The sequence below is a fragment of the Lepisma saccharinum genome, chromosome 16 (genome assembly GCF_977018435.1).
Source record: "Lepisma saccharinum chromosome 16, izLepSacc3.1, whole genome shotgun sequence".
NCBI lineage: Eukaryota > Metazoa > Arthropoda > Insecta > Zygentoma > Lepismatidae > Lepisma > Lepisma saccharinum.
The window spans coordinates 40,797,214-41,073,233 of NC_139244.1; the positions used below are offsets into that span (position 1 = coordinate 40,797,214).

A 276,020-nucleotide genomic window follows, 5' to 3' on the forward strand; every position below is an offset into this window, starting at 1 on the left:
AAACATGGACTTCTTCCTTTGGGCCCTTCTATACACCTGTCAAGTTTCATGGAAATCGGAGGGGGACACTTAGATAACCTCCCTTGTAAGTGTATTAATTACAAATCGCGCACGCGCACTATATATATATATATATATATATATATATATATATATATATATATATATATATATATAATGGCATGTATGTATGTATGTATGTATGTATATTATATATATATAAATATATATATATAGCCTATGTATATTAGCAGGTAACAATATGTTATAAACACATTCTTACTTTCCAAAGAAGCGCTCATGTGGGATGGTAAAACGGATCCGGATCCGAAAAATTTTTGGATCCGGATCTGGCCATCCCTAGTTTGAACATGCAGGCGCGCTCCCCGTCAAGCGGAATGCTGGCGTAGGTATTGTTGTAGGCCTATCGTCTATCTATCAGAGTGTTCGAAATGGGCAAGGTGAAGGAACTTAGTTCCGATCTGAAGGATGTTATTATAAATTTGGTCCTTAGAGGTTATTCGTTAAGAAAAATTGGACAAACAGTCAATAAATCACACTCCACAGTTCAATACATAATTAGTAAACCAATTTAGAGAGGAAGGTTCCACACAGAATGTGCCGAGAAAACCAACCACAAAAGAGACGGTTGAATAAACGTGATGAACGCTTTATTTTAAAAAGAGTGTGAGAAAACCCTAGACTAAGTGTTCCTCAGTTACGACCGTTAGTAGAAAATGTTGCTGGCAAGATGATGTCCGATCAAACTGTCCGACGTGCCTTGTGGAGAATGGATATCATGGCAGAATACCACGAAAGAGGCCGTATGTAAATAATGTGAATCGCAGGAATAGACTTTCATTCGCGAAAGAGCACATCCACAAGGACCAAGAATTTTGGGATAGTGTCATATGGTCAGACGAGTCCAAGATTAATATATACGGGTCAGTGGCGTCTCCTGACCCTGAACTTAAGGCGTTGGCAAAGAAGTAGTGTTAACCCCTCCCCCTCTCATTTCTGTGAACAAATGTTACAAATTTTGCCTGAACATTTTTGGTGTAAATTTCGAAATATTTAGAAAAACATTAAATTACATAAATTATTTTAAATCAAGTAAATACTTCATTTAAAATATTAATCGTATTTGAAGGGTAAGGAGAAACATGGACTGCCAAAGAACAGTTTAAACGAGAAAATTAATGTTCAATACTTCGCCATACAATTAATTTTTAAAGCACGAGTTTCAATGATCTTAACGTATGTGGACATTTCTAATTCCAGTGGGGGAGAAATTCTAGTTACTTGGGATATTGTATGTATTATACCTAGTCTGGCCATAAATACTGTTACACACTATTTGGTGAATAAATTGAATATGGTTTCAGATTTTAAAATGTTCTTTTAGTATGTTACAGTTACATATATTACACACAAATAGCACCAATCATTTTTCAAAATGTACACTTTCCGAAAGTTTGTAACAGTATTTATGGCCAGACTAGGTATATTTAACAAGCTAAAAGTTTGCAACCAGAGGGGTCTGGAACTCCCACCACCCCCTACAAAGAACACACTGGACATAAGAATGACTCGTTAATTACAAAATTGCTAAAATGCACATGCACATTCCCGGTTTTTCCCCTTACCCTTCATTTATTCCTCCAAAAAGTAATTTTGAAAAATCAAATGCTCATTACTTACAGTTACTTGAATTCCAGCTCTATTCTTCTTTCTTTAGAGAGAAATGCGCTGATCACCGCCTCATAAAATTTGGATTTATCCCCTTCTCGCAGCTTAGAAAGTAATTCTTTCTCGATGGAGATAAGACTTAAATTCGTCATCCGGTTCTGAGTTTGAGTAGAGCGGCAGAATGTGTGGATCCTCTTCAGTGACGAGAACGATCTCTCGACAGATGACGTCGTGGAAGGAATTGTTGCGATCAACACTGCTAATTTATATATTTCCGTAAACCCATCCACTAGATTCGTGTCCAGTAGATAATTTACAATCTCAATTGGTGTTTTCTCTGATCCTTCAGTGGAAGCATACCAGACATAAAGTTCATTCTGTAGTTTTGTTAAATTAAACAGACTACCATAAATTTCCTGCAATTTATGTACGAGATGATGAGGAAAGTTTTCTCTTTTATTGAAGTTGCCCCGTTTTGTGGGATTTAGTAAATCAAAATATTGCAATATTGCAATATCATATTATCAATGATTTCAAAGTAAAGCCTCCGGCAGTGGTCTTTCTGTGATTCGTTGTTCAGTCGCCTCCTTTTCATTTCAACAATCTCTTCCTCTTCTACTGCACCAGTTATAGAATTCCAAAGTGTTTCGAAATTCTCCCTTTCCTTTTGCAGCTGTCGCTGAAATTCAGTTATTTTATTACTGCAATACAAAATATCAACATTTTTAGACTGCAATATACTGAATAATACGTCTGAAAAGGCAAGCAAGTTGGATAAAGCCTTTATTAAAAATATGTTTTCGAAGTCCTTCAGGAAGCTAGAAAATCCTCTTGAAGTCATTGCAGTCAAATGATCGAAGTCTCCACTTTCACTAACATGTTGAAAAAACATAAGCAGTGCTTCTCTGTTGTCATTGACTGTCCACACTAGCCTAGAGGTAAAATTCCATCTGGTAGGAGCTAATGACGGGAGCTTTCTGGACATGAAAGAAGAAAGTTCGTGTAACCTCTTTGGGGAATGAGAGAAAAACGTAGGCAGTGATTTAAGACCACAAAAGAACACCTTAAGCTCTTTGTTACATTCTAACGATTGTTGCAGCACCAAGTTCATGACATGAGCATAACAATGCGTAAAAAAAGCTTTCGGATAATTTTCCAAAACTTTGCTTTGAAGGCCATTCAAATGAACACTCATTACAGAATATCCATCGTATATCTGGGCAATTAATTTATCCCCACACTTATATTTATCCACTATTTCAGTCACGTGACTAAAAAGAGCTCCTGCAGTTTTATCGGCGCTCATGTCATGAAATCCAAGAAATCTTTCAATGACTTTTTTCTGTGAGGCCGAAAAAAAACGTAACACGGTTGACACCTGAGATTTATTGCTAATATCTGATGTTTCATCGACCATGATAGCCACAAAGTCTGCGTTTTGAATTTCATTATAGATTTCATCTCTCAGGACATCCGAAACTGAATTTATTAAATCATTTTGAATGCCTGCCGAAACATTTAATAAATGTTCTTTTAATGAGGGATCGAACTCGGCACTTGCAATAAGGAATTCCATGTAATTGCCCTTATTTAGAGATGCTGCATTTTCCTCATGGCCTCGGAATGGCAGTTCTTGCTTTGCTAAATAGCAGACGGCGTTAATCAACCTCTTTAATATTTCCCTGTTCTTTTTTACTTTTTCATTGTGTAGCTCTATTTCAGCTTTTCGTTGAGTAACCAAAAGAACGTCAATTCTAGTAGGAGTGGCAACAAAACTACTAAATTTAAAGAAACTAGAAAGATGCAATTCAGACTCAGTGTGTTTTTTCGCTGCAGTATTGAGATGATTCAAATCCGCATACCCTTGATAATTCCAAACATTTTTTTTAGTGGAGAATAATAAACATGTCCAACAGTAAAATTTATTCACTACATCACACCCGCAAAGCCAGTCTGAAATTTCATAGAGTTCTTTTCGAAAATGTCTCTCAAAACCTTTTCCAGCACCATTTTTTCCTTTAACACATGTTGACATCGTGAGATTCGGACATGGTCGACCATTGTCAATCACTTGTTTCTTCTCTGAATACGAAAGCGAAGAAAAGGATTTATTTAAATACTTTTGCACAACACTTTCACTATTCTCCATCTTAAAATAATCACATCACTTCACACCACACGTTTAAAAAATAATGCACAACAATCACGAGCAAAACAACGCGGAACGCGGGGTGAATGAAAGCCAAACTGTTGGGAACAAATACAACGCCTTGAGAAGCTGACCAGTGCTAACCATGCTCGTGGGTGGTAGGGTGCGCATGCGCGGTCATGCTATGTTTTGGCAGTGGTAAGACGTTGGATTTCCTCGCAACGCCCTGCCCGTCACGGACCGATCTGCCTGCCTGACAACCACTGCGCGCTGCGCCGCGTTCGAAAACTGCCGGGCGCTCGAAACTGACAATTAAAGAAAAACGCTCAAAATCGTAATTTATAAAAGTACAGATACTTTCTTCTTTATTTCATTTTCCTTTGGCCGTTGACACACGACTTACACACCCAGAGAAATCGCCACTGATACGGGTCAGATGGGATAAATAGGGTCTGGAGAAAATCAAATAAACACAATGATCACATTAACACAGTTCCAACAGTTAAACACATTGGTGGGTCATTAATGATTTGGGGCTGTATGTCGTCCAAAGGTGTTGGTACCATCCAGTTTATTGAAGGTATCATGGATGCATATGTCTATTTGGACATATTGAAGAACAATGTAAAGCAGAGTGCCCAAAAAATGGACGTGCCGCCTATCTACAGATTTCAACAAGACAATGACAGCAAGCATAAGGCGCGAGTTAACATGAATTGGCTAATATGGAATGTGCCCCAACTACTACAAACACCAGCTCCAAGTCCAGACTTAAATCCCATTGAGCATTTATGGGCAATTTTGAAGAGGCGAGTCCATAAAGCAGGCGTCAAATCCAAACAAGAGTTGAAAACTGTTGTGCAAGCCGAGTGGAATAAAATATGCTCTGAAACATGTCGGAAACTGGTTAATTCTATGAAGAACAGGTAAAAAGTAAAGTGCTCCTCTGTGCTTAACACCACGCCAGGAAGGCTTATAGGGGGTGTGGGGGTAACGCCCCACACTTTCTTGATCCGGTCATGAGTGGAGGTGATGTGATCAGCATCACGCCCCTGACCGCCTTTACCCCCCAGGGTTTCCCTCAGGTACATGAAGAACAGGTGCCAAGCAGTAATTAAAGCCAAAGGATACGCATCAAAGTATTAGAACTGTCAGTCAATTTGCTCTGAATATACTTTTTTCTTTTATATTATTAAGTGTACGAATAGAAAAGTTGTACAAAAAATGGCATGTTTCTCTTTCAGTTTCATTTAATTTGTTATTGTCATTGGTTATACAGAATTTGGGTAAGATTTTATGTTCCTAATGATATTAGTTATTGAATTGTAAAGAAACAATTTCAAAAGAGTGTATTTCCTTTCAGATATTAAAGCATTTTCTTTGAAAATCCGTGTGTACGAATAAGAATGTTACATACTGTATATTGTGACAAATAACAAGCATACCTCGCAGCTGATTATGTAACCAATATTTGATGTTGTTAGACAGCGATTTGTTTGTCTTTTATTCACCTGTCATCTTATTTGCAGGAAGACCAACATATGAACGGTGTGCCTTTTTATGCCAATCATTCAATTTTGTCTCAACCCTTTCCAAAAGAATCTGCATATGAATTGCTTATTTTATTAATCATTTGACTTAATAATTTTAGAGTTTCATCCGTCAGAAAATATGCAGAGCAACCTCAACATTTTTTTAAAAAAATATTTAATATGCCATCATTTAATGTATATGTATGGGACTTCCGTTCTGCTAGAAGTTTATCAAATACGGTACCATTAGGACGGCTACTGTCATTTTGCTGTATTGCTTCCAAAGGGGAAAAATGAAAATTGAACGCATGAAATGATACGAGTGAAAATGCACCTGCGAAAAAAATGTCAATATTTAGTTGTACTGTTGGTACTTCTGAATCTTAAGAAATGGTTGCCAGCTATGGCGGAGTGAAGATGAGAAAAAGGGGTCAATAACATCTGCCTATGAAGACCGTGTTATCGAAGTGAACTAGGTAAGAAAGTGGATGCTTTTACGTATTTATATGGTTTGGTATTATCATGGATTATATAAGTTCACTGTAAATTTAGTTCTTGGCTTCAAGTAGTGAAAAGAAAATATCCGAGTCAAAATAATAACTTGTCAACGTTATGTTGACAACATCACGATCGCTTGATATTTCTTCAAAGTGATACAGTTTCTTTAAGAAGAGTGTTTGTAAAAGAATTGTCACCTGCTTATTAGCCAGCATAAAAGCAGAATTATGTTATTCGAGCTCGTATTATCATAATGCTTCGTTTTACAGTTTTATAATGGCCTACATAGGTACGTATCTGATGGTTAGGACGTACTATCAGATGGCAATATCATGCAAACTTATACAGTAACCACATACGTTGACGCTATGAATGCATTCTTTGACGTTATTTACCTTTTTTTTTGTTTGGCACAAGTACGTTTGGGAGAATGTCGACAGGGAGCATGTAAATTGCCCTGCTGAAAATTCTGTGTACTGTTTGTAAATTGCCCTACTGAAAATTCTGTGTACTGTTTTTAGTAGATCAATAGGTGTTTTGAAGCATCTACCGTGTTCAGCTTTTCAAATAGATACACACTACATACCATATTGCATGACAAGAAATATGTTCACTTGTAGTTCATCTACTGTATGTGTACTGTAGCAGTACATTAGACGTACTAAAGGTGTTCAGTAGAAAGTCATTGTGTTTCAGTATATTTTTGAGAATACTATAGGTAGGGTGGTGGAGCAGCCTATGGCTGAACCTCGCCTGCTAAATAAGGGAATTATTATTATTATCATTATTATTACTACAAATGATAACCGTAGATTTTGTTCATTGTAAACAGAAATTTACAGCAGGGTGATAACAGTATGCACAAATTTAATAGCTACTCTAAATGTACGAACTTTTTTAAGCTCCCGAAATATATATTTCATCAATTGAATGCCTTTAGGTTTGTCATTAAAATTTTAGTATCTGCCAAACGTCTGAAATTCCTTTATTTTCTTGTTTTTCACATTGGTACTTACGTATTCTGCATTGGGAACGACTGAATATGACCGGACCCCTCTCCGATTTTCTTCATATTTGGCATACTCACTAATTGAGGCCTCCTAAGCACGAATCTGAAGTTAAAAGTTGTCGGAAACGTCTAGAAATTGCAAAATAAGCATAAATAAGGAGTTAGTTTTCGGAATGGAAACCGTCAATATCCGGAGTTTTTTTGTTTCACAAGCAAATATGTATATTCCTGATACTACCACGACACCAAATTTTAACTATGTTTGCCTAAACTAACCCGAAACTAACCTAACCACCCGTCAATGGTTCATGGGCCTAGCATCAATGGTTCGCAATTGTTTTGCAATTTCTAGATCCTGATACTACCACGACACAAAATTTTAACTATGTATGCCTAACCTAACCACACGTCAATGGTTCGTGGGGCTAGCGTCAATGGTTTGCAATTATTTTGCAATTTCTAGACGTTTCCGACAAATTTTAACTTCAGATTCGTCATTAGCAGGCCTCAATTAGTAAGTAAGCCAAATATCAAGAAAATCGGAGAGGGGTCCGGCCATCTTCAGTCATACCCTGCATTATTGCTAAGGATTCTTGAAGGTGGGATTTCATTTTTTTCATGACAATAATTTCAATTTTCCACATATCGAGTAATTATTGTCTGTTGGTTTTTCGGTTGCGTTACACACAATATGGTGGGAAAATCTTGACTAGCGTTGTCTATGATCAGTGGGTGTGCAGTGTTTCCAACCTTCTTCACCGAAAAATACCTACTTTCGTGTTACTGATTTTGTATTTTTTTCCGGGTTCGAAAATCCCACGAACCATGCCCGGATAGCCCCACAAACCATGCACGGCAAGGTTATGTTAGGCAAAAATAGTTAAAATTGTCATGTTCTTGCAAAACAACAGCGTGGTTGGAAACACTGACCGGGGGTTACATCATCGAACGCACACAACATTTGGTTCACGTAGTAGAAGGACATAGAGGCAACAGATTTCGTGCATTGGAGAGACATTAATCTTCAAAAGTACATGATTTACTGGCGAAATAAATTAAGCAATGGGAAAAAACACTTCCCCGACCTTTCAAAAGTGTACGGAAAGTCAGTTCGGTAAGTACTTTCTCCTGTAAAATTGAAGAAATGCATTTTGCGGATACTAAAATTTTACCGGTTGGTCTTCTTTCCAAAATTTGTAAGTAAATATTTATGTTTTTGTTTGTTTATTTGTGGTGATTGCTGGTAATTCAGGGATGATTGTGTTTTTATAAGGTGGTGTTCCTTGTGTTTTTATAAGGTGTTCTTCCTTTACTACAGAAATGCATGTAATTATTGTTGAAAGGGATATATGGTCAGGGTACATAAATACAGATTCTTTCTGTACTCTACTCTGCAATGCCTTGAAAACACCAAAGATTCAGAGAAATATAAGATGAAAGGGACATTCATAACCTCAATTACACAGTTATGGTAGCTGACGTAGCTTTTGCCAATCTAGAATGTATGTATGTTACAAAAAGTGCTACAGTATGGTTCAGTAAATTTCACACAGAAATTGGACATGGATGCAAATGAAAGGTTACTCGTATCAAGTAGTTTTCAAATGGATGCTCACTGTCAAGCATGTATACATTAATTTGTGGGACAGAAAAGTCATTCCACATGAAAGATGCAGTAATAAGTCTGTAGTACAATGCCATTATTTGATTATTGTGCCACTAGATCTTGGCACATGGGGCAGCTTTCCAAGCTGAAGTCCTGTCAAGTTTCCCTACAGTAAGCACTCTGCGGAACATTGCAATATCTCTGATGAACAACATGTTATCTAGAACATATCCATGCCGTTGGAATGTGGCATCTCTCTGTCTATCATGAATGTCAGTATGTGCTTTCATACAGGCAGATGTGTCACGTTGAAGATGGATCTAGCTATATATTCACATGTGTTATTTGCTAATTGCAAATCGGTAAGCAGTGAGTATTGATAAGTGTTACAAGTCTTGTTATAATGTCACAATGCAAGTACACTGTATAACAAAGAATTATTATGCATGATTCTTATGTGAAAACGAAATAGAGCAAAAGTATGAGGGGGCGATATTTAAGGAAATTTTCTCAAAAGATGTGAAACTGTGTGGTAATACAAGGACATCATTTCCATCTTCTGTGATAGAAGTACGTGATTACTTGTAATTGTGATACATTTTAAATTAATATAATTAGAAAAAACCTATGTGCTTGAGTTGAGTGTGCATGATGTAGTTCCACTGGCAGCAGCATTCTATCATCATCATAAGTAAATTACGGCCCTGCAGAAACAAATCTTCTGAATAGATTTCAGTTTGGATTGTAATGTCAGTTGTCTATTTCTCTATCAAAACATAATCAAAGCACTGAATTATCATCATTAATCTTTATTGTCATAATTAATGTAGAGATATCAAAAATACAATAGCCCCGTCTAGTTGGCTGCACTTTTTGACTCTCTTTGCACCGAAGCGTCTAGTTGGTTGCACGGTGCAACACAGAGTCGTCTAGTTTGTTGATTTGGAGTCAAGTAGTGTATTTGGTGTCTGCACTACGTTGTGGGTCGGTGTATGTTTGGTGTATGGTCGTGGGTTGAGTACTAACTAGTCAAATGACCGTTTAAAGCAGCAGACAGGCATCTGTTGAATCTTCTGAACTTGAACACCGCTTTCCATCTAGTAGGTTGAACGTCACTTGCTTGCACCACCCTGACACTGGATACACCTGCACTGCACCGAGTGTCAAAGTGCAGCCAACTAGACGGGCTATTACAACTGTGCCAAAGTAATTTTTATGACTAAAATATATGGCTCTGAAATGTCTTTGTTTTACTGCAAATCTCTATTCATTGAATCCAGTAATGTTTATTAAATGCTGTGTTGTGTGTTTTCAGCCTATTAAGGGACCGACAAGCATGGCACCTCAGTGTTTGATGGCTCAATTTGACTGCTAGTAAATCTCGGCTCAGTTTATGTTAGGTAAGTTAATTTAAAAGTTATAGCTACATGATTGTGTAATGAAGCATACGAAGAAGGTAACCAATATCATGCACTAACACAACCTGGATCATATATATTGAGGCTAAGTTACATTATTTTTCTTAGATACGAATGCAGGAAAGTATAAATTGAAAATTGTTTCCTTGTGCTCTTCCTGGGTCTGGATATATACAACTTGCCAGGATAAATGTATGTTGAAAATAGAATACTCAGTAATATTGTGACATCACAAAAATAGTATGTAGGAGTATTTTAGGTTAAAAAAATGAAAAATTTCCATCTTCCATGATCTTCATTAATATCATTACAGAACTGCACGTTCTAAAATTCACCAATGTGCATCTATACTGGGGAACCAAAAAAAAAGAACTGGTAAAATGCTCCCCTGTGCTTAGCACCATGCCATGAAGGCGTGTAGGGGGTGTGGGGGTAACGCCCCACACTTTCTTGATCCAGTCATGAGTGGGGGTGATGTGATCAGCATCACGCCCCTGACCACCTTTACCCCCCAGGGTTTCCCCCAGGTACCCATGTTATATTATGTTGAAATTCAGTGAAATCTGGAATGATTCTTGATGAAAGAAATTAATAGTAGAATTTGAAGAGACACATATTTTTGTTTATTTACTCTTAGTGCAACGAAATCAACATGACATTCCTGTTTTTGCCTACAGAACAGATATTAAGAACCACAAAAGTTTCAAACCATACAGTACCATTTTTGATGCATTGTTTGATGAATTGTGGAACAACAAAGCACCCATTTGAGTGCCAATCCATGAGCCCACTGATGAATCAAGGAAAGTGCACTAAATGTTTTATCCCAGTAAACAGAACAGAATCTAATCTTTACGAACTTTTTCTGTAGGCTAGTGTGTAAATTTTAAGCAAAATTAATTTCTAGTGTGTTCGGGAGCTCCTACATGTAAAGCATCTTCAGATGGGAACTTCTCAAGTGCATGCTTTTTGAACTTGGCATGAAGTACAAAAAGTAATCATGGCTCGATTTCATTAATAAATATATCAAAATAGAAAAATAAACAATTTTTTGAAATTTTGATTCGGGCATCGGCCCTGTGAATGCTGGATAGACCAAATTTGGAGAGAAGCATGACAAAACACCATTGTTTGTTTGGGGACATGCAATCCTGTCTCCCAATTTTGAAAAAAAAATAATAATTAGAAGTCATATTTTTCAGGAAATTTTGAACATTTACATTTCCCCTGGATATTAGTGTGACGCCACTAAGCAAGATTGAGTCCAAAGAAACCTTCATCAATTTTCCCTATGCATAGCTTTTAAAAGTCATGGCTGTTGTCTTGTGATTTTCTCTACATCGTCAGTTTCATTGAATCTGATTCATCCTCATGTCACAAAGCCAAACAAAATACAAATGTAAAGATGGCACATTGCATTTTACAATTATTTGGAATAGCTGTCAAATAATATATTAACTGCCAATTTGTAAAGCTGATCATGAAATAAGCAAGGATCTTAGGAAGTTAGAAATGGGTAAATTTGGAGGCAAAATTGTTAAATTAGAAAAGGGAGACAGTTATCTAACTATACTCTTTGTGTGATGAAAATTACATTTTTTTTCCTTTGCAGGATTTAGACCTTCCTTGTGGGAACACAAGATGGCACTGGACAATTCATGGATGAACAGCGGCAGAGAGCAGCAGAGGGAGATAAACCCTGTGGAAATGAAAAGGGATGATATGGTCCACCACCATCAAGATTCGTACTTGAATAATCAAAAATATGACGAATGTGGGCCTTCCAACAGAGGAGGCCTGATTAAGATACCTTCGTCAAACTTCAAAGCACAAACAAATGGAAACGGTGTCTCGGAAAACAAATGTACCATGATTCCACAGCAACAGCAACAGCCTCAGCAGCAGCAACCAGAGCAACAGAATAGGTTTACCCAAACTGAACAACAAACCAGGTTTACACAAACTGAACAAAACAATAGATTTCCCTTTGTTGATAACTCTTGTAAGTCGGATATTCCGGCACAGCCTGTGTTTGATCACAACAATCTTCAACCCCCGAGAAACATGTATGAGGAGAACAAACAATTCAAAACTGAGCCTATATGCCACCCTGTTGTCACACCAAGCATTAATTTTCCAAAGCAGAAGGAGAATGAAGAAAAATTTAAGCAAGAAATGGGTACAAAAGAGTTTCCCTTCTGCTACAACATGAACATGCTTCAGAAAGTGCAAGATGATAAATGTTACCGGTTGGATATGTGTGGACAGCAGTTTAGTTATAATTATGCATTTATGAATCAAGTCTCTCTTACGCCCTTTAAATGTGATGTGTGTGGACTAGTGTTTGGTCATAGTTCCTTGCTGAATCATCATAAGCGTGTGCACACTGGTGAGAAATCATACGGTTGTGAGGTGTGTGGACTGGTATTTCCGCAAGCTTCCGAGTTGAGAAGTCACAAAACAGTTCATGCAGAAAATAAACATAAGTGTGAGGTTTGCGGCATAGAGTTTGCAGATCAGGCAAGACTGAAAAAGCATGGAAAGTTCCACCTCAACCAGAGGAGCAAGTGCGACTCGTGTGAGGTCACATTTCCGGAAAATAGTGGTGATGTTAAACCCCTTCGGCGAGTGCATGGGGTTCGAAAGTGCCAAAAATGTAACGGTTCGGGAATGATTTTCATAACGAGCCCTTCGAAGGTGCAGAAGCCGTTCCAGTGTTCGATATGCGAGAATACTTTCTCTCGGTACTCATCGCTGTGGAGTCATAAGCGTCTGCATTCGGGCGAGAAGCCTTATAAATGTGAAGTTTGTGGGATGGCATTTGCGAAAGCAGCGTACTTGAAGAACCACCGTCGCATACATACTGGCGAAAAACCTTACAAGTGCGAGGTTTGTGACATGGCGTTTTCGCAAGGACCGCACCTGAAAAACCATGAACGCATACATACTGGCGAGAAACCTTATCTCTGTGAAGTGTGCCATAAAGCATTTTCGCGACACTCCACCCTTTGGAACCACAGGAGAATCCACACAGGTGAGAAACCTTATCGTTGTGAAATCTGCGGAAGTGCGTTCTCGCAAGGAACTCACCTCAAGAATCACAAAAAGGTACACACTGGAGAAAAACCTTACCGTTGTGATGTGTGTGATGTGGGCTTCTCTGATCGTTTTGCACTGAAGAGACATAAAGGCATTCACAACAATCAGAACAATGCTAACAATCACAATAGTCATAATCACAACACGCACAATAATGGTTTGGAACTTCCAGTATATAAGTGTGAGGTAGGTCAGGTGGCATTCCCAGGTTGTTCAAGGCCTCAAGATAATAAACCTATTCATGCAGCTTAAGCTAGTGATACAAAGTACTATGCAGTGTTTTTTTAACATACAGGGTGATTCAAAAATCCTGCCTGCAAAAAAATCGTATTCTGCATTTCGTAGCTTTAATGAAAGTATTCCTTTTAATCACACTGTTCTTTTGTAGTTGATCATACAGCGTACAGTTTTAGAAGTTATATATCAGGCAGGACCATGCAGACTAGCCAATGGCAGGAGAGTGCAACATGGTAAAGTCAGGAAACTGTGGCGTGCTCTGTATTTTTCTTGCATGCAAGAAGTTTTCATTAAATTCGCCACTTTAAGGGGTTCATCATAAGATGGGGCAAGACCTTTTTAACCTGACTATCCAACTCCCATAAATGTCTTGTCGCCTACAACCGGAGTTATTGTTTCTTGAAGAAACACTTAGAAACATCACGTCTCAACACACATACAATGACCCTTTCATTTTCCTTCTGTCTGTTTTTCCATTGACACTGTGTTGACACAGCTGAGTTGTGTCGTGGGAAAAGAATAGGTGTTAAATTCCTTTCAATATACAGAATGATCCTTCATTGTCGTGTGCGTTCTCGAACATGGCAAGTATAAGTCAGTTTAAGTTCAGTGTTTTCATAGCAAGCACAGTTGAAAATTATTCGCTTGTCAGTTACTCGTACGGCACAGAACAATTGTGAGATGTATTATTCTCCTTTTCAAAATATGTCAATTCTGATTTATCATTCAAGTGCATATATGGTCCACATGCCAATGTACGGAAATTATCAGTTAAGGGCTTGGCAAAAGGAGTAAATCAGTAATTTGGAATGTAAAATGTTCGGTGCACTTTCTGAGCATAGAGAAGTTATTTATTTGCATGTTTGCTGCCAGAACTTTTGCAATTATGACCATGTCAGCTAGTCAAAAATCTTCTTTATTTTTCACCTGTATTTCTCTTTTATCATTATTGTATTTAGACCACGCCATTGATTTATACTTAACACTTTTTAATAGAAAATGTTATTCCTTTTGGTTCAATAGTTATTGGGTTTTAAAAATGTGAAGGGATATGTTGTGTACATTTCACTTGGCAGCCATTACATCGTGCCTGATTGGTTATGCTACGGAAATAGGACTGATTGTGTCCTTGAGAAATGCCATGAAATATGCCATGGCATCTGAAGTGCCATAAGATTTTTCACTTGACACGGTAGCATTTTGGTCTAAAGCAGGCCTTAATCCAAAAGCTCTTGAAGCCCACTTTGTGTACACAAGCGCACGTGCTCTAATGAAATCTAGACTTGCAGCTTTAAGTGTGATTTGAACCACTAAAATGTGCTCTAGCTGAAAAAAAAATTGTGAAAAATGAAAACTTAAACCAGGCCTGTGGCATAATGTACTGTTGTACTTATTTCTTTTCTCGATTTTTTTTAATGTTTTCGGTTGTCTGCTAATCGGGCCTGTTACATTCTACACCTGGGTTGTGGGGTTCCCACCTGTGGGTTCTTAAGTACACCCTTGTTTTTCTGTCGGGGTTCCAACTTCCTTATCCTTTCTGGATCCTCCAGGTCAACAAGGCAGTGGGGGCAAACACTTTTATGGTGGTGTTTATTCGCCTAAGGATGTCACTGGACACCCTCCACATCCTGATAGCCTTGCCGCCTCGGTCCGGGATTGCTTATTTTGGGTTTTCCCTTATTCACAGCTTCCCCTCATATCTGAGGGGTTTCACTATCTGCCACCTGTGACCCGTTCAGTAGCCGAGGCTCGCACTGGAGTGGGGATGGTGAAGCTTCAGGACATGATAGATCAGGCACAGATGAGATGTTTCGGACACATGAAGAGGATGGATGCAGAAAGACTACCAGAAAGAACTTATAATGCACAGGGAGGGGTAATAAGGCCAACGGGGGAGACCAAGATGTCTGTTGAAAGAGCAGATAGCGGAGAGTGTTAGGAGAAGAGAACAAGATTGGAACATCGTGGAAAGAGGAGTGGTGGAAGACCAGAAAAAATGGAGAGCCAGAGGCAGGAAACTGCGAAGGATGATGATGATGATGATGTATTTCTGTGTCTGATTGTCTTAACAAGACATGCTACCAAGGTTATAAGGTTATCAGTTTCCAGACAGGCTCTACAAAAGAACGACAGACAAACCTGACGTTTTATTAGTCACCTTCCCTGGGAAGAGGATGCAATGATTTTAGTGATTCTGTCATTGTTTGAACATCATCTGAAAATCCACTTTCTTCGTGCTGTTCAGCAAAGGCCTCATTTCTTCCTAAAGTTCCTCTCTACCCTCTGAGCTTCATTCTAAAGAAGGCAGAAAAAGTCATAGATTTCCAAATCAAGACAAATAAAGGAAGGAAAGGACAACCATATTGTTTTATGATGATAAGATTCACTTGGGATATCAGCCAGCTCAATTCCTGATATGCATTTTGATAGACATGTAGGATGTGGCATTGTCATGGTGGTCATTCAGTTCCCAGTGGTCCACTGCTGTGGGTGTTTGAGCATCACACCATCCTGCAGATACTTCATAGTACAAAGTGTTCATCTCAAAAGCATAGGCAAGTGCCTATTAGTTGGCCTCCACTATGGCATTGTGATAATGTCTTTGTCTTGTATCCTAAGGGTTCCAGGTGCAGTATTCAATGGTGGCGTAACTGGTTCAGATCCCACTTTAAACTGTAGGTACAGTCCCGATTAGCCTACCTGTGAATAAAGTGGACTTATGGCGACACGAGGCAGCTTTTTTCGAATTTTCCTCTCGTGTACGTAACCACAAAACTATTGATAATATCTAGGCAACAGCGAAAGGAAACTGCTCGAAGATTCACGTGAATGCTCTGGAAGAAATTCTAAATACAGGGTTATCCACTAGGGTATGGATAAAATAAAATAAAACATGAATAGAAACATAAATGTCATAGTAGGAAAATTTTCGTGTTGGTGTTTTTTGTGCGTGAAACATGGGAGTTTTGCTGTAGTGTGGTGGCAACAATGAAGTTTGAACTGATTCGTGATTTTCTTGACCAACATTTCAATCGTCGTTGGTGTGGCTGTGAGAGACCAATTGCTTGGCCTCCCAACTCCCCAACACTGTCTATTCACAGAAACCCACAGATATTTATGATTTGAAACTCAAAAATCACACAGCCTTTCAACAGAAGCACCCCAGAGATGTTACACCAGATGTAGAATGAATTGAATCACCGTTATGAGTTGTGCAGAGTTTGCAATGAAGGCCGTGTAGAAAACTGAAAACTACCAAACTGTTAGTAGTGTATAAAAATAAAAACTCCCACCTTTCAGTCTTTTGTATACAATATTTCGGTAAAACTTCGATAGCGTCCCAACACTTCTCACTCGTTTATTTCATCATTTTTAACATTCATACTTACCTATTCTGCATTGCAAAAGATTCTTCAAGGTGCTATTTTGCTTTTTTCACGAAAAAAGTTAACCCCAGAAACCATCCAAGGGTACCCCCAAAAACCATTGATATTAGTCCCAAAAATTCACGATAGCCCCATGAACAATCACGGGGACAAGGTATGCATATGAGGTTAGGTTAGGTTCCATTAGCACTCATTTCATTCAATTTAGCATATACGGATAACATCGGTTTTTCTCGATGAAAGAAAATACCAACAAGAACTTCTAAATGCTGAAGAAACTCATTTCAGTAAGTAGTTTCTTGTGTAAATATGAAGAAATCCGTTGGGACACTATCGAAGTTTTACCCAATATTTCAGGTAATTACATTTGACCAAAAAAATTTCACATCCATTTTATTTTATCTATACCCAAATGTAATTTTTCAGTTTTTGGAATTTAGCGGTTCTTCGAAATGACAGAAAAATTCAAAAAAAGCTGCCCTGGCATTGGCCAAAGATCCAGCTGAGCCTTAAAACAAAAGCTCAAACTCAATCAACCCTAAGTTTTTTGATACACTGGGAGGAATTGTAATGCACACTACAAGTGTGTCAATATGGTTCTCTAAAACAATAGATACTTTTGAAAAAGCTCCAATGGAACTTGGAACTGATCCACCAGAACTTCATTTCTGTTGATCGATAGGAATTTCTTCCTGTAAGGAAATACACACAGAGCATTTGAATACATGACATGTAATAAAAGTTGCAGTATTGGTGGCAATAGTACACCAAGTCAAGTATATTGTGAAATTAACAGTCGTCTTCATTACGTTTTCAATCTGTAGTGGTAGAGAAGCAATATGTAATACAATTTTTTCTCTCTCTCTTCTTTTTCTCCGGTTATGCACTTTGATGGCAACATTAAACCTTAGATCAGTCTTGAAATAATCTTTCTGAAATTCAACATAGCTGTGACAAGAATTTGAGACCTTAACGATGTTCACATTTATCAGAAATATATATATATATATATTTTTTTATCCTTGCTTTCTTGCTTTTAGATTACTTCATCCCCAAAGGCATGATTTTAGCATCACCCTGTACATGTGTGTGGATAAATTGCGTACTTTTTGTGTGTGTGAGACTTTTCAGAAAATATAGTTCCCTATTAATGTCGGTGTCCTAGGTCAAAGTTTCCTATGCTTATAGTTACGGATTGCTACTGTGTAGAAAAGGCAGCGTTACTATAAAAAGGTCAGTAAATTTGATATTGATGGTGTATGTTGTATGATGATGTTAAAAAAAAAGTTTTTGAAAAAAATTGATGTAATAATTTTGGAAAAAATTGATGTAATAATTTTGGAAAAAATTGATGTAAAGATAACCTTCATGTAAATTTGGCATCTACCGTGTTTGTCATGGCATAGAACAGATTCTGTTGTCTGTATGCTTAGTGGAATCAGTTGTGAATTTTAGTTAATGGGCCGTACGTTTCCATCACTGTGATGCTGGCATAATTACAAATTTATGTTTTTAAAAGTACATTTGAAGTGGTATAATTAATTATTTTAAACAATTATATCAACTAAGTATATTTAATTAATATCAGAAATTGTTTACTTTGATGATATTCAACAATACCTCCTCCATATTTCACAAGTATCACCACTTGCAGAACTAACAATAAATCTTCGATTGACGTGGAGTACAGCACCTAGAATAACGTAGTGTGGAAAACGGCATGGTTCTGCCGTCTCTCGCTGGTTCCACTCGAAAATGATCCGCTAGAGGCGCTGGTGTTGACCCCGGTGCTTGGTGTTCGACTGCTTATAATGGAAGTAAATGGAGTTTTCGCTGCAACGTCTGATTCTTTTCCTTGTAACATTTCTTTGTATCAGAAAATTGTTATGATATTTGGTACAGTAGTCGCGAAAATATTAAAGAATATTATGAACCGTCGATCATGACCTGTCCTTGAGTTTTTTTATTAACAATACGGAAGAAAACATAGGTATGGATTGTAACATGTAACATGACAATTGCCGCGAGAATTAGTATTGTGTATGCATTATCCTGAAAGGTTCATTAATATTGTCATTGTATTATTTTTATGGAAATTCACACAGACAATACTCGTTTATTTTTCAAAGATTGTTTTACATCCACTCGCGTGTTGTCCAACTTACCCAAAAACTCGCAAGCGTGAAATATGACACTTTTCGTTTCCCGCTTACTGGAAAAATGTAAACAACGCGCTGGTTGAGTTATATTTTCACCATGTCTGGAAACTGTCGCCACTGTTTTGTGCCTGGTTGTTCTAGTGGATATCGTTCAAGTAAAGAAAAGGGTATTTGTATATTTAGTGTTCCCAAACAAAAAGATAAATTAGCCGAGTGGAATCGTGCAATTCCCAGAGCTGACAAGGAACTCTATGACACAGCTGGTGTTTGTGAATTGCATTTCGATGAACAATACATTATCAGAGATTATGCACAGTCCTTAACACCAATGTTCTACTTACCAATCGACACGAATGTAAAGCAATTTGTTGATAGAGATGACAAGGTACATCCTAATCGGCTATTTGAACTCCATGGAATATGAAATTAAATTCTTTCGAATATCTGCATTTCGGGAAAATGACTTCATAATATGTACGCCACGAAACATTTTTTCTCCTTCATGACACTATTTCAATTTTATTAGTATACAAAAATAAACTTGTGTACACAATCCAACGTTTGACGTCCAGCCTCACATGCGATATGTTGATGCTCGTGTTGCGTTGCACATAAAATGTATTTATGTTACTTTTCTGTGTAAATTAATGCCATTTCGTGACTGCAAATCACTCCACAAATATAACTGTTTCCATCAATTCACTTACCGCCTTTGTGGAGAAACAAATCTACACAATATATTCCAAAAACTAACTAAGCCGCATTACTTTCATAACAAAATTAGCACCGGGGTCGATCGCACTGCCATCTACTTGTCATCGTCTCAGGGAACCAGTTTCTTGGGTCGTTTTCCACACTACGTTATTCAAGGCGCTGTAACGTGGAGCAAAATGTTAACCAAACAAGCAGTCACCAATATTTGTTATTGACAACTGCAAAGCAGAAATTCATCTGGTCATTTTGTGAAGTTTTCAAGTTGATGGAATGACACATTTTCTGTTATTTTATGTCATTCAAATAACAGGGTTGCTACGCATCTGGAAAACAGGGAAATGTCAGGGAATTTTGCATATCGTCTGGAATTTATGTGCATTTTTGATCTGCAAGAGAAAAAGTTGCAAAATGAACAAACATTTCACTTCCACTTCTGGATTCAGTTGTTTCTTCATTCTTATGATTCTCAGTCTTATGCAAAATTATGGTTCCATTTTTAATTTTTATAATAAATTTTCACTTTTATAATACTAGATATTAGAAAGAATATCAAAGTAAAACTTGCAGTCCAGATATCTGATTGATAACTAAAGGACATTGACAATATGATCATAATTATCGGAAAGGTTGGTGAAGATGAGGTTATCATCTATTATTTTATAGATGTTAGTCTTGTTGGCATTTCCTATAGAATTCCTATATGCAACAAAAATTTCCCGAGATGATGTGTACTTATAAATGCAAGCAAAGAAGCAGCATTTTCTATGACACTATAAATCCAGAAATGGCTAGAAAATGAAAAATTGTGTATGATTTATGAACTTTTTCTGTTGTTTTTATAATGTGGAGATCTGTTATGGTGAAATAATGTACTTCTGCTACCTTAACCTGAAGGCTAGATGCACCTGCATGTAGCACCCAATAAATCTGATGCCGATTGTAATTTCATAATTTACTCTTTGAATTTTCACAAGTTCTTGTGTATGTAGAATGCAATTTGCTAAAAAGTTCTGAAAGTAAATATTCATAACAATGAACGGATTATATATTTAATTGAAAAACAAAAGGTTCAAAAGCAAAAATCATGATGATAAACATGTCTGCAAAAATTTCATTTTTGGACTGGAAAAATGTCAGGGAATTTCATAATAAAAAAATCGTATCAATCCTTAAATAAGTGAGTTGCCTTGGAACCTAAAACTGTTTTACAGCATAACGTGAATGTCTAGAACGTGAAGGCAAGGAGTTTGTCCATTTCCATGAATATTTTGTAAAATGCATCATGTTTGGTTTGTGAACCTTGGAGTAACTTTGACTAACATATAACTTTATGGAAAACCACCCTGCATTATTCTAATCAATTGAATTATTTATTTCATGAAATAACACAAGGGCTTTCCAGAAACAAGCACCCACAACAATATACAGTCTTCAGAAATTGTCAACAGAAGTAACTTTTAAAACAAGATAAGTTTGTGGGAAGTACACAGAAAAGGAGCATTATTTTCAAGCTACTTAATAGACTAAGCCGTGTCCAAAAGGTGCAAGACCGTACTTGAAGTGAGCCTCCTCTAAGTATGGTCTTGAAGTCATGGACTGGAAGTGAAAGTCTTTCAAATTGCACTTCGACTGCAGCGCCAAATACGATCAGTAGATAAAACTGAGGACACGTTTTCCCAGCATTTTAAACACTTGTTTTTCACCATAGAAATCACATAGCATTTTCAAATGTTCTTACACATACATTTTCACATGCTAGAAGAACTTTAACCACCAACTTGCTGGCTCATAATGTATATTTAACCTGTGTTGCTGGCTTTCTACCTCCGTGATTTTAAACAAATGAACAACGATTGCGGAATTCATGTAATCTAGTCAGCAACGATCTGTGCACTTGTGTACTTCTGTACTTGGCACTTTCGAACTGTACTAGGTGATGTCACTTACGTCAAGACCGTACTTCAAGTCTGTACTTTGTACCTTTTGGACATAGCATAAGTCAAATTTTCATTTAAAAAATAAAAGAACAGAGATTCTAATTGCATTTTGAGGTAAGAATTGGGAACGTGTGTTTTAAAGTAACCGAGGTATACTGAAGTATACTAATGTAGTTCCCAACTCAAATTTTCAGTATTGCCTAGAAAATAAGGTGGCCAGATATTTTTTAAAGGGTATTTTTCATGTTTTCTAAATAGTTTGATTTACAAGTATTCACATCTGACAAACCTATTCTTACCTAACCTCTGTTTATGTTGAATTCCAAATTGCACCTTCACCATGGCTGACAATTATGTGTGAAACCCACCTCAACAGTCCATATGTTCTTTTAACAGTACATTTAACAAATTGCGACTAAATCAGTGTTTCAGAGGCAAATTAATATAAATCTATCCAAAAAATGCCAGAATCCTTTACGTTAACTACCCATTGGAGATAAAACAATTGTCAAACTCACTTTGATTGTAATATCTGATAAAATATTCTCATATTTAATATAGAAAGAAACTTATTCAGTTTTAAAGGTTTACAAGCAATTGTTTCTTTTTAAATTAATAACCCTACTGAATATTCTGTCTACTGTTTTCAGTAGATCAATGGGTGTTTTGAAACATCTACTGTTTTCAGTAGTTGAACTGTACTGCTAATGTTTTCTACTGTTTTTAGTAGCCCAACTGTTTCTAATGTTTTCATTAGATGAACTGTACTAATGTTTTCTACTGTTTTTGATAGTCCAACTGTTTCCTCTATCTGAAGTAGTTGAACCACATTGAACTGTACTCGTAACGTTTTCAGTAATATAATTGTACAACTAACATATTTTATTGTGTTCAGTATATTGCTGTCTGAAAACAGTACTCTTGTCAGTAATAAAAAATTTCTTATTTATACAACTGAAAATGCAATGGAAAAATCACATAAACAACTAAAATAATTGTATGGTAAAGCATGTGGAACTTGCTACTTAGGAATGTGTTCACACAACAAAGAAATCAAATAAAGTGAACACGTTTTTCAGTGTGTAGCTTCATTGTGGTTAACGCACTTGCAGAAAATTGAAAAACATACTCTTTTATACATAAGTTGACATATTGTTCTTCCTATATTCACACGAAAACATCAAAAAATTAGTTTAAATGAAGACCTAACCCTCAATGTTTGAAAAATCAAACCAAGCAAACACTGTTGACCATGTTGATCAAAAAATGGATCCTTCTGCAATTGCATTACACAGATAGATATAATAACCATGGAAATTCCATGCTGAAAGAAAAATCAACTGATATGATCATGTATTCAAACTGCTAGCTGCTTTAAGGTTGAGTTATTTCTTAAGAAAGAATTGTAGTAACTTATTCATTAAGATATATCTGACTTCAGTAGTATTCATTAGAGAAACAGTAGAAACTCAGTTCATGTACTGTTTTTCCAAATCACTGAAAATATAGTGTCAAGAATTAATTTGTCTATTCTTGGAGTCAATAAATGATTTTATAATATATTGTAGCAAGTATTATGCACTATTATTCACATTGTTTTTTCAGTACAGTAACCCTACTGCACAGTACAAGCTGTACAGTAGATCTACAATAGGATTTCAGTACACTTCACAGTACACAGTAGAAGACATTTGAAAACAGTAGAATTTGTCTACCGAAAACATTAGAAATTTCCAGCAGGGAATACTAATAAATTTCAGAAATTAAATACTATACATAAAATTCATTATATATAAATAGCACACATTTTCCTGGCAATATGTACAGAAACAGTGAGTAAGCAGAGATGTTATATATGATTTTTAAATCATTGTGTAATATATATCTATATATGTATATAAGTTGTATATGAATGCAATAATGAAGTAAATGTATTGTGCTCTTTTGTGAATATATGTTTTTCTTATATATATATAGAAAGTCAAATAATCCTCCCATTTTGAAGTATGTACATACTAAAAGTATCAATTGAAATTTTCACCATGCTCGCAACAGCTGTTGCCAGAATGAATGGTTCAAATCTTGATGACAGAACAGTGTCATGTTCCATGAGCCAATTTTGTAAATTGACAATGATATTTTGTCAGGTCATCGAATGCTGAATTATTTACAGTTCAATATTTATTTTTTTTTTTATTTATTTTTTGGTGCTTGTAAAATATTATTATAAATCAGGAAAGCCACATTTCTCTAACCTAGGAATAACACAGATATGAATTTTGCACAGGCTTCAACTTATTCATGAGAAGGCTGTCTTGGCCACTTAGACACAGTATCCTATAAGGGTACATACAGCATTGTTTGAACCGATAGACCAAACCTATGTAATTTTCAAGTAAATATGTAAGGAAAAACTATAACAATTTAAGGTATATATATTAGTTTGGTTAGAAGGAAGTATGTGCTCAAAATTAATTGTCTAAAATGAATCTCTCACAATATGCAATTTTACAACAACCGAAAATAAACAAATATTCAAAACAAGGTCACAGTTGTCTGTCAAACTGCATGTATTAAACACCAAATTATTTTACATGTTCAAACACTACTATATCTGGTCTTTAATCAAAATTATCACAGTCGTGGTATGGTGACGATAAATATGTTTCTAAATATATTAAAGTGAAATTTGAATGTATACATATTTCATCTTTCCAGTATATAATAATGTTTTTTAGAGGATATTAATTAAAATATTCTGCAAAACATGGTCTGATCTTAAGATAATTCTTCAGTGGTTTCTTCTTGTTTTGTTCCAAAGTATAGATTGCAGGGAATGCAAATTCAGTGCATAGGCTACCATTAAATCAAAGATTAAGGAGCATAAGTTAATCACAACATTGTTAAATGATACCACTAAACATCAATTTTGTGTATGTTTCATTGTGGCTTCGAGCAGCCCTTATTGAGGCCAGTTCTTGTAAGCATATGGAATTCAAGCAGGCAGGCAGGACAAAACATTTACAAACAATCGTGATTTAAAACAAACGTGCAGTTGGTGCAGATGTAATGAACGCTACATGGTGGATTTTTCCTTGTAATAGACAAATAAAATTTGCCACAAACATGGTAATTGCCTTAACCTTGACTTTCAGCACATTTTCACTAATTGTCCTTCCAGAACAAAATGTGAAGATTTTTTTTATTTCGCAGAGTGAGGACAGCATTTGTGTCAAACACAAAAGTCTCTTGTTTTGAATGCTTAAATGAAGGACAAATACAATAAAATAATAAATTTTATTCGAATAAGAGCATTGAAATCATTCAACAGTATTTTGAAATATTAATAAATTTGATATGTTAATATTATCACACATTTAATGACAATATCTGTTTCTATGCTAATGATGGGTCATAGGAAGTACTAGGATCTTGTTGAAAAGAACTGAATCTACGCCTGATGTTGCTCCCTGCTTGCACTATATTTGATACTGTAGCCCCAATCGTCTTTGGTTTATCTCTACCCCAGACATTGGTAAGTGTCTGCCAATGCTTATCTTCCTTCACATGGCCTTCGGCTATCATTGACACCAACTCAAACACCTGATAGGCAATGTGCTTTGGCAGGATTTTCTCTATATCAGAAAGCAAAACAGGCTCCTGCCTATAAAGCAGCATCTTTCGTGAAAGTTTCCTTATAAAGGGTATGTGACATGCAAGAATGATGCTCTCAAATTGCCAAAGAAATTCCACCTGCTCCTCCAGTCGCTTAAATTCACCGTACGTTTCAAGCTTTCGTACGTTACTGGTGGTTACAGCAAGCAAGAATCTCATGAGGCCAACATTTCCTATAATGATAAGCAAGAAGAACATTATCTCAACCGTACCTTTATTTTCCCCCCTTAAGTTGATCTGATAGTCCGTTACTTTAGCCCATAGGGCAAACACATCCAGAATTTCCGTGAACAGTGACGGATCATATACGTATTCTTGCTCATCTTGTCTGCCCTGTTCTCTCAACTTTGCATTTCTTGCAAGAATCTCGTCTCTTTGTTTGAGTAAAGCTGGTTTAAGCAACACCCAAAAACCTAAAATGAAGCCAATGTTAATGCATAGGTAATGAACCATGAACTTCAATAGTCCTTCTATAACATTTATGAACATGTGCGCATATTTTCCAAACTCGGGAAACCGACCAAAAAGTATAATGAGAGACATCCATGAAAATACTGCATTGTATGAATATACTGCGTTTACAATTGCTTCTTGAGGATCAAAAAATGAGCATGCAAACGCAAGTATGGGTGGAATAGCTCTGAAGAGAGGAGCGAATTTTGTGGGATTAAGCAGGAATGTAAACAGAACATCAGGCAGCAAGAAGATCATGACTACAACACTCAGCACCATCGTTGTGTAGCTTGATACTGGATGCAGAGCTTCCATTTCGTCAGGTCCCAGAGTGCTATTATAATAATAGTTTTCCTTTTGAGATATACTATGATTAATGATAATGGTGAAGGACAATGAAATTATAAACATAATATAAACAACAAGGAACGTCTGGAAAATTAGACGAACTCTTCTCCACTTCAGTAGAACAAAGCATTGAATCAAGGGATGCTTCATCATATCTTGTTCGCGCATGTATTGAATCCTCTGAAAGCACTTGTGTAACGCACTCATTTGGGATCCTGTTGCATCATACTGGCAGAATATGTCAAAATTCAACACTATCCATTGGCTGCCAGCGAAAGTTCTGACGTCTGTATCCCTCATGTCGGCCAACTTTGACTGCACTATTGGAGAATCATTCCCTGCTACCCTAATGAAGCTATTAAATATATTCTCCATAAAGGTAACTGACGATGGCATGTTTTTCAGTATCATTTGTATTGCTGATGATTTGTAGTGCGTCTTTGCACTAATATTAGCTCCACACTTGATAAGATATTCACAGCATGGTGCCGAACCAGCAAGTGCAGCACAGTGTAGTGGCGTTTCACCTTTGTCATTTGTTTCCGCAAGAGGCTTCAAGTGTGGACTGTGAAATAAAGATGGGTCCGGAATATCACGTGTAGTCTGCATGTATAATTCAAAAATCAATGAGAGATTTTGCTCTGTGTGGTTCTGTGCTGCCAGATGGAAACAATTACACCCTTTCATGTCAGGGTACTGCATCAAAAGTTGACCATAGCACCATTTTTTATCTGCAACTAGCAGGCGTTGCAATATGACATTATTATCTTTTGCAAGCACCTTGTGCAGTAAGAAGGGAATTTTAAAGTTAGCTAAATTATTGAGCAACATTTGGGCACACGCAACAGATTTTTTGTCTATAGCTATCCACAATGCCGTCTCCTTGTTTCTAAGTGGCTGATTTATGAGATCATTGCACCTTTTGAGGCTGAGCAGGTATTCCATGACAACTGTCCTTCCTGCTGCAGCAGCCACATGTAAGACATTCTCTTGGTGTGAAGCTGCAATATCAAGAACAACGTGGTTAAAGTATGGTATCGTCAGAATTTTTTATAGGATGGCTCAGACTGTTTATATAAATTGAATAGTGGAAACAACAGTAACAAATATTATAATAAGCTATTAATAAAATATTGTTTCTTTGCAATTGTTACTGCTATATCCTGGTGGAGAAACTTCTCGATTCATCAGATGAGTGAACATCCAGCACATCTGTTTTTCTTTTCTCTTTTTCATATTTCGTACTGTTAATACACTACACTATTACAAGAGTCAAATGAGAACCTTAATACCGAGAAGTCCAATAAAAATTGTAAGGCAGACTGTATACAGCTCAAATTTACATGAGATATCAACCGTTCTTTACAAAATGACCTCAAGGCTGCAACACTAATCAAGTGAGCTTCAAAATGCCATTTTATTATTTTAAAGATGGCACCTCCTATACACACTTGCACCAATGAAGAGGAGTGGTTTCTTGCCCTCTGTCAGCCTAAAACTTACAGAAATTTCTATGCAAATGAAAATTCAATATATCTGTGCATGCTACCACACCAGCAAGTTTACTAATGGAGGAGAAAGTTCGACAATGGCCTCAGTTTGTAGGCAAATGGGTGGAAAGGCTTTTGCAGTGGCTCATCTGTGATTGCACGTGGACCCCAAACAATTATTATTCTGAAAGTATACAGGCACCAACTCAAATTTGAAGATATATGTAGCTCAGTAATCGGTCTGCTAAAATGCAGCGAACTTGTTCAACCCTGTATACAGAAATCTAGATAAGAAACAAAAACAAGTTAAGGTTATCATTTGACTCTCCCTTGTACATAGTTGTTCTATTTTCGTTATTAACTTTCACACACACAGAGAATAGTCTATGAAAATTAGGGGGACATATTTTAGTAAAGTTTCTATTTTGTGATATCTCGCATAAAATCTCATTTTTGGAATTTTGGAAACTCATGGAAACATTTATTCCCTGGATTAAAATGTTAATTATGTCCATGTTATTTTGTCATGCATTTTGCAATAGACGTCCTGGAAGAAAGATGTGGAAAAGTAAACAAAAGTCTGCACTTGTTTTGTTTGTTTATACGAGGGTCACTATTTATATTTTGAGCCTTGGCAACACTGATTGAAGTCAGGCGCGATTTGACGTTTGCACGGAATCGTCTGGCATTATTGACCATAACGTACTTCAAATGTTTTGTCAATAGCTTCATTTGTGTTGTTTATGTTGCCTTGGAGATTGCGCGACAACAATAAAATGGAATTAACTCGTGAACATTTTCGTGCGATGATTTTTTATGATTTTCGACGTGGATTATCAAGACAAGAGTGCATCAATCAACTTACTTCCACATTTGGCGATGAAGCCCCATCCTTTGCCACTGTGAAACGCTGCTATAACAAATTTAATCGTGGCCGCCATTCGCTCACCGACGAGATTCGCGAAGGTCCTCCAAAATCAGTTGTTGTTCAAGAAAACATTGATGCTGTGCAAAACCAAATACTGCAAGATCGTCATGTGACATACTGTGAGATTGAGGCAACCATAGGCATTAGTTCCACCAGCATATATAAAATATTACATAATCATTTAGCTCTGAGAAAGGTATGTTCTCGTTGGATCCCACACAATTTGGTGCAAACAAATGCTCAATAAATACAATCCTGGTGCTTCAAAAGACGTATATAAGATTGTAACAGGTGACAAATCATGGATATATGCATATGAGCCGGAACGTAAACAGCAGTCGACTGTATGGGTGTTTCAAGATGAACCCAATCCAACAAAAGTTGTTCGCGCTCGAAGCACATCGAAACAAATGGTTGCCTGTTTTTTCGGGAAAACTGGTCATGTGGCAACTGTGCCTTTAGAGGAACGTAGAAAGGTCAACTCTGAATGGTACACAACAATTTGTTTGCCAGAGGTTTTCGGTCAAATACGGAAAACAAACAAACGCCGTCAGATAATTCTTCATCAAGACAATGCCAGCTGTCACACATCTCGTCTAACAACAGACTTTATGAACAGTCAAAAAATCGAATTGATGGGTCATCCACTGTACAGTCCTGATTTGGCACCCAATGACTTCTTCTTGTTCCCGAATGTCAAGAATAAATTGCGTGGACAACGATTTTCGTCTGCGGAAGATGCCGTTGATGCGTTCAAAAACCATATTATGGAGGTGTCTCAAGAAGATTGGAAAAACTGCTTTGACAAATGGTTCGAACGAATGCAAAAGTGTATTGACCATAAAGGAGAATACTTCGAAAAACAATAAAGCAGTTTTCAATTCCAAATTCCTGTTTTTTCATTGTTAGGCTCAAAATATAAATAGTGACCCTCGTATGACGTTTGTAAAAGAAAGCAATTAGCAAGTGCATAAAAATGGCATGAAAATACAGAAATGTTTTGACAAATTGTAAACGTTTGAATTTCTTAACAACAAAACATAAGATGTCTGTGTTTTACTGGATGTGCAAATATATTAAATGTCTCGCCAGAGCTTAATTCATTGATTGATTGAGTTGGCTTATTTTACTTCGCATTTCTGCCACTTTTTGACTAATTGTGAAGATGGAGATGAGTGATGATATGATGAAATTTATGAAGGGTGTAACGACCCTGCGTGGTCGCCACATTTAACGACACTGCTTGGTCGCAATATTATATTTTGTTAAGAAGGTATGGATGAAGAATGCATGCTAAAAGTTAAAATGTGTTAACGGATCCACCTCTACGTTTATTAGTTTCGCTTAATATTATTTGACCCTGCGTGGTCTATGTATTCTGTAAATGTTGACGGGTCCACCTCTACGTTTATTAACTTCGCTCACTATTAGACCCTGCGTGGTCGTTGTATTTGGTAAATGTTATTATTTATTGTCAATTACACTGTTCAACTCGATGTTTAGGATTACAGAGTCCTGCGAGGCTTATTATTAATTGTATTGTCTGAATGCACACAGTTTTAGTTTATATTGACACATGCAACTAGTGATTTTCCCACTAGTGTTTTCTTAATGTCACTTCTTGGATGTTTCTCAGTAAGTAGGTTGCAATATGTAAAAAAATGAGTTAGCAACGCGTACTTGTAATTAAAATTTTCACCACTCATGCGCCACCGCGAGTATAAAGCCAGCGCAGCGAGGCCCGAAGTTCAGTTGGCTTTCTGGTCGGCTCCCGATAAGATCTCTCCTACCAACTGACCTGGAAGAAGGATCACTCCGCTCTTGCGAGAGTCCAAGCATCCTAAAGAAGGAAGGAAGGAAGGTGCACTCCGCTCTTGCGAGAGACCAAGCACCCAAGAGAAGTTGTCCTCCGCCTGCGGGCGAGAGAAGCCGCACTCCGCCTTCCGGCGAGAGAGGTTGAACTCTGCCTTTGGCAAGAGAACCCACTCCACTTTCGAGTGAGAGATACCCCACTCCTCTTATTGGCGAGAGAGAACAACTCCACTTTAGAGTGAGAGGTCCCGCTCCGCTTGCTGCGAGAGATTTCCTTCCCCTATCAACCTGCGGCACCCCGCCAGGGTAGTGTGGCGTTGGGTTTCCAGACAACATACGGCGACCAGGCCCTAAATAAAATTAGGTCCCCATACTCCCCATTGGCGCCTCACTGCGAGGAATGAATTGGATGTTCCCTGCTCCCCCCTTATCTCTTCAAGTCTAAAGGTGGTACAGGTAAATGCACGTGAGTGGTAAAGACACGTGTGTAAGTGTGCTAACGGACATCCTTGTGATAGGATTATAATAAACTGTTACATCTATATATAAACCGGGTTTAGTCTTTCTTTACACCCAGCAAGCCCTGAGATATTTCTGAGTCTTTGTACTACGACTGAATCAGTTAGCACATATGGGTAAACTTTTGCCGACCACTCAACTGCAGTGTTTAGCGTGTTGAACGCAGCCAGTACCAGTACTCCTGCGCCGTGGTGCTGAGCACTGCGTGGGTGGACGTTGCATAAAATTTTTGGCGCTTTAACGTGGGGCCCGAGAGATTGTAAAGACTGAAACCAGCAAGTCAGTGGGGGCCTATTAGCTACAAGGACTAGAAAGGGCCCATAAGTGTCAGTTTTAGTGTTCGTCCAAAGAATTCACGAAGGAGAAGATATAGTGTTGTGCTGTGGAAGAAACCATAGACGGTGTGCCAAAAATGGAAAGGGACGCGTCAAGTATGAACTTAAGAAGCAGAGGGAGGAAAACCGTAGATGAAGAAACTGGGTTCGGATGCTGTGAGGATACCGGAGGAGAGATGGAGTCTTTCCAGTGTTGCCAATGTCTACAGAAGTTCCATTTTAGATGTGAGGGGCAAGAAGAGACCTCAGTGTCCACTGCAGAGTCCAGATGCAAGACGTGCTCAACAGTACCCTTGAAGGCTTCCGGGCAAGAACCAAGTGGTCCTAGTACAACCCCATCAGACCATTGGTTATTAGAATGGCTGATGAAAGATAAAGAAGAGAGAAAGAAAGAGAAAATGGAGGAAGAGAAGCAGAGAAAGAAAGATATGGCTCAAATTGAGAGAGCTAGAAAGAAAGAGGTAATGGAGCTAAAACAAGTAGTGGAGTCCATGGAGGAGAGAAGGCTTCATGAGAAAGCAGAAGAAGAAGCTAAAAAGGCACTTGAGAAAGCAGAAGAAGAAGCTAAACGGAAACTAGAGACACAGAGTCTAATCGAGTCTCTTGAAAAGAAAAGAGAAATTGAAAAACGAGAAGCTGAAGAGAAGAGAGAAAGAGAATTAGAAACTCTCCATGCCTTAGTTCAAGGTCTAGAAGAGAGGAGACAGCAAGAAGCTGAAAGAAGCAGAACAGAGATGCGAACACTTTTCTCCCAACATAAGACAGACCAGTTAGAAAGTCTCAGGGAGGAATTAGAGAAAATTAGAATCTCTTGTCAGCAAGAAGTAGTGAGAGTAGTAGAGGAACAATTAGAACCTTTAGCTGCCTGGCGTGGTGAAATGGAGCAAGAGCAGGAACAAATGAAGAAAAATTTAGATGTCTGTCTACAATTGGTAGCCCAGTCTACGACGGAAAGTGGAGGTGAAGAACCAGAGAGAGTTAAGCAGATAGAAGCAGCAGTAAAGACTCTGAGTGAGCAGGCCGTAGTTATGGAGAAGGCGGTCCAAGAACAGAAAGTAGCTGCAGAAACGATGGCCAAAGCAACCGGCGAAAAGGTGAACTCTCTTCGCGGAGAGACACATAAATTGGAAGTATCTCTTCGGCAAGAAATACATGAACAGACTGGGTCTATAGTCAGAAGAGTAGGCGAACTGCAAGATAAAATTGAAAGGTTGCAGCTACAACCGGGAGTCCCTTCTGATGTTCTCCCAGATTCCATTGAACGGGATAGAAGTTTGAATCCTGAGGCAGCCTCTTATGAACCTCCTAGAGTGGTGCAGAATCCTTTCTATATGGGAACCATTCAATCGGATAAGCGTAAGCGGCCTAGAGAAGCAGATAGTTCCGACGGGACATCTCCTCGGCGAAGAACCGAATTTAAGATGCCTAGAATGGCTGACATCGCACACATCCCCAAGTTCAAGGGTGATATCGAAGCTCAGTCAGCTGAGAAATATCTTCGTGAGCTCAATGTAAGCTTCGAGCTTATGCAAGTGCCTGACAATTACAGACTCGAATTGCTACCTAGAGTATTCACAGGTAAAGCTGAACATTGGCTGGCAGGTAACATAGACAGTTTTGTTAGCTATGCTGATTTCTGCATAAAGTTTAAAGAAGAGTTTGCCTCCGAGAAGGCTAAGCAGAGACAATTAACAGCAGTAAGAAACAGAAGATATTCCCGTCCAGTACATGAAAATATGGAGAGCTTCGCTTGGAGCATTTACGCCGCCTATAGGAATCTAAGTGACAACTTCAGCGAGAGCGAGGTGCTGAATTTAATCATAGGTCAGTTACCTTATAGAACTCGAAATCTCTGCCTTGCGCACTCTCCCAGAACAGTCGACGAATTGACCAGTTTCCTCAAGGACTTTGAAATATACGATGATCCCGACTTCTGGAGAAATAAAGAGGACTTCAAAGGTAAAGAACTTCCCAATAAGAATTTCAAAGTGCGAAGCATTGAGACCAAGAGTGATACTAAACCAGAAAACTCTTGGAGAACTCGGAATTTTAATAGAGGCGGAGGTAACAGAGGACTGAGCCGTAACCAGAATGGTCGATGGGAACCTTATCGACCAAATCAAGGGCCAGATGGCAGAATTCCCTATTGGAGGAGGAACAATCAGGGACGCAGTAGTCCTTATTCTCCTAGGCGACCCTCACCTAGAGACACGGGACCAAGTGGAAGACAGTCACCCTCCAGAGAAGTTTTGACCTCTGAGCAGGAGGAAACCCTAGAAACAACCCGGGACTTCCTGCATAATCAAAGGTCTCAATCCTGCCAAACAAACTAGATCCTTGTCTAGGTGCTTCGTTCCCATTTAGGCAAGGGGCCTCGGAGGAGCGACCTGATACAACTATCCAAGAACTAAAGGTTAACTTCCAACTAACTGAAACAGAAGAAGTAAAATTACAGAGTGAACTGAAATCCGCAAGGGAATCAAGGATTAGATATAAATCACCAGCAGTGGCGGCAAAGTTAATAGATATACCAGTGACTTGTGTAATAGATACTGGGAGCGAATGCTCTATTTTAAGTTATGAAATTTGGGCTAAATTAAAGGAACAAATTCCAGGTATTCAAGTGCAGAAGGTTCCAGAGATAAGATTAGTGGATTTTTCTGGGAGCCATAGGAAGCGTGTCTTTGGCAGCAGACGTGTGGAACTGGAGATTGAAGGTATGGTGTTCAGTACTGAAGTTTTTATATTGAGAGGGTTTGGTACAGATCTTCTTTTGGGCATGCCATTCTTGAAGCAGCACGAGGCCGAGATAAATTTCAGAAGAGACTCGGTAAAATTGTATTTTGGAAAAACTCCGGATCAAGATGTAGGGAATCCACTGGATGTTGAAATTGTGCGGTATATCCAAAAGGTCCAAGAAAGAGACGAAGAGTGGATGTATAAACCGGCAGACCTCAAGGAGAAGGTCGAAACTATAGACATTCTGAATGATTCCCAGAAACAGGAGTTGCTGCAAGTGCTGAATCGATATATAGCTGTGTTCTCAGAGAAGCCCGGTACCATGGAAAGTGCAGAATGTGAGATCCTTTTAAAATGTACCGAACCAGTTCATCGCCCTCCATATCCAGTGCCGCTTTCGAAAAGGGCCGCTCTAGAAAAAGAACTTAGCTTGTGGAAAAGCTGGAACATTATTCAACCATCGGTATCACCCTATCTTAATCCATTACTAGTGGTAGACAAGCCCGATGGTAGTGTAAGACCCTGCCTGGATTTTCGACTATTAAATGCTATTATGATTGTTCCTAAAAGCTCAGTGCCACCTATTGATGAGTCATTGCAGAGATTTAAACAGGCCCAGTATTTTTCAAGTTTAGATCTAGCTTCAGGCTATTTACAGATTCCTTTGAAACCAGAATGCCGAAAATACACTGCTTTTTCGTACAAAGGTCGCCAGTACGAATTCTTGAAGATGCCTTACGGCTTATCTAATGCTGTGTCTACCTTTGTGTCGGTTATGCATACAGTTTTTGGACCTGAAACTGAAAGTTATCTGACAGTGTACATAGACGATCTACTGATTTTTGATGCGGATTTCGACAGCCATAAACTACATATAGAAGAGGTGCTCCATAGATTAGAAGAGGTTGGACTTAAGGTGAAACTTCGCAAATGTAACTTTGCTAAACGTGAATTGATTTATTTAGGCCATTTAATTTCGGGAGATAAGATTAAAATAGACCCGAAAAAGAACGAAGCCATCCTGAAGTTTCCACAACCTAAAACTAAGAAAGATGTCAGGAAATTTTTGGGACTCGCAAATTGGAGACGGAAATTCATAAAAGATTTTTCGGTTAAGACAGAACCATTGCTGAAGTTACTCTCTAAGACCGCTAGATGGAACTGGGGTTCAATGCAACAATCCGCCTTCGACCAGCTTAAACAAGAACTGGTAACCGCTCCTGCCCTGGCTCAACCTGATTTAGACCAGGAGTTTTGCATACAATGTGACGCTTCGACCAAAGGCTTAGGATGTGTCTTATTTCAGGAGCAGAACGGAGAGAAAGCTGTAATCCAGTATGCTAGCAGGAAGCTAAAGAACAATGAAGTACACTACTCCATTCATGAACTGGAATGCCTGGCCATACTTTTTGGAGTAAGCAAGTTTGAGATTTATCTTCGCGGGAGACATTTCAAAATCTACACTGATCACAGAGGGTTAGTTTGGCTCCAAAATTCCAGGAACTGGAACTGTCGACTCACCAGATGGTCCCTGAAACTACAATCTTACTCTTTTGAAATTATTTATATACAAGGGAAAGAAAACACGGTTCCCGATATACTCAGCCGTTATCCAGCCGAAGAGAGCGTGAAAGATGAGGACACCAAATTTTTCCATGTGAACTACGTTTGGCAAGAAAGGGGAGAAGTGGAGGATGTAGAAAATTGGATCCAAGCCCAAGAAGAGGATAATTTCTGCAAGCCGGTCTTAAAGATTCTGAGGCAAGAGGAAGTTAACGACTCCCCAGTTGATTCCAGGATAAAAAGATTGTATCAAGTGTATGGAAACCTCTTATTTAGGAAAACATCTGGAGATGAAGTCTCCTGGAAATTGTGTGTCCCCGAGAATCTGAAAGAGAGGGTCCTAAAGGAGAACCACGACGAACTGGGTCACTTTGGCATGGCTAAAACCCTTAAGAGAATTAAGAGTAGATATTTTTGGCCTAAATTGAAGATGGATATAGCCAAACATGTTAGGGATTGTCTCACCTGCGCTAAAACGAAAATGGACAAATTAGGTATTTTGAAGGATAAGCTACACATTAACCAGAAAAATCCTCATGAACTTTTATCAGTCGACCTAATTGGAAAGTTACCTATGTCTCATGGGTACCAGTATATTTTGACCATGGTAGATGTAGGGACCAAATTTGTCTCCACTTACCCTCTGAGACGAGGAACGGCCAGGGAAATCCTTAATGTGATGGAGAGAGGATATTTCTCCCATTTTCCAAAGGTGAGAGCAATTCTATCTGATAGAGGAACACAGTTTACTTCTGGATTGTGGAAGGAGTATTTAGATAAGAAAGGGATTAAGTATTACTTCACCACTGCTTATCACCCCAGTAGTAATACCATCGAACGAATGAACCAAGAAATAGTGCGGTTACTCAGATTGTTCTGTCATCGTGAGCACCAGTCTTGGTCAAAGTATCTAACCGAAATTTCATGGCTCCTAAACAACTCTGTTTCAGACATTACAGGATACGCACCTTCAGAGTTATTCTTTAACAGGCCTGTGCCTAATGAAGTTTTGGACCACTTCAACTGGCCCATCGACGAAGCCGATTCCCAAATAGACAACTGGGATCAAAAGTTATTCATGGCAAGAGCTAGAGAACGCTCCAAAAGTGAGAAAAGGAAGTTTAAAGTAAAAGGAAATGCATTCCTGTTGCAAGAAGGTGACTTGGTTCTTGTCAGGAACCATAAGCTGAGTTCCAAAAAGAATAAGACAATCGCCAAACTATTTGAGGTGTTTATTGGCCCCTATGTCGCCACGGATGTTCGAAGCAACACTGCCCTGCTGTTGAACCCGACGACCAAGAACCCAGTCGACAGAGTCAACTTCGACAACCTTCGCCTTTATAGATGTTCTCCGGAGCGAAGAAGAGAAGTAGTAGGGGAAGAAGAGGACCCAGTGACTGAAGTGTAGAAGAGACAGAGACTCTTACCAGTTTTGATCTTTAATATTTCCAGTAAAATTTTTCCAGAAATTGTAAGTTTTAAATTTCTACCAAAATTTTTGCCCGAGGAAGGGGCGTATGTAACGACCCTGCGTGGTCGCCACATTTAACGACACTGCTTGGTCGCAATATTATATTTTGTTAAGAAGGTATGGATGAAGAATGCATGCTAAAAGTTTAAATGTGTTAACGGATCCACCTCTACGTTTATTAGTTTCGCTTAATATTATTTGACCCTGCGTGGTCTATGTATTCTGTAAATGTTGACGGGTCCACCTCTACGTTTATTAACTTCGCTCACTATTAGACCCTGCGTGGTCGTTGTATTTGGTAAATGTTATTATTTATTGTCAATTACACTGTTCAACTCGATGTTTAGGATTACAGAGTCCTGCGAGGCTTATTATTAATTGTATTGTCTGAATGCACACAGTTTTAGTTTATATTGACACATGCAACTAGTGATTTTCCCACTAGTGTTTTCTTAATGTCACTTCTTGGATGTTTCTCAGTAAGTAGGTTGCAATATGTAAAAAAATGAGTTAGCAACGCGTACTTGTAATTAAAATTTTCACCACTCATGCGCCACCGCGAGTATAAAGCCAGCGCAGCGAGGCCCGAAGTTCAGTTGGCTTTCTGGTCGGCTCCCGATAAGATCTCTCCTACCAACTGACCTGGAAGAAGGATCACTCCGCTCTTGCGAGAGTCCAAGCATCCTAAAGAAGGAAGGAAGGAAGGTGCACTCCGCTCTTGCGAGAGACCAAGCACCCAAGAGAAGTTGTCCTCCGCCTGCGGGCGAGAGAAGCCGCACTCCGCCTTCCGGCGAGAGAGGTTGAACTCTGCCTTTGGCAAGAGAACCCACTCCACTTTCGAGTGAGAGATACCCCACTCCTCTTATTGGCGAGAGAGAACAACTCCACTTTAGAGTGAGAGGTCCCGCTCCGCTTGCTGCGAGAGATTTCCTTCCCCTATCAACCTGCGGCACCCCGCCAGGGTAGTGTGGCGTTGGGTTTCCAGACAACATACGGCGACCAGGCCCTAAATAAAATTAGGTCCCCATACTCCCCATTGGCGCCTCACTGCGAGGAATGAATTGGATGTTCCCTGCTCCCCCCTTATCTCTTCAAGTCTAAAGGTGGTACAGGTAAATGCACGTGAGTGGTAAAGACACGTGTGTAAGTGTGCTAACGGACATCCTTGTGATAGGATTATAATAAACTGTTACATCTATATATAAACCGGGTTTAGTCTTTCTTTACACCCAGCAAGCCCTGAGATATTTCTGAGTCTTTGTACTACGACTGAATCAGTTAGCACATATGGGTAAACTTTTGCCGACCACTCAACTGCAGTGTTTAGCGTGTTGAACGCAGCCAGTACCAGTACTCCTGCGCCGTGGTGCTGAGCACTGCGTGGGTGGACGTTGCAAGGGACACTAACAAAGAACATCCATGCCCAGGCCAGGAGTCAAATGTGGAACCTCTGGCATTGTAGCATGCTGTGCTAACCACTCTGCTACAGAGGCCAGCAGAGCTCGAAATAGTAGACTTGCGAACATTTGAAAATTTTGATCACAAAGAAGTTAGAAGAAAAGTAACAAGGAAAAAAACAATGATGCAAGGTTTTTACAAAAAAATGTTTGTGCATGTATATATGATATTAGTTATTGCTAAGGGAGAGGGAAAGGTGGAGATGTACTTCTCTAACGAATAATATATCACCAACATTTTACATTGTTTAGGGGCAGTAACATTTGAAATGCAGCCCTGTTAGTAGTGTACCATCCATTTCAACCACTGGTATCATCGTGCAGATATTTCTCGATTGCCCAACATCATAAAAACTATGTTTGATTCTCTCATCCATTCTACCTTTCCCTCATACACCTGTGGTCCATAGGAGCTGAAGTTTTGCAATGCATCTTTGTTTATGATCCTCAACACACAGAAAGCACTGCTTTTAAAATATTGACAAAATATCGTACAGTATCCTTGTAATGGAATTTGGGGCAAAGCTAGAGTTAGGCATAGGTCAGTTTTTTGGTTCAAGAATGGGGCAGGAAATGCCAAAGACACTGATTGAGTCTTAGAAGAATTTCACCAGTGTTTCAGTAAGTGAATTTAATTTCCTCCATACATTTTGTTTCAGACACTGAGGTTAATATAAATTTCAAGACAGGCATAATAAATTTTACATAAATCTTAAAAGGAACAAAAAGGGAAGATGCATATTCTATTTTCAGCATGGGAATTTGGAAGTGGGGGGACGGAGGACACCCTATTTAATGTCACATGCTAAGTGGCGGTAGTACTATTTGCTCAGCTACATCTATGCTACTATACAGGGCCGGAATGGCCCATTGGGGAAAATTCTGGTGCACACGGGTCTCGGTGCCCTTCTGGTCCTACTACTCACAATCAGGCACAGATATAACAGTGGTGAATAAACCTTTTCTATTCTGTTCCCTCATGGACTTACACAGGGGCAGCTTAAGGGTCGAGTGACCCAGGCAACTGACAGGGGTGTTGCCCTGGAGGATGGGGGAGGGGAGGGCAAACTGGAATGTCTCCCTTTGATTATCGTTGGAACCTTATTTCTAATTGCATAAGCGTGGCTATTTGTTTGTTAGTTTGAGTTCATTTTTAAGTGCACTTTATGCACAGAAAAGCTAATCGGGACTGGACCTGTACATCCACCTGGTGCATGGCTAAATTTAAGTTATTTGTTTTATGACTAGTGTATTGCAAAATCACGTAGCAATTTTAGCTAAGAGATTACTGTTATTTTGATGTCATTTGTATTAAACAAACACATATCTGCAATAAAAGTGCTCTTTAACAGTAACACTTAAAATATTCTTAAAATAAGGCTATTATTTTTCGTCATTAAAACAATAAATATGTTTTTTTTAATTGGATAAAGGTGGAAGGTTGGAAGACCAGGGTAAAAAAGATAGAGGAGGTTGAAAGTAGGGGGATGCCAAAAATCCATTTCGCCCAGGTGAAAATTTTATCTTCAGCCACCCCTCCCCCCCTGGACTTACAAACAAGAAAATAGGACTGAGTGGCCTGATGCCTACTAAACAGGATTAGTTAGTAATAATAAATAAACACAAAAGTAGGTAGTGCCGACTGTGCAGCGAGAACATTTCCAAAATTCAGCCAGGGGCATCTACTCCCTCCACATCCTTCTTGCTTATCCTCTGACACAATCATTGGTTGATCTTTTTCAATGACCCTCACAGCCGGAAAGAAGTGAGGATCGAGTATAGTGCCATCATACGGAGGCCTGTATTTGAGGGTATACAGCGGTAGTATATGTGATTTCGAAGTATCGAGTAAGTCTGGTACGAAAATCTCATCAATATTTCTGTTTCTCTTATCTGCAACAATTGGCAGGGGACTATAAAGGCTCTTATCTTTATACGGAGAATTGTTGCTTTCTCTTATTGCTCAATGTTAATAGCAGGGTCTTCAAAGTAATTTTCTCCAAGTTCTTCATTTTTAGTGCATTTAGTGCAGCAGCATTATTAAACTTCAGTATATAAAGACAATTTCACAGAAAGCAAAATCAACAACTAAATAAAGTTCAATAACTTTAAATGCTATCTTTAAAATATGTGTTTCATATTTTTTATATTGTAATATGCCTCACTGCCTCCTCAATGGCTTAGTGGTAACGTTGTCACCTTGTAATCAACGGATCCCGGTTTCAATACCTGGTGGAGGCACATGACAGTGATTAGGATGCCACTTTAAACTGTATGTCCAATCTCGATTAGGCTATCTGAGCATAAAGTGGGCTTGAAACAACAATTCAATCAATCACGTAATATGCCAATTATGGGCATATCATCAGTGGCATTTTACCATCAATAACCTTTTTTTGTATAAGTTAAATTATTTCGTCCATATATTTAATGCAAACATAATCAAAAATTAATGGAAACATTGTTTCAACGGTTCACGACCCTTTGTGTATACCTGTGAAATTTGGGACTATATTGCTGGTCTCACATAACAGAAAATCTGTTTTACATGTAGAATTATTTGTTTGTGTAGATTGTCTTTTCTTCTACTTCATTTCACTATTTGTTTTAATATTAACAACGACACAAGAACTTCCTATGAGCAGTGTGGTATTTGAAAAAATTGCAGTATATGACAATTTTTAACTATTTCTTTCGAGGCATTGAGGTATTACATAAATTATTGAATATAGGTCTGTATTAGGGATGTGACGAAGCTGAAAATTTACCGATGCCGATGTACTCACCGATAATTTTTGGAACCGATACTGATGCCAATATTTAACCGATTCCGATAAATAAGATTATTCAACAGAAATGGGATGTTATTTTCAGCATGACAAAAATAAATTTGCTATGTACATTTCTTGTATATACATATATATTCTCAAGAGATGCGAATGTACATTTGCATCTACAAAATGTTATGTGAACCTTTAAGAAGAACATGGATTCTCAAGAGATTTAACATTAGTACACAAGCAGTTCTTTGAAATGCAAAATGAATTCCTGTTCTGCCAGATTCAACTTCAGAAACACGAGATTTGGAAGCACTTCAGGAAGTAACCTACTTCTTCTCTTATCGCAAATCTGTTCAGCAACACTGAACACTCAATCACTGAATACTGATGCAGCAGGTATGCCCAAGTATTTTCTCAGGACTTGCTTCAGGTTTGACTATTCATTTTTGAATTTCCAATACAACAGCAGATCCTGGTTCAGCAATGTACTGTTTTATTTCCGATTTATAGTTAGGTTGATCCTCTGAATGAGTTACAATAATTTTATTACAAAAACTCTACAATAATGATGGATCATAACCTAATTTTCAATAAATCTTACAAAACTAGAATATAAAACTTATTAGAAGGTAAAACTCTAGTATAATCTGTACCAGTTTAAATATCGGATTCTTGCCGATTCCAATACCGATGCCGATGTGTCAATTTCGGCCGATTTTCATACATCTGTAATCGGCTTCGGCACATCCCTAGTCTGTATCATCCCCAAGTGTCAGCAATTTTTTCTCTTTTTTTTAAAATTTAAAAAACTTACTCTCAATTTAGTCTCACAGAGAGAGCACAGTGTCTGAATGTTTGCATCTAATTTTTTAGTTTGTTGCAAGAAACTCCAGTGTTTCTGAAAGTCTCACAAACGCCTGGAAGTTTATTTGCAGCAGAACCCCAACATTAGACTTACAGAATAGGAACTACAAGATGGAGAAGTGATGGCAGAATAAAAATATTTGGTCCTATGCATTATTGGACTGAAGATCATGAAAATCAAGGGAGGATACACAAAATGGCTGAGATCAAGAATGTGTGAGACCCTACCCCCACATCCCCTAAATGTGCCTTCATGGCACGGTACTGCATGGGAAACTTTACTTTACCTTAAACTTATTGAAACAGCGTGACACTTGTTCTTTTGTTATCTGTGTTGGTAACAAACAATCTCTTGAATTTCTTATGTCTAGTTTTAATAGACACTACATAAAAAAGTGTGTGTGTCAATTCAGCCTTTTCTGTAACGATAGGCCATTATTAAAACTACAAGTTATTCCCATAGGCTGAAATTCAGAATTTTTATAGCTTCTAGTTTTTATAAATATCCATTAATTTTGTGGATATATTCTCTCATTTTATCATAACTGTGGAAGGGCAATTGCTTTCCTCAACACCATGTCACCTCCAATCCTGCCTATGACTGCTTTCATTCACATATTGCTATGTACCTGGAGCAAACTTGTCCGATAGAGCAACTTGAATGTTATCAAGCCATTTCACAGTATCCAGCCAGCCCTGTTTGACAGCAAACCGCATTGGGAAGTATCCATCGTTCTTGTCTATTCCTCCAACTCCCGCGAGAGCAACCATTACTTCTCTGAACCTGAAATTAAATTGAAACAACAGTAAATAATGTGTGTGATGAATGATGGTGAGATTTTTGTGGGGTATCAATCCGGTGAGTTCTGGATAGGTTTCTAGGCATTTTAGAGCTAATTTCCCAAAGTGGGCACCATGGCACCCTTTGGGGCACTTACAGGGGCACCACGAAATGTTCCAAAATTTTCACTGAAATTCAATCGATGATATGATTGTTCCAAATATGTGCTTATCTAATACTTTTTACACATAAAATCTTTCTGAATTAAAATTTTAAAATATATGTTTAATTTTTAACTTAAGGCAAGCAACCTAACCACACTAACTGAGCTTTGCAAGTGTTAGATAGGCCTACATTCTGACTTGGGCAGCATGGAAAATTTTTGAAACACTAAGGGCATGGTGAAACGAAATAGTTTGGGAACCCCTGGATTAGGAGATAATAATAATAATAATAAATCGTCTTTATTAGAGCGGGCACGTTTCAGCCTCTAGGGCCATTCTTACAACATACCCTTGTCTGGGAGATTAATACAATACAATGTAATAAAGGGTATACATTGAAAAAAAAATTAAAACAATGATAAAATACATTCACATCTTCATGGATTGAGAGCTAATGCCACTCATCTTCAGAGGTTAAGAGCTAAAATCACTTCCATTTGAAATCTCATCAGTAGGGTGCAGATTTTTGCATATCAGCCTTCATTATTTCTTTGTGTTAAAGCTTTAATGTTTTTAATTAATTTCATGTTATTTTGAAGCAGATGCATTTTTATAGTGCCTATAAATGCCTATTTTGAACACACTTGCCTTTTCAAAAAAAAAATCCCTATTCCCATGTTTTTTTATGATAGTTTTTCCACAGCCAAGGCTACAATACGTGATTCAGGGGGGTGTGCTGACATCACATCAAAAGCCATCTTGATGGTTTGCCAATCGTTTACCATATGAGCTTTAGAAATAAGAAGTAACCACTAGCAAATGGAAGCCATATTTTAAGGACAGTATTGTTCAAAACCTGATGCAAGTAATCGAACTGCTGTCATCAAATTCCAGGGGGTAGTATGTACATCCCAAGCTGGAATGCTATATTGGAAGCCACCAATGTTTTGAAAGTAGGGACTATGGAGTAATGCAACACTGTATTTAAGGAGTTATTTATCCACACAGCCTGCAAATCCACCATATTTTTTTCAACACCCCTATTTTTGTTTTGTTTTATGAAGACCAATTTAGGGTCATTTTGCCCCTAAATACAAACTTACACCCTCTCAGATGTAAAATTGTGGATAAACCCTGCGTTCAAGTATTTTCCATTAACTTCCTGTGAAGTACAAATATTCAGAGGCATCGCCTGAAGGGGGTTCACGGAGCACACGAACCCCCAACCGAAAACAGAAAATTTTCAATTTGTTTTCTGCAAAATAAGACACTACACTTCAATATACTTATTTTACAAAGCAGCTATTTTCGTTCATAAAGTCTTCACAATGCTTAAAATTTCCCAATTTCCCTGACTGTTGACAAGACAAGCTCACCAGGTTAGGCAGCGAGAGCCCAGGGCACCTCTGGTGCAGTGCCTCTGCTGTATTCTTCCCATGTTCTATCTAGCTCGATGGGAAAAGCCGAAAAAAAGCAAGGGGGAAAACAGGGAACCGGAGCACGTGCCCTTCCGAAAGAACACTCAACAGATGGCAGCAATTGTTTAGAGAATGCTGATAGCAGCCAAGGTGCGAGGTATTTAATTTTTCATTTTGTTTAGCTTCTGTATTGGGGAAAAGTAAGCAGTCATCAAGATATTATAATGGAAGCACTGTTTGCATGTATTGTTATAGTAATTCCTAAGATCTACGATGATTTAGCCAAATAGCCTATCTTTAATTTCCAATACATTTCGCCAAAAATTAAGGGTGCAAACTTCCTCAACAACATTACAAATAGTGGCGAAGGTTTTATGATTTAAAACACTATATCACCAAAATGAGCAGATTTACACTTAACATCGACATTTAAAATTGTTGCTTAATCCTTCAGATAATGTAGACAAGTCAAAAAGAAAGAAAACGAAGAGACTGCTAGTAGAAACTAATATTTATCTTGACACACATGTAAGCGAGTATGGATATTGAAAATAAATTATAATACTGTTAAAAACTCCTACAGGTAACTTTTAAAACAATAATTTTAAGTTTCGTGAATTGCTTGATTGATTAATTTGCTTTATTGTATTTCGCTTTTTGTACCACTTTTGGCTAATTTGCAAAGATGAAGATGAGTGATGATATGATGAAAGTGATGAATGGTCACTCACAAACATCCATGCCCAGGCCAGAATTCGAACCCGGAACCCCCTGGTGTCGTAGCGTGATGTGCTAATGACTCAGCCACAGGGGCCAGCTCGTGAATTGCAATTTGAATCATGAAGTTTGAGCATTGCCAGAGACTTGCTTACCAAGCTGCTGTGAAATTACAAATGGCTACTACTATTATATATATAAAAAAAACAAAAAAAAAACATATTCGTCAATATCATGGTTAGTAGAAATGGTGGAGATTAATTCTTAGGAACACGTAGGGATGTGCCGAAGCCGATTACAGATGAAAATCGGCAGAAATTGACATATCGACATCAGCATTGGTAAAACTACGATATTTAAACGTGTACAGATTATACTAGAGTTTTACCTTCTAATAAGTTTTATATTCTAGTTTTGTAAGATTTATTGAACATTTGGTTATGATTCGTCATTATTGTAGAGTTTTTGTAATAAAATTATTGCAAACTCTCATTCAGAGGATCAAACTAAGTCAAAATCTGAAATAAAACAGTACATTGCTGAACCACAATCTGTTGTATTGGAAATTCAAAAATGATTATTCAAACCTGAAGCAAATTCTGAGAAAGTACTTGGACATACCTGCTGCATCAGTATTCAGTGATTGAGAGTTCAGTATTGCTGAACAGATTTGCGATAAGAGAAGAAATAGGTTACTTCCAGAAGTGCTACCAAAACTCGTGTTTCTGAAGTTGAATCTGGCAGCAGTAAATTGCCAAAAATTGCATTTCAAAGAACTGCTTGTGTACTAATGTTAAATCTCTTGAGAATCCATGTTCTTAAAGGTTCACATAACCACCATTTGTAGATGCAAATGTACATTCGCATCTCTTGAGAATATGTATGTATATACATATGATATGCAATAGAAATGTACATAGCAAATTTGTTTTTGTCATGCTGAAAATAACATCCCATTTCTGTTTAATAATCTCATGTATCGGAATCGGTTAAATAGCGGTATCGGTTCCAAAAATTATCGGTGAGTACCTCGGCATCGGTAAATTTTCAGCTTCGTCACATCCCTAGGAACAGGCAAAATAATTTCCAATGAGGAGAGAAGTAAGGCATTTCAATAATTTAAACAGGAAAAAATGTATTGTTTACCGTAGTAATGTTTCCTTGTTTTTGAGGGCATTGATGGGTGAGGAGGGGGAGGGGCTGTTAAGCGGAAACTATAATAATTCACAGTAAATGAAAATTGGCCTGTGTTTTGTAAATGTATGTTCGGTGGGTGTTCTGGCAGACTGACTAGTACAGTAGAAGGTCCCAGGTTTGTATTCTTCATAAAACATGAATTATTGTAATTATTCATATTTCTTGTTTTACTTTAGTTTATTTTTTCCCTTGTACTCTAAAATTTATTAACGAAATATATCCTGACTTCACTAGAACAGTTCTGTACCATTCAAATTTGTATAGCTAAAATATAAATTATATTTATACAATAAAGGAGAAAAGGTTAATTTAAAAAGCAGAGGAATCCTTAAACATTTGCAGAAAAGATGCCCAAGGTTTATTTTATTTATTATATAATATTCTAATATATAATATATAATAACCCATGGTGCGACAGCCCTCGAAGGGCCTTGGCCTATCTCCCGATTGCCAGTTTCCCACCGGTAATGGGGTGATGTGTGGTCAGCATGTGTTCTTTCTGAATTAGTGGTTGATGTATCAATGATTCACATTTGGGAGGTCGTGGGTTAAAATTTTTTGGCTCAACATTCTGAGGTTATCCGTGGCCTCCTTCAGTCACTCCCGATGGATGGTGGGGTGATACATTTGATGAACGCCGCTTACCACTTTCTAGGGCTTTCCTGTGTTCTGTCATCTTCTGTCATAACGTCCAGATGAATGACGTTAACAAATCGATCAGCATAGGTTTTTGTAGCCTTGTTTAAAACTTGGTAAACAGTGATATGTTTTTGCGAGTATTGACGCCGGAAAGTTGATAGTTGTTGATAGTGACAACTTGAAAAGTTTCAGCTCTTAATGTTAATTAAATTTGCTTACTATTTTTGTCCTCAGAAACTCTAGACAAATCCCGAGAGATAATCTTGTTACTTGGCTAGTGTAGGGCACTCACCGTTTTCTTCTCTGTGATTGTTATCAACAAATTGGTTCTCAATGTGTTTGTATCCCCCACGGTCTTGTGGGTGGGGGGTAAAATTTTCTGTGAATTTAGGCTGGGTGTGAACACTCAACGATTTACTCCACTCGACGCCACTGCAAATATTTTCTTTCAATATAAGAACATTTGCTGTAGAAAATTTAGAATAATGGATACTGATCAACTACAATGTTAATATAAATCGATAAGTATGAAAAAGTTCATTCCTGTTCACTATATTTTGGTATCTTTCTTTTATTTTATAGTTTCTTTTTAATTGCCTGTTTCGTCATTTATTGTACATGTATGCCTGACTACCTTAGAGGTGTTTAATGCCTATAAATGCAACCCTGCTTGTTAGGGTTTGAAAATGAGTGTGATATTAGCTCTCAATCCCTCAAGATAATAGTAGAGTTATCTCTAAGAAGCCCAGAAATCTTTCCATGACTCTCATTGTTGATATTCGGAGAAAAGCTTCAACTGTAACAGCAGAAGGCCATGGTCACCCAAAGGTAAAAGAAAAGAATGGGGTGGGGGAATTCATTATTTAGGGAAATTGGTGTATGTATTTGAAATGTATGTGTGGTCTTCATAACATACCCTGGTACACACTGGCATGGATTGATTTGAAATATCTTGAAAATTGAATTTAAAAATGTGGCTCATCCAATTCTATTTTATAAACCTATGAACCAATTAACTTATAAAAATTAGTTTATCATGTTTTACCTGAACTAGTCACATAAAATAGCTTATGGTATGCAGAGGCTATATCATAACTAGGCTGTGAATTTTATGACCATAAATTTTCAATAAATATGCCCTAAATTGTAAAAAATATGCCCTAAGAATATTAAATCGAGTACTTGGGTGAGTCCATATGAAGGAACAAAAATCCACTTCTGAAGTGGTTTAAGTTTACAAAGAATATTCTTTTATGTTTTAAAAAAAAGTGAAAATATGTTTGAATATGACAAAAATGATTAAAATAGGCTCAATCACATAGAAACCCAAAAATACATGTGTGTTTCACCATCCCCAAAAAATATGTGATATCATGATCATGATTTTTGGGAGTCCTGTTCCTAGTCATAACTTATTGAAATCTTTGTGAAAATTGTGGCTGAACTCGGTCTTTAGCCATAAGCGTAACTTGGCGGAAGCAAGGGGGTGCACTTGTCCCCCCATAATTTTCAGGTGTTAAGTAAAAGAGAGAGGTTTGTGCCACCTATAAAATAACAACTTTCTCTCAGAGGGGCGGATGCCTACACGGTGTCCCTCCCAAGCCAAGAAAAAGAAGTATAAGGTATGCCCAAATGAAAAGAAGACCTTTGCTGTAGCGGCATTGTATCTAATCGAATAAGGTACTGATAAATGGTGCGGTGTTTGTCCTAGTTTGCAGGTGTAGCAAACGGCTTCGCCTGTTGTTTCCTCAGTTGGCAAGAGTTGTTTTGCGTGGAGGGGTGCAAAATGGATTCCTCCAGATCAGCGCAGAAAACTGTAATACTGCTCCAGGACAATGCTAGGCCACACCTTGACCTGCTGAGAACATTTCAATGGGAAGTCCTCACACATCCTCCGTACAGCCCTGATATTTCCCCATGTGACTCCCAATCTTAGGCTCCTTAAAAAAGTCACTGAAAGGTCAACAGTTCACATGTGACAAGGAAAAGCAGAACACTGTGGAAAACTGGATCCGTAAGCAACCCAGGAGTTTCTACACTGAAGCCATCCACTCCCTTCCTACGTGCTGGGATCAGTGCATCAATATCAATGGCAATTATGTGTATCATTTACACATTAACTGTATTTCACATATTATGTCATGCAAATATTCTGTCATAAAATATTCTTTAGATATAACCGTAGTCTCCTTTTCATTTGGGCATACCTTATTTATTTCTTCTGTCCTCAACAATCCCTATCCCTTATCTAAAGTTATTTTCAGTGCCCTGATCTTTCTACCCTCCCTTATCTTTCAGCGCCCGTGGCATGAGCTATGCCCACATAGCTACAGCCTCACCATGCATGTTGTAAATGTTACAATGTTTGCTATATTACATTGTAACTGTGCAAGTTATTCTTCAGTGTGAGATCGCTCCCCTTATCCTCCTGCAAGACGCCCAGTGGAAAGTGGTTGCCCCCACACCCATTGAATCTGCCCTTGCAGCAAGCTTTAAGATTGGTTGTTTGCCTAAAGTTATTTTCATCACCCGGATCTTTCGCCACCCGGGCCAAAGATTTAGGCACACACTGACTCACCAGCCCAGGATTTTTAGAAATATTGATGGACGCATTGAAGACACTTGCACAAATGTCTGTGACACATACAGTGCAGATCATGTCAGTTCCCATCTAAAAGAAAACAATAATTGGCGAAACATCACAGTTGAGCAAACAACTGATATGACGCAAAATCTTGTTTAGTGCAACAGACAGTTTTTGACCAAATGTTTACTGACTCTTGTGGCTCATTCTTTCAACATCTGAGAGGTTGTTCTCCATCCTATATCGACGAAAGCTGAGGTGGAAAACATACCTAACGATGAGAACTGTGCACAGATTACACCAGAGGAAGTGTTAAATATATTTTTAAAAAGCCAAAATGTAAGGAGCATATTTTTTAAATAATTGTAAATTACAGTTGAAATTAGGGATGTGTGGAATTGTATTAATAGTTATTGTGAATCATAGAGAGGCATTGTTTGAGTACTTCCCCTGGTGCCAGGAAAATAAAAAGTCAGGAGGCAGAGTTGTCGGGAATATTTTCTGGAGGCAGTCACAGTCAATGTAGTTCTAAAAACTATATGAAAATGCCCATTTGGGCATAAAGTGCATTTATTTATGTAGTTTTACTGTCCGCTGGAGGGGATGGTAGGGGGACAGACTGGTTGAGTGATGTTTTCCTCCCTGCTCCAAGGGGCTGTCACTGTTTTGCATATGTCCTGTAAAATGTTTCAGAGTTAACTTTATTTTATTCCAACTGTGTGAATTATTTACCAGTATCTGAAGAAATCAAATTAGGCCCTGGGCAGTCACTCTTTACGCCACTCCCAAGGTCTTTTGGGGACAGACCTCCACTAATACCTTTAATTTGCCCTTGATTCAGAACCCAATGTGTTGTCGTGAATGTATGCAAGTAACAACACTGTTTGAACCCAAACTTTGTTTTTTGTGGAAGGTCATTCAACTGATTTTCGAATTTGAATGATTATCTTCAAAACATGCTTGACAGTCTCTGTGAATTCAGCAAGCTGTGAGCGCTTCTTTATTGCCTCTGAAGATTCCGGATGTGTAGAGGCAACGCTACTGGACAAGAAAGACTTCACCACATTGATATGTTATGTACTCATATCTCAAATATTTATTAGCTGATTTTGATTTTGACTAGAGACTGCAACTTCATTAGGACCAGAAGCTTTGCCCATACTGATGTGCCATAATATGGTATGTACCATACTTGCTTGCCTTAATTTAACATACAATAACTTGTATTTTGGGAAAACTTCAGATTCAAGGCTCTCTCTAAGCTTATAAATTGCGTCTCTTCCACAATTCAAACTTTGCTGTTTCTAAAATTTCTATTGGGCTGTCGTGGATACTATTTTTATGAGATATAAAACTTACCAGTTCTGCCCCCCCCCCCCCCAAGTTAGACCCCAAGTTACGCCCATGTCTTTAGCATTCTGTGCCAATGCTCTACCATTGGCCTACAAAGATAAGATCTGGTCCCCCCTTTTTTCCTCAACTTTTCTGGTCAGAACTTGAACCAGGAACGTTAACTGGGAAGATCATGAGTTGACTGTTCAACATACATGGACAGGCAGGCCTGAATTTAAGGGAAGCTTAAGGAGACATAACTTCTGGGCTCCCATCTATCAAGGGTGCTCCACTGGGAAAATAGCCTTTAAAAGGCCATATATATATATATATAATTTAGAACTACATAATTTGTATTCATGTCCAGATATTATTAGAATAATTAAATCAAGAAGACTTAGGTGGGCAGGCCATGTGGCACAAATGGGAGAGGAACGAGGAGTTTACAGGATTCTTGTTGGGAAACCTGATGGTAAGAGACCTGTAGGAAGGCCAAGACGAAGATGGAGGGACAACGTTGAGATGGACCTAAGGGAAATCGGTAGGGATGGAAAAGAGTATATAGAACTTGCTCAAAATAGGGAAACATGGAAGGCCTGTGTTGCTGCAGCCATGAACCTTCGGGTTTAAGAAGGCTAGAGAGTTAGTTAGTTAGTTAATATATATATATGTATATATATATATATATAATGGATAAAAGCAAGGAGGGCCAAAAGGGCTAAGTAAAAATCAAAGAAGGTAAAAGGAAACACTCACCGGACAGTAGAAAAATTCAAAATTTTCGCTAATTTCATAGCATCATAGGAACCGGAAGTTGATGCTATGAAATTAGCGAAAATTTTGAATTTTTCTACTGTCCGGTGAGTGTTTCCTTTTACCTTCTTTGATTTATATATATATATATATATATATATATATAAAGATATTTAAAAAAATATATTTGAAATGTGGAAATTTTTAAAAATCTGACATAATTTGACCTAACAGTTATAACTGAAATCATACAGGGTGGCTCAAAAAGTCACTTAACACCCCCGATACAAGGCCTCTGCAGCACGCAACATGGAAATGTTGATGACCAATTGTTATCAGGCCAAGGGGGAACCACATTGACGCCACCCATGCAGTCGGCGGCCATCTTGATGTCCGCCATCTTGAATTCAACTTCAGAATTTTAAATGGGAAGAGGGTGATATGATATATCAGATCAGGCTATAATTTCACAAGAAATGCAATGGTGGAGGTTTTTTCGACATATCTTTAACTAGTAAAAAGTTATGACTGAATTATTGTACCAATTTGCTCCTTTTCGAGGTGTTAGAAAAATGCCTTAAAATTTGTTTAGCGCATTGGTAATGCATCGAGATGAAAGTGATGTCTAGGGAGAGAAGTTTGCATGCCATTGCACACGATTTTAATCGGATACATCTACGAAGAGCTGCGCATTATGAATGGTGGTCGTGAACAATTTACAGTGTGATGCTTCCATTGAATTAAAAGTCCTTCACAGTGACAAGGCTAATGTTTATGTTCATAAGGAAGTTCATAAACAGAATATACGACCCTTGTCATCTGATAAAATAACTTTGGACAGAAACTGCTTCACCACATTCCCATAGTGTTCTGGTGTTCCTACCTATTGAAAAAAATAACTCTGTAAAAAGTACCTTTTTCTATAAGCAAGGATGAAAAAACCTGTTTATTTAACAAATCCAAGTAGCCCTAAGCATTTAAGGTTCCGTTGATGAAAAATTTACTAACCAATCGTGTTCCACACAGCACGACACACCATTAACTTACCAGCACTAACCGTTCAGCTTTGATCTGTCGAAAATGGGTTATCAGATAAAAAGCATCGAATATTCTGTTTATGAACTTCCTTATGAACATAAACATTAGCCTTGTCACTGTGAAGGACTTTTAATTTAATGGAAGCGTCACACTGTAATTGTTCATGACAACCATTCATAATGCGCAGCTCTTTGTGGATGTATCCGATTAAAATCGTGTGCAATGGCATGCGAACTTCTCTCCCTAGACATCACTTTGATCTCGATGCATTACCAATGCGCTAAACAAATTTTAAGGCATTTTTCTAAAACCTCGAAAAGGAGCAAATTGGTACAATAATTTAGCCATAACTTTTTACTAGTTAAAGATATGTCAAAAAAAACCTTCACCATTGCATTTCTTATGAAATTTGATATATCATATCACCTCCTTCCAATTTAAAATTCTGAAGTTGAATTCAAGATGGCGGACATCAAGATGGCCGCCGACCATGCGGGTGGCGTCAATGTGGTTCCCCCTTGGCCTGGCAACGATTGGTCATCACCATTTCCACGTTGCGCGCTGCAGTGGCCTTGTACCGAGGGTGTTAAGTGACTTTTTGAGCCACCCTGTGTATTATGTATAACCCCTTTGGGCCTCCACATATATAGAAACCAGGGCTATATCACGATGGTTAGTTGACAGATTCTTAAATTAGCAACTATGCTGAATATGAACATATATCTTTATGCATATAATGTAGTAATATCTTGAATATACCCTCACCTTGCTTCACTATCTTCATTTATACTTATGATGCCCAAGCATCTCAAAGGCGTCCTGTTTTGATTATCCAGTTCCTTTACACTGATGTTTGGGCAGTGAATAAGAATAAGAATTGTATCTGCAGACCAAACAGCCATTGCACAATGAAGAGGAGTGAATCCATTTTGCATACGGCTCAGCTATTTTGTAGTAAAGAATATTATGCTATTAGTACATGGAACAATGTATTGATAAATATTACAACTTCTAGGTAAATGCATTAAATTTACACAGAAATCTCTTTGCATCATACACTAAACAGTGTTATCACTTTCTTTTTTCTTTAGGTGTTGTTTCCTGCTAAATCCATGAATCCGATTATTCAGTATTGTGTGTATTCATACTTTCAAACTTTATGATATACTTGCTTGAAACTCGATTAACCTTTTCTTTTTATTGTCTAACCAGTGGTGTGGCATGATTTCTTCAAAAATATTATCAACCATCAGTACGGCAATTATGGTTGCTAGACGTTATCATCTCTACCCTCCCCCCCCCCCCCAAATGCCTTTGATCTACATTTTGTTTTCAATCCACTCAGTGATTTAGCCACAAACACTCCTAAAAAGAACTCACGAGAGAGTTACCGTGAAAATCCAATGAATAGTAGTCATCCTTGTCAATTCTTCATCTCTGTTTCTTTACAATTGAGGTAGACAGGGGAAGAAGAAGAACCACACATTTCTCAGGTCAGATTGTCGTTTGTGTGGTGAGCAGAGGACAGAATTCCGCTCCTCCAGCAACAGTCAGTTTGTGGAAGTGAAGTCCAGCTGTACATACTACTGTTGCCAACTTAGTTTGTTGGAACAAGGTTTGACCAAAACACGAATCACATCAAGGCAGGGGTGCCACAGAGGGGACGTGCCTGCATCATGGGAATTTTTTGGGGGGACAAAATTTTGTAGTTCGCTACCAATTCTATATATCTACACACAAAAATGGGTGGTTATCGTTATTATTTACAGTTTTTTCTACCTACCTGTGGTTGGTCGCGTCGATGGGGTTGAAATGAAACACCACTTCTTATCTTATGCCTGTAGAATTGGTAGAATAAGAAGACGGGGGGGTGGGGGTACACGTGATTTTCACATTAATACAAGGTGACTCAAGCAGACAAACTGTTAAGAAAAAGGTTCAGTGCATTAACAATAGTAGTAAGTCTCTGCAGTTTTGTACATTTTATGTTAGCAAACATGAAAGTGAGCCGTGCTTTTTCTTTTGTTTTAATTTCAACTGCAATGAAAGGTTTCGAATGTCAAAGGCTTTTTTTATTTCCGGCATCTCGGCCAGTGTCTGGTGTTTTTTTTTTTTTGTGGTGTCCCTGTGCTACGACTGACTGGTTAACTTAATTGTAATATGCTGTCAGTTTTCGTTGTCTAAAGCTTACGTATTTCGAAAATTTAATATTTTAAAAATGAAAACAAATTATCGACATTTCAAACTATATTTGTGTGTGTGGGGGGGGGGGAGGTTATGATGAATAATTCTTTTGGGGGAAATTTTGATGAACTACTTTGGGGGGATGCATCCACAGCCTTGGGGGGGGGGATGGGCACCCCTGTACTGTATCAAGGTACTATCACTTCTTTGCCTAACCGGTCTCAGTTGTAGTTAAATCCAGCCTTGTCTTTGCAATCTAGCTCTAGTTGCTTTGGAGACATAGTATATACCCATTTTATGTGGGATTTAGCTCTTTTCTGCCAATCCAATGTGACAACACTGGCCTGTTCTGGCAGGCCTGAACAGTAACAGTGCCCATTCAGGCATATGAATAACCCTGTAGCACAGTTTGCCCCAAAGTCTTCCCCCACTCTTCCCTTGCATTGGCACCCTCTCCCCTTGTTACCTTTTCAGGGTAGCGGAAATGGCCTCCCTCTTTGCTTCTGGAGAAAGAATGTCCTCTGCAATATATACTCAACAGAGGTGAGGCGTCCGGTCATCGGGAGATGCGGCGATGACAAAGCAAAATAATAAAAATATTGCTTTATAAATATTTTAGAGAAGAAGAAAAAATAAATCAGAATATTCGCATATTTGAGTGAAAATTAGTCTAGTAACACCATTAAACAGTTAGAAATACGCAAGAGATTTGCTAAGTTTAGCACATCGAAAGGAGAGACCAGTTCTACGCTCCCTCCCCCCCATGCCCAACCATCCCGCTGTGTTTCCGTTGAGTGCAATGGTGTCAGGCGGGCCAGCTCATCGCAGCAGGTCTGTGAATCCAAGGTCCTTCGACCGCTTTTTCCCCTCTTTTGAAGGTCTGGTCATAAGATACCTTTTTTTTCAGCCTCCTTGTTTACAAACACAGCAGGGTTTTTGTGACATGAAGATGAAACTTCTCAGAATGTCCAGCACTGTAAAGCATGCAACGCTCTTGTTTTTTGAGAGAAAAAAAAAACATATTGAAGAGCATCACAATGCAACTTACATAGAATACATGAAAGTAATGGTGCATAGAAAAAAATATAAGTAAGCAATAGCATACATTTCCCCACAGTTACTGCTTGAAAGAACTGAAAAAAAGCAGTTCTGGATCCATTCTATTTTCTTCATAGTATTTCTTCTTTTAATTTTTTTGGATCCTGTGGTTCAAATATCGATTTGGGGGGGGGGGGGGAATGTTCTTGGTTTACAAAACATGAAGTACTTCCTGCTGTTTTGTGTTTACTATGCTTACAAATGACAAGATTGATCAAGATTTTTGTTCTCAAGGTGATAGACATACTTACTCAAACAGAACCTTTTCCTTAACATATCTTACTTTCACACCAGGGATGGCCAAAAATATCAGGATTCCGGAAAATCTAAAAATCGTGATTCAAAAATTCTACTACCCAGATTTCGGAAGAAATCCGAATTTTGGAGAGAGAAGTTTAACAATTTTTCCATTTTGTTTTAGAATAGATTTAGCCATCTCTACTTCACACATCATGTACGAACATTGTTATCATCATTATCAATGTAGGAATACCCCCTTCCCCTTCCTGGATTGAAAGATTGACTCTGACGTTTCGCAAGTCTTGTGGTGACTACGTAAAAATGTCAGGCTTCACCACTGATACTCAATGGCAAGGCTGTTGGTTAACATATGTAACAATGCCGTTATTTTATTTAAATAACTTTTTAATTCTTCACACTTTGCTGTTACCTGCGGTAACACCAGTTACATGCACGCCACGCCTCTGTGTCTAGCAATAAACATTATTGCATTTCTTGAACAATGGGCTAGATCTTTACTGTCAGTTTTTAACTGGCATCTGTAGTGTAATTTAAAAATTGGAAAAATTATGGAAACAAAACTATATTAAAAGAACTAAACTTAGTGATGCAATAGCGTTTTGGCCTGCTCAATAGCAGAGTGCTGTAAGTAGTCAACCTCTCAATCTCACCACTGAAGTTCCTGAGTTCGAGTCCTGGCCTGGGCATGGGTGTTCTTGTGAGTGTCCCTTTATCAATTTCATCTAATCATCATTCATGCTCATCCTCACAAACAGACACAAATGGCAGAAAAGCAACTTTAAATTAAACAACAATTCAAATCAACACATTGAGCTCCATTGTCACTCTTACCTACTTTCTGGGCCAGATATGTTCCGTTAGTAGCATAGAATTTATTTTGTATATTTCATACAATGCAAATTACCTTTTGGAGAGAACCTCAATGAATCACAATTTAGAGTGGAACGTTTTCTCTTGTAAAGGATAAAGGTGCAAAACTTAATGATGTTGAGATAATAAATTTTAAATTGCCAAATGAGATTAGAAGTACACTACATGCAAATCATTTTTTTTTTAATTTCATAAATTATTTTTGCAAGTAAAACATGGACAAAAATAGAAATACAGGGTGATTCCCTCGCTAGAGGCCCCAAACTTGTGTCTATAAAACTGCCATTTACTTAAAGTTTGTATTGAAAATTTGTATGCACATACCTTGAACAATGTAAAACAGGATCTGCTCATATCCGATGCTGAAAATGGTCCCCTTCCACATGCAAGCACTCTTGTACACGTCTCTCCAAATTCTGTAATACTTTTCTTAAAGTGGCGTCAGTAATGGATTCAATCTCTTGACGTATAGCTTCTTTCAGGGCTGCGATTGTGCATTTTTATTATTTTTTTTCAGCTTTTTGACACGTGGATGTGGAATAGGGAAGATTAGTTTCTTGGGAAAGTCTTCGCAATGATTTTGATGATGATGCCAGTAAACGCTACTTTACATTCTGTTTTGTCTCTTCGTCTTCAGACATTTTCCGGCCTCCTGAATGCTGTGTGACAAGACTTCCTGTTGTCTCTTATTTTCTTACCAATTTCTGGATACAACACTTTGAAGGTACATGTCTCACACGAAATTCAGTCTGAAATGCCCTTTGGCATGGTTTAGATGAACCAGTTTGCCAGTATTTACCTATGAGGAACACACACTCTTCTATTGTGTACATTGTAATTCCTATACATTCGATCCAACACTACCGAAATACATTGTCACGGAACACAACAAATGAAGGTCACTGGAAGAGTCCAAACCTATTGCGAAAGGTTAGATCCTGTTTTACATTGTTCAAGATATGTGCACACAAAATTTCAAGACAGTTTTATAGACAAAAGTTTGAGTCCTCTAGCAAGGGAATCACCCGATACAATATTTGTAAATATAATTTTTATACTTTTAATATATTTTACGTGTGCATTTTTTTAAAATGGATGAACAAGTTTACTACTTAATACATAACTTCAGATATTACTTCATCCTGAACTAGAATTAAGAATACATATTACACTTTGCTTGTCAGAGAAGAAAGGGTGTATTCAGTGCATAATGAAATACTGCCCTCTATTATTGTACATTTTTTTACTTTATAATTCTGAATGTAACACTAAACCCTTCCAAATGAACAGTAAGGCTAAAGCACATATGAAACATATGGATCAGTAACAGTGGGGCACAGGGAATATTGTACTCCTTCAAACTTTCGGGAAGGTATTACAGTATTCCACTTGAAGTCACCTAATTGTAACTTATGTATCTTCAAATTTCTTCTTGAATTTTATTTCACCCACATTATATGCAAAACCGTTCAATATTTGAATCTATATACTTCATTAGGAAACATATTTTTAACTATTCTTTTAAAAAATTATGATATATTCTTAAAAGTGATTTTTGTGTAAGAGGTTTCAAGAGATCTATAAAACTTCTGAAAAAGTAAACAAGTAAATCTATGAGCTTCTTCTGAATTCACATGGAAGGCAAAGAAATGGAAAAGTAAAATGAGTCAAGAACATGCAATCTAGCTTCACCTATTTTGAGGTTAATCCAGTATTTTGAAAATTGCACCAAAGCCAACCATCACTCCTCAGGGTTGACCTCATACCTTAAGGATATAAATGGAATATGTTCCTGTAACATCAATATAAGCCTTAATATTAGCAATCCTTCTGTTTGGATCGGCTGAGTGATCAATGAGTGTGCTTGCTACCTCATGGTTGTTGAAAACAGCTGCTACATGAAGTGCTGTCACACCTGCGACATCCTCTACATTTGGATCAGCCTCGTTATTCAAAATGAATTCAGCAAGTTGCCTGTTGTCATACCAAGTGGCCAAGTGGAGCATGGTGGTGCCCTCTTCATCTGCAAAATTTGGGTCGAGCTTGGGAGCCCATCGAGACAGGACCTTCTCGCTGTTTCCCAAGGCATATTCCCACAGCTTTCTGTTCAACTTATAAATGAGGGCTCCATATCTGTCATTGTCATCCACTTCTGACTCATGCTCATGTAGATGCATCACATTTCCAAAGCTTAATCCTGGCATATTCTTTTTGGAAAACATGATTTAAGAATCTGGAAATAAAATTAAATCTATTATAAACAAAGGTTACTGCAAGACATCTAAAATACATATGTACATATGTGTTTGTGTGTATGTGTGTGTGTGTGTGTGTACAGGGTGGATCAAAAAAAAGAATTTCAATTTCAAAGACATACAGGGCTAGAAAGTTACATAGGGCATAAAAAAACTGAATATCCCTACTCCTTTTGTCTTCTTTTAGTTGTAGTAAAAATTGGTTCTGTTTGAAATGTGTATGTTTGTTCTACTGAATGATATATAAAAGAGTGCGAGAATAGCAGAATTTGTCCATTAGTCACGGAGGGTGAGAAGAGGCTGAATTCTCTTTTTACAGCAAGAATCCTATTTCCACCTGTCAGATTAGAAATGTAGTATCAAGTTTCCTCAGAGAACGATGGTAGTTAAACATATTTTTTTGTGTAGTAGGTAAGTAGACCTTGTAATAAGTTACATGCAATCAGAGTAGACATTGGCATACTGGGTGAGAGAAGTTGATGGTAGCTACAGCTTTTCTTTGGCACAGTTTTCTCCCTGACAGATGTATAAAAAGATATCAAGATTTTTGTAGAGAAAGTCATAGAAAGGCCATATCTTTCCTTTGGCTGTCATTTCTTCCCTTACAAAGAATTTTGGGTACACAATTGGAACAAGATCCTCTGAATGTATCAAGATACAATTGGAAGAGACTCTTCCTGTTAACCATGCATATTTATATTAGATGAACACTTGTAAGTTTCGTATTTTGTCACACACTTGTTACAGTGGAATATTTGGGGAAAACTGATTAAAATTTCATTTAATCTACATCAACGTGCTTATGGCTAAAATTCCTTTAAGAAAATTATATTTTAGTAAGGGGTGCCTATATATATTTTTTTTTTTGAGCCAACCGTACTGAAAATGGTTGGCCAAAGGTTGGCCCAACGTAGAAACATATGGTTGGCCAACGGTAATTTTGGCCGAGGTTCCAACATTGGGTCAACGTGTGGTTTTTACATTGGGCCAAAGTGTGGTTTTTACGTTGTGCCAACGTATGTTTTTATGTTCCCTACTGAAAATTCTATCTACTGTTTTCAGTAGATCAATGGGTGTTTTGAAACATCTAATGTTTTCAGTAGATCAACTGTAATGCTGATGTTTTCTACTGTTTTTAGTAGCCCAACTGTTTCTACAGTTTTCATTAGATGAACTGTACTGCTGATGTTTTCTACTGTTTTTGGAAGTCCAACTGTTTCCTCTATCTTAAGTAGTTGAACCACGTTGAACTGTACTCTTAACGTTTTCAGTAATAAAATTGTACAACTAACATATTTTATTGTGTTCAGTATATTGCTGTCTGAAAACAGTACTCTTGTCAGTAATGAAAATTTTGTTATCTATACAACTGGAAATGCAATGGAAAAATCATATAAACAACTACAATAATTGTATGGTAAAGCATGTGGAACTTGCTACTTAAGAATGTGTTCACACAACAAAGAAATCAAACAAAGTGAACGTTTTTAAGTGTGTAGCTTCATTGTGGTTAATGCACTTGTAGAAAATTGAAAAACATACTCTTTTATACATAAGTTGACATATTGTTCTTCCTATATTCACACGAAAACAGCAAAAAATTAGTTGAAATGAAGACCTAACCCTCAATGCTTGAAAAATCAAAACAAGCAAACACTGTTGACTACATTGATCAAAAAATGGATCCTTTCTGCAATTACATTACACAGATATAATAATAACCATGGAAATCAACTGATGTGATCATGTATTCAAACTGCTAGCTGCTTTAAGGTTGAGTTATTTCTTAAGAAAGAATTGTAGTAACTTATTCATTAAGATATATCTGACTTCAGTGGTATTCATTAGAAAACAGTAGAAATTCAGTTCATGTACTGTTTTTCCAAATCACTTCAAAATCACTGAAAATATGGTGTCAAGAATTGATTTGTCGATTCTTGGAGTCAATAAATGATTTTATAATATATTGTAGCAAGTATTATACATTATTATTTGCATTGTTTTTTCAGTACAGTAGCCCTACTGCACAGTACAGTAGTCCTACTGTAGAGTACAGTAGCTGTATAGTAGATCTACAATAGGATTTCAGTGCTTTTCACAGTACACATTAGAAGGCATTTAAAAGCAGTAGAATTTGTCTACTGAAAACAGTAGAAATTTCCAGCAGGGTTGGCCCAACGTATTGTTTTACGTTGGCCCAACATACTGAAAATTAAAGAATGGATAGATTTGTGTTCTAATATATCCATAATTTGTTGTGAGGCCAAATGTAAACAATAGTACAAGTTATTTATGAAAATAAAAAATACACAACATTTTCTCAGTCACATGGTATCATTGTTTTCAAGGTACCATACCTTCAAGTGGTAGCACAAAAACTTTGTAGCGTTTACTTAGTTTTCCATTTTGCATGGAATTTAGTCTGCACATAGCATTGTTTAACCACCTTCACAATAATACCTGTAAGAATGTTCTTGTTCTACTACAGTTAAAGAGGCCAACAATAAGCAATTATCCCAACACATCTTTCATCCATGATGGCTGACAAAGGACTGATTGACTGCAAGTTAAAAATAGCTTCTACTTTCATTAAAAATATATTACATTTCCAGTATGTGCTGTGACTGAAATATTCGAAAAGAAACACTGTTATATGTATTTCTTTTACACTCTAGAATGTTTAGCATTCTCCTGAAAGTTGTATTAGAATGAAAAATTTGTTTTTAAAACTGATTTTGATTCACTTTTCCATGGTTAGGCAAACGTAAGACCAACATCAATTTGCCAACCAACGTAAAGCCCACCTTCCCTACGTAAAAACTGACGTTGGCCCAACGGTGGTAGTTACTTGGGTGATCACTCCCATACAAATTATTTGTGTATTTGTGTGCGTGCCAGTTTAGAAGAGTGTAGAACCAATCCCTGATTCCATTCTAGTTATAAGTAGTAAATCAGAAATAATCATATTACAGTTAAAACAATTGATGAAATATAACAATCTCACTGAACCAAATGTGAGTTAAACAATGAAACTATTTTATTAAATGATTTTGTCATCATATTGTGTTCAATTTTCAGAAATATAGTATTTTACATATAACACAGTCAAATTGTAGTAATTGTCACAGTGGTGAAGTATGTTAAATTTGAGTTCTCGCCCCCGAAGGTTTGAGTCCTGATCTGAGCATGAGTGTTTCCTTCTGAGTGTCCCTTCGTTAATTTAATCTAATGAACATTCATTCCTCATCTCATTGTCATGATTGATTTAAAAATTAAGAAAAGCAATGTAAAATATAAAAATTCAATTACAATTACTTTTTTGAATGACTGCACCTGCAATCAGATACTTTGAAAAGGTGAGTGGCAATGGGGCAACTGTGAAACTGATGAAGTGCGAACAGATACAACAGTAAGATGGATTAACTACTGAATCAACTTCACCAAATACTAGATGAAGCATGAAACCAACAACTCCAAACAGAATTAAGATCAAAGCCATATTTGAACAACTAATTAAACATGGAAGGAACAATTACATTTCTAATGACAAAATCCAAATGCTCAGATAGACAACAGTGTCACTACAGAATTTGTTTCGATTGGGCTCAAAGGTAGAGGAAATATTTGCAGGTGGGCTCTACAGCTTGACCTAGATGGGAAAAACCCTCTGGCACTGTCGTCCAATTTTCAACCTCAAGCAAGTGCAGAAAGTATGGGGGATGCAATTAGGTCACTCTTTGCCCCATCCCTAGAAAAATACCTTACTTGCCTCTCCCTGGAAAAAATCCTGAGAACATCTGTGTGTATAAGTCTAAATAAATATATAATCATAATGTTTTACAACGATATAAACACTGTATGCCATATACACCCTTAGATTCTAGATCCTGATGCCACCTATGCATGCCCTCTCTCTGGATGCTCATGCTAGAGCCCACCTCACCAATCCTGTCATGACAGCCCTGTGGAAAGGCAGTTCCGATTGAAGGGGAAGAAGTCAAGAAATTCCTCCCCCTTTCCCTTGGAGTTTCTGCTCTACTGTGGGCAGATTAAAGGGAGGACAGAAGCCCTGAAGCTAATAATAAGTCATCAATTAACATGCGAGTAAAAGGACGAATCTGAAGCAATCGCCTTTGAGTTTGAGTCTTTTCCTTTTTGAATGTCTCCTTTGTGCACCGACAGGTTAATAGGGACTGGACTTACAGTTTAAAGGGCATATTGTAGGCCTCCACTGGGTATCAAACCCAGGAACGATCAACAACGGAGTGACTTCCAAAGGTAACAAAGCTTTCCAGCCCCAGGAAAGAAGGTCATTCACTCACAACTAGGCTCTGCATGTCTACAGGCAAGAAGCTTTGTCCTGGTACAGTTCCCACCACTAGATGGTCTGTCATCTGCTGGAAGGCCTTGCTAGCTATCACGTGAGTGCTTCCCAAGCCTGTAGTCAGGCAAGGACCAGGGGGGCTCAGCCCCCTGGAACTGCCATCAGTCCCCCCCCCCCTGGCACCACCATCGAGCCCCTTGACATTAGGCAAAACTATTTTGTGTAATTTGTTTGCAGTGAAGAGTGAAAATGTAGACAACAGATATTATTTTGCTCACAACTTTGGTGAAGGATAAATTCACAGAACATGACCAACAGCTAACACATTTGTTCGGAGAAGTCTAAGAAGCGGCAAGTATTTAGAAGATTCTCTTCTCTAGTCTAGAAAGTTCTTTCACAGCGGAGCTTCTTTATCTGTACCTTCGCTGTCCCTGATGTGACTAAAGTCATCGTGCAAATTCCCTCTGCATCTGCATCTAAGGTCAACAGCTCCCAAGTTTTTGGAAGGAAGGGGAGTTTCATAGCTTTGGACGGAGGTGGAATGTACTGTAGGCACTATGATTGAATATTGTGCATTTTTCCTTGTGTGATATAAATATCTGTTTCATCAATAGCAGTATAGTGTGTGCAGTAAGGGATTATTTCAGTAGGAGTCAACACTTCAAAAATCGATTTTTAAAAAGATATAGAAAAATGAAGTATTTGTATGATATTTCTAAATTTCTTATAACTTATTACACACATAATTTCTTTGTAATCTTGAATTTGATTTTAATTTTTATTTTAATCTGTTCTATTGTATGGGATTTTATTCCTTTTGTATTTTATTGTACTTTCTTGTTCAATTTCTTTGTAATCTTGAATTTTATTTTATTTTTATTTTAATCCGTACTTTTTGGGATTCGGTGGTAGATCAGCAACAGCTGAAACTTGCCCAGCAATAAAGTCAATTCAATTCAATTTACCTTCATTTAATACTCTTAAACTTTCGAAAATTGGACTTGGTTTACAAAGCCACCCTGATAACTTGTGAGCCCCCCTGATAACTCGTGACCCCCCCCCCCCTTTGGAGATCAATTCTAGTTACGGGCCTGGTGCTTTCACCACTAAAAAGAGCGCTGAAATCAGTACATGCCTTGCTCTCTGCCAGTCGAAACTCCCGTTTCCTTGGAGAGGGGAATTTGAATACTTGATTGCCACATTTAGAGCGGAAAAGAAAGGCAACCAAACCAATACATATGGAGCAGGTATTTCAAAAGGCGACAGGAAAAGAATTTGACCTCTAAGTGCTTGAATATTTAATTGATATTGTTTGCTTACTATTTCGAATGACTTGTGCAGCCAACATGGTCAGTCGCCAAGTTTGCAGGAAACACTCATTTGGCAACAACTACCCGCAGACAACAGACCATCTTTGTGGTGGTGACTGCACTAGGATTAACATTATTGTTTATCAAGGACACTGAGTATTTCAAATTAATTCTAATGCGGGAAGGTGATAATTGTACTACTGGTAGGTCAAATGTTTGTGAAAAGAATAGAAAAATTTCATTTTTTACAAACTAGTTTTAATATTTACACCTAAAATTTACTTCTTTCTGTTATGTAGTCACCAGCAATAAAAATGGGACACCTATATCCTGATATACTTGCTTCCTTTCCTTGCAAGGTGTTATGTGTGTTGCCTAACTCTACGGAGGTGGTTTTTAAATGATTGATTTGCTTTATTTTACTTCGCTTCTTGTGCCACTTTTGGCTAATGTGCAAAGATGGGGATGAGTGATGATCAGTGCCTGAACTACAAGCTGCAAAATCCCGCAGTCCAGGGGATGCCGGAGACAAATAAGCCTTTAGGGGGCCCTCAGCCACTGGCATAGTAGATGATTCGTATATGCGTTTGTAAAAAATTAACGTAGTTACTCATGTGTACATAAACGAATACAATATATGCAGGTAAATGTAAAGTTCCCTGTCCATATAACACCCTGCCGTGGGCCCTACATATTTTCAATGTCGGCCATCTTGGAGGTGATGTGATCAGCACCATGCTGCGGCCACTTTTATCCCCCCTCACCCTGGTACCATTTGATTTGAGGCTGGGTGGACCCTAGAGCAACTTTATGTGGGGATAAAGACGGAAAAAATCCAACCTTAAATCACCAATACGGGTTTCCCGCGTGGCAGTAAATCTAGAATCAAATCAAGCTAGAATTTCACGAGAAATGCAGTGGTGAAGGTTTCTTCAAACTATCTCTAATCAGGAGAAAGTTACGACTGCATGATTGTAAAAAATGTATCGTTTTCTAGGTGTGAGAGAGAAAACAGTGTCATATATATATATATATATATATATATATATATATATATATATATATATATATATATCACCCCCTTCCCATTTAAAAAAAATAGAATTGAATTCAATATGGCGGATGGCCGCTTGGAACACACCAATGTGGTTCCCCCTAGGTCTAACCTGTTGATATCATGAACAAATGTATCCAGCCTAACTCCTTTACTCACCCTCTAGGCCCTTATATGTGACTCTGTCAACATGGGATCAAGAATTACACACACACACACACACACATTATTACATACAGGGTGATTCTAAAGGTAGGGTACAAACGAAAACCACATATACCTCCCATGAAATAGAGACGAAAGTGCCCCTTCCACTTTGCCGAGAGATGCCTCCGTGAGGAGCTAGAAAACGCCGAAAACGTGTGAAAATGAAATTCACACCGCTGTACAGCCAGTACCAGTGGAAATAGAAAGGCGGAACAAAAGAAGTCAAAAGGAACACCAAAGTCGCCCATCCGAAAAACACCAGGCGGCAGCTGCGCAACACATGCGCATGTGGTTCCACAAAGGAAATAGGAGTATCCCGCAAGACAAGTGAAGAAGGGAAAGGGTAGCGATCGACAACGGTAGGGACAAAAGAAGCAATGAAGCATAAAGTAACAATTGCACAGCGGGAAACAAACACCATGACTGAAGCAGTGCAGTCGAGAAAAGTAGTGCGGGGTTGCAGAACCACGAGGGGACGACGTAGGAAGAAGAATCACACCGAGAAAGCAAGCAAAGTGGTCCGTGACACTCGACAGGCAACAGACGCGTACATGGTTCGGGGCAGAAATGGCGGTGCAGCGCATGGGGAGTCCCCGAACACAGTGGGGAGACACCGCAGCAAGAACAAAGCACGGTGCAACAAAAGAGAAAGAGGACCGGACGGGGAATAGTACCTGCCAAGGAGACAACAAATGCGGGACGAGGGATTCGACGTAGCAGCACCGAGGGGATGTCACACAGAGGTCGTGCGCCAACAGGACAAATACAGTAACTACGGGCACAGGAGGTTATTGCCAATGAAAGGTGCACGTACAGATAGGACCACGTACCCCGTACAGACGTTGTTACAAACGTCGTGATGGGACCCAATCAGCCTCTTAGAAATGAAGTCGGAGGCACATCGCTTTGTTGGAGGGGGCAAAAGGCTACTGGAGTGTCGTACACCAATGGACGAGGTCGGAAAGTGCCCAGCCCGATCACCAGGTCCACCGTCCCCAGACCTGACGCGGCTGCTTGCTTCCGAGCCCAACCCCAGCCGAACAACTCGAGTCCCTCCTCGGCCGCAGTCTTCCGCTCCGAAACCAACCGTGGCCTCACACCACCGCAGCGGCACACTGCCGCGTGGGTGTGAGACCGGGCCAAGCGAGGCTGGAATGTAGCCGTGGAATGAAGCTACATGGGGGTATGCACGTCTGCTCAACTGCTGGGTCACCCCACATTGGTGTACACAAACACCACACGATCGTACGTAGTGCTCCCCCTCGGCTCGAGCAAGACGGACGAAGTATGTGTTGTGGGTGAATGGGGCAATAATGAAGGACTCTACATGTGTTCCACGATGACAAGCCCACAGAGTACATAGCCCCACCTGACGGCAGTGGTCAGGTAGTGAAGAGCACAGGCACGGGTGGCTTGGGAACGTCAGCTGATTGTACCACGGCGCCGTGCAGACGTGTGGGCTGCTGGCGTCTGTTCTGCGTACACAGTGCCAGATTGTAAGTGCAGCGTCAGGGAGCGTGTCAGTGAAATAGCTGGTGCGGTGGTGGTGTGCTGAGGGACATGCATTTTGTCTACGGCCTGGTCAATGGTCAATGGTCAAGCAGCTGCACGCCTGTATCGCGAACGGTATCCGTTTAGACGACACCCCGACAGAAGGTTGTTTTCGAACGTGCACCGTACCCTTGGTGAATCGGGTGTGTTACGTGCAGGCCATCATGTCGTTCATCAAAGACATGTGCGCACCGCGGCAGTCGAGGAGGACGTACTTGCTCGCGTGGACGACACACCGTCCACTAGCACCCGTAGCATTGCCCGTGCAGTGGGAGTATCACAGTCGACAGTGTGGCGTGTCCTTCATGATGATCTGCTGTATCCCTATCATCCACAGCGAGTCCACGCGTTGCTGGCTGGGGATTACCCATGACGTGTGGAATTCTGTCAACGAATGTTGCAGTTTTGAACCGACGATCCCCGTTTTTTGCGTCATGTGATTTTCACGGACGAGGCACCATTCACCCGTGAGTGCATCTTTAATTGCCGAAACAACCATGTGTGGGATTATGAAAATCCACATGCAGCAATCGAGGTGCACCATCAGACCCAGTTTGCAGTGAATATCTGGGCAGGTATCATCGATGAACAGATCATCGGTCCATACCTGCTGCCACCACGTTTAAATGGCCACCTTATCGCACCTTTCTCGCATCAGTCCTTCCAGAGCTGCTAGAAGATGTACCCCTCAACGTGCGACATCGCATGTGGTTTCAATTGGATGGAGCGCCTGCACATTTTGATGGCACAGTGCGAACCCTTTTGCACCTTACCTACCCACAGCGCTGGATCGGCAGAGCGGGCCCCGTCCCCTGGCCCGCCCGTTCGCCTGACCTCACACCAATGGATTTCTTCTTGTGGGGCCATGTGAAAACACTCGTCTACGAAACCCCGGTGCCTGACCAGGAAACATTGGTAGCGAGGATAGTTGCAGCATCGGCCGAGGTGTGTACCATGCCAGGGATTTTTGACAGGGTTCGCCAGAATTTCCTGCGACGCTGCAATGCCTGCATTGAATGTGGTGGTCGTCAATTTGAGCAACTTTTGTAACAACGTCAGTCCGGGGTAAGACTACGTACTGCGTACTATTCCCATCTGTAAGTGCACATTTGCGTGGCAATAAACCTCCTTTGCCCTTAGTTGCTGTGTTTGTCCTGCTGGCGCACGACCTCTGTGTGACATCCCCTCGGTGCTGCTACGGGGAATCCCTTGTCCCGCATTTGTTGTCTCCTTGGCAGGTACCATTCCCCGTCCGGTCCTCTTTCTCTTTTGTTGCACCGTGCTTTGTTCTTGCTGCGGTGTCTCCCCATGCGTTGCACTGCCAGCTCTGCCATTCCTGCCCCGAACCATGTACGCGTCTGTTGCCTGTCGAGTGTCACGGACCACTTTGCTTGCATTCTCGGTGTATTTCTTCGTCCTACGTCGCCCTCCCGTGGTTCTGCAACCCCGCACTACTTTTCTCGACTGCACTGCTTCAGTCATGGTGTTTGTTTCCCGCTGTGCGATTGTTACTTCATGCTTCATTGCTTCTTTTGTCCCTACCGTTGTCGATCGCTACCCTTTCCATTCACTTGTCTTGTGGGACACTCCTATTTCCTTTGTGGAACCCCATGCGTATGCGTTGCGCAACTGCCACCTGGTGTTTTTCGGATGGGCGACTTTGGTGTTTCTTTTGACTTCTTTTGTTCCGCCTTTCTATCTCCACTGGTACTGGCTGTACAGCGGTGTGAAGTTCATTTTCACACGTTTTCGGCGTTGTCTAGCTCCTCTCGGAGGCATCTCTCGGCAAAGTGGAAGGGGCACTTTCGTCTCTATTTCATGGGAGGTATCTGTGGTTTTCTTTTGTACCCTACCTTTAGAATCACCCTGTATGTGTGTGTATGTGTGTGTAAAGATAGGTAGGTAGAGGAGCCTTTGGTAATATCTTGCGGAGAGGCCCAAGATTTGTAGATCTGGCACTGGTGATGATATAATGCAATTGATGAATGGATACTCACAAACATCCATGCCCAGGACAGGATTCGAACCCGGGACCCCTGGCGTCGTAGCGCGTTGTGCTAACCACTCTGCCAGGGGTGCCGGTGTCACAGTGTAGAACGTCCCCCATGGCAAATGTTCCCCCGGAAAAAGTAAAATGTCTCCCGGAAAGAATGCAATAGATTAAGTCCATTGTAAACTTTTCCCCCTCATGGTAGAATTTCCCCCTCAATAAACACATGTGGGACGAAACACAATTTGTCCTAATTATTGTATATCTTCTCCCCGGAAATTCTACCATAGCGGGCCTATGGTATTTCGCCCCCCTCCAAATTCATAGATACGCTTGTCTGTCGGTAGGGGGGACGTTTTACATCAGTGTACTTTATCCCCCGGAAATTCTATCATAGCATACCTATGGTATTTCGTCCCCCGTCGAAACTCATAGATACGCTTGTCTATTGGTAAGGGGGACGTTTAGCATGAGTGTTCTTTATTACCACGGAAATTCTACCATAGCAGATTTATGGTATTTTGTCCCCCCCTCCAAATTCATAGATATGGTTGTCTATCGGTAGGGGCAACGTCTAACATCAGTGCACTTTATCCACCCGGAAATTCTACCATAGCCGTAGAATTTCCATGGGGGAATTTTCGGGGAGGATAAAGTACACTAATATATAGCGTCCCCCTACCGATAGACAAAAGTATCAATGAATTTGGAGGGGGAACGAAATACCATAGGTCAGCTATGCTATAATTTCCAGGGAGATAAAGTACATGATGTCAAACGTCCCCCCTACCTATGGACAAGCGTATATATGATTTTGGAGGGGGGACGAAATACCATAGGTCGGCTATGATAGAATTTCCGGGGGATAAAGTACACTGATGTAAGACGTCCCCCCTACCGATACGCTAACGTATCTATGTATTTTGAAAGGGGACGAAATACCATAGGTCGGCTATGGTAGAATTTCCGGGGGATAAAGTACACTGATGTGAAACGTCCCCCCTACCTATGACAAGTGTATCTATGAATTTGGAAGGGGGGCGAAATACCATAAGTCGGCTATGGTAGAATTTCCTCGGGGATAAAGTGCACTTAAAGTCCCCCCTTCCGATAGACAAGCGTATCTATAGGTCCGCTATGATAGAATTTCCGGGGGGAAGATATTCAATAATTATGACCCATTGTGTTTCGTCACCCCCCCCCCTTGTGTTTATTGAGGGGGAAATTCTACCATGAGGGGGAAAGTTTACAAAGGACTTAATCTATTGTATTATTTTCGGGGGGACATGTTACCTTTTCCGGGAGAACATTTGCCATGGGGGACGTTCTACCCTGTGACACCAGCTCTTCGGCTGTGGTAGAAGTCGCCATTGAAAATTTGCTCTTAGAATCTACTTATCGCCGTAGAGTTGGGCAATATATATAGCAGCTAGCAAGGAAGCCAGTATAGGGAGGGGCAGAGCCAGGGGTGTGTGAAAAGGGTGCTTGCGCACCTCTTAATTTCTTCCGCGGCCCCTTCCGCTGCCCTTTTTAAAGCCCATTTTCAATCAAAAAACACTATCAACTCATGTAGTGTATCTTGGGTTATTAAAACCATGTCGTCATGTTGTGCGTCGATTGTTACGTGTTGACATGAGACTGCTATTAACTATTGCACAAAACAGGCAAGCCATTCGTCCTAAATTAAAAGAATATCTGCACTGCACTCATGGACGTCCGCAGGATTTTTTCCAGGGAGGGGAAAGAAAGGTAATTTTTTTCCAGGGAGGGGAAAGCAAGGTAATTTTTTTCCAAGGGGAGTAAAGGTCACATATTTTCCTCCAAAATAGTGATGCCCTCTCAAAAAACACTATTTCAGTCTGAAATTATCATGTTTCTTTAACGAATTTATAATAATTAACATAAATTGCTGTGATTGAAATGAAATTATGTGTGAAATATATAATTTTTTGGTACACGTTCATTTTCCAGGGGAGGGGGCCTTCCGGACGCCCATGACTGCACTTACTTTCCTGTACATGTGATTATTGTAGTCAAAGGCAAAAATGAAGTGAAGTTAAGAGTAGTTTTTAGTTTCTTTGGGATATTTTCAAACAAGCCTTAAAAGTTGATCGGAATTTCGTATGGTGACTAAAGTATTTTTAACGTGTTCTTTATTTTCAAGATCGCACAACCTAAATTTCATTCGCACCCCCTTAGCACCCATAGATGAAGTGTATGTAGAATATATGAAACACCATGTTCAGCACGATCCAAAATAAAATCTTGAGTGCGCTACTGTCTAAAATTAACAACAAATGGTCAATTATCATAATTGGCGATCGACACGCTGCTCACGTCTAAAAATGTCACCTCGCCTTTCTTAGTTGCAATTGCAAACTAAAATTAACTTATCTTCCCCGAGACATCTAGAACCAGCTAATCGTCAACCATCACAAAAATGTAACTGGTTATCGCCCATCTCTTATGAGGTCTAAAGTTATGAGATCGTCCCATTGAATCTGATGAGCCACAGCTGACAAAAGACTATTCGTCCCGCACGACCGAGGGACGTTGATGTTCTTCTCTTATTTTATTAGTTGATTCCAAAAGTAGCGGCATATTATTGTTAATAATTAAAATAAATAAAAAAATCTACAAATAAGGGGTATATTATTTAAGGCTATGTTAACTTTTATCTTTAGCGGTAAAATTCCATTAATAGCCGTTATAATCCCACTTCTTTAACATAAAAATGACATTACTTTTTCGAATTAAAAAGAATTAATTAAATCAAGAAGTTCTACGTTTATAAAAATGAGTACTTTTCCTAACACCTTCCGTGTTATGCTTTGTGTAAGCCATGTAAATATACATTTATTTAATCAACAAAAAATTACTACTTTAAAGAAAAATATAAAATAAATATTAAAATAATTAGAACAATCGAAGTCTTGAGGAATCACTCTTCATATTCTCTACTGTATGTATGATATTTATTACATGTTTCGTCGGGAATCCCTTCCAACCTTTTTCAAAGGAACGTGTCTCGTTATCCTATATCTGGCTCAGGACATCAATTTCGTTAACACTACATATAGAATATTGAATTCATCAAAATTTATTTATATTCTTACTGCACTTTAGGCCTGCGATAGTCTGAACGAAATGTAAGTTGACGAGTCAAGAACAGTTCGTTTTATTATTTTCTTGTGCCCCTTGCTAAACAGTAACAACGTGGATATTTCTGATGAAATGAAGAATTGGGCAGTGTAATAATTTATCCACGGCCTCCTTGATAGTGAAATCAGAAACAACTGCTAAAAGTTCATGACAGCGTAGGTATGTTTATTTGTTAGACAGTTGTAGGATGCGGGAGATTCGGTTTATTGTTACCAGTCGCGAAAGAATTACAGTTTCAGATTTCCATTTGAATAGCTCCAGTCTCCATGATTTTTCCCAAGCATGGAGAAAAATTAATTAATAAGTAAGCTGGAGAGAGAGTAGGGTGTGAAACTGGTAGAAAATTATTGGATATCATTCTTGATTAAGCTAGACTTGAAAAGTAATCTAGTTCAAATATTTTTTTTACAGACATCATTGTACTAATTCACATTTCACAATTGTATAAGTTCCTTTGCGCAGACGAAGAAGCATAGTTTGTTATTTTGGCTGAACATCCTCAAAAGATGAATTCATAATACTAGACTATCTTCTACTTTGGAATAGGCAAAAAAAGAGAATGTTGAATGCTTATTATTTACCTTAACACGTAGAGTTCTATAACATACCTTTAAATATTAATCGAAGAAATATAAGATCACCTTCTCGTTACAAAACAAAAATATGTGGTTTAAACTCTTAACTAATCACGATTTCATCGTGAAAAAATCAGAATAACGAATTAGTATTATTTCGTTTCTAGCCTTCCGAATGATCAAGCTTATGATGTTAAGTAAGGTTATAGAAAAGAGACGAGTAATTAGACGATAATTAGTGCTGCCATCTACCCTCAGGTTTGAAAATGTACAGTAGAAGTCCAACTATCGAAATTGAACACTTTAAACTCATCACAACAGTTTCTTATTTTTAAAGAAATAAACGAATAAGTTAATATACGTATACAAATCAAATTAATGAAACATATATTTAGGAAAATGATGCCCAATCTTCCCAGATGTCTTGCTCGGATGAAGAGTATAGAACATAAATTAACCCTGTGATAAGCGTCCATCAGGCGCTGAAACCAAAATATTCTATCAGACAAGACATTTCTTGGACAGTTGACATGTAGGCCTATGTGTGTGATCAATTGTCCTCTGTTGTGCGGATTTCCCCACTCCTCAAATGTCAAGACAGGCCCATAGCTAGAATTGATCTCCAGGGGGGCTTTGTAAACCAAGTCCAATTTTCAAAAGTTTAACAGTATTAAATGAAGATAAATTATGTGTGTGTGTGTGGGGGGGGGGTCATTAAGTTATATGAAATTTAGAAATATCATACAAATACAACATTTTTTTCTATATCTCTTAAAACATCGTTTTCTTATAAGTGTTGACTGCGACTGAAAACATTCCTTACTGCACACTCCATACTACTTTTGATGATACAGATATTTATATCACACAAGGAAAAATGGACAATATTCAATCATAGTGCCTACAGTACATTCCACCCCCGGCCGAAGCTATGAAACTCCCCTTCGTTCCGAAAACTTGGGAGCTGTTGACCTTTGACACAGATGAGGAGGGAATTTGCATGATGTCATCAAAGTCACAGATTTCTGTCTAAGTGGGAGGTCGCAACAGGGGCAGCGAAAGTACAGCTAAAGAAGCTGCCCTGTGAAAGAACCTTCTAGAGTCTAGAGAAGATAATCGTCTAAATACTTGCCGCTGCTTATACTTCTTCTTACAAATAAGATGAAGAAATGTGTTAGCTGTTGTTCATGTTCTGTGAATTTATCCTTCACCAAGTTGTGAGCAAATAATATCTGCTGTCTACATTTTCACTCTTCACTGCAAACAAATTACAGAAAATAGTTTTGCCTAATGTCAAGGGGGATGAATGTAGTGCCAGGGGGGGCTGACGGTAGTTCCAGAGGGGCTCAGCCCCCCTGGACCTTGCCTGGCTACGGGCCTGTGTCAAGAGCTTCAGTTTTTGTACGTTGTTAGGTGAGCTTGGTGTACGCTGCATTACCCAATTTTCTTGCTGTACTTAGTTTATTATGTTTGAAAAAAATGGCATTAGGGTATCGAATCAGAGCTAGCTAGAAATGTAAAACAGTGGATTAACTCGGTTCCTTACAACTAGTCAATTCATGAAATTATTCACGCAAAGGCTTACTCACCTCTCTCAATATGCTCATCCATTCTATTCTTCTTGCTGTTTCGACAATCTTCGACAGTTGTTCAGGACAGATAAAATCAAACAAACACGTAGCAAATCGTTGAATTTTGCTTTGCTAAGAAAGGGAAGTTACGTATAATATCCTCCAAATGGTCCTGATAGGTGCACAGATGAATGGAAAAGTTAAAATACATATTGTAGGGTTTAGCTTTTCTCCAATCGATCTAAATCGTATTCACTTTTGTGTTTTCTGCACGCGGGACTTGTCTGTGTACACTTACGTGTACGTAGAGCAGGCTACCATATTTTGTTGGTATGGATCTGTTCATATTATGCATTTATGGCACGTAAACAAATGTAAGGAGAGATCATGATGGTTTGGATCTGTGAAACACTTTATAAATGTCCACCTAGTCGTTTGAGGGCGCTAGTGTTTGGTAGGTATAATTTGTACATAGAAGCAGTATTGCTTCTGCCTATTCGCACATTCGCACGTGCACACCCAAATAAATCTGTAATGCAAATCATTATTATTATATTTATTTATTGAACTCTATCTCCTTCGAAACATCAAGTGTTCCGACGCCGCTCCACCAAGAGAGATGGTGGCGAAGCCTGCGATCAGTGATATCAACCCGTGTAGACCGAGCAGTGCTTGGGGCTTGAACACAATGTTAGTTTCGCTCCCTATGACGCTGTTGCCACAGACTAGAAATGTATTTCAGCAGTCGCGTAGAGGACCCTGATTGGGTCTTTTGGCTTGAGCGCCGTGTGAGGGGAGGTTGCATCATTTAGGAAAGCCGTGAACGCAGCGATCTGTGTGCGAGCAAATGTAGTGTTGCAAACCCATTCCATTGGAGATCGTGTGACTGAATCGAGGCAACCCATACATCATTGCAAATTGAGGATTTTTTTTTTTTTAGAAAAGGGAAATTTCGATGGAATATTGTCCCCTCCCCCCATTCTGTCCCGAGCATGACAGGGGAAGAAAAGGAGGAAAAGGGGGGAGGGCAACTGAAACCGAAACGGGTGTTTTAAGCATGCGTTTGCTTAGTGAATGTTGGCAAAAATAAACGGTCTATGTGGCGCAGTAGCCAAATTATCAACCCACGCGAAGGGAGCGTGCATCAATCAGTCAGCTGTTTTGAAATTTATGTCGTCTGTTACTGCGTTGCAAAATTATTTAGCGTTGTCAAAATGTCGTACCTGTTTCCGTGCAAAGTGTTTGATTTCATGATGAATAGGTAAACTGTACATAGCAGAAGCAGAGACTTAATATTTAACGTTGTTGAATTTTTGGAGGGAAGTTAGCCACAAAGCAACTGAAATAATATACTTATGGATACGGCGGAAGGGAAGGTAAAATTCTGAAGTACGAAGCAGAGCAGTGTGGAATGAGTGAGTACTGTTATTTTCTTTTAAGATTTATTATTATCTTGATTTCGCTTGATTTGCTTGGTTCGATCAGTCTGCCATTAGAAATAAACAACGGCTAGATAAATCACACTTGATTTCCTCCATGTGGTAGTTAGATTGGCTTCTTTGGTGACGCCAATTCTCCTTGTTCATTATATCAGCAGAGCGGGGGAGGAAGTTTTTACGAAATAATTTGCAAATCGACAATAGTATAATATTTATATTGTAGATCGGTATTTCTATGTTTTGAGCGATTTTATCAGGTTTACGAATGCTGAATTACATATTGCACAATAACAGCGCTCTTCTCGTGATTGCCTTGATAATTTCCGAAATATTTGAAATTTGTAAAAAAAATCCGTGTTAAAAAAATCATGAAATATAACTCTGTCATAGCCTCATTTTCAGTGAAAGGTGATCAAAACTTTTGTTGCCAATATATTAAGCATCATTATGTACGCAAAAACGGGTGTGAGTATTTCACAGGGTGGTATAACACTTCTGGACGAGAGACTAAACTGCACACCCATAGATTTTGGATTGATTGATTTGGTGTTTTAAGTCCACTTTATGCACAGGAAGGCTAATCGGGACTGGACCTACAATTTAAAGTGGGATCCGAACCACTTGTGCCTCCACCGGGTATCGAACCCGGGACCCCTTGATTACAAGGCAACGACGCTACCACTGCGCCATCGGGGAGGCCCCTGCACACCCATAGAGCCAGACCATGAGCCGCCACTGCATAGGAGGAGAAAACTGGTTTTCCATTACGTACAGGAAATTTGTTGAGGTAAAATAAGAATGCCGCTATTGGAGAAGGGAGAGACTGAACTGTGTAAAAGTAATAATATATTATGTAAATTAACGAAATAATGTGAAATAATAATGTCGCTGTTGTCACGTTGTCTTTTCTGTTCGATGCGAGTCCATTTAAAACCTTGTAGCACAAATCCGAGTGCAGAAAATTTGGGGAAGCGGCCCCTCGTAGAGTGGTATTACCATTACAGTTCAATGGGTATTACCAAGGAAATTGTCCGTCGCCATGTTCATTAATTTTATTTTACGCAATGCGAGGTTCTAGAAATGAAATAAAACGCCAACCAAGCAATTGGTAGGTATGCACCATATCAGTACAAAAAATGAATGAAATTCGTGATGGACAATTTTCTAAGAACATTTTTTTTATACAACTGTGCAAATCACAGTTGTGTGCTTCAGTCATTGGTGAAAAAGTGGCAGAAAAGGAAAGCAAAATACATCAAATCAGACTGCTGTAAATTACTTTGATACCAGCTCAGGTGCAGCGAGTGTAGGAGACCATCCGGAGGGAGCGACCGTCACTCGAGACTTTAAAATTAACAATAGGTTGTCAATTAACGTAGCAGTGAATGGCGAACGTCATCCCAACCCCCTATGACGACCAAAATTAAGATATCAACTCCGAGATATCTGAAACTTGCAACAGATCGCCTTTTCTACGTAAGACTCGCCGAAATGACGAAATCTGACAATAAATCGCCTGTTAATGTAAGTTGTATTTAGTCGTGTGAGAACCAGAGAGACCAGAGATAACAACACTAAACCTAATCTGCCTAACCTAATCTCACAGTGGCGGCGATTGGGTTCCAAAACGGGAGGGCAAGGACAATCTACTCTCCCTTGGAAGATAAGGTTTAGCATAGTGCAGAGGTACATAAAAGTGGCAAAAAGTGGGTGGGTACTGAACCCCTCCCCCCTTATCGTCGCCACTGTAATTTACATGTTTATTTCTGCTATTTATATTTATACTTGAGGTCAACTTTGGTGCTGTTAGCATATATCTCCAGCATTGGCGTACGCAGAGGATGGGTGAAGGGGATACAGGCCCTTCTGAAATTTTGAGAAAATAAACATTTCCAAGCAAAAGTAGTGAAGAACTTGTGGTAAAACCAGAGTGGTAAATGCAAACTTGCCTTAAAATAGGCCCCGATTCCCATTTTTGAGAGTGGGAAGTTTTTAATGTATGAAATATATTATTGTGTATGCCGCTCTGCAGCTATGCGCTATCCAACCTTTACAATTCCAGCCGATCCCGGAAAAAATCTGCGTACGCCAGTGATCTCCAGGTTATTTTCTCTGGCCGCTCGTCTGTCATTGTCGCTCTACTACAACTGCTGTCCAGATGGCAACGCTAGTCCCGAAAATTCTGGATAATGCCTCATATTCGTCTTTCGTTTTATTGGGTTGGGGACTTTCAGATTGCAAGATAGGACCAGTTTGTTAATTGAATTGTTTGTCAGTAACTCCTTGCTAAGCTGAGAAATTTTTTTCAGAGTAAAGAGTATTTCAACATTGCATGTCAATATAAACCAACCCTATTATTTGAGGCCAGAAGAAATAATTTTCTTTTATGGATGATTTTTCTGTTTATTGAAAATTAAGAAATATATAATACTATTTCTGTTCATGAAAAAATATATGACATTTTTGAATAAGAGGCTTTTCATCATTCACGGTATTAAAATTGAAACTTCTATTTTACACCTTATTTACAATTTAATGACAATTATCGTTCCTATTTGCCAAGTGTTAATGCCTTTTTGCCTCCCTACTTGGGCGGTTTTAGTCAAGGTTCGAAATGAACCGGAGCGGACCGAAAAGGCGTTTCGGTTCGTGAATATCTGAACCCTTCCCGTTCGGCTTTGTTAATTTTTTAAAATATTTCATTACATTTTCTTTTCAGTGTGAATTATTAATTGTTAATTCTCTTCAATAGTACCAGGTGGTTATAATTAAAGTGACGGTGTTCAGAGTGGTACAGCACGGGCTGTAATGAGAGTAGCAGTCTGAAACTTCGTATATATGCTAATGAAGCAATGCGCTCGCGAATTATGCAAAAAAGAAATTAATTCCAATTCTCGCCACCAGGGTAAAAAATGGCGCTGTAAGCAGTCAAAACGTGGAATTTTCCGTAACTCTGACGTCAAAGTCGGTGACATTGCCTAACCATTGTGTGAGCTCCCTGGTTGTTGTTGGTGACGCTTGTTGATTTTTCCTTTAGTAATGTTCATGTAATTCGAATAGTGAAATTGTAGCGATATTTTATTACAAAGAGTATTGTTTTCTGCGATTTATAGTGTTTTTCCTGTAACTATACCAAGTTTTGACTGCTTACAGCGGCAATTTTTACCCTGGTGGCGAGAATTGGAACTTTTTTTTTTTTTTGCCTAAATCGCGAGCGCATTGCTTCATTAGCATATCTACGAAGTTTCAGACTGCTACTCTCATTACAGACCGTGCTGTACCACTCTGAACACCGTCACTTTAATTATAACCACCTGGTACATATTTTAGCATTCACATAGTCTAAGCTTCCTCTCTACGTGGAGATGCGTTGTTACCGTGAGAGGACCTGGTAGAGTTTATCTTTTCGTGCCTTGTGGTTCTCGTTTTTACTTTCTATTTCTTAATTATTATTACTTGTGTCTTGTGGATTTGATTATTCTGACAGGGGTATCCACCTGCACAAGATCTTTACACAAATTCGGACATTCTTTTTCTTTCATACTTTCGTCGCATATTTTCACTGATTAACCTAACGGTATAATGTTCATCAACTACAATGAAATCGTTCGTACGGCATGCCCGTTATAGTTCTGGTGTAAATATTTTAATATTAACTATTCAAGTAAAAGTAAAGTGTTCCCCTGTGATTTGCACCACGCCACCATGAAGGCGTATAGAGGGTGTGGAGTTAGGGCCCCACACTTTCTTCATAACGACCGAAGGTGAGGATGATGTGAAGCACCACGCCCCTGGAAGTCCTTAACTCCGAGAGTTTCCCCCAAGGGTACTTTATACGACGCTGGGTGGGCCCCGGAGGAAAAAAAATAACTTGGTTTTATGTTGCAGGGGATCGAACCCGGGTCTCCCGCATGGTAGTCTAACGACTGAGCTACCGCGGCTTCATAACTATTATTTATTGTAATACAGAACGTTATGTCACTATCAAAAGAAAGATACAACACAACGTTAACGAAAGTAAAATGTTCCGTATAGTGAAATTTTCCATTTCGAGCCCTGGTTTTGGTGCCTTGAAATCCAAGCTCGGGTTCTGACCAACCCCTCACCTAGCATAATCTTTGGAAGTAATAATTACTTTTTTACTGAGTTACTTTTAGGACCAAGTAACTGTAACTTCCCAAACATGACTTAGCATAACTGATCTTACCTGTTGAACATATTTGGAGTAATTCCCTATTGTTGGAATGTAGGGTTGTACTTCTTCTAGCTGCAAGGTGGGATCCGCACTCTTGTCGATCAGCACCTGGGCCACTTCAGAGCTGTTGAAGATGGCGGCCACGTGAAGTGGCGTCGCCTTGAAATTGTCAATGCAGTCCACACGTGCCCCAGATTCCAGCAAGAACTCAGCCAGGGGTCCGTTGTTGTACCAAGCGGCCAGGTGTAGCATCGAGGTCCCTTCTTTGTCTTTGAAATTCGGGTCGAGAGGAGCCTTCCAGCGATAGAGGATCTTATCGCTATTCTCTAGAGCGTAGAGCCACAGTTTCTTGTTCAGTTTGTACACAAGCTCTCTGTAAGGTTCTGAAACAGTCTCGCCCTCCTCGTTCGCTTCATCAACGATTTGATGGCGTCCGAAGAAGTCTTCGAAAGGCATTCTGAAAGCAAAATAAATTGAAAAATTACAAATTTAATTTCCGAAACGAAGCGTTTGGAAGTTACCAGTTACTTTCTGGTAGCGTTTACTTTCCTGCAAGAGACTAGGCCCGTGTCAGAATCGGCAAGTGCGCCATTACGTTCATTCCCGCCACTTTCCTCTGCAGGCAAAATCGCCCGAACCTACAGTCCAGCAGAATTAACTTGAGACAAATGGCTGCCGGCGCCGCTGCTGGAGTACCAACCTACAGCGAACGCTTGACCCTCACGCGAATCACGGGCAATCAGCTGGCAACGGGAGATGGGAGATTTGAAAAATAATAACATTGTGTAACGGAAATATCACTGTATTAAGAGGACATGTTAAGAAAATTATAAGCATAATAAGTATTATCTTACACAATAAATGGATAAACAGTTTATTCTTTACCTTCAATCCGTAATTTGAAAACACTGCCACTTCGCTTGCTTCACCAGTCACTGCACGTGAGTCCTTTCAACAGTTATAACATTTCGCGCGCCCGAACATTAGAGTTTCCGTTGGCCCGTTACAGCGGGAAATCCCCCGCTCTAGCCAATTCGAGCGCAGTTGCATCACTCACAGAGCGGCCTTTTCTCTCAAGTTAATTCTGCCGGACTGTACAAGAGGTAATGAAAAAGCAATACCTCCTCTTCCATTACCAAAACTTTAATAATGAACAGATCAATACACGAAAGTATTGTTCAAAATGGCCACCATTACTTTCAGCACATTTACGCCATTGTCGAACCCAAGTTTCAAATTCAGTTGGTAACATTCTTGAGGTTGCTTTCGTACCCATGATTTTACAGCTGCTTTAAACGCTTCCAACTTGTTGAAACTGAAACAACGTAGGTTTTCCTTTATAGGCCCAAAGAGATACAAATCAGCGCTGTAAGGCGGATGAAGCACCACGGACCACCACATTTTGGCAATCGCTTGGGTTGTGAAAAATGACGTGTGTGGTCGTTCATTATCGCATGGCCGTATTTAGAGGGGGGTTAGGTTTCAACTCCCCCCGAAACTTCTGGCATGTTGGATTAATGGAAGTTCAGAAACCAAAATTTGTAACACATTTTCAAAAATGTATTCGCAGTTTCACAAAAATACAACAGGGAGACAATCCTGATATGATAGAGCTAGAATTTTCAAACCTTTTGAATTCTGAAATTTGAGCGAAACGGGTTTAATTCTCAGAATTTCAGCCCACCCTCGACTACTTCATTTTCACTTCTGCTGTCCTCTTTCCAGTTCTGTTCCTGGATCAGACTGAAAATTTCCATGTGATTGTCCCAAAATTCCCGTTGTAAATTTTAAATTTCCTGTTCGATAAGGGTTTAAATCCCCCTTTGTAAGAGTTGAAATCCCCCTTTATAAGAGTTGAAACCTAGGATCTCCAGCTTCGTAGTACGTTACGTTCACTATCCTTCACCCAGCGGTAGATTAAGAGCGTTGGAAAGTGGGATCGAACTGGTCCATAGAACCTCCCCCCCCCCCCCCGAATTGACATCGTTTATTGCAAATTACAAAATAGCAGAACGTTTGTTAGTTTTATTGTTAATAACGAAAATAAAGTCAAGTTAGTATTCGAACAGAGAAAACAAAGAAAAACGGCGTTAGATCAAAAAATTGAGGCTACAATATAGGCACCAGTTTATGTTTTACCATTTAATCCAAACAATAACTGGTTCCACAGTTTTCAAAATTCAAAAAATTAAGTTTTATGTGAATGGTCAAACAACATAAACTTTATCACTAAAATTGCTCTATTACTTTTAAAGCTTTTTCTTGAGGTATCTAAAATGTAATAACCAAATAAAATAACTGTTCATTTCAGTACACACCGCATGAAACGTAAAAAAAACATAATACATAAATAAAAACAGTTGTGCTGCATATTCACACTTCTGATGGATAGAGTAGACAAGTCTCCTCAAGAATGTAAGGACAGCAATAATAATAATAATAATACGTTTGGAATAAATTAGTTTATTATTATGAAATTTTAGTCATTATTATTGTTTATTAATTATTATTATTGTTATTATTTCTATTCAAATTTCTTGCGACGCCCACGGGAACAATTATGAGTGAACAATCCCGAAAAATTTTCCAGCCTACGGCCATGCATTATCGTGATGGATCTGTACGGAATGAATGTCGATTTAACTTGCAGTTAACTTACATGCTATCTGGGTGGTGAGGGGGCAGATCCGAAAATACGGAACAAAGAGAAGATCCGGAACGCTGCTGACGGACTTGGATGGATTAATTGAATTCAGTTATTCTACATCGTTTTTCTGCCACTTTTGGTTAATCCGGACGATGAGGATGATTGATGATATGATGAAATTGATGAACGAACATTTACAAAGAACAGTCATGGTTAGGTTATATTATCTTCAGGGACGTCGTTAGAGGGAGCGCGCGGGGGCACTGTCCCCGGCAAATGCCCACGTCGCCCCGTGAACTGTTCTGTATTTGCTGGAAATTTTACTTTGATGGCAAATATTGCAAAATAATTCTTCAGTAAATTTTGTTTGCAGTTTGAAACACTTCTTCAATTTTCAGTAGCACGAACCCAAGCAAGGCATTTCTTTCTTATTTCCCTCTTTCTTGCTTGTTGAACACAAACAGATGTAAGTTAATGGTTTTGTGGTCCGCCCCGGTCAGGGAAGTCTGAGACCTATTGAAAATGCACTTTTCCTCCCTGCTGCACACCAGATCCAGGATCCCCCCAAAACCATCACTTCCTCTTCATCTTGCCCTGCACTGGCACCATGGGCGCCGAAAGGACGACACAAACAGTAAGATTTAGCTACGGGTGGCTAGAACTTTCTGGGTTAATTATTTTATGGTTCAGAAAAGATATCCCCATGCGTTTCAAATTCCAAGAACAGAATTCTATTGCTTGTCCCTTTTTCGGCACATGCACTCAACCCTCCTGCTAATGACCTGCCCTGCAAAAGAAGGGGAAAGGCCACTTTCTGAAAATTCGAAGAAACGTCGAAGTGGTCGGTTCATCTGTTGATTTGGTGGACAATTGATATCTGTCAGAAAGTTTGAAGTAGGATTTGTTGTCCGAGCAGTGGTAAACTTCTGTAAACGCAAGAAGATAGCATCACGAAGTGTTTGTGATCTCGTTTTCCTTCTTCGCGAGTAAAATGTCGAATGACAAGTTGCCAGATTGTCTTCCTCTGGGAACAATGGATCAGGATCGACTGATCGACCAAATATCCAACATATTGGCATTCTAAAAGAGAGTCTGACTACCACACAAGATCCTGGGTTCGATTCCCAGGGTGGTTGATCTCATGTATAATGAAGAATAACCCACGTTTCAATTAAAGAAGGAAACTAGGTATGTAGCAATTGTTTTTACAGCCGTCTGCATGCTCTATAAGTATTATGTTACAAAATTTGTTTATCTTTCTGACTTTCTGTGATTTTTCTTCATTTAGCCTCCACCTGCAAATGCGGAAGCTGCTGCTGCTTAGGTGGCTAGGTTGGCTAAACATACAGCGAATAATACTTATAATATGATCATGAGTTATGGCCCGGACTGGGCATTTGTGTTCTTTATGATGGTCCTCTCATCAATTTCACATCACTCATTTTCATCTTCATCTTCACGATTAGCCAAAAAATGTCAGAAAAGCTAAGTAAAATAAAGCAAATCAATCATTTATATATTTCTATATTACGCCACTTTTCTACCTCTTCAGTTAAATACGACGATGAGGATGAATGATGAGCTGAAGGAATGGCGATGGGACAGACATGATACAACCATACCTGTCCAATGTCCAAACCTTGGACCTCTGGTTTCGTAGCGTGTTATACTCAGCGGAATTCTTAGGAAGAAAAACTGTAAAAGTAGGGTGAAAAGAAGCAAAGTTGTACAATGCATAAAAAGCTATGTTTAGTTCTTCTAAAACCTTCCAATTATCGAGTTCATGTTTTAAGTCCACTGTATGCACAGTAAGGCTAATCGGGAATCCGAACCACTATGTGCCTCCACCGGGAATCGAACCCGGGACCCCTTGAATACAAGGCGGTGATGCTACCTCTGCGTCATCGAGGAGGCCGAGAAAAACTTGCAATTAGTCAGTAAAATTAATATTGAGGGACAAGGTCTGCGAGGAGTTCTTTCATTTCGGTTGCACGTGGTCATCACATCGAGTCCCATATAGTTTCGAGAGCAGAATTTGCTTCCATATCGCTTTCAAGTATTTCCCAAATTTCCTCACGATGTTGGAACAGCATAGACATTTTGGAACTAATACAAGCAGGCACATACCCAGGGAAGGGGCTCGGGGGCTGCAGTCCTTTCCCGAAATCCTACAAATATTTGATGTTAATAATGTGTAGTAGTAATTAAATTTACTTCATTAACAGGATTAAACATCTTGTATATGGTAAGTTGCAATATACCATATAGAAATTCATCTTCAGCGCATTTACTCCTCCCCCCAACCTTTTCGTCTTTAGATGGCGGCTGCCGATAAGGGATAAGCCCCTTCCGAAATCAAATTCTGGCTACCGGCCTGACCACCAGGGATCGAACCTTAAACCTTTCGATTGATTGATTAATTGAACTTGTGTTTTAAGTCCACTTTATGCACAGAAAGACTAATCGGGACTGGACCTACAGTTTAAAGTGAGAACCGAGCAACTATGTGCCTCAATCGGGAATCGAACCCGGGCAGGTTGTTCAACCTGCCGAACCAAAGAAGAGAGCGTAATCATTTGAGCGTGTGCGAACTTTGTTTTATCCAGTGCCATCATATATTCAGTTTTCCACACACAAATAAGATTAATTTTAAGAAATTAGACGTGTGCATATAATTTCTTATTATCATCATTTCCCAAGTGAACAATCAGATGCCATAGAAGACTCGGGCCCGCCCTATAGAATAGTGCTTAACGCGGTCGTCTTTAACTAAGAGATACCGGATTCGATTCTGGTATGAACTGTATACATGAGATGCCTAATCGGGACTGGTTCTACAGTGTAAAGTGGGATCGGAACCACTATGAGCATCCACCGGGTATCGAACCTGGAACCACTTGATTACAAGGCGACGATGCTACCATGCGTCACCGAGGAGGTCCTTGCTCCTTTTCTTTCCAAGACTATATATATACATACAGTGGCGTAGCAATTAGAGGGCGAAGTGGGCAACCGCCCGGGGCCTCGCGCCTAAAGAGCCCTTGCGTCCCAAACGGTTCATACGAAAAATATAGGCTTAATAGCCTAAATGGAAGTGAGATAAAATATGGAAAAGGCTAATTTTTGTGCGTAATAAAATTAAAATATTCTGCTTTTCTCTGGTTATAAATTCTAGTTAAACGTTATAATTTGAATGAATACGTCAAATCATGGGCGTAACACGAATGGACTGTCCCGACTAAATGGGGATGTCTTTTAGCCTTGCATCAATGGTTATAAAACTAAAATTACTCAATGTTGCAGACTGCAAACTTCTGAAACCTGACTCTCTCTCTCTTCAGACAACCCATTCCTACATGCAAGGACGAAATCGAAATTCTTGCACAATCTGAGTCAATGTTATTTTCGTACGTTTTTATATCTCCAGATTATAATATTTCATAGTCCGAGGGGGGGGGGTCATGGCCCCCATGACCCCCCTTCATCTTCCTCAAATACACTTTTCGGGTGACTGAAATTATTAAATATAATTTTCGTCAGCAATTTATTATTATTATTTAAATATGGTAAATTGCTGACGTATGCATGAACATTTAGTATCGATTAACATTGAGATTTCAAATTTAAAGAACGGATGGGGGCCTCGCGATCTGTTGCTACGCCACTGTATGTATGTGTATATATATATATATATATATATATATATATATATATATATACATACATACAACATATATAATATATGTATACAGTATAGGCCTATATGGTGTATAAATAGTTTGTTAATTTATAATAGTTTGATAGAAAAAATCTTACGTTTGGGACCCCCCAAACTGATCAACCTAGATATGTCCCTACTTATCTTATCTTCGAACACGGGACCTCTGGAGTTGTAGCCTGCTGTGATAATCACTCCACCACTGTTGATTGATTGATTGATTGATTTGGTGTTTTAAGTCCACTTTATGCACAGTAAGGCTAATCGGGACTGGACCTACAGTTTAAAGTGGGATCCGAACCACTATGTGCCTCCACCAGGTATCGAACCCAGGACTCCTTGATTACAAGGCGACGACGCTACCACTGCGCCATCGGGGAGGCCCTACTCCACCACTGTGTTCGGCCAAATGCTGTTGGAGTATTGCTATGGTAATATTGCAGCTAAACCTAAACGTACAATTGTAGAATTGCAATATTGACAAATGCCAAAGAAATAAAAAAAATCAACTAACGGATAGATCCCCCCTCCCCCCTAGATGTATATCCAGAATTATCCATCTGGGGGATGTACGTTCATAGTTAGGAGGTGTAAGTATAAATTTATAGTCAAAATGGCCATAAATTGGTCCTTGATGGAAGATTTTTGGTGGTGTTGAGGAAATTTTGAGGGGATGTTTGGGGTGTATGGATAAATCACTGGATACCCCAACCTGACAATCAGCAACACAGATGCTTAGAGACAAAGACTGTCACAGGGCGACCAGTCTAAATTAGACGCCAAGCAACAGCAGCACATCTGTTTAATTTGTAGCCCTTTCTACCAATCTCCTGTTAGAAATCATTGCTTGAGTGAGTACAGGCACCATGTGATGCTTTGTGTGGAAGATGAGATACATTCAATTTGATGGTCCCCCTCTTCCCGCAAAGAAGAAACTCAGTAAATGTGAAAGTATAAGTTTAACCCAACAAACTGACACTACTCAAATCTTTTATGAATCAGGATATCATACTGAAAAAATTAATCCACCCTTGGTAGCTTACCATGCATTTCGAAATGTAAGACTTAGGTGGGCAGGCCATGTGGCATGAATAGGAGAGGAAAGAAGAGTTTACAGGATTCTTGTTGGGAAATCTGATGGTAAGAGACCTGTAGGAATGTCAAGACGAAAATTGACGGTTAACGTTGAGATGGACTTACAGGAAATTGGTAAGGATGGAAAAGATTGAATTGATCTTGCCCAAGATAGGGACAAGTGGAAGGCTTGTGTTGTTGCAGCCATAAACCTTCTGGATTAAGAAGACTAGAGAGTTAGTTAGTTAGGGAAGTACTTCCATGGCTCGGGGAGTTTGGCAATATCTGTTTTAGCCTCATATGCATGTTCTAAGCACTAAATCCGGGGAAAAGAAAAACAGCATACGCTACATTGGGAACATAAAGACACCTTTATAGTCATTCCACTTGAGTAGATTTTACAAATATGGAGGCATTATTTTTTGATTGCCCTAATAGATGCTGCCTTACAGTACAGTTACTACTTTAGAAGCCAGCTTAAGTTCGAACGTCACCCATCCCACTGCGCACCAGCATGGAAGCAGAAGTTAGACACGAGGCAAGCATTATAATGCTCTCTACCTGTTTTATTTAAATTGAAACTGTTGCATTTGATTTATTCTTTTACACATTTTCTAAATGCACTGTTATCGATAAAATGTCCTAGTAGAACTGAGTTTTAGATTGTCTATGTATAGTTAGGGTGACCAGACACATACAGTCAAAAAAGAGGACAGAGCATGGCGAAAAAGAAGGACAAAGTCATAAAAAGAGGACACCTTGCTCACAGATACTTTTCAAGTGATCTCTTTCAATAACTTCCTCTTACCAAAGCAAAGAAAGCAATCTTCTAATCTGTTATTTAACAAATGACAAACAATATCTACAATTTGAAGCACATAATTTTACTCCTTTTCTAATTCTTGGATATTAGTAGAATGAAATATCCCCACAAGTGAATGCAAATGTAACAAGTAAGATTTATTATACGAGGCGCATCCAGAAAGTAAGTTTCCCTATTTTTTCCCCGTGAAAGTAAACATAATGAGCCGTGTAAACTGCGCATGCGCAGCAGAGCTAAGACGTATCAATCATATGCCAGGCGGACAGATCCTGCCCGGCGCCAGTAGCGATGCAGCAGTGGTCCGAAGTGGAAGCTCGTATTCCTTCTCCCGCCGCATGCCAGTAGCGAGGCAGCAGTGGTCCAAAATGGAAGCTCGTATTCCTTCTCCCGCCGCATGCGAGGTTCGGTCGGTGATAAAGTTCCTGAATGCACAAAGCATTGCGCCAATTGACATTCATCGTCAGCTCTGTGAGGTCTATGGGCCGAACATTATGAGTAAGCAGATGGTGCGTTGCTGGTGTCAGCAGTTTTTGGAAGGTCGTCAAAGTGTCCATGATGAAGAGCGCAGTGGGCGTCCGTCCCTCATCACTGATGATCTGGTTGAGCTGGTGCGGCAGCGCATCGTAGAGAACCATCGCTTCACGATTACGGAGTTGAGTAGCCTTTTTCCGCAGATATCGCGATCCGTGTTGCATGAGATTGAACAGCGCCTGCTGTTCAAAAAATTGTGTGCCAGGTGGGTGCCGAAAAATCTGACACCCGAACACAAAATGAAACGTTCAGGAGCAGCACTGACATTCCTGCAATGGTACCATGATGACGGCGATGATTTCCTAGACAGGATCGTCACGGGCGATGAGATGTGGATTTCGCACTTCACCCCGGAAACCAAGCAGCAGTCAATGCATTGGCGGCATAGTGGATCTCCGGTCAAGAAGATATTCAAACAGACGCTGTCGGTACAGAAAGTGATGTGCACCGTGTTTTGGGACAGGAAGGGCATTTTGCTCATTGACTTCCTCCCCAGAGGTGAAACGGTGAACGCTGACCATTACTGTGAAACACTAAGGAAATTGCGACGTGCCATTCAAAACAAGATGCGTGGCATGCTTACTGTAGGTGTTGTGCTCCTCCATGACAATGCTCTTCCACATACGGCTCGGCGCACAGCAGCTGTTTTGACGGAATTTGGCTGGGAGTTGTTTGATCATCCACCTTACAGTCCTGATCTGGCTCCCAGCGATTTTCACGTTTTCTTGCACCTCAAGAAATTCCTGTTCTCTGGTGAGCGTTTTGGCAACGACGAAGAGCTGAAGACGTCTGTCACACACTGGTTCCATTCACAGGCGGCAGAGTTCTACGACAGTGGGATCCAAAAGTTGATACCACGATACGACAAGTGTCTTAATTCTGGTGGTTGCTATGTTGAAAAATAGTTGAACCTTTGCTGTACCTGTTGCCAATAAATGGTTTCATGAAACTGTGTTGTTTTTTTTAAAAAAAAAAATAGGGAAACTTACTTTCTGGATGCGTCTCGTAACTTATTTCCAAAAACCGAATTAAAATTTTAGGTAGATTAGATTGTTTCAAGAAATATGATTTTAATGCCAGGAACATTTCTAGCACTCTTTTAACAGCAGGGAAAAGTAACAGCCACCTCATATTAGTTTTTTCCATCCTTTTAAAAGCCGGATATTTTCTTGCAAGATCATTGTTAAATTTACACTTTTGATTAGTTATTTCATGAAAGTAAAAATTACTTAATAATCAAAATTCTCACCACGCATTTTGGTATCGCCTATGTATAACCATAGAATTTTTATGGTATAACTCGAAAAAGAACTGGCCGATCTTCGTGCCGAAGTGGTTAGCACACCGCACCACAACGCCAGGGGTCCCGAATTCTAATCCCGGGCCTGGTATGGGTGTTCTATGTGAGTATCCCTTCATCAAAATCGTCATATCATCGCTCATCCCCATCTTCGCGATTAGCCAAAAGTGGATGAAAAGCGAAGTAAAATAAACCAAATCAATCAATCGAAAAGGGACTGCACAGACTCAGTCGTTAGGGCGTCTGACTACCATGCGAGAGACCCGGGTTCGATCCCCGGCGGGGGTGATCCGGGATTTTTTTTTTTACCTGTACAAGCGGCTCCGACGCTCACCCAGCATCGTATAAAGTGGATACCTAGAGGAAACTCTGGGGGGTAAAGGTGGCCAGGGGCTTGGTGCTGATCACATCACCCCCACCTTCGGCCGCGATCAAGGAAGTGTGGGGCCCTAACTCCACACCCTCTATACGTCTTCATGGCGTGGTGCAAAGCAGAGGGGAGCACTTTACTTTTACAGACTATGTTCATTCCTGCAGTCTCAAAGGGCGTAGCAACGAGTTAGAATAATACTGACTAGGGTGTGGAACATTTTTATAGTGCCTATAAATGCCTACTACGAGGGTTAGTACCTATTTCGCTTAATTGTGCCAAAAAATTTCTATTCTGTAATTTTTGCATACTTTAGGTATTTAATACGTGCCTTTGGCTTTCCCTACATTGAAGAAGGCTTTGTTGATGTTATCTGGTATTGGCCAGATTTGAGGTTCTCAATTGGAACACTGTTTACATTTTTTTGTCACAATGATGCAAATTGTTTTTTCATCGTTTGTTCAAATCCGCACAGCCGTTAGCACAAGCTCTTTTTGTGAGAATTACTTTAACTGACAATTCTCCACAAATGTGAATTTCGATCAAAAGAGTATTAATAGTTTGTTAATCGTTAGCGCACTTTTATGTATAAACTGAAGTGCTAATACAGTATAACTGTATATTGTAAAGATAAATTTGAAATAAGTTCACATTCATTACCCATTTTAATATCTTTTTTTCTTTAAATATAGGGTGTCTATTTTCGTGCATTTTTTAGTATATAGTACGTTTTTAAGTGCCCATTTTCATTATTTTTGTGCCTATTTGAGAGGTTTTTAGTGCCTATAAATCCGCACCCTACTAATGACTCAGTCGGGAAAGAGATCGTGTTCGGCTTCCAGATGCTAAGTGAGCATTGCTCGAATACTTAACGCACCCCAAGTGATATGATGATCGATATGTATGGAAGCATTCTGTATGCAGCACATTTGCTATGGTCGATACCATACTCTTTCCAAAAAAGGAGGACATTTACCGATTTCTAAAAAATCTGTCCGGATGCCGGACAGACACCTAAATAGGAGGACATGTCCGGATGAAAGAGGACGTCTGGTCACCCTATATATAGTGCTACAGTGAGTTCGAGTTGCACCCTTCTACCTCTCCCCTCCAACTCCACCTCTGCCACAGATTCGGACTATAATGGTAGCAGGATTCTGCAGCAAACGTGGATCCACGGTCAGGGCGAAAGGGACGATCATCCCTCCCAACTGCCATGTTTTTGGATATATTATTATGCCTAATAATATTCAGGACTCTTTTCATTATGTATTTTTATAACCACTTTTAACAGTCTCGAGAAGTCCATTGTATGCTTATGATAGGTTAATCGGAACTGGACCTACAGTTTAAATTTGGATCAGAACGAGTCTACAAGGTGCCTTTAAAGAAAATTGGACCTGAGACCACTGCAGAGAATGCATTTTTATTTTTGTTTATTCTTTTTCCTCCTTCAGTTTACTGTGACAATGGGAGAAATTATGATAACAACAGAGGCGTAGCAATGGGTGGGCGAAGGGGCCTTCCATCATATGGACTTATTATTTTTAAAAAAAATATATAAATAGAGGTGAGGAAACTAGATGAAAGGGCTAAAACTACAACATTATGTTTTTAACCGGTTATAAATTCTAGTGAAACATTACAATTTGAATGAAAACGTCAACTATTTAGTATTTTAAATAAACCGGGCGGTAGCCGTCTGATTTTAGAATATTCAGGAAGCCAAACAACAACAATGAAACGTTCACTTACAAAGGTTGATAAGCATAAACACAAATTTTGACTTCTCAAAATTTAGCGGTTCGAGATCATCAACAGCAGAAACAACAGAAAATTAAGGAAACTTCATGAATTTGGGGAAATTTTTCGAAATATGACTAATTACTACAAGAACATTTCAGACGTACACAATAAAATGAGATATTCGCAATAATTATCCACGTTCTGAAATTCAAAATGAACTGATACAGATAAAGAGCAATGATGTCAAAATGACTACATTAAAAAAAAAAAGTAACATTAGCTAAGTCCAGAGATTTACTAACTTCACGTTCAGTTTCGATATTTACTTTCTTTGAGTTCGAAACTTCTTCTCTTGCATTCTAGATTATTTTGTAAGTGAACGTTACATAACACAAAACAGCACAACAATGTTTAACATGCAACAGTAATTAATTGTTGAAGCTCGTTACAGTAGCTATGAAACTACATTCACAAACTGACGACCAGACACACAATATCGGATTTCCATTAAAAAATGGAGAGATTCGGGAAACTGCAGGATAGTACGTAAGTTTTTGAATATTATTATTTTCAGTCGCTTTTCTATAATTTCTGCCTAATAGCGACGATGCGAATTTAGTGATGATGTGATTAAATAATGAAAGAACACTTACAAGCACCCATCCCCAGATCGAGACTAGAACACGGGAACTCCTGTGGCGAGATCGAAAGTCGGCCATTTAACACACTTGGTCACCAAACCGGCGTGTTTGTGTTATCAATGCTACATTGATTTGGCTTATTTTACTTTGCTTTTCTGACACTTTTGGCTACTCGCGAAGATGATGATGTGAAAGTCACAAAGAACAGCCATTCCCAGGCCGGCATAAAATCAGGGACCCCTATTAATGCTATATATGTTCAAAGGTGTTTGTAAAATGGATAATGTAAATGTAAATGTAAATTAATGATAATGTAAATTCGTAACATACACCATGGCTTTCAGTTGTCCCCAGAGGTAAAAGTCCAATGGTGTCAGGTCAGGTGAGCATGCAGGCCATTCCACAGTCCCTCGGCGACCAATCCAGTGGTGAGGGAATTGTGGATCCAGGTACTGACGGACTATCATCCCATAGTGCGGTGGAGCACCATCTTGCTGGAACCATTCAGGATAGCTCCCATCCTGGGACAGTAAGGATGGTAAGATCTGCTCCCATAGCAGAAGCAAGTAGCCCTCTGCATTTAAGTTGCCCTCAATGAAAAATTGACCAACAAGTCGGGAACCCCAAGTACCACACCACACCATTAGCTTCCCGCCTCACGTCACCTTGCTGCGATCTGTCCAATGTGGATTTTCGGGTGACCAGTACTTCAGGTTTTTTCTTATTCACCTCCCCCGACACATAAAAATTAGCGTCATCACTGAACAGAATCTTGCTACCGACGGCAGGGTCACGTTGCAGTTGTGCTATAGCCCACTCACAAAACTGCAGACGCCTATCTGGATCGTCCTCACTAAGGTGCTGCTGCAGCTGTATGTATCTTATACGGATGCCAGTGGTGGTCACGTAGTACAATCCTTTGAATTGAACCCCTGCTAACACCGCTTTCCAGTGCCAGTCTCCGTGTGCTACGGTTGGGAACTTTGCAAATGATGCCAACACCGCTACAGCAGTACCCTCATCCGTGGCTGATTTCGGACGTCCATGTCGCGGCTTATCGTCCACAGATCCAGTATCTTGAAACTTTGCCAGCAACTGGCTGACGGCCACATGTGACACCGGTTGTCTTGCAGGATTGTGGTTATTGAAGACTGCGGCAATGTCACGCATACTTCTCTCCCCTTACATCAGTATGATGGCAATCCGTTCCTCACGTGTTAGTGGCATTTTCGTTCAGATCAGTGAAAAAGGAAATGTACTACTCTTGACACGATCAATTCACATCATCACTCTTTTAAACTTTTATGTAAAGACAAAACACAATCGTAATTCCCATGTCAACCAATACTACAAGATATGTACATACCGGTAAGTCAATATCCGAACATTTTCAGTGATTGGTCTAAACAATAAATACCACATAATCACATACAAACACTAATTTGAACAATAAACATTTAAGCAAAAAGGAAAGGACGTGTCACTCTCACGTGCGGGAATCGCCCTTAAATTTAAAGTTAGGTGAAAACAAATGTCCCAGTTGTTTTCCTGGTGAAATTCTACCCCATTTTGATATGTCGCACGACCCCCTTCCCATTTAAAGTTCTGAAGTTGATTTCAAGATGGCGGACATCAAGATGGCTGCCGACCATGCGGGTGACGTCAATGTGGTTCCCCCTTGGCCAGGCAACTATTGGTCATCGCCATTTTCACGTTTCATGCCACAGTGGCCTTGTACTGGGGGTGTTAAATGACTTATTGAGTCATAACTTTGTGGTATTGTTAACTCTGCAACAATTAAAGTTAGGTGAAAACAAATGTCACAGTTGTTTTCCTGGTGAAATTCTAGCCCATTTTGATATGTCGCACGACCCCCTTCCCATTTAAATTTCTGAAGTTGATTTCAAGATGGCTGTCGACCATGCGGGTGACGTCAATGTGGTTCTACCTTGGCCAGGCAATGATTGGTCATCGCCGTTTTCACGTTCCATGCCACAGTGGCCTTGTACTGGGAGTGTTAAGTGACTTATTGAGCCACCCTGTCTAGTTGCTAACCAAGGCAGTTTTTTTAAAATTAAAAGCACTTTACACGTTACATTTGCACCCTATATCTCATGGATTCTTGTTATTTGGATGGCAAGAAAAACTGTAGGATCTCTTCCGATAAGGTTTTTCCCTACCGTTTGGTAGGGGACCTCGTGGAAGTTCCACCTAGGACAATGGGCCTGCCTCTGCATTGGTGGCCCTATACTAGGTGTGATAGAACATGAGGCTTTCCGAGCTAGTACGAGTTCGTCTACTCTGGAATACTGCTGGGTCGGGAAGGTCCTATGTTTGCTCAGCATCCACTGTTGTTATGCTGGGGTGAACTTGGCCAGCTTGCCACAGCAAAATTATAGTAGTAACAGTAATCCCTGAGATTTTCCCATGTTACTTCAGGCAAATGTAGGTGTGTAATGAAGTAAGTCTTGATAGCCAGTGTGTAAGTAGGTATGCAGATAGTAGCAGGCGCGGATCGTCCATGTAAGCCGTGTAAGCCGGGCTTACACTTTATTAATTCTAGTAAAATGTATGTAATTATATGGCAAAGTTCGTAAAAACTTCAAAGTTCAACTGGGCCCGATACCAGTCTTCGAGATCCTGTTTGTTAGATTGCAACACTTCAGCACCAGGGGGCACATGGGAACTCCCGCCTTCTGCTTGCGGAAAGTTGTAAGCCGTCTGAATGTTGCCTTACAAATTTCTGACCGCGAAGGAGCAGTGCCTACCGTATCTGGATGCAGAAGAGCAAGGAATATAGGGAGAAGAGCGAGCCAAACCCTAGGTTTGTAAACCCACGGCCACAGGCTTACAGCAGCGTTGCAAACCTCATGTTTAGAAAAAGTGTTGTTCATGGATGTCCACCAGGGAGGATTAAGCAAAGTATTTTTTTCAGGGGTTGGGGTAAACTAGGTATATTTCCCTTCTCAAAATATACTAATTCAATTTGAAGTTAACATTTTTCTGCAACGCCCTTACAATAATTAACAATTTGATGTGACTGAAATGAAATTGAATGTGTGAAAATGGTTGACATTCATTTTTCAGGAAGTGTATCCTTGCCTGCGAGATTTAGCACAATTATGCTTGGGTTGGCTTCACTGAATACGCCCCAGCGAGACACAGGTCCTGCAAGAGGAGGGGCTCCAGCGTTGTCGGGTATGAATGGTTGACGGCAAAGGAAATTTGAGCCGGTGGTGCTTCAAGGAGGTTTTTTTCCAGGAACAGGGAATTCTGAAGCAAAAATCTAACAGGAAGGCGAAAAAGGAGAAACCTAAAAATGAGCGGGATACGGAAAAACTAGATACACATTGATGTGCTAAATTCTTGTTTCTGTTTTTAGCCTGTAGGAGAGCATAAACATCAGAAATATTAAGATCTCTGTTTTCCGTTTATGTATGAACTCAGCTGGTAATATAAATAAATAAATGTTAATGAAAGCTGAAGATTGAACCAATTTTACAAATCTCATGTCAAATGTGAACCAAATATTATTAATTACGTAGTCCGTGATTCAAACTCTCTTCGAACAGCGTTCGAAAAGCCTGTTTATGATCTTTTAGGTGCTAGATTTGCTTTTACATTATCCTAAGAAAGCACTTACATGTCCTTTGATAGAAATTTCTGAATATGTTCCTACAATTAGTGAGCATTTCTTTTATAATTAATATTGTATTTTTTTTTACTAAATATAGGGAATTTTACGGCAAGAGAGGGAATTTATTTATATCCGAAAGGGATATTCCCCTCACAGTCCGAAAGATCACTGCTTTGAGCAGTGACCAATTTTGGATCTGGTTTCTTTTGGTTTCCCCGTTCTTGTTGTCGAGGTATTGCTTTTGCGAATTCCATCTATTGAAAGTGGACTGTCGGCCCTGTGCTGTGGTGTGATAGTGAAGTGCATTATGGAATAAAATGAGTGTGATTGTGCGGTGGGCTGGAGAACTTATTGAAGACGCCGTTATCCAGCAAGAATTTTGCTGGCAAGAAGAAACTTGTGGATGTAGGTAGGCCCACCCCTTCCTTCTCTAGCAGGCATAGTAACAGAAACTAAAAATAAAGTGCACTGATTTTGTGATTCAGGGTACGAAGCTGATACTTGGTTATGCGGTTGTAAAAAGTATTCAGCACTTTTCTATCTCCTTCCGTTTTCATTCCTTTATTATTATTATTATTCATTTTATCTAACTTTGCATATTTTTTATCGTTACGTTACTCATTGTGATAGGAATAAGACTGACTTCATTATCAGTTGAAATGTAGGAGATACACAGCCTAGCAAAGAAAACACCAATACCAGGGTTTTATCCTGAATTTTTAATTTGGTGAAAAATTCCAGGGAAGTGTAAGTGTTCTGCAAAAATGGGGGGGGGGGGGTCGATGTGTCACTAACCATGTCAGCCCAAAAATAAGGACAACGGAAAATAACCTTCATCATGATAGGCTTACACTGTTGGAAAGGTCACGCTCCGCCACTGGATAGTAGGTATATAATGTAAGACCACTAATGGTTATTACTTTTCTGCGAAGTAATTCCTTAAGCTTGTATAGGTTGAATGATAGGTATTTCAAGTGTTATCTGCAATTTTTATTACCTTAGATTTATGTATGTCAGTATTTGCAGACTCAAAAGGAAGAATGGTGTATTACAAGAGATCGCTGTTACAAGAGATTGCTGTGGACATGAAATCGAGATTTTGTTATACACAGATGCAATCGACATTTATATCAAGTGTATTTGCAAATAATATATCAAGTCGATTGCAGTTGGTTCTCCGGCACAAGGCTGTAAGGTACAAATGGCCTTGCGTCCCTCTTCCAACTGAAAAAAAGAGGCCCTCACAGATGGTAGAGACGTTGACGCCATTGTGAGGCTTTGAACTGACATCTACCTGTACCAACGCTAGTTGGCCCCATCCATTCAGGACCTTGAGAAACATACATTGCCCAAAGACCATATCAGATGGAAAGCACATCAGACGTCTAACTTCACAGCCTCAAAATCAACAATGCAAGGATCCATTCTAGGTCTCAAAATGTGGAATCTAAACTTGGAGCAATCTCTCAAAAAAATTAGGAATATTTCGGAGATCAAAAGCACAGTAGACTTTGCAGATCATGTAATAATTGTTATGGAAAGTAATTCAAGAACAGAGTTGGATAGAAAGTCCAATAAACTCTCCTGAGAACTTGTACGATATGCCGAAATTGACGATTGCCACCAAGAAGACCAACCCGCTTTATAATCCTAAAGGGTAAGCTGAATGCTAGTAAACACCCACAGATAAAACTCAGAGAAAAATCTCAGAAGAGTAAAGGAAGCTAAATATCTAGGTGTGAAATTACAAGAAATGCAACGATGACATGAATTACATAACTTCAAAAGCGGAACGTGTAACAAATAAATTGATAGCAATAGGTTCGAACACATTCAAACTCCCTATGTCGCTTATAAACCCATACATATTAATAATCTGCAACGCTATAGTTTCTTTCGACGGACCAATCTGAGAAGACTACCTAAAATATACAACATATGTAACAAAAATAACATCACCACAAACGAAGACCAAATAATGAAACACAGAACCGCCATATACTGGTGCAAGGAAGGTCAAGGAGAGATAATTTACATAACCTACCATTGCAGAATTAACTCCCAGATCATCCAGGAGTGGAAGGAAGCCTCAACGGGAGGAGACTGTACCACTTCGTCCCATGTATGAAAGAGAGGCTGGTAATGACAGGTTGCTGTTGTTGACGTCCCTAATGATGAACGAACACTTCATTTGCGGTAAATGGTCGACCGGATTCACAGTTTCCAAATTCCTCGACACACAAAATAACTTTATGTTAAAGTGCTGCATCATATGAGTGATGCTTCCGTCTCTCCATTTTTAATGTCCGTTCGATGTGCACTTTGCAAAAGCTAGCGCACTGACCACCTATTTACAGGAACACTAGCATAAGAACAAATCACAGAGCTCTCTACTAAAAATAGACCGACTCTTTGTTGTGAAATGTTGATTGTTCTAACACACCAAATTTAAAGGAAACAAAATTTCGTTAAGGGTGATTTTTTTACCAATACTTGTACTTCGGTAAAACAACGAGGAGAAAACTTGATTACTGAAATTTGAAAATACTTCATTCTATATTACACTAACACCATGGTATATTTACCTACATGGTTAGAATTCAGGTGCCAGCCCCTTTTCCTCAGGAGGAGCCAGCTCTTTTCTTATTTGCAAATATGGTCTAAGAAAGCCATAAATCCAACCAAGATAAAGCTACTACACATTTTGAGATATGATCTTAAAACATTTATTTCATTAATTGAATTGGATTAAAAGTAATTAATTCTTGCACGAGAGTGGTCTTCCTCTAGAAGACATAACTGGAAACAACATGAAAACTCTAACATATCCCCACAAATTTTAAAATTTGGCTAGCAACGGTGTAAAAAAATATAATGGCATGTTTATTATCATGATGTAATGTTACACGTGATACAGAAAACACACAAACATTAAAAAAACACATACTGTGCTCGTTATTTTTTTTAAAAGAAGGCAATGGAAATTTGCATAAGTGCACTAGAAATATTAAAAAGAAAAAAGCACTGAATTTGAAAGTTCAGGCAGCAGGTGAAAATTTTCATGCATCCTGTATTTTTCTACCCCTGCTTATGCATCAATATCCCATCGAATCCAAGGTTCACCTAAATTTTCAAGATCAAAGACCCGAGAAAAAAAGTGCACCTGGAATTCGAAGAAATACAGTACTTAAATTTCATAATACCTTTGCTGATGTATGCCTAAAGATTCTGTATCTATGCACTTTGAGATGTAAATTTTAAAGAACAGATCAGGGCTTTGCATTCTGATCTCCCCAGACCTCACAATATGTTGCTACACCAATGGATAACAATGCACAATAATATTCCACCCTGAACCCTTTAAAAGAGCTAATCTGTAGAGCATAGTTGTCTCCTGCTAAAAGAAGCATATTGTTCATATAAAACAGTGCAATTGTAGGATCAGTGAGGTACCAGATGCTGAAATTTGCTCCTCCCAACAGTAATTTCTGGATCCGCCACTGTTCGACAGATGGAAAGGTGCTGTAGACAGCAACAATTTAGAGAATGCCCCAGTATACAACTCTTGTCTTGGGAATCTGTGGAGGAATTCCATTCATACCGAGAAAGTAAGTGTGTGGAGCAGAGCTGCTGTTACTGCAAACATCTAGTACCTGCAGCTGCATTTTCCCCTCAATACACCAACTTCCCTTTTAATGTGTTCATTGGTCGAGTCCTCTTGAATGCTACCGGTATTTGAGCAGAAGACTTGTTTTCATTTGCTTCCTCCAAAGATTGTCTGGACAGAGTGTAGTCCGTCTGCCCTCAACCATTTCAAAGTGGGGTGCCTCCACCAGGCATCGAACCTGAGACCTTATGCAATCTTGAAAGAATGAAAGCTTCAGGGATAGAAAGTTAAATTTTTACAACTATTTGGAAGAAGTTGTTCACTGATAACATATCAGAATTATAAAAATACATAATTTTATCAATTACACTTGTAACTTTTAGTGTGTTTAAGCTGAGGAAATGAGGACTGAGCTGTATTATTTGTGACACTTAAAGCTGAAAATTTAGGGAAGTCAATTTATACATTGGGTAAGATGTCCATTTCTCTTTACGTACAAACTTGAAAATCAGACAAACACATTGTTCAATTGATAAAAATTTATAAATAAAAGTAAGGTTATGAACTTTAAAGCCTATTGTTTACACTTAACAGAGGACTTTCTCCAGGCATATATATAATTCAGCTGATAGTATATTGTATTACTTACTTTGAAGATATTCCCTCACACTGTAAAAGAATCCACAAAACTTTCCTTAATACACACTTACTAAAAGCTAAAAACCAAGGATGAGATTGCAAGGTCCTGGCAAACTTTCAAAATTAAGATTTTTGAAGTAAGGTTTGATCACAACCTGTAAGAACACTGTCATTGGTTGACATAAAGATGTTACTGTGACATTTATACCCATAGGCATAACTTCACAGCTAAAACATAATTACAGCTCTGGCTTTCACATTTTAATTTTCAGGCAAAAATTGGCATAAAATTATAAAAAAAATGTATTAACTGTTGACATGATAATCTTGCAATTAGAAAGATGACAAACTACTTTGTCCAGTTATACTAGCCTGGGATGATTTCATTGCCATGTTCATTTACATTTTTGTACATCCTGAATCCCAAGTCAAGATTAGTTTTTCACATCATATTTTTTTTTAAAAAAGTTTGTTTTATATTTTTTTGATAGACCTAAGCTACTACTCTTACAATCCAATTACACAAATGTGGACTCTGAAGCTTCCTCACTGGTTGTAAACCTAATTTTCGATTTCAGTGCTCATGAGTATGGTATTCCAAGTATCTGGTAACATTGTAAGGTCACACTCACAAAATAACTAACAGCAACTGCCGGCCGGCCAAGTGATGCTATTTTGCAGCTGTGCTTTGTCTACATTGTGCTTCTTGCTAGAGATATGAGGTTAAGATCTGTCGTTATTGTTAAAAACGGGAGTAACCTCATAGGCCACTTCTTTCCCTAACTAGCTAAGTCTAAGTTCTCTGTAGAAGACTATCCAAGATTAATAGTTTTTCTTGTATGTACGCATTGCTTGCATTATAGAATTATTTTCCTGTAGTTTACGGTTATTACAAGCATAAGAAAACAGTTTTTCTTTGTGACGTTTCAGAACACACGCTCCTTTCATCAGACATTTATTTTCATTTTGACTAAAGATACAGTTATAACAATGGTTAGTAATTTTTTAAAGAAAAAGAATCCCTTATATAATGGATGTTGTCAATGTTACATTGTTGTAATATAGCAACTTAACTGAAAAGAAGCAGTCTGCATATATGCATGCTTGTAATAACCGTAAACTACAGGAAAATAATTATCCAAGATTAGTCTAAGTAAGAAAATATGTTCATTACCTTGCTCAGAGGTACGACTGGTGCAGTCCTGAGTAGGGCAGCAATTCCCTTGGACTGGGAATTGTTCCATATTTGAAGGCCGGGGGGGTTATAGCAAACTGTCTTCCTGTCCCTTTGTTTACCAGTGACCTTTCAAAGGCATTGTGATCTCAGTGGCTCTTTATACATAAGTCCATTTTCCCAATTTGCTCATGATGGTATTCATCAGATTCCCATATTTAGTCCTACAGCAATTATCCATATTTGGGAAATCACGTGTCCACTGTTTTCCTTGTCTTCAGAGAACCTTGAAGTTGTTTACTACTCTTAAAATAGTTCACCCTTTTACGGGTTAGCCACTTGGCCTTCAGTCAATGAATTGGATTCATTCTCTTTCTTGCTGCTGGTTCGCAAAGAGACAGAGACTGTATGCTTTAGTGTTACATGTTGATATGTGTAAAGTCAAGTAGATTTCCACCAAATCAATACCCATGAGCTCCAATATTTCAATAAAGATAAATGTATTCTACTAAATGGTCCGTTGTAAAGGATGGTTGAAATATCCATCCGTTACAATATGTCACCCCCTGCAACATGGTTCCCCCTCCCCTTTCTCATGCTGGCTGAACCATCTCTTACTACTATTGTCTAATAGTGACAAACCAAGATTATTAGAAACATAGAGGTTGGGGAGGTGGATTTTTTCTTTGTGATGATGTAACAATGGAAGGTGAATTTATCCGTAAAACAAATACCAAATCTATTGTATCTAAATACAGAGAGGTTACGCAGAGAGGTAATTCACTCTAATAAGTTCACGGTTCATTTTTCTGCGCAGTTTTTGTTCATGATCAATTTTGCCACTTGTCTGGCAGTTTCATCAGGCATGTATTGTCTTGCCTAAGGTGGCATGGTTCAATTTTATTCCACTCTCATCCGTGTTGGCGGTAGTTGACGTGGGCCTTTCACTTTCTGCTCCTTCAGTGTGGGCGTGGTACTTCTTTCATTTGTTAGGAGTTTGGTGCTGCTAGTTCCCGGTCTCATTGTCTCCATCCGTGCGAAGGTGCTTCTTTTAATTCACATGCCCAAGCAGGCTTTTTCACAGGCACTTATGGTTTGTACCTGGTTTTTGGCAGTTGCATGCCAATAGGACAGATAACTAGTAGTGGAAATTGTGGGGAGAGAAGGTGTGCAGAATACTGCAGCAACAATTTTGATGCAACTTTTCAAACATATTATGAACACGATTCTTTGAAATGAGATCTTTATAAACAGCACCCCAGTTAAGAGAAAACCAAGACATTTCATACTCCTGTCTTCCTTTCACACGAATGAAAGTTTACGAAATAAAAAGACATTTCCTGGAATTTCAATATATATTTACATTAATAAACAGTCATCGTCACAATTTCGCTAAGGCTTCAAGAAATTTGTAATAACTATATTTAACATCGAAGTCCATGTCATACCAGAAATTAACGGCAATGCATGCATGTGATTGTCTCACATGATGAAACCACAATGATGGCAGAAACAGAGCATCACCTGCTTCTACTCTACAACAAACAGGATTTGAATGTTTGTAAGCTGGGTAGAGTTCAAGGTCTGGTTGTAATGGATCTATGCAAATCCATGGCACTTTGCTTCCACTTTCTTCAGGGATAATTTCAAATTTTCCATTGAAAGTTTCTTTGTATGAAGCTACTGGGAACTCCTTATACGGAATCCATGGAACATCAGTAGGAGGATGAAGAATAAAGTCCTTGTAACCTTTGACCACACAATATATGTTTTCGTATGGATCCTTGTGCACTGCAAATATAAAACACAGAAAAGCTGATTATTGTATTTATTTAGCCAAAATGCATTGCTGTATAGGGTACATGCTCTACTAATGGGCATCCAAGGGTAAGTTCCAACTTCAAATATTTGTTTAAAAATTAATATCATCATTTCAGTAATCATATGTATGTACTACAGTGTTGCAGTGAGAATACTTCACTCGAGTGCCAAAGAAACAAGCATCATATCATTTTTTTATTCTTTAAATTAATGAGCGAGATAAATGAAAAAAATATAATTGATGCTCATTTTCCAAGTGAAATAAGAGTAGTTTTATTAGAACAAAGCAACAATGTAGAAGATACTGAGTTTCAAACACATGCTTTAAGTATTCTTATCTTGAACTTATATGTAGTAATCATCATTTAACCTTACATTTAATAAAAAATTAAAAAGTTAAAATGGACGACGCTAGATAGCGTATAGAATCTAGAGGTTCTTCTCTTGAGCGAATAATGCTCGAACAAATGGTGTATGCTCGATACTCAGTAGTACATATACAACCGTAATTTGTCTGTGGTAATGGTTCCTCAATGAACCCTCACATCCTGCATGGGGATCGATGAAATTCCAAAAAAAAGGAAAATAAGATGTTTGCCTTTCATCATCATCTTCTTCTTCAATTAAATAAATGAAAATTTAGCAATTTTGACATACGCTTGTAACCTAATCTGTACTGAAAAACGTGAGTTAAAATCTGTAACTCTAGCATTCATAGTTATAGAGCTATAAACTTTAATTTAAAACCTTATGTAATTTTAAACTTCTCAATGAAAACATGCTCGGCATTGAGACCTTATTGCCATAAAATGGGCTTTGGCATGTAAGGATTAAATCAGTGGTTCCCAAATTGTAAACTGTGGCACCCCGGGGCTTCGTGGCTGGCTTACAGGGGCACCATGAAATGTTGCAATATTTTCACTGAAATTGCACTTATTCCAAATATCTGCTTATTTAGTACTTTTTACACATAAAATGTCTCTGAATTTGAAATATGTGTTTCATTTTTAACTTGAGGCAAGCAACCTAAGCACACTAACTGCAAGTGTTAGATAGGCCTACATTCTGACTTGGGCACCTCGGAAAAATCTTGAAACACTAAGGGCACCGTGAGACAAAAAAGTTTGGGTACCCCTGGGTTAAATCCTCTATGATTCTAGCCATTCAAGAAATTCCAGATTATAGTGACAGGTGGGATCCACTAAAATCACTCATCCTCCTTGACAGTCAAGTGCATTCAGTGATTGACTCTCGATCTTCCAAATACCAAAATCAGTCCAGCAATTGTAGTTAGTTACCAGAATGTTGTGAAGTGGATATCTGATAAGACAAAACATCATTTCATTTACTCACTAGATGTCACTGCTCTTTGATCTCCCATCCAGAAGTTGACAGCATCTGGTCTTCTATCAAATGCTTCTGTCACCCACGGGATGTGATCCTCCACGTCATCTATTATCTCCTGGAACTCATCAGTTAGGTTGGAGTTTTGCTTTTGAATGTAGAATACACCATTATATTTCTCGGGCTCAGCAATGATTTCAAGAAACTGGGACATCTTCATCTCCCTCTCTTCGGGCATCACGAAGTAGCCATTGGAGATTGCATCCGCATAGCCATTGGGAGTTACGGCCACTGTCACAGAGCTATCACCTATCTTTTCCCTGAGAACAAATTAATATTTTAAGCACATCATTTCTGTTGAAATAAAAATTAAAACTACAATGAAATGGAGTGTACTCCCTCATGGAGTACAAAGAGCTGAACAAGAAGTAAATATATGCATCCCGTAGTGGCTAGAATTTTACACGAGGGCTTATGGAAGTATTATTTCATTATTATCATTACTATTTATTGATTCTAGAACAGAGCTCACCAAACTCACCGAACTAAGGAGCTACTTCACATATTTGAAAATAAATGGCTAGCTACTGATAGTAGATTGAATTTTTATGTTCATAAGAACTTTAACATTCAATGAAATTATTCATTTTAATACAGAGAGAGATGCAGGCAATAAAAAAAATATTTCATGTTAAGCTTACATCTGAAAAATCGTTAACTTTATACCAATTTATGTCTTCACAGATTCTGAGATATCTACAAATCATTTTATTGATTGTTCTTTCACAGCCAGCCCTGTAGTTACTGAGGTATCTATAGTTGACATGGATGGGCACTCATGGCCTTTGTTTCATTTTTGCTCATTAGGACCCTAAAATTAATTTTTATTGGTATATGACTAATCGTTAATGTCAAAGGTTTAGTTGCATGTGAGACTAGAATAATTTTAGGATCGTTGTTATTAATATCGACCTGAAATTGCAAAAGTTTCCACTCAAAACCACTTACAGTGTAGCCACCCATTGGCAAAAGACGAGCCACTGAAAATATAATGGTAAGCTACTTGTACTCGTCATCGATAGTTTAGCTTTCCCCACTCCAGGAACACTTTACTGCACGGAGCACGTGAATGGAAATGGTTTGATTCATTGAATGGGTGTTCTAAGTCTATTTTATGCACAGCAAGGCTAATCGGGACTGGGTCTACAGTTTAAAGTGGGATCCAAATCACTATGTGACTCCACTGGGTATCAAACCCTGGACCCCCTGATTACAAGGTGATGATGCCATTGGGGAGGCTCCTCATGAATGGAAACAAGACCAGTCAAAGAAGATAACATCACAACAGAAATAGCAAAATGTGACTTTGAATAATGAAAACGCTAAGTTAAAAGAAAGCATTTCGATTGTCCATTTTCATTGTTCTTTGTTTCACTGAGTATTAAGAGACAGATTTTATAAAAAAGCCACAACTCCTCAACCACCACCTTTTCTGATATATTTTACTTTTAAATGTAATAATGAAAACAAAAAAACACTAACAACATGCAAAAATTTAGGGGTCCAGTCCAGGGGTTTATCCCCAGTTTTTGAAAATTCTTGAAAATTACGGCTTTCGAAGATGTTGCATAATTTCCAGTTTTCTCAAAGTGGGGGACATGCATTACATGTCCTCATAGAGCAGCCTTTTGTTGTGTTTCTCTCCAAATTTGGTACACCCAACATCCATAGGGCCAATGTCAGAAGTAAAATTCCGGAAAGTCTTTCTGTAAGCTGGCAACACTGCTACTCTTAGACATTTTTTGTTTCCTCACGACCAGCTCGAAGAATGTACACACAACCAAACAACAACATGCTTTTGTGCATCTTTTGTAACAAAACACTTTTTGGAAAGGATACTCATAAAGAAATGCTCTTTGTAAGAAGAGTTTGTTAGTAAAGCAGCACACAATTGGTTTATAGGCATAAATTTCCTCAAGTACATCAAAATGTTACAAATGAAAACAAACCTGCTTATATTGTTCTTGTAGAGAATTTGACAACAAGAATAGGATGTTTTTACAGTTTACCACAATACATGATTATATTATACACATATCTGTCAGCTAGAGTTTAAGAAATCTCTGAGTACAAGTTGATGTCATTTTCACACAATATTCTAGCAATTTCACTTACGAGGTGCTTTCTTTGTGAAGACGTTCCATTTGCAATATTGCAACAGAACTTGGGCAGATAAAATACAGGTAGTGGAAACTGAAACTGAAACACTGGTAATATCAGATTTCTAAAGAGGGCAAATTGTTGCTTCTCGTCTCACCGGTGCATCAGTAACGGAGACTGAATATCTGTAGGGTATTAAGAGCCACACCAAGGGCCATGGTGGCATACCAGAATTAAGGACAAACCACACCCAGAAGGAGTAACTGTCAGGGGAAGTGGAAGCTGTCAGGAACGTCAGGGTATTGAACCACCGCAGCAAGTCACCGAAGAATTGAATATACACTTGACTGAATTTTGAGAACTTCACAGGGTTAACATCCATGGCAGTGTTGCTATACCGAAACCCTTGATCACTTGCTATAATGCCAAAAAGCAGGTTGACTGGTGCCAGCAGCATGAATCATGGACGTTAGATGACCTGAAATGTGTTGTGTTCTTGGATAAGTCCACCTTCACAGTTTTTCTGACATCTGGAAGAGTTTTTATGTGGAGAAGTCCATCCGAAGCATACCAACCAAACTGCTTAGTGTCCAGAGTGGTGGTGTGGGGTGCAATATCATGGCAGTCTTTGGGACCATTGATCGTTCTAGAGGGAAATGTCACTGGACAATCTGTATCCTACACTGCAAATAATGTTCCCGGGCGGTGGTGCAGTATTCCAGGATGATAATGCACTGATACACACTGATCACGAATGTGAAGTTGAATATCTGCCATGGCCCTCCCAGTCACCAGACCTGAACATTACTGAGCCCTTAAGGGGTCTTTTGGAGGATCGAGTGCGGCAACGTTTCCCTCCACCAACAACATGTCAAATGCAAATCCCTCTCACCACTGTGGAGGAACTCTATTGGTCCTTTCCCAGAAACGTTGCTGCTGTACTGGCTACTGAAGGTGGCTCAACACCATACTAATAAAGGTTAGTGTCTGTGATCCAGGTGCTTCAGTTTCAATTTCCACCACCTGTATATCTAGGCAGTAAATACTGTAATAAACGACACAAACAGTCAGATGCGATTTCACAGACTGAACATGTTGCTCAACCTAACCACTACATAAAACTTTATAGATAAATGCAGCTACACCAGCCTAGGTTGCTGAGAGGTATTGGAATTGTCAGCCTGGTAGAAGGCAGTGCGAAGTAGATATTTTAGAAGTTGCAACCTTAAGGGTCTCTATAGGGTTAAGTAGCTACGATAATCGGGAACCATAGCACTTTTCTGTTTAAGCTGCTTCCTAACTTTAGTATGCAAAACAATTGATTTTCATGAAACCGAATTGGAAGCACCATTCATCATACCTGAAATACTCTGGATTCCATTTGTGGATTGCTGGCCAATGGTTTGCAGCTCCCTTAAATATCACTGGTAAATTTGGGCTCACCCATTGTCTATAAAACTGCAATGGCGACAGTGACCCAGTGACCTCTGGTACCTCTGATCTGAGATATAATTCTGTAAATATGAGAAAAAACATAATATTTACCTTTGGATATCAAATGTGCTAACATCAAAAAGTAACTACAAATAAAAGAAAAATGCATTAATCAATTGAAGAATTCATACTTTTATCACTTTTTTGGGGAGCTCAAGTTTTGACTGTTTTAATTCCAAACTAATTTTGGTACATGTGCATTTTTTACATGGTTGAATTTCCATTTTTATCTGTTAACACATAATTCAGAGTCTTAGTGGTTACATACTCTGATATGATTCTTTGTTTCCAAACAGCCATTCATTTACTATCATCTTTGTCAAGAGTTTATTGTCATCTACTCTTAGCATTAAAAACAATGTCAATAAGTGCATCCAACACCTCATCATGTAATATCTGGTCTGAAATTTGAAATCTCATTTGAGCTTCACACGAAAATCCACTGGAAGTAACAGCCCAAGGTCCTTTTGCTTTATTGCGATTTCATCAAGCTACGAATGCAAATTTTACATGGTTCGATTTTGATTTATGTCTGTGAACACATACTGTGGTGTTTTGGCGATTACTTAAGATTTTGTTCAATATATGCTTTCGTGGTTAGGTTAGGCAGGTCAGGTTTGGTTCTTCATATAAACCATCACAAAGCTAATCTAGGTATATAACTAATTATCCCGCTATTAAGTAATATACTATGACTACCTAACCACTCATAAGTAATATTTACTAAACAAAATATACCGGAAGAACAAAGACCATGTGCCACCATTAAAATAAGACCACCACTTATCCCCCACATTCTTATACAGGGTGCGGCAACATAACTTCCTTTTTTGAAATGCGCGCCATGCAGCCTGTAGAGGTCGTAGCGGGGCGGGAGTGGTCTCATTCGACAGGCGCGAGTCTAAAGTTTCGTTTGCGTCCCGGCCAGTCGCCATCATGCGTTGGAACAGTGAGGAGCGTGAGTTTGCCGTCGAAGCCTACTTTACAAACGGATGTTCTGTTATTGGAGTGGCCAGCCTGCTCTCCCGATATGGCCCCTTGTGATTTTTTTGTGGGGTTTTTTGAAATCCCGTGTTTATGTTACCCGTCCAAGAACCCTCCAAGACCTGAAGGCCAACATCCGTCAAGAAATTGCCAACATTCCCGCTGATATGCTGGTTCGGCATAAAGCCAGAAATCGGCTTCTTCAGTGTATGGACAATGGGGGGCGTCAACTCCCTGATATGATTTTCAAAACTGTGTGAAACATAACTTTAGATATGTACCTACAGTGTAAAAAAAAACATTAAACAATTCTAATTCATCAGATGGGTTTTATTGCATTCTGAAATAAGGAAGTTATGTTGCCGCACCCTGTAGTTATAATTCCTATTAAAACAAGACCTATATGTGCTACAGAAGAATATGCATCTAAAGCCTTTAAATCAATTTCACGAATACAAACAAGGCTAATTACTCAAATACCCACGATACTAATTCCAAATCAAAAAAAATATTATACTTAATAGCTAATCCTTCAATACACGAAATAACCCGCAAAATACCATACCCACCAAGCCTCAATAGTACCCCAGCCAAAATTATAGACCCACTCACTGGAGCCTCAACATGAGCCTTGGGTAATCATAAATGAACAAAAAATATTAGGTATTTTGACCAAAAAAGCAAAAACCATACTAACATATCAAATTAAATAATTTATATTAATATAATTATATATAAACAGGGCTCGAAAAATCCCGGTCGCCAGGTCGACTAAAAATTTCAGCCTGGCGACTGTGATCTTTTGCTGTAATATGTACGAAACTTTGATGATTCTAAGTTCAAATTGCAGTACATCGTAAATTAGCATTTTTTTTTCTTTATCAACGTTGTGAACATTCCAGTCAGTAACAATTTCTTACCCTTTGTCCCCCAACACCCCATTTCCTGCTTTCTCAAATAATTTAACAATGTTTTGAATACCGTAATGCTCAGCATCTTATACAAAGTGTTTCAAAAGTCCCACAAGCCAAACTTTGGAAATGTATATCATGAAAACCGTAAGAGATATTTACACTCGGTTTTCTGCATTATAAAGTCTCATCCATTGAGATATTTTTCAACGCTTAAAATTATCAGTTCACTCCGTACAGAAAATTATATAAATTAATAACTGACGGAAAGAAACATTCAAATTTTTCCAGAAATGAAGTTCTGAGTAAGAAAAATATGTAAGAAATTATCGAAGGGTCAAAATGAGACATTTGATGACTGATGCCATGTCAGTTTGTCATTTGCGACCAATACTGGTCATGTGCAACATTTGATGAATTTTTGACTGGCGATTTTATGGGTAAGTGAAAAGTGCCATTTTTAGGACATATCTCCATATATGGCAACACAAGCAGGTCAAAATATTGCCAACAGTCGCATGCAACATGTGTCTAAGTATTGTCTATACATTTACGTGAAAAATCGTAAATCAAGATTTTGTGCCGAAATTGAACTCTTTGAGAGAATCCTAGACTGTCCCTGGTTACATTGAATTCTCTTCGCTCACTTTCGCCGCTACTGTGCCTGTTTTTTTAATTGATTCAGCATGGCATATTCATTGGAGCAGTGCGGGTGCATTGCTGAAGAGTATTTTACTACTCATTCTTACACTCATGTGCAAGAGGTTTCCAATAAAAATGCCCTGATTCTGCTGTACCTCACAAAGCAACTGTTTTAAAACCAGTCAAACACCAACATGTGATCCCACAAATTGTTTAAGAGTTGGTTTTATTGTTGAAAATTAGTTCTGAGATGTTTTCAGCAAATTAACAATCTTTTTTAAAATAATGTAATTGCTTTTATTTAGATAAATGCTAACATAAATTTATGAACCTAGTGATAGCCTACAGGATTAGTTTAGTGCAGAAAACCCGGTGTAAATATCTCTTACGATTTTCATGATATACATTTTCAAAGTTTGGATTGCGCAACTTTTGAAACATACTGAGAAAGCACAATTGCTAGTAGGTAGTTTCCTGGCGCCTGATTTTCAGAGCTGGCGCCTAGCTTTGAAGAAAATTTTTCGAGCACTGTATATAAACCCTCTACTTTATTATTTAATATAAAAATACCAACTAAAAGAGGCAAAGAAGCAAGTAATGTATAAAAAAGTAAATATACCCCTGCCTGTACTCGCTCTGGCTGATACCCCCATCCTAAAATTAAAAAAAAAAGTAGGAACTAATGAACCCTCAAAGAATAAATAAAACAAAAAAAAATTCTTATAAGCATTAAAATAAAGTCCCTAAATGCATTCTACTAAGGTTCCGATTTACATCTACATTCATTTCCACTAGTCTATGATATCGCTTGTCAACGGAGAATACCTTGTCCATGGGAAGTGTGCATGCTTGCATAAGGTAATTTCTAAGGCTTTTTTTCAACATAAATAACTTTTTTTTTCGAATCCAAACAGTGCTCATTACTTTATGGAAGGTTCACATTTTGTGTAACAATAATTTCAAAAACTCTATGATAATTAATCTTAATGCTAGGAGAATTTGCAAAAAAATCATAAAACAACCAAATCTTGACTTGCATTGTCTATCGTCAGCTGATATGCAGTGTTTCCAAACTTATGAACCGAAAAATGTCGCACAAACTATTCACAAAAGGTTTTTAAGCGAAAATTGATCCACAAACCATTCACGGAAGGTTAGGTTAGGTTCAGTTAGGTTAGGCAAACAGAAAATTAAATTGGGAAAAAAACCGCTCACACGTCATCTTGTAAAACTACCGCATGGTTGCTACACTGACAGGGGGTTACATATTCGAACGCACGGAACATTTGATTCAAGTAGTCGACGGTAATGGTGGCACGACCTATCGTGCAACGGAGATACATTAATGTCGAAAATAACATTATTTACCGGCCGAATAAGTTGCACGAATGGAAAAAAACACTATTCCCAGATTCCAAAAGTCCACAGCAACTCAATTCAGTAAGTAATTTCCTGTCATTTCTCCTGTAAATTTGAAGAAATATGTTTACACTATATCTGTTACCCAAAAAACATTCACGATAGCCCCACACACCATCTCCGGCAAAGTTAGGTTAGGTTAGGTAAGCATAGTTAAAAAATCTTGTAAAAAAAAGGCACGTTTGGAAACACTGGCGAGACCGTGTGAATTTCGACGCTTGCACTATCTGCAGGCACATAATGGAAACAACGGCATAATGTTGTCGTTTTGCACAAAATGCAAGTTTATAATATCAAAAGTGCTTATTTCTTGTTGTGCAGCATTCTACGGTGAGAAAATACCTCGACGAACTTTCAAAATGCTACAGAAACTCATTTCCGTAAGTAGTTTCGGTAAATGTTTACTATCCTTCGGACACCTATAACTTCTGAGTTTCGTCAATTTTTGACATTTGTAATTACCTATCTGCTTCGCGGATCATTTTTTAACGTGTATTCACGTATTTTTGATCAATTTTTTTAAAAAAAATTGTTTTTGTAACTGAAGAATGTACGTTTCCGCAAATGGTTTGTGGGGCTATGTGTCAATGGTTCATGGGGCTATGCGAGAATGGTGTGTGGGGCTATGCGAGAATGGTGTGTGAGGCTACGCATATTTTTTTTCGAAACCAATTTATAACTATTGTAACCTATTGTGACCCTACCTAACCTAACCTTACCGGAAATGGTTCGTGGGGCTATGCGTCAATGGTTGAATTTCCGCTATGAAACATTCCCACATCACACAAAACACCTTCCAGATGTTAGACAGTACTACAGGAACTTATTACGGTAAGTAGTTTCTTCTGTAGAAATGAAGATATCTGTCCGAAGGATAGTAAACTAGTACCGTAGTTTCTTCTGTAAAAATGAAGAAATGTATCTCCGATATAACATACATTTACCCACTTTTTTCACTATGCTTGCCTAACATAACCAAACCTAACCTTATCGGAAATGGTTTGTGGGGCTATCCATCAGCTACCCGGGCTATCCGTCAGCTACTCGTGCATAATGTACAATTTCCACCGGTGACGAACACGATAGTAGGTATGGTGAAGGTTGGAAACACTGCATACATACAACGTGAGTCAAGATGTGGCCGCCATAATGTTGGTTACGGAAGCGAAGAAAGGAATAAAAAAAAATGGTAACACTTTACTATACCTGAGACAGATTTCCTCAAATTTACAGGAGAAAGTACTTACGCAAATCATTTTCTGTAGCGTTGTTGATGTTCGGGAATGTAATTTTGATTCATTTTAATGCGAATGCATGTGGTTTTGTACAAAAATCTATTTCCTACGTGCTATTCCTGCTGCCGCCATTTGCTTCCTGCATGAGAGCACAATACGCTCTCGTATTGTCCGTATATGCTAAATTGAACGAAAGGAGTGCTAATGGAACCAAACCTAACAGGCCTAACCTAACCTAGTAGGCATACCTCGTCCCCGTGATGGTTTGTGGGGATATCGTGAATTTTTGGGCTAACGTCAATGGTTTTTCTGGCTCAAGGAACGATGAACGGTAAGCTATCGCCATGTTGTGTGTGGAAATAAACAAGAACAGTAAGTACTCGTAAATGTAAGAAATATACATTACTTTCCTAACAAATTAAATTATTTCACCTAAATAAGTGTTCCGGAATGCAGAATAGTACGTTAGCAATGTAAAAAAGTGCGAAAGAAACGATTCCCAGGTGTCTCAGGTATAGTAAAGTAGTACCAAAAGAATCACTCTGTATGTGAAAATTGTGTTTGTTTTATTGGGTAAATTTCTTATGTCCGGAAAACCTTAAGAAACGTGAGCCATTCTAAAAATATACCGTCGCATGTAAAGCAGTAACATTACATACCTTTTGCTTCTTGGGACAATACAAGAAAACAATCTTCCAGTTCGGTTGACTGCGATTTAGAAACCATTGCAAGGTTCGGTCAGCAAATTATAACAATCATCAGTACAATTGAACTATATTAGTACCAAGTTAAAAATACACATTCCATGCTTCAATTGCTTCAAAGTTACATGATATGATCGCATATAAACCTCTACGCCAAATTCGGTCAACGAATTTATTACACCTATTTTTCACTCTTTGTGCACACAGTTAGAACTTTTTATCTTAATTAAAAGAATAAAAAATAGACTGCAGGAAGAAATAGAATAATAGAATAGACTGCAATCAAATCACGTACGATGAATTAATTGTTTGCAAATTTTACAAATACGCTGTATAAAGAAACAAATGCCCAATATTGATGTAAGTGTACTGTACACAGATAATAATAATAATAATAATATTTTATTGTCATTAAGCTTTCACAGCAATAGACAACGTCAAGAACAAAATACATGTGAAACATATTATAAAATAATATAAAATTATAACCCATTTTATGTTTAAGTTGCACTAATGTCCCATGTATTCGTATTGCTGTAGTACGTACTTTCTGACGTATATTTTGAAAACAAGTACAAAATATTAACGAAATTAACAATTCCATTACATAGAAACGTGTCAGAAAATGTATTTAACAACTTGAAGTTGTATCACATCCAAGGACAAAAATGACGAATCTTTAGATCTTTAGCCATTTCAGATTCATCATGTTTACCAAAATTGTCCTTCCGGGCAGATCCATGTATGTCAACAAATTTACATATTCTAAACGTGAAATAAAGTCGACAAAATATATTATTGCTGTAATAATTGGAAATAGTTCTTACTTTTGTTTTTCCAAAGTGGTGATATTAAATAGTGAACTTATTATCCAATGTGCACTCTGGTGGAGGTCAAATAATATAACCATTGGGTGTTGTCGGAATGTGTCAATTTTGAATTTCTGATGTGGTAAGTTGAAAGATTGGAGTAAATATGTATTATTTTAATAAGTTATGCACACCATACCAGTCTTTTTTTACATATTTATTTGCATGTGTGTATACACTATAAATAAGTATAATTGAATCTCTTGTAGACCATAAAGGTGTGTTTTCACATTGTCCAAATCGGGTGACATTCTGGATGATGATGGTTTTATCATCGTGTTACGCTCAATTTCAGGTTTGCCACATGCACAATATACGGGTCGCGGACATAAGCTCACCACAAATATTGCAATTGTATTATAAAATAATAATTGACATTTTTTGACGGTGCCTGGTCGCAATTAGCCTTAAACCCCTAGAACGATGCACTGGTAGGCCCACAAACCATTCACGGTAAGGTTAGGTCAGGTTAAGTAAACATAGTTAAAATGGTAACAGTTTCATAGATCGGAGACACATTATATACGGATATTTTGTGTATCACATGGTTCGTACTTACCAATTGTGTATTGTGGAACATAGATCAAGGTGCCATTATGCTTTTTACATGAAAACAAACACTTTTTCTACTAAAATAAAGCATTTTTCTAAGTGCTACCGAACGCACGTAATGGTGCGATATCGCTTACTTTGCGAATGATATCGCTTCTTTTGTTTTCGAATATCATTGTTTCCAACCTTCTTTACCGAAAAATACCTGCTATCGTGTTCGTCACGTGTGCAAATTGTACATTATGCACGGGTAGCTGACGGATAGTCCCACGAACCATTTCCGATAAGGTTAGGTTAGGCAAGCATAGTTTAAAAAAAAGATATTGGAAACACTGACATGATTTCCCGGTCAAATAGATACCACGATGAAAGAAAACACTTCGACTAATGTTGGAAACCTTAGAGAAACTCATTTCCGTAAGTAGTTTCTTCTGTAAAAATGAAGAAATGTGTCTCCGATGTATGGGACTGTTACCATTAAAATTTGGGGAACTGAACAAGTTTATATTACCAGACCACTCTCCAATTTCTATGAAATGTCGCCTACTCACTAGTTGTGAACTCCTAATCACGAATCTCCATGTAATAATTGGCGGTCAAATATGGAAATCGAGAAAAATCGAAATAAACTATGTTTTATTAACGTAACGTAACCCTACCATAAGAACAATAGCTCCAAAGAAGACGCCATTTTCCCAACATGAAGAAATCAACAGGCAAGACAAGGTATAGTTCTCTTAGCTAAAATATTAATTTTTCTTTGTATTTATGCTAATGGAACCTAAACTAACAGGCCTAACCTAACCTCGTAGGCATTCCTCGTCTGACGTCAGCAAGATTGTTGTGCGTAAAGGAAGACTATTAACGGTACTACTTTACTATACCGGAGACACCTATCAATGATTTATTTCGCAATTTTTTACATTGCTAACGTACTATTCTGCATTGTGGAACATTTGTTTAGGTGAAATAATGAATTTCTAACTTACTGTTGTTCCTTATTTCCACACACAATATGGCGATAGCTTACCTGTTCATCGTGCGTTGTGCCAGTGTTTTGTCAATTTGGAGTGTGCATGCAGTGTTGCAATCTTGTTCACCGAAAAATACCTAAATTAAAAAAAAAATTAAAAACATTTCTCGAAATTTTTTCGCCAAAAGAAATTGAATTTTTGACATAAAGAGTAATTATTAAATCATTGACGTTAGCCCGAAAAACCATTGATGTTAGCCCAAAAATTCACAATAGCCCCACGAACCATCATGGGGACGAGGTATGCCTACTCGGTTAGGTTAGGTTAGGCCTGTTAGGTTAGGTTCCATTAGCATTCCTTTCGTTCAATTTAGCATATATGGACAACATCGGTATTTCTCGTGAAAGAAAATACACGGAATTATTTTAATTTTAACCTTCCACATCCTGCATTCCACTTCTTTCTTCAAGATTCTGTGTTGAATTACAAATTCCATGGCATCTTCCACACCCGGGAACAACTTCACAACCCATCCTCGACACGTCATCTTATAGCGAAAACACGGCGTGGTTTGAAACACTGACTACAGGGTTTACGCATTGTGCTCTCGTGCAGAAAGCAAATGGTGGCAGCAGCAATAGCACGTCGGAAATAGATTTTCGTAGAAAACCACATGCATTCGCATTAAAATGGATCGAAACTACATTCCTGAACATCAACAACGCTACAGAAAATGATTTGTGTAAGTAATTTCTCCTGTAAATTTCAAGAAATCCGTCTCCGGTATAGTAAAGTGTTACCCTATTAACGAATTGCGAAAGAAAGATGGTTCCGAATTGCTGTGTATGGACAATCACCGTGGTAAATCGCAAGGTTATTTTACAAGTTCTACACGTAAATGTACAATTTTAACAAGTAACAGCCAAATATGAACTACAGATACGTCATCAGGACACCGAAATTAGTGAGTAGGCGAAATTTTATATAAATTGGAGAGTGGTGCGGTATTGTAAACTCATGGCTTCGTAACCATCAAAGACCAATATCTTTTTTCCCTTTTTCGTACTTATTACTGCCTAATGTTGGTCTAAAGTGAAAGGAACAAACAGCCAATGACGATAGGGAGGGGGATATTATAATGTTGGTCTAAAGTGAAAGGAACAAACAGCCAATGATGATAGAGAGTGGGGATATTGGAAGGGGGTGATATCGGAATCGTGTAAATATATAATTTTATATAAGAAATATAAATAAAATAATTATAAAGAAAAGTTTGTGAGCTTATGTCCGCTATCGGTGAGCTTTTTGCCGCTGAGCTTATGTCCGACACTCACAATATACAGAGTGTTTCTAAAATAACAACTCATTTATGTGAAAACACCCTTTAATGACAGATTAAATGTACAGTCCCACTAGATCTACGTTCACCTCAGTTCAACATGGCCACCCTGCATGTCAACACAGTCCCTAAAAACACTTTCCAGCATTTGTGGTGTAATGTTATTCACAGCCTGAATAATTCGTCCCTTGAGTTGTTCAACGGAGTTGATCTTGGCCTTGTACACTTGCGATTTGATAAAACCCCAGGCTAAAAAGTCCAAGGGTGTGAGATCTGGTGATCTTGGTGCCCATATCCGTCGTGAATCTCATCCAATCCAGCAATCCGGAAATGTCTCATCCAGATAATCTGTGGGGAGGGGCACCATCCTGTTGGTAGAACACAGTACCCAGGATGCCGTTGGCTAGCAACTGAGGTTCCAAGAAGAGCTACAGCAAGTTCAGTTAAGCATTGGATTGAATTGTGTCCTCTGCAAAGAAGAACGAGCCGTACACCCTCCCTTTTATGATCCCTAACCACACATTAACTTTCGGCGTTGCTCTTTCCCACTCCATTGTTTCATGTGGCTGGTCATCTGCCCAGAGACGGGTGTTATGTTGGTTCACCATCCCACAGATGTGGAATGTCGACTCATTGCTAAAGAGTGTGTTGTCCATTAGGTTTTCATTCGCAACACTGTCAAGGAGATCCGTGCACATCTCCTGCTTGTGGTGTAATCCCCAGGATCCATGTTGTGCAGTACCTGCACTTGATAGGCCCTTTTTTTAAGGGTATAACACATTATGTGCCACACACTGGTGTGGGAGATCTCTGGATGGTCTGGACATGTTCCTGTGCGATTGGAAGACGACCTGGATGTTGCACATCGTGGACGCTCCCCTTCCTCTTGAATTTGTTAATCAGGAGATGGATATTCTCCCTCGTTGGTGCCTCCTTGTGGTATCGTTGCCAAAATCTTTCCTGGATGGCTGCAAAGCTTTGGCTAGCCAGTCTCCAGCAAACAATACTGGTTCTTTCTTATATTGTGAGCATCTTTCAGTTAGACCTAAAAGAAGAGACAGATGTCAGGTTTTTCCTTGAAATGAGTTATTTTAGAAACACCCAGTATATGTGTGAAATAAACCAAAGTAATAAAAAGTAATAAGTACAAATAATATAGTACTGTATTGAATATAACAAATACTTTACATAAATAAAGTGTGTGTGTAGATAAAAATGTATGAATTTCACGGTACAAGTCATCTAGCTTTTTCTTTATGGTTGGCTATAGATAATGCATGTTTATCTTTTAGTTTTTATATCTATGCCATGGGAATGACTTAGATTACTTCGAAAGCCTAAAAGAAAAAATATAATCATTAGGTGTCCTGGGACCCCCTGAGGTAATGGGGCCAGATGTTCTATTGTCTCTTCCCGTGGACATCATTCGCCAAGGTTAGATGAATAATGCCATGGTACAGGAGTTATGGTTTGAAATGTGTGCAACTTTACATATTCCAAGATGTAAGCAAGGAGAATTATTCAGCTGTTTTTTAGTCTTCATAACCTGAACCATAAATTTTGATAATAAAACTCCATCAATTCAATCTACTTACGAACTTATCTGTGCTTATGTGTTCATGTTGTTATTCATATTTGTCTGTCTCTCACTTTCTAAGGTTTCTAACATTAAGTAGAAGATGATTTGTCAAATAATGAAGAAAAATAATTCACATAAGTGAGGAAAAAAATGCTGAAACAGAACTGTATTTCTTCTGATGAGCTTCAGCCACGTCAAGTGCCGAGGCCTTCACCATGTATCCAGGTAATAATACTTACTGTTTTAGTTGTTGCTATGTAAATTAAGTCATAACTTTTGCCTTAACCTGTAAGGACATGCATGTGGGTAAAAAGTACCCAGACTATTTTGAAATTTATTTTTTTATTATTTCTTAATGAAATCCTGAAGCCATCTTTCGACTTAACACTTCCAACTGTTGGGACCCTAAATCAGCTGCGAGACTTTGTTAGTTCCACTCGCAAGGACTGTAGAAACACTGCCTGGGTAAACTGCCTCAAATCAGCATAGACCACTCCCTGACACTTTTCCATAGTGATAGATTCGATTTTGATTTGATTTATTTTATTTTACTTCGTGTTTTGTGCCTCTTGGCTAATTTGCGAAGATGGGGATGAGTGATGAAATGATGAAGTTGATGAATGGACATTCACAAACAACCATGCCCGAGCAGGATTTGAACCCGGGGCCCTAGGTGTCGCAGCACTATGTGCTAACCATTCAGCCACAGGGTCCGGCCCATAGTAATGGAATTTGGGTTTTCCTCTGTATTGCTAGATTTACAAACAGTAGGTTTCACGAGGTAAACCACTTGTAATATTTCTCACTTCCTTGGTTCAAGGTGCAAAAAGAGAATAGATGTTTAGTAGTCAAAGGGTCGTTTACATTTGCAAGGAAATGGCACAGTTGTCAAGGTGAACTGTTTTTGAAGCCATTCTGTCCATTGAATGCAGCTGTTGTCTAGTTGCCAAAAGTCTATATGCATTTTTTGACTTGTGATCACTAATTTCAAACACTAGCAGACACGCTCCTTTTAAATTTTTATGGAAGAGTACATTTTCTTTTGTGCCAGTGCTGGTTAAATGCTTAATTTAAGTAGTTTTGTTCATAATTATAAATTTTTTGTTGTTTTTTTTCTGCACATTGTACTTGTTTCTGAGAAACTGCAGGGAATCACATTATCTTTACTTTGTTGTTTCATTTTATGTTCACTTTATGCACAGATAGGCTAATCGGGACTGGACCTACAGTTTAGAGTAGGATCCGAACCACTATGTGCCTCCACCTTGATTACAGGGTGAGGACGTTACCACTAAGCCATCGGATAGGCTCTTGTCTTTATACTCAGTGGAGCTATAACCGTCTGCAAGCAGGGGAACTAATGATAAATTCAGTGTATTGCTAGTAGTGCTGCTACTTCTTGCATGCTGATTTCAATCATTTCTTTCATATGTATCTGCTGGAATGTTCATGAAATGTGCACATGTCAACAACTTGCATGATAAGTTGCACAGGTGTGAGATGTTTCACATCTATGAAAACAGGCATATTTGGCTGGTTCTCAGTTTCAGTAAAACAGGAGGTGATTTCATATCATGTTTTACCTACATTGATCTTAAACTGAAACTATGATGTTGAGAATTTTGAGCCAGCTAGCCTACTGCAGTCTTACAGCCTAAGGCAATTTGGCTCAGTGAGTAGTAATTTTTTAGTCATGATTAGAGCCTGGAAGTTCAGGCATTTATTTTTGTTAAAATAGGCAGGCAAAAAGGCATTTATAATGTGGTAAATAGGCACTAAAAATGAAAAAAAGGCACATTTAGAAGTCGCTTACTTTTATCTATAATTTCTGGCAAAATGTTTCAAATCTAAATTGGGAAGAGCGTTTCAATTTTCTCCGTCTTGATTGCACATAACTACAAGGTGCTTTTTAAGTTCTAAACATTCATTGATAGTCGTCTGTCAGAGAGAATGTTTTTCATAATAGAAAATGATCTTTCTACTTCGACAGAAGTTATTGGAGCATACATATAACAAGCTAATGTAGCTGGACTCATTTTGGTAACAGCATTTTCACCTTTTAGAATATTACAAATTGTTTTCAATTGTTCAAGTCCTCATTTGCGCTCACTACTCGTTAGCACTTTTCCACAACAGCTCACCCCTTTTCTCCTGGCACTTCCATCATCTGCTGCATAGATTCCTCGAAGATTTTCATGGATGCTATAATTGTAATTGTCTCTGGCAATGCACCATAATGTGCAAAAGTAAACTTGAATAGCACAGGAGTTTTTTCACTTCACGAATTGAAGCTGCTTCATTTTCTGGAAGAGCATCGATCACCTCACTGATTTTTTGAAGGTTGTTAGCATAATATATAGCTGCTGATATCCAGGTTCCCTATCTCGTCAAGACTGGTTGCTGAGGTAAACTAAGCTCAATCGCAACTTCCTGAAATTTTCGGGTTCGAGAGGGAGATTTCAGAAATATTTTATTTGTGTTCGAAATCAACCTGTCCACTTCAGCAGTCAATCATGCACAAGAAATGTTAACCGAAAGGCAATATCCTAACTCAGCATGAAATACTTTTTTCTCACACTTTTCTCCTTTAGCAATGTTGAAACATGCGTGAGTTCAATATTACTTAAATAAGGCGAAAATTATTCACATAATAAACGGAAGAAAAATAAATGCCAACAACGTTTTTTGGGAGAAAAATAATATATATACACATTTTTTTTAAAAAAAAATGTCAAATTTCATTGAAAAAGGCAAAAAAGGCATTATAATTAAAAATAGGCAGTGGGGTCCCAAATAAGCAAAATAGGCAAAATGAAAAGGCTTCCAAAACATTCGAAACAACATAAGAAACGTATATCCGGAAAAATTTTATCAATATATGCAGTAGATAAAAAGAGGCATTTTGCCAAACTTCCGGGCTCTAGTCATGATCATAGAAGTATATAGTAATTAGGTTAGAGAAAATGAAAAAGCACTTACTTTTTTTTTTTTAAATATTTAGGATTTTTCACCACATTTGATATTGCAAGAAATACGTACGAGCGTGTTGTACTTCCACAGTTTAGAATATGTATGTGGTATCACTTAAGGCCAGCCATGAGGATTCATACTTTGACTAGCCTTACTACGTTGTTAGGACTCTGTAAGCAGCTGAGATGGGCAATAACCAGATAAAGATATTTGCCTGCCTTGTACAGTGGTCACTGATAGTAGGAAGGCCTTCTTCTGGATACTTAGTTTGAATGGGCAAGTAAAGTTATTATTTGCAGCCATCTGAATATACACTCAAACACCAAAGTCTGTGCTGCAACAACCTTTTGAGAGCCAAAGCTTGCCAAGCTGCTTTTTGTTGGGCATTGTATGGTAAGTACCTGTGTCCCATCACCGCTGTTTTCTGTCTTTTGGAATCGGAGCCCACTACTGCTTCTTTTCAAGCAAGTCCCACCACAAATCATACTCAGAATCACTAGCACATAAGGCAAGAGCACTGACTATTTGGCTATGCAGGAGACTTAACAGTTCTTGCAAATCTATGCAAACACTGTATAACAACTATTTTTACTTCTACATATAATTCAAACCACTGAAAAAATTATATAAGCTAGGAATGGGCCGATATGAAATTTTGGCCGATACCGATCTGATATAAAATTAGAAATTGTCCTTGAAAAACCTGAAATGTTCATTGATCTCTTTAATAAATGTGTGTTTCGAGATGACTGCAGTGCAAAAGAAGTTGCATATTTAGACATGTACTTTTTTTAAAAAGTAGAGCATGGAGATTATCCATAAAAAAATTACAACAAATTGACAGAATTTTGAGCTAAATTATAAGATATTTATCAATATATCCAATCGATAATTTTACCGATACACCTATATTGGCCGATACCGATAGAGTACCAATTAATCGGTCCCATCCCTACTATAAACTTAAAAGAAACATTATATTTCATTTCAACATCCCTGCATAGAGTGGTTCTATCTTCTTATTTAGGCTAAAATTGCGAAGAATTTTACCAATCTGATGCTAATAGCCTGTAACTTAGTGTAAAATTCTATATGCACTGGTTCAAAGACTAAACCCATTGCAGTCCCCTGGTTAATTAATTAATGAGGTTAATGAACTGTTAATGTTCTTCATGGGACACTTGCAATTGGATCAGTAGAATATCAGTTATTGGTATGAGCAAATTTTGTATTGATATCACAGGTATGAGTTGGGTGTGTGGCACACCCAGCTGCTAACATGTCACAAAAAATAGTTGCTAACAGCCCTAAATCTGGCCTAACCTAACAACGTATGCATTATTAGAATTCTGCGAAAAGAATGCTTGCATGATGGTTACGAGGGTTAAGTTTGGTGCTATAACCTTTTTTGAGAAACCTATTTTCAAGAAGTGTTAGTAGTTAGATCTGCCCTGCACCAAACCCCATAGGTATTGGTCAGGTTTTCATAGTGGTCCTTCTTTAATAACAATATAAATAGGAAGGAACATAAAAATTATGTTGAAGTATGGTTTCGTTGTCTTACAATGCTGCTTATTATTTCAGGTACCTCTCACGCCTGCAGTCCCTGAGGTATCTCTTATATTCGACGAGACAAATGGAAAAAGGAAGTGGAACTTCAATAATCACTTTCAAGCACCAATCGCCTCTGCTTCACAGCAGACAGAACCTAGATGGGAGAACAACTTCCATCAGGTACAGCAAAATGTTGCATCTGACTTCTTGAAGATACGTGATATTAATACTTACAACACACCTTACTTTAAGCCTTCACCTAGAAGTGCACTACCTCCAGTTAGTGAAGATTTGGTAAGGGATTTCAGTCCTCAATTGCACACTCAGCCTCTTTCGAGGATAAGTACAAGTGAACACAACTCTCCTCATGATGGTAATGTGTTAAGAACTGCAAGTTATGCAGTGCCAATTGCTAAGAGAGTGCCATCACAATTTGTGAATAAGACTGGTGATGCATTTTTCGAACCAGTTTTCAGTAGAAGCTCTCATGGCATTAACACAAATGCTAACAACAGTGAAATTCAAATCAGGGGCAGATCTTCAAATCACAAAATCCAATCACAGCTTCCCTTGTCTTCTGAAGCCACTGTTAGCTCAGGAAGTCCAAGAAGTGGATCATGTAATAGTTTTGCACCCTACTCTACGGTCCAAAGTTCAAATAAAACCAACAGCATACAGGGTAAAAGTTTGCCTTGTGCAGGTAGCAATCGGCCATCATCAAAGACAGGAACTGCTAAACAATCCAAGAATGTTAGTAGGGCTTCAACAAAGCCGAAAGAAATACCACCAAGCACTGGCAGTTCTTATCAAATACCCAGTTCTACAATAAGTAATGGAAAGACATTACAGCCAAAAATAAATATTCAACCTTCACTGTCACGGGCGATTGGTAAATCTTCAACAAACAAGGGTCTGCCTAAAAATTTGAATCCTCCATCGTCATATTTTTGCACCACTAGTGATACCAGTAATGCCCCTAATAAATTGAGTGATTGCAATAAATCAGGTACCAGAATGTCAAAACCCCTTTCTGTGAGTGCTCGGAGCTCCAATTTCCCAGAGAAGAATAAACCTTCAAACATTTATTCTGGCATCCCGGCTGACATCTGTAACATGCCCATCAATAAACCAAGAGTTGCATATCCACAGTTGATAAGCCACGGGGCTGAATCACAGGCTGTTACAGGCGAGCAGTTGTCTGCCAATATTAAAACACTTTCTGGGTCAAATGGTGGGCATTTTTTCCAAGCAACAAATGCTTTTTGTGCCTCTCAGTCGGATACTAAATTGCCCAAGGGAGGTGGAATTTTACGGCGTTCGGGACAGATTTCGCCATCTGCTTTTGAAAGGGCCCAACGGTTTGTGGAACAGGACTTGCAGCAAGATTTCAATTTCCCATTACAACGGCCAAAAAATGTTTCATTTTTACCTCCCGATGAGCCGAGAAAGCCTATTTATACACCAACGCCAGTGTTGGCAAGTGATATGAATACCGCTGCAGCAGGCATCCAAAATAAAGAAAATAGTCCTCCTGTGTGCAATAAGGTTTACAATACCAGTGATGTGTGTTCCAACATGCAGAGCCCAGAATTCGTATCTGCTCCTTCCCAAGTGCCATATGCTATTAACAGTTCACCAACTTACAAAGTAACAAATCAGAATTATCCCGAACATTTTGAACTTGTTACCAGTGTGAGTGAGCATGCCCAAGGACAAGCCACAATACATCAAGGTGCAGTACCAAATCCTTGTTTAGTGCCTAGCAGTGAAGTAGCAACACCAACTCCTGCTAAGCTTGCTACTGAGGAAAAGGGCACATGTGTCCCTGTGGAAAAATGTAGCACAGTGACAGAAAAGGACAATACCACCGAGCTGTACAAAATAATTCAAGCTCAGAATGATCAGTTGAAAGTGCTGCAAGAACAGGTTCAAAAACTGCTTCTCAACCAATCGCAACAGCAGAATTCTTGTGTAGCAGTGAACGATAGCGGTGCAGTGGAACAAGGTACACAGACCAACGACAGTGTACTTGATTATGTCGCAACCGAGGAGAAGATCACCATAGGAATTATGACGAGCTTTCTGTGGCCACCTCAGAAATCCAACAGTGAAGTGCAAACATCTATGGCTCTCGTTCAGAAAACCCAGAGATCCACAGGATGGAACAAAACGTTTGAGGATGATCACCCAAGATGTTGCGGCAATAGAATTCTGCAAGCTTCAAAACCCAAGCCAAAGCGAAAACCGATACATCAGCATGTCCCATGCACAAACTGCTGCCCTGTGAAACCTGCCCCCACCGTTTGTCACAATTGTTGTGGTCAAAAGAGGCAGAGTTCTGCTGAAGTAATCAGACGGCAGCAAACTGTACAAAGCAAGAGAAACAAGCCTGTGTTAAGTGTAAAGAGACCAGTTGCTAATTCGCCGAAGAAGTGTCGATGTATGGAATGCAAAAGACATGCCCGCCAACAAGATACACGTACCTTGGCCTCTTCAGGAAGCACAACAGAGGAGTGTAGCAGCGAAGAGAAAGCAAGTGACAGTAATGATGTTGATAATGATCAGAATGAGGTGACCTTCACTTTGTGCGACTTTAACCTCCCAACCATTCCGGATGAACCAGGCAGCCCAACGACATCTGTGCATATAGACATGCAGGATTATGAAGATTCTGATGAAAGGTAAGATTTTTTGGATTTTTTTGCTTCTGTAACATGCCCATTTATAGCATGAAATTACAAAAAAAGTCAATATGCTGACCAAGGCAGAAATTTATTATATTATAAAACATAAACTAAACGTAACGTTTCAACCTTCTAGCAAGGTCTTTTTCAGACTCTGCACCAAGTACAAATGTAACAAGGTACAAAACAGGAGGATATATATATACACAAACATTACTCCCCTCCAGACTATTAGAAAGTTGTTCTGGAACATTCTAGCAGGTGGCTTTCCCTTGTCAACTGTACTTTCACCTAAAAGGCTAAACATATTTTCTTCCATCGAGAATGTGGCTCTTTTTCCTTCATTCTTCTTCCTTCTTCTCTCCTCTTTCTCTCTTGTCCTTTCCACTCTTTCTAAGACCTGCTTCCATTCTTTGTTTATCTTCAGTCCCCCATTCCAGTTCATTGTGTCTTCTTCACCTTTCTTCTCTATTTCCTTGGCCTCCTTCCATTTTCTCACTAGTATTCTCTTCTCCCTTCCTATCTGCTTAGACTCATCCCACTCTATGTCATGTCTTGTTTCTCTCGTGTGTTTAAATATATTTTCTGTCGTACATCATCCCTATGTTGTTTCAACCTGTCTTTCAGCCTCTTTTTCATTTCTCCTATGTACACACTCTGACATTCTTTACATTTCACTTCGTAGATAATCCCTTCCTCTTCCTCTTATCTGTTTTCCTTTTTCTTGTTTGCATTCTTTGCTATTCTTAAGCTGCTTCTCCCTCCCTTCCTGTAAGTTTTACTTTGCATATCTTTTTTGTGGTCTTCCCCATACTCCTTATTCCTAACCTTCTCTCTTTTTCTTTCTCTTCCATCTTTTTTGTGGTCTTCCCCATACTCCTTATTCCTAACCTTCTCTCTTTTTCTTTCTCTTCCAATTCTCCCCTGCCACTTTTCTTCTTCTGTTTATGTCCAGTCTATCCTCCTTCTCATAGCCATTCTTTTCCAGCTGTTTCCATAGGCTATTTATTTTGCCTTCTTTTTCACATTCTTTCCTGCATATTTTCTTGATTCTGTCCTCCATATTCTTTATAAAATTTCTTTTTGTCACCTCACTTACATCACTTCTTTTGTGGCAGAATAATCCTGCTGCAGAGTCTGAAGAAAACCTTGCTAGAAGGTTGAAACATTACGTTTAGTTTATGTTTTATAATAAAATAAATTTCTGCCTTGAGTTTTTCATATCATGGAAACAAGGCTTAATGGTGTTATAATGAAATTACACTATTTTGTATTGTCTAAGTAAGATTTCAGACCGAAGCAACATGTGTTGTTTGGAATCGAACCCTCAGTAATCAGTGCAATCTTTTGATCTGAAGAGACACGACAAGCTTCCGTGTCGCTCGAACGGGCAGTTTTCTCAATATTGTGCATCGTGTCGCCCCAGTCCATTGTTCATACAGACTGAAGAGGCTCATGTCGTTTGTTGCTTGTCACTTCAGTGTGAAATCTTCCTAAGTGTAGCCTAGCAGCAAGCCCCACTAATGGGCATTTAAACATATTCTAGGTCGAAATTTTGTTTTTGATGCATAAATCATGATATACATGTGTTTTCTACACAAATCAAATTTTCTACATGTCTGTAAGCATATACTGAAAAGGTTTTCAGATTGCTAGTTGCATTTTTTTTTGTGCACACTGATTTCTTTCCATTCTGCTCCTATATGCGGACATGAGTAGGTTAGGCAGGTCTATTTTCAGATCTTGGAATGAGATTTATTATTTTTTTGAAACCTGAATCTGGTAACATTGTAATGTTTTTCATTCTTCCTTCTTCTGTCATTCATTGTTAGAGCTGCTGCTGTAAACAATTCATGAACAGTGATACCCCAAAGTTCTAAATTATAACTCATTATACTCCCCCATTGAAATAAACTTTCAAATACCGTGGATTTTTTTTTTATTATTTTAATGGAAGAAGATATTTCTTTGTCTATTTCTGGTGGTTTCCAAGTAAATAAACAAAATCAAACAGAGAATTTAAATTCCTGAATACATTGCAAATTTAGTTCAGCATTACCATTCACAAGTTAAACTAAGCAGTTTAAATCATAGGCATGTGCACGGGGAGGCAGTTGCCCCTCTTAATACTCTCACTTAATAAATTTAGTGTAGAGAAATCTTATTACCATTATTAAGCAATATTATTATCTTTAAAAAATAAAGTATTTTCAAGCTGACGAATGTTCCAAGCAACTATAGTAGGTTCATTTTCTATGTAATTAGTAGGTGCTGGATTGTTATGTAATATCAAAGTACAAAATATGTAACATTAATTGATAAAAATATGTAGTATCAAAGAATATGTAATATTAATAATAATCGAGTATCCAAGCCATTTAAAAAATTCTGTTGGTATTTATTTTATTTGAATATATTCAACATAATTTTAAGGACATGAGTTGTTCAAATTAAAATTTGTATCAAATTTGTAAACTCAAAAAAGCACAGCAACGTGCACATATTTAAGAAATTTCCCACTGCATTGAGGAAAAGAGAGCTCTTTGTAACTTTCAAAACAAATTGTAAAAAAATCATGTACAGAAAGAACAATCAAATGAAAATACATAGCTACTGTTGTACTTTTTGTACAAGGGAACATGTTGCGTAACTCACTACGTACAGGAAAGTAGCTTCCTTATCCACCGATGCCAAGTTTTTAGGTGCTTTGCTTAAACCTAAAAGTGAAACGAAAATATGTAACCAGAAAGGGGGTGGGGGGACTCCAGCAGCATCTTTCGATAAATAACAGTTCCCGTATTTTTTTATTTTTTTTTTTTTGGGTCCAGCCTGTCTTGGCAGTCCATTTTTGGTAACCGTAAGCACTATGCATCTCATTGATTGGAAAATATTATATAACATGAGCTACAAATCATGTTTCAGAGATCGAAAATATAGGAAAAAAGATTGAGATAGGAAAGAAATACCGAAATATAATGTTTTATGTAAAGTAAATTAGCAAATATGTAAAATATGTAACATAAAACTTAGACAAAATCATGTCAGTTACATAATTCGTTGACATTTTCCTGTTCAAGGTATGTATCCAGAAAGAAATAGAATATGTAATTACATACAAAAACGGGCTCTAGTAATTAGACTATTTCATTTCGTTCTTCAGCAAATTACTTGTTATTAAGACTCAACCATTTGATTCATTAGCCTAGTTGTCTTACATCTATGTGGTCGCAGAGTAAATTGGTCACACATTGGAAATGAATAAATTGTGTGTAGTGGTTTTGAATCTTCTGTACAAAATAAAGGGGGGAGGGCAGAGAACTTTTGTGCCACAGAAGCTGGAATTCTTCTAATAGAGTGATTTTCGGTAGGTCCAGACAGACATTATATATGCCCCTGTTTATCTCCGACTGAACTTTCATCGAGACCTTTGTTCCCCTTTATCAGAGGGTCTGCGCACGCCTATGGTTAAAATAGAATTAGATATAATTAAATAGCTTTTGAAAATAATCGTAAGTACACAAGTATCATTATTTTTTTATCAAGAAATGAAAGCATTTGTGAAAATAAAAATTAAGACATTTTAACATCCTAACTGTAATCAGAAAAAAAATAGCCAACTGAATCAGCTGCAGTAGTTCAGTCAGTAGTTAGGGTGTCTGACTACCATGCGAGAGACCCAGGTTCGATCCCTGGCGGGAGAGAACCTGGACTTCTTCAATCTGTTCAAGCGGCTCTGGCACCCACCCACCATCGTATAAAGTGAGTACCTGTATGAAACACTGCGGGGTAAAGGTGGCCAGGGGCGTGGTGCTGATCACATCACCCCCAACTCGGCTGAGATCAAGAAAGTGTGGGGCTCTAACAAAAGAACCCCTATACGTCTGCATGGCATGGTGCAAAGCACAGGGGAGCACTTTACCTTTTTTAACTGATGTCTGGTAGCCTCAGGCAGGTCAGTTTGATGCCCGTAGTAGAGTTGCAAAATAAGCCAGTTGTTTCTTTTTTCGATAAAGAGCCATTTTTTTTTCCATATTGGTTACAATTCCATTTTAAAATTAGATCCAGATCGGATTAGCTGAGCATAAAGCGGACTTCTGATAAAAAAAAAATGAGGGGTCAATATTGATGCCTCAGTCTTAGGGCTACTGTGCACTAGATAGACAGGACATGTGGTAAAATACATCACAACTTGTATATATGTATTCATGATACAGTTGAAAGCCATTATACAAATAATTTATGCTGAATACATATGTAAATGTTTTTGATACCAGACTTTCAATGGAATTTCCTGAACGTGAGGAGACTAATACATTTAATATATTTTAAGGGCTGGGTAGATACAGTTGCTAATATTTGATTTCAATTATATATTAAAATTTATAAATTCTTTGAACTACTCTTAATTGTTCCAGTTTATAAATATTGGGACCGGTATCGGTGGAAATTGGTAGAATATCAGGCCAAAGTGGTATCAGCTCAGTTCTATATAATTTTCAATTTTTAAAATAGTTCAAGAAAGAACAGTGTCATTGACGGCACATATGATGTGTGTTGTAGTTGTGTGCGGAACTTTGAGGAGAGGCTCTGGGTGTGTGTACAGCAACAATGACGTCATTTTTCCAACATCATCTTCCATACTTAAATCATCACTGAATACCTATCCTAACTGTTTTTCTTACCGATGGTTTTGGTGTTAATAAAATGTTTGTATCTTGAAAATCAATGACATTACACTTATTCCAAAAAACATGTGTTCTTTTTGCACCACCTTGTACCTTGGAGTTGGTGTTATTTAGAAGTTTGTTGTTTAGAATGTAAATTATGTGTATTGTACTTGTAAAAATGGAAGAAAAGTAGTTAAATTTTCTGTAATCACGTTTTGATAAGATTTTTTACATTTCTAGTAGCAGCGTAGGGTCTTCTTCACCCAGAGACAGCCCAATTCTTGGAGACAGTGCGAGCAATTGCAATCACGATGATTCTTCTGGCAATGGGAGACAGAGAAGATGGAATAAAGTGAACCACCGCAACCAATGCCTTCCTGCTGAACGTGGAAGGGAACCAGATGATGAAGTTATGGATGAGACCAAGATAAAGGAGCAAGGGTGGACATTTTACAATAATATTCTGGTGAGTCACCTTGTTAACCTTGACCAGAAACGTTAAATGCAAAATGCAGGAAAATCAAGAAGTGGGGTTTCACTGTAATAACAATTTTAAGAAATATGATAAACAGTTACTTTTAATTTTAAAAAAAAGTTAGTGTCTTGCATAAACAATAACATCTGCAAGCTAACTGAAAATAACAAGAAGCGCAAAGTAGCATGAGTATTCCAACTTCCAGTATTTCTTTGTTTGTACTCTTACCTTGCATCCCCTTCATGCGAAAAATGGACAAAGTGCGTTTTCTGTAGCAAGCCTTCATGGCAGTGGCCAGGATAACATGCAACAAGGCTAGAGGTCTCAGGTGCGAACCTTGGTTAGACATGAGTGTATCTTTGTCCCATTATCAGTTCATTTTCATCAACACCATTAACCCAAGATGTAAAACAGCAATGTAAAATAATTAGAGCTGCATGTTTATTGTGAATAAACGATTAAGATTTCAGTACAAAAACTGAGCACATTTCTGGATCAAAAGCAGTATGTTAATATGGTGAGTATAACCCTAAATTCGATTTAAAAACTACACTTATAAAAAAGAGGATTTCCCTTCTAATAGAACATTTATGTAGTTATCAGAGTATGTATTAAGTTTTTTCCTGTGTAAAAGAGTGCAATTTTGCTTCTCAAGTATTTTCCATGATTTGCATAACTCATAGAATAATTCAGACTTCAGATAGTATCATGTTGGTGAATAAACTCGAATTTTCATGTTTTAGAGTTTATTTCGTATTTTGCAGTTCATTTTGCATCATTTTGTGACAAAACATGATAGGATAACGAACCTCACACCTTTCAAAAATATGAAAAATAAATATTACAGTGTGTTATTTCACACTTTGTGTTTCCGTTAAAAACTAAATATGCATTCCTCTAAAAATAAACAAAGTAGAAATGGAAATGCATGCTTGATTTTTGTTATTTAGCATCGCTTTTTTTTGCCACTTTTGGCTAATTGTAATGATGTGATGAAATTGAGGAATGGGCACTCACAAAGAACACCCATGCCCAGGCTTAAATTCAAACCTGGCATCCCTAGCATGCTGTGCTAACCACTCTGCCATGATGTTTTCTGCACAACAATGCATTTCAACCTCATTCATGGTTACAATCTCCCTCATCTTTTCCAGGGTCGGATGAACAAGTTTCTCCAAACATCTGTAGACTCACCATCGAAAGATGAAAGAGCAACAAGAACTTCTAGAAGACAGGATGTCCAGGAAACTATCCGTGATCCTGTGGAAGCAGCAAGAATAGCCACCTTAGAGCATTTCAGGAAGATTGGCATAAACTTTGACTATGACAGAAGTAATCTACTGCAGCAGACATTTGCCAGAAGGTAAAAACTGTATTTGCAATCGAACTTTACCTTAAGGCAGAGATCCCCTTCCTTCTTTCTTCTCTCTCTCTCTCTCTCTCTCTCTATCTCTATCTATCTCTATCTATCTGATATCTATATATCTATCTAATATTACTGATACACAGATCTGCCTATACATAGAGTAACAATTAGTTTGCTTTTGCTGAATGTAGTCATGCAGGCATCAAGGGGAACAAAGGAACTGATGCTACCGCCAAGTCTGCTGATGCATATGGCGATCTTCTCATTCTCTGTCTCGCAAAGAAAAAGTCCACTTAACTGCTTCAAATCTGGCACAGCCATCTCACACATTGCTATTTTCTGCAAGCGCTTGACCCTCTGTGCCGTACCTGTAACGTTGTATTATACCGCGTTTGTTACAACCTGTCCTGCTTCCCGTGCTTGCTGATTGCTGGCTTTTCTAGCAGAAACCACGTGCCATTGCCGCTGCAGACCGCGTGGACCCCGTGCTGGGGGAAAGCCGAAGCCAGGCTGTGAATAAAATACACAGACATGCACAAATATGCACAATTCCCCTTCCTGAATGTTTCAGGTAAGATGACACTAAACACAAAAAGGACCCAATCAAATATCACCAGAATAAATTCCATCCTAGATATTTTAAAACGCACACTAATCAGCACCATGCTTACAAAACAAGCTTCTTCAACAAGACACAAACAAAACACGTGAGTTCGACCGCAACGTGGCAACAGCGTCTATGTAACCGCCTTTCTTCTGCCTTCCATTCGTTCCTCGCTGCTCAGCAGACGATTTTTTCCTCGTTTCTCATTGGCACCGAAACTGTCTAGCGATCGCTAGCGTGAGAAACTGGACAGGTTCTAACAAACGTGGTATATGTTTTTCGGCACATTCTTCTCGCATGTGCTGATTTTAATTTCCTCAAGAAGAGCAGGCCTTTTACACTGTTTCTGAGGAAGTTGTTAGATTATCCTTGACTATTAAATTTTGTGTTTGTTCTGTGGAAGTCCCTTTACAACTTCCATTTTTAACCTTTCTCAAAGGTCTCTTTACACCCACCTTTTATTTTTTTTATTTTAAGGTAAGAGTTTTTTTAGATAAGGGGATTTCCCCCGTGTACTTAGAAGGGTTCAAAATGGCCGCAAAGGCTGAAGCACCCAAAAATGTTACCACAATCAATCAGCTACTCCATCTCATCTCTAATAATGATAAGGTGGTGATGTTATGGCTATGAGGGGAAATGGAGGCTATTGTAAAAAAAATAAACAATACTGCACTGTGTATTGAGCACTCTGGAAAAAAATTGAAGATTCTGGAAAACTCAGAGATTTCAAGTTCACATGGGAACCCTGAGTAGCGTAATCTGGTCATGGAAAACCGACGACAATGACTGGTGGTGGTTCATCATGCGGACGACACATCACCCTGTAACTGATTGGATGATCTCCCACCTCTGCCGGCAGTCTGTAGGTTAGCCATTGTATCTTACAGGTTCTTTTATTATTGTCTTTAGTTTGGTGTATACGTATTTTATTTCTGAATTAATGTTCGAAAAAATATAGTTTGAAACCCAACCATTGATATGTCCTGTTTTATTCCATTTCATTCTGCAGAAGGCAGTATGATCCCATGTTTGAGTACAAGAGAGAGAGAATGCCTTTGGAAAATGACAGGAAGATAAATGAGTTAGCTTTGAAGTATCTGAGGGATGAGCAACTGAGTGAACTGGCCACACTAGTAGCAGCAGGTAAGATTCCTTTTCTTTCCCATAATTAGTATTGCTGCATGCACAATACAACAGTGAGCCCTGTGTGTTGGGTATCTTTTCATTTCTACAATTCAAGACAATCACAAGTGTAGGCGATTATAAAAAAATTCTGTTCTACCAATGAGCACTTACTGGCACCGGCATAAAATTTTCAACCCTAAGTAAGTGGAGTGTGGCCGATGCAGTCAAGTTCTTGCCATGTATTCCTGCCCCTGCATTGCCAAAATGTGCAGATCCGGCCTACATGGCATGCTTGTTACCACAGCATGCTTAGATGCAAGGTGTCCTGGGTTCAAATCTGAGCCTCAGTATGAGTGTTCTTTGTAAGTTTCCCTTCATGATATCATCACTGATCATCATCATCTCGATTAGCCAAAAGTGGCAGAAAGGAAGGTAAAATAAACCAAATCATCATCATCACAAAATGTGCAGCATTCTTGAACACATTGTCGACACCAGTATTCAGTGCCAAGTGTGTGTATGATCATGAAGGAAAGAACTGTATACAGTAGTATACTGCATGGGACCACTTTTGTTCAATCATACTCGTTCGAGTCTCCCACGCTCGACTGTATAGAATCAAATATAATTTCAATTTGACAATAATCATGGAAATATATGTGTAAAAATCCACCCTGTTAGTTTCAGCCCATAATCATCTATTCATTTTCATATATCGCTATGTATTGATAAGATAGACTAAACTACATTTTAACATGGAGATGATGACTATGTTCACTTAAGTTTCAATTTCACTGTGTCTTTCACTTCACGGTCCATATTTGAGGGTCCACTACCACCAACAAATTACAGTTATACGTGAACTACTGATTGTTTTGTCTGTTCGAGCATTATTCACTCGAGTGAAGAAGCTCTTAAATCCATACACTATCTGGTATCATCCGTGCAAACTATTTGATGCTCGAGCAAGAAGCTGTCAATACAACACACTAGTATACAGTGAAAACAGACAATATTTAACTTTGAATTTGTTGCCAAAGATGCAAGGGAGAGGAATTATAAATATAGCGGCACTTAGGCACAAGTGAAGGGGGAACATTTTCATGTCTGGTGATGCCCAATATGGGTAAAAAAAATTACTGTCTAGTTCGCAAGTTGGCCGCAGTCTTTTTCTTGGTACAATTGTACTGATTTCTTCTGAAGATTTTCGACATGGAATGATGTCATGAGAACAATAATCAAATGTTTCACATTTACTTTTGATTGCTCATTCATCAAAAGTTCCAGCTTTGAGGCCTCGTGTGGGCATCATTATTCATTTTCATTGCCACAAGTCACCTAAAGAGGCAGAAATGCCACATAATATAACAAAAATACACTTTGTCCATTGAGAATGCAAATGTTCTATCTCCAAATTGTATACAAATCAAGATATTTTGGCTATGGTCTATTTAGGATGTAATTGTTTCATCTCTGCAATTGCCTGATGCCTACATACAACCAATATTGTTATATTTAGTGTCTTTTTGGTCCATGTGCAGAATTTGGAAACAGCCACGAGAGAGAAAACTTCAACAGCCAATGAAACCTTACGACAATTTCCTCAACCAACTACAAGAACCATCCGAGTATGCCACTTGCCTTGTAACCTCAGTCATTTCTGGGAGCTGCTTAACAATAGCATTCGTCTTCGGTTCTTACTTTTGTTGTTAACGGACAAAAATTTGGAATAGTAGTGGAATTAAAGTAGTTGATTGATTTTCCAAAATATGAATTATTTATTTTACTTTGCTACCAAATGACAAATTTATAATGAAGTTGTTTCATCTCCATCTCGTTTCCAGGATGCAATGTTATATCTGTTACATAGAACACTGGCACTCTCAAATCATAGCTGGTGTTGTGTGCAATTGTTCTGTCTGAAATTTCAATAATTTATTACAGCATAAATACCTAACCAAACAACTACTTATTTTTAGAGAGGCTTCAATATATCAGCCTCTGCAATGGCACAAACTTTCAGCACAATGATGTCAAAGGTCCAATAAATATAACATGTCAAACTTTATAGGGTTCTCCTGAAAAAATGAAAAATTGGACATGGAACATTTACATTCTCAGTGGAGGACTTGTGTATCTCCATCCCCTATATTATCAGTCTCATGATATCTCTGTGTAGCAGAGTAAGTCAAGTGTAAGTAAAAATTGTCCCCTGTGCGTTGCAGAAGCACAGGATTTGTGAATGTGGGTGTGACCAGCCTGATGCATTGGTATCAGCTGGACTTTCCACAGATGCTGATTGATAATTGTCCGAAGTCCAAGTGTCTTGTAGAGTCTAAATATCCTTGAAATTTTGCATAATTTTTATTATTTTGGCAAGAGCATAGTGAGGAGAAATGGATTTTGTGATTGAATGTTTATCTCATGTGAAAATTTTAAAACAAAATTCTGGTTAGATTGATATGATATAGCTGCAGTGGAAAATTTATATATTAAAATTTTTTCTCAGAACTACTTTGAATTGTTGCAATTTCAAGTAGCTGTATCATTAGTAAGAGTATTGGTGTGGTATCAACTATCGTTGGCTACATAACTGGCTTGATGTGGATGTAGTACTGCTTCCTTTCACTACTAGGAATGAATTTCTTAGTTGACACACACATCAGCTGGAAGCCGGCCCCGTGGCGGAGTGGTTAACATATCGTGCTACAATGCTAGGGGTCCCGGGTTCGATTCCCAGCCTGGGCTGGATGTTTGTGAGTATCCATTCATCAATTTCATCATGTCATCACTCATCTCCATCTTCGCAAATTAGCCAAAAGTGGCACAAAAAATAAAATAAAGCAAATCAAATCAAAACATCAGCTGCAAGCACCATTGTTTGCATTAATTTTCCATCACTGTTCCAGGGCCACCAAATTGTCAGTAGTGACGGAAGCTGTGGTGAGGCAGTGCAGAGTTGGTTAGGGTGCTGGCACAAAATGTCAGGGTGTATGGTCATAAACCTGCATGATATTTCAAGTACGGGCACCATCTTGGATTTTGAGATTTGTAATCCCTTTTTGATGCCACCACTTCAAATAGATAAACAATGGATATTTATTTATGTGTAATTTATTAATACTTCAGGCAAAGTTAATTTTGTGTGTGCTTTCGAAATACACTAAAAACTATTACAGTGTGTCCAACTGCAAATGTTTGCGAAAAAAAGGATATCGGAAAAATACTGGTGATTCACCTCCACCCCCTCCCCAGACGGGGTATAGCAGCAGAGCTCCATTGGGGCTTTGGAGTCAATTGAAGATATTGTATGCAGTGGAACCCTGAATTTACATTTTCCTCATTTTACATTTTCCTGCATTTTAAGTTTTTTCAACTTGATTCCCTTGGAAACGTAAAATCGAGGCTTCACTGTATATTTAGTTGCCACAATATAATGTATTAAACATGAACTGCACATTAAAAAAATACACAGAATATGAAAAACTTAAAATTAATATTGTTTGTAGTTAAAATGTGTACTACACATAAATGTTACATCATGTAGAATTCTTTGTGTATGAAATTCAATATTGATTGTAGACAGAAAAATCATTTCTGTTACATTGGATTTTCAGAAAAATGAGTTTCAGATAAACATGTTTGTAATCCTAATTTGACAATTATACATCTATTTTGGTAAAACAATGAGATTTATAGTTAGAATGTTATCAAATGCTCACAAGTTGCATCAGTTTATCATTTCAAATGGAAACAGATTGACAAGTACAGTCATGGAAAAAAGTTCTTCCCCATAAGGCTTTAATAGGAGCAAGTAATGCAGGAGGGTAGGCAACACATATTGCACCCTTCGATTATCGGGTGATTTTGCCTGTCTTATCACCGAGAAATGTGTTCCACGCGAAGGTCAACATGACAGGAAAGCAAAGAGGGTCACGTGACTATTGGTTACGTGGAGTGTTGTGCTTCTCCACGTCCCCAGTTCTTGATCCACATTGCAGAAAAAGTAGAGCTGCATGCAATATATGAAAATAGGTTGTTTTCAACTACACTCTTAATTATGATTTTCCCAATTGTAAATCTATCAGACGTGTCTCCTGATTTAGTCGGGACAGTCTTTTACTTTGAATTCCTATTTGTCATAGGCGTAACTTGACGGGAGCAGAAAGGGCATTTGTAACCCCCCCCCCAAAAAAAAAATCAGGTTTCTTAAAGCTGCTAAAACAGGAATTAAATACTATGATTTGACGCATCCAAAAAAAGTATTATATTGAAAGATTTTTCCCAAATACGTAGATAGCAATTTAATACTTTTAAAGTGTCTCAGATTTGTTTATTGTCACAACTTAGTGTGGCACAGGTCTACTACAAAAGTGGAATTTCGTAACAGAAATATGAACCCACTCCTTTTATTTCGTAGCCGATTTCATCTTGAAACTGAAATTAAGAATATTAGTTAATAATGTCATTGGTAAACAATAAAAAAATGTGTTAGACCCAATTCTTTAATACCTTATCATAATCTTTATCGCAAGTTGAAATTTTGTTGTAAGTCCACTGTATGCAAAAAAAAAAAAAAAAAAAGGTAAAGTTCTCACCTGTGCTTGGCGCTACGCCATGAAGGCGTATAGGGGGTGTGGGGGTAACGCCCCACACTTTCTTGATTCGTTCGTGAGTGGGGGTGATGTGATCAGCATCACGCTGCCCCACACTTTCTTGATTCGTTCGTGAGTGGGGGTGATGTGATCAGCATCACGCCCCTGACTGCCTTTACCTCCAGGGTTTCCCCCAGGTACCCATGTCATTCGACGCTGGGTGGGCGCTGGGGACGCTTCCAACGTTAGAAAAGTTCCCGGGCTTGAACCGGCCGGGAATCGAACCCGGGACCTATAGCATGGTAGTCAGATGCGTTACCGACTGAGTCACCGGCACAGATAGACTAATCTGAAGTGCATACAGTTTAAAGTGGGATCCGAACCACTATGTGCGACACCTGGTATCGTACCCCAGACCCCTTGATTACAAGGCCTTACCACTACGCCATCAGTGAGGCGCACACAATCTTTGTATTTTGACCTTTTTAAACCTATATGTATCATATAAGAGGTTGTTTAACGTTGCTATGCCTCTATGGATTATATTTAGCCAGTATTCGAGCACATAGCGTCAGGTTTCATAGAATATAAGCTTCTCTTCCATGTTTATGGTTTCCTGTCTGCAGTAGAAAAACTGGCAGGTTCCCATAGCTTTTCTTTCAATAGTCTTCCAATGGTTGCATATCATATCACTCAAATTTGATTCATTCGTTTCGAACACAATCCCCGATGGCGCAGTGGGATCGTGGGTGCCTTGTAATTAAGGGATCCCGGGTTCGATACCTGGTGGAGGAACATAGTGGTTCAGATCCCCCTTTAAATTATAGGTCCATTCACGATTAGCCTAACAGGACATAAAGTGGACTTAAGACACCAAATCAAGCAACTAACACAATCCCGTTATTGTCCAGATTATCGAATCCAGAACCTTCGTCGCGAATAACATAAGCAGGAAGACAATGTGAAATAACCGAACAGAAACAGAACCTAAAACCTACATCGGATAGATTGGATTAAGTCGACGATACAGCATGGGTTCTGAAATGAAAAAGAATACGAAAGTTGAAGGACCTCTATACGCACCCACTTTTCCTCCACTCAATGGGGAAGATATCCTTCTAGCTGAGAAGCCTTTACGTAGGAGTGCCCTGAGGAAACTTCAAGGCCACGACGATAAAGTGCAATGACGGGACCAAAACATACGGCAGATAGCTGTGTTCCTCCTTATTTCGTACGCCATTGATAACTGGAACACGTGACCTCGTCTTTGGTAGAGCAGAAGCCTGCTTGCTTGCCACCACCCTTTAGTTCAGTGACCTTCGCCCGTAGTCAGCAAGAGTGAATGACTCACCATATACTTGTCTGTGAGGCTACACAAGAATAGATATTTCGTTAGTGGCTGTAAGTATTGTTTCATCTGCAGTTATATCAGTTACCATTTCAATAGTTTCCTTCCTAATGGTTACTTTAGTGATAAACATGTAAATTAGTTCTCGAGAGTGAACGTTTTATCTATTTGAACGGGGGATTTTTATACAGCCTGCATGTATTATTTTTTCCTGAAACAAGAAGAAATTCGAAGATGCAAAAAGAGTTGTATAAGAGTAGTTAACAAAAGGAAAAAAGAAGAAGAAATCGAAAATGTAAATGCTGAAATAAATTATGGTAGAGATCGAGTGAATAACATTTTGTCATGGGGCCTCCTCGATGGCGTAGTGATAACGTCGTCGCCTTGTAATCAGTGGATCCCGGGTTTGATACACTGTGGATGCACATAGTGGTTAGTATCCCACTTTAAACTGAAGGTCGAGTCCAGATTAGCATATCTGTGCACCAAACCAAAACTAAGAAAGAAATTGTCACAGTGTAAGAAAATTTCATGTTCAACCACATACGAAACACAAGGGAATAATATATTGCAGTTTGGAGTTCACATCTGTAGCATCTAACCAGCACAATTATGAATCGCAACATATCGTATCAGATCCATTTTTATTATACATGTATGATAATATAAGAGAAGTAGAGGAAAGAGAAAACCAAGCGAAACACGGACGCCTTCTCCAGAATTTCAAATCTCGTTACATAAGGTTCTGGGTTGGAGTCCCGAACAGGCATGACTTTCTTGTTCTTGCCCTTTTATCTGCTTCATTTCATCATAATTCATCGTTATGGTTTACCTGCAGGGGAAGAATACTGGCAATAATTGCCAATACAAAGCCAGAACAACTCGATTACGGAGGTGCCAAGGAGAAACGAGACTTGACAGTTTCTCCGTCTCTCGGTTTGTCGAATTGAAAATTGCTCTCTCGGTCTCGATTAGTTAAATATAGAAATCGAAAATGTATGTGAATGAATATACATGTATTTTATATATTCCGGTTTTGTAGGAGATTTCGTGAGAGATGAAATAAGTACTCTTCCATCGTATTTATTTTTATAATTTTTATTCCCTGTTCGATGATCACGACGATAAGGACGAGTGACCATTACATGAAATTGATGACGAAATAGTCAAACACCCCCGACAAGGACGGTACTCAAACCCGGGAACTTTGGCGACGATATCGAATGTCAATCACTTAATGAGCTTGACCACCGAGCCTGCTTAATGTTGTTTCTGTCAGGTAATTCGTAATAATATCCCATATTCACTATCATTTGCTTCATAATTTATCTTATTGTTGTGATTAACCTGAATTCAAAGAATTAGTTGAAAGGCAAAAATGCAAGATTGAATGTCTCTGATGTTACTTCGTGCCGAATAATATGACGTGGTATTATGATATGAATTTATTAATCATATAATATGCCTATTCATTCCATTGATTGATCCCAATTGAGCACACAAAATATGGTATAATGTCCACTCCATGGAGGAGTGGTTAGCACAGCGCGCTACGATGCCATGGGTCCCTGGTTAGAATCTCGACTTGGGCGTGGGTGTCCTTGGTAAGTGTCCCTTCATCAATTTCATCATAGCATCACTCATCTTCATCGTCGCTATTTGCCAAAAGTGAAAGAATAGCAAATCTAAATAACAAACATCCAATCAAATCGAACATCTCTACCGATTTAATTCTATACGGTACCGAATTCCCACTTTATTACTGCATCTTAAGTCATTTTACAGCATCTCAATTGTTTTCCGATTCGAAAACATTTGGAATGTTGTTTTGTGCAGTTGATTGTGCATTGTTTCGTTGTTTGGATTGTTTAATTAACGTCGCATTAATTAGTTTTAGACCAATCGTGACGGGGGAAGCAAGAAGCACAAAGAAAGCAAAAAAGACAAGGAAGAGACCACGGCTTTCTTTAAAGATAGCATCCCGTGAATACAACTCAAGTGACTGCAGAATATTATGAATAAAATTTATTTCGCTTTTTCCTTTTATTTCTGTTTCAGTTATTTTACTTCGCTTTTCTTCTACCACTCGCGTTACTTGTGTCGGTGAGGAAGAATTATAAACTCGTGAAATGGACGATGGTACAAAAAAAATATATGCCTCCCACGGTTCGAAACTGTCAGTACAAAATATTGTCTTATTTTTAAAATTTACGGGCAAATATGGTTTGTCACGTAGCAATTTTTGCTTATCTCTTTCTCAAGGGGTTCCATTGCCTCTCTGATGTCGTAGTGGTAACGTCTTCGCCATGTAATGAAAGGCTTCCGAATTCAATACCAAATAGAGAGGCATTTGGTTCGGATCCCATTTTAATCTGTAGGTCCAGTGCATGAACTGGACTTAAACAATTAACGTGTGGCATGTGGTCTGTGATGAGAACCATCATTTCAGCGAACCTCTTGACAATGACTCTAATATCACTTGAAAGAATAGTATTTCTTTACGAGTAGGTCTTGTCAAGAAACCAGTTCCTGAAATTTTCTTCTGGAGGCATCGTAGCACCCAGCTGTTTGTTGTGGCTGGGGCACGAGTCATGTGACTCATGCTATCAAAGCTCAATCCTTCCCGAGAACTCAGAATCACCAGGCAAACTTAAGCGAATATTTTGTTATTTGGGTTGCATAAACAACAGGCTTTAAGACGTTACGTAATTCTACGTCCCGTGGCCCAGGTATTTTTTTCTAAGACTGTACACCACATGCAAACTTACGAATCAATTTAACCAGAGATTGACCTGATGACAGCAGATCAACTGATAGCCCAAATCAGGCCCGTACCCAGGATTTTTTTGAGGAAGGGGCCAGATCAGGTTTTATATAGTGGCGGCTGTTTGGGCCTGGGGTGCCAAGGGTGGTCAGGAGTATTCGGATAGTTCCGAGTTTCGCAAATTAAAAATGCTTCCAAATTTCCTTCATTTTCTTATACCACTATTGAACAGCCATGATAAATCTATGTTTAGAAAATAATATATTTATAAATTAAATTATATACATAGAAATGTTTATTACAATAAAGAATTCTAAATGTGATTTAACCTATAGCCTGATACAATAGCCTCCCCCCCCAAAAGAGAGAGACAGACATTTTTAGCTGGTAGCCAGTAGCAGTTATTGGGTGCCAAAACTGGGGGGCAAGGACAATTTGCAATCCCTTAGTAGACTAATTGGGACTGGACGTACAGTTTAAAGTGGGATCTATGTGCCTCCACCGGGTCTGGGTAGACAAGGCTTAGCATTAAGAGGCCATAGTGCAGGAGCAAAAGTGGAAATAGTAAGGTGGGGGACACTGCTCCCCATGCCCTCCAATCACCACCACTGGTAGCCTTGCATCAATGGTTATAAAACAAAAAGTACCCAATATCGCAGACTGCAGACTTCTGGAGACCGCCTCTCTACACAACAAACACATTCATTTATACAAGTACAGAATTGAAATTTTTACAATTTTGAAAAATCGTTAATGTTATTTTCGTATCTTTTTATAGGTTCACATTTAAAAATTTCATGGCTCGAGGGGGGAGGATGGCCACCATGGCCCCTCCCCTGGGTACGGGCCGGGCCCAAATATAAATTATGCCACCTTGGTAGGTGGACATATTGAACGGTTGACTCATGATCTTACTGCTGATCGTTTGAAGTTCAAGTCCTGACTTGCCGGCCCCCATGGTGGAGTAGTTAGCATATCATGCTACAACGCAGGGGTCCTGGGTTCGAATCCTGGCCTGGGCATGGATGTTTGTGAGTGTCCATTCATCAATTTCATCATATCACTCATCTCCATCTTTGTAATTAGCCAAAAGTGGCAGAAAAGTGAAGTAAAATAAACCAAATCAATCAATCAAGTCCTGACTTGTGTGTTCCTTTCTTACAATCTCTATTTCATCCTCACAGTTACAGTCAAAATTGCCAGAAAAGCAACATGTTTCTTTCTGGCAGCTGCAGGTTCCACATGATCTCAGAAGTTCACTACATAATTCATGTCCAGATTATTTGTCTAACATTATACCTAGGGGCATGCATATTTCGTTTGTGACAAGAAATATGAAATAACACATAGTAGTCTTAATTTTTCATGTTTTTGCAAGGTGTGAGGTGCATTTTGCTTCCATGTTTTGTTTGCGAAATGAACTGCAAAATAAACTCCTAACACGAAATTAGGGTTTATTTACAGACACGACACCTTCTGAGATCTGAATTATCCTGTGAATTATGCAAATCATAGAAAATTGATTAATTCTGCTGTAAATATTTGAGAAGCAAAAATAGACCCATTTACACAGGAATAAATTTAATACTCTGATAACCATACAAATGTGCTGTTAGAAGTAAAATGTTAATTTTGTGTAATAAGTGTAGTTTTTAAATCAAATTTAGGGTTTTATTCACCATTTTTACACCAATATGACATTTTATATATACCGTATTTGATCCCAAAATATGCCCAGTTTTTGTACCGATATATTGATCTTTTATTTACCATAAATATGTGGCTCTAAGCCTAATTGATGGTGATGATGTACATGAGAGTATCTGTTTTTCTACTTTTGAGTTAGTTTATCACTGTAATGCATGAACATTCATATGCATGTGTTAATAGTACGCTCCATGTTCTGCAATGTAACATCTCAAAGGCTGAGATTTATACAAAGTAAGACTTTACTTTTTCCCCCCATAGCACAAGCCAGAAATGCCCCTTCTGGTGACACTAAGGAGGTTGCATTTCATGAAACCACATCAAACCCCAAAGATCCATCTGATAAGGCACCATATGGCTTCGGTGGAAATAATCTCTCATTTGCAACCATACAGTACTTGGAAAAGTATAAGTTGCTTCCTGCATACAGGCCTAAGACAGTGACTCCAGTGCAGCGTAAGTCAGGTAAAGTTCCTTGGTTAAGGTTCAAGGAGTTAGAGCCATTGGTTTATGAAAAAAATCTTCACAATAAGACTTTTACTTTTTCATCTATTTCAGTGATTTTTTTTATTTTTGTCCATCATCAGTTTTCCTTTGGTTCTTTGTAAAGAAATATTCCTTGCATTTATGGTAAATTCAGGAAGCAATGCACATCTACCACCTTCTATGAGAAACGTAGTGGGACAAATACCACCCCTCTCCAAAAACCACTTTTGACTACAGTAAAATACAAAGGTGACATCTACTATCTGATTAAAAATTATAGATACTCAAGTTTGGACTCCAATTAAAAATTAACCAGTAGACCTTCATAAAAACGAGTTACATCAAAATTTAGCTTATTCAATTCTGTGTTAATCTATGCTAACAATTTTTTTAGTGCCAGTTTTTTTTTAAGTTTTGCAAACAATCGCTCTTGTTGAAATTCTATAAATCAAGAACTGTTTGTCCGATCGTAATGCAATTTTAGGATGGTGCAGGCATAAAAGTTTTAAACAATTCTTTTTATGTTTTTTAAATTTGTCAACACCCCGTTCTTTTCAATTTTGCGAAACAACTTTTTCTTAGCATTGGGCAGTCCTACAAATACAATATTGGTCGTGTTTTGAAGCTCTTTGCATCTGTTTTTAAAATCCATTATCATTGTCAATTCACATTGCAAAACAGATTTTATACAGATTTTTATTCAGTGGAGTAAAGATGTACATGGAACGTGGCAACACCGTACCCACTGACTCTCAGTAACAGCCTGCAGTTTTTACAGTATAACGGACATCGTTATGTTGCCACGTTCCGCATACAACTTTACTCCGTCTACTTTTTTTTCTCACGACGATAAAATATATGAGGCATACTTGGGAAAAATTGGTTAGCATAGATTAACAGAATTGAATAAGCTAAATTTTGATGTAACTCTTTTTTCATGTAGGTCTACTGGTTAATTTTTAATTGAAGTCCAAACTCTAGTATCTATAATTTTTAATCCAACAGTAGATGGAAAACTTGCAACTAATTCAGATGGTAGGAAGTATGCCATCACACAGTAATGAAGACACAATACGTGTCCAAGAACAGAACAAAAGAAAAGCTGATGGTGACAAGGAACCATAATCGAAAGGGATTGAAATATTTCCCACATGAAACACAACTTTTTCAAATGAGAATTTATAACTATATTTTTTTCCAAAAATAAGAAGTTTTTTAATGCAATAGTGTTGCCTTTGGGAATGAAATTAGTATATTTTTGATACATTATATAAAATTACAGGTAAGAGATTCATATCTTATATGTCAGCAAATATGGAATCTGGCTGGTGAATATAAAAGGATGAATCTGAAGTACCAGCTCAGAAAGTAACATAATTGTATGCAGTTATTTTTTTTAAATTCCTAATTTCCAACATCCTTATATTCTCTTGAGTAAAATCACTGCCTTTTAGCAGAAAACTAAAAGTATATCGAATATGCAGAAATTTTACAATTAGGACATTTCCCCCCCCCCCTTACTTTACAAGTCCAATAAAACGACATCAAAAACATTAACAGTTGTCAAACACATTTAGCATGTCATCTTCCTTCAGGTGGCAGTCTGGTGGGGGGATGTTTGAGGTAATAACAAAATATGTGCCATCAAGCTGATCATTAAGTTTTGGAAGTCTTTTTCGCATCCCTGTTGCACGAGGAAGTTATTCACACACATCTGCAATTCAGCCATTGCAATTTGACTCATCCTCGATTTATTAATGTGATTTCAATCCTCTGTTGTGAGTGTTACATTTTGCTCAGTGTGCAAATTATTGCAATTTGTCATAATCATTGTTCTCATATTTAACATCACAGCTCCCTTCCCCTCACAGAAAATTAAAGTCAACCAAAAATTATATATTTCATACATATAATTTCATTTCAGTCACAGTAAAATGTTAATTATTGAAAGAGCATTGCAGGAACATGAAAATTTCAAATTTAAGTAATGTTTTATGAGGGAACAACACTAATACAGGGGAATATGTGCCCCATTTGCCCCCCCCCCCCAAAGAAAATATCCTGCAGATATCTGTGGCTACTGGCATCTAATATGAATGTTTTTTTATCAACCACTATGTCATGTTTTTCTCTTATGTAGGCTTTTCAGTCTACAGTTGTATTTCTTTGTAAATATATCACTAATATTTTCTACCAAATTAGCTGTTTCTAATTAAAGTCCAGTATGTAAAAATGTTGACAGTTTTTTTAACATTCTGATATCATTTGTAAAACCTGTAATATTTCTTTGAAAACTTAGGTAACAATTTTTTCCACTACATATATGTTGATTGCAATGGATGTTTGGTACAATAGGTTATGTTATTTAATGGCAATATTCAGGTGTGTAGTTGTAGGGAAGCTTTGAACTTTTGTAACTCGTAAATTTAAAAATAATACAGCCTGATTCTTGTGTTGGGAGTTCACAGTGAAGATAGTAAGAGATTTTAATGAACTTTTAGTAGAGTTGATTTAATAAATGTATATAATTACTGCTGCTTAGATCATGCATGAAAAACTAATGGACAAACTTTATTCTTTAGCAGCTGCAAAAACTCCAATAGCACAGCAAGATAATCAAATTAACAGAAGGGAAAGAATAGCAGAGAGTGATCCAAGTAATATTGTTTCATCCGAACAGTGTTGCAAAGGTTGCAAGTCGTCAAAGCTGGACAGGCACAGTAACTCACCAATCAACAACCTGGCCAAAAAACATGGCAAGGGCATAATGCACAAACAAGGAAAAGATGACCAAACTAGACCTTCAACCACAAAAATATTGGATATTACATCGCTCAAACAACAACCAAAACTTTTGTAAATAGATTAATGTGACTAAATGAATTTGTACATTTGTAATTCATGTATTTAATACCTTAAATAAATACTTTACAGCATAAATATATACATTTCACAAGTTTATGTACAGTAACTTTCCTTTGCACAATGTCCACTTTTGCATATTAAAAACACATGAGTCTAAATGCTATTCAATGATTTTTTACGTGCTGACTATGTCTAATGTCGTTTGCCTTATTGCCACAGTTCAAATCCATGGTACTGCTTCATATGGCAAACAAACCTAGCTACCATCTTTGTCTTATTCACACGTTGAATGCAACCTCCATTATCACAGCATAAGATATCTTACGCACTACAGCAAACATATATTAATTACATTTTCAAACTGAGAAGCTCTCCCCACAGCCACAAACTCCTTTGATGTTAGGGTTGTTGAACACAAATTCTGCTGCTAATTTTGATTCTACATAGTCCATTTCTGTGCCTAGCAATGTGAGTTGAGCCTTTTTGTCAATTATCACTCGAACACCTGCAAGACAAATATTGCTTGAAAAATTAGAATAATGTGCAAAGTAACAAAGTACTACACAATATGAAATTACTTTATGAAAAGTTAGTGAAAATAATGACTTGCATTGCACAATTTGTTCAATACAATAACTACATTATATTCAATTGATTTACATTAAAAAAAATAGGGCTGAGCTGGTATCGGAAAGTATCGATTAGAATTCATCTGCTCATACTTTTCGGGGTATTGTCATTTCACGGGGTTCACAGAAATGCCGCATGACATTTTCGCAGAGTCTAATTATCCTAGAAAATATGAAAAATTCACACTTCATTTTTATTTTGCTCAAATTTTGCATGAAGAACTAGTTTTTTATTACATAATATCTATTTTAACTATCTGATGTAATTCTTGAATATTCTAAAGCAAATTTCTTGGTAAATTGATGCATATAATTGGAGAACAATATTTTGAACAAATTTTAATTATTGCAATTGCAATTTTCAAGTATCGGTTAAGTGGTATCCGTTCAACCCTATTAAAAATGCAAGTTGATGGTCAGCCAGTGTCTCACTCCAAAAAAATCATGAAATACATATAAATGAATAAACAATATGTAAAGTTCCCCATGCATTTAGCATCGTGCCATGAAGGCACATTTAGGGAATGTGGGGGTACGGCCCCACACATTCTCTATCTCTGCCATTAATAATATACTTCACACACATGTTACGTAACCAAGCTCCATATTTCTTTCTTTCATGCCTACCCCACAATATGAACTAAATTCCTGATTTCGGAGCCATGTGCTGATCATTACACCACAAAAACCAGTCAGTTTAGCATGACAACAAAACATAATAGAGTTATATTAACACTAAATGCTGTTAATTTTTGACATGAAGGATTAGCTAAATAAAACAAATCAAATCAATTAGGATCAAATGTAATTTCCTGCTTCCTGTCAATGTCATCTTGTCTAGCTCCCATTGGTGGATGTAGATATGGAAATTATAGAATTTTTTTTTTAAATGAGTTTGTAGTATGTCATGTAAGTTTTAACTTTTAGTGACAGGTACGAAGCCAGCTTGGCAGCAATTAACGTGCCATTTCTTGAAAACTACACATGATACTTCAGTTTTGTCTTTTTTGGTTCATTAGTATACAGAAGAAGGTATGGCACACTCGAAATACAAAACAATATATCCATTGTACCTATTATTAAGAATTGGAGTTTGAAAAGTTCTTTATTTCAACTGAGTATTATGAGTAGATCTTACTAAAACAGCATGTGATAATTAGGGACCCAGGGGGAAATTATCAATTTTCAAAATTTCACAAAAATTGCAATTTACAAATAAGTTGCATAATTATTATTTTTTTTTCTTTTTCCAAAATTGGGGGACAGGAATTACATGTCCTCAAAGAGTGGTTTTTATTCCAAATTTGATTTTTCTAGCATCTATAAGACCTAATAGTCTTTCTTGTATGTACACATTGCTTGCATTGTAGAATTATTTTCCTGTAGTTTACGGTTATTACAAGCATAAGAAAACAGTTTTTCATTGTGACGTTTCAGGAGAACACACGCTCCCTTCATCAGACATTTATTTTCATTTTGACTAAAGATACAGTTATAACAATGGTTAGCAATTTTTTAAACAAAAAGAATCCGTTATATAATGGATGTTGTCAATGTTACATTATTGTAATATAGCAACTTAACTGTGAAAAGAAGCAGTCTGTTTTATTTTTATTTCAGATAAAAATATTTTTTATTTCAAATTATGAATCCCAAATATCATCAGGCAATTCAAATTCATCATTGTTTTCACAAAGTCTCTTGATGTTTTCTGTTACATTAAATTTCAAAGATGGTGGCTTACTCCATTTGTGAAAAAGAAAACTCCATACTGGATCTATATTACCATTTTCATTATTTAATTTATCCCAGTGTTCTTCTGCAATGAACAAAGCTTCCCAGACATTCAACTCTGTTTCCCATCAATCTTTTTAAAACCCTTCTCTTTTTAATCAAATGCTTCTCTTTGATGATGTGAGCTGACAAACCTGTTCTTGGGTTTTAATTTATAATGTCCAAATCGTGTTCGTGCCATCTTATTGCCATTTGCCTTGCTGTTTGTCCTACATAATCCTTTGAACATGAACAACTTATATTATTTCTTGTCGTTTCCACATCTGGTAGAGAGTTTCTCATTTTGAATTCATTAAATGTACATTCCAAACTTCTTGTTGATCTAAAAACAATTTTGAAATAATAATTTTCATTGTTATAACTGTATCTTTAGTCAAAATGAAAATAAATGTCTGATGAAGGGAGCGTGTGTTCTCCTGAAACGTCACACCGAAAAACTGTTTTCTTATGCTTGTAATAACCGTAAACTACAGAAAAATAAATCTATAAGACCGGTGTTAAAAGCAAAATTCTGGAAATCTTTTCCATACGTTGGCAACACTGCTGCTCTTATACATTATTATTTTTTTCTTTCTCCAAGAAGTATCTGCCTGTATTTCAATGAAACTTTGTATAGTTGTAGAAATGTACCACTGCTACATGCTTCATTTTTATCATTCACTTTGGTCTATTGTGATGGCCATAAGGACATGTCGAATAGTCTTTTATTATTTTTTTTGTAGAATTTCCATTTTCTTGTTCTTTCTTGGGTCTTTCTATACCATTTCTACCAACCCGTGTCACTTCCCTATTTTTAAAAATTTTAATAATTAAACCACATAATTCTACATCTTTCAAGTGTTCAAAACAGACATTGAAAATTTTTTGTAGGCTTGCATTTTGATCTGGCAGCCATTTTCGATCAGTAGCGCATGCTGATTTTAAAACCTTTACTAAAATCGCCATAACTTCTGTTCTAAAATTCCAAATTTAATGATTCAAAAACCATTTTATTCGAAAAATAAATGCTCTTTCATTTTGTATATTATCAGTTTTGCTTCCAGATTAGTAGTTTCCATGCTATACTACAATAAATGAGCTACAATTTTTTTTATAATTTCTCATCTTTGGGGCACAAAATAACCATGAAGGGGCATAACACCTTAACCATATTTCTTATGTTTAAAGTGCGGTGCTGGGTAAGTCTGAAAATTGTTAAACATATGAGATGTCTAGGCCCCCTTTTTTCTATAAGCTCCCAAAAATTGAAAAAATCAAAAGTTTGACACACTGTATTCCCAAATGGGGGATGGAGGAAAAATCTGAAATTTGCACCATAGTTAGAACTCTTCAGGCTCAACGTAATATTAAAATTTGGTGAATAATAATATTATGAAAGTTTACACTATTGGGAACATTCTGAGAAAACCGGACGTTGATGGGAGACACCATTCCCGAGATATATCAAATCAAAAAATATCAAAAACGGCAGATTATTTTCAAGATGGCGGCCGTCGGAGCGCAGATATCAATTGCTACTCGACTGAAAATATCTTTAATGATAGAACAACTAATCCTACCAAGTCTCTTGCTTTTATCAACAAGTCAATGATTTGGGACTTAGCCTCTGGCCTGTGATAAAGATGTAATTTTTTGTGCTTTTGTTATGAGGTTCGAAGTCATTTTGCGGCGGATGTATTGTAGTATAGCATCGAAACTACTAATCTGGAAGCAAAAGTGATGATAAATAAGCTGAAAGAGCATTATTTTCAAAGAAAATTGTTTTTGAATCATTACATTTGGAATTATAGAACAGAAGTTACAGTGATTTTCATAAAAGTCTGAAAATGATAAAATCAATAAACGCCGCTGATTGAAAATGGCAGCCAGATCGAAATGCAAGCCTACAAAAACTTTCAATGTCAGTTTTGAACACTTTAAAGATGTAGAAATAAATGGTTAAAATATTAAGAATTTAAAAAATGGTGAGCCAACAAATTAATTCAAAATTGGTCGAAATGGTATGGAATGACCCTCTTTTAACTTTCATTATTGTGAGGAGCGATATATAAATTCCACTACCACTAAAAGCTCTGTCATTCTCCCCCCCCCCCAAATGATTTCATCTCTCTCTGAGAATTGGTTCTCGAGCTATGATTTTTTTGTACATCTTGGCAAGTTTGAAAAGCATAAAAGTCCTGTAAGAGAGAGCGGCTATCCGCAAGGCTCCATCTGTTAATGGTTAATACAAAATGTCCTTTACAACAATGCTTTAGAGTAGACTTAAATTGTGTAAATGCTTCAATAGATAAGTGATAAACATGCAATGGTTAGAGAAAGGAAACTCACCATCCTGTACTACCTCTTCGTCAAACTTCTCTTTCTCCTTTGCATAGTCAAGAGTGTAGCTGAGTCCATTACACCCTCGTTGGCGGACACCCACCTTCACTCCAATCTGATGAAAGTAAAAAGAATGCAACCATTTGTAGAAGCTGAATTACATATACAGCATCAAATAGAAGGCATCATGAAAGGATCATAAACACTTATGTTCTAATACAGAGCAGTCGAATAGTCCCTGCACTCACACTTTTCAAAAAAGCTACTAAAGCACTCATCTGGATGCATTTCAAGCCTGTCAGTAGGGATTGGTATGACCTTGAAAAAGAGTTTGTTATGTTTAGAGCAGTGCTTGGGGAAAGACCTACAATCACAGTTTGTCAACAATGCATTTTACCTGTGCACAGCAAATCACTTTGTTGGAAGCATATTATCAGTTTAAGTCATATGAAAGATGCGAAGAAGTTTTATTTACCAATGATTCAGCACCAGGTAAAAGTGTAGTCAGTGTACGATTGTTTCAATATTCTTTCTGTGTATTTCAAAGCACGGAAAGTGGTTTGCCATCTTGTCAGTGTTACTGACCTCAGAGATTGCAACATCACTCACATTTAGTTTACAAATTATTTTTTTTGTGTATACTCACATTTAGTTTACAAATTATTTTTTTTGTGTATTTCGAGATATTCCTGTATTCAATACATTTACAAGTTTAATAAATTATAAGCATAAAATTCTCAAACTTTGAGTGTGGGCACTTTTCAAACACTCTGTATAACAAGCAAGCATATGTAGAAACATTTTAGCTTCAGTTACAAAGATTTCATCATTCTAAATTATTTTACAATATGTTATGCATGCAGGTTAACAATGCCTCAGAAAAATCTCTACCATTTCTTGTGGAGAATACTTAGTATACAGTGTTGAACTTGATGACTTTACTGTAAAGTATTTCTTTTTAATGTTACAAGCTACTAAATTTCACTGTGATAAATTGATCAAAATATGAAATTGGGTAAATGCAAAATTTTTGAGTTACGAGTGCTTGCATTGAGAGAAAAGAGTTGCAACTCAGCTTTTAGCTCTTGCACAGGGGAGAAGGCTCAATTTCCTTTTCTTTTATTGCGATTTCGATTTGTGTGTGTTAACACATACTGCAGAGTTTTAGCAATTACTTACTAAGTGTTTCCTTCACACTGGTTTTCACTTCCATATAATTCTTGCTGTAAAAATGTGAGAAGATTTTGTTCAATACATGCTTTCGTAGACAGGTTTAGTTCCCTTAGAATTTTAATAAGAACCCAAAATGCTTTCATAGTTAGGTTTGGTGGTAGTCTGCATAATGTGTCAACCTCTAACATCTTTATTTTACACATAACTTGAACTTTTTGAAATGAAAACTGTGTTGATTAGTTTCAGGAAGGTTCCAAATTACTTCTACATTCATTCCCTCTTTTCTATGATACTTGCTGTCACTTATATCAACGGATAATGATTTGTCCATAGGGAGTGCACATGCTTGCATAAGGTAATTTTTACTTTACAGAAGGTTCAAATTACATGTGACAATGACTGCCAAAATTCTATGATTAATTAGTCTTTCTGCTAGGAGAATTTGGAAAAAATCATAGAACAATTACAAGTTACCCCTATGAACTCTTGAACTAATCAGTTTGACCCAGTTGCCATGGTGATGGGAAATTCTTTGCTGTATTGCACTGCCAGACGTATACCTCAGAGCAATTGTTCAGTGCCCAAGATGTGGCTAAGTCTAACGGTCACCACTGATCAGCAACATAATAGCTCTTCTAGAACTCCAAGCGAAAGGTGCATGTGACAGCAGAAAGTGTCATTTACGGCTGAGCAAAATCCAGGTATATAGCAACACTGCTTTTTGAACCTGGCAATTCCCACATCTGGAAACAACAAATCTGGATTGGTAAGGGGTCCGACTGTTTTATGATTTTTTTTTCAAATTCTCTAGCAGGAAGACTAATTCGTAGAATTTTGGCAATCATTGTCACACAAAATTTGTACCTTCCTTAAAGTAATGAACACTGTTTGGATTTTGAAAAAAAGTTATTTATATTGAAAAAACAACTTAAAAATTACCTTACGCAAGCATGCACGCTTCCCATGGACAGTTGACAAGCGACTGTAAGTATTGCAGACTAGTGGGACTTCATGTAGAAGTAAATCGGAAGCTTAGTGGAATGCATTTAGGGACTTTATTTTAATGCTAAGACAACCAAACCTGGCCTGCCTAAGGAGTGAGCCATTTCATCTGAACCGAAGTGCATATATCAAACAAGGAATGGAATACTTACATATTCAGACTTCCCTGACAGAATTTGCTGCAACTTCTGAACAGCTGCAGGTGTCTGAAAGCAAAGATTATGGAGTTACTGACTGGTTCATACATGGAATATTCATAAAGGAGTACCCTAATCACAGCCAGTTCATTCAAACAAAAATTTAATGAAACCTTTCTTTGTATTTTATGTGCTGCATACAATATTTTCGGGCACGAGGCCTTGAACTGGATCCAGCTTGGCAATTTTCACACACACAGTTCAGCTTAACATTAACTGACACACCGAAAAAGAAGTTACACTTAAGACATGGCTGGGTCCCTGTGATACAGCTTTTTATTTTATTTTTTACGAACAGAAATTTGAAAATACTGAAAATGGTAAAATTTTAGTATCCGCGAAACGTATTTCTTCAATTTTACTGGAGAAAGTACTTACCGAACTGACGGTAAAAATTTACTATCCTTCGGACACCTCTAATTTTTTTGTTTCGTCAATTTTTGACATTCGTACTTACGTATCTGCTTCGCGGAACATTCCTGAAAGTGTATCAACGTTGTTTTGATGAAATTTGAACTATGTTTCCTAACCTAACAGAACTAACCTATCCACGTGCCAATGGTTCGTGGGGCTAGCTATTCTCCATCGGAGAATTAATTTTCAACGGACAACATGAATTTCAGCTATGAAACATTCCCACATCACACAAAAAACTTTCCCGATGTTCGACAATGCTACAGGAACTTATTACGGTAAGTAGTTTCTTCTGTAAAAATAAATAATTGTGTCCGAAGGATAGTAAACTAGTACCCAAAACCGTGCTAGCAGACAGCCAGGTGCTCCGGCATCCGTAGGGTAAGTAAGTTTTTCTTTTTACATTTCTGTCACTAACCATTCACGGGAACGAGGTATGCCTACGAGGTTAGGGTAGGTTCCATTAGCACTCATTTCACCCCTAATATGTGGTTCATCATCGAAAAATGTCCTCAGTACGTTCAATCACGCATATCCGGACAACATCGGTTTTTCTCGATTTTCTCCTCCAGGAAATTTTTTCTCGCCTTGGGATTTAGTTTGTTGAATTCCTTATACAATAACCTTTCCAACGATATATGACACGTATTCCTTATGAAAAGGACGTAAACTAGACTCTTACCGAACCTTCCTTAAGTAATAGGCACTGTTTGGATTTCGAAAAAAGTTATTTATGTTGAAAAAAAAAACATCTTAAAAATTAACTTATGCAAGCATGCATGCTTCCCATGAACAATGTGTTTTCCGTTGACAAGCGACTGTAAGTATCGTAGACTAGTGGGAATTAATGTAGAATTAAATCAGAATCTTAGTAGAATAATACATTTACTTTAATGCTAAGATCACCAAATCTGGCCTGCCTAACCTAACTACGAATGCATATATTGAACTACATTCGGTACCTGGAACCAATTTTATATTACGTAAAACATAGAAATGTGTCGATTAAAACATAATCCAACATAATTCTCGAGGAGGTACAGTGGGTCACCGGCCCCACAATTTTATGATAGTGGAGATATGAAAAGATCTGAACATAGCTCCAAAATCAGGATCATCCAGATTGTTTACTATCAGTATATTAGCCTATCAGACGTCTCTCAGTTTCAACGTGATTGTTTCTAGAATGTCATGTCCTATTTCATGATAGCATAATATAATTTCCTCGTTTACTCACAATTGCATTAATTATTTGTGTGATCATTAACAGAATTTACGTACCAGGACAATTGCTGCTCTCGATGGTATTGGTCTTCTGTTTTTAACTGCTCTTACCGTAGCAGAAGCAGCTATCCGGCTCGCCATTTTATTACGGAAAGCAATATTGCCAGATCACTGGATAAAGTTGATTATGGTCTAAGCCATTGGCACATTTAGCGGGATCCACAGGGGCAGGTGTCCACAAATACTGCGATGAGAAATAATAAATGTGATGGTATCGATATGTCCCAAAATACAAATATAGTTCGAGCAACATAGAAGAGAAACATTCAATAACTGAAATAATATTGATATGGTTACATTTTACTCTAAATAAAACGGAGTACCTTGTAAGAGCTTTTTTAGAAATTTTGCTGTCAAGTTCGCTAAACAAGAGTCTTGCTCGGAGTCTGCCTCGCTATTCAAATTACCATCGTAGCGCTAGTGTCAATGCTACTATGATCACTGGATCAAGGGTATAGTAATAACCTTGGAGTATAGCTCTTATTTAAATTCGTCTGCACATTGTTAACAAAAGTTTCAAGGACAACGACATTTTTTCTAGGCAACCTTACTTACACAAGACGACGTGGTTGCATACAGAGTTGGGCACAATTTCATGGTTGCCACATACGAAATACACTCTGTCCCAGATCTGTGAAACAGAGTCGCACATAACGATGATTGAATGATTTGGTGTTTTAAGTCCACTTTATGCACAGTAAGGCTAATCGGGACTGGACCTACAGTTTAAAGTGGGATCCGAACCACTATGTGCGCTTCCGCCCCATAACGATACAGAAGGGGAGAAAGCGAGAAGGTGGAGCGAAGAAGTGCGCGCTGTTGCAAGCGACTGATAGTTGCAGTCGCGTTTTCCTCTCCGCGCATCCATATTCTCTCTCACGCGTTCATTGGTCGAGCTCTCTCGAGTCATTACTTGCACCCAGGACTTGTTTTCGTTCGCTTGCTCCATAGACACCTGGCACAGTGTAGACATATGGAAATACACGAAAATAAAAATAAAGCATATGATGCGGTGTACGAATTAATCTTTTGGCTTGGGGTGGGGGATGCCCCACTCGTCGACCTATTTCTGATTTTATTTCCGGGAGGGAGGGTAGGTATTTTTTAGGTATGCATGTGGCGGCGATTGAGTTCCAAAACCAGGGGGGCAAACACAGTATATTTCCCTTTTGTAGATAAGGTTTAGCATTGTGCGGAGGCAAAAGTGGCGAAAAGTGGGGGCCAATGCTCCCCTCGCCCCTCCTAATCGCCGCCACTGAAACTCTACTATTGCTTTCCAGTACTAAGTACAAAGGACATTAAATCATATGATAACATTTACACCTAATTTATAAACAGTATTTGTACATTCTAAGAGAACCCAAACTCATTAGAAAAAGAGCTATTGAACTTGAAATAGTAAAGCCAGTCTCACACGGTGGTTAATTAGGTCCCCACTTCCCTACCCACCTCCGACTCGAAACTACCAAAAGATTTTTTAGCTCTTCAGTTCGCGAAGGCAGCAAAAGGAGTCTCACACGATCCTTAAAATCGCATTTTTAAAAAAATGGCGATTACACAAACACGGTATACCACTTCGCAAGTTTAGATGCTAATAACTGCTGAAGATTTGGAAAATAATGTTTTCTCCTAAAATAATAAGAGAATAACATTGGCACTGTTGAAAAATGTAGCACATGTAACCCGTGGCAGTGAATGTGAGTGTATAACATGTTACTTCAAGTTGATATACCACTTTACGGACACACTAGCATAAAGTTGCATTACCCGTGTATTACGATAGAAGTTGTATATTCTAATGAAACCTTTCTCGTACGGTTTTGAAATATATCCTCCAGCGCGTCAGGTCAAGTTTGCAGCAGGCTTTATGTATTAATCCGCGCGAGTACGGCGCTCAGAATCATCCATGGTCTTCGTGTCCGGCAGTATTGCCAACACATCAAAACCCGTACATGCATGTCAAGCGGAATGTATTTCTACTTCTTTAGTCTCATAAACCACACAATTTTTAATTTTTAAATTACTTTCTGTGCATAAACTGAGTAATAAATGTTATTGTTTAATCGCAAAATATCTTCGAAACATGAGGGTGCGTGTGCGGGGGAGAATTGGTTTGTATCGAGCGATCAAAAAGAAAGAAAGTAAAAGTAAACGACAGGCGTTCCTTGAATTTATGGTGAGTTATTGCTTTTGGTTTATAAAGATTAAATTTATTAAAAAGTTTGTTGCACCTTTTGCAAGCATTCGCTCCTTAACTTGAAGTTTATATACCACAAAACACAGCGTGATTTGTATTGATGGTGTTATACAATGTACCAGTTAACGACAAGTATGTTACGTAAAATAACTATTTGAAAATCCGGAATGTGCAGTACAATTTTATATTCAAAATTAAACTTATTTTTTGCTAGAGAAGGGCATGGTTCTTTGAGAGTGCCCCTTCATAAATTTTTCATATCATCACTCATCCTCATCTTCGCGATTAGCCAAAAGTATCAAAAAAGCTAAGCAAAATAAATCAAATAAAAAAATGTTAAGAATAACTTTTTGCGAGGAAAAAAGGTTCCGGTATTCTCCATTTTTTTGTGTGTGTCTCTTCGTTTTCGACATAAGGACTACTGAAAACATTGTGTTATGTTCACAAATGATCGTGCATCCTACACACATGCACGCCCGCGCACACACACATTTCTTTTGTTATAAATGTCATTAATCAATTTTATTCTCAATTTTAAAACGCGCTACGACGCCAGGGGTCCTGAATTCGAATCCCGGCCTGGGCATGAAAGTGTGTGAGTGTGTAATAAGTCCACTCCCGGTCCCCGAAATGACGTATCTTTCATACCCCGGCGCGGGACCAAACGTCATTATGGGTACGGGAAACCGGTCGTGACTTTTACTTACGGTCCAGGTTTTTTAGTTCGGTACTGAGACGGTCGTTTATTGTCGTACTAGTGCGAGACGGGGATAAATACCTTGAAATGTTACACTTTTTGGTTTACCTTAGATATGTAGACTCGAACAATAATAACACACTAATAGCATTACACCAGATACCTGAAAAACATCAAATGATAACACTGACGAACGGTAAAAATATGAATATATTGTATCAACAAAAAAATATTGGAATCAACAAACAGTTTACATCGCCTCCTCACTCACTCTCTCTCATTCTCACTTCTGAGGAATTTCACATGGGAATATACATATAATATCATGGATCTAATCAACATACCATTTCCTTTTTGTTTGAACCTTTACGTGAATTTAGGTCATTAGCAGAGCTAGGAATTTTAGGTGCTGCACCTTAAATTTTTTTGTGTGAAAATTGGCAAAAATGTGACTCATCCCCAAAATAAGCACGTATTGAACTCTACTCATGGTGTTTCGGTTGCACCTTTTTGCACCTTTTTCACAATCTCAGAACCTTTTCCACCTTTTCACAATCTCAGAACCTTTTGCACCTTTTGGCCCTTTTTGCATCTTTATCATTTTTTTTAAATACAAATTGCACGCTGTTTAACCCCACCCACATTCGAGGCACGGCTTCTTGGCACGAGATTCTTGTTTACCGCACAACAATGAATCGGCTTTCTTCAGTTCTTGGACATTAATGTAGTAAGCGCACGGACTTTAAACAGTGCCAACAATGACGCGTTACAATTGCTAGAGGTTGTGCTCTTTTTGTCCTATGCTGTATTGTTTAGGAATTGTTGTAGGAAAGCTGTTTTGTTTTCATTTCCTTCTCCCGTCTCAGCGAGCAAGGTAACTGCAGTCTGTGATCGACTGATCGATTTATCGGATTTGCTTGTTCACCATGCCAAAACATAAAGTAAATGTTGGGAAACTGCAGGACATTGTTAAACAGTTAAGCGGTGATGGCATTCAGAGTGATGGATCTGTTCTGAGGTGTGATATTTCTATTGCTGTTGATGACAAACACCAACGCAGTCGGGTTGTGCAGCATCTGCAAAGTGGGAAGCATGTCAGGAATAAAGAACTACGAGATGGTAAAGGTGGGAAGAGACAGCAATTCATTGGTGAGGTGCTTGCATCTTAAAGAGTTCCAGAAATGAAAATGAATTTTTCAGTGAGACAGCAAGGACATTTGTGGAATACCTCTTTCGAAACTTAACAATCCTGTCATGAAATCTTATTTGCAAAAATATACTGGGAAGTCAGTTCCAGATGAGAGCACCTTAAGGAAATCTTACATTCAACCTCTTTATAAAGCTAAAATCTCGCAGATCAGGCAAGTAGTAGCTGACCATCCAGTCTATTTCATACTAGATGAAACCACAGATAGGCAAAACAGGTACGTTTTGAACATTTTAGTAGCACCTCTAAATGGACATCAAGTGAAACCCATGCTTTTAAAAACTTATTTTCTCGGCAAAACAGATAATGCAAGTGTAATGCAAAGTTTCAATGATGCATGTTTTGTATTGTGGCCGGAGGGCGTAAAATATGATAGAGTGTGGTTAGTTCTTACAGATCAAGCATCTTACATGTTAGCTGCATTTTCTAATTTGAAGAATATGTATCCTAACTTAAAACATGTGACTTGCATTGTTCATGCTTTGCATCTAGTTTGTGAAGCTCTTAAAGATGAATATACATATGTGAACGAATTTGTTTCTAGCATTAAGAAAATACTGAAAAGGGCTCCTTCTAGAATACAGAAGTACTTAGAAATTACGAAACTTCCACTACCACCCTCTCCCATCCTCACTAGATGGGGTACATGGTTAAAAGCTGCAGTGTTTATTTGCAATAATTTCCATACTATATCGAAATTTTTAGATGCTTTGCCTAGTGATTCCTCAGCTGTAGAAAAAGCCAAAACACTTGCACTTAAACAGGAATTGCAAGATGAACTCTATATTGTACATGGCTTCTCTTTCCTTACTACTGCAATCACAAAACTGGAGGAGCAGTGTCCTGAAAAGAAAGCACAGTGGGATGTTTTGATGGATGTGCAACGAGAGCTGCAAGGGGTCGGGAAAGAGAAGTTAGAACAAAGTTTAGCCAAAAACCCTGATGTTCAAGAAGTCGCAACCAACAAGGATGTGGATTACCGGTTGAAAACAAATACGCACCACTTCTGTCTGTTGACGTTGAGCATTCTTTTTCAACTTTCAAGTATCTGCTTAGTGACCGCAGATGTAGCCTCACTCACAAGAACATAGAAATTATGAATGTAATCTATTTTAACAGTTTTCTAGATGACTAATTCTAAGCAAGTAAGAAGAAGCAGGTTTTCCTTTATGTCCCTTTCTAATGTATGAGAGAATTTTCTTTGCTTAGTTATATTAAACGATTTAAAACCAGAGAATACTCTGTGTTTATCCAGACAAGTTGAATCATATATGTATGCACTGTTCACAATAAATTTTACATCTGAAAATTAGCACCTATTTTAGCACCTTTTTTGTACAAAAATTGGCACCTTTTTTGCACCTTTATTGGCAAATTTTTGCACCTAAAATTCCTAGCTCTGGTCATTAGTCTGCCCGCTCCTGTGCTCATTTAAATCAAATATGGGTCGGCGTCAGTGGCGTACGCAAGGGGGGTTACCGGGTTTAAACACCCCCCCCCCCTTTGGCTTTTGAAATACGATTTTTTTTAAAGAAATGGCCAATTTATCACAGTAAAAGATCTGTGACAATAATAATAACAATAAACATTTGAATAATTATTGCCATGCAGTTCGGAGGAAAGTATTGCATTCCAAACACGCACGTCTTTAAGGCGATCTCCTACAGGCCCGTAGCTAGAGGGGGGGCAGGGGGGGCAACTGCCCCCCCTGAGAGCCTCCTTTGCCCCCCCTGTGAAAAATACAGAACACATTCCTACCTGAAATTCTCACTAATGTTTAAAATTATATCATGTGTTACTCTAGCAACATAACAAAGACACTAATTAATTTTGTGATTTATTAGGGTGTATGGGATTCTGTATAATGTGGTATCAGGATTGGGGGGGGGGCAAATTCCTTTCCAGATTCAAACTTCGGGAAATGATTTCACAATTTTCAGTATCTAGAACAGTTGTGACATTTTGAGTAGTCTTGTATTAATGGTGCCGAATGTGTTCCGATGTTTTTTCTTGGATGTGTTGCTATGAACTTGGAACTGCTTAATTTGTTGTTTCCCAAGTCTACCTTTTGATAATAGTGATTCATGTGGTAGAGGGAGGGAGTGGATATTTGAATCTTGTTACTTAGCATTGCTTTTCAGCCACTTCTAGCTAATCGCAATAATGAATGATGACGTGAAATTGATGAAGAGACACTCACAGACAGTGTCACAACCACAGGTGGCAGGGGCCATATCTCCTCCTCCCAACCTTGGACGGAAGTTCATTGTAGGGGAAGCAAACGTTGAAGTAAAAAGACAAGACTAGGAAGAATAGCAGGACAAATACTGGATACTCAGGATGGAATTAGTTTTTACGTGTTTCTTGGATTGGATTGATTTGGTATTTTAAGTCCACTTTATGCACAGTAAGGTTAATTGGGACTGAACCTACAGTTTAAAGCGGAATCCGAACCACTTTGTGCCTCCACCGGGTATCGAACCCGAGACCCCTTGATTTCAAGGCGATGACGCTACCACTGCGCCATCGGGGAGGACGTGTTCCTTGCATTTTTCTTCCAGACGGCCAAGGGTACTTGCAAGGGGCACAGAGGTGCAATTGCCCCCTTAGATTTAAAATTTTATACAAATAAAAATATATTTCTTAAAATTTTCTTGCTCGCTTCGCTCGCAATTTCTCCTATTTTTATAGTCCAAGTTCAGAGCCATAGCTATATAGGGCGGCGGGAGTCAGCCCTGGGAGCCCCCATAAAATTATTTGCGCCCTATTAAAACAATTTCTTTCTATGAAACTTCATATGAAATATTAATGATGACACTGTAATCCAAGAAGTCATTGATCAATCAAGGGATTCCTATTTTTTTGTCAGGTGTCGAAACATGTATTTCAACTATAATATAATGCAATTCATACAATAATTTTGCAAAATGGTTAACGTAACCAGTAGGCAAACATTGTCTGTAGTGATGCAAGAGTCTCCCCTTTGAAGGAAATAGAGTCCGTGGAGGACTAAGGGACCCATGTTTTAATGTTTTAGCAAGATCAAAAAAAGTATTAACAATTTTTTCCACAATTCATCAAAGTGCAGATATTATGTAACCATTATTATGTTATTAATCCGATTTTGCTTGTACAACACAACACAATGGTGCTGTTGGATTCTCGATAGATTCCTTTGTGCGTAAAAATCTTGCATACTGGAAACTATAGGGAATCATTATGAAGCATGATTTATAAAGGGCTCCCTTAATCAGTTCTGCAGAGAGGCCCAAAGCTGTTCTTAGTCATCAATTAACATTATCGACCTGTAAATATCAAGTAGGGTGGAGGCACATAATGGTTCTGATCACACTTTAAACTGTAGGTCCAGTCCCAATTAGCCTTAGTGTGCATAAAGTGGATTTAAAACACCAAATCAATCAATTACAATATCAAGTAGGTACAGTCCCTATTAGCCTATTTATGTTAAACTTTATATTCTTTGGCAACCTTGAAAGGTCATTATCGAAATATTGCTATTTGATGTTGATCGAAGGTTTTTTTTTTTTTTTTTTTTTTTGTGGTGTTCGTTGCAGTTTCAAGATACCATCCCTTTTCTGTTACTTATAGCTTTTGGGGGAGGGGGGCAAGTGCCTCTGTGTACCCTACCATATCTGCCAATGCGACACAATATATTAAAAATTTGCCCCCTCTAGGATTGACTTCGCCCCCCCTACAAAGAATTCCTGGCTACGGGCCTGATCTCCTACCCCGGCGAAGGTTTGAGCAATTTTCCATGTAAGCTTATGGGCGTAACTTTAGTCACGATTATCTCGAGAACCAGTAGACAGATAATTTTCAAATTTTAACTGAACGCTGAGAAAGGATGTTTCTAGAGAACCACTGATCGATATTTTCATTTTCTGCATCAACGTCCCCATAATTAATTAATTTATTTTATTTGTGAAATATCAGACTTTTTTTCACTTTTCTTGACAGGGCAACCCTGTTGCCGGCCGGCAGGTTCACTGCAGCTGCAGCTGCTCGCGGTCGCATAATGACCTTGTAGAAAGAGGGTTTGGAACACGGCGGGTGGTTTCGCCCCAACACACAACAGGTTTAGAAGATGAAAAGAAAGCAACATGTCTTTTGGCTTTTAACTGGGTAGCTTTTAAATTATGGACTGGAAGTGGTGGCATGAAATTGGTGAAGTGTGTTCCGGACCAAGAAAAATATGAAGTTGGAATTTGGTCCGAGAGTTTGAGTCTGAGAGACAAATATGTTTCTAAAGCAGTGGCGTTTCCGTAACAGGGCTGGTTACTACATTATTTTTATTATTGTAAAACACACTATTCTTCCAATATAAATGTAGATAACGGACCATACTATATATGCATAAATAAATGTAGAGTTTGTTTTTAAATTTGTTTTATGCACAGAAAGGTTAGCCAGGGCTGGACCTACAGTTTGAAGTGGAGTCCGAACCACAATGTGCCTGCACCGGGTATCGACCTCGGGATTCCTTGATTACAAGACGACGACGTAACCACTACGGCATCGGGAAGATCCGCGTATAAATAATACATGATTACATACGTATATACTAGAGATGGCAAACAATATAAAGTTCGGATTAACCGGAACCGGCTACCTGGATCTGATCCTAGAACCGAGTGTCCGTTGATTGACTGATTAATTTTGTTATTATTCGTCGCTTTCTGATACTTGGATAATTGCAACAATAATGAAGAATGCGTATTAGATGAAATTGTTGAACGGCAACTCACAAAAAAAACTTCTACGCCGTGGTCGGGATTCGAACCCAGGACACCCGGCGTTTTAGCACGCTATGCTAATCACTTCGCACGCAGGTCGGCCCGACTGTCCGGATTTCGGGTTGTGGATGTATAAATTTTACATAATGGCTACATTAGAACCAATTAACTATTAAATCAATCATTTCGAAAGCTCTTATCACTAATGCAATGAAACATTTCATGCACAAAATACAAGTAGCCTATTTATGCCAGTATAATATTTTAATATTTCAATTCCATTGCAAACACTATAAAAAGATAAAGTTACCTGTGCGTACCACTGTGGCATGAAGGCACATTTAGAGGATGTGGGGATAGGGCCCCACACATTCTCGAACTGGACCATTTTGGAGGTGGTGATCAGCCCCATACTACTGCAGCTTTTAGCCCCCCCCCCCCCCCCCCAGGTACCCATTGATTTGAGGCTGGGGCAGCCCCAGAGCCGCTTTATACGGGTACAAGGCCGGAAAAACTCCAACCTTAGATCACCTACCCGGAAATCAAACCCGGGTCTTTCGCATGGCAGTCAGATCCTTTTTATTTTCTTTTTATTAAAGTGAAGCCCCTAAGGGGCAGCTTTCCTCACACAAAACTCATCTCAATTGATGACAAATCTCGACTTGTTCATTGAGGACAAACAATCACAAACATCCATGTCCGAACTGGGATTGAAAACAAACACAAATTCTTTAAAATAAAATATGAGAGCCCCTATGATTTTCAAGAGAATAAAAAAGTTGTTTTTGTATCAGCTGCAATAATTACCAGTAAGAAAGTAAGGAAAATACTTGGTTCGTTGTACTAGCGGCTAATGGAGACAAGAGCTAAGCCGACAAAAATACACAGTCAACAGTCCGCCTTCCCATTGTTTACCGCGGCACGTTTGATTTTCTGAATTCGAACAACAATAAGCGTTAATCTCTTTACAAGTAGAAAAAAAAATAACTGCTCAATTGTCCTCACGACGCTGGGTCAAAGCAGGCGGCAAACACATGTCAACACACCTTTCTTTCATTCCTTGCACTAATGGGGTGGGGTATCAGACGCTCGGAAGACAGTTTCATCTTGCCGTCAGAAAACCCCTGCTGAGGTTGTAAACACCGAGGCTTGAAAAGAACCCAGCGGACTTTCAAGACCTTATTTTCATTTTTTCTCAACATCGTACTTGTAAATTCCAAGAGCGTGGAGCGGCACACCCTCAAATTTGTTGTCCCTCGGCTTCAAGAGTAGACAAATGACCATTTTATGACGCCTGTCCTCCGTCGAGCAATACTATAGAGTGCCACACACGTAAATTTGCCGTTGCGTAGAAACGAATTTTCGTTTCGTCTCCCTCTCTCTTAGCATCACGTGTTCTACCCTGCTCGAAAACCTTCGCTATTGTTGCCATATTGTCATTCCATTCCTGGACACACTCGCGCAAACTTCATTGAAAACAATTGAACAGCGCTCCAGCTCGCGGTTCCCACCGGTCAGCAGGGACGGCAATGTGGCAATATAGCACGGCGTAGTCGTTGCTTCTTTTATGCAGTGCATGTTCATTGGCTAGCTAGTAACTAGTGTTGCCAACTGTAATAATGAAGCACTATTTCTGTCACGGAAGGGGAAAGCAGGTAAATTGGCGGTGAGTTTTGTTGGATTGGAAGCACCATATTTTTATTTTATACTAAGTATTTGACCGGTTTGACGTTGTGTGCGTGTATTGCGTGTGTGTATGTAAAAGTGTGTGTTTGCTAATGAACGTTAAATTCCATAATGCCTCCAGTTCTGTCGAAGTTGAAATCAAAAACCTTGCATAGCCAAGCTCGGGAAATTCTAAGCAATTCAACTCTGGCTCCGGCAGGTTTTCTTGTAGAAATTGCATAGAGGAGGCTGTCATTTTTGCTGCTTAATGTGATACATATTGTTTTCTGTGTTAAAATTGCCATGCTTTGATGGGTGACCAAGTTCATAGCAGGGCCGGCGGAAGGGGAGGGCGAACCGAGCGGCAAAATTTGAAGAGAAGAAAAAATAAGCCTATTGAAAACTGTGATCGAGCGAGATATTCTTTTGCGCTGAATAGTATTGAAATAGCATAAGAAGTCTCATTATTTATTTTATATTTTGATGTTTTAGTTAGGAATATATTGATTTTCAATTTTCCGTTGCTGCGTAATGACCGGGGGGGGGGGGTCGAAATAGAGCGGCATCTGCCGCCACCTCCCAGGGAGGCAAAATGACTAGCGCCGGCCCTGGTTCATAACAAAAGAAAAAGCCGCGCAGCTTATCGTCTAGTGGCAGTATATGTACTTGTTATTGTTGTCGAAGCGGGCATCCTGTGTAAATGTACAACAAAGGCAACCGACTGTCGCAGATCTCAGAGAGGAAATAATAATACTGTTTGAGGAGGAGTGTTATGGTGCAATTGTAGCGGTTTAACACGTTGGCATGTTATTATCTGCCGTTGCAGTTCCATACCAGTGTATACGGGTTTTGGGAGTGAAAAGTTAGAACGCCACCAGTGCATTAATGCAATGAAAAATAATATATACGTATATATTTTTTTATTTTGTTTGAAATCACTCAAATAAGGAATCGTATGAAGAAGTCTTCTTTGCAGCATTTTTGGTAATTGTACTTATGTGTTAGTTCATATTTTGCGAATTTTTAGTCCATATGTATGTAGCTACATACAAAGCCACTTGTTAGTACATATTAATCCTAGTCCTGGTATAATGCATGACGTTTAAAACTCAACGTTAGATAGACCTGAATTCTCTAATTTTATTGTTGTACGTAACAGCTGTACATCGGAGCACTGCAGCGATTTTTCTATCTGCTCCATTAGCAACACTGCTTTCGCGCATCGCACGGCAGAAATAGCTGTGCTGGACTCTGCGACAGGAAATAAAGGAAAGCTGGATTTACAAATGCATCGCTGTTCCTTGTCGGCGACCTTTGACTGGTGGCTTCACAAGAGTGAATACACAGTTGTCCGTTACGAGAAATTCAACTTTGTTATAACGGAATTTTTCTTTTCAAACCAATTATGCTTTTCTTCCCTTTCTGCGGCCCTGGAACTTTTGTTGGTAAGAACAGCGAGACAATCCAGATGTGAATTACAGTGCACGTGCATAGTAGATTTGGAGAACGGTATTGGCGCGTTTCTCATTTGAACATAAACCCTTTACAGTGTCGTGTCGTTTTGGATCCGACGATATGTCTAAGCGATCGCAAAGTTCAATTTTGATTATTTTTTTTTTTTTTTGCAAAAAGTCGCGTAGTGATTCTCGCAAGAATTGTGAAAATTCCACGTCATCGGAGAGTGCTTCGTGTGGTGACGTTATCGCGAACATTCTTCCCGGTAACGATTTCGCATCCCCATGTGAACTATCAAGTGATGCTGAACCTACATCTACATCCCTAAATAATGTCGAAGTGCTCCGTGAATCGCCTGGAAATGATAAATGTGTTGCTTTTGTTCAGGAATCATCTACATCTTCACGTACTTATGAACCACACGCTTATGACATTGGTCTTTACGTAGGAAGAAACTTGTCCAATGAAAAAAAGTTGGACGTCTTGTACAATGTCTGGGAACCAGATCCAGGATTTGTGTTTCCACCAAAAGGAAAGCGAAATTTGCAATTTCAGTTTAAGTGGCTTTATCGCTGGAAGTGGCTTGCATATTCCGAATTTAAGGGAGGAAGTTTTTGTAAATTTTGCGCCCTCTTTGCTCCAAGTGATGGTGCTGGATCAGGTAAGCAGCCCTTAGGTCAACTGTGTAGTGTGAAGTTTGAAAATTGGAAGGACGCCGTCGAGCGGTTTTCAGAACATGAAAAGTGTCTCTATCACAAGGAAAGTTTGGAGGTTGCAAGTACTTTGGCCGATATCTCGTGTGGTAAGAAACAGTCTATCGATGTTTTAATAGATACTGCAGCTATGCATAAAAAACTTGAAAACAGGAAAAAAAGTTGTTCCTATAATTGAAACTGTTCTGTTCTGCGGCAAACAGTGTCTCGCACTGCGAGGCCACAGGGATTCGGGGCGAATAGAAGTTGATCAAGAACCAGAAGAGAATGACGGCAACTTCAGGGCGCTTCTTCGCTTTCGAAGTAAGACTGATTCCGCATTAAAAAGTACATTGACTAGTAGTGCCGGAAATGCTCAATATATAAGTCCTAGAATACCGAACGAAATAATTTAAGCGTGCAACGACCTGATTGTTCGAGATCTTGTTAACGAACTTAATGCCTCCAGCTTCTTCTATATCCTTGCCGATGAGACGTCAGATATAGCAGGCATAGAACAATTATCACTGTGCGTTCGTTATGTTGACGCAAGAGAATTCGTTGCGATAGAAAACTTTTCACAATTCATACCATTGTATGATGTGACCGGAAAGGGAATTTGCGTTCATTAAATATAGACTTAAATAAAATTCGTGGACAAGGATATGACGGAGCTGCGTCAATGTCAAGACAACTGAACGGAGTCCAGGCACATGTAAAGGAAATAATTCCATCAGCCTTGTATGTTCACTGCTCTGCTCACAGTCTCAACTTAGCTGAATCCAGTGCTTGTGAAGTTGCTGCTATTAGAAACTGCATGGGCACAATATCGAGACTGTATGAATTTCTTAATACACCTAAAAGGCAACATGTTTTAAAATCGGCGATAAATGAATTGGAAACTACAACTTCACGGCGTGAAAAATTAATTAAACTCTGTGCAACGCGTTGGTTGGAAAAGTATGACTCAGTGGCCTCGGTGGTGGAATTGTATGACCTTATTATTGCAACACTCCAAAACATATCAGAATGGAAAGACAAAAGACTCGTCGACACAGGCAAATTCAATTTTATTTGCTCCGAGTGATTGTCAATTTGTGATATCTCTGTTTTGTATTCAAAAGCTGTTTTCTTTAAGTCTGCCTTTGTGTAAATTCCTGCAGAATTCGACCATTGATCTATTGGAAGCCGTAAACCTCGCTGAAGATATTAACAATGAAATGAAATCCTTGCGCGAAAATGTCAATGAAGAATTTCTAAAAATCTTCACTTCTGCTTCCGAAGTCTTAGATAGGTTGGGGTCCTCCATTCAAATCCCCCGCATGGCAGCACGACAGAGAACCGTGTGAACTTGGACTTACCATCTGCGACGCCAGAAATTTACTTTTGCGTCTCTACTTTTATCCCATTTCTGGATGCCTTTGTGTCCCAATTGGATTCTCGTTTCTTCAAACATAAGGACATTTTAAAGAGTTTTCAGTGTCTTTCACCTAGCAACCCAGTCCCTCTGCCTTCTCAAGTTGCTGCTTTCACTTCGCTCACGGAGTTCTATACCAAGGACGTAAGAAGTGATTGCCAAGAAGACCTGAACACTGAATTAAAATTATGGTACAGAAAAATTGCACGTCATGTGAAGGTAGACCAACCAAAAACTGCTATAGATGGATTAGTCATTTGCAATCCAAACATAATGCCAAATATATTTGCATTGCTAGAAATATTGGCTGTGCTGGCCGTGTCCACGTGCACAAACGAACGATCTTTCTCAATATTGCGCCGCTTAAAAACATATTTGCGCAATTCTACAGGAAATGCTCGATTAAATGGATTTGCACTCCTGAACATACATAAGAAGCACACTCCAACTGCAGAAGATGTGTTGAATGAACTAATGAAAAAAAGTCGTCGTTTGGACATTGTGCTGTGATTTCCAATGTGTAGGGACAAATACGTACATATTATTTGATTGATTTATTAGTTTAAACTTACTTTTGAACCCAAAAAGACTCAGTGAAATTGACCTACATGCATATGCACCGTGTTAAAAATGTAAACATAAACATTGGTGAGGCCTTGCCCGGTCCCCCCGGAACTTCCGGTTTAGGCCAGTTCCCGTTGTTTCCAGTACAGATTCACCGGCATACGAAGTAAGAAATGAGCGCTTGTTTTCATCAATTGTGCGACGATAGTCAAGAAAGGTATTTGTTAAAGTTGTACTATGAAGGAGTGGACGTCAAGAATCCGTCGGATGATCAACTGCAGAGCAGATTATTAAAACATGACGTGTCTTTGTGGCCGCCAGTTGTATAGCATACTACCACTACGTATCTCATGTATAGTCATGGAAAGTAGTTCTTGGGCCACGAGATCTACGATATCGTAACATCTTAAAGCCTGTTGTCTATGCAACCCAAATAACAAAATTGTCGCTTGGGTTTGCCTGGCGGACCTGGATTCTCGGGAATGATTGAGTATTGACAGCAGCGTGAGTCATACCCCCAAGCCCAGCCATAACAAACAACAGCTGGGTGCCGTGAGACCACCAGAAAAAGTTTCAGGAATTGGTTTCTTAACAACAGCTATTCGTAAGAAAAAATGTTCTCTTTACTGACATTAGAGTCATTGTCAAGAAAGTTCACTGAAATGGTGGTTTCGTCGCATCATCATCGCGCAACACACATGCTGTCAACCCAGAAGTCCTTGAAAAAGATTGGAGTTAAAAACAACTACTTGACTAATGATAAGACGAATCGCTATTCATTAGTCCCAACTTAGAATTTTGTGTAAGACATGGATCATCATGTCCTATCATCCATTTCATAACTTCATTAATCATCCTCATCGCCAAGTGCTAGAAAAGCAATATAAAATAAGCAAATTAATAAATTATATTTTCAGCGTTTTCACGCAGCGACTCAGTTGCATGTAGACAAAGTTTCATTACTCGGGAACCAAGGGCCCCCTCGTTGTGCTTCATTGTCATTTTCCCTCCACTTTGCCTGCCGCGATTAACCTGAAGTTGATTAATGTACAATCCACAAAGTGCACCAAAGCGGCGCATATTATGAATAGGTAAACTATGTGATATTATGCTAATTTAGAATTTAGTAATAAAATGTGAATTTTGAGGGCTTCAGTTAAGTGGCTGCACATCCATTACGTAATCGCGATATCATCAAATTGTACGAAGTTTGTCTACACCTACGTAAAGTGTCAGTCCCCGTCATAGGCGTGCGCAGACCCTCTGATTAGGGGGATAGCCTTGATTATATTTCAGGCCGGAAAAGAATAACGTAATTTCATCTCACTTGTTTAAATTTTATTGCATTGATGGGTGTGTTTATATATACACCCCTCCCCCCCGCCCCACACACACATATAAATACATACACACACACACACACACACACACACACACACACACACACATATATATATATATATATATATATATATATACATACACACACACAACACACACACACATATACATATATACCAACAGTAAAAATCATATAAATTGTCTCTCAAATCTGCGCTTTCCTTTTCCTCCCAACAATTGTTCATGCACTTAAGAGAAAACCTTTTAGCAGCAGTACTTCTCTCCTCGGTAATATAAAATGCATTACAGAAAACAAATTGCGAGCAAAGCGACCAATAAATTTTCAGATCCAAATTTTTGCAAAATGAAAACAATGTCGATTTAATATGGGGAAAAAAATTCATGGAGCGCCATATTATTCTCTTTTACAATTTTTTTCATTTAGATCGTTAACTCCCGCTGACCCCTAGCTACGGCTCTGAACTTGACTAGACTGCAAGAAAAGCAGGCATTGCCAGCGAAGCGAGCAAGAACATTTTACAAAAGGTATTTATATTTGTATAAAACTTGAAATCAAGGGGGCAATTGCAGATCTGTCCCTCCCCCCCCCCCACCGCAGGTGCTCTTGGCAGTCTGGAAGAAATAATGCATGAAAGACGTGAAAACAAAATCCGTCTTGAGTATCCTTTTGTCCTGCTACTCTTAGATTCTGCTACTCTTGCTTTCCTTTACTTCCATGTTTGCCCCCTAAAATTGATTTCCGTTCAAGGTTGTGGGGGGCTGTGGTTTCGCCACTGCACCCCCTTCCCCCGTAGTTGCCTTGAACTTTCATCGGCTTGAAAATACTTAATTTTCTTTAAGAGTATAATATAGATTAATAACGGCGATAGGATTCATCTATCCTAAATTTCTAGGTGAAAATATAATAATATAGGGGCATAGATGTCTGAAAGGGAGGCAAGGATTGCCACATCTTCCCCTTAGAAAACGAATGTCAACCAAAAAGTACGTTTTCACTTGTATAATTTGATTTCAGTAGTAGTGTAAACGTATTGTTTCAACGCAGCACTTTGTAGGTATGCATTTGTAGCCTCTTTTTTTTATCAATTGAATATCAGTTTTTGACATATTTTGACAATTTTTTGTCGATGTTTTAGCGTTTAGCGATGTTTTAGTAAAATTTCCCTTTTTTCCCACTCGCACTTGGTAGGTATGCATTTGTATCCTCTTTTTTTATCAATTGAATATCAGTTTTTGACATATTTTGACAATTTTTTGTCGATGTTTTAGTAAAATTTCCCTTTTTTTCCCACCTCACACTTGTAGGTATATCACGATCTTACGTGATATAACTTAACCTATTCATTTTTTTTATTACATGCTAAACTACACGAGAGCCTCTACGCGCTTTGACCTACTTAGAGAGTAGTAGTAGGTGGAACCCTACGTTCTGGAGCTACCCTTTGACCTACTTTTTATTTTACGACGTTTTACGGACTAAACTAACCTACAATGAGAGAAAAATGGACAGAAAAAGCTCTGGCATCACTTTTTAAGCTATTTTTTACCTCCTGCAAATTTTGCTCTTATGCTAACTCGCCCCTTTGACCTACTACTTTTTTATTTTACGACGTTTTACGGACTAAACTAACCTACAATGAGAGAAAAGTGGACAGAAGAAGCTCTGGCATCCCTTTTTAAGCTATTTTTTTTTACCTCCTGCAAATTTTTGCTCTTATGCTAACTCGTCCTTTGGCCTTCTTTTGAAATGACTTACGACATTTTCCTATAAGTCTGCTGTCTCCTCTTACTGTAAGGTCCCCTCAGTGTAATCTACCACGACCTTGCTCTCAGCGTAATCTGTCACGATGTTTTTTAAAACTCTCATGTGTGATCTTCTACAATGTGTGCCCCCCCCCCCTTGCTACGAACTAACGGGGCCTCTCTCCTTTTTTTTTTTTTTAGATTAAAAATTTTGTAATGGAGGATGTAGAAAAAGCCATTCTTGCTCGACGAAGGCAATATATTTTAAAACTGCTCTGTGACCCTCTCGTTCTTCACGTCGTACGCGAAAGACTTCTCTGCGATCAGGATGACGCTGCATAGAGTATCGGCAGGCAAGGCTTCGTGGAACTCGCAAACGACCTTGATGTTGGTGCGATCGTTCAGTACGAATTCGACCTTCACCCGCAAGTTCGGGAACCAACCGCTCGTGCAGGTGATCGATCAAGTTAGCCTGATGGCGTTTATCCATAAGAATAAAAAGCGAATCCGTGTCCATGTACATCATGCGCGGTCGCTGGGGTTCGAGGGGAAATTTTCAACCACGTCGCGCGATTTTAACAAGATGGTTCGTGACAGAAAAGTAACGAGAGACGCGCAAGCAGGGTTCTTCGAAACGAACGAGCCCCCAACGTTTTTCCGTAGGGTCTGCGAACGTAAGGTTGGTTCACGTGAGCGCGAATTTCTTCGGGAATATCTTTCAGCTCGTACATCTGACCGTACATGCTGTTCATCATCAACTTCGCCGTGTTCTGTTTCGCGTCCATTTCGAGCAGTTTTTGCCCCAGGCGGCAAGGTCTTCTCGCAATTCTTGACTTCCTTGATTTTTTTACGCAAGGCCATGATCTTGCGGATGCACGTGGCGTTGAGCGTGTCGGGCGAGAAATACACGTGGAGATCCGCTTCCGTGCAGCCGGTTGGGGATTCGTACTCCCGCGATAAACATCGACTTCCGTGCCCGGTGGAACGGACGTTTGTCGGTGTGGAATTCGCGCCCTTCAACGTGAACTTGGAGTGGCGAGAGCCCTGCTGCGACCATGACGCTCGGGTAGAGGGGACGTATGTGAACCCCGAGAAAATTCTATATAAAATAACATACCTGGAAATTATATTCACAGTATAGATTGAATTTTGAGTTTTGTAATCACCCTCCAAAGAAAATTCTATACAAAATAACATACCTGAAATTATATTCACAGTATAGATTGAATTTTTTGAGTTTTGTAATCACCCCCAAGAAATTCTATATAAAATAACATACCTGAAAATTGTATTCACAGTATAGATTGAATTCTTGAGTTTTTTGTATTCACACCCAAGAAATTCTATATAAAATAACATACCTGAAAATTCTATTCACAGTATAGATTGAATTCTTGAGTTTCCTGGGAAGTTTTGTTACGACAAAATTGGGATGTATAGTAAATTAAAATGCAAAGTCCTACCTTGTGCTTTGCACCAAGCCATGAAGGCGTATAGAGAGTGTGGAGTTAGTGAAGTTAGGGCCCCACGCTTTCTTCATCAGGCCGAAGGTGGGAATGATGTGATCAACACCACGCCCCTGGCCGCCATACCCCCCCCCTTCCCCAGAGTTTCCTCCAGGTACGACTTTATACGACGCTGGGTGGGAACCGAAGCAGCTTGAACAGGTGGACAAAATCCCGATTATCCCCCGTCGAGGATCGAACCCAGATCTCTCGCATGGTAATAAAACGCCCTAACGACTGTGCTACTGCGGCACATACAGTAATTAAGGCAAGAATTGTTTTAGCGTTTCGTTCAACATTTTTAGGGGAATCATTTTCGGAGATATAACGTGTAGCTCTTGTCGGTTCTGCTACCTGGGTTGAGAAAAGGCGAATTTCTGACGAACAACATTCCACCTGACAAGTCACGTGACTTTCCTACATTTCCTGTGTCTGTTGGCTTTTGCATGAAAGACGAGTTGCTCTTGAGACAGACAGAATCACCCGATCACCTAATGGTGCAATGTGTGTTGCCTACCCTTCCGGCATTATTTACTGCCATTAAAGTCTTATGGGGAAGAACTTTTTTCCACCACTGTACACGCACGACGAACTGAAAACGCACGAAAGTTTAGATATATTCAATTATTTTGTAAATGGAAAAGTGAGGGCAAGATAATTCTATAAAATTAGTGATATTATTATATTATAAAGTATGCTTAAGTGAATCTTTGCAAAAAATTGCAGAAGTAATGACACATGCAAATGCAGTAAATATGTGTGCTTTCAACTTGGCCGGAAGAACTATGATATGGTATGCCACTTTCACTTGCACAAATTTACTTCAAACAACAAGGGAGTTTTCAGACTGAAGCGACAAGCGATATCGAGATTTCGCACAGAAGCATTCGATCTAAAGCAAACCATTCACCACGCTTGCGCAAATAACAGGCCGGGGCAACACAATGCACAGTATTGATAAAACCGCCCAGTCCAAGCGACATGAAAGCGAGAAGCGACACCTGCAATTTGTCGTGTTGCTTTAATTGGGAAGGTGTTTATTTTTTTAATGTTGGTTTCCAAGAATGTCTCTTGGAAACCGCTTCAGTCTGAAAGCTTACTTTCGAACCAATTCACTACGAGAAAATGCACGTGTCGCTTGGACTGGTCTGTTTTCTCAGTACTATGCATCGTGTCGCCTCGGTCTGTTGTACTCGTATGCAATGTGGATTGTTTCCTTTAGAATAAGGGGCTTGCTTGTCGCTTCGGTGTGTAATCTCCATGCCACTTGAAAGTGAATCCTCAGTGATCAACGAAATGTATCGAACCGAAGGGACGCGACAAGCTGGACGTGTCGCTCAGATTCCCAATGGTGTGTATTGTGCCGCCTGAGACTTGATTTCCCATGCGCGGTAAATGCTTATTTATAGATTAAATGGTCCTGTGTCGCTTGCCACTTCGGTGTGAACCACTGCTGTCGCGTGTCGCTTCGGTTTGAAACCTTACTAAGAGCCTTTTCACCACAACACAATACGCAGATAAGCGATCAACATGCTTGCAACAAAATGCAAGTCGTACAAATCCTTTCCGAGTACCAATCCTTTTTTCGTTCTGCTTGTATCAACAGGTTTCGTCTCTCTACGTCCTTCGGAAACCTACGAAGTGATACTTGACTCAATAAATTGTTCCCGAGCGAACTGTGCAACCATATACTATGCAGCTGACATGCTATTACCTTGTAAAAGAATCTCCACTTTGCCGTTTCATATTATCGTTCATACCATAGCACCGTAAGCGTAACCGGATGTTCCAGGGGAGCCAGACGAGTGCGCATGCTCCGCAGTAGCTCCGCCTTTAACACCGTCTATAGTGAGTTTGAATTCTACATCGTGCCTCTTTATCATCCTGCTGGGTGAGTTCCATACTTTGATTATTTAAATTTGTTTTAATATATTTGCTTGTTCTTATGGATTTTCTTCACTTTTAAAATGTTTTACGTATTACGTATCATATACAACTAACCGTTGACTGAACAATTATTTCATAACAAAGTTGACATGTTCCTGAAATTTGTTAAAAATCGAATGACTAGAAAATAATTTCGTTCTCTTGCTTTCATAAGTATATTTATGTAGATCCCTACTACTTAATAGTAGTAGTAGTGATATTAGTAGTAACAGTAGCAGCATTAGTAGTAATACTAGTATTAAGTAAACTATAATAAAACACTGGTAATATGAATTTGGCTTAACAGTTTTAGAAATAACACCGCCCCCCCTTGATGAAATCCTGCGTACGCTACTGTGAGTGTGTAATATGTCCACTCCCGGTCCCCGAAATGACGTATCTTTCATACCCCGGCACGGGACCAAACGTCATTATGGGTACGGGAAACCGGTCGTGACTTTTACTTACGGTCCAGGTTCTTTAGTTCGGTACTGAGACGGTCGTTTATTGTCGTACTAGTGCGAGGTGGGGATAAATACCTTGAAATGTTACACTTTTTGGTTTACCTTAGATATGTAGACTCGAACAATAATAACACACTAATAGCATTACACCAGATACCTGAAAAACATCAAATGATAACACTGACGAACAGTAAAAATATGAATATATTGTATCAACAAAAAAATATTGGAATCAACAAACGGTTTACATCGCCCCCTCACTCACTCTCTCTCATTCTCACTTCTGAGGAATTTCACATGATAATATACATACAATATCATGGATCTAATCAACATACCATTTCCTTTTTGTTTGAACCTTTACGTGAATTTAGGTCATTAGTCTGCCCGCTCCTGTGCTCATTTAAATCAAATATGTGCCAGCCCTCGGAAAGCAATTATCTAAAACAATTGGGTCGGCGTAGTTAATCCTTTCGTTCGAATGAACGTACGCATCACGTCGTAAGCACTACATTTACCAAGTTTCTCGGACGGGGGTAATACATACAAGCCTCTCTCGTCCATTGATAACAAATACACCATTACATAGTGATGCAAGACTTAATCGGCTCCAGCTGCCGGAGTACACAAATCAATCGTCGGCGCGAGCAAAAATTACAACAAAAACCACTATGCAATAAAGAATACTACACTCGCACGACCTTGCAATATAAAATACGCTTTCCACAAATTAAAAAGACTAATCGGTCAACTATTGACAAGCTAATTGACGCGACGGGGCGGTCGGTTACACAAAAATGGAGCACACTTTGACAATTTACACGAAGAATTAACATTATGGAATGGAGCTTCTAACTCTGAATGCAGACAATCAAGTTATTACATATGAACATGAAATTACCTTTTATATAACATTACTCAAAAATATCGACTTCGTCTTTTACGGTACGACGTTGATGCAAACAATACATGCGTACATGGATTTGAACCATCTGAAGAATACTCTACCAGACTCTGCTACATCGTGGGATCGTTCATCTTTCCTGGATGCGGGAATTTGCACAAGGTTCCTTTGCGGCGAAAATGTTCTTCGAGGTCGAACGCGGCGAAGGATGATTGCGGCGATATTGGTCACTTTCACTTTCATAGAACATTTCGTGTCTCTCTTACCACAAGCGTCGGCTGTACGTTCTCACGCGTCGGTCCGGAATCTCTCTTGTGTGTCGGGCATCAATCAAACGTCCTCCTGGAATCATCTCTCTCCCTCTCTCATTGGGCTTCCGTCGGGCGTTGATCTGGGGTCATCCTTCTCTCTCTCTCTCTCTCTCTGGTAACGGACTTCTGTTGGACGTCGAATTGGAAACGTCCTTCTGGGCGTCGGGCAATGTTTGGCTTCGCGGCGCTGCGTCGGTCGTCGGTCTTGGCGTTGGCTTTGGTGTCGTCTGGCTTCACCGGATGGTGGCGGTGCATCGTTGCAGGCGTCGGGGAAGGCGACGGCCTCCCTTCTCTATCTTTTTAGCCGGCCATCTTTATGGTAGTCCACGCTTGATAAAATCAAACCACCGCAAAATGCTTCACAGAATAAAGTACACACTGGTAAACTCACTATCGGTAACTCGCTCACGGTACGCAAGAGAAACAAAGTCCACGGAGACAAAACAGTAGTCACGCGGGAGTGTAGCGTGGAGATGCTCTCTCTACAAAACTGGACAAAACTGTGTGGTGAACTCGAAGTCCTGCAGCTTTATACCAGATTCAAAATTGTCCGTTGGAAACACGTTAGAGTGGCTTCGCTTGGGTTTCCGAAGAGATGGAAATGACCCCGGTCCATTGTCTCGAAATGCGGTCACAAGGCGTGTCCTCGGTTCTTGCTAGCTTGGGCTCCAGCTGATTATCCTGGTCATCCGTGAAAAGTAGTTTTGCCCTCCCGCGGCCAATTATCCGTTGGTCCCGACGAAAATAAGTCCATCCTTTCTCCACCCGCTTTGGTGCAAATATGCCATGTACTTTGCCGCATTGAGAGTTCGGCTGTCACTCAGAAAAACCCGTCTCCTAACTTCTGATGTCTGGTTCGGATACCAATTTTGCCACATAATAAACCAAACCTCACACTTTACATTTAAACATAATATGAATCAATAAACAAAAATAATTAATATCGAACGGTGTTTTTTCAGATGTCACTGGATACCGTGACAAGTGTCCATTCATCAATTTCATCATATCGCTACGAATCCCCATCTTCGTAATTAGCCAAAAAAGTGGCATAAAAGCGAAGTAAAATAAAGCACATGTAAATTTTAAAAAGGAGCCTCATTCAAGCAAGATATTATCTTTGTTTCAATGTTGGTTCATTCATTCACGGAACAGTAAACAAGCGTCTTCGACAAAGCCTTCGTTGCTGCCAATGTGTGTAACAATAGGCCTCCCCCCTTCCCAGTCGGCTGCTGTGTCCCGCGTTGACCCATGTCTCGTCCAAATAATAAATATGTTTCTTTTCGCGGCGGTACCTTTTTATAGCGCGGAGATACTTGTGTCGCCAAAAAACAATATCTTCCCTCTCCAGCAATACAGACGAACGTTTCCTCCTCCTAAACTCAAAACCCAAATCATTCAACACCCGACACACAGTTCGAGCGCTCATCGGCGGTAAATCACTCTCCCTTCTTATTGCCTGCGCCAGTTTTTTTGAGGTTGGAAGTTCATTGCGAAGGTAAAACTCGTGTATTTTCTGGCGAATAAGTCGCTTGGAAAAATCATCCAACACCACCATTCTTGAACGATTTCCTTTAGCAAGGGGCCTCTTCTTGCCTGGTGCTTCCTTATTACCCGTTTTTTTTTCTAAAAAAAAAAACACTTCGCCGCGTAAATGGAACGTTCACTGACACCTGTCAACACCGACGTCATGCTCATGACCTCACGTCCTGTCTTATCCGGATATTGTTGCCTTAAGGATGAATATACATTTAAAACAACTTGTTTGGCTTGACTTTGGAGAGCTTTCCCTCTTGAATGCTGCCTAAAATAACATTCGGGCAAAACCGCGCGCTCAGCAGGAGACCTCGATTCAGCTATTCTCGTTGCTGTGCAGCTCGATCAGCAATGTATCACGATAATAATAATAATAATCCGTTGCGCAACAGCCCATGAAGGGCCTAGGCATACCTACCGACTGCCGATCTCCCTCCCACGCTTTCCTTCGTCACCTCTAAGCGTGGAGATCTTCAACCAGTATTGGAATAGTCGGGGGGTCAGCCCGACGTATCCCCAGCCGTTATAGTAGGTCTTCTCGACCGGATTACGCTCACTCACTCGGAGCTCCCCAATTTCCTCACGATGGTGGGTTGCCACCGGCCCTATACGTAGGCCGAATAAATTCCGACCAGAGCCGGATTCGAACCTACGCCGTCCCGCAGCGAGCGATCTCAAGACGAGTGAACGCCTTAACCCGCTCGACTACGGAGGAGGACGTATCACGATAAATGTAGGGTTAAAATAGTACGGTCTGAAACACTGGTGTCAGACGGATTGGTGATTCCACGCGTACTGCAACAGTCTTCAAGTCCACCTCGACTCGCTCTTGAGTTTAAGTGTTCATTCACTGCTACCGACAGCCTAATTGGCGATCTGCGGTTCCAAGTTCGTCTGCTCAGTGATTGCAACCGATCAGGTACATATCTGCTAATGTATGTATTATCTTGTCTACATATTACAAATTTATTAACTGTTTCCTTGCAAGTATGCAGTTATGTCGAAATAGAACCCGTCTCAACAGAACTACTTGTATATTCTGCGCACACGTTTGGATCTACATGTGCGAAAAGTTGCTGCAAAGTTGACCTGACGCGCGGCTTAGTTTACTTCAAAATAAAATAGTATTCGCGTCTGTTGTGACAGTAAAATAACAGTATCTCAGCAGAAAATTTAGACATACGAACTATTTATTTAAAAATAATAATTAGTAGACTCTTCACTCAACAAATAAAATATTCGCCCCAATCATTAAGGCCGGCTTTAGACGAAAGCATTTCCTTTAGCATTTTTGCTAGCATAAATGCTATGTAAAGGCTTCCAAAAAATCTTATAGCAGATATACACGCAACGCAAGCATTTCATGTAACTTTTCGGCTAGGTTTTGCGATTACAATGTATAACATATACGTCGATTTACAACATCTATGTTGAGTGCACGGTGTTTAAATTTGAAACAACTAAAGTATTCTTTCATACGTGTACAGTAAACATTGTAAAGTATGTATTTAAGCAGCGCCATTGTTTTGAACCTAATGACGTTTTACACGAAATGTTATTATTCTCGGTTGAATACTTATCGGCTTTTAAAAATGTGAAGTGATACATTGTTTACATCTCACGCGGCCGCCATTACCATTACAACTGCACTCGTGACCTAGAGGTCTCTTCTGATTGGTTATGTTTCCTTCTTCAGCTGCCAGTGTGCTCCTCAATTCTGATTGGTAGTTCTATAGTATTAACGATGGATTTAGAGACGGTTTCTAATTCTGTCGGGAACTGAATAAGAGAAAGCTCTCACACGATCGTTAAGTAACGAAGCTAGAAGTCAATGGCGAAATGAGGACGTACCTAACTGCCGTGTGAGACTGGCTTAACACAGAGAAAACTTGACCTATTTTTGCGTGTTCAACTCAATGACGTCGTGTGGGGATATATATGATCTACTTGCCTGAATTAAGCTGACGATGTCAGCTCTTCTTGCTATTGTGGTAGGCTTTCATAGTTTATTTGACAAAAGACAGAGCAACGACGTTACTCAGAGCTTTTTGTAAAGCTTCTTCACTCGACGATAATAAACAAATAAACAATGAGCAATTTAAAAAACGATACGAAATAGGATGTAATTGTTTTAAAGTTTAATTAAAATTAATTTAAAGCTTAAGGGATAAAAATTTATGTGGGTGATATTTCCGGCATCCTCTCACTTTAACTCCCTTCGAAACGATATATCTTCCACTCTTCTGGACCTTTCTTCATTTCCTTATTGACAAAACTGAAAGTCCTCTTCAACTCCGTCATCCTTGACTTCCTGGCCGTCAAAACTTTATCTAAGATTTTCTCAAAATAACGTTATCCCGTTAGTGATACGTCTGTCTGTCTGTCTGTCTGTCTGTCTGTCTGTCTGTCTGTCTCTCTCTCTCTCTCTCCCTCTCTCTCTCAGTGATACGTTATACTCTCCTTACCACTCTTTCCCACTCCCTTATTCTGTTTTATATCGTAACTCGTCATTATGACGTGACGTGGGTTAGTTTATATAACGAAACGCAGCTCTTGCCGTGCCTCCTCCTCCCTTTTCCCATTTGGTTATACTTACTTGCATCGTAATCAGTGGCGCAACAATAGGGGCAGCCCTACCCCAACCTTCGGCGGAAGTCAATTCTAGGGGGGGGGGGCAAACATTGATGGTCAAGGGCACCTGCAGGGGGTACAGAGGAGCAATTACCCGACTCGATTTCAAATTTTATGCAAATAAAAATACATTTCGTAAAATTTTCTTGGCTCGCTTCGCTTGCAGTGCCTGCTTTAATCCAGTCCCTGTAATAGAGTCTCCTAAAAATTTTAGTTGTGATTTGTCTAACCAATGGAACCTGGTAGAACACATGTAGGAGAGTCAGAAAAACTTGGGTAGACATCCCCATATTCTGGACCGAGTGTTTTAGACGCCATTTTCCAAAATGGCCGATAGCGACAATATTTTGCTTTTAATTCCGCTCCTGAAACCGTTAAAGTCATAATTTTGGTGTCTAAATATATGTTTTGAAGGGTGAGGAATCGAATAAAATGATTCCTGAAGTTGTCTGGTTGTTATTTATTTCAGAAAATCTTTTTCTTTTCGATTTGTTTGTCCAGATCCAACAAAACTGCCAGTCAAATCAAGTATATCTCAGAGTAATCTGATTCAACGAAGTCACTACATACGAAAGGAATTACCATGTCAAAGGGTTCTACATTACAAGAGACCAGACAGCAAACCATGTTTTCATGAAAGTTTCAAAGTTAAGGAAGACCTGCTCTGTAATGAGAGCACTAAAAAGATACATGCTGAAACTGAATTTGCAATCACTTTAATTAAACATGGGATTCCTGAAGATGCAACTGATGATCTTATTGTTCCAACATGGACTGGATGTCGTGCTTTGGTATCAACAGCTACACCACCTCTCATGCATGTGGGATTTCTTCCATTCATACCCACGCCAGTTACAGAACATGCTACAGTTTTCTGATCATTGAAAAATTTGCAGAATGTTTGCTCACAGTTAAAACAATCATCCTTACCAGTATTTTCGGATGAGGGTGTATTCCATATCATTGCTGATATTATGATGAGTAGCCCTTCTGAGTTTCCTGACATCATTCCAATGATTGGAAACTTCCATTGCGCAAAGGTCGTCCAGCACATTATTGGAAAATATTTGTGTGGCACTGGTGCAAAGGATGCACTTATTGAGTGCAAAGTGTTTGGTGTTAAAACTGCAGAATCAGTAATGAACGGAAGTCATTATGTCAAATCGCTCAAGGGATTACTGATTCTTGAAGAAGCTATATTGAAGATGAAATGGTCAGCATTTTGGAAATGTAACTCCAAAGAAAAATATGCTATTACCATTCAACAAGCCCAGAAATTGAAAATAAGTATTTCAACTAAGAATGTGAAAACAAGCCCAACAGAGTTTAATGAACTTTTAGCAACCTTAGCAGTTTTGTACAATGACTTTCAGAAATTTTCCAATGATTGTGTCACTAAGTTCGAAATGTGCCGATACTGGGATACATTCCTTTACCTTGTAAACTTGTTGAAATTTCTCATAGCGTCTGACAGAGATGGCGATTGGAATAGCCACCTTCAAGCTATTCAGAACCTTCAACCTATATTCTGTGAATTTGACAGTATTAACTATTTAAGGAATGCATCATGGTATCTGGAAAAATTGGATAGAGGAACAGCATCCTGAAGTGTATCAGAAATTTCAAACAGGCCATTTTTTAGTGAGGCAAACCAATCGATCATTTAGTGCTGTGTCAACGGTCATGAAATTGGAGCAAACTATCCAACGATCTCGAAAGAGCTCTAAAGGAATAATTGGACAAACAAAGCAACAAATATATGTCACTGAATGGGAGTTGGATAATCTCGAAGTACTAGGAATAAGCAACTGTTTCCGAGAAATACCTGGTGCTGATGATACCAGTTACAGTGAGGTAACTCTTAATCATGAATTATCAGGAAACTTGAGTTCCAAGAAGATGTTAATGTTTGTGAATGCAGTATTTGAATTTATGAACAGTAGAGGCAATCCATATGAAACATCCAGCCCGACCCAACTTCATAATTTTATCAGTAAACAATGTGTACCTAGAGAGGATACTATCCCCTGATGAAAGTGAGAGAGCATGGAGAAGAGAGTTATGAACTATTCAGAAGTGAACGTCTCGTTAAGAAAACTACAAAACTTTCTGGTGTCATCACGAAGGTAAGACCCTCAACAATGATGGTTGAAACCGTAGTGCCTGCTCCGAAATCGAAGACAACACTTGCTTCCCAAAAGAATAATATTGCTGCAGCTGATAGAAGTATACACATAGCTAAAGCACGAGGAGAAACAATGAAAGATGTTTTGAAATATGATCTGCTGCCAACTAATATGTTATTAGATGATAATGGCTACAGAACCAAACCTGTAAAGTATCTACTGTTGTCTGAAGTGGAGAAAAACTAGATCCAACTGATTACTGTTTCAAGAACGTGAAGTCATGTATACTGCTGTCGTAGTTGATTTTATGTCACAAGTTTGCCAACTCAGAACTAAGTGTATGGGAACTTTTAAAAGTATATTTGATAAAGTCTGGACTAATGGGACTCAATACCACAGAACTAAAAGAGTGGATTTTGTATTTGACAGCTACATCGAGCAGTCACTAAACGAAGATGAAAGAGAAAGACGGAGATCTGCTGATCCAATTGAAATGTTGACAATCGAATGGGACACAGTAATTCCTATACAGATGGACAGATTCTGGTCTTCAAGTAAAAACGAACAGCTGCTTCAATTGTCCGCTGCTACCGGTTTTATTGAACATGCAAAAACGACTAACTTCACTACAGTGATAAGTGGAACCATCACAGGAGACAATGATACCAGAGATGCCTTCATAGTTATGAACAAGGAACTTCGAACTTGCTCTGACCTTCAGACCTTTGTAGAAGAAGCAGATTCCAGAATGATACTCCATATATTCCATGCTGTTCAGTCAGGCATAACATACCTCATAGTATTATCTAATGACACTGATGTAGTTGTTCTCGTCCTTCGATATCTATTTGAACTATTCGCGAAAGGATTGGAAGAAATGTGGATTAAAGTGGGAGTGGGTGACAAAGTGCGTTACGTTCCTCTACACAAGCTGGGGAGAAAACTGGGAGCTACGCTTTGCAGAACTTTAATAAGGCACACATCAATACAGGTAGTGATGTTACAAGCAAGATAGAAACAAAGCCATCTTCACTGAAAGCATCACCAGAAACATTACTAATTGGATTTGCAGAAGAAATTACTCCGTCTGAAGAAGCACTTGATAAAGCAGAGGAATACCTTGTTCAAGTTTAACATCCATCCTCAAAGTATAAGACATTTGATGAGCTTCGTTATTCATTACACAAACAGAACCACATACCTGAGCTACCACTCTCATCTATCTCAATAAGAAATGGACATTTGAGAAGGAGTTTTTCTGTTCTGCAGGAATGCTTAAAACTTCCACGAAGCTACTTTCCTGATGGAACCCTGCAACCAACGGATTATGGATGATGCAAAGATGCAAATGGCGTACTAAAGCCCGATATCTGCCTTCATGAAATGCCTTCTAAGCTACTAATACAGTATAAAGCATGTGCTACTAGTAGATGTAAATGTCGTATGAAATATTTATCATGCACTGAGTATTGCAAATGTGGCGAAGACTATGAGAAAAATAAGAAATTATCATATTATTATGCAGATTGTTGCAATAACTTGTTCACAGTTTTCATAATTATCATGTGTGCTATAATTTTTTGATGTGTGCTTTATTTTATTATATATCTTTTTTCAAATCTTTTATGTTGTGTAAATGTAACTTTCCAAATAAATGTAGTCGTTTCTGTTCATATTATCCTTTATAGATGCAAAAAAAAAAAACAGATTTTCTGAAATAAATAACAACCAGACAACTTCAGGAATCATTTTATTCGATTCCTCACCCTTCGAATATATATATAGACACCAAAATTATGACTTTTACGGTTTCAGGAGCTGAATTAAAAGCAAAATATTGTCGCTATCGGCCATTTTGGAAAATGGCGTCTAAAACACCCGGTGCAGAATATGGTGATGTCTACCCAAATTTTTCTGACTCTCCTACATGTATCCTACTAGGTTTCATTGGTTAGACAAATCATAACTAAAATATTTACGAGAGACTATTACAGGGACAGGAGTACTTTGCTCATTTTCGTCAAGTTCAGAGCCGGAGGTAGTCGGCCATGGTCACCGAGCGGTCTAAATTAAAAAAAAAAAAAAAGTTGTGCAAGAGAGAATGCCTTGACACCCCGTGATATTATTTGCACCCTATTAGGGGCAAATAGGGGGGGGCAATCATTGACAGCCAAGGGTACCTGCAAGGGAGGCACAGAGGAGGAATTGCCCCCTCCGATTTCAGATTTTATGCAAATAAAAATACATTTCGTAAAATTTTCTTGCTCGCTTCGCTCGCTGCTTTTCTCAGTCTCGTCAAGTACAGAGCAGTAGCTGGTAAGACTGAGCGTTTGCATGGTCATGCTTTTCGTTTGTTTTCTGCTGAACAGCGGCGGCGCCAGGATTATTCATCTAGGGGTGCTGAGGGGTTGCGGAAAGAAATTTAGGGGGTGCGATTCTGAAAATAAGGAAAACATGAAACACGCATGCAACCTTTCAAAACTGGGGGAGAAAGGTGCCAAAACTGAGGGGGGGGGGGGCAAGGACAGTTTACTTTCCCTTGGTAGATATAGTTTAGAATAGTGCGGTTGCAAAAATAGCAAAAAGCGGGAGGGTAACTGCATCCCTAATCGCCGCCACTGATTAATATAAATTACTGAATGAAATTAAAATTGACACGCACCTTCTGCCTTTAGGGCTTTATGTTAGTCCGGTTATAACCCTTTTATCGGACTTCTCAAAGGCTTCTTAGGGGTTAGTAGGACCAAGCCCTTGCGTGGTCTGTTGTGCAGGATTTATTTTCAAATTATTACCTATGTAGGTTTGAAATGAAAGATCCTTAAGATCTTTTACTCGAAGATTTATTTATACTTTCGATGTTATACAAACACTTTTTCAAACAGACAGTTCACCCGGTATAACTTGTAGGCCTAAACCTATTAGTTATACCGAAGTTTATAACCCTGGTCTTTTGATGATGCAGGAGAACACCTTATTCAGAGTTGGGTTTGTAGAATATCTGCCAAAATGGAGTACAAGTACACCAGCCAATCCGAAGATTGAAGCAAGATATTCCCCAACGTCCCCTGAACCATCAACCTTTCGGCAACCAGGAGAATGTCCCGTAGACTTACAAAAGTCTAGCTCTTTTATATCATAATATTGTTTACAATTTACCAAGGTTACTACATAGTTGTTTAATATTTCTATAGTTTCAACATTTTTTCCTGATTTAAGTTAAACAATTCATTACCCATTGTAACATTAACAATAACACATTTTTAAAGAAAAGATTCCAACATAGATTAATACAATATGGATTGAATAGTTTTCTTTGCTTGAAGAAACATGTGTTCTGACAGGGGCGACACAAAATATATGTGTGAAAGATATATAACTTTAGATTGACATTCATTTTCCAGGAATGCTGCCCCCTCCCCTGGACGTCCATGATGATATGTATTAAATCTTCTACTCCAAGAAAGTGGTCATACAATGTAAACATTCAGATACACGTTGCAGTCTTATTGAACTATGGAGTGAAATACAAAATAAAATCATCTTGCCCATAAAAACACAATTTTTGAACCTTTTCAATGTAACCAATGGAGGTACAAAATACATAGTATATTCTACCTTTCGTCTGCCACAAGACAAAATGCGAAGAGCACAGCAACTGTGCCATCTTTAAAATCCCTTCTGCCGCACTATCCCCAACAACGAACTATAAAATTTCTTCGTGAACCTTGGGCCTCTTCCTAACAGTTTTTGAAAAAGCTTGAAATGGCACGTTTACTAGACATGTTACGTGGGACAAATACATTAAGAAGAAAACTACCCTTCATGTTACAACTCGCATTAAATAATTTCCCGAGCATGACCTGGTGATACCTTAAAAGCAGCTGAAATTTTTGCTCCAGTGTAAGGAAGAACAAGTAGGCGGAAAATAAACAGTTTATCAACAATGCAAAACAGAAAAACAAACTCACATTAAGGTATAGGCAATTATCAAAAACCATGAACAGACCACTTGAATAAACAAAAGAAGAAAAAAATCATAACAACAATGCTGACGAAAGAAAAAAAATGGCCGCTGATCTCTACAGAGGCTGCCGCCAATACAGAAAAGGATCGACACCTCCTTCAGTACTTGCCTTTTGCATACAGTAATAACGGTCTTACTTCAGTACCTATCATTCGGCGCTCAATATGACGACATGACATAATATTACATACTAATGTTAGTGTTTTCAGTTGAACGTAGGGGGTGCTGAAGGGGGTGCGGAAGAAAATTAAGGGGCGCGCAAGCACCACCTCGCGCCCCCTGGCGCCGCCCCTGCTGCTGAAATATTGTTTACTGAGCTTTCGGAAATATACTGTATGTTGGCAAAGGATTTCGCATCCTGTTTTACTTTTTCCGTATGTTACTATAGATTCATAACTTCAATAAAACATAATAAACAAAAACTGCGTAGTCTTGCCCCATCTTACTCTATATATTGTAGTTATCAATATTGTATAAGGCATATCACTGCTTTATTATCAGATCACTTTCCCCTTCAATTTGAAGTTTCAATAACCTGTCGTGGTTTGAGAACTGTTTATACCTTATATGATTTGTAATTACACTGTTATTAGTTTTATAAAGATATTTTATGCTTTGAAACATTCGGTCGCTAGTTGGACAAGAGAAACATTTAAAAATGTGATCGAGAGTCTTTAAAACATTCAAGGAGCAAGAACTTTCTTCAGAAAGATTTGTCATGATCATAAAAGTTTAAGTAATTAAATTTAGCTTTCGAAGAAACATTAGAAATACTTAATGAAATGAGGATACTTACCGGTAAAACAGAATATTTGGACGATTTCTATTCTACCGTTTCATACCTCCATACGCCGAGTTGGAATATGCACATTTAATTTCTGCAAATATTATTTGAGATGTAATCGTAGGTAACCAATAAACATTCTTTAAGATCTTCTTACATTTACTGGCTAAATTTAAATTATTAATGCCTCTTAAGACACGCGAGTAAACTTCTCTAGGTCCTACAGTAGTTACAGTTTCGTTCCGCTCGTCGATCTTAACTTTTTGTCTAGAAATCCTAGAGAACTCAATGCACATTTTTTCAAGTCAATTAATATTGAGACCAGCTGTTCTTGTGTCACAGAGTTCAGTGAGTAAATGTCGAAACTAAAGCACAGGCACTTTGATATTTTTTGAAGTATTTATTGCTTGCTATTTCAAAGTCTACACCTTCGCACCTGATGAGTTGAAATGAAAGTCCAGAGTTTCGTATTTCGGGATTTTGTTGTTGTGGGTGTTCTGTCTTGACAGTTTGACACTGAAAGAATAAGATTAGTACACATTAAATTGTTTTCAGCGTGTGCTGTAGTGAGAAGTGCACCCTAAAGAATTACCTTCTAGTCACGAAATATAATTATAGAGTGAACAATGCCTAGACGTGTTACAATCGTGTCCCTCTATAGTCAGAATCTAATATACGTGGGAGGAGTGCAAAAGTAGGTATACGGCTGTTAGTTGCACATTGCTCAATGTTACTTTGCTATACCAGCTCTATTTATAGTGATCGACATACGATTGTTCTAACTGAAGGTTCCGGATAAGAGTTTCGGCCTGGCACCACTGCATCATACGTCCTCAACTTTGGAATTTTTCTGAAAAGGTAGAAAGTACTGCACCTACTCGGGCATTGGACTTAAGAAAAAAAGGTGTAAGGATGTGTGTGTGGGAAACGCAGAATGTAAGAAAATTGAATTTTAAAAAGCCTGAAAGTTCTCATATTCCTACGAATTATTTTGATTATTTGTAACAATCACAGCGTTAGAAATCTCAGGAACAAATTAACCGATGAGAATGGTTAGGTAAGGTAAGGGAAAGTTCCCCATGTATATAGCGCCATGAAGGCACATTTAGGGAATGTGGGTGTAGGGCAGCACACATTCTCGATCTCGAACACTTTTGGAGCGATGTGATCAGCACCACACTTCGGCCACCTTTGCTACCAAGAGTTACATGGTGTCCGTTGATTTGAGGCTGGGTGAGCCCCAGAGCCCTTTATCCGGGGATACGGCCGGAAAATTTTCGACCTTAAATCACCCACCCGTGAATCGAAGAAATTTTCAGTGTTTATTTACCATACTAGGAACAACCGATTAAAAACCATGAAAAGAATCTCTTTCACTCTCTCTCTATCTATCCATTTCAAAATATTCTATTCATGGAGTTATATCAAGAAATGTAACTATATACCTACTATTGCACCCCCTAATACCCTTTGCAGCTGGGACCAAACCAAGTGACCATGTGCTACTTGGCTCGTGTCCAAGAAACAATAATATATATATACTCGTACACATAGTGTGTGGATGGGTGTTCTATCTATATGTGCAACTAATTGTGCTATGTGAAGTTTAGAAAACTCGGTAAATAGAATACTACAAAGTAGGATGTTCCTATTTTTGTGACTTGTAGTGAATACCAATACCAATGTTACTCTAAAATATAAATGAATCGTGTGTTTGAAAACTTAGCTAACATTAATATCAATGAGTGATGTTTTACTTCTATTCAATTTACACTCGTTTTATATAAATATTCTACAAAACAACAAGACTTACCTGTACACGCTGCTTCCCTTGATCTTGGCTGGCTTTAAATTCGATGCTGATCGCTGCCTAATTTTTTATTATTATTTTTTTTCTCCTTTTTTCCTTTTTTTCTTTTTTTTTTATGGTGATGATGATTCCGCAGACTGGAGTACCACTCTCTAAGAGGCAGACTAACCACACCTCCCACCCTGAGCTCTGAGGGCTTCCTGGACCCTTTAAGATCCAACTCGGCCCTCTGGCTCCCTTTCAGGGCTCCCTAGGGCCCCTTTGATGACCCCCCGGGACCCTTTTGAACCCCCAGTCTCCCTTAGGGGGAAAACCAACACTGCAAAGGAGATCCTGGAAAATGGGGGAGCCCAGGTCGGAGGGGGACGTGGGGTACCTCCATGCCTTCCGCCCTCCTTCCCACCGAATCCCCCCTCCTCGTGGGAATGAGCCCCCCAGCGCTCCCAGACTCGGCAGTGATGGTGCAGCAGAAGAAGATCTAGGGATCAACCCTCCGTAGTGAGTGCCGAAAGGGACGAGAGAGGCCCACGCACGCACACATGCACACACACACTCACACACACACAAACACAGACACACACAAAAAAGAAATCCAAAAGCTATGAGCTAAACTAGAGATGGAATTGGGAGTTAGCTACAATGGCCCTAGTCAACTAGCTACCGTGTCTCCAGCTGCCATACAGCAGCCGGAGATCACCCTTATTCTCTATAGGGTCTCCAGCCGCTCGAACGGCCGAAGACCACCCTTAATCATTACGGTGATCCCAGCTGCCATACAGCAGCCGGAGATCACCCTTATTCTCTATAGGGTCTCCAGCCGCTCGAACGGCCGGAGACCACCCTTAATCATTATGGTGATCCCAGCTGCCATACAGCAGCCGGAGATCACCCTTATTCTCTATAGGGTCTCCAGCCGCTCGAACGGCCGGAGATCACCATTAAAATCCCATATACTACCTCGGAAATAGCGGTAACACGGAAACCCTGTTGTATGTGGAGATAGATTTTCTGTAGCAGCATGTTTAGGCCCAGCCTCGTCGCCGTTCCCCCTTGTCTCTTGTTGCCTATTGATGAAGATGATGATTGTAGTGTCGACAGAATGGATGTCATGTTAAAAACTACTTGAGTGATATCACAAATACTGTAAACTATCGTTGTTTTTATCTTAAAAAATCATATAAAGAAACTTATAATTTACCTAAGCTGAACCTAACTATACATTTCCCTTATTTCTCTAGCAAATTTTAATATGATTTACAGTCTGGAACCTCGTTTCCGCACTTATGAAAATACATTCTAAACTTAACATTCTCAATAAATCCAGGTAGATTTCCCATGATCGACGGCCGTCTTACTATTGAGTTTCCTATAAAACTTATCTAAATTCTAAACTTAACATTCTCAATAAATCCAGGTAGATTTCCGATGATTTCGAAGGCCGTATTACTATTGAGTTTCCTACAAAACTTAAATCTAACTTCTAAACCTAACATTCTCAATAAATCCAGGTAGAATTCCGATGATTTTTCGACGGCCGTCTTATTATTGGTATTGAGTTTCTTATAAAACCTAAATCTAACTTCTAAACCTAACATTCTCAATAAATCCAGGTAGATTTCCGATGATTTCGACGGCTGTCTTACTATTGAGTTTCCTATAAAACCTAAATATAAATTCTAAACTCCAGGTAGATTTCCGATGATTTCGACGGCCGTCTTACTATTAAGTTTCCTATAAAACTTAAATTTAACATTCTCAATAAATCCAGGTAGATTTCCGATGATTTCGAAGGCCGTCTTACTATGGAGTTTCCTATCAAACTTAAGTCTAACTTCTAAACCTAACATTCTCAATAAATCTAGGTAGAATTCCGATGATTTTTCGACGGCCGTCTTACTATTGAGTTTCCTATAAAACCTAAATCTAACTTCTAAACTTAACATTCTCAATAAATCCAGGTAGAATTCCGATGATTTTCGACGGCCGTATTACTATTGAGTTTCCTATAAAACCTAAATCTAAATTATAAACCTAACATTCTCAATAAATCCAGGTAGATTTCCAATGATTTCGACGGCCGTCTTACTATTGAGTTTCCTATAAACCTGAATCTAAATTCTAAACTTAACATTCTCAATAAGTTTAGGTAGATTTCCGATGATTTCGACGGCCGTCTAACAATTGAGCTTCCTAAAACTTAAATCTAAATTCTAAACTTAACATTCTCAATAAATCCAGGTAGATTTCAGATGATTTCGACGGCCGTATTACTATTGAGTTTCCTATAAAACCTAAATCTAAATTCTAAACTTAACATTCTCAATAAATCCAGGTAGAATTCCGATGATTTTCGACGGCCGTCTTACTATTGAGTTTCCTTTAAAACCTAAATTCAAAATTCTAAACCCAACATTCTCAATAAATCCATGTATATTTCCGATAATTTTCTACGGCCGTCTTACTATTGAATTTCCTAAAAAAAAACAACTAAATTCTGATTCTAACCTAACATTCTCAATAAATTCATGTAGATTTTCGTATCGAGAATTCAAAAGCAATGCCGTTGTTAAGAATAAAGGCATTTTGAAAGAGGTAAATGAAGATGCCTGCCAATTTTATGATAAAGTCAAATTGGAAAGAAGTCAAGAATTGCACAGAAGAAATAGATTTTTTTATAGTGAAGATATTTCCACACTTAAGCATGGCTTGAGTGCTATTTGAAGAAACATGAACGATCCAAAGATGGATAACCACGAGGAAGTCAAAAAGAAAGCAAGGATGGAATGTAGAAGCAGTCCATTCTCCTTTTCAACGGGTATAAAAATGATGATGACGCTTGACTCCTTTCAGAGTGATTAGCGCTACGAAGTCAGAGGCCGTAGGTTCGAATCTTTCATGAAACATGGACGTTCCATTAATTCTTGATTAGGGACCTTGATTTTTTTTCAAGCGCGATAACGCTGAAAAATATTAATTGTTGATTAAAAATGTTTCTGTATGTACAGTGACATGTTCTAAACACATTTTGGTAACTCAAATTGGCATAAAATTCGAATTGTGGCCTTTTTCGCAAATTTCAACACCGAAAAGACAACATTCGTGTGTGTCAGACTTAAAAAATAAAATATACCATATTTATGGCCTATTTCCAAAATGTTATACTTCCAAAAAACTATGGTGCGTGTTATACATGGATTAATTCCAAGAGCTAGGCGAAACCATGTTTAAAGGGATGTTTTCCACGATATTTTACCTTTTGTGCGAACGTTGTGAATCACCTAGCAAAGTCGATTGGTTCTAACGGAAGATCAACGTCATTTGGGGGTCATAACACAGATATTTGTCACAGTTGAAACCTTTTGTTTTATCGAGCAAAGTTTCATGATTTTGGCGGACATCGAGTGGCCACTTATCGTCAAACGGGGGCCGTAACATTTGTCTCGCGTAAGAAAGATTTTACTTCACCGACCACAATGACGGAGATCTGACTGTCATACAAGAGTTGTAACATCAGTATTTGTCGCTCAAAAATAATGGGAAAAAAACTTCCTCAAAAACCGATTCCAGAGTACGATACTGTCACGAACAGCGAAGGCCACGTGACCTACAAATTAATACACTAGTTGAAAAGCACAATGAAGGTGTATTTTTAGGTAATATTTGGCAGAGAAGTGTGCTAAAATAGAACGTGAATTTTGGGATATATAGCACGGAAAATTAAAAAAGTAACACAAATTTTGGAAAAAATGCAACACCGACAAATCTAGGTCCTTACCTATTATCTTCACGATGTTGCGTGAACAGCAACATTTTGGAACTGCATGATGACCCGCACCTAACTCATGACTTCTGACCTTACGGTTACGCGGGATCTCTGGTTCGCATAAAAAAAAAGGTTTTTGTAAATCTTATGTAAAGGACTCATAGACACGAGTTAAGGAACTAAGTGTCACGTTTCTAGCTGGATGTTAAGTAATATACATCAGGTTCTTTAGTAGGACCGAGGATCTTTGGACAGTCTTTTCTGTTAAAGATATATTTGTTTGATGTCAAAAGTAGTTTATATTCGATTAATTTTTTTAAAAAAACATTAATAACGTTTGTTTTATTTGTCATTTTAATGCCGAGTGTAGCTTGATTGTTCAAAACGTGAATTCTGAGGAAAATGACACGAAAAGCTAGAAAAAAGTACAGATTTTTTCTTATTTTAAACTCGAAAAATCAAGGTCCCTCTTCATGATCCATCCTATTCATCGCGATTAAGCTTGAGAAGTTCAAAAGCGACGGAAAGTAATAATAATAATAATAATAATAATAATAATAATAATAATAATAATAATAATAAATGTAGCATACAGGGCATAAGAAAGTGACAGGAAAAGACCAGGATGGTAGTAATTCAAATAAATTAGGATAAGATGCAGTGGTGGTGATAAGAGGGAGCGTGAGGACAGTTGCCCCATTTCTTTGCCCCCGCACTATGACCTCTTAATGCTAAGCCTTGTCTGCCCTTGCCCCCAGTTTTGGCTCCGAATTGCCACTACCAAACAAGAAGAACTATGAGCAAGAGGGTCACGGATGTAAGAAATGATAGGCTAGAATATAAAGCTAAAGGATAAATATTAGTGGGCAAATTTACCAATGAAATATAGTTAAGGGCATACGAAGACTCGCGTGAAAACACTGATAACTCTAAAACGGTTACTAGTACCTCTTTATTAACGAAATTAGTCTTGGTGATAAAGTGACAAGCGTGGTGGCTACGAAATCAGGACTCCTGGGCTCGAATCTTACTGAAGGCATGGGTACGTCATTATGTTTGTCCTGGTAATATATTTCATCATTCATCGTCTCGATTAGTACAGCGAGATAGACATGTGACGTGAAATAACCACAAAGTAAGATTATGAGCAAAGACTGACTGACAACCTAGCATTATACACACATACCAATGATACATTTGACAAATAGCAACTTATATTAACACGAACGATGTAAAGCGAATGGAGAAAATTAAAAATAAACATATATTCGTGGTCCAGTGACTCATGTTCACATTCAGTATCCAATGGCTTTTGGATGACTACCCCATTTGCCTACTCTAGGTGTGAATCCTGATTGGGGCATGCATGTTAAGTTTGTGTCCCTATCTATTCAATAAATTAACTCTTCATCCTCATCATCGCGATTAGGAGAAGTAAAAGGTGATGTAAAAATGAAAATACGTCGTTTGTTCTGTGTCAAAGCTAGAGTAGAATCTCCAATTATTCCTGTCTGTAACTGCAATATCCTTATTGGGAAGTAGCCTTCAGTATATCTGACCCAAAATACGTATGTGTGCTTGTGTTTTTCTAAATGTTGCTGAGAAGAAGAGAGAGAGTTGATTCAACATGATCACGTGGTGAGATACATCAAATCAGGACGTTTAAGATGGCAGGACATCTCATGAGGATAGGCAGGTTATCACACTTGGTATTAAACCAGATGAGGGACAAGGCCCAAAGGAAGACCAAGGAGGAGATGGATGAATGCAGTTGAAGATAATTTGAGAAGAATGAATGTACGTAATTGGAAGAATGTATCTAGAACGAGGTGGAGGAAGATTGTTTGGGATGCCAGAGGTCACCAAGGGCTGCAGTGCAAGCGAAGAAGAAGCTGAGAAAATTTGAACACATTGTGCGAGAACCTGTAGACCTTAGTAGTGGCTTAAAATGGATTTAGAAGCTTTATAAAGATATACGATGCAAGGAAACCTTTAGAATGTTAACAGCAACTGATGTGAAAATGTGTCACATGAAAAATTTATAGGCATCAATATATTGAAGTAGGAGTCTGTTTCATGCTAAAAAGGACCAGGAATGAAGAAAGAGGCTTACGAAGTGTCTTGCATGACTCGAAATGTGGACAATGGAGAGATGGGAAAGACTAGAAGCCTTCGAGATGTGGCTTTGGAGGAGAATGGAAAGTATTAAGTGGATTGATAAGGTGTGAAATGAACAAGAAGAAGATTTTAAAAGTGGTAGAAGGAAATGGAAGTCGACAGGAGGCACTGTCGTGTGAAAGAGGCATCGATAGACCACGAGAGGGTAAGAATACTGAAGATGGTAATGTGGAAGATAGCAGGAAAAGTATGGAAGCTATCAACGCTTTGGGCGGCTTAATGGGAAGAAAGGTTGGGGTGCCAGATGTCCTCTTTTTCCCAGAAATGTTCTATGTTTTAGCCTTATGTCCGGCGTCCAGGAGGAATTTGGAAAGTAAAATCATAAATGACCTGCATTTTGAGCGTCACATAATTTAAATTAAGGAAATACGTGCTTCAGTTGAACAAAGAGAAATCATGCAAGTTAGAAGTCTGTGGATTTCCAAAGTCAATAGTGAAAATTATTTCATTCATACATTGAAAACAATAATGTGTTGTGCTAGAACAAGGACAGATATTAATAATCAAAGTTTTGGGGTCACATTCTGTTGATGCCACTGTTCAATGCCCGAACGGTATTTCTGTACCGATGGAAGTGCTCATGGATCCTACAAGGTGTTTCCCATTCTTATTCAATATTGTGATGGTATTGAACTGAATACCACCCAAATGAAACATCTGGAACGATTTCAAGTATGTTAAGGACATTATGTTTCATATTTCGTATTTCAAGTTATGTTAATTGCTGAATATGTGCTTGCTATCCCAGATCATAATGGAAATGTTGAGATAATATTTTCATTAATGCTAGAAGAATGAACTGCCGAGAGAAATACATTTCTCATAGTCTGTAAAAGATTTGGTGCTGATTCAGTACATTTTCAATAAGTTTGGTTATTCAGAGTTGTACATGTATATTTTGATTAAACCTGAAATTTGAAGTGTGAGTGAAACCAATGAAGTTTGGTTTGTTTAGTTTGGGAAATTTTGTAATCAAGAAATCATGAAAAAATCTTATTATTTTAAAACTGAAAATGATTAAGTTCTACATTACTTACTAACATGTTCTAGAAATGTATTACTTATCGCGAATGATTTGAGTCGTACATTTTGACTTAAAATGCTACATTTGGGACAGCCTGTCCTATTTTCCTAACCCTAAGAAAGGGGTAGAAAACATGAACAGAAACTGTGCCTAGGAGCACATTCCCAGATTATGGTGACAGTATAAGAAATTATTATAGATGTGATGACATCTATATTAAATAGTGTGGTGAGAGAGATCTTTATTATTAAGGGCAGTTGTGTGATATTAGTAGCTACGAGGTCTGTAGTTACTTGAGATGTTCTGAAATAATATAGAATATACAGTATCAATGAGGTTTTGCTCTAAAATATGAATATTTGTATTTTGGGCAAATATTTATAGAGTTTGTATTTGTGCTTTCGAGTAGATTTTGATATCTAAACTGTGATAGGAAAACTATAAATAGAGCTTTTATGAATACTACCTGGTGTTCGAAAGAACGCATGTGATTGGTACCTATAGTGTGTCCCAATATATGTATACACGCATTAACACATTATAATTCACATAATCTTTGGCCCCTTACTTGAATTTAATAGGAGATTTAACCTAAGGTGCCACAGGAAGATTGAAAATTTCAGTAGAGGTGCAAATACAGTTTAGGAGAGAATTGCAAACCGGTCCTCCTACGTGACTTACCATCACTTGAATTGAAGCAGGTGGAACTGTTCAGAATTTCAACAAGAAACGTTCCTTAAGAACGCGGACATCACAAACAAGAAAGGTTGAAGGTAACGTATAGCCAGAGTACAAGAAAATGTGTACGGCAAACGGGTCATGAGATAGGAATTTCGAAATCAAGCGTCCATTGCATTTTAAGGCACTGGTATTGAAAGAGTTACATTCCAAGAACAGTCCATGCTCCCAGTGCAGATGATTCTGACCGGAGAGTGTATAGTTTTGTGAGTGGTGCTTGGCAAAATGTGTCGAACAAGTGGATTGGATGAAGAGGTTCTGAAGAATACCCTCCGCGTTCACCAGACCTCACGCCACTAGACTTTTTGTTCGGGAAAACATAAAAGATCATGTTTACGGTACAAAACCAGCAAGAGTGGACGAATTGAAGCAAACGATTGAACGAGAATGCTCCCAAATACTGAAAGGAGTGATTCTTGATGTTCGAGATTTCATTATTTCGCATGGTTCCAGCAGTGCCTGGACCAGAACGGTCATCAGTTTGAAAACAGTCGTTGACAAGGAAAAAATATTCATGTCTGTAGATACTGTTAAATTTCGGAAATGAACTTTACCTTATTAAACCCTGGCGTGTGAACATTCAAGGTGAGTATACATTTTATTGAGACACCCTGTATACGTGGCAGATGTTACGTGCCAGTGATTATGTGAATGAATTCCTGCACTAACACACGACTATGATAATGATGGAGTGGTTAGCCTAAAGCGCTTTGAAGTAAGAGGTCCTAGGTTCGAATTCTGGATATGTCATTGTGTTTGTCCCTTCTGCTTTGTCATTCATTTTTGCTGTCACGATTTGCCTTATGAAGTAAAAAGGGGATGTTAAATAACCAAAATGCAATGTAGCCAAAGAATGATGCCTAGCTGGCTGTTCTGCTTGTGGACCATGAGTCACTGGAAGAATACTGGAAAAAATCTTGAAAAAATGGAGAGGAGATGGAACTGCTTCCAGGCGACAGAAGACCGAGCGGTGTGGAGTGTAGAAGAGCGAGTCGTGCGAGTTTCCATGCAACCACTACATCCCCTGCAACCCTTCCCCTACACAACTAAGGAGGGAAAAGGGACGGCCTCCCCCGCCTCTCACGAACACCGACAGAGGCGAGCAGTCACCCACGCCTCCTGTACGCCATCACACCACCCCGATACCGTGACCAAGATCTCCGAGGAGCCCATTCAGACGGGGCTCGTAAAAGGGTGGAAGTATGGAGTTTTCACCAACGACTGCTTTTTCAGCAACCCGCTGGTGCCTACGTCCCTCCTGACCTAGGTTACATCCCCCACGAACCATTCACCCCTCCACAGTGTTAGTTCTCCCCCGTTTGAAACCCTCCCCCCTTCCCCTACCCGAGTCAACCCTTTAAAGATATGGACCCCAGTGTTTCATCTGGCCCAAAAACTGGCCTCTTGCATAGGGAGGGATTTCTTAGGCAACGAACTACAACTTTTTTTTGTTTTTGTGGAACCTGAAAAAGAAAGCATTTATATTAGTCCTGTTTATGAGATTGAAAAACAATGTAAGTTAGCAAGTTACTTTATTTTGTTAATAATAATCACTTCAAGAGGCATGGCTCATGGCTTGCTTTCCGTACAATATAGAATATAGATTGATTGTGTTGTCCGTCTTCCTGTTGAGGAATCTTGGCGCTACAGTTGTTACTGACACGCGCTTCTTCACTGGCCTTCGGGTGTAAACTGTTAACAAGTAACATTTATGCCTTACCTTGTATCCTCTGATATCCACTAGAAAAAAGCACCAGATAAATTTCCGGCAATATAATTAAACTGCGTTGTGTATCCTTATTGTAAAAAATCTGGAGTTTTACAAACCAATTGTTGAAGGTCATTTAAGGCTTTGTGAAAATCCTCACTGATATGCAAACTAAGTTTGGAACAGTTGTCGTACGCAGGGACTGCGAACCGAATTTGAACTCGAACTGAAACATGCTCCAGTTCGACTTATAGTTCGCACTCGAACCTGAACTGAAATGTTTCGCTACATTCTGGTGCACCATAACCCTCCGTGCACTTTCAGTTTTAGTTCAGTTCCGGAATGAAACGGCATTGTGAACACTTTTGGTTCGCACCCGAACCTGAACTGAAATGTTTCGCTATATTCCGGTGCACCATAACCCTCCGTGTACTTTCAGTTTCAGTTCAGTTCCGGAATGAAACCTCATTGTGAACACTTTTGGTTCGCACCCGAACCTGAACTGAAATGTTTCGCTACATTCTGGTGCACCATAACCCTCCGTGTACTTTCAGTTTCAGTTCAGTTCCGGAATGAAACTTCATCGTGAACACTTTTGGTTCGCACCCTACCTGAACTGAAATGTTTCGCTACATTCCGGTGCACCATAACCCTCCGTGTACTTTCAGTTAATTTTTTGTTTCGGAATAAAACTTCGTAGTGAACAATTTGGTATTTTGGGGGCTGCCAGATCCGAATATTTGGAAATAGATAAGATCCGAAATGCCATTAAGGCAGTGTTTCTCAATTTTTTTGCCTGAGAGTCCCCCTTGACATAATTGAATATTTCTGTGTACCCCCTGAATTCTCAATATTTTATATACCTAAAAATTGTATGAAATAAGTGTGAAAAATGACACCAAACACAAACTCATTGCTTCCAATACGCTCATAATAATATGGATACGTAGTTATTACTTCTGAGTGGCAATATGTTTGTAATTCGTATATCTTGGTCGTGTTTGGTGTCATTTTTCATATTTTATAGCCCAGATTTCAATTATAACAAAATAAATGTAATATTGTTACAACATAAAAAATTAACATTGTTGATTCAAATAGTCAGTAGGTGACTCACTAGTCACTACGTCCGTCCGGTCCAGTTTCTATTGCGTCACCACCTGTAGGAAGGGAACAGGAAGTATGTATTTTCCAACAGTGCTTTACATCGCATTGCATTCCCGTTCCCAACCAATCACGTGGCCTCCTACCCGACTGCCATGCCATGTTTAAATCCAGGTACTATAAATAACCCTGTTCATACAAGATATTAATCAAATCCACATTGGAATCGTGTTTTTCACCACAGCTGCAGCGCAATTCAAGAAACAATTCTCATATCGGCATTGTCCAAGAGTGGTGGTCATTGGTTCTGCGGTCACGAAAGAAGTTTGATCGACACACTGTCGTCTTAAACCACAATACATTTTCTTTCAATGGGTAACTGGGGAAGGCAAGTGCAAGGCACATTTTTCCCACTTTTCATTGTGGTTACTCTTGGGAGGGCGCATTTTTCCCACTTTTATTGCGAGAGCGCACTTTTCCCGGGCGCATTTTTCCCGACACCGGTGGTTTTGGCTGCACCAGCCACCCAGGTAAGCGTGGAGCGGTTGTTCTCAAGTGTGAAGTTTGTAATGTCAGATTTGAGGTACAACCTTTCCTCTCCAACACTTGATGATCTCATGGTCTTGCGGACGAATGCTTTATTCCAAAAGCGTTCTGATCAGCACTTGCCAGCCTTAAATCAAGATGAAAATTCTTTCAGTTCCTCTATTAGCTCCAGTAGTGTTTACGAGTTCGTCGAGGAGGAAGGTGAATAGTCATTGTCTTTCATGCTCACATGTTTGCTGTCGTTTTTCATAATTCTCGTTTGGAAAGACATTTAAAAGATTAACATTGTAAGATTTATGTATGACCTAATTTCCTTTTTTATTCAAAATTTAAATAATAGCTGTTAAAGTGCAAATACTATGTTACATACGAGGAGGAGGAACTCGTACTGCAAAATTATGACATGTATCATTTACAATCAACCAAAGTTTGTGAACCATATTTTTAAGTGCTTTTTCTTTAATCCATGGTTATTTGTAGGTGTGAAAATATCCATCGAGGATAGATGCTTATTGCATTTTTCATAAATTAACAGTTCATACACTATTTTATTTTAATTTTCTATTTTCAGGAATTCAGAAAACCAAACAAAATTATGTAATTACATACAAAAGAGTAAATGCCATTTTCCATGAATTGGAAAATTTGCTGCCATAGGAAAATCTAATGTGTATTAATCTTATTGATGTAGTTTTGCGCGAAAATGGACACACTTATGAAGCTAGCCACAGGTCACATAGAATTGTATCTTTTTTATTAACTACAATTTGGTTGCTGTACTGTGATGACATACGCTACTTTCATAAATGTATTTGTTTAACTACTATCTGTACTGTGATGTTATACGCTACTTTCAGAAATGTATGTTTGATTAACTACAATTTGGTTACTGTAATGAAGATACGTAACTTTTTTCACAGTTAATTTTCATCCCATTGTTTGATGCCATTTTGAACTGAATCAACTGAGGTAAAAGTGACGCAGCGGATTCATATAAACTTTTCGTTTTCATTTCACAGATAATTACAAAAAAGTACAATTGTCAGTACAATGTGAGATACAGTTCTTGGAAAATTTGCTGCCATAGGAATAATGTAAAAGTTACTCAGTATTTTTCTCGATCTCAAACATAGCAAAACACGCCCAGATCCTTAACATTTGGGTCTGGAAACGGTTTAAGTTCGAGAACTGAAACTGAACTGAAAACTTTCATTCCGGGCCAAACTGGAAGTGAAAGTTTAGACCATCCAATTACAGTTCGGGTAGATATACTCCGGTTTCGTTCCAATTTTAGTTCGAGAACTAAAAACGAACAGAAGGGTTTCATTCCGGGCCGAACTAGATGTACAACCTCAGATCATTCTAGTTACGGTTCGGATGGATATGCTCCGGTTTCATTCCAGTTTCAGTTCGAGAACTGAAAGTGAACCGAAAGGTTTTATTCCGGGCCGAACTGAAACTATAACCTCAGATCATTCCAGTTACGGTTCGGATGGATATGCTCCGGTTTCATTCCAGTTTCAGTTCGAGAACTGAAAGTGAACCGAAAGGTTTTATTCCGGGCCGAACTGAAACTATAACCTCAGATCATTCTAGTTACGGTTCGGATGGATATGCTCCGGTTTCATTCCAGTTTCAGTTCGAGAACTGAAAGTGAACCGAAAGGTTTTATTCCGGGCCGAACTGAAACTATAACCTCAGATCATTCCAGTTACGGTTCGGACATACATATTCCGGTTCCATTCCAGTTTCAGTTCGAGAACTGAAAATGAACCGAATGGTTTCATTCCGTGCCGAACTGGACGTAAAACATCAGATCATTCCAGTTCTGGTTCGGACATATGTACTCCGGTTTCATTCCAGTTTCAGTTCGAGAACTGAAAGTGAACCGTAATGTTTCATTCCGAGCCGAACTGAAACTGAAACTGAAAGTAGGTTTCAACTGCAGTCCCTGGTCGTACGTCACTGAAACAAGGAGTTGAATTACGTTTTTATACAGAAAGAAGTTCCTGTCGATTCGGTAGCGACTCGGAGTCGTGCTCGACTTTATATCTCACCACCGAAGTTCCCGGGTTCGAGTCCGTGCATGGCCATGGTTTATCAATATTAATCTCACATTCCAGTAATGGAGAATCTTTCCCAACGTATGTAGTACGTACAACAGCTCTGCTCGTATTAGCTAAAGCAGCCTGGGCAACCCGCCGTATTTGTGGAAGAGCGCTTTCGTATGCACGCTTGTACTGTAGCGTTGTACGAGTAGCGGGGAGAAGGAGTCGGGCGAGGCAAGAGACTTATTATAATCGTGCAGTGGCAAAACCCTCGTCATTTGATTCATGAGTAACAGTGCAGGGTGGCATTTTTATCATGGCAGAGGGAACAGCAGGTGGTTCCCTGAAATTTCGCCTTCTATGACACTAGTTTTTCTCTCTCAACAAATGATACTTCCCCACTCCTGCTCTGCCGCTTGAGGTGCAGGCGTTAAACTCACACTGCACGAAGCGCTCACTGTCTCCACAAGGGCAAGCGAGTTGCTCAAGCCTTAGTTTAACCCTTAGTACGCCGCGCGGTGTGACGAAAGTAAGCCCAGTGTCGCCGAGGCTTTGAGCGGGAAATTTGAATTTGTATACATAATGGAGAAAAATCGTAATAACTCTGGCACTATGGGACCAATCTACTTCGGATAACTTTTGTTTTGCAGGCAATACATCGGTGCATGCAACCATGTAAAATTTGGATGCCCCAACCATGGGGGGGGGGGTTACGGGCGGGGGCTGCATCCCCCGAATTTCAATGAAAAAAACATAAAAATGTGGAGTTTGCCCCCTCTTCTCCAGCTATTTTGGGGAGAAAACCGGAACTTTTTTTTTAAAGAATGGACCTTCCGCAACAGAATGAAACTTGATTCATGTTCGTGGGTGCAATACAATTTGAATAATAAGGCAAAATGTAAAACTCTAGCGAATTTTAGCCAATTTGCATATTATTCATAAAATTGTTATAACTGACACTATGGGACCAATCTACTTCGGATAACTTTTGTTTTGCAGGCAGAACATCAGTGCATGCAACCATGTAAAATTTGGATGCCCCAAACATGAAGGGGGGGGGGGTTACGGGCAGGGGCTGCATCCTCCGAATTTCAATGAAAAAATCATAAAAATGTGGAGTTTGCTCCCTCTTCTCCAGCTACTTTGGGGAGAAAACCCGAACTTTTGCTTTTTTCGTTCGCACTTGCATCTTGTGTAGCTACTGTGAATCTATTTCTCCCTTTTGACTCGGCTCTTTGTGGAAATATGTCCGGAAGGAAACGATTGTGCGTTACGGAAATCGATGAGCTGTTATATGATACGAAGTGTTTATGGTGAGGCCTTTGTTAGTCCTAACAGAGGAGGGAAGGAAGCCTTTGCAATCGTTTGTTTTGTCTATACTTCTGGATAGACGCACGCTTTAGACTCATGCTTCTGGCTATTGTCAAGCTTCATTGCATTTCTAACATTGAGGAGACAGAAAGCTGACACCGCCAAACCTCATCCAATCCCCTCTCTCCTTGCCCCCCACCCCCCGCCACTACTTCAGCTGGATCACCAGGTCTAAACACAAAGAAGAATGTGTGCCTTATCAGTACTAAATCACAGCGTTGGAAGCTTGGAGGAAAACAGCATCGTAAATACCAAGCATTTATTGTGTCAACTGAAGAGCGAACACGTGTTTGGGTGAGCCCAAACACCTGACATATTCCGAGAAAGGAGGGGGGGGGGGGGATTTGGAATTTTCGAAACACGATTGCAAAACATGTTCCCGAACGAACTGTCAGTGTTTCAACCTCAATATACAAATATAAGTGTGGCAAACCCTCGATAATTATATATAAAGCTGTTTCTAACATATGTGTTACAGCGGCTACAAGGGACATACTTTTTTGTAACATATGTGTTACGGCGGCGAACTAAGGGTTAAGCATTGCAAAGAGACAGTCAGTTGCATACCTAGGGTTGGCATGACCATTTAGTATTATTTTACAATAGCGTTTCATTAGTTGTTGTATGAACGTTGGGTCAAAGGGAGATTATAACCCCCACCAATCCCCACCCTCTGGTCACTCCTCTCAAAATAATAATCTAATCCCCGATGGCGTAGTGCAGTGGCGAATCGTGACTTTCTCGGAGTGTAGAAAGAAGTAATAATAAACCGAGGAAGCTTTGAAAAATGCGTTCAATTACAGTAATACGTATCACTTGTACTATCCTTTGCATTTAGAATGTTAGCTCCAGGCCCATGTTCAAGGTATTGCAAGGGGCCCTTGAACTCGGAAATATTTAAATGTGAACCTATAAAAACAGACGAAAATAACATTGACGAAATTTCAGAGTTTGCAAGAATTTCGAATTTCTTCCCCCTCCCTGTCGTCTTGTTGATTCACGATAATAAGTGCTGCTTAAACTTCGAAATTATGCTAAATGCTTCTAAAGTGTGCTAGGATTTATTATTAATTATTTTTTTCGGATAATTGTAATTCTGCATCTAGTTTTCTGGAATTCTTAACTTTTGTTACTTATTTTTAATATTTACGTAATAGTGTAAATTTTCCTCCAAAATTGTTAACAATGGTGCAAAAAACAACATGGGTTAAACATAGAACTTAAAAATGTTTTTAGAAAATTGTTTACACCCAACTTTCTACCGATTTCCTATCATAAAACCTCCTGAAGAACTAAATCGGGCAGGATGAAGAAAATGTAAGAGGATGGATCGTGAAATGGTGTAAAAAAGCTTGAAGCTGGGTCGGCATACTTCCTTTCCTTTGAAACATGTCCACTGGTGAAGTAGAAATAATATTTGGACATAATTTTATTTTTATTTCCTGAAAACATATTCCTTTGAATTCGATTTCCCTTTCCCAGAGACTGGCGTTTGCAGATTATGCTAGATTTTACCATTATGCCAAAAGCAGGGTGCTAATTGCCAACAAAGATCAAACTGTTCTTGGTTTAGTACAATTATCTGGGGTTGGCATCGCTGATTGAGGAAACTCTTGTTGGTTCCTCGGCCCTCGGCGATCTTCGCAACCCTCCCCCTCCCTTCACTGCCCCTTCTACTCGTCACCAATCTGTCTGTAGGATGACCGCCGATGTTCCTCAGCGAGGGGCAGTAAGCCTGTGACCATTGTCTTTGGGCTACTGCTGGAGGAAGCGAGAGCAGTCAACTCTTGACAGTAGCTAACCTAGGCAATTGTACATAATACATTGTGCTTATACTATTGTAACACGAATAAAACTCCTAAAAAGTAGAGAACTGGAAATAAGTTCAAATGAACTTCCTACGTGGAAGAATCGCCCCTGGCGTAGTGGCAACGTCGTCGCCTTGTAATTAAGGGGTCCCAGGTTCGATGCCGGTTGGAAGCACATATTGCTTCGGATCCCACTTTAAACTATAGGTTCAGTCTCGATTTGTGTGTTCATAAAGCGGACTTTAAGCAAAATCTGAAACAAATCTAACAATAATCTGATTTAGCAAAGTGTGAAATGGTTTACGGTTAATATTTCTAGGCCGTCCTGGACATTTGGTCTGAGCTATGATATTCCACATTCTGAACAAAAAACACATCTGTTCAAAATTCCTTCCACATCACTTAAAAGGATAATTCCTCTGCTGTCTAGATATCTGTGACTGATAGAACATCGCTTACGGTGCCACGATATATACCTGACAGTTTCTGTGAGAAAGGAACATGAAGTTTCCACAATTAGGCTAACACTGTCCAGAAAGACAATTGAAACTGCCTACCCTTTATGGAGCCTCAAATAAATTAGTGTGTATACATCAATGATGTTCTTAATATGTCATTAGAATGCTGTATTCTACAAAGACACAGAATATGTTCATACTAAGCATGCTGTTAAGTAAACAACGTTAGTAATTATAACAAGGAGACTGGAAAACTGACAAGCTGAAAACATATACGGGAGTGCATTAAATACCGTGCGTCCATTTCGATCTGCAGCCGAGAGATCGGGAGAAGCGTGGCGGGCGGCACTGACGGAGATGCCGACATTTGCGGCCTGAAATGCCCGCTTATTTTTATGGACATATGCAGACATTTATATAAATATTGCAAAACGAGCACTAACCTGTGTTATAAGAGTATGGTTTTAATTTTAGTAGCTTAGTGACTGTATGTGCCGATGATTTTGACACGCCCACCTCTTGTGAAACACGGCGTAGAGGTTTGTTTGGAGAACATTCTAACGCTGCACCAATATCATCGAGTTTTGCTTCGGTTAGAATCCGTCGTTTTTGCTTAGGTGTTTTAAAATTTAACCATACAGTTTCTCGTAATTTAAGGACAAGATGTCTAACCGTATCTCTGTGTGGAGTTGAAACGCATGGGAATTTCTGTACAAATTACCTACACACGTCTCGACACGAGTTTGTTTTCACGTAGGTACGTGTCATACATAAAAAAAATCTTTGTTCTAACGTGAATCTTGCGGCTGGCATTCCAATCGTCTCACTGACACGTCACACATACACACTACAATAACACAAACAAGTAACTGCAAGTAACCAAGAATAACACTCTTGCGCACAGTACGAAATTAACACGCTCTTGGTTTACATTGCTCGCCACTATATTTACAACTCTGTCTTCATCTAGTCGCGAAGGAACAAAAAACTCGAGCTCGGAGATTTCGGATTGCAAGGAAGCTCACGAACACTATTGACTTTTAACGGTTTCTTCTACAGCGTAATCTTGATACAGTGTTGCACATTCAAAACCTCCAAACGAACCCCATCGGCACAAAACTCTTTCAAGGATATAAACTTAAGCAGGACGTTACTGATCAAAACCATAATTAAAATGCTTTTTTATCTGAGGCTCTTAACATCGTTTCTATAGCGTATTTTTTTGTGTATATAAGAGCAGAACTTGGATGAATTACAGAAGAACTTTTGCGTGTTATAACACAGGTTAGTGATCGTTTTGCAATATTTATATAAATGTCTGCATATGTCTATAAAAATAAGCGGACATTACAGGCCGCAAATGTCGGCATCTCCGTCAGCGCCGCCCGCCACGCTTCTCCCGATCTCTCGGCTGCAGATCGAAATGAACGCACGGTACATGAATGCATTGTGTAAAGAAACTGAGTCCTGCCTGTGTAGTGCTTATTAGCATGTTATCAAAGAGCGACAGAGAGAATATGAAATAAGTTGTACTCACCAGCCCTGTGTGAGTTTTCTGTTCCGAGGAGGCAGCACTTGGAGTCTGACTGTCGTTGTCGTCCCTGCGTCACTCTGTTGTCTCTGAAAGGGATAAAGTAAGATGCAAATGAACCAAGTGCTGTAATGTTATTTATTCTCATCTGAAGGTAAATGCAACCAGAAGTTATAAATAGTCTAGTTGGCTACCCTTTTTGACACAAGGTGTAGTGCAGGTGCATCCCAGTGTCAGGCTGGTGGAAAGAAACTGTGTTCAACCAAGTAGACGATAAGCGGTGTTCAAGTTCAGAAGATTCAACAAATGCCTGCATGTTGCTTTCATCGTTCATTTGATTGAGTAGCACGTAATACGTGACCATACACCGCACTGTACACCGATTCAGAACGTGGTGCAAGTGGGGGAGACACTAATAAACTACGTGGCACCAAATCAACGAAGTGTTGCACTTTGTAACCAACTGAACGCGTGAGTCGAAAAAGTGCAGCTACCTAGACGGGAATAATTAAGCCATGAACATAGGAAGAACTCACACACGCTCTTACTAAGACGGACTAAAGAATCTAAACACTTTTGTACACACGTCCCTCTGTTTAATCTGAAATAAATAGTCCAAGCAGCAAAACAGTCTAGTTTCCTGATGTCTGGAGCGAATCGATAACCTCTTAATGTTAAATCTTGATTTTACAGATATCTGACTCGTCTGGTTCCCGCCTCGCTGCCGCAACTAGATCTTTCTAATCCAAAAATATGGTCTTTATTTTTATTGCTAGACCAGCATTTTTTATATCGAGGCGTGGATCAAACAATCAAACAAAGAAAGCATGCGTTAATCTTGTTAATCTTCAAAGCTTACCTTCTACTGATAGACACTCCTCTTGGCAGGTGCTATATCTTGGATGTCTTCTTCGATGTTGTTGGCTTGTTTGACGCCATAGCCTGGTTAGGAAGTTGAACTAGGGCTGCATCATCCAGCAAACACGGCTTGTTGAAGGCGACAGCCTGAGAAATAGAATGTAAATTTGTGTAGAAATTAAATCATTCTATTTCTTTGCAATGATAAGAGCTATCTAAAATGTATAATTTTAGTTTCCCGACATCTGCTTAGAGATTTAAATGTGATTTCAAAGTTTTCGAAAGAATGAAGACGGCCTCCGTGGCGGAGTGGTTAGCACAGCGCGCTATCCCCTCAGTTAAGTAAATAAGGCACCCCCCATACTGCATTGTTTCCATGTTGCTCCATACAACCATCTTCCTCTTCCCCTACTAAACATAACCTCAGCTAGTAATTTCCACTTCGAGGACTGGAAAGAGCAACAAAAAAAACAACAACTTATACTATTAATATTATGTACTCTAATTACCTTATATTCTTTGAGCTGCATTTCAAGGTAGACTTAGATTTTAATAGCGTTTTAATATGATAGCTTCTATGGAAATGTTTAGCACACAAGTATTGTTGTATTGAAATAAACATTGTCTTCAGTATATTGTCGCAACAACAATACAATTGAATCGGTGAGACCAAGAAGGGGAAGACTCCACACGACCTTACTTTCGGGAAATAAAAAAAACAAAACCTTATAGCAACCAAAACTAAAAGTCGGATGAAGAATCTTACAAATACAAAGTTATGCATCATAACCATAGTAACAATATTCCATAAGTGGTTTGCTTTTGAAACCTTTATTTTAGCTCTGATATGTATTCAAAGTATTCAGCCCATTCTGTTCTAAAAGTGGAATCTTTCCCTTCTTGGTATCACCGGTTCAATTTTAATATTACCAGACGTCTTAATTTAATACCCTTGAAATAACTTTTATACAAACTGGTTGCAACGGTGCGGCCGCATAAGTGGTTGCGTTTTCTAGATCAACCTAAATGAATGGATATGCACAGCCTTCCGTTTCACTTGCCGCCAGACTTTGAGAAATATGCCATCGTGGTGGTTTTAGAAAACGTCACGGCAAAAGTCCTCAAATATTTTCTAAGTACATGGTGACTCATGGTTCATTTACGCAAACGCGGCGTTTTCTGTCGTCAGTCGATTTAGTCATCAATATTCTGTATCTGACATCGGTGTACGCACCGGGGGAGGGGGGGAGAGCAAGAGGGGATAAGAAGGTGCAGTTGTCCCCCTAATATGCTTACTTCAATTTTACAATCTAATTACCGTTATCAAATAATATTATATTCTTTAAAAAAATGAGTATTTTCATGCCGACGAATGTTCCAAGCACTTACGGAAGGGGAGGAAGGTGCAACATTTCACATGGAATTGAACTATCCAAAATTCCTTGTTCTTAACACTCCTACACATTTTAATCGTTGGTTGTGCTACGTCTATGTGTTTTCAGAATAAAGTGTCCATGCACTGGAAATCAGTAGTGGCGATTGGGTAACAAAAGTGAGTAGGGAGGAGTAAGGACAGTTTATTTTTTTCTTTGTAGACACTTTTTTCAGTCCACTTTATGCACAGTAAGGCTAATCGGGATCCGAACCACCATGTGCCTCCTCCGGGTATCGAACCCGGAATCTCTTGATCACAAGGCGACGACGCTACCACTGCGTCATCGCGGAGGCCAAGAGGCCGTAGCGGGGGCAAAAAGTGTGGGGGACAACTGCCCTCCCCCCACCAAATCCTGATCGCCGTCACTATTGGAGATGAATAAATTGTGTGTGGTTGTTTTGGATCTGCTGTACGAAACCATGTTAAATAGTCTCTGAACCACAGGGAGACGAAATAAAGGAGAGGGGGGCAAGAACATTGGTGCCACGAAAGTTTAAATTCTTCTAATACAGTGATGTTCGGTTGGTGCGGACATACTCTATATACGTCCCTGTTCCATATCCATCAATACCAATAAAACAGTGAGATGAAATGAAGATTTTCTTTCTCCGGTTGAACTTTCAAGTCTTTTGCCCCCTTAATCAGAGGGTATGTGCACGCCTATGCTACCTGATAACTTTAGTGAAGTTGCGTGGAACTTTTAATGAGAGTGAGATTGTGTCAGATAGCCTCCTAATTATATTCTTTAATCCTAAACTATTCTGTGACTGGCAGAATTGACGTCAATTGGAGAGAAACCCTGATGTTCCGTTCTCATTGAGGCTAGTACCAGTGTACAGCCTCAAGGGTACATGCTGAGTTGAAAATTCAAGCACATTATATTTAAAACCCCATGTTTCCAACTACTTTTCCCTCTTTCCATTTTTGGCCATCTGCATTGCCGTGGTGTAGAACTTTTGAATCACCCTATATATAGGTATACAGACTGTCAAAAAATGAACTATTATTATTTCATGGGCTTGATCTGGCACTATTTTGAAGCCACCGTTGAGTTCTAGAACCTCCAAAACATAGGGTTTGATCCGAAACATGATCACATAGCTGAAAGGGTTATTATTATTTTTTTTTTTTACTTTGCACGGCACGGACGGCACGCCATATCTACTATTGTATGATAAAGTGGTTCTTTTTAATTTCTTGTTATAATAATAGGGAGTTATAGACTGAAAATTAGGTGAAAATAAGATATCACGAATGATAAATAACTATAATGAAGAAACAGGTTTCAGGAATGAAATTTTCGTCATGACCGCCATTTTGATGACGTCATTACAGACAAACGAGGGCTTAAAAATTTGGAGTCTTTGGCGTTTTAGATTCAGGAAAGAATGTGGTTTCCGCACGCAAAAGGGCACGTTCTTCGCGGAAGTGAAATATTCCTCCACTTTCCCTTGCTTTCCAACCACGCTATAGCTCTTCTCTAATCTTACATGCTGGCAAGGAAAGTGGGGAGCGGAGAATAGCCGCAGAGACCCACCAGACAACAGCGGTGACGCCGAGAGTTACGACGTCGCGGGAGGAGGTGCTGCGTGTACCTCATTCTACAGGCTGCAGTGTTTCACATCGCGCTGGATTGGTCGTTTCGCCGCTCCCTACTGCCCTTGCCAACATGTAAGCCGCCCGCCGTAAGACTGGACATGACACATGAGCTATAGTAAATGCTGTTGGGACAAAGCAATTTGTGTGTACCATATGTCAGGATCCCTCAATATAATGCAGCACGTGCGTATATTTACACTGAACCCTATTGACCCGTTTGTGATCCGTTTTACCCTTCAGAGCTAAATGGATCAAGTGCAATGCGGAGAAAATATTTTTAATGAATTGTATTATTAACGTCTGGCTCATACCATGAAACTACAGTTATTTTTGGTGTAATTTTGTATCACTAACATTATTCCAGGGGTACCCATCCCTCCCAAGGCCAATGGCACATCCCCCCCCAAATCATGTAATGCGTCCCCCCCAAATCAAATCATTCGCGCCCTCAAACCATATCCTAATCCCCACAACGTATTTAATTACGACAGCGTGTCTACCGAAAGTATTTCTTTCTTAGCTTTAATGAACACTATACTTGATCTGCCCCTCCCTAAACAGGGATGCCCATCACACAAGACCACTCCTAAAATCATTGATCGTAATCGAGACTATTGAGAATATCGCTTGTCTTGTAATGCAGCTATAGTGTAAAAACTTCACATTCACCTCATTAAAGTGCCAAACACGCATGCTCGCAACACAACAATGCGAGCGAAGCGAGCAAGAAAATTTTTCATCCATTTCTTTCCCGGTTTTCAAGAATATTAATTTAATGCGGTATCAATACTTTCTTAAGATCCATTCCAGAGATATTTAGTCTTTTCCAGCTTCTCCTTTGGCACGTTCGGGGTCGAAAACGTGTAAATACAGTTTCCGAAATTTAATGTTCGAACTCTCTCTCCACTACAGAAATCCCTTGACAATCTAAGATTTAACACTTTATCAAGAGCTTTATTTAATACTCAATCCTTCCACCAAAATTTCCATGCCAATTTTAGACTAACTAAAATACACGCCATAATCTAAGACCTATAGTTGGATACTGTCCACCCCCAAAGTTTAATTCAGAACTTCCTCCCCTCCAGAACCCACGTGTCAATTAAGGCCTAATATGTAAGAGTTGGATATTTCTCCCCCCCCCCCTTTTTCGATAATACTCTTAAACACTTTGCTTTCTTCATCTAATGGATTAAATATGGTGCATTTAAGGTGTAAAATTTTTACATATATTTTGGAAAGAGATAAATGTTGAATTGTATATTATTTGAAGGGAAAAATTCCCCCCGAAATTTCGATGGCGCAACTTGCGCCATAATCCCCTCCTGTGGGCACCCCTGCATTATTCGATAGGTAATAAAAACTGTTGTAAAGCAAAAACTGATCCGTAAAGACCAGGTCGAATTATAGGCAAACGAAGCAGCAGCAGCTGCTGCCAAAGTCTTCCGAAGTGCTTTCCACCTTATATAGGTCAGGGACCTTCAGAATGTGTACCGTTATTTCCTCCTTCAGATTTGGCAGGATGGGCTGATTGATTGAGGTAGCAGAATGGAGTAACAGGGAACAAGCTTAACACAGTCGATCCCATCATTGGTGCATGCCGTTCTCATACCGCCCCCCCGCAGAGAAGGGACAATACTAAGTCGGCTTCTCATTGGACATTGCCATCTAACCCATATTTCTCTTCTGCAAAAGTTGGACCCTTCACTCTGCAGTGTATTTAATGTTATTTTAAATGTTCGGCACATTCTTATGGAATGTGCTGTTTTTTATGTCCTCAATTTTTTCTTCTTTTCCACACCTTATCGTTCATGTTGGGAGGAGATGACAAGGTTTAACCAATTATTTTAGATTTCTGAGAAGCACGGATCTTTTACACTGTGTCTAAGTAATATTTTAGTTCCTCCTGATCCTTTGTATCGCAATATTCTCATGTTTTTTTTATTTTTATTTTTTTGTAACTTTCATAGACATAGGTGAAAGCTTGAGACCTAACTTTGGGGAGCAGAATCTAACTTGGGCGAGGGGGCAGAATTAAAAAGTGTTGAAACCCATAGGACCCACAACTATTTTGATAAATAACGGTTACATTTGCAAAATCATAACAATTTGTTACTTTATTCTCTCAGGTTTCAGGAGGTTAACAAAAGTACCATTACGTGTAAAGTTTCATAAACCTGAATATTGGGAGGAGGGGTATGTCTCCCTTGCGCTCGCCACGTTAGGCCTATGCTCATAGACATTTAAATTTCCACATAGACTTTAAACATTTCAAATCATTCGTGTTACAACGTGCCAGCACATACGTTTCCACTACATGTTTTCACTTTAATACAAGGTGGCGCAAAATTCAGTTCCCCAAAACAGTCACAATCACGCTACGTTTGTCAGTTGCACACCATCTCCTTAACCATTCCTCACAAAGCGAAATTGCAAGGCAACCAGGGTTGCCCACAGGGGGGGGATTATAGCGCAGACTGCGCCATCGAAATTTTGGGGGGGATTTAAAATAAAATAATATAAAATTCAACATTTATATATTTTTCTAAAAAAATATATAAAAACGTTTACACCTTAGGTGCACCATATTTAATCCATTAGATGAAGAAAAGTAAGTATTTATAGGCAGGGGTGCCCACAGGCGAGTTTATGGACGCACAGTGCATCCACCCATTTATTGGGGAGATGGGGGATTTTTTGTGATGGAAATTTGATGTGAAAAGTTCAGAATTGGACACAAGTGGAATTACGTTATGAACTAACCACTGCTGTTATATACGAGTAAATAGCAATTTGCAGTGGCCAAGGGTATTGTAAGAGGTAATATAATCGGGGGGCAATGCCTTAAATAGACACGTAGATTCCTGGGGGCGATGACGGGAATTCTAGTTGAGGGGGAGCATTAAATTTGAGGGGATATCAAACTCTTGTGTATTGTACGTCTGAGACTGTTGCGGAGAATCTGGTGTTGAGATTGAGAATTATTATTATTTTTCTTTGTAGGGGTAATATCTACTCTTCAATAAATCAATATTGAATATTAAATTTGAGGGGGAAATATGAAGCTAAAGGTGGCAAATCTTAGATGGTCAAGGGCCTCCTCGATGGCGTAGTGGTAACGTCGTCGCCTTGTAACCAAGGAGATCAGGGTTCGATACCCGGTGGAGGCACATGGTGGTTCGGATTCCACTTTAAACTGTAGGTCCAGTCCCGATTAGCCTTTCTGTGCATAAAGTGAACTTAAAACAACAATTCTTAGATAGTCAATGGATGTCTGTAGTAAGGGGAAGGGGTCGAACATTATATTTTAGGGACTACATTCAACGATATGGTATGCACACGTTTTCGGTGCCGAACGTCCAAAAAGGAAAGATGGAAACTATGAAAGCATTGACACCCCATTAAATTAATAATCTTGCAAGCCTGTAAAGAAATGTACATATTTTTTTTTTTTTTTGCTCGCTTTGCTCTCCATAATGCATTTCTAGAATGGTGATTGCGAAGAAACCCGAAGGTTTGCGGTTTACAATAGATAAAATGAGGTTTTTTGTTCTTGTGGTGTGAAATAAAATAATGTGACGATAATTTAAGGAGAGAAATAATTATCGAGTAAAGCACGTATCCAAGGCGGGAATCGGGGAGCTCCAGCACCCCCTTCAGCAAATTTCGCTACATAAAATTAGGTTCACGGCTTCTTGAATAATGTGATGATAATTTGAGAGAAATAATTATCGAGGCAAAACAGAATGTTCTATAACCCTGTTATTGTTAATAGCGCGTATTCAAGGTGGGATCAGGGGGCTGGGGTCCACCCTTAAAATTTTTCAGTTTACACTACATAAAATTAGGTTTTTGTTTTCTTGGATGGTGTGCCGATAATATAAGGAGAGAAATACTTACCAAGGCAACACGGAGAATGTTCCATAACCCTGTTGTTGATAATATTGCATTAAAACTTTTCTTGCGCTTTCGGTGTTTTCGCAGCACTATGCAAAGACTTGTTAGCATTTGGAAGCTGCAAACGTAGCGCCACACGTAGGGCGAATCATTGTAATTTTTTAATCTCTGGAAAGCGCGAGAGGGAACGTTCTTGAATAAGAGAAGGAGTCGAACTACTGGCAACATTAACGAATCGTTTTATCTGCGGAACGTTCTAGAATATAATGACAATGAGGTTAAAATACGCGGCTTCAATTTCCAGGTGGATCTGTACAACAGAATCGGTTAATGAGAATTCAAAGGTAAGTGTGACAGTTCATACAATCGATTAGTGATCAGTCAGTGTCCATTGGTGGCTTTATAAGATCTAGTGATTCGAAGATGAAAAGGACTAAATACCGTAAAGTAACGAAGTCTACTACTAGTTCCAGTTGGGGTCCAAAGCTGAAGACATTAACGACAGCGGAAATTCCGGAGCCTCAGTGTAGAATAATGCTAATTCGGGTCGAGGGCCGAAAAAATCAAAGGTCACTCTCTAAAGTGAATATTTGAGCAGTAACGGGTATTGGAGCGGTTAACTCTTTACCTGCCAATGTTCCCAATTGAGAACATCAACTTTCAATTTAAAACTATACTGAAATTTTTTTTTTCAAAGTTTTCTTTTTTCATCTATTAATTTAGGGTGTATATTTACTATTAACAACATTTAATTAATATTTTGATTATTATCGTCTGGATAGTAACTATGAAATTACACAAAAATGGTTAAAATTGCATTCATAACATTATATATTTTTTATTTACACCCTAATAAATTACTTTTTTCTTCTTTGTACAATATCGGGCAGAACATAATGCTAGTATTACATGAAATGCATTAGAATGGGTTTTTCATTGATTTCTATTAGTCTGGACCTAAGTATATTATCATGTTCCCAAATGGGAACATTGGCGTTTTGCATGAACAATGGTTACAGACAACACATAACTCGCACCAAAAACTGAAGAGAAATGTTCCTCTCTCACAGTTTTGAGGCAAGATTGTTTTGTAACTTGGTCAACAATGGAAATAAAATCATGCTTATTGTTGGCTATAAGTACATTTGAAATAATTGTTTTTACATTGTTTGTATAACAAATATCCCGGCGCGTTTTGTGCCACGTTCTGTTATCTGCTTCTGTTGATTCATGCCGTCTCCTTGTTATAAAATTCAGTCTTTCAACAACATTTGTACGAACAACATGGCATCGAATCGTTTCCTAACATTGGAAGCAGCTTTTTAGTATTTGAATGAAATTTTAGATGACGATACTGAAGACATTGGAGATGTAGTGGATATTTGTCAGTTGCCTCCAGAAGAAACTGCAGAACTGTCACAACTAACGTGGAACAATCTACTCCGGAGTCTCTTCAGCCAACCACATCAAGAAAGGCTAAAGGGGCATCAAGTAAACAGGTAGGACATCCTTCGTGGAAGAAGTCTACGGTTATAGACAATTCGCTCCATTGCGATGATTCATTTCAGTGCTTATCCGACAAACACCCAGAATTACTGTCACTGGAACCTATTGAGGTGTTTCATAAAATTTTACCAGAGACATACCTCGAGCATCTCTCTTCAATGACGTGCCTATATGCAGCTCAAAAGGGCAAAATTGTGTCGTTCACCAAACATGACATAGCTCAGTTCTTTGGTTTGCTTCTAATCAGCGGTTATCACAATGTTCCAAGGGAAGATATGTACTGGTCAACAGCAGAAGACGTGACTGTACCAATTGTCCCAACTGCGATGCCCAGGCAGAAGTTTCGGGATATAAAAAAATATTTCCACGTTATGGACAATACTCAATTGAAACAAGGTGATAAACTTGGAAAAATTTCACCATTATATGATGAGCTAAACAACAATCTTCAGCAATATGGAATTTTTCATAAACAACTCAGCATCGACGAGTCAATGGTTCCCTATTATGGGCATCATTCTTGCAAGATGTTCATAAAGGAAATACCGATTCGTTTCGGTTTCAAAATCTGGACTCTTAGTTCAAGTGATGGATATCCTTATGTTATGAAAATCTATCAAGGAAAGGAAGAAGATGAATCTAACTCACCATTTGGGACTTGAGTGGTGACAGCCTTATTCTTATTGAATGTTGTCACTAATCCTCTGCAAGTTGAAGTTTTCTTTGATAATTTCTTTACCTCATACACATTGCTGAAAGAGCTGAAAATAAAGGGGTTCAAAGCAATAGGTACAGTACGTAAAGGAAGGACTGGTAGATGTCCCTTGGTTCCAACAAATGAAATGAAGAAAAAGAAAAGAGGAGAGTTTGACTTTCGATGTGATGGTGATATTTACATGTGTAGATGGAATGATAATTCCGTAGTCACCTTGGCATCCAACTACCAGACACACTTGCCATTAGGAACAGCAAAGCGGTACTCTCGCCAATCAAAGAAGAGGATTGATGTCCCTGAACCTCACTTAGTACGAAAGTACAATAAAAAAATGGGGGGCGTCGATGTCTTCGACCGTATGCTGTCCAGCTACAGACCTCAGCTGCGAGGGAAAAAATGGTGGTGGAATTTATTTTCCAATGCTTTGAATGTGGCAGTTGTTGCAGCCTGGAAAATTCACCAAGAACTTCATGGGAAGAGTTCAAAGAATCACTTGGATTTTCGTAGAGAAGTAGCTACCTTCATTATTCGCAAAAATCCACGAACATCTTCGAGGCCAGGACCACGATTTGAAATCCAGGGTCTATGAGGAAAACTGATGGTCATTTTCTGATTGAAGCAGGACAAGGAAGGTGTGCATTTTGCCAAAAAGAAAAATGCTCGCCTACAATGTCGCGAGTGTGCAAGAAATATGCATTTACACTGCTTCCCAGCTTTCCATGGCTTATCACCAGTTTAGGACATTCTGTGTGTGTGTGTATTTTTTTTCATTTTCAAATGTGTAAACTACATATATTTAAAATTTGGTATTGCTACATTTTCAATAAAATAAACCCTTTTCTCCTTGAGTAAAATTGCACAAGGATGTTTTCTCATTTTTATACAATTATGTTATCCTATTATGTATTTGTATTAGTATTTTGTATTTTGAAGGTTGTATTGTTGTCTGACTCTCTGTAAACTTATATGTAATATTTCTGTACATTTACTATGCTAATATATAAACGGAAAACATGCTGGTCCAGTTGAATTATAATTAGAAAACTCTGTAATAATACTTCACATGAAACGCCAATGTTCCCAATTGGGAACACTCCAGTTTACATATAGAGAAAATAAAAATAACATTTTTTTTTAATAATTCTCTTTAATGTACACCAAAGAGACACAAATTACTGATAAACTCATTAATTTCAAATCCAAAGACAATTCGGCGTGTAAAAGGTTAATTAAAAAAGAAATAAGCTGCACAGATCAACTGAAAATCAAAGTTTTGAGTGATGAGTTAGTTGTGCCCGGACCAAATTTTTCCAGAGGAGGGTTCTGCATACTATTTTTGGTGGGCAGTCCTCATTTTGCCATCTTTTCCTCTCTTTGACGTTCTTTTTTTTTTAAGGAATACTTGGTCAAATTGGGTTATGACCTCACCAACCCTCCCTTGAGCACGTCACTGGAGATAAATGAGTAAGCATTTAATCATATTGGGAGAAGAAACACTATATGTGTTGGGATCGGAAGGGTTTTCATTGTGAATTAATTGTTTGGAACTGTATTCGAGAAGACTCCCTTTGTTTCGTGCAGATATATGACAAGACTGCGGAAGCTGTGACAGACAATTGTGAACACTTGCGAGTGCTTACGCCTCAATATGAATAATTTGGTGGGTTTCGGCTTTTATAAGAACTGTAAACATGGGAGGACAAGACACAGTAGTGGTGTTCAGGCTCGAATCAGAGAAATATTCGACAACTTTCTGAGTCCAGTTCGCATCCCACAGTTTGAGTCTCGCGTTGTCGAGTGGATTGTCCATCCCGTGCGTGTGTAACAGCTTCGTAAAAACACTCAAAGACGCCATAGATGTTTTGATGCCTGATGAGAAGAAATGGACAAACACACATACTGAGATGGTTCCGGCACACACTGTTAATGCATGGAAACAGAGGAGTTGAGTGGTAAAAAATGTTTCGATTTCACGTTCTGAATAATTTGGCAGCCTTGAACAGTGGCGAAGATTTTGGGGATAGTTGCTCCCCATTTTTTTGCCTTCACACTATGGCCTCTTTATGCTAACCCCCAAAATACTATTTTTTTTATACCCCTGGTGAACCTCAAAGCAGTTTTCATGGAAGGACGTTGCTGAGAAAACCCTCCTCGAGATCAACCACCCTGGGAACAGAATCCTCGTCTTCAGGGTGACAGTCAGATTATTTACCGACTGAACCAACGAGGCTTTTTAAAGCACATATAAAATAAATTAAAGCCAGCAAAATAGTATTATATTTGTACGGTATCTTTAAATTATAATATAATAGACCTGTATACAACATATTATATTAATAATACAAAAATTATTGATAAAATTTTCCTTGCTTTGATAAGTATGCTTTACATTGAATAGCTCCTTTGGGCATTATTTACATGACAGCTCTTGTTATTGGTTGACGAGAAGATTGAAAGGATCTGCAGGGGAGAAACGTCTGCCCTGTAAGTCGTACATTATATTTTCAGCACAATTTCTCAACAAACGCACATAAAGTAAAGTAACACAGTGCAATTGTTAATTAGTGTTGGCTACCTACGAGATGTTCAAAGTATTATTTTCGCGGGCGATGTTTCAACTTCAAAGCTAATAAATCTTATCTTGCACTCAATATTCAATGAAGCAATACTTAGAAACTGAGTTCCGATTGTGTAATGGTTTTTGAAAGCTGCGTACGTGATGATACGGAAGGCGAGTGTGGAAGTAAGGCCAGAGGCGCAACCACGATTTTTTGTCTGGAGGTGGCAAGTACCAGGATAAACGGACCAATAATAATAATAATAGTAATAATAACATTAATAATGGCATTATTTTTACTAGTGGTAGTAGTAGTAGTATCAAAGACGTCATTATCCTCATAAATTACGCAAAAGGGAGGTAGAGGTCTGTGCTAAGCATTTATTTGGAACAAAAGATTTGAAATATTTTTCAACACCAGAAATTTTACATTAGCTAATAATTGAAAACAAGCACAAAAACTGTATTTTTGAATGGCAGAAAATGAATGATAAATGCATGCCGAAGATATTTTTTTTCATATGTTTTACACATATGCAACATGGAGCGACATAAAATAAGAAAATACATATGCAAGATGCCAACACTAAATTATGTACGTATTCAAAGTTTATTCATTACATATATACAAAACATATTATTTAAATACATCACATTACAGAAAACAATTATCTATATTGCGAGCGAAGCAGAAAAGAAAATTTTTAGATCCAATTTTTGCAATTTGAAACAATATTGATTTAATAGGAGTAGATAGAAAACATGCATTTAAAAACAAACCGGTTATAACCGGTTATACAAGTGTCATGTGCCATCGGGCACTTAACAAGTGCAATCAGGTGACCCTGTGTCGGGATGTGTCATGTGCCCATCTTGCATCTTGGAACATGCATGTTAGAACATGTTATTTATTTCCCAGTAGGGAACAGTGCATCTTGGGCTAAACTGGTTATAACTGGTTATACAAGTGTAACAGGCATTTAAAAACAAACCGGTTATAACTGGTTATACAAGTGTAATTTGCCATCGGGCACTTAACAAGTGCAATTTAAGGCAAAATCAGGCGACTCTGTGTCGGGATGTGTCATGTGCCCATCTTGCATCTTGGAACATGCATGTTAGAACATGTTATTTCCCAGTAGGGAACAGTGCATCTTGGGCTAAACTGGTTATAACTGGTTATACAAGTGTAACTTGTCATCAGGCACTTAAGAAGTGCAATTTAAGGCTATGCCTACCCCTCTGCAAGAGGCCACCCCTCTGCAAGAGGCTACCCCTCTGTAAGAGGCCACTTACACTCACTTCCGGTCCACTTCCGGTCTAATTCCGGTCCACTTCCGGTCATTTCTGGTCCACTTCCGGTTATACAGTGTAACTTGCCTCTATCGGGCACTTAACATCAAGTGCAATCATGCGACTCTGTGTCAAGGGTGTGTTGCATGATCTCTCTTGCATCTTGGTCCAAGTTCACCCACACCCATTTTTTGCATCTTGGGCATAAAGTTCTGATATTTATTTCATGATAATAAATAACCCAATGAAAAATAATGCCAATGAACCTGTTTGGATTTAAGAAACATATTAAACCTGTAGAGAAAACAGCTGTAAACATGGATGTAATTAAAGAAATTCATTGCCAATTAAAAGGAATAATTATCATCCATCTGAATAGTATCTGGTATCAGGTTGATGAGGATACAGGGAAACAATTGCTTGTGTTCAATAATAATCTTGCATCTTACAGAATTCCTGTCACAGGTAAAATTCAAATATCTGTTTCTTCTAGCACGGGGGAAGGGAGGCCCCCTACGGGGGTAAATATACATATAGGTAGAAATCTGTATAGAATTATTCACAATAATATGAACCCCGACAGCACATACGATGTAGAGAAAGATGATTATCTCTATGCAGAAATTATTGGCGAGTATGACAAGTTAATCCCCCTTCTTCATGGAAATTAAATTAATTTATTCTCTCATGAATATATAAAAATACCGTGAATAAAAAATAAAATTAAATAATACATATTCAAAATTAATATACATAATGGATATATTTGGAAACAGAAGAAGACAAGAAATACCAGATAATTCAAGTGACATTGCCAGACTAGATGAAAGATTAAAAAAGCTTAAAGCTGACTTGTTAATCTTACAGAATTCACTAAGTTTAAATATACAAACAGAGATTACTAATCTCCAAACTCAATTGATTAACCCCATAGTGAAAATTGATAGTGAACTCAAATCCCTACTTGAAAATTATACAAATTTAGCATCCATAGACAACCTTCAAAGCTTGGGGGAGAGTGTAGGCAAATTGAAAATTGAACTTGAGAAATTTAGACAAATACAAACAACTGCTACAGAGCAATTAAAACAAGAATTAAACAATCAAGCGAATACTCTTCGCACAGAACTGCTTTCTATTATTCAAAATATCAAAACTCAGGGGGAATATGAACAGCTCAATGCCAGTATTGCAGAATTACAAGAGCAGTTTCAATCTTTTGAGATCCCTTCACTGGAAAATATTAAAACTGAACTCCAAACAGATCAGTTGCATACAGCTATAGCAGAAGTTCAAGCTAAACTACAAACATTAGAAAATTTTATCGATAATCTTCCTTCATCTTCAGAATTAAATGCTATCGCACGCAGCGTTGCCAATATCAAGCTACAGTTAGAAACTTATGAAGATTTTGGTAAGATACAGGGTACCATAGCTCACATTGAGGATACTTTGACTACTATGAGAAATGAATTAACAAATGTACAAGAAACTTTAGAATTCAAGTTGCCAAGTATAACCGAAACTTTAAACATTATTCAAGAACAAATCACCAAATTGGAAAATCTGAATACCGAAACTGAATTATCGCATTTTCACCATCTCATAGATAACATTCAGAACAAATTGCAAATATTACAGCAGTCTACGCCAACCCAAGATGACTTAAAGCACCTTCAGGATGCCTTGAGCAGTGTTGCAGATGCCAGCGAGTTAAATATTGTGAAAGAAGCCTTGACCACACTTCAAAACACTGTAGCTAATTTGCCCACTTCCCAAGAGTTAAGATCTGTAAAAAGAGCAGTGAATAGAATTCTCAAGTCAGAGGACATCAAAAACATACAGGAAGAGATTGGTGTAATTCAAAATACTATTAATACTTTACCTACCAACCAGATAATCAATGAACTTCATGCATTATTTGTGGAAATCAAAAATCAAGTGCACGATCTTGCAAGCCAGAGTACCAAATTGAAACTTGTAGAGAGTTTACAAGAGATTATATCAAACATCAAGCTACAGCTTGCTACTCTGGAATCTACTCAAGAATCAGCATTATCTAATTTCACCACACAACTCCACAACCTCAAGGAAGAGTTCAAACGATTGTATGTTGATGTGAGAATCAAACCTAGCTACAGTGAAGTAGTACAAACCATAGAGGAACACCTGGAACAAATATTAAGCAGGTTGGAGGAACAAGAATTAAAACTTTTTTTACTGTTGATATTGTTAGACTACAGAGTATTCCAAATACTAGAGGTCGCTGGACATATGTCAATGCAGGCAATGTTTACAAATTGTACCCATACAATCAGTCTCATGAATTTTTCCTCGATGGTAATATTAAATTTCTCAAATTTGGTTACTTGAAGAGTGGTAAGCATTTTGAAGTACCACAGTTCACCATACAAAGAAAAGATGGTGTTCATAGAGCACTTCAGATACCTGTTGCATACTGGGATGAATCTGCAAAAAGATAGTACATGAGGATGAACAATTATCTGTTTTTAATGTAGAAGCAGGTGATCAATTATTATTTGAAGTGAAACAATTATACCCAGAGGATAATCCATTTTATGTCATATTCTCTTATACCATTAGATGTCAAGACAAGATATAGTTTATGAATTACATAAGCCAGCTCGTCGCAACTACAAGCGATTGAGTGTGGTGACAAAGGGTATAGATGATCTGTTTCAAGCAGATCTGATAGAAATGTCAACAGGAACTTTGAAAAATTTACATAAGATAAATCATAATTACAAGTACATGCTTACAGTTATCGATACATTTAGTAAGTATGCATGGGCAATTCCCCTAAAATCCAAAACAGGTGCTTGTGTTGTTGAAGCTTTTAAATTGATATTTAGCAAAGGCAGGATACCAAAATATCTACAGACAGATAGAGGAAAAGAATTTTATAATTCTACATTTAGCAAGTTAATGGAACAGTATAATATTAAACATTATTCTACGTATAGTGATCTCAAAGCAAGTATAGTGGAAAGGTTCAATAGAACATTAAAACATCTAATGTGGAGGCAATTTACTGTACAGGGTAATTACAAGTGGATAGATATTTTACCTAGCCTAGTTCATAATTATAATAACTCAGTACACAGTACTATTCACATGAAACCAGCTAAGGTAACCAAAGCTGATGAGGCAAGATTGATTTCTACTGTTTACTGTAATAAATATAAACATACAATTAAGAAACCAAAATTCAGAATAGGAGAACAAGTAAGAATTAGTAAATTTAAACATTTATTCGAGAAGGGATTTACTAAGAATTGGTCTACAGAGTTATTCACTATAGTTCAAGTTTTGCCAGGGAATAGAAATACCTATATGGTAAAAGATAGTAGCAATAAAATACTAAAAGGGAGATTTTATGAAGAGGAGCTCAGTAAAACAAAATATCCAGACACATATATAATTGAAAAAGTATTACTTAAAAAGAATAATAAACTTTATGTTAAATGGCTTGGATTAGCAGAGAAAAGTTGGATAGATGCAGACAAAGTTATTCTTTGACACCAACATGGAATGTTGTACAGCGATTGCCAGATATAGCAAAAACTACTAAGAGAAATGGTGAGTTGCTGCCTGATCACATAAGATGCCTCATAGTAGGGCCTTCAGGTTGTGGGAAGACTACCTTGCTTGTAGATAATTTTTTGCTGGCCCCTAACTGGTTACACTGGAAAAATAGACACTTGTATGTATTTTCAAGAAGTTTAGAACAACCAAAATACCAGCAACTCATGAAGGTGTATGAGGGACTTAACATATCTACATTTGATTCAAAAATAAAACCTCTCGATCACTGTTTGAAGAATTCTGTTGTTGTTTTTGATGATGTGATTCTAGAAAATCAGAATGAGATAAGAAATTTCTTTACACAGGGTAGACATAGGGAAATAGATTGCTTTTACTTAGCTCAAACTTACTCCAAGATTCCCAAGCAGTTATTAAGAGATAATACAAATTTAATTTGTTTATTTCGCCAAGATCATACTAATCTGAAACATGTTTACGATGACTATGTTGGGGGAGATTTAAATTATAATCAATTTTCAAAATTCTGCTCTTCATGTTGGAACACCGATGATTTTGGATTTGCTACGATCGACATGAAAAGAAAACCTAGCAATGGGAAATTTAGAAATAAAATCAACGACTTTTTGAACGTCGAAACATTATAAATAACCATCAATCAAAAAATATAAATATGTCAAAACATAAAATTGAAGATAATTTAAAATTACATGAGTATCTTGCTAAACGCTTCAAGGGGTGGAAGGATGAGAACAGAGGCATTTATGAGCAGCGCAAGCATCAAGATCAGCCTATTATAGATGCTATCAGTGGTCTTGGTAAAGAAATTAAAAGCATCACAGAGCAAAATAAAGATCTCATCAATGATTTGGTGCTTCTCACTGCTAAAAACTATGCAGACTTCCCTCCTACCCCCTTATCTAGCATTCACACACCTTTAGCACTTAAAGAACCTCCTAGACCAGCTATACAACAAGAATCAGAGAAGAAAATTGAGTTGGGGCCCTTGGCAAGGGATTATTTGAGTACAGGCAAGTTTGAGAAAGATGAGGTCTTTGGACTGTACCCTACTATGAAACCTAATGAAGGAGCAGTTTGGAAAATAGGGAAGTCTAGAGTGACATTCGAGGGGGACAACATACAAGTCAATTTGGGTGATGAAAACAGTTGGTCAAGGTACCCTGGTACCCCTGGTCTATGGGAGCTCTTAACCAAGAAGCAACCAAAACATTTTACTGAAGAAGACTATCAAAGTTATTCAGATATTCTGATACTATCTGATGCCTTGTATCAAAACAACGATGCTAGTCAGAACAGAGTTAAATCAAGTAGTGGAGACAAGTACAAGAACCTTATCAAGCCCATCTGGAACCAACTCAAGACTGGAAGTGGTATCAAGCAATATAACACTTTAGCTAAAGAGTTTGTGTGGATTAATGATGTAAGAAAACTTATAGACAGGCTGTTGGTGATAGCAGGGGAAGAGAATGCTGGAAACAACAATTTTTACAATGAGAAGATGGGTATTGTAGATATGATTAGTAACAAGCTAGCTACTTTTATTGCAAATGATCCTAAAGGCATAGGATACTTGATTAAAATTATCAATACTCTACCACCTAAATTCTGGAACATGGCAGAGGGTAAAGGCTTAGTTAATGATATTATTAATAAACTGCCATTTGAGGTACATGTTCCTGGCTATCAGTACTGTGGTCCAGGTACCAAACTTGACAAGCGATTGAAGAGGGGAGACAAGGGAGTTAATCCTCTCGATGCAGCCTGCAAGGAACATGACATTGCTTACAATAGACATGCAGATCTTGATACTCGACATGTGGCTGATCAAAAATTAGAAGAAGCAGCATTTGGAAGATTAACCAGCAGAGATGCTTCGTTGGGTGAAAAAATAACTGCATTGGGTACAACAATTGCTATGAATACAAAACAAAAGTTAGGGTGGGGTTTATAATATAAATATATATAAATACCCTTAAATAATAATAATAAACAACATGAAACCTAAAGGTGTTGTCTACCAGATTCCATATCATAATCTTAAAAATTTAAAAATTAATCCAATTTTAACTAAAAAACAACAAGAGAAGAAGAGACAATGTATAGCCAAAGGGAATGGAATGAAATTATTACTTAGCACATCACAATTAAAAAGGTTGCAAAATAGAAGAAAAAAATCACATAGTGGTGGGTTCATATTTAGCATCCCTGCCATCTTAGCTGCTCTAGGGGCTATCGGGAGCTTGGCTGGCGGGAGCGCTGCTATTGCCAAAACTGTAATAGATTCAAAAAAGAATAAAGCAGAACTAGCAGAACAGAAAAGACATAATCTAGCTATGGAGAGCCCCCTACGAGGGGGTAGTGGTGTAAAGTCTAGGGTACTCAGTGGTATGAAATCCAGAGCTCTCAGAAAATTAAAAAAAAAGAAGAAGCACTCACCAACCAAGATATTGAATCTTTAGTTAAAATATTTAAAATTAAGTATTTCAGAGGTGTTTTCATGAGTGACGCTCTCCCTAAAAATAGTTCTCCCCCCTCTTGGGGGGCTCGAGAATGTGGTGTGGTTAACTTGGATATGTCCAAAAATATTGGTACACACTGGATATGCTATTATAAACAGAATAACAATGCTTACATATTTGACTCCTTTGGTGGGGTGCCCCCTACAGAATTAATTAATTATTTAAAACATGTAAACATTTATTACAATGATGAGCGTATACAAAATTTCAATCAAATTATATGTGGTCATGTTTGTGTTACCATGCTCAGAATTTTGAATAAAATACATAACATCAAATTAGAAGATTTTCAAAAAGCTGTGTGGTACATTAAGCATGGGAATTTTTCATCTTTCTAGTGAGACATCGATCTTGAAACTACATCTCCATGATGATATCATATATCCAAAATCCATAGCTCTCAGAGCTTTCTACAGCATGTATCTTATTCCAAATGTAACAAATTATAATAATTCTATAGTTGTAGGCAATGAGAAAATTGTTATTCCCCCTGGACAGTATAATTTATCTACTTTACAATCAGAACTTGGCAACAGTGTACTCCTATCTCAGAATTCTGTAACACACAGAGTGGAGATTGTGTCTGCGCAAGAAACGGTAGACCTGTCTAGCATGGGTGAGATTTTAGGATTTCCCAACAACACCAAACTAGAACCAGGTATTAGACACATAGGTAAATTCATACCAAAATTCTTGGCTATAGAGACATTGAACATTCACTGCAACATTGCTAAAGGGATGATTATCAAAGCTGAAGAAAATTCAGTTGGTAGACACAAGGAAACAGGTATCATAGCTACATTCAAACCAAATTCTGAATTCATGGAGCCAATTTTCTATTCCCCCATCCCACCAATCTATTTTCCAGTTTCACATGACAAAGTTAATTACATAGAGATAACAATTACAAATGAGAAGAATGAGATAGTTTATTTTGCTTATGCCAATACCACTGCAGTAATTGAAATAAATATTTAATAAATAAATATATAAATAAATACCCAAAATGGAAAATATTGAGAGTTATGAATTACAGTCCTTCCCTCCAAACAGGAGGACCTTTGCAAACCTCAATGAACCCAACAAAGAGATCGAGTTTGAAATCACAGCAGGGGATGGGTTTATTCATCCACACAGATCAGATTTGTATATAAAATTTGATATTGTTAAGAAGAGCACTGGTGAAGAATTTCCTCCTACTGCTAATGTGAAACTTATAAATAACTTTGTACCCTTCTTGTTCTCACAAGTTGAAGTTAAGAAGCATGGCACAGTCATAGACAGAATTGATTACCCTGGTATTACATCCACTACAATAGGAACTTTGAAACTATCTAAAGCAGAAAGTGCTTACTACAAAGCTGCTGGATTCGAAGCAGGTACAAAAATTCAAACAAAATCTCACACAGTGTTGTTCCCGATGAGATTGCTATTTGGATTCTTTAGTGATTACAAAGAGATCATGTGGAAAGGAGGTCTTAGCATCATATTTCGTAGAGCACCCAATGATAACAATGCCATCATGAGGTACAAAACTTTAAATGCAGATGGTACAGCAAATGATGCTAGCTTGCCAGAGGCTGCAAAATGTGTTATACAGTCCATGGAACTAAGAATGCCAATTGTTGAATATGAAGCAAATTATTCTCTCAAGTATAAATCCAACATCTTGAAGAATCCAAAAATTCCTTTAGTTTTTTATACTTACCAGTGCATATCTAAAGCTGTAGAAGGCAAGTTTTTTGAATATGATATTACAACACAGTTTCAATCTTTAAGATATGACATGCCAGAGTTTGTAGCTGTACTGTTCCAAACAGCAAGAGATGACAATCAAGAAAAAGACAGCAGCCAGTTTGATGACTGTAAAATTAAAAACATATATTTAAAGAATGGTAGAAATGAAGTGTTCCCCCGTGAAAATTACAATTTGAACATAGCAAATTGAGATTATTTAAAATTGTATAAAGGATACTCTGCTTTTAAGAGAGTTACTGAAGGAAATATGAATATGTATTATGATCCAAATGAATTCATAGCTCATAGGCCAATGTTTCTAATAAATGCTTCAAAAAGAAAATTAGTAGTTATAAATGATAGAACTAATATTAAAATAGTATGTGAATTTCATGATGCACTACCAGAGAACACTACATGCAGTGTAATTTTAATTGTAGAGAAGTCATACATATATGATGTGAAGAATGAAAGAATAATAGAACAATTTTAATTTCTATATGTTTAACAAGTTATCAACCATCCTCCTAGCTCAATTAGGGATGGAGATATAACAATTTTTAAGTTACATCTATCTATGATGAACATTTGTTGCAAGATTTGCTTGTATTATAGTGTCCATACTCTCTTGTATGAACATTGCAATCTAATATTTGCAATTTATTATCATTGCCATTGAGTGCTATTTTGTTTTTTATAGTGGTATGGACACCATCCAATCTACTAGTAAGATGATGAGCTGACATTAATAAGGTTTCATTTTTCAATAGGCACTGTTTGAAATCTTCTATTGTGAGTTTAGCAGTACAGCTTAGACTCACACCCTTGGCCTTTTTTATTTCATTTTTGCCATCTATCTTTAGGCAGTACATTTTTGGCCTCAGGCCAGCAAATTCTGATATTATGGACCCTTCCACCTCATCTTTCATTTTTCCTGGGATCATCTGATTTTCAACACTGTACAGTGGATGATCTTTTGGATAGTTACTAAAATAAAAATGTTCTCTCATAGAAAACAGATCACTGTATAAATCATCTATTTTTATTACATATACAAAAGCATCAGTATCCATGTAGGCTATCTGAATATTATTTTTGGGCCTCATAACATCATAATGGAACTTATACATCTCCAATTTAGCTAATTCTAGAACTGCAACACCCACAGCTAATGGTGCATCACATATTACACTGACAGGGTTCCTCTCAATAAGAGTTAGATCATCAGTGATGCTGTTAAAGCTCTTGTATGTGGGGTCATTAATAAGCTTCTGGATTTTTTTAGGATCAGACACCAAAGAGCATCTCACCCTATTTCTTTTATCCTCTAAACATTTCCCATAAATAGAGTTGTTTATTAATTTATACAAATTTTTCTCAACCTTGGAATTTGTCTGTATGCGACGATTTGTATTTTCTTGAATATAAGGGGCTAACCATTTTTGTTGCTCAAATTTCAATCCCTTGTGGATTTTGGTGAGTTTCAAACCATGCTTGACATAATATTGTAACAGTCGATAATGAAGCACATAATTATATTTGTTTTCAAAAGATAACACCAATTTTGTTTCCCCTGTACCTGGAATCTTCTGAAAAACTGGAACCATAGCAAATCCATGGTGTTCATCATGAAGATCAGATGGATATTCTAAATCAACTTCTAATAGACAACCCACTGGATGATCTTCACCCCAATTTAGAAAATCCTGGTTTTCAAGTTCTGCATTAGTCATCCATTGATAGTTCCCAATTGGGAGTGATTGGGTCATGACATAACCATATAAATTGTTCATGTCAATGTATAGTATGTATGTAGAAGATTTGCCAGGATTGTAATCAGCTAGATATTTATTGTTGGCTTTTGCATACCTCAAAGGACACTGTACTATACCACCACGTTTACCAGACTCAATAAACATGAACTGCTCAATATTGTCAACAAGACCAATTTCAACTCCTGTATACTTAAACATAGCCTGCCAGGATAGACCAGGTGTTGTGTAATAATATACAGGATCTAGTTGATATATGTGGAAACACCTACTTCTAAAAGCCTCGAACACATCAGATAATAGGAGGGTATCCAGAATCAAATATTTGTCATGATAATCTCCCATTGTTCTACAATCTAGTGTATTCCAAATTTTCTGGGCATATTGATAATCTTCCTCACTACACTCCTCATCTTGAAGATGATTATAAAATTGTTCTCGTGGTGGTAACTGTGTCTCATTAAATTTATCAAAATTATCCATGTATTGATAAGGGTAGACACCCTTTCTTCTCAGCAATTTCATGTTATCATCACCAAAATATTTCTTCGTGTAAACAAATTCACTATCGGTTAATTGTTTCACCAGAGTTGCCAAGCTACTAGATAGAAATTGGTATGAATCAAGAAACCTAAGAGAAACAATTTTTCCATTTTTTAATCTAATAGTTTTCTCTATGGTGATATATTTGTCTTTACTGCGTGGTATAATATTAATATCCTCTGCATCATATCCCAATTCTGAGATAAACAAGTGTGCATCAAAATTTTGCAAATTGTGAATAAATACTGGAATAAATTTGTATCTCTGTATTTTCAAGTTACATGGATTGCAAATACTGGCAATGAAATCCCCACTATAATGATTGTGATGTTGAATTTTTGGGCAATGTGAATCAAACTTATTGTTACAGTATGCACACTGTGTTGCATTATTATGTTGGTCTTGTTGCTCTGGTGTAAGATCATTCACCAGTTTTGTGTTATGTAAAATTGGAGCAAGTGTTTCCACCCACTCTCGAAGAGTTTGGATAAATTTTGGGGCTGTATTTTCACCTCGATAAATATAAGGGGGTGGACTGTTTGTGTGATATGTGTTTACCAATTTCAGAGCAAAACCACAAGCGACATGTTTAGCAATATGTGTTGTGTATGATGAATTTGAATCTGGGAGGCATACTGCCATTGGTTTCTGTATTGTCTCAAAATCAGCATAGATCACAAATGGATGCTGCACTAGTGATTTAAAATTTTTGAATTTTATAGTTTTGAGTGGAAATTTATAAGTCACACAAGGGTAGAGGTAACATTTTTTAATATGTTCCTTTAATTGTTCTTCTCTTGTTTTCATACTTGTGCCATGAAATATTGATAGGCAACAATCACATATGGTAATTCTATTATGATATAATGTTATTTGGTTTCTCACTAATTTTGGGAGATCCTGTATCAAACAATAATGCTTTTGATTTCCCTCAGAAACATACAGCAATCTAATAATATGTGCATCATTAGCTGGTGGATGGTGTCTAAGTACATTAATGTGGAATTTTTCATCATAGCCATAAACAAACACAGCTAATGGTTGATTGTGGTGCTGTTCATATTGTTTTTCAAATTGCTGGATAGCTGAAATACCTACTGGATATTGGATACCAAACATTATTTGTTCAAACTCATCAAAATATTTCATATAGTGAGAGACACGATGTTTATTATTTGGTGCTGGATAAAAATGTGCTATAATACACCAAAGAAAAAACATATCATCTTCATTTTGAATATTTAACACAGCATGTTTGTTTCTAATCTTTTTGGGCAGCTCAATATAACTAGACCCACCACCAAGGGGAGTATATCGAGCTAATTTAATTTCAAGTTTATGATCAGTATTACACAATCGCCATCCTGAACCTCTGCCTTCAAATTCTTGTTGTTTTAGTTTAAGTGTTTCACACATTTTATCATAAATATCATTCAAACAAGTGATATCATCACGGTGTAAAATTGACACACGGGTACAATGAGAATATTGTTCTTGTTCACCACGAGGATTTATATACAGTGAGGATAGAGTGAAGTATATTTTGAGGGAACATTTCAAAAGCATGCTTTGAATTGCATCTATAATTTTTTGCTTCAGTTTAGCCAGAAAATTTGGAATATCTGAGAGATCATCATCTATGTCTGTTGTAGTATATTCATTTCTATACAAGATTTCTTGTTTTTGGTTTGATCTAATTCTTTTGTTACTCATTTTTTTTACCTATTGTTTATTTATATACAATTAGAAAAATTTGTTGGAATAACTCACACTTAACTAAAATTGTTATAATTTTATGTTAATAAAAATTATAGAAAAAACAACAAATATCATGAAATAGAGTTTATACTGGGGTATATGTTTATTTTTATAGGTTTCTTTTTCAAATTGTATAATTTCAGGCAATAAATTATTAATATACAATATTTAAGAACAGAGCTTTATATTCACACACCTTTAGCACTTAAAAAACCTCCTAGACCAGCTATAGAACAACAAGAATCAGATAATAAAATTGAGTTGGGACTCTCGACTATAGTCTACAATGATAGAGCACTTGAGTACCAGGCAGACAAAAAAAACTGCATAGCTCTATGTCAATTAGTTCTTGAGATATTAATTATTTTGTATTTAGGAACCACTTTGGCCCATCTTACAGAGGGATAGGCATAGGTGGATGTAGGTGTGTGTGGGTGGGTGTGGGTGGCCTCTTACAGAGGGATAGGCATAGGTGGATGTAGGTGTGTGTGGGTGGATGTATGTGAGTGTAGGTAGGTGTAGATAGGCATAGCCTTAAATTGCACTTCTTAAGTGTCTGATGACAAGTTACACTTGTATAACCAGTTATAACCAGTTTAGCCCAAGATGCACTGTTCCCTACTGGGAAATAACATGTTCTAACATGCATGTTCCAAGATGCAAGATGGACCCATGACACATCCCGACACAGGGTCACCTGATTGCACTTGTTAAGTGCCCGATGGCACATGACACTTGTATAACCAGTTATAACCGGTTTAGCCCAAGATGCACTGTTCCCTACTGGGAAATAAATAACATGTTCTAACATGCATGTTCCAAGATGCAAGATGGGCACATGACACATCCCGACACAGGGTCACCTGATTGCACTTGTTAAGTGCCCGATGGCACATGACACTTGTATAACCGGTTTGTTTTTAAATGCCTGTTTTCTATCTACTAATAGGGAACAAATAATATCACATGGCGCCAAGGCATTCTCTCTTTCACAACTTTCTTTTTTTAATTTAGATTATTTGGCGCCCATGGCCGACTCCCGCCGCCCCCTATCTACGGCTCTGAACTTGACGAGACAGAAATGCAGGCACTGCAAGCGAAAGGAGCAAGAAAATTTTACGAAATGTATTTTTATTTGTATAAAATTTGAAATAGAACGGGGCAATTGCTCCTCTGTGCCCCCTGCAGGTGCCTTTGGCTATCAATGTTTGCTCCTCCTAGAATTGACTTCTGTCGAAGGTTGGGGGGCAATGTCCCTGCCTCCACCTGTGGTTGCACCAGTGTGTAAGTCCGAAATTTGGAGGAACAAATTGAATCAATCCTGCTACAGCAACTTGTTTTTTGGGAAGCAATGATCACTTTATTCCAGGCGATTTTCTTCTATTATTATTGCACGTGGCAAGAGCACAAACAGGCTGATTTGTTCTCATTCTACCGGCATTCAAGAAAAGATGTGTATAATCGACCCATTTATCTCAAGCTTCCGTATACGCTAACGAAGTAAGTTCCATTCTGTCCTCTTAATGACGTCATAGCGCGCACAGAATCATGGGAAAAAATCTCGAAACCTCGGGAATGGCATACCAAATAAAGGTACCTTGCCTTCATACATTGAAATGCAACACATTCCAGCTACTGCTACAATTCATGAATGAGAAACAACCTTTGGATAGAGCTTTATGTTCTTCATAATATTCATTAGTCTCAATTATTGTTCCTTGGATATCGGCGCGATTTGCCCAAGGCGTACGGTTTTAGCATTCTGGCTATAAGTTGCTCTGAAGTACGTAGATGAACAACACCTCCAAAGATAATTTCTTTAGTAATTACTTCCTGGTCATATCCCAATTCCACCCTACTAACAAGGTGTAAAAGTTATGATAATATAGCCTATGTACAACTATTGTTTTTAGGTTTGAACTAGGAATGAAAATATTCTAATTTCCTCCTCTTTCCACATTATTTTGTTTAACTTTTGGCATCGATTGTGTAAAATAGTTGCAGAAAACATTATTCTCGTATACTCATTAGAAAACTTACATTTCTATATGAAAATCAGCATTTTCAAACCTCTTTAAGTGAAAAATTACAAAAAATTTGAGTGATTATGAACTATAACTGCGCTGACATATCAAGATATAAGCATTTTTCTAATCGACTTCAGGTTTTCACGTTGTGCTCTTTTTCATATGTGGATAATACAACACGTTCCGCGAATTTTGGTACTTATTTTGTTTAGTGATCATTAATTCTTGGTTTGAATGAGTACAGACTAGGTATACGTCTAATTATAATACAAGCTATACCATATACTTACTTTCGTTTTCTTGTTGATTAAATTTTGGCTTTGAGAATTGTAAAAATCCAAACAATTCTGCAAGTATTCTCACACAGCAACTTTTTTCTTTGCCATTTTTGTAAGATAAACTCTACGGAAACGACCATCACGTGCGCATTGTTGCACTGTTGTATTATCGTAAGTAGAGTCGGATCTACAAGCCGCAAAATCCCGCAGTTTCCGGCGGACTCGGAGAGAAGTAAGCCTTTAGGGGCCCTCAGCCATTGACATAGTAGAGAGTTCGTATATGTGTATGTAAAAAATAAACGTAGTTTCTCAGGGGTACAGAAACGAATACAATATCGTCGATGTTTTCACGAACTGGCGAATATGTCAACTCCCCTGCATCACGAACCGGCGAATGTGCAAAATTTGACATTTTTAGTTTTTGACGCTGTATATGTTGGAACATCTTGTACTTTTCTCTCACAAAGTTTCAAGTTTCTATTAAATATTGTTTAGGAGATAAAGATGGACAACGTTTTGACGAATATGAAAACTAGTATTGTGATAATTTCACGAACCGACGAATGTGAAATTCGCCGCTTCGTGGAGAAAAACATGATATCATTTTACAATTTACCACCAAAGGCTTTTACTTCAAAGCCAAAACTGTCTATGAAAAAATACCAGGACTTGCTGTTATTATGTCAAGGAGTAATACCAGTAATTTCTCATCCTGATTATAAAGACTTCTATGTCAGATTACCTCACTAATTGTACAACCATTTTGCGTCTATTAACTTTGCATTTGATAACAGACTAGCGTTGGTCAATGTATTACTATTTTGTTCCTTACATTTTATTTCCTGAATTTTATTATTCTTGAAATTTATTTGCGGGTACGTCTAGTGTTGTGTGAATTTCTCTGTTTCTCACTGTTATATATTAAACTGTTATGGTGTATGTTATGATTAGTGTATTAAGGATTGGCCTAATATTTAACTCTGTATAAACATTCAATAAATAAGTTGAAAGTTTTAGCCTTCAACTGTAGAATTCGCAGTTGTAGTGAAAATTACAATGACGAATCAAGCTAAAAATATTCCATTTTTTTTTTTTTTTGTTTTCACGAACTGACGAATAGATTCAATTAAATCCTTTGTTCATTTATTGTTCATTAAAATTCTTTCTACGGTGTTCTTTTTCATGTGAACTACCTTCTCACACAGCATTTATTGTTATCTCAAAATATAGTTTAGCTAGAATATTTTTTTCAATGATTCGCAAGTAACGCAAAATTGGCTACTTTCAACTTCGTTTTTCTCAAAATCAATATTTTGCACATTCGCCAGTTCGTGATGCAGGGGAGTTGACACATTCGCCAGTTCGTGAAAACATCGACGATATATACAGGTAAAGTTAAAGTTCTCTGTGCATATAGCACGGTGCCATAAACAGTGGCGGCCGCCCATAAGGACGATACGGACGCCGCACTGCCGTGTGTAACCACAAGTGAACAGACATTCAGGGCCGTATTAAGGTTTGTGGAGGCCCCTTGGCAAAATGTTTTGTGGGGGGCCCCTTTTTTTATTATTTTTTACTAGGAGCTTTATTAGTTTAATATGTTAACCACCAATTTTCAGCAGTTGAAATGGTAGACCTGATTTTAGAATCAGTAGTCCTTCACAATCGAACATATGGCAGATAGGTTTGCAGGGAGAATAGCACAGTAAAATAAAGTTACAGGACGAAAATTGTAGCGCTATAGCAGCTGTAAAATTCTGCGTCTAAATGTGGCTGTTTGTCGTTCGTATGCTTCAAGACAACTCTTCCATTCGAACCCTTGTACTCATATCTACTGAGCGATAGGTACATGTAAAATTGTAATACTAATCTCTTTCCTAGAACTTCCCCATAAAACACTCTAAAATAGTCACAAAATCTCTTACCGAACTACTACTAGAGCAAGAGGTATCAACATTTACACAAAATTTTCATGAAACATTTCAACATATACCCTGTAGCTAAGTGTAGCTTAAAGTTAGGTGTCCTGCAGTTCACTGGTGCACCGAGAGAGAGCTCTAGTATCTCCACAATTTTTTACCCTAGAAAAACTCACAGTTCTAATACGATGTTATTAACGAAAGAAAGTTATGTACTTCGTAGGATTATTTATTATCTTAATCGTATCTGAGAATTTATTGTTTGAATAAGTTTGCCTTATTTCCACATCACAGCTAAATCAATCCATGGTATAAAGTATACTGAGCTTCAAATATCTACAAACAGATCGACTGACAGCTGTGTTACAATTGGATCCAGAAGAGTGTAGACATACCACAATATTGAAGTTTTTATTTTATTTTTAAAATACAACTTCTTATGTAATTTTTCACAATCATTGCCAGCTCGTTTAAAGATTTTTTGGTGGAGGCCCATTAACAGCTTCCTTTTGGTGGGGACCCCGGGGCAATTGCCCCAGTTGCCCATAGGTTAATCCAGCCCTGCAGACATTACATTAACATCTATATATGGTTTTCGCATTATTTGCATTGAAAATATTTCGTTCCTCACAGATCATTGGGTAGTCGGTTTTGTCTTTTTTTTTATCGCGCGTAGTTGTGAAGTTTGCAGGCCACTGCGGGAATGCGAGACTTGACCCTTCCAGCGAGAGAGATCTTGCGCATGCACTTTTCGTCCCTGTCAACATTCTCTGGCGAGGCCGGGCGAGGAGCGAGGCGAGGCAGCTGGGAAGAATAACGCGCACGGGAGGACCATACCTGGGAGGACGACGGTTTTCGTCGTCCGAAATCCCAGCCCCTACTGAAGCTGCCCTCTCTTCCTGGAGAAATGTAAACAATGAAGAGTTGCCCATGTGACATCTTTGTCTGTTAGCGACTGTGTGGCTGATTGTTGGGGTGAGATGTGTGTGTAACGGTAAGTTGATTTTTTTTTGTTACTTTGCACCATAATGTTGCAACTCTACAATTGTACGTTCAGCTCTAGCTGCAATACTACCATAACATTGGTGGTCGCATCTAATACTCCAACAGAAAAGCAACACAAAATAACATAATTCAATCAACTTCACAGCATTTCTGATCCTCACTTTGTTCCATATATTCTGCTACCCCCTCTCCCTTAGAAAAAATCCTGGATAAGGGCCTTGTAGCAACATATTCAAAATAAATAGAGATAAAAACGAATGCTAGATTGATTGATTTACTTTATATCACTTCGCTTCTTGTGCCAGTTATGGCTAATTTGCGAAGATGGATGATATGATGAAATTGATGAATGGACACTCACAAACATCCATGCCCAGGCCAGGATTCGAAACCAGGACTCCTGGCGTTGTAAGGCGATGTGCTAACCACTCAGCCACGGGGACCGTCACGAATGCAAATCTAATCACATATATTTTATTTCTCTGTGGTATATCTATCTATCTAATATATATTTATATAAACATATTTTCGTATCTGACACCTCCCTCAAAAAAATCCTGGTTACGGGCCTGCTATGTAGGCAACTCTGTTTTCTTATCTGTCAATCATCGTCATCTTTGCGATTAGCCAAAAATGGCAGAAAGGCGAAATAAAATAAATAAAATCAATAAATCAATAATAAAAAATCAAGATTTTTGTTTTAATAAAACGAAGATTTTAAACAACAACGTCTCTTAACGAGGATCGAACCTGGGACCGCTTGGAGTCTAACCCTAACTATAACAACTAACTAACGGAACAACAATTATCAGTATTCTGTCGGCTCAATATCGTAAATATTGTTCGAAATTTATATTTAAACTTTCAATTTCATTTTGAGATCCTTTTTTCTTATAATGTAACAGCTTTCTGAGAAATAATTTTCAAAGTTGCGCAGAGAAACGAGAATATACGAGTTATTTCTTCAAACCTATATTTATGATTAGACATTATTAAAGGAAAATATTCACAGGTTTCAACACTGTAGAACGCCTGTAATACAGTACTGAAATGGACGAAATTGTTGTGTATTGACGAAAATGTTACGTCCTGAAAAAACGTATGGAATGTTATTTGTTGTTATGTAAGAAAAATACGAAATATGCAAAAACGTTCGCAGACTGGTGAAAAACTAAACAAACTTAAATATACGAGGGTGGTTCAGCATGCTCCGCCCCTGACCCATTTCCAGTGATAGTAGAGACCTGTAATTTTATATGTAACATTGTTCATTCTTTAGACTAATATTCACAAAGTTTCAAGTATTTACAACAATTTCTCTTTTCGTTACACGTTGATGGTCAGTAAGAAGTGTAGCCACATGTGAAACAATGGAAAAATCTGAGGTCCGAGCAGTGATAAATTATTAACTCAAGAAAAATCTAACACCGAAAGACATCCATGCAAATATGGTGGGAACTCTTAGAGACTCTAGCCTTTCATATGATCTAGTGAAGAGATGGTGCCGTGAATTTAAATGTGGTCGGCAGACCTGTGAAGATGAGCATGGTGGTGGCTCATCTGCAACGGTGACCACAGCAGAAATGATTACAAAAGTGCATGACATGATTTTGGCAGACCGGCGAGTGACTGTCCGCCATATAGCAGACACATGTGGCATCTCAACTGGCAGTGTGCATTAAATTATTCGTCATCATTTGTTAATGAAAAAAATCTCTGCACATTGGGTCCCGAGAATGCTGACGGTCAACCAAAAGAGGACACGTCGTGTGAAAGTCAGAACCTGTTGCGGACAATAGAGGCTGACAAGCCAAAGTTTCTGAAGAGATTTGTTACAATGGATGAAACGTGGGTTCACCACTTCGATCCCGAAAGTAAACGCCAAAGCATGCAATGGAAACACCCCCATGCTCCACCCCCAAATAAATTCAAGGTTCAGCCACCAAAGGGCAAAGTGATGGCATCTGTGTTCTGGGATGCAGAAGGAATCCATCTCCAACAGGGAAAGACAATCATATGTGTTTATTCTTTATCCCTAATTGAAGAATTACGTACTGCCATCAAGGAGAAACGCCGCGGAATGTTCGCCCGTGGTTTGTTGTTGCATTGTGACAATGCTCCCGCCCACACCTCCCAAGTTGCGGTGGCTGCAATTCATGCAGCAGGGTTCGAAATTGTCCCTCATGCCCCTTATTCTTCAGATCTGGCCCCCAGTGACTTCCACCTGTTCCCGAACATGAAGAAACACCTTCGTGGAAAACATTTTGCCAGCGATTCCGAGGTTATGGATGTTGTGAATGCTTGGTTGCAGGACCAACCAAAATATTCTTTTTCTACTGGGATTGAAGCACTGGAAGGCCGATTGGAAAAGTGTGTTAATGTTGCAGGGGACTATGTTCAAAAGTGACAGTGATTTGGTTTTCCTACGAGGGTTCCTTCTATGTCAGGGGCGGAGCATGCTGAACCACCCTCGTAGATTCATAAGACATCACGTTAACCCGAGTTGTTGTATAAAGACTTGTAGGAGCTGGATGAAATCGTTATTTTTTTTTCTTGAAAAGAGTCACATTCTTAAGATCGACCACCAGTCGTTTCTCTTTCTTTGTATTTTATTCAATTCACACACATTCTTTTAATTGAGTTTAAAATAACAAAGAGAATATTACGAAATATTGCATATGGTGTTCACGTAAACAGTGGCGTACGCAAGAGGGGTTACAAGGTTTAACCCCCCCCCCCTTGAGCTTGTGAAATATTATGAAAAATGCTGTGGAAAAAAAATGAAATGGCCAATTTTTCACAGTCAAAGATCTGGGACAATAATATTACTATTAGTACTACTACTACTACTACTACTACTACTAATAATAATAATAATAATAATAATAATAATAATAATAATTTGAATTATTATTTCCATGCAGCATGGAGAAAAACACAGCATTCCAAACACAGGCGTCTTTCAGAGTGATGCCTTGAAAATAAACACGAGTTTATGAAGTTAGGTTAGGGTAACTGATTTAAAAGAGAAAAAAAGTTGTTTTGTATCTCAGTTGCAACAATGTTTAATACACTGCCGTACGCAGGATTTTTTTTTTTCGGGATGGGCTGGAATAGTAAATGTGGATAGCACATGGCTCCGTTTTGGAGGGCAGGATGCATAATAAAATATTTCGTAGTTTTGGAGCTTTTCAGTCTATTAAAATTATATTCAAAGACAAAAATGGTAATCGGAATTCACTTTAAAAGAGGTTTCGAATTTACACATTTTGATTTTTTAAAGTTGTTAACGGATTTTTATTTGAAAATTCTAATTTTCTCAAAATTTAGGTAGGAGCTGGAACACCATCGGCCAGCCCTCTACGTACGCCAGTGTTCAACGAACATGTATTTTTTTGTGTGTGAACAATGAGAATTAACTAAATAAAGTTATTGGTACGTTGTAAGAGGCTAATGTATAGACAAAGGCTAAGCGGACAAGAATACAGTCACCAATTCGCCTTCCCATTGTATTGTTTACCGCAGCACGTTTGAATGTCTCTCTTTAAAATGTGCCACCTTGTTGACTAGACAATTAGTCAAACGACAATAAGCTTAACTATTGTAAAATGTTTTATTGGTAAGAACAGGGAGACAATCCAGATGTGAATCATCGGGGACATTTATGCGGGGAAGAAGTCGGAAAAATTCCAACCAATTCCGGGAATCGAATCCGGATCTCCCGCGTGATTGTCACTTGTCAGACGCTCTACCGACCAGATCACCGCAGCTCCTTGGATGAGTTCCATACTTTGATTATTTCAATTTATTTTAATATATTTTCTTGTATTTATGGATCTTCTTCACCCTTGAAATGTCTCACCTCGTTGACCAGACAACTATTTCGTAACAAAGAAACAAAAAAATGCTCCCAGAAATCGAATAAAATAAATAAATAAAATAAAAATCGAATGACTAGAAAGTAATTTCGTTCTAATGTTTTCATAAATATTATATTTATGTAGATCTCTACTACTTAATAGCAGTAGTAGTGGTATTAGTAGTATTATTAATATTAATTTAGCTAATTAATTAATTATAAGTATTATTAATTAATTGTGATTATTATTATTTAATTAAAGTATAATAAAACAATGGTAATGTGAATTTGGAAAAAAGTTTTAGAAATAACACCCACCTTGATGAAATCCTGCGTACGCTACTGCACGTAAACATCTGAAGAAAGCGTTTAGAAAATAATAATAATAACCCGTGGCCTGAGGGTCAGGCCCTACCTATTGACTGCCGGCCTCAATCATTATCTTATCTATCTAACCTCAAGATGGTCTTGACTCAATCCTGCCAAGGTGGAAGATCAGCCAACCAGTTACGGGGTGACGTGTGGTCAGCACGAGAAATCCCCAGTTGTTGTTATAGGTTTCCATGACCGGGTTACGCTACTCACTTGTAGCTCCCCAATTTCCTCACGATGGTGGGTGGCTGAAATTTCAGGAGAAAAGTTGTTACCATCAGAAGACTCCATCCACCGCGCGTCCCGTAGCTCGAGCTCAAAGCCTGACATCTTACACAGCACGGCCACGGTATGGGAGAATTTGGAAAATATTTTTATTAATTTTAATTATTGATAAGTTTTATTAGCTGCATATGTCCCCTTATGTTCAATTAGGTTTGTTACTTGGGTTATGGACAATCGCAAACTTTTTGTTTAGTAGTCAATACTTGGTTTTAAACGACAGAGAAACGCTGGTAGAAGTTAAAGCGTATACTATATACGTATTTCTACGTTTGGAATGGAAACGATGAACAAAATAACATGTTTTTCAAGGGAAGTCACAAGCAATACACTATTGCAAGCCTGACTTGTTCAACGTGAGTCAAGCGTTCCAAGGTCGTTTCTTATCTCACATCACTGTGCGTGTAGACATACAGCAGTAAACAGGTTACAAAAATGGGCAAGAATTGAATCTGGAGAATGGTAGATTTCATCACATCAGAGCCGGCGAAGGTGAGCATTAACTCAACATGCAATAGGTAAGTTTCACTGACGTCATCGAAATATATATATATCATGGGATGGAGCCGCCATGATTCCGAGTCTGCTAGGTAAACAAATACGAGCTATGCTCTATCCCGCGAATCTCTAGAGCAAGGCCACGCATGACGATAGAGAATGGGAGAAAGCGAGCGGGCGTAGCGAACGCTGCTGCAAAGGATGGTAACTGCTATCGCTCTTCCCCCTCCACGCAATCCCATGTATTCGTTGGTCGAGCCCTCGCGAGTCACTACTTGCGCAGATACTTGCTTTCTTTCGCTCGTCCCAGATATTCTCGGGACATAGTTGTAATATTGAGGCGGGGAAGATTTAAGCGCTGTGGTTCATTGTAGAATGATCGGTTGCTTAAATACAAGTCATACCAACGATCAAGCCCGTAGTAGAGTGGGGTAGATCCGAACTGCGTTGGTTTGAATGAGTTAGTTTCTTCTACATCATTTTCTGCCATATCTGGCTAATCGCAACGATGATGATGAATGATGATAAGATGAAATTGATGAAGCAACATCCAATGCCCAGGCCAGCATTAGAACCCGGGACCCATATCGCTGTGCTAACCACTCCGCCACGGTGGTCGGCGAAATGCTGTTGAAGTACTAGATGTGACCACAAATGTTATCGTAATATTGCGGTTAGAGCTATATGTGCAACCAACGGCTAAAGTAATAGTATGTGAATTGTCCATATTTCCATTCAGTCTACAGTGTGCCTATTCATGATTGAAATAAAAACGCCACCTCAGATGTCAACATCTGCTTCGTACGAGTATCCACAGAATTCCATCCCTGAAAAAACACAAGATGTAGAATACAAAAAATAATGAAAATAGCGATGGACACTTTGACTGCCGTTGGCTGCACCATTGAAGATTTGTAATGTTGTGGTGGAAAAGTAACGTAAACAAATCAATTCATTCCTGACCCCCTCCCCTACCCCAATGGTTATAAAACTAAAAGTACTCATGTTGTCTCTCTCCACAAGGACAAAATCGCAATTGTTGCACAATCTGAAAAATCGTCAATGTTACTTTCATAGGTTTTTGTATAATCACATTATAATATTTGAGAATTTGAGGGGGGGAGAATGACCCCCATGGCCTCTACGCTGGGCACGGCCTGCCAACGATTATGAAAACTGTATGTGAAACTCAAGAGTAATCGCTGTACGCCAGTACCAGCCCAGTAATCATATTGCGTACGACACCATCACCACAGTGGTAATTTAAATTCCTGTAAATAATAGGTAGGCTACAGTAAACTTATCAGCAACGCAACTTCGTATTAGTTAGTGTATGTCGTCATACACATAATACACAATACATTAAGCACATATATATTACATAATACCTATTAAACAATTCTATTTTTGGGTACATAAAATGATTTTCGTTGCTCGTACATAAGCCAATGTTACTAAGATCATTTCGCAGTAGATGAAATGCAGGAAAAATCAAAATAGACAAGAAAAGACTGTAATGTGTTATCTTAATTTCGATAAAAATTTACTACTAAGCACAGTACATTGATAAAGAGTTTTAATTTACAATGTGTACAAATATATACTATAGGATGGCTAGACAATATCACTAGAGGAATTAATTAACAAATCGACATCTGGGTTAAACATTATAGGAATTAAGTGATAAAATTTAATTATACTATATTTACACAATACCCTAAGCTGTTTCTAATATTCTAATGAGAGTTTCTTGCTTTGCTTGCACTTTTATTATTAGCGTTCAGGTCTGTCCACGTAATTGGTTGGAAAAACACCAAATTCATCGTGATCCCCAACCAGCTGCTTCAATCTCTGCGGTGGAAGAATCGCTTGGACGAGACCTCGTGTTGGACTGGACAGCTTCCATGTAATCTACTTCGACGGTGCTGCGGTCTTCCGGGGAAAGTTCAGATTCATGTGATTCTGATTCTTCAAGATTCCGACATGTACATGAGAGTGGAGCTGCTGTCAATTGAAAAAAGAAAAGTGCCTTGAAACTGGAACTGCTTGCAGTGAGTTGTACTGCGAGGTAATGCGGTCGGAGCGTGGTGCTGATCACATTACCCTCACTACCTCCTCCCTTTATATGCCTTCATGTCATGAGGCAAATATAATTTTTGACAAATTTTGGCGGGAAGGGGGATTCCAGTAACTTCTGTTGAATTATGTGGCTTTTGGTTACACCAGGTTGGGAAGAAATATTTTTTTCTCGAGTATCTATGCATAGTTTTCAGACAGATCAGATACGGAAAAATCAGTGGATTCACGCAGTAAAGCGAAAAGACTGGCAGGGCCGTATTTAGGATCTGTAGACCCCCTAGGCTGAACCTGTGGTGCGGGCACTACCGGGGTATTTTTTTTGAAAATAATATTTCAATTGAAAATAATATTTTAATTTTAAAAATAACATATTGTAATTTTAAGTAAACATGTTAGGCAAATGCAAGATAAAAAAAAGGAATGTAACAAACAAGCAAATTTTACTTATATTTAATTCAAATACAGTACTTTCCCAAACAATCAGATTTAAAATGAAACTGTCAAATAATCTTAGTGGCTACTTGGTTTGCGCCTACACTTCATACTAATGAAGCTACTTATAATAATTTCATAACTTAGTTGTCTTAAAATATCACTTTCAATGCTGAGCAAAGCCAAAACGTTGAGCCTGTCTTCTAACATGGAGGTTCGAAGCCTGTTTTTGATCAACTTCAATTTTGAAAATGACCTTTCTCCACTGCTGTTTGTGACCATAAGTGACAGGTACATTCTTAGAGCGACCTCGATATTAGGAAAACATTCTTTGACGTTTTATTCTAGGAGGAGTTTATACATCCACCTCTCCCGACCAATGACTTTTTCATTTTCCCCATCATCTTTTTGAAACTCGTGGTAAAAAGCCTTGAACTGAATCAGTTCATTTCCCAATTGATCATCTAAGTCATTGTTATATGTTTCTACTAAGTTTTGAGCTCCTGCAATTATCTTAGTAACTGTATCCAACTTGTTGAGAAACCCAAAACGGGTATCAACTAGTTTGTATGCCTCAAGCCTCTGCCGCAATGAAGATACAAATTGATCTATGAAAGGAAGGAAACTCTGGGTTCTAAATTTTTTTGATGGAATCAGCTCAACTTCTGGTGCTTGGACACAGTCAAGAAGTGCCAAACGCACGATTATTTTGCGCTTGGACTGTGTTTCACTTTCACTCTCATACTCAGTGCAATCAGCTAACTCAGCAGCTTTCACCTCATATTCTTCAAAGCTATTACCCCTTTTTTTCCCCTATGAAGCTTGTTAGTGTGATGTCAGTGCTGAGGGCCCGCACCCCAATATTAAAACAATGACATTTTTTTAGTCTATTGAAAATTAAAATTTTTAAACAGTCTTTTTGTGGTGCGGGCCATAGGCTGCAGCCAAGATAGCCTGCGCGTAAATGCGGCCCTGAAGACTGGACAAAAACACAAGGCAATAGGCTCTATAGTCGACACTACATCACCAAAGTAAATCAAATGAAAATATTTTACGTGGTTTTGAAAATTATAATTGTCTAACGCACATGTGTTGACTATATTTAAAAATTGGGACTGTTTTTAATCATTCAGAATTCCCCCTGTGCCTAACAGCCCATGAAGGGCCTTGGCTTACCTACCGGCTGCCAGTCTCCCTCCCACGCTTTCCTTCGTCACCTCTAAGCGTGGAGATCTTCAACCAGTATTGGGGGTCAGCCCGACGTATCCCCAGCCGTTGTAGTAGGTCTACGCAACCGGATTACGCTTACTCATTCAGAATTCAAAAAATTATAATTTTAAGTTAATTTAATGTAATCAATATAAACTTTATTAGTAAAATTTTTACTAACTTCTGAAGTATTTTCTTGAACGACACTTGCAAAAGTTAATAATAAAATACAATAACCGCGCATTTCAGTATTGTAACTGTTGTGCTGGATATGCACTCGGCTTGTGGATCGAATAGCATTTAATAAATAATAATAATAAATTTCGAATAAAATTTGTTTATTTAATTAGTTTAGTAATTATTTATTGTATAATAACATTTATAACAGTTGTAATTATTATTATTATTTCTACAATTCTACATTTATTACTGGCCTTTACCCCCTACAAAAATTTCTGACGACGCTCTCTCTAAGCCATATGATAAAATTAAAGGGGCTCTGTTTGAGTACACAATGTCGAAAATTATACATTTTACTGTTGTAAAATTGAAGTATTTCAATGATTATAATTTATGTAAGCGAAACTGTTGGTAGAAGATCAACATTGCTTGGAAAATATTAGTATTGTTCCTTATATCTGCATCTAAAGCGTCCGGGAACTTCCCAATTTTTTCCAAATACTTTTGTTTTCAGTGGCGCAGGAATGTTTTTCATTTGGGGGGTACAAAATTCAGTCTCCCATACATACACACACACACACACACACACACACACACACACACACACACACATATATATATATATATATATATATATATATATATATATATGTGTGTGTGTATGTATGTGTGTATGTATATATATATATATATATATATATATATATATATATATAGATATATATATATATAGATAGATAGATAGATAGATAGATAGATAGATATACACACACACACAAGCGCGCGCGCGCTCGCACATATATATATATACTACCCATATACTACTTCAAAGGTAGTACCTATAGGTATGATGTGAAGGCATCGGAAATATTCCATTTTAGAACAGCACACGAATTTCCTGTTTCTTTCAAATTAAAAATTTGCATGAATAATTTTTATTTCTTTGTTTTCCTTAGTATTTATGGCCATTTTAAAAACAGATTTTAACCAGATAACAATTCCGAAAAATATAAAGCTCTGGACCTTGTTCATGGGCTCATTTTGAATTTAACGAAACGGAATATCAGGAGTTCGAAATGTGAAAATTGCGAACAAAGATACATCTATTGATTTTTAATGCAGGGTGAGATTAAAGGGGGTGAGGAAGATTCCCCCCTCTCTTCTATCTTCAGCCATCCCAACCAGGAATAATCGTCTCTCACCAAAAGGATATAGAAACCATATTATTGAATATATCATACTTATAGAGTCCACATCAGTTCATTTCATTTTAATTTTAAAGTCCCGTAGCTAAGCATAAGAATATCTTTAAACAAATTATGGCAGATGTGTACGTACCACATCCAATGCCTTTTAAAAACCATGTATTCGGTACTTCCTCAGACATGTATAGGGTGTTGTATATTTTTTTTTAAAATATTGAGTTGAGATGGTTCCCGATCAACTCGTAAGAGTTCTAAGTTTGGAATATTTGTAAAACATTTGACAAAGCATTCATTTGTAACATACCGGTAACTACAGTATTTGTACCTAACGACGTTCTTCAAGCACTGAAAGTACTATCATTACATATACAAAACCGAAATCCTTCAGATCTCAGAGCAAGCAAGGAAAGCCAAACGCTTTAAAAAAAAAAAAAATCTCTTTTCAATCTTCGGTGGATAATATGAAGAGCCGGCCAAGGTTTCTTTTCGTATTTAGTAGTATTAAATGCATATACATGCATGTTTTAAGGTGACTTGTCAATTCCTGGTTTACGTAAAAAGGTGAACTTTAATGTAAGCAAAAGCATGTGGGCATCACAGTTAAAGATTTTCGCATCTACAAAGAAAATCCAAAACACATTCTACATTCCTCGCCGGCCTCCGTGGCGGAGGGGTTAGCATAGTGCACTATGACGTCAGAGGTCCCACGGTTCGAATTCCGGCCTGGGCATGGGTGCTATTTGTGAGTGTCCCTTCATCAATTTCATCATACTATCACTCATCCTCATCTTCGCGATTAGCCAGAAGTGGCAGAAGTGCGAAGTAAAATAAACCAAATCACTCAATCAAACATTAACATCTCGCTCAAAGACCTTGTGAATTCAATCCAAAATCTACCAATATCTACCAGCTGAATGTGAAATGTCCTAAACCTAACCTTAACTGATTAGAAAAATAATTTAGAAGTTTCAAACATACTTTTACTTTCCTTATACCCCCAGTGCATTGCTTTCATGCAGAAAAATTCCCAAGAAATTCAATGAAGTCTAGTCTAGATAACACAGTGACTTTGACAAGCCAACTGGCAAACCATAGGACCCGCAGTGAGTCTCATTTATCCCGTGCATTCATTTGACAAATGTAATTTTCTTCCAGTTTGTCTTTAGGGTTTAACTTCAAATGGCGTTGTGTTTGTGTTGCATTCGACATCAAAATTAGATTCTAAGCGATTAATGTCCAATTCTAAGTACTATATCTAATACTTAGGCAAAAGTAAGTTGTCGTCCTCTGATAAAATCACAAAATGAACCCTGTTCTAATGTCTAGGAAGGGGGAACCTTTCATTTGACATATGAATGACATCGAGATGAGACGAGTCGAGAATTTGTCACAACCTCCTCTCGTCTCCTGTGTGGTGAGTTTGAGTTTGTTTGAGTTGATGTTTTAAGTCCACTTTATGCACATTAAGGCTAATCGGGATTGGACCTACGGTTTAAATTGGGATCCGAAACACTGTGCTATGTGCCATGTGCCTCCACCGGGTATCGAACCCGGGACCCATTGATTACAAGGAGACCACGATACCACTTCGCCGTTGGGGAGGCCCTTCTGTGTGGTGAGGTCCTTCTTGTTCTTGTTTGTGCTTTTCTTTTGTTTCGGTGTCCACTCAGAAGTTGTTAAAACTTGTTCTATGTATATTCACTTCATGGACTAATCGGGACTAAATCTGCAGTTTAAAGTGGAATCCAAAGCTCTCTGCATTGAATTGTGTAATTACAAGGCGAGATATCTCGTCCTGACCCACGAAATGTTTAGTGTATGCAACACGTAATTGTGTCACCACTCAAAAGTTTCACAACGTATATGTCATTAAAGCAAAACTTTTGTTAATAACGTTTTTCTGCATTATATCTTGTTTCGATGCTGTGAACCGTCGAAATACGGAATTATACTATTATAAATAGATTAAACCGGGCAGCACAGGCTCGCAATTGTTACTAATGCATTAACTTTGCAATTATAGTAAACAAAATACACGACATTTTGAAAAATAAAGAAGTCAATAAATTATACGCTTGGTATGTCTGATAAGACACACAGTAATTTAAATTTATTTTTACCAATTTCTTCAAATATGATACCAGAGTTTCAAACGAGATCATCTCGGACATCAAGTATGGCCTCGTTTTGATTTTGCATAGATTTATTTCAGTCTCGTTTCGAAATTTGAGAGGAAACACAGACTTTTCTTGTCTCAGTATCATCGCTATGTTCAAAAATCTCTTAATATGTAGGTTTAAGTATAGTTTTCCCTCTTACAAAGTTATGAAGTACAGGAGTACATTGTACCCCCAATGTCTCATCCCATTTGTGTAAGTATTTCGTTTCGGAAAATTCCATTTGAAAAATTCAAAAGAAAAGGTCAGTCATACACTTCTGATGAAGATTTATATATTATCTTTGAATCGACGCGACCATTCCTTTAGAAAAGTGTAACTCCCCCCCCCCCCCCACCTTACGCAAAGGAGCATTCATCTGGAGCATGATTTTCTGAGAGTAAACTTTTTCTGATTCCATTGTTTCACAGATATTTTACACAATTTTCATCTCCTTAAAGAGGTTTCCAAGAACACAGGTCAATGAACTAACTACATAGTAGCAAGCACAATGTAGTAGAATAAGTTTACAATGGTTTGAATTTCTGTGCTAGCTAAGTAAGATAAATTAGATAATGCTTGTAAGTTATAAACAATATACCTAAACCTTTTTTATTGAGCGAATTGAAAATATGTTCCTTTAACAGTAGCACCTTGCGTCTGTCAAATTATCTAAGGGGGGTACAACGGGATTTACGAATTTAAGGGGGTACAGTACCCCCTTCAAAAATTTGAGGGGGTACAATGTACCCCTGTACCCTCCCCCCCCCCCCCGGTTCCTGCGCCACTGTTTGTTTTTCTCTATCGCTTTCAAATTTCAAGCGATCTACTATCAGTGACAAAAATATTGAGCCCTCTGTTTACGTGCTTGTAAAATTGTATTCCGTAGGTGGAAAAAAGTCAAATATACCTCATTGGAAAGCTCCAAGTGTCTATTGTTTAATAAGCGTCATCTGAAAATTTTTCTTCATTGCATTTTCTTATTATAATGAAAAATTCACTAAAAAGTGTAGCTCTTTCTTCCATTTTGCAAGAACGGGGAACTTAAGATCATACAGTTCATAATCAACTATTGATATAAAACTGAGATTTTTTGTACTTAAAGACTGATTATTTTTGCACCTCTGTGGAAAAAGTCAAATGAAGATCTTCACTAAATTCTTCAAAAATTGAAATTTTAGGCAAACGTGCAATCTTGAAATGCATAATTGCAAATTCAATGAAATTGTAAAAAGCCGTTCATATGACATATTTGATCCAAATCCAGAAGTTTATCGTGTGAATCTCAAGTATGACCACAGATATAAATTATTATTGACTACTCCTAATATGGAAAACGCGTGGATGACGTATGGCGAGATGCGGCCAATCTCAGACTCCGCGGGCTGCAGGTGACTTGCATAGCGTTGCCGCTTCGCTACACGGCATGCGGGAATATTGGAAGTGCGTTCCGTTGGTCCGATCATTGTTCAATAATGAATAAACAATTTGTCATATTATGAAAGTCATTTTCTTTGTATACTTTAGTTTTTGTTAATTTTGTAGCTTTTTTCCAGTATTTATACGAACGTCATTTTCTCCGTATCTGTATAATTTTATGTCGCTCATTTCAATAGGGCAAGTGCAACGAAGAGCACTATTTGATGAAGGCGATAAAAGATCTTAACAAATATTCGAACCCATGACTTCTGGCTTCGCAGTCTCCTCTGTATAAAAAAATAACGTGCCTGCAATGTATAGCAACTTCATAACAAAGGAAAACAGGAAAGAAAAAGTGCATGTAAGGGATCCTATGTATGTGTGCGAGTTCAGGCAATAATTCATGGTAGGAACACAAGAGTGATGAAATAAAATTTGCATGGTATATTTAGTAATACAATAATTATTACTACCCCCCACAAAACGTTCTGTCCTCTTTCCTATATTTTTACAGGATAAACAAAATCAGTCAGTGCAGGACACGTAAATATCATTGCCATTGATTGTTTCTATATTGCAGGCTATTGTACGTACATTTATAATCTTTTAGTTCAGTAGTTGAGTTTAAAACGAAATATATTTTTCACGTGCCTCAAAACAGAATTTGTAACTATGATTAGCGTTTATAAAAAATAGTGTAAGATACTTACCAGTATCTAGAGGTTCACTGAAAATAAGAGGTAAATTGTGATTAGTAAACTGTACAGGATAGTAATAGTATGAATTGCTCTATATATAAATAGAAACCCTTTCATTGTATATTTCTGACAAAAAAAAATATGTATTTGTGAGAAAGACATTTACGCAATATTTCTTGGCGGTAGGATTTCAGGAAATAAGTTATCTTGTCACTTTTGAGACACTCCTGCTTAAAACGCCAATAGCAATGTTTCTTCTATGCAATTGGGAGAACTATTTCTTTTTCGCAGAAGTAGAGTGGGTATAAGTATTACCAAGCAAATTGTCCATCACCATATTCATCCCATTGCTTTACGCAAAGAAGCTTAAAGGATTGAACGAAATCGTCAAAAAAGCTGTTGACAACCTCTGCAACAGGATGTAAAATTCCATTCCTTAAACACACATAGAATGTAAGAAAAAAATAGGCTATACATATACAGGGTGATTGGTAATGCGACCTATTCCTGGAAAGGGGTATTACTTGAGCACATTTGCAACAAATTTGATCCTATGCACCGGGGGTCGGAAATCAATGGGTTTCGAGTTATTGCAGTTTGTATATTTTCGTGACATATTCCGACTTGCAACCAAAAAACTACTAATTGTGAAAAACTACTACACCTTGGGCTCTTAATCGACACGTTGATAACAGCTGACGAATGAGAAAAAATGGAAAAAAAATTCATGCCCAAAATTCCCATACCCACAGAAAGAAACAGTCATGAAAAAAAATGGAAATTATCGTTTAAATCGAAGAGGATTACTCAAAAAAATGGTAACACACTTAGCGTAAAAATTACGAAAAAAAACTTCCTCGTTCCATAAGCTCTCCAAAAAGATACAAATGTTGTCAACTGGCACATCGGTTGGAGGGGATAGTCTGAATAAAAAGCGGAGAAGGCGCGTTGTAGACTTCCATCATCTGACAAGAATTCTGTGGACAGACGAATCCGAATTCGACCGCGATGGTATTACGAATTTTCATAATACGCATTTTTGGGCCCCTAAGGGACATAACCCAAGAAATTTCTAAAGAAAAGGCTCACCAGAGAAAATTCTCACTAAATGAGAATCATCCACAATCATGTGATCGGGCCATTCTTTCTGCCACAAAACATAAAAGGCATTCATTACCTACGAAAACTAATGGAAGAATTGACGACGCTGCTGGGGGATGTGCCGCTCGCCACAAAAAGGGGTATGATTTACCAACATGATGGCTGCCCAGCCCACTATTTCCGGGGTGTGCGACAGTGGCTGGAGGACAATTATCCCATGCGATGGATTGGTCGAGACGGCCCGAACCCCTGGTCGGCGAGGAGTCCGGATTTGACGCCATGCGACTTTTACATTTGGGGTCACATGAAAGAGTTAGTCTACAGTACACCAGTGGATTCCCAAGAAGAGTTGAGAGAAAGAATTGTGACAGCCGCCCAATATATAACAGAGTGTCAACGCGAGTGACTGTGTCTGAAGTACGCCGCACGCTACGTGCTTGCATACGTAACCGGGGAGGCAATTTGAAAAGGATTTGTAATTTTGTAACAGTTAATTCTGACAACCTGGAATCATGAGAATGGTAAATAAAATTATTATTTCACTAATTTTCGTTCCTTTATTTCTCACAACTGACAACTTCTTTTCACTTTACACAGAGGTCTGCAACGCGCCTTCTCCGCTTTTTATTCAGATTTTTCCCCCAACCCGTGTGCCAGTTGACAACATTTGTATCTTTTTGGAGAGCTTATGGAACGAGGAAGTTTTTTCCGTAATTTTTACGCTAAGTGTTTTACCATTTTTTTGAGTAATCTTCTTCGATTTAAACGATAATTTCCAATTTTTTCATGACGTGTGCGCCAATGACTGTTTCTTTCTGTGAATATGGGAATTTTGGGGATGCATTTTTTCCCAGTAGTCACTCATTCGTCAGCTGTTAGCAACGTGTCGATTAAGTGCCCAGGGTGTAGTAGTTTTTTTTCACAATTAGTAGTTTCTTGGTCGCAAGTCGGAATATGTCACGAAAATCTAGAAACTTCAATAACTCGAAACCCATTGATTTCCGACCACCGGAGCATAGGGTCAAATTTGTTGCAAATGTGCTCTAGTATTAGCACTTTCCAGGAATAGATCGAATTACAAATCACCTTGTAATCAAAATAACATGTACGTACAATTTGCCAAGCTATAGGCTACTTGTGGATCCCAATTAACAAAGTGTACAACAGTCGATATCATTTATTCTAATCGCACAATAAAAGAGCACTAGAGCCAGAGAGGCTGTAATTCTCGTTGAAAGAAGGAAAATCCCTTTCCCCCGCCACACCCATTGGTATGAGTTGTTTATAAAACTGATGCATATGCCATATGTTTAAAAGCATTTATTCTTGCTTAAACACTGTTTAAAATAAATTAATCGTTTTTAGAGTTTTAAAAAAACTTTATCCTTTCTCTTTAAGTATGGGTTGGTTTTTGCCAAGTTGGGAAACCAAAACTGAATGTGTCTTTGTTTAATACGATTATATTTATGTAATATATCATATAGTAAACGCTGAATAAGGTTTGTGCCCCCAAGACCTACCGCGCCTTTACAACAATTAAACTTTTGGATTCATTTCCAGTTTATAATCATGTACCCTAATCGGGACTGGACCTACAGTTTAAAATGAGATCCGAACCACTGCACACAGCTTTTACTGGGCCACGACTCTGGGGCATCTACATATCCTAAGCGTCGCTACCTTTGCATTCTTGGAGAGACGTGCTCAATATCTTCCGTGATTTCCCCGGTTTATTTTCGACTCGGTGGTCGAGTGCTTCCGAGTTCAAATCCCGGGGTGGACATGGGTGTTCTTTGTGAGTATCCCTTCGTCAATTTCGTCGTGTCGTCATCGTCGTCGCGATTAGCCAAAAGTGGAACAACAGCGACGCTAAATAACAAAATCCCCTTAAAGAAATTCAGAATTATTTGGGGACACGTCGCCGCTAAAGAGAGCTGTGCATTTGTGTATGGTACTGAGTAATGAGTTCCATGTAGAAGTGCTTTGTTTGGTGTTGTTGGCTTGATTGATTGTGCAACGTTACATGTCTACAGGATATAAGTAGTATTTTCGACAGGTTTGAGGACTAAATATTTATGTATGGTGTTCCCCATAATCTAAAACGTGTGTAAGTATTTTTCTGGAACGCCCTGTATATGTTCTAAACGCACGGCCATGAAATTAGGCGGGTGGCAGAAGTTCGTGCTGTTGCCACGTCGGAGTACAACCCCGGGTGTGTTCGGAGGTTTAAGAGAATGAAAGATCTCGTCGTAGAGTCGTAGATATGGGACTTCATTTCTGGGGTCTGTAACGAACATTCAATTCACACGATAACCAACTCTCGAGAGCCCCGTAGAGAGGTCGGTCTGACGCTCGAACCAGGCAATGCAGCCCGGTTGACGATGCCACACAGTGCGCGGGAACCAGCGAGTTTTGTCCCGCTCTCGCTTTGATTTCTCCATATGTGGCACCAGCGCAATTCTGCCCAGCCGCCTATTTTGATGGCCGTGCGATTAGTTCAACATAGTTACTTGTTTGTTCCCTTCTTCCTCACACATTTCAGTACAATGAAAACAGCTCCGATCGCAACCCACAGCGCCACCGCAGCAGCAATGGCTACCAGCACGAAGTATGTAGGGGCAATTTTCTTCGTGTCACCTGGAAAGATAACAAATAATATATTTTATCGTATGTTTCAAAACCGGCAGCAGAACATGAACATTCAATAAGAGTGTAGCAACAATCTAACTTATCTGTGCTAACACCAACAGCCTGAGGTAATTGACTTTAATCCTTACAGACATTGCATGAGTAGGATGCAACTATTCCATTGGTCAATCGGGTCGTTCCAATACAGAATTATCTGTGGTCAATGGCGGCGATTGGGTTCCAAAACTGTGGGGCAAGCAAGGTGCCAAAACAGAGGGCAAGGACAGTTTACTTTTCCTTGGTAGATAAGGTTTAACATAGTGCGAGGGCAAAATGTGAAGGGGGGGGGGGGGGGCAATTGCATCCCCCAATCGCCGCCACTGTCTTTGGTTGTACAAATGTTTCCATTTGGATTTTTAGCTCGTCCTTCAGTGAAAAGGGCGAGGTGATGTCTTCCTCCTGCTCCACAACATGTAACATGTACTTATACACCTGAAATAGACATTGTACTACGGCGGTATAATTATGAACGGAAAACGAACAGTGCTCGAAGTTGTAGATGGTATCCCCGGTTTGCAAAATGTTTGCAAACCCCCCTCCCTCTCCCCGAGCTAGCAAAATCTTCGCAAACCATCCCCCAGCTGCCTATTGCCAGCATGTTAAACCATAGGAGCATCCCTAAGCTAGCTAGGCCTCCCAGATGGCGCAGTGGTAGCGTCGTCGCCTTGTAATCAAGGGGTCCCGGGTTCAATACCCTGTGGAGGCACATCGTGGTTCGGATTCCATTTTAAACTGTAGGTCCAGTCCCGACTAGCCTTACTGTGCATAAAGTGGACTTAAAACACCAACTCAAACCAAACCACCCCCCAGTTAATCCCAAGGCTCCTCCACCCCCTTCCCAGTTAACATTTTCCACTTCAAGCGCCGATAATGAAGATATTTTTAAAAATCTGATTATAGGTAATCAAGCCTAAAGGAGAAAATATTGTGCATTTTGATATTTTACCTTCATCTTTAATTGCATATTATTTCATTTTATCACATTCCATTATAATGTGCAGCATAGCGTACTGACCATAACGCTTCCATCCCCTTCCCTCTGGATGTGGCAACCAAGGCTTGAGTTCCTCTCGCGAAGGAAACGGTGATCTCTAGTTGGCGGAGAACAAGGCACATGCTGTCTCCTGCACTCCTGCCAGTGGACGGAAGTACTCACGTGATCGCTGGCAATGGCTGCCAGCAGAACACTCAGTGGCGGGAAGTGTATCAGCATAAATCTTCTGGTCTAAGCCCGAGGGAACTCTTCTTTCAAATGAAACACATATACCTACATTTTATTTTCTTATTATAGGTGCGAGGAACAATTTCCATGCCCAGCCAGACGCGAGGACCCGAAACTTCTCCTCCACCGACCTTCCTCGCTGCGAGCTGAAGAAAGATAGGTCTTAGCGCTGGTTGGTTGTAAGAGGGCGAGAAAACTTAGCATTACGCTTATGGGAGTATTATATTACTTGTTCTCTTGGAAACACTAAACATCTGATAGTGTATAAAAACACATGAATGGCAAGATGGCAGGTTGAAGATTTTGTTTGTATTGGGAAAAGTCGAAACTTCCATTTCATTAGCAGCGAAACTGTCGCTCTTCGCCTTAAAGCCACCCAAGTTCATATAGTTTTGTTGAATTAAATTTTTCTATTGTAAATAATTTTCTCTAAATAATAAATAATATTTTGGAGTTCAGTTTTGAAAATGTGAAGAACATCTTACTTTGGCCGTACTTCCACTAATAATAATATGTTTTAATTTTGTTATTAAGCATCGCTTTTTTGCCAATTTTGGCTAATCGCGACGATGAGGATGGCAACGATATGATGAAGGGATACTCTCAAAGAACATCCATGTCCAGCAGCAGCTCCAGGGGAGGGGGGGGGCTCACGGGTTATTAGGGGGCTTTGTAAACCAAGTCCATTTTTAAAAGTTTATTAGTATTCAATGAAGGTAAATTATGTGTGTCTGGTTTATTAAGTTAATTTAAAATATAAAATTTAGGAATATCATACAAATTCGTTTTTTTTTTCAGATCTCCTGAAATATCTCTTGAAGTGCTAATGACTGCTACTGACAACATCCTTTAATACACACTCCATACTACTTTTGATGATACATATTTATATCATACATGTTAAAATGTACAATATTCACGTCAATCATAGTGCCTACCGTACATTCCACCCCCGGCCAAAGCAATAAAACTTGGGATCTGTTGACATTTGACGCAGATGCGGAAGGAATGTGGATAATTACATCAAAGTCACAAACTCCTGTCAAACAAGAGGCAGCAACAGGGGCAGGGAAGGTACAGATAAAGATGGCTCCCTATGAAAGAACTTTCTAAAGTCTAGAGAATCTTCTAAACACTTGCCGCTGCTTAGACTTCTGCTCATAAACAAGATGAACGAACGAAGTTGTGAACAAATTAATACAGGGAGGTTATTTCAGTCGTTTACCGTCACAGCGTCGGCCGCCGAGCGGCCCCTTCATGCAACGGGTCCCGGCAAATTGACTTACAGGCAGTCTGTAACAGAAACCGCTTGTTTTGTAATTTTTCCACTTTTCACAATTACAGTTACAATTACAATTGAAATAAGCACGTACCTTGTCGCAAGGATGCTGGAAAAGGTGTCCTCCCAAATACAAATATTTCTGGCATCTTATTTCTGACATCTAATCTTAGATTAGACATCGCTACTTTATCCTCAGTTGTCGCGAGAGCGCCGGCAGCTTATCGGAGGTCGTGGGAGTTGTCAATCTAGAGAGGGCGCTTCATACTGAACGAATGCGACACCTGCCGGCAGTGATGCCAACAATAGGGACATGTCCCTACGCATAGGGACTTTTTACTATATTTCGCCCGCGTAGGGACAGATTTTACCAAATAAGGGAAAACGTAAGGACTTTTTTCAATCCTGGAAAATAACATTTTATTGTTTATAAGTTATAACAGTTTATCTGGATAATTTAGCGAGGAGGAGAAAAAAGAACTAACTAACAAATCTCCATCAGAATTTTGGAACATGTTATCGGTTACCAAGAACTTTCAAGGCAAGTTCTTTTTTGAAAACATTTCCACTCTGGCGAAAATAGTGCTAACATTGCCACATTCTAACGCGGAAACGGAAAGAATATTTTCAATGTTAAGTGATACAAAAACAAAAAAAGAGAAATAAATTGGGTCCAGAATTGTTCAAGACTGCAGGAAATACAGCATCACCAACCAACATCTATCTCTTCACAGCAGCAGCATGTATGACTTCAAATAACATAATCAACAGTAAACGACTCAACGTTATTCATTAGGGATGTGCGGGATTTTCCGTCCCGATCCCGACTTCGGGAAATGAGTTCCGAATTTTCGGTATCCCAAGCAGTCGGGAAATATCGAATGGTTACTTTAAAAAGTCGTTAATTCTCGACGTTTTCTGCATTGCAAGTTTCTGGAACTTATCGGAAATTGTAAGTTTTTATTCTAGAAATGCAAAAACAATCACTTAAAGTGAAACTGACATGTAGAATTCGAGATGTCCAGAACATTTCCCGTCCCGAAAATTTCCGGACTTGGTCGGGAAATTGCAAATTTTTTCGTCCCGAATGTCGGGATTTAAAAAAAATTCCCGTCCCGACCCAAAAGATTCTGTCCCGCACACCCCTATTATTCATTTAGGCAAGAATTTACAATACCGGACCCTTCTGTAATTTCTATGCTACATCTTATACTCACGAAATAATTAATCGTGATGATTTATCTGAAGTTAACATGTTGGTGTGAGGTGAAAAAAATGTTCATTAACGTGTAGAAGTTGTAAAATAAGCTTTTAAATTCTCGCAATGATTCTCAACATGCAAGTATGGTAGCCATATTTGTTGATATGAACAATTGACGACGTTCGTAATTAGTTACGCTGTCTACAGCGTTGCTACACTGTTGATTTCACACTTGGAGAGCATGGATCGTGTAAGAATGGCGGAAGAGAACAGTAAAAAAAAGTTGTTAATGTTGTACAGATTGGTAGGTGGAGTGTGCAGGAGGATGGCCGTATTCTAATTAATAGACTTATGGATTTCAGTATATTGCCCAAAGAAGGTGCTTACATGTGACAGCGACAATCACGATGTAGAAGAACATGTGGAGTGTGGACTGATTTGATTACAGGTAAGTTTGGCAACAGTGCATCGATCGTACAATTGCAGGATACGAAAATGGCGTCTTGTATGGTGAACGTTTGCTGTTAAAGTGCTACGAAAATAAGATTTTTTATCGGTTCGTAATCACAATTAGTGCAAAACCATTCATGGATAGCCCCACTGACCATTCTCGGTAAGGTTAGGTTAAGTTAGGTTAGGCAAGGCAAACATAGTTAAAATTTGGGGTCTAAAAACCATGTACGGGTAACCCCACAAACCGTTGACGGATAGCCCCACGAACCATTCAGGTAAGGATAGGTTAAGTTAGGATAGGGAAAGATAGTTAAAATTTGGGGTCGTAGTAATATCAGGAATGTATATTTCGTTTTTGGGTATTGGAAACACAATATCTTAAAGTAAATAATGAGCAATCGTGCAGATCGCGGACCACTCAATTTAACTTAATTTGCAATTTCTACACGTGACCCCCAAACTTTAACTTCAAATTCGTGATTAGGAGGCCTCAATTAGTGAGTATGCGAAATATTACAAAAAAACAGGGAGGGGTCCTGTATTGTAAATTCGCTCCTTCGTTAATTGTGGTAGTACCGAGCAGAAAGATTTGGTAAGTAAATGTGTATATTTTATCTTCTGTTTTTCAGGCTCATGAGGTATTGTTTTTTTTAGTAGCTTTACTTGGCGTAGGGACATTGCCGAAAAATGGTTAGCAACACTGTCGGCTACCAGACGTAGTGAGTACCGTACCCTCATGCTCACTTCTGTTTGCGTTTATCAGTACGCGTGTTTTTTATGCTGTGTTATTGAGTTGGTGTGCTAGTGCTTTATTGTGTGTTAATTGTTATTCATTCATTAGTTATGCCGCTAAACAAATATAGTCTTGAACAAAGAGTTCTTATGTACGATAATTACGTGAAAACGAACTCTTGCAGAAAAGTGGTCAGGCAATTACGAGAGACAGGATCTCTTGAACCTAAGAAACGTGTAGTATTGCTGTTGAAGGAGGTCATTTTCAACATCTCTTATAACACAGGAAGTTAGTGATCATCATTATTACTTTCAAATATAATTTTACGCTTTCGGTTTGCTTTATGCGTCGGGATGCTGTCTTCCCTTTCTGCCAACTGAGAATAAAGTAGCGATGTCTAATCTAAGATTAGATGTCAGAAATAAGGTGCCAGAAATATTTGTATTTGGGAGGACACCTTTTCCAGCATCCTTGCGACAAGGTACGTGCTTATTTCAATTGTAATTGTAACTGTAATTGTGAAAAGTGGAAACATTACAAAACAAGCGGTTTCTGTTACGGACTGCCTGTAAGTCAATTTGCCGGGACCCGTTGCATGAAGGGGCCGCTCGGCGGCCGACGCTGTGACGGTAAACGACTGAAATAACCTCCCTGTCTACATTTTCACTCTTCAACCAAACAAATTAGAATACAAAATAGTTTTACCTAATATCAAGGGGGTTGGCGGCAGTGCCAGGGTGGGGGCTGGCGACCCTGTCAGGGGGGGCTGAGCCCCCCCTGGCACCTGCCTGTCTACGGGCCTGTACCCAGGCTGGGATTCATATCCGGGACACCTGGAGTCGTAGCACGTTTTGATAACCACTCCCCCCGCGGAGGTCGGCTGGCAATTAACAATAAGTTGACAATAGTTCAATCCCAATTATGTTCTTTCGTTGATAATGTTACCCTTGTTAACATGTCCCCCATGCCAAGTCAGCACCTTGTATCTTGTTGCCGGGTGATCCATGTCCACTTCCGACGTCTTCTCTTTCTCCTGTCACAATACTTGCTCCCCTTCCTGGAACGCTGGATGAGTTTCTGTGCACTACAGTTGTATCCAATCCTCTGCAATCCACTGGTATACCTGCAATTTAAAAAGGAAACTCCAGGACGTCTAACAATATATGTTGAATGTTAAGCCATCCCAGGTCTCCCCCAGAGACAGGTTTATTTGATCAAACATGCCCCAGAATCCGACTTGCAACTGTAGATCCAGTCCCAATTACCTTTCTGAGTACAAATAGGACTACCAGAACAAATATATAGTGAATATGTATTGATATTATATTTATATTGCCCATTCTTTACACATGGATTTTAGTTTTTTTTCCGTTTCACCTTTTCCCGTTTTGCCTTATGTCTTATAAAGCACGTAAAAACCGGTACATTTCCACAGCTCTATTTAAGGCGAAATGAGAAGTCCCTTTTCGCCTTAAAGCCGGAGAGAGGGAAATAATACACGAGAGGAATATTCCAGAGATGACTTTTGTGGATTAATTAAACACAAAGTAAAATCAAATATATGATAAATATAACATAAGCTTACTTACCAAATTAGTTACACACTTATACTAAACATTTGGTAAATGACACGTAAATGCAAATACAAAAAGACACACACATAATGCTATTGGGGCCTCCCCCATGGCGTAGTGGTAGCGTCATTGCCTTGTAATTAAGGGTTCCCGGGTTCGATACCCTGGTGGAGGCACAAGTGGTTCGGATCCCACTTTAAACTGTAGGTCCAGTCCCGATTAGCCTTACTGTGCATAAAGTGGACTTAAAACACCAACTCAAACAACATAATGCTATTAATTACAAGTTACACATCTCACAGATGAACACAATTTGATTCTGCATCCACTAATCCAACAAGCATATTATCCTATTTCTAAAAGTCTTTCCTTCAAAACTCAGATTCGTTCGTTCAAGCGCTTTACCGTTTTGTGTACAAAAATTGCATAGCTATAATAATAATAATAATAATAATAATTATGATGAAAGTAGCAGCATACAAATGCACCGGCTGTGGTGGAGAATATGCATTGTCTGCTGAATTGTTTAAAAATTAATCACAATTTTCTTTGGAAGTTATAAAGTTATTTTTATTTCAATCAAATTGCATGTTTCAAAAAGTGTTGCGATGCCAGGCCAGAGGAACAAGCATGGCTTTGGATCATCTGTGACTTACAGGCTAGAACTTACACATTATGAGACCAGGACCTAACAACATCACAGGGCCCGAAATTTATTACGTCTCCGGTTTAAACTCTTCAGGTTTTGTCAATTATTTTCATATCGCGGCCATTTTCAAAGCCACTCTTCTTCCCAGTACACGTCACTTTGTTGATGGAGGCGTGGGATTAATGACCCCACTCCCCACAATCTCCACCCTTTAATGAAGGTCTGGGTACACGTAAACATTATTTAACATTATTTTAGTTATAGATTTAATGAATTAATGGGAATTAGTTCATCATTATATTTGTGTTCTACTTGTTACCCGAGGGACGACACATACCTAACTTCTTCATTGTGGACACAGTCCTCCATATCCCACCAAATGCAGGGTACCATTTCCCCAAGGTCAAAAGCGGGTAAACCTTTGTAAGGAAAGTAAGTTCATTAATTAAACAACGAATTGAAATTAGTACACTAGATATTACGCTAAATTAAACAGTATAGAACTAAAGTCCCATCACTTGACATTGATTTTCTACGTTCGTCGATATAATTCAGTGCTGAGGACAGGTTCGGATTTGTAGGGGGGATTTTGTGGGGCTGCAGCCCAGAGCCTCCATCTGTAATGAGGGTAATGCTTTCCTCTGTGCATTGCACCGTGTCATGAAGTCACATGTGGAGGTAGGGTCCCACACGTTCTCGATCTCGGACATACTGGAGGTAATGTCATCAACACCATGCTCAGGACTCCTTCCCCCCAGATGAGGCTGGGTCACATTATGCAGGGAAATGGCCTGGAAAATTTCTGCCTGAAAAGTATATCTTCTGCTTAAATATGTTACTAAAAATTGAATGCAGCCTGATGCAAAATTAGGTAGAAATATTGAAAAATAATGCAATCGTAAGCATGAAGAATATATTCATCACATCCTATCGAAAATCTATGAAGTTTTTGTTGTTCTCACATAGTACCGTGCCCAGGATTTTCGACAGGGGAGGGGTTTACGTGTACTTTTTTTAGTAGTCAACCCTCATTTCGCCATATGCATTTGACTTTCTTTTTTTAAGAAATACTGGGACAATGGCTACCAACCACCCATTTGGGCACGCCACTGCACAAATTAAGGTATACGTACATAACATACAATACAACCTTTATACATATAGCTACATGAAAACAAGAGCCAGCCAACAAAGGTTAATGTCATGTTTAAAATTCAGCGCCTAGGGACGTAGCTAAACTCATGCATTCAATCATATTTTCATGCATATCCTGCGAGAAACCATAAGTTCTGTGCTCTTTATGACAAATATTTTATGAATACTGCTATCACAATTCGTAATCATTGTGACGAACACATTGCAAGTTGTTATTTCATTCAGTACCATTTTCCTATAAGAATTTTCCAACACACTGTTTTTATGTTCAGTCGAGGGTCGGACCCCACACGAAATCAAATTCTGGCTATGCTCCTGGTCCCCTCGGAGAATCAAATCTCCAATTGTAACCTTGAAAAGCGAAATTTGCCTGTTTCTTCTAAGAGCACCCTAACCAAAAACAGGGTTTACTTACATACGACCTGATAAATGAGTAATAGTTGCGGTTGAAGTCCAACAGCTCTTCGCGTGAAGCCGATCTTGAAGCCAGGCACTGCATGCTTCCAGTGTAGTATTTTCTCAGAACAGTAGCTGCGTATGGGGAGCGCAGATTGTAGAGTGCGTATGGCCTCACGGGTATTGCTATGGAACCAGGGTCTCTGGGAGAGTCAAAGAAAGGCATTGGGATGACGATGCCTGCTCCAAAACCTATTGGCATTAAAGGAACACAAGAGTTGAGTCCAAAACAGTAAACTCTACAGTCATGACTTATTTGCATATAATTTGGTTTAGCCTAGTTGTTCCGTGGAAGTTTTTTGGTTTCTTTCTGAGGTTCAGTGTCCAGTGGCGTGGATTCACAACTGTCTTGGTTGGGATCCCGTGACGGTTTAGAAAATAATTCTTAAATTGCAAGGTGTTTACTATTCTTGTCTATGATTACTACAACGCAAATCTAAACTACTGGTAACAGCTATAATGTTACTACTAATAATTGCTTGATAAAAACAGCGTTGAAAGGTACCACATTCAATGAAGACGATATTTGCAGTAGTTAAAATATTTTATTCAAGTATGTTGTGGCATCGATTTGTAATCTTCAAGTCCTGCCTTTAAATATGTACGTGTGTAATCATTATATTTCATTCTGGTAATTTGTGAGGAAGATAAAAGTCTCATGAATCGGTCAATCAGTATAGGTTGTTCCCTTATCAGGATAGTTGTTGTTATTCTGTGTTCTTACTTTTGTTAAAATAATGTAAGAATAAGTTATTAACGTTAATTTGTTATGTTGAGAAAGTGAGAAAGAAGCAGGGACGGTTCCAGAGGTGAGAAACAACTTGCCTAAAATATCTTCTGCCCATATTTTACTTGTGAATATTCTCGATACTAGAATTATTCACAATCGATCATCCTGCAATAAGCTTCAGTTTACTGAGCAGTACAAATATCCTGTTGTATGGCACAGAAATAGATAGAGTGAAGGAAGAAAGAAACATCTGAGTGAAAAATAGAGATTATATCAAGTTCCGTACAGGATAGAAAGAGGAAATGATAGAGAAACGGAAAACGTAGGAAAGAGGAGCAGTGAAGAGGAAAATTTGAAGAAATGAAAGAACGCGAGAGAGGGTAGAAAAAGTTCTGTAAGTAGGAAAGGAATAATTGAAAGATATAAATATGAGAAGGAAGACACAGAAGGTGAAAAGAGGAACAGAGATAGAAGGGAAAGGAGAAAGAGATAAGAGGGGGAGTTGGGAATAGAAATGAAAGAGAGAAAGGGTAGTGGAAGGGAGAGAATACATGTCTGTAAAGCCCATATAATGTCTACCCTGATTTATTAATAGTTCGTTCGCATCCGGCCAAAATTTTCTGTTCCCAATTCTGGATAATGGTATGGAACACTGTTGTAATGAAATACAGATGAAAGTGGGAGTGATTGTATTACATATTTTTGATGATGATACGAGCAGATTATGGATACAAAGATGCCACACCTCTCCCCTTGTAGCTTCTGGATTGTGAATCGTTCCCATTTCTTGGTGATTAACGTTGCGTGTCTTACCATTAGATTAACCGTGAACGGGGATAAGCTAGGGATCAGGGAAGGAAGAGGCGTTAGGAGAATGTCGCGTCTTTCATTAAATACAATCCTGGAATTCACCTGGAATGCGAGAGAGGTGGATCAGCATCAGTCAGTTTGGCAACCTGTGTGATTTGAACATCCGATTTTCCCAGTCTCGATAAACCGAATGCCGTGTTTTTCACTCAAATATTAGAAGTCAGAGCTTAACGTTAAGTTGCAAATGTTTTAGAGCACACTTCGCTTTTCACTAATAATACCGATCAATTCAATATTCACCTGGACTATCTGTAGTTAGCAGATTAGAGCAAGAGTCCTCAGATGTTCGACGCTTAAGATCATAAGGCTTTGCGCTTCGACACACGGGAACATTCACTGGCATTGCCCACCTCCTGTATAATTCTTCATCGTTGCAGTGATGTATGAATTGTTTCAAGGTGAGTTTCAATTCGTAATATACATTGCATAAAAGTTTGGTATCTTCAAACGAAATTTCTCCAGCATAATATTTTTGTTTCACTACAGGCATGACGTATGTTCTTAGGAACCCACCGAAAACATCAGCTAAAGCAACATCCATAACTTCTCTGACTCTACCTGACGCTTTCCTATGAACAGACTCTCTGCTTAGTCTCATGTATTCCAACAGTGTTCTCACAGAGTTTCTGTCGTCCATATTTATATACCTTTGTCTTCCACTTGTATATTCACCTTCATCCACCACTATTCTGAACGTGGTTAGATTCACAGGTCTTGGTATTAAACTTTGAAAAGCCATGCGCGCTTCAAGAAGAAGAAGGCCTTCTGATTTCCAGCATGGCAATTGTAGATCTTTCTCCGTAAATAGAGTTGTTCCTACTGCTGTTAAGTCATACCCCTCTACCGCCCATGATTCAGGATCTGCAGTCACATACCAAATTAGAATTATCAGAAACAACATCACAAATATATATAAAATGCAAACTCACGCACATTTCGACGTTCCTGTATCTGTGAAAAAAAAGGACTAATAGAGGAAGGTTGGTAAAGTACTTTCCTCGCTCATTGATTGACTGGTAAAAAAATACGTCACGATTAAGAATATCTATATTTTATTTCGCCATTGTGGCGATCCAAAAGAAAGCCTTGAAGTCGTGGACTGGAAGTGAAAGTCTTTCGAATTGCACTTCCCGACTGCAGCGCCAAATTCGATCGTTACATAAAACTGAGCACACGATATTTTCCCCGCGTTTTAAACATTTGTTTTTAACCATAGAAATCACATAGCACTTTAAAATGTTCTTATACATAGCCTACATTTCCACACATTAGAAGAACTTCAACCAACAACTTGCTAGCTTTCCACCTCCGTGATTTCAAACAAATGTACAAGTGCACGAGTAAAGTACAGGGTGGGAAATAACCTTTTGCTAGGGGTCCACAGTAAAAAGTAACGAAAATTAAGAAATTATGGTAATACCAAATGTTTACTACGACAATTGTGGTTACAAAAACAAAATTAAAAGTTAGTATGTCCGCCGTTTGTTTCTCTCACAGCACGAAGACGATCAGGGTAGGAGCTCAGAAGATTCGCAAACAAGTCCGTATATCATTCCATGTCACGGAGGACTTGTTCCCGGTGCAAGGAGTGTTGCCCGGGAATAGCGGTCCGCGTTCCACTATCTTCAAGGACTCAACTGCGTCCTTCAGAATAGCCCCAAAGTGCTCCACGGCATTCAGGTCCGGTGATGCACCCGGCCATTCAGAACTCCACCTTCCATTGCGTATCGCAACGCATTGGCTCTTACCCGATCGACAACTCGCTGCTTCTCACTGTCACACAATAGATTCGCCATCTTGGAATTTATTCCTGAAACAAAGAAAAAAGCCTACTTTAACACACCAAACTTCAAATGACTCCATGTTCACACAGTTTTCCTGGAGACCCCTAGCAAAAGGTTGTTTCCCACCCTATACTCAAGCCTGCAAAGATGCGTGCTCCGCGTTGTGGTCTAGATTGCTCGTTTAATTGGTGCTTTTGATCGACACTAGGTGACGTCACTTCCGACAAGACCATACTTCAAATCTGCACTTTGTACCTTTCGGACATATGGTTTGTAGGTACACCCAACGGCAAAAGAAATAGGCGAATTGTCCATCACCATTTTCAGTCAGTCTTTTTTCCACAACGATGATGATAATTAATTGAAATAAAAACGTCAATAAGTAGAGGTTAACATCTAATTCACTACAACAAAATTCCATATTCTAAAACGGCACTGGAAGAAGTATGAAAGAATGAAAATAGATGGACAATTTGCCTACTATTATCTTTGAGGTTGGCTGTACCATGGTCGGCCTAGTGTGGATGAGCGAGCTACATTTCGAAATGAGCTATCTCCGCTGATTTGGTCAATGGGCTTTCCTAGGGTTTGCTTCGCACAAGAAAATGTGAGTTACTATCTCCAATTCTGGCATGGCTAGCATCTCCCTTCCGTCATGTAGTGGGTTGCAACCCCGTTCCGTTGAAGACATATGACGGAGTCGAGAGCAACCCATCTTTATCTTCGCCATCTCACCCTGTTCGCATCATAAACTTGGAATTGATTGATTGAGTCTGTGTTTTAAGTTCACTTTATGCACAGTAAGGCTAATTGGGACTGGGCCTGCAGTTTAAAGTGGGATCCGAACCACTATTGCCTCAACCGGGTATCGAACCCGGGACCCCTTGATTGCAAGGAGTTAAACTTGGAAGGCGAGGAGAAGGAATAGGAGGGGGTACAGCTGACAACAAAGAAGACGTAAAAAACGTATTGCATTATAACAATGAGCTGCCTTCACTTAGTATAAGAAAGAAAGGATGCATTTGTCGACCAGTTTCGAGTTATTTTGAGAGAAAGGGGGTGGGGGAGAAGGACAAAGAAACTTTGTTTAAAAAGACAGAACCTCGAAGTTTTGCAGTGAACGGTAGAAAATTGCAAAGATATATTATTTATTTTTCTTCATTCTTGTTTATGAGAGCGGGATAACAGGTTGCAAATAGCATAAGGTGATTCGAACGCAGCTAACCGTCTGAGGAAAAATCCGGTGGGAATCGAATCTACGACAGACCTGTGATTTAACTACAGATGTGGTCGCTTAGAGCACCGTAGGTTCGATTCCCACCATTGACAAAAGAAGTTACACCTGAAGACTAGAGAAGAGGTGCTCTCTAAAAAATGTAGTATTAGAATAAATATAGTTTAAAGCACCTAACAAAGTATTACGTCCAATTAACATTGCATGCTAAGATAAAAAATGCTTGATTCTTCAGCATCGGTAGAGAAATACATATAAGTTAGGACTAAGCACCATGCAAATTTGTAAATTTTTATTCCGTATTGTGACCTGTATATTATATAGAATGTAAATAACTTTTAAAAAATATTATCCAATCTATGCATTTGCTGTGCAGTGATGATGCCGCGCCGCTAAAGATGTGCAAAATTTGTGTCGACTAATCTCCCTTAAATTCGATGCCAAAAAATGGAAATCTCTCTTAAATTCATGGCTGAAAGTTGGTCAGCCTAATATTATCTAATGTTATCTGCACTCTTAGCATTGCAGTCGCAAATTCTAACCGGAATGCTACGTGAGAAGCTTCCGTGTAAAATGCTGTATTCTATAAAAATACTGCAAGATTTTTGGAAGCATCTAGCTGCGATGCCAGAGCTTCAGGCTTCGAACCCTGGTCAAGGCATGGATGTGTTTGTCCGGTTCATCCATTTCATCCATTCACCGTTATCGTCGCGATTAGACCACGAGGCAGAAAAGGGACGTAACATAAATACAATAGGAGTGGATTGAAGTAGCTAGATAAACAATAGGCTACTTTCGATATAAATAAGTCAAATCAAATTGTGGAGCATGGTATAATATTTTCTGAACGTTTTGGTTTCTTTGCAGAATATTGTAGTCTGTGATTGTGTGCAAGGCAGACCAACGGCTGTTGGCCATTTCTTTCACTTTAAATACTCTTTTATAGCGTGTGAAGG

At 38.5% G+C, this 276,020-nt stretch overlaps 6 protein-coding genes across 11 annotated transcripts; 2 read left to right on the top strand and 4 right to left on the bottom strand.

Annotated features, from left to right (window-relative positions):
- The first annotated feature begins 5,609 nt into the window (after positions 1–5,609).
- On the top strand, positions 5,610–23,346 carry LOC146000418 (uncharacterized). The gene is made up of 3 exons (XM_083138021.1): positions 5,610–5,846; positions 9,799–9,883; positions 11,514–23,346. The coding sequence occupies exons 2-3, from the start codon at positions 9,877–9,879 to the stop codon at positions 13,250–13,252; spliced, it is 1,746 nt and encodes a 581-aa protein (XP_082994147.1). The 5' UTR covers positions 5,610–5,846; positions 9,799–9,876; the 3' UTR covers positions 13,253–23,346.
- A 1,369-nt stretch (positions 23,347–24,715) lies between these two features.
- LOC146000420 (uncharacterized) lies at positions 24,716–101,378 on the bottom strand. The gene is made up of 5 exons (XM_083138027.1): positions 101,280–101,378; positions 80,549–80,993; positions 53,256–53,434; positions 42,497–42,651; positions 24,716–26,910 (listed from the first exon to the last, which is right to left on the bottom strand). The coding sequence occupies exons 2-5, from the start codon at positions 80,990–80,992 to the stop codon at positions 24,830–24,832; spliced, it is 2,859 nt and encodes a 952-aa protein (XP_082994153.1). The 5' UTR covers position 80,993; positions 101,280–101,378; the 3' UTR covers positions 24,716–24,829.
- Positions 93,268–149,820, top strand: LOC146000419 (uncharacterized). 5 transcript variants are annotated; one of them, XM_083138024.1, is made up of 8 exons: positions 93,268–93,287; positions 120,550–120,695; positions 125,025–127,675; positions 132,586–132,811; positions 133,975–134,183; positions 135,800–135,933; positions 146,591–146,794; positions 149,398–149,819. In XM_083138024.1, the coding sequence occupies exons 2-8, from the start codon at positions 120,621–120,623 to the stop codon at positions 149,673–149,675; spliced, it is 3,777 nt and encodes a 1,258-aa protein (XP_082994150.1). In that variant the 5' UTR covers positions 93,268–93,287; positions 120,550–120,620; the 3' UTR covers positions 149,676–149,819. The 5 variants fall into 5 exon arrangements, with proteins under 5 accessions (XP_082994150.1, XP_082994151.1, XP_082994148.1 ...); XM_083138025.1 differs by lacking the exon at positions 93,268–93,287 and adding an exon at positions 116,070–116,108 and having other exon boundaries at positions 132,589–132,811; positions 149,398–149,820; XM_083138022.1 differs by lacking the exon at positions 93,268–93,287 and adding an exon at positions 116,070–116,108.
- LOC146000037 (bifunctional peptidase and (3S)-lysyl hydroxylase Jmjd7-like) lies at positions 103,790–115,458 on the bottom strand. The gene is made up of 4 exons (XM_083137354.1): positions 115,113–115,458; positions 109,129–109,282; positions 105,618–105,928; positions 103,790–104,234 (listed from the first exon to the last, which is right to left on the bottom strand). The coding sequence occupies exons 1-4, from the start codon at positions 115,177–115,179 to the stop codon at positions 103,825–103,827; spliced, it is 942 nt and encodes a 313-aa protein (XP_082993480.1). The 5' UTR covers positions 115,180–115,458; the 3' UTR covers positions 103,790–103,824.
- On the bottom strand, positions 149,407–158,610 carry MagR (Iron-sulfur cluster assembly 1 homolog MagR). Its single transcript, XM_083138029.1, has 4 exons — positions 158,490–158,610; positions 156,750–156,803; positions 154,432–154,537; positions 149,407–150,185 (listed from the first exon to the last, which is right to left on the bottom strand). Exons 1-4 carry the CDS (start codon positions 158,571–158,573, stop codon positions 150,037–150,039), a joined length of 393 nt encoding a protein of 130 aa, XP_082994155.1. The 5' UTR covers positions 158,574–158,610; the 3' UTR covers positions 149,407–150,036.
- A 91,483-nt stretch (positions 158,611–250,093) lies between these two features.
- LOC146000038 (uncharacterized) lies at positions 250,094–272,969 on the bottom strand. 2 transcript variants are annotated; one of them, XM_083137356.1, is made up of 7 exons: positions 272,287–272,969; positions 270,406–270,638; positions 269,173–269,254; positions 267,592–267,735; positions 261,547–261,673; positions 257,948–257,964; positions 250,094–250,558 (listed from the first exon to the last, which is right to left on the bottom strand). In XM_083137356.1, the coding sequence occupies exons 1-7, from the start codon at positions 272,945–272,947 to the stop codon at positions 250,377–250,379; spliced, it is 1,446 nt and encodes a 481-aa protein (XP_082993482.1). In that variant the 5' UTR covers positions 272,948–272,969; the 3' UTR covers positions 250,094–250,376. The 2 variants fall into 2 exon arrangements, with proteins under 2 accessions (XP_082993482.1, XP_082993481.1); XM_083137355.1 differs by having other exon boundaries at positions 250,094–250,561.
- Positions 272,970–276,020: the final 3,051 nt, after the last annotated feature.

Excerpts from the sequence above, each read along its gene's own strand:
- LOC146000038 (XM_083137355.1), bottom strand. The coding sequence starts at position 272,947 with ATGTTGTTTCTGATAATTCTAATTTGGTATGTGACTGCAGATCCTGAA. Across the intron at positions 267,736-269,172 it reads GTCCACAATGAAGAAGTTAG|GTATACCAGTGGATTGCAGA; the intron begins GTATGTGTCGTC and ends TTTAAATTGCAG. Across the intron at positions 261,674-267,591 it reads ACCCGGCAACAAGATACAAG|GTGACACGAAGAAAATTGCC; the intron begins GTGCTGACTTGG and ends TTATCTTTCCAG.
- LOC146000419 (XM_083138024.1), top strand. The coding sequence starts at position 120,621 with ATGCTGAAACAGAACTGTATTTCTTCTGATGAGCTTCAGCCACGTCAA. Across the intron at positions 127,676-132,585 it reads TATGAAGATTCTGATGAAAG|TAGCAGCGTAGGGTCTTCTT; the intron begins GTAAGATTTTTT and ends TTACATTTCTAG. Across the intron at positions 135,934-146,590 it reads GGCCACACTAGTAGCAGCAG|CACAAGCCAGAAATGCCCCT; the intron begins GTAAGATTCCTT and ends TTCCCCCCATAG.
- MagR (XM_083138029.1), bottom strand. The coding sequence starts at position 158,573 with ATGGCGAGCCGGATAGCTGCTTCTGCTACGGTAAGAGCAGTTAAAAAC. Across the intron at positions 156,804-158,489 it reads CGAGAGCAGCAATTGTCCTG|ACACCTGCAGCTGTTCAGAA; the intron begins GTACGTAAATTC and ends CTTTGCTTTCAG. Across the intron at positions 154,538-156,749 it reads TGTCAGGGAAGTCTGAATAT|ATTGGAGTGAAGGTGGGTGT; the intron begins GTAAGTATTCCA and ends TACTTTCATCAG.
- LOC146000420 (XM_083138027.1), bottom strand. The coding sequence starts at position 80,992 with ATGCCTTTCGAAGACTTCTTCGGACGCCATCAAATCGTTGATGAAGCG. Across the intron at positions 42,652-53,255 it reads AATGAAGATAGTGAAGCAAG|GTTCAGAGAAGTAATGGTTG; the intron begins GTGAGGGTATAT and ends ATTTAATTTCAG. Across the intron at positions 26,911-42,496 it reads ATCGGACAAGTTTGCTCCAG|CTTCACACCAAGAGAATGTC; the intron begins GTACATAGCAAT and ends TTGATATTGCAG.
- LOC146000037 (XM_083137354.1), bottom strand. The coding sequence starts at position 115,179 with ATGGTTTCTAAATCGCAGTCAACCGAACTGGAAGATTGTTTTCTTGTA. Across the intron at positions 105,929-109,128 it reads TGGAATCCAGAGTATTTCAG|GGAAAAGATAGGTGATAGCT; the intron begins GTATGATGAATG and ends ATTTGTTCTCAG. Across the intron at positions 104,235-105,617 it reads TCAAAGAGCAGTGACATCTA|TGCACAAGGATCCATACGAA; the intron begins GTGAGTAAATGA and ends TTATATTTGCAG.